The sequence below is a fragment of the Paramormyrops kingsleyae genome, chromosome 14 (assembly GCF_048594095.1).
Source record: "Paramormyrops kingsleyae isolate MSU_618 chromosome 14, PKINGS_0.4, whole genome shotgun sequence".
NCBI classification, from domain to species: domain Eukaryota; kingdom Metazoa; phylum Chordata; class Actinopteri; order Osteoglossiformes; family Mormyridae; genus Paramormyrops; species Paramormyrops kingsleyae.
Genome location: NC_132810.1, coordinates 12,889,000 through 13,177,357, shown reverse-complemented (window position 1 = coordinate 13,177,357; position 288,358 = coordinate 12,889,000). Strand labels below are relative to the sequence as shown.

Genomic DNA, 288,358 nt, shown 5'->3' with positions numbered 1-288,358 from the left:
GATTTCTTTATCATTTTAATATTAATAATAAACCATTAATACATTTAATTATAATATTGTCATGCCGAGCGGAGACGGAACGGAGACAAAGGCGTAGACGTCAGGGTATTGGGGAATACGGGATTAATTACCGGTAAGGCAAGCAAAACAAGACGGACAATACAATGACCAGACTGGGGAAACAAACTGAAACGCGGACTAAATAAGCAGAACTAATGACAACAACTAGAAACAGCTGATCGCATGGGGTTAACGAGGGGGCGTGGTACACGGAAGGAGCGGACGATCGGGGCAGGACACATTGTTTTTTAACTTTACAAATTGTTTCGATACATTTATTTTCTTACTTTACAAATTACTGTTTTGATACTGTTTAGATGTGTTTAGTACAGTATATGCTCTTCTTGTTTTATTCGGTTCATTTTGTTTTTAAATGCTAAAAAAAAACATATTTAGGTGTAATTTTTTGGGGTCCAGGAACCAATTAATTGGTTTTCCATTATTTCTTATGGGGAAAATTTGATCAGAACTCGAACTTTTTAGGATTCGATCCAGAGTTCTGAACGGATTAAGTTCAAGTTCTGAGGTACCACAGTATTTAACCTCCATCCAAGGATGTGTGAGATGATGCTGTCCACTAGGCTGGTTCTTCTTATTTTAAATGGAAAAAATGAGCACTAAAAATGTTTTATAGTTTTATAGGTTCGTTTGGTTTGTGTTTCTTCTCCCCAATATTAGCTACAAGTCCTTCCAGCAATGATGCCAAAACATCTCACAAGAGGTTCATGAACCATTAGCATTTACTTTGAAGCCTGTTAGTTTATAGAGACAGTTTCTACCTATCCTGCAGTCATGGTTTCCATCATCTTTCATTGCTGAGTTTCTGGTCAGAAAGACAGACTTAACAGGCCCAGACCTCTGACTTTTGTCGCCTTCTTCATCTCCGGTGCCGACTCCTTAGGAGTTGAGGATTGGACAATGGGGCTCAACTTTAAGCCTTGCATGAAGCTGTGCACCTTGCTGGCCCAGTACTTGCGCCCAAAGAGAGCGGGGAAAGTTGTCTGAGCCCACTGCAGTATGAGGGACCATTGAATTCCACCTGCATTATGCACACAGGAGAAAAACAACAATGGCCACCAGCAGGTATGCACCTTACAGTACAGCTGAATAGAGACATGCACAGGATTACAACCCATATCTACTTCTGGTTCTGACCTGAACATGGTTCGTTGCCAAAGTTTTCATTTCCCATAATACTATCGGGCTCCAAGGGTTCCATAAAACCAAAACATTTCACAGGTTTATAAACTACAATGGGCAACACGAAGTTCATGCATTTAATACACTACATGGACAAAACTGTTGGGACACCTGGCCACAGGGGCGCCGCTAAAGATTTTGGGCCCCATGAAAGCATATCGTATTAGGCCCCCCAGTCCAAACCAATCCAGTTATTTTCCTAATTTTTTAGGGCCCCTGTCACTCAGGGGCCCTTGGAATCGTCCTAGCTTTCCTCCCCCTTACGGCGCCCCTGCCTGGCCATTGCACCTCCACAATAGTTCATGCACCACTGCCTGCTAAAGGTGAGGTGATACACCGTTCCGATTTGTTCATTGCATGTTATACCCAAAACACGCCACTGAATAATTAAGAGTTAGGACAACCCTTTTCCGCCTTGTGCTGGCACAAAGCCTGTTTTTTCCGCGGGCAAAATAGTGAAATTGATTTGGACCAGAGCATGTGAGTGGAGTGGAGCGGTGAGAATTTCCGCTCCTCACCACGAGGCTGTTGGCTCCGCCCGCTCCGCCGCTCTAATTCGCACTACGCCGCTCCGCTCAACACTGCTCCTCGCTCCACTAAAATTTCCTCCAGTCAAATCGCTCCACGCTCGCTCCAATTTAAAAGAGGGACAAATAATCTGCATGCTTAACAAATGTCACCTTAAACCGAAGCCTTATATCATAAAGAAATATGAGCAATGGCAATATTGCCACTCAGAACAGAAAATATGTATTTTTAAGCAACATATAGGCAACAACGGACACGTTCCATTAGCCCCGGTAAGAATGGCAAAACGATGGCCAGAGTAACTCAACACTTGAAGAATGAAAGTCAGAATAGGGCTGTCTGGTGTTGTTGAGTCTTGTATTCTGTGACAATCATCTTGTTTTGGAAGTGTGTGTCTTGGAATACTTAAAAATAAAATATTCATAAGGGATGGATGGAGTTTTACTTACTGTAATAGATCATGTTTGTTACCATGAAACGGTAAACATTCAGGGCTCTAATCCACATGGTTACTGTATTGTATAATGGAATCGGTAAATTCTGCTGCTTTGATGTGTTTAAACATCACAGATAATCATTGTGAAATAGTAAAATAACAGGTGAATATGTCCCCATAATTTAAATCAGAAAAGGCAGAATTCTTACTTTAGGTACTCTGAGAGTAAAGAAATAATGCAATTTATGGAAGGCGCAAGATATATGTATATTGGTTTGTATATTTAGTGTCTGCCCTGTGCTGCCTTATGCTGTTTTACACAGTCTTAATTACTTCTGTGTAAGAAGCGAAATTTTCTTTGTGTTATCCATATGTTGACTATGTGCAGCTGTCTTTTTATGTCTGCACATTGAGCCTGGAGATACGCAATTTTGTACAGCTATGCTTCCGTTGTTGTACTGTTGTATGGTGTGAATGACAATAAAGTTCACTTATATAAATTATTTGATTCAATAGTCAGTTCCTGATGCCAGCATTTGGATTGAGTGGGCTGCTAGCCTTGGTGCACATGAACCTTTCCAGCGTTGCTATTCTCTATAGTAAATGCTGTTCTGCATATCAGGCAATCTGTGCACTGACTGGTGTGTTTTTATAGGTGAAGTACCCCTACGGAAATGCAGGCGGCCCAATCCGGGACCAGCGCATAAGTCTCCCAAGCATTCGTTTCCTGTCTCCAATGAGACATGTGAGGCTGTGAGGTCCTGGAGCTCAGCGAGCAATTTCATTTTCATTATATTTACATACTTGCAGAAGCCATATTGATAGATAAATATTTATCTGAAAAGTTTAACATCACTAATTGAAGGACTAAGGCAGCAAGAAAACGCATTTAAAAGTTTTGTTTTCCTCCTCGTTTAAAAATGGCTAGTCGCTCACAGAAACCTGCTACAGCTAGCAAGAAGGCTACCACTGAGGGCGATGCACAGCAACTTTCTTCGGATTCGGTTGAGAAAATTATGACAGCGATACACAATAGATACACAAACTGCTGTCCTCTGGCAAGAAATAACTTCTATCCGCCAAGAGTTGCATTCTACGGCTAGCTCCTTACAGACTGCTAATGCACAGCATTCCAAGCGTTTGGACGACCTCGAGCAGTCTACCACGGCGTGGAGCTCTACAGTCTTTACTTTGGAAACTGCCGCAAAAAAACTGCAGTCAGATGTGTGTAACCTGACAACTAAATGCATGGATTTGGAAGCCCATAGCCGGCATCAGAATATTTGGCTTGTTGGAATAGAGGAGGGCTAAGAGGGGACCAACCCGTGGCAATTCTGCGCGACTGCTTTGAAGGAGATACCGAACCTGGAGGAAACTCCACGTCTGGACCGGGGCCACCGTTCATTAGCACCGAGGCTGCGGGAAGGGGAGAGGCCAAGACCATTCATAATCCGCGTACATCATGGTGACATGAAGGATCGCATCCTTCGCCTCTCCAGCCAGAAGAAGCAGCTGTTTTACAAGGAGAAGCGTGTGCACATCTTTCCGGACTTCACTCCGGAGATAGCAAAGAAGTGAGCTGCCTTTAAAGAGGCAAAGCAGCTCCTTAGAACTGTTAAGGATGTGAAATTTGGTCTCCGTTATCCAGCTACATTTGATGGCGAGGAAAAAACCTTTACCGATCCTCATCGCGCCATCTCGTATATAAAGACTACCATTCTCCTCCATCATGATCAGGTACAGACATAACTTTCAAAAACGGTCAGTGTTTTTTAAGTGACCGAACTGTACAGGTTTATTTCACCGTCAGTGTCAAAGCTGAATTAACCAGGTCTATAGCCTACTAAATGCAGATAGTGCTATGTTGCTCAATTTATGAGAAAGACATTTATTTTCCCTTTTTTCTCTCGGTTCTTATTAGTCTATGGCAAGGTTTGGTGTAGGCACTTTTTTCAACATGCCAGGAATTCTTGTTCTCTTCCTCATATAAATAGGCTATGTGTTATGTTCGCTGGCGAGTGGGGAAGCAGGCGAGTAGAGCCAAGCGGTCAGGCAAACGGGGTTTATTCAGGGAAGACAGGGTAAACAAGCACGGACTGGCACGAGACTTGACAACATCAATGACCGATCTCGGAAACAGTGGGAGACGCGGACTAATATGGACAAGATATGGTGAACAGAACAGGCCACAGATGAGAACAATTAGGGATGAACACGAGGTAACGAGGTGGGCGTGGCACACATTAGGAGAGGACGGAGCAGTGCGTGACATAACCCCCCCCCAAAGGCGCGCACGCCGGGCACGCCCGAGAGGAGGCGACGGACGAGACGAGGGGCCCAAAACCTGGAAGACAGAAGCAAAACATCAACCAGACACCGGAAACAGGACAGAGACACAGAACAGGAACAAGGACGAAAAGAAAGACAGGACACGACAAAGAACAGGAAAGGCAGACAGGCAGACAGAGAAGGGAAACACAACAGGAACACCCACAGGTGACACGAAGGGGCCAGGAGTGAACAAAGGAACCAGAGGGGGACGAGGAGCAGAGACAGCAGGGACAAAGGGACGAGGAGGGAACAGAGGAGACACAGAGGGCGGAGGAGCAGAGACAGGAGGCAGAAAGGGAAAGGGAGGAGGAACAAGGGGCGCCTGAAGGACCCCAGACAGGCGACGGGCAGCAGCCGGAGGGGCCACAGGCGAGAGGGAGAAGGGAGCAGGAGGGAACCACACAGGGGCCGAGGGAACGGGACGAGGGAGAGACGGAGGGGACACGGAGGGAGCAGGAGGGAACACCAGCGAAGGCGGGCAGGAGGGGGAAGCCGCGGCAGGCGATGGCGCAGCCGGAGCCGCCGAAGGCGCCGCCCGACGCCCCGCCAAAGCAGGGGGGCCCGGAGGCGACCGACATGGAGCCGGAGGCGACGCCGAGGACCGACACCGAGGCACCGGGAGGGGACCCGAAGGCGACCGCCGACCCTGAGCCGGAGGACCTGCAGGCAGCCACCGAGCCACAGCCAGGGGCCGAACGGGCGAGTCAGGGGGCAGGGCGGGTGGGACCCGGGCCCGACTCCTGTGTCCCCGTCCCTTACGGGACACCGAAAGGCAGGGTCTTTGGGGGTGTTGGCCTTGCCGGGGCAAGGGCGGGGGAGTCATAGGAGCTGAAGTGGGTGGAGGCTCGGGCAAAGAAGGGGGCGTGGCAGCAGGCGGTGCAGCCGGAGCCTCAGCCAGGACTGGCGAGCCGGGCTGGACGGGCTGGACAGAAGAGCTGGGCTGGATGGGCAGAGAGGCGGCCTCAGGCAGGGCCGCGGGCAGGACGGGAGTGGCGGCCTCAGGCAGGGCCGCGGGCAGGACGGGAGAGGTGGCCTCAGGCAGGGCCGCGGGCAGGACGGGAGAGGCGGCCTCAGGCAGGGCCGCGGGTGTGTGGTCAGCAGGGGGCGCCTCGGCGGGCGCCGTCTTCACTTGGCCAGCAGGGGGCGCCTCGCCAGGAACCTTGGGCGTGTGGCCAGCAGGGGGCGCCTCGGCGGGCGCCGTCATCACTTGGCCAGCAGGGGGCGCCTCGGCGGGCACCTTGGGCGTGTGGCCAGCAGGGGGCGCCTCGGCAGGCGCTTCGGCGTGCGGCCAATAGGGGGCGCCTCGGACAGAGCGGCTTCCTCCGCTGCAGGCGGAGGCGAAGCCAGGCCCTCGGGTGGAGCTGCAGCGGGCACCCTCAGTTCCTGGCCAGCAGGAGCGCACCCAAAAGGATCTTACACGCTGGTCCACACTGCCATTATCATTAGCTGGGCGAATTAGTATAATTAAAATGAACATCCTTCCCAAGTTCCTATTTTTATTCCAGTGTATTCCCTGTTTTCTTACAAAAACATTTTTTACAAAACTTGATAGAGTTATTTCAACTTTTATCTGGAATAATAAAACACCTAGAATCAGGAAGTTGTTTCTGCAAAGACCTAAAAGATATGAAGGAATGGCTCTGCCAAATTTTCTAATTTATTATTGGGCTGCTAATATCAAATGCCTACTGAATTGGCGTTGGGACACATCCTCTATTGATCTTCCAGGCTGGCTGCAAATCAAATCTACTTCTTGTGGTCCAATCTCACTTTCAGCTCTTTTGTGTTCATCTATTCCTTTACATGCACCCCAGACCTGCCGGAATCCAGTAGTGCTTCATTCACTAAGAATCTGGTCTCAGTTTCGTAAACATTATGGCCTAGCCTCCATGTCTGTTTACGTCCCTGTCATGGCCAACCTGCTATTTCCAGCTTCTCTATTAGATAATGCATTCAGACAATGGTTTAAAAATGGAGTGTTGAATATTATGACGTTATATAAGGATGGCGTCTTCATGTCATTTGATCAGGTTAGACAGGAGTTTGCTCTGCCAGCAAATCACTTTTTCAGATACCTACAAGTTAGACATTTCATACAGAATAACATCAGTCATTTTCCTTCACTACCTCAGACATCATTTCTTGATTCAATCATAGAAACTCAGCCAGAGGTTAGGGGAACCGTCTCAAAGCTGTACACAAATATATTTGACATGGAAGGTTCTTCACTGACAATAGTAAAAGAAAATTGCGAGAAGGATATGGGTACAACTATTAATGATGATCAATGGTCTAACATACTTCAAAGAATCCACTCCTCCTCTATTTGTTCGAGGCACTGCCTCATTCAGTTCAAGATTGTACATAGACTTCACATGTCTGGGGTTAAGTTATCCAAGATTTACCCGGGGGTTAATCCTATTTGTGACAGATGTAGACAAGCACCTGCTACTCTCTTTCACACTTTTTGGTCATGTCCAAGTATGACTGCATTCTGGTCTTCAATATTTAAGGTGTATTCTGTGATTTCGGGGGTAACATTTGACCTTGGTCCTTTTATCGGACTTTTTGGCGTACCATTGAATGATCTCCCATTACGAAAGACACAATTAAATTGTATAGCCTACTCCTCCCTTTTGGCTCGGCGACTCATTCTTTTAAATTGGAAAAATGAGGAAACCCCCCTCCTTTGGCAGATGGATATGTGGTGTCATGTTTTTCCTTAAGATTGAAAAGATTAGATATGCATTGCATGGATCAGTGGGAAAGTTTGATATGGTATGACATCCTTTTATTTCTCATATAGAACAGCTGACAATGCACCTTGACTCTGGATAATGTGTGATGTGTACAAAGTAACTGAGTGACTACTCTGGACCCTGTGTTTTTTTTTTTAATTTGTCTTGTGGTGTTGTGTTTATTTGTCTTAATGCTTGTATCCGTGGGGGGTTTTTGTATGTCTGAAAAAACCAATAAAAAATACATTGACAAAAAAAAGAAACAATTGCATAACATAGGATACCATAAAATCAAGATAGGATAGGTTAAAAGAAGAAGTTTAAGATAAAATTGTATAAGATAAAGGATAAGATTAAGATAATGATAAGTAGAGATAAGGTTAAGATAACATTATATAACATAACATAGGATACGATAAAATTAGGATAGCTTACGATAAGGTTAGAATAAGATTGTATAGCATAAAATAATATATAATAAGGATAGGATAGGTTGTTTAATATTAGATAACATAGGATATGATAAAATTAGGATAAGATTGTAAAAATCGAACGCGAGAAATCGTGAAATTTACGTGACGTCCCCTTGTCCGCAACTGAAAGCGAACACGGAAAAGTGAAGCATCAATTGGCCTTAAGTGTCACGCCAGATGTGTTAGTCGGCAACCCTGTTAAGCCCCCTAGACCCCGTCCATGGAAGAATCATGATGGCCATTGAAAGGATGCAGGCAGACACTAGAAACAGTATTGAACGCCTGGTCCAGACCATTCAAAAAAATCCCCCTGGCCCGGCGTCCATGGAGAACATGTGTTTTGAGAAGCCCTGCAGGACAGTGCAAGAGCTTGAGGGATTCAATTTGCAGTTGGAGGGCCCAGAACAAAAACAAAAGATGGTATGTTGATATGCCATATTGCTGTTTGAAAGGGTTTGTCTAATAGCAACACTAAGAATTGTTTTTAAGTATTTATCTTCATATGTTGTATAGATCCGTTTTTTTAGTCTGATGGGAGGCTGCAGCATTGGGGACGTTGTGAGGAGAATCCTCAGAAAGATAGCTACAAACGAGGTCTGGTCACGTTACGGCCTGAAAGGCCGAAAAGGAAAGCTGTCCTTCTTGGGAACAGCACTCCACCATGTTGTTTTAAGTAAGCTTCTAAAAGACCCTTCTTCTTATAATCATGCATATGTTTGAAACAGAAAATCAAAAACCACATATATCGCTAAATGAATTACCTAGTATGTTAAACGGTTAGATTTCACAAAATGTTGTCCATTACATTGCATAGACCCATTATTTAATATTTATTAAATACTGCATTTTTTCTAGGAGCTTGTGCTGCACAATTTCCGAGGTTTAGCGAGAAGGACATTGAAAATTATATAGGGGATACCCTAAAACACGCACCTCACCGTGCAAAGATCCACCCGATACCTGTAAGTTTTTTTTGTTTTTCTTCGGAGCAGTTAACACTTAAAACTGCACTGCACATTGATGCCATTTTTAAATTCATAGTACCTGTTCACTTAAATCGGACAAGCCAAGGTTGTCACGCCCAGCTCGTCCGATCCTCGTGCGTGCCACGTCCCCTCATTACTCACGTGCACTACCCCGATTGTGATCACCTGTTTCCTGTTATTTCGGCTTGTCTTGTGTATTTCAGTCCGCGTTCGAGTCTGTTTCCCCAGGTCTGTCATTGATGTTGTTAACCGAGTGCTCCCTTGTCTGCTTGTTCTCCATAATAAACCCCGTTGCCCTTGGATTGCAGTCTCCCTGATCCTGCTATCCCGCACCCCACTCGTTCGCCCGTCACCCGGTCGTGACAAAGGTGCTGTAACATTTTATGGCAACATAGGAGGACATCCAAGATATTAGTGTAACTCGTTACTTTTATTACCCTTCACCTTGTCTCTCTATTAAACCTTTGTTTCTGTCACAAATTCATGGACACCTACTCATAGTCTAACCACTAATAATCTCACTTTTCTCTTATATTTCCACACTTTACATGGCAAACACATTTGGTTAATATGCTAAGTTACCTCATAGCCTGTACACCTAAGGGTAATCAAAAGCAATTAAAAAGTAAATGAAGTGACTGGAAAATATTGTTATTTATGATTTTCAGGCAGCGGAAGAAGAACCTGGGCCATCTACACGACGACAAATTCAAGACAGTGACTGAGTTTTCTCTCAAACGTTTCTTTTTTATTGATAGTGTTTTTGGATGGTTTCAGCTCAGTTTGAGAAAAGAACATTTTAGATGTTACTACAATGACTGAAATAATTGTTTCATGTAAATAATTTGTTTAAATAATTGTTTTACATAATCTGAGTCATTTTTGGTCCAAAACCAAAACATCTCTCTCTCTCGCTCGAATTATGAACAATAAAAGAAATAATAAGAACTGAAATGCATTGGATATAATTGTTTTATAGCGTAAACACATTTTGGTATTATTGCATATATTAAACTTTAAGTCACCTAAATGTTGTGCAAAAGTCCCTGTAATATTACTAAAGTTCTGCAAACGATCTGAGTTGTGCTGTATGAAAAATCCACCTGCACACATCATTGCGATGTACGCATGCACAATATTACTCATCGGATTAGGTACTGTTTTGTGTCTGTTGTTGCAGCTCGGGGCAACACCACTAACCTATTTGTCATACTATGTTAATTGGTAGATAATAACAAGTCCTATTTCATTACAGGTTATTTCAGGTAATCTCTCCTTTTCTGTTGTATAAAAATCTCAATATTACTCACGGAAATATCACATATGGCAATGTGATCGTACAGCCCTAGCTTTGAGAAGGTGGTGCAAGAACTAAAAAATAACATTCCAGGTAGGTCCCCTAAAGGTTACTGTAATTGTCACTCAGGATCTATAAAAATCCTGGGAAAGTGATGAAAAGACCAAATAGGACCAAAAAGAACATTAAAGTTTGGTGCCCGAAACGTTCCCAACACGTCCTGAAAGTTCCCCGAATGTTCCGAAAATGATGTTCCCCGAACGTCTAAAGAACTCCACATCGTGACATCCCGGGAACGTTCTGGGAAGGTTACACAGCAACGTCCTTTACACTAATGGGTATGTTCTCTGAATGTACGAGAAACGTACAATTTCTAACTGGGTAGACTCCATTCTTGTGTTTGTCCCTAAAGAGAACAACCAGGATAGGAAATGCTGGAAACCCATCCCGACCGGAGTCCATCCCTTACCGGTGGCATAGTAACCCGAAAGTGTTTGTGAGTGTGGTTTATGTCAGATTAGGAGAGCTGAAATGAACCTTTTGTTGGATGATAGCCGGCGATCAAAATAAGAGCTAGATCACAGAAAAGTGTTTCAAAAGCGACAGCGTCAAAGTGAAATGCAACGCTGGATGGAAGTTTTCTAGTCCTGATGAAGGATGTAGAATCGGAATCAGAATCCTTTTATTAGCCAGATATGTTTCCATACAAGGAATTTGCCTTGGTGGTGCTTTTACATGACATTACAAAGAACATACCACATTTAGCAAAGACATATGCAGAAAGGTAATAAACAATAGACTGACAATTGGGTAATATGATAATTATATGATAATTAAGTTTATTAATGGCAGTAATGATGGTAAAATGATATTTATATATGTGTGTACATAGTAATAATTGTAGTATCAATATAAAATATATAAATGGTATAATAATTTAAAGGGCTCTTAAATGGTGCCGTTATTAAGAAGCAGCCAAGTCAACTATATGTGCAAGAGTGCAATATGTATACAGAGTTTGCAGTATGTGTGCATAATGTGCAAGAGTGCAGAATATAATCATAGAGAAAGTTTATCAGTTGTTCACTGGTTATGCTGGTGGATATTTCACTGCAGCTGACGATTAATTGAACGTCCATTCAGAGACTGGCTTGGTTAATGAGAGAGACTGCCTAAGGGGAGAAGCTCTTGGCGTGTCTTGTGGTCTTGGTTCTGATTGCCATGAGTCTTCTCCTGGAGGGTACGGCTTGAAAGATTTGGTGAGCAGGGTGAGATGGGTCCTCAAAGATTTTGTATGCCCGTTTCCTGGTTCTGGTGATGTACAGGGTCTGGAGGGTAGGCAGGTTACTGCCGGTTATTCGCTCTGCTGAGTGGATGATGTGTTGCAGTCTGGCCTTGTCTCGTTCAGTGGCTGATCCAAACCAGGCTGTGATGGAGGAGGTGAGGATGACTCAATTATTGCAGCGTAAAACTGGGCCATCGTGGTTATAACATGTTATTTTGGATCAGGCACGGACAGTTGTGAGAGTTCAGTCCGCATTAGCTCCGATAGAATAGTATTAAATGCAAAGCTAAAGTCCACAAACAGAACAGAAAAGGTGAGGGCTGTATGATGCGCGAATGTGGCTTTTCAAACCCGCAGTAGAATTTGAACAGGTTTTTGTCACCACTCCTGTAGGCTACATCTTTTGTTTTAGGAAGCTGCCTGAGTTCAGTTGTAAACCATGGTTCGTCATTATTATAGCTGACAACAGACTTTTTGGGAATGCGAGAGTCCTCGCAGAAGCTTATGTGCCATGTTACAGTGTCCGTGTATTCATCCACGCTGTTAGTAGCAAAACATTCCAGTCTGTCGAGTCAAAGCATGATTTTAATTGCTCTACTGCTCCACATGTTCAGTGTTTCACTCTAGTAACGACAGGTTTAGCAGTTTTCAGATTTTGTCTGTATGCTGGAATTAGATGAATTGTTGCATGGTCAGAGTTTCCTAGTGCAGCACCAGTCATTTTCTGTCATTAAAATGTGACGTCTTTTCAGTCACCTATTTATTTGTTTTGGCTTTTTCTTATTATTATCTATGTGTTCATTGTAATTGATTAATAAGATTATTTATTTTCATTATTATTTCTTTTTCACTTATCTTTGAAATGTGATTTTGACATTTTAATTTGATTGTATCCTTGTCTTTGTAAAGCACTTTGAATTGCCTTGTGCCTGAATTGTGCTATATAAATAAACATGCCTAAAATCTTTGACGATGACAATGTGCCCAGCCAATGTGCCCAGCCAGGCATTGCTGGTCATCCCGTCCTTCATGTTTGTCTTTGAGTTTCTCCTGTTACCTGTCTGGTCTCGTGGCTCAATGTATTAAGCATGTGCTGTCTGTTTGCCCCTCGGTCCTGAGTTCCCTCTTGTCTTGTGTTCGAATCCTGCCTCCTGTTTTTGTATTTTGCTCCCTAGTGTTTCAGTTGAGTTTGTCTAGTTATTGTATTTGGTGATTTTGTATATGGTTCTTGGTTTTGTTCCTTGTGCCCTCTGCTTGTGTCTTTACCTGTTTAGATTCCCCAGGGTTAGTTTCTGTTTCCTTGGTTAGTTATTAGTTTCCCTGTTTTCAGTTCCTTTTGAGTTCATTAGTTTCACCTGTGCCCTGTTTCCTTGGTTTTGTTAATTAGCCTCACCTGTCCTGTGTTAGTCTCGTTACCCATTAGTATTTTAGTTCCTGCCTGTGTTCAGTTCCCCAGTAGTTCATTGTCTATGTCTAGGTTGTTTGTGATTGTGTGTTAGTTGATTTGTATTACTTATGTTTCATGGTTGGTTTCTGATATTCCCCGTATTAGTTGTGTAGTTAGGTTTGTTATTTAATTTTGCTAATTAATCCCTTTTTGGTTTTTGACCCCTCGTGGTCCTTTTGGTTTCTTTGTGTTTGTAGTTTTTCTGTCTTTTGTAATAAACCCTTTTTTGTTCTTGGAGCCGCAAGTGGGTCGTCCGCCCTTTTTTCGTGCACCATGCCGCGCTCCCGTGCCCGAGCCGGCGGCATTCATGACAGTCAGGGTTAGCCCCTGCTGTTGTCACTCTGTGTCCCTTCCCCGTTTGGCCAGCAGGCATTGCTGGTCATCCCGTCCTTCATGTTTGTCTTTGAGTTTCCCCTGTTACCTGTCTAGTCATGTGGCTCAATGTGTTGCACATGTGGTTGTCTGTCTGTGTACCCTTCTGTCCTGTTTGAATCCCACTTCCTTTGTTGTATTTTGCTCCCTAGTGTTTCATTTGAGTTTCTTTAGTTCTTGTATCTGATTTTGTAGTTGGTTTTGGTTTTGTTCCTTGTGCCCCTGATTGTGTCTTTACATGTTTAATTCCCCAGTGTTCGTTTCTGTTTCCTTGGTCAGTTCTTACTTTACCTGTTTTCAGTTCCTTTTGAGTTTATTAGTTTCACCTGTGCCCTGTTTCCCTGGTCTTTGTTAATTAGCCTCACCTGTCCTGTGTTAGTCTCGTTACCCCTTAGTATTTTAGTTCCTGCTTTTGTTCAGTTCTCCAGTGGTTCATTGTAGTTTCTGTCTGAGTGTGTTATTGCTTGTCTTGGTTAGTTTGCTTAGATCTGTGTCCGGGTTTTTTTTTTTTTTTTTTTTTTTTTTTCTCCCCCCCCTTCCTAGCTTTTGTTTTGTAATATTAAGTCTTTAATTATCCCCTTTAGTTTTGACCCCTCGTGGTCCTTTTGGTTTCATTGTGTTTAGTGTTTTCTGTTTTATTTGAATAAATCCCCATCTGTCTCTGAGCCACAAGTGGGTCGTCCGCCCCTTTTTGTGCCTGCACTATGCCTCGTTCCCGCACCCAAGCTGCCCGGTACCGTGACAAACTTTCTTACGCGTAACTTTCTTACGCGTAACATATGCAGAAACACGAGCCGCCCGGTACCATGACAGAACGAACCACCCTCAAGGACGATCCCCAGGCTCCGGGACACCTGCCCCCCCTGAAGGTCTGGATGACGTCCAGGCTCGTGTGGAGCAGCTCCGTTCCCTTCAGGCCGTCTGGAAATGGCTATTCCTGACCCCTACAGTCCTCCGGTCACCATGGTTGTGCCAGGCCCTGATGGAGGCTGGCAACCAACTTCTCCAGCTCTCTCCTGCATCTCCAGAGGAGGAGGTGTGTAGTTTTTTTTGACACCTGGTGGACAAAAACAAGTCTCCTCTGCCGCTCTGCCCGAGCCCTGCCCAGGGGAAGCGTCCGCCACCACCGCCGCTCTGCCCGAGCCCTACCAAGGGGAAGCCGCAGCCACCTCTGCCCGAGCCCTACCCAGGGGAAGCCGCCTCCGCCGCTCTGCCCGAGCCCTGCCCAGGGGAAGCCGCAGCCGCCTCCGCCGCTCTGCCCAAGCCCTGCCCAGGGGAAGCCGCAGCCGCCGCCTCTGCAGCTCTGCCCGAGCCCTGCCCAGGGGAAGCCGCCTCCGCAGCTCTGCCCGAGCCCTGCCCAGGGGAAGCCGATGCCTCCGCCGCTCTGCCCAAGCCCTGCCCAGGGAAAGCCGCAGCCACCTCCGCCGCTCTGCCCGAGCCCTGCCCAGGGGAAGCCTCCGCCGCTCTGCCCGAGCCATGCCCAGGGGAAGCCTCCGCCGCCTCTTTCTCATCACCCTCCAGTTCCTGTCCTGTTCCTTCCTCATCGCTCCCCACTTCCCCAGTCCTGTAGTCCCTTCCTCGTTACCCTCAATTCCCAGTTCCAGTCCTGCAGTCACCTCATCGCCCTCCAGTCCTGCACTCCCTTCGTTGTCCCCTTCCAGTTCCCATCCTGCAGTCTCTTCCTCATTGCTTCCTGGTTCCTGTCCTGCAGTCCCTTCCTCGTCGTTCCCCAGTCCTGCAGTCCCGTCGTCGTCCTCCAGTCAGTCACAGAGCCCACAACCTACCCATCCTTTCCCTTTTCTGTTTCCTGGCCAGCTGCCCCAACAAGTCCCATTTCTGCCCTTCCCTTTCAGTTCGTCTGCCCCTTTTCAGTCCCAGTGTCATGTCCCTGGTCCTTTCCCTCGGCCTGCTCCTTTTGTACTTTTCCCTTCCGGTTCCCCTACACCATTTTGTTTTCTGCCTCGTGCCCCTGGTCCTGTTCCTCACGCGTAACTTTTTTTATTGCTTACCGATTTTTATTGCTTTTTTACGCGTAACTTTTTTACGCGTAACTTTTTTACGCGTAACTTTTTTACGCGTAACTTTTTTTACGCGTAACTTTTTTTACGCGTAACTTTTTTTACGCGTAACTTTTTTTACGCGTAACTTTTTTTACGCGTAACTTTTTTTACGCGTAACTTTTTTTACGCGTAACTTTTTTTACGCGTAACTTTTTTTACGCGTAACTTTTTTTACGCGTAACTTTTTTTACGCGTAACTTTTTTTACGCGTAACTTTTTTTACGCGTAACTTTTTTTACGCGTAACTTTTTTTACGCGTAACTTTTTTTACGCGTAACTTTTTTTACGCGTAACTTTTTTTACGCGTAACTTTTTTTACGCGTAACTTTTTTTACGCGTAACTTTTTTTACGCGTAACTTTTTTTACGCGTAACTTTTTTTACGCGTAACTTTTTTTACGCGTAACTTTTTTTACGCGTAACTTTTTTTACGCGTAACTTTTTTTACGCGTAACTTTTTTTACGCGTAACTTTTTTTACGCGTAACTTTTTTTACGCGTAACTTTTTTTACGCGTAACTTTTTTTACGCGTAACTTTTTTTACGCGTAACTTTTTTTACGCGTAACTTTTTTTACGCGTAACTTTTTTTACGCGTAACTTTTTTTACGCGTAACTTTTTTTACGCGTAACTTTTTTTACGCGTAACTTTTTTTACGCGTAACTTTTTTTACGCGTAACTTTTTTTACGCGTAACTTTTTTTACGCGTAACTTTTTTTACGCGTAACTTTTTTTACGCGTAACTTTTTTTACGCGTAACTTTTTTTACGCGTAACTTTTTTTACGCGTAACTTTTTTTACGCGTAACTTTTTTTACGCGTAACTTTTTTTACGCGTAACTTTTTTTACGCGTAACTTTTTTTACGCGTAACTTTTTTTACGCGTAACTTTTTTTACGCGTAACTTTTTTTACGCGTAACTTTTTTTACGCGTAACTTTTTTTACGCGTAACTTTTTTTACGCGTAACTTTTTTTACGCGTAACTTTTTTTACGCGTAACTTTTTTTACGCGTAACTTTTTTTACGCGTAACTTTTTTTACGCGTAACTTTTTTTACGCGTAACTTTTTTTACGCGTAACTTTTTTTACGCGTAACTTTTTTTACGCGTAACTTTTTTTACGCGTAACTTTTTTTACGCGTAACTTTTTTTACGCGTAACTTTTTTTACGCGTAACTTTTTTTACGCGTAACTTTTTTTACGCGTAACTTTTTTTACGCGTAACTTTTTTTACGCGTAACTTTTTTTACGCGTAACTTTTTTTACGCGTAACTTTTTTTACGCGTAACTTTTTTTACGCGTAACTTTTTTTACGCGTAACTTTTTTTACGCGTAACTTTTTTTACGCGTAACTTTTTTTACGCGTAACTTTTTTTACGCGTAACTTTTTTTACGCGTAACTTTTTTTACGCGTAACTTTTTTTACGCGTAACTTTTTTTACGCGTAACTTTTTTTACGCGTAACTTTTTTTACGCGTAACTTTTTTTACGCGTAACTTTTTTTACGCGTAACTTTTTTTACGCGTAACTTTTTTTACGCGTAACTTTTTTTACGCGTAACTTTTTTTACGCGTAACTTTTTTTACGCGTAACTTTTTTTACGCGTAACTTTTTTTACGCGTAACTTTTTTTACGCGTAACTTTTTTTACGCGTAACTTTTTTTACGCGTAACTTTTTTTACGCGTAACTTTTTTTACGCGTAACTTTTTTTACGCGTAACTTTTTTTACGCGTAACTTTTTTTACGCGTAACTTTTTTTACGCGTAACTTTTTTTACGCGTAACTTTTTTTACGCGTAACTTTTTTTACGCGTAACTTTTTTTACGCGTAACTTTTTTTACGCGTAACTTTTTTTACGCGTAACTTTTTTTACGCGTAACTTTTTTTACGCGTAACTTTTTTTACGCGTAACTTTTTTTACGCGTAACTTTTTTTACGCGTAACTTTTTTTACGCGTAACTTTTTTTACGCGTAACTTTTTTTACGCGTAACTTTTTTTACGCGTAACTTTTTTTACGCGTAACTTTTTTTACGCGTAACTTTTTTTACGCGTAACTTTTTTTACGCGTAACTTTTTTTACGCGTAACTTTTTTTACGCGTAACTTTTTTTACGCGTAACTTTTTTTACGCGTAACTTTTTTTACGCGTAACTTTTTTTACGCGTAACTTCTTTCTTTACGGAGCTGATGGGGACGTATCTGGATCGCGTTTCACCGTTGCGCTGTTAATCAAATTACCATGCGAATGCGATTTGAATATGCTGACACAATTACATGCTGGGAGGGGGGGTCATGTACTAACTGACATACTGGAGCAAATGTAAAAAGACAGAGCCGATAACTATTGTTCGAGCTTCTTACTGTACATGCTGAATGTATGTCAGATATTCGCTCCCTGATTGTAATCAGTCAGAGAATAAACTGGTGACTTGCAACTACTCCTCGTCTCAGCTGTGAATCTCTTCTCATCCACGGACCCGGTGGAGACTGCTTACCCCAACAGATTTCAACGAGATATAAACTGAAATAGACACGTAAAGAACGCTGCATCGCCGACGATGCACTCGACCCCAGAGCGTAAAACAGCAGTTCTCACAATAATCATTAACCACTGTACATGACATAACACACAGCACATTTATAATCACGCCAAAATAAGTTACGCCAAAAAAAGGGAGCACAGTATGGGGCAGAACTAGGGGACCAGGAACAAATGGACGCGGACACTGAGGATCAGGACCAGGGGCACGAGGCAGAAAACAAAATGGTGTAGGGGAACCGGAAAGGAAAGGTACAAAAGGAGCAGGGCGAGGGAAAATGACCAGGGACATGACACTGGAACTGAAATGGGGCAGATGAACTGAAAGGGAAGGGCAGAAATGGGACTTGTTGGGGCAGCTGGCCAGGAAACAGAAAAGGGAAAGGATGGGTAGGTTGTGGGCTCTGTGACTGACTGGAGGACGACGACGGGACTGCAGGACTGGGGAACGATGAGGAAGGGACTGCAGGACAGGAACCAGGAAGCGATGAGGAAGAGACTGCAGGATGGAAACTGGAAGGGGACAACGAAGGGAGTGCAGGACTGGAGGGCGATGAGGTGACTGCAGGACTGGAACTGGGAATTGAGGGTGACGAGGAAGGGACTACAGGACTGGGGAATGACGAGGAGGGGTCTGTAGGATGGGAAGTGGGGAGCGATGAGGAAGGAACAGGACAGGAACTGGAGGGTGATGAGAAAGAGGCGGCGGAGGCTTCCCCTGGGCAGGGCTCGGGCAGAGCGGCGGAGGTGGCTGCGGCTTTCCCTGGGCAGGGCTCGGGCAGAGGGGCGGAGGCGGCTGCGGCTTCCCCTGGGTAGGGCTCGGGCAGAGCGGCGGTGGTGGCGGAGGCTTCCCCTGGGCAGGGCTCGGGCAGAGCGGCGGAGGCGGCTGCGGCTTTCCCTGGGCAGGGCTCGGGCAGAGCGGCGGAGGCGGCGGAGGCTTTCCCTGGGCAGGGCTCGGGCAGAGCGGCGGAGGCGGCTGCGGCTTCCTCTGGGTAGGGCTCGGGCAGAGCGGCGGTGGTGGCGGAGGCTTCCCCTGGGCAGGGCTCGGGCAGAGCGGCGGAGGCGGCTGCGGCTTCCTCTGGGTAGGGCTCGGGCAGAGCGGCGGTGGTGGCGGAGGCTTCCCCTGGGCAGGGCTCGGGCAGAGCGGCGGAGGCGGCTGCGGCTTCCTCTGGGTAGGGCTCGGGCAGAGCGGCGGTGGAGAATAGTGCTCCTCACCTGGCTCTCCGCAAGGATGTGTGCTTCCACCTCTCTTATGCATGCTTTATGCAAATATGTATCAGAGTAGGTGGCAATACAGGACCATTATTAAGAATGTCAATGGCTCAGTCATTGTTAGTTTGCTTCAGAGCAACAAGACTGGCCATGGTCCGCACCATATTGTAAATATTACATTTCTCTACATTTTTGGAGAAGCTTGTTATTCAGCATCAGGATAAAGAATAGTTCACATTGTCATTAAAACTATGAAAAGGCAGATTTCAGAAATGTTGAATGGCTTTATTGTCATTTGTACAAATGACTGTAGTGGATGATTGGGATCTGTCCTTGTGGGCTGTGGGCCTTTTGTTTTTGTTTTTTGTGAGGCTGTTCGTGAGGTAATGTCCTGAACTGCGGGCAGCTAGCAATGTACCGACGAGGGTCTGCGCTGTGCTGCATCGCTGCCCTGCAGTACCTGGCTGTGCTGCATCGCTGCACTGCAGTACTGTGCTGTGCTGCATCGCTGCCCTGCAGTACCTGGCTGTGCTGCATCGCTGCACTGCAGTACTGTGCTGTGCTGCATAGCTGCTGCAGCAGGACTATACGTGGCTGTTCAGGAAGGGCTCCATAATGCACCTGCAGAAGGTGGCGAGAGTTGCAGGTGAGGTCCTGACCTCCTGGGGCGTCTGAGGAAGTAGAGGCATCGGTGGGCCATCCTGACCGCATTTGCTGCTTGTTCAGTCCATTTGAGATCACCGGTCAGGGTGACCCTTTCCACTGCAGCTACTCTGATGTGGATTGGGCTGTGGTCTCTCACTTGCTCCCTGTAATCCAGCATGATCTCCTTGGTTTTGCTGACGTTGAGGGAGAGATTATTGTCCTGACATCCCTGTCAGCATCAGCACTGCGTCAGGAGCTCCTCCTTGGAGGCCGTGTTGTTGTTGTTGCTGGTCAGGCCTTTGATGCTTAGTGTGAGAATCTCTACAATGTCATAGATTGGTCTATATAGAATGTCCATGTGTCAGAATTACACCTTCAGAAGAGATAACTGAATTCAGAGTTCACCATGTGTGTTAGGGAGAGATTATCTTTAAACCTTTGTACAGCTCTTACGGCTCAGAATTTGTCCCAGAGAGCTAAACAATTGGATTGTAAGTTGTTTGGGCTGTTTTGTGACGCATACCTAGGGTACTAATAAAATTTCCCAGTTGGATCCTCCCTTCCCTCTGTCCTGTAGATCTTTTACCCTCTAGAGGACAGATTTTTTCACACTACCTGTGTCTTTTGAAAAATACTAAAATGGCTGATATGTGAGAAGGCTTTTGATATAATACAGTAAAACCATTTTTTGAATGACAATATTCCTGTAAATTTCTTACCTTTTCCTGTTAATCTCTTGTTTTCCAGTGTAATTTGCTGATTTATAGCATGTATACAGCTACTGGAATATCACTGTCACAGCATCACTAGTTATTATTGTTTTGAGAATAATTTCCAAATTAAAGGACAGCATGGTGGCTCAGTGAGTGGTGCTGTCACCTCTCACCACCGCAGCTTCTGCCTGCAGTCCAAAGACATGCAATTAGGCTAATCCAGGTCTCTAAATCTCCCCTAGAGTGTGACTGTGTGTGAGCGAGTGTTTGTTTTTAAAAGTTGTGTTTAACATAACATTTTGAGTACAATGAACGATTTAACTGTCAGTCCCTACAGTAAGTGGGTTTGGCATGCTGGGTGATGCCGGAAGTGCAACTGCAAAGCTAATCACTGCAAGAGACCTGTCAACAGTAATGACTGATATAACGTAATTCCATTAGCATTAAAAAAAGACCATATCTGCATCCTGTCAATACTGAATGGCTGTCAGGCATCTGCATTTAATCATTCCTGAATTCTGATGTTGAAAAGACACCTGGTTTATTGTTTATTAAACACTCAGATCTGAACCAATGCAAGCAACAAATGTAATCCATTCGTTGATTCTTTATTTATATACAATAATGTTCAATCACAATTCAGACAGAAAAAAAACCTCCATTTATTTCTGTTCTCCTGCTCCTGGGGGTCCAAAAAAATCCAAAAAAGACAGTTAGGTAAATGACTGTCCCCAAATTGCTCATTGTGGGAGGCTGCGTGTGAGGATGGCCCAAGGACCGAGCTCAGTGATGTTTTGATCTGCTGAATGGGGCAACCATGGAAGGCACTCATCCTGGTGTTTATGAAATCACTGGTGAGAATGTTTAGCAGTGTATGAGGACACAGTCATCTTGGGATATGCGTCCACCATAGGGTGTACCTGATCCTGTAAAATGGCTTCATATTCCTTGGTCATTATACAACTGTGCGTGAAAATTATAGAACTGAATGACTCCCATAAGATGGCTGCCCAAACCATTATGAACCCCCCTCCCCCAGCGTACTTAATAGCAATGCACGTTCCAGGGTGGAGACAGGCAATAGTTTTCTCCACAGGTAACCCGATCAAATGTAGGAAAAGGGGATGAAAAAAGTGAAAATTGACTCATATTTTTCTGTTCCACTGTTCAGGGTTCCAGGTTGTTCTTTTGCATTTCTGTGCATTGTTCTAGAATGTACGCATATACATTCTTCTAATTGCTCATCTGTCCCTGTAGTTGAGCTTTGAGTCGCGATCACAGTTTCTCTGTTGATGTGATTTTCCTGTGTTTGGCATATGCTGTCAGATTTTTGAGACTATTCTCCTTCACACATTAAATAATATTGCAGTTTTTGTGCCTGCTATTTTTCACCAAAATTCGCATATCATATTGTTCACCGTCAGACCTCTTTTATAGCTGACACACTGCTAATTGGCATTCCAACTAATACAATTCACCTTTTGTAGCAGCATTTGTAATTGTGATTAAGTTAAAGTCACTTTTTGTAGTGCTTTGGGTATCCACTGCCAGCACATCTGTATTTGTGGTTATCTATGCACACATAGAGGACCTAGCTATTGTTTTTCTTCTGAGGGATTATTCAATGTGACAGCCCTTTTCATATTCTGCAGTGCTACTTTGAACTCCGCAGTTAAACAACCTGGATTTCACTAAAGGTGCATCTGTTCTGAATGGCTTGCCATTGGCATTAGAGCCAATCGTGATGGGATGGAAATCACATCCGGATGGTTAAAGCAGCCACTATCCACATTGACCCACAACACCTTTTATTATAGTCTTCTTCCCATAATGACCCACAAAGGGTTTATTTCCTACTATCATCACCTGAAGTGTCTCGCAAAGCTATAAAACCCTGATCTATTCAAACCTGCAGAGCATCATAAAGAATCTGGATGTAATACCATCTGCCTTGGGTTCTTAGGCCCTGTAATAGCTTTGTGATAGACAAACACAATCAGCTAAGACTTCACTAATATACAAATGGTGCATAGCCACAGTTACTGCTGTCCAGAGGCCTGTAGGGGATTTAATGTATGTTAATGACTATCAAGTCCTCTCATTACTGCTGTAAAAGCTCCCAGTGTCTTATCTTGCAGCAGACAAGAAGCAAAGAACATTCCCAATTAAGGTTTTCACAAAAGTGCATTCAATTAAAAAGAAAAAAAAGAACTTTTTCTAGATGAGCACAACACCTTCTGAGAACACATCAGATGTAAACATCCATTTTCCCTGAAATGGACATATCTTAAACCACCTTGATCAGAAGAAAAGTGAACAACAAACAAACAAACAAATTTATTTTTTTATAGCGCATTACCACAACATTACATCGTCTCAAAGCGCTTTACAGCATCCCCACCCAAAGCCCCCAGTGAGTAAGCCATAGGCGACAGTGGCAAGGAAAAACTCCCCAGAAGGAAGAAACCTTGGGAGGGACCAGACTCAAAGGGGGAGCCCATCCTCCAGGGGCCGGCAGGGAGAGTCAAATACAGTAAAATTTTAGACACAAACAGGGAGCAGGGGGGAGATGGCAAGCCGGTGCCAACGCTCCCTCCAATCAGCAGGCAGCCAGAAGGCAGGCAGCGGGTCATACATGGAAGATGACACAGGCAGAACGGCGAGCTGGATGCACGGACGTCATTGGTAGTGGCGACGTCACATGTTGCAGGGTGTGCTGGACATCTTGATAGATTGAGGTCTCCAGGCAGCACCCCCCAGGAGGAGTAGGGGAAATAAAATATGCAATTAGTCAAAGTAGGGGAGACTATAGGCAGTGCTAAAAGTTAGATGAGTGCAATATGAAGTGCAGTGTGCAAGCTCCGGCAGATATGGCTATGGCAGCATAAGTAGGAGGGAGAGGCAGGTGGGAATGCAGGCATGGGGAGTCCCTGAAATGTCAGCACTACAATCCCACAAGCGATTGTGAAGCTAGAGTGACAGCACTGTCAATTCAGATTATCCAAAGCCAATGGCACCGATCCCCACCCAGCTCTACACCTCACACTATAGGTCTAACTGGGAGTGAGGAGTTAGCTAGAGTTAGAACTAGTGTCCCTATAAGCTAAACTAAACAGGTGTGTTTTTAGTCTAGACTTGAATATTGAGAGTGAGCAGGAAACCCGCACAAACCGGTGGAAGACCATTCCACAGCTGAGGAGCTCTGTAGGAGAAAGCTCTGCAGCCTGCCGTAGCTCTTTCTACCCTAGGTACTAACAGATATCCCGCGCCTTGAGAACGAAGCAAGCAGGGGGTTGTATGAGGTCAGCAGATCACTAAGGTATTCTGGTGCAAGGCCATTCAGTGCTTTATAGGTTAATAGCAGAATTTTATAGTCAATCCGAGACTTACAGTAACTGGTAACCAATGAATGGTGGATAAGACTGGTGTAATGTGATCAAATTTTTTAGTGTTTGTGAGAACTCTGGCTGCTGCATTCTGTACCAGCTAAAATTTATGTAAGGATCCAGATGGGCAACCAGACAGGAGGGCATTACAGTAGTCCAGTCTGTGAGTTATAAAGGCATGTATTAATGTTTCTGCATCATGAAGTGAGCATCTTACGAAGCTTGGCTATGTTCCGTAGATGATAAAACGCAGTTCTAGTAATACTTCTTATGTGAGCATCAAAACATAGATCTGAATCAACTAGAAGACCAAGATTTCTAACCACCGTGTTAGGTTGTGTAGGAAGGCCACTAATGCTGAGGTGGTGAACAAACAGGACAGATAAATAATGTCAAAGGACATGTGAGATGCTGAGTTTTTACAGTGATTGTTCTTGAGTGGCTCTTATATTAATGAATGGCAATACTCATGTCATAATACTAGCATTTTGTATCTTTTATCATTGCGGTGGGCTGGGGCGGGGTGGAGCTTTGCGTTGGGGCATGCTTTTAACTGGGACTTTTCATGAGGCATGCTCATCCCCGCACCTGTACACACGCATGCCTATTCCCACGCCTGTAGACACGCATGGTCATCCCCGCGCCTGTAGACACGCATGGTCATCCTTGCGCCTGTACACATGCATACTCATCCCCATGCCTGTACACACGTGTGCTCATACCCATGCCTGTACACACATGTTCTTATCTCAGTTTGCAGGTAGACAGTAAAATGCATGCATTCCTGTCAGCCTTGCAGAGCATGGCTCTAAAATTTTTCACTTCCACGATGACCTACTGATTTAATGAAGAATAAATAACTCAAATCACTGATGTTACTTTCTAAAACATTTTATTCAAAAACATCTATACTTGCCCCATATGTGACTTCATACATTCTGCTTCTGTTCCGGCATCGCAGGTTTTGAGGACTGAGCTGCCTTAAATGGTGTCACACACACCAAAGCAGTATGCAATACAAAAAAAACAATGTATTCGAGAAAAAAAACAAAGATCTCTCACAGCATTCTTTCAAACGAAAGCAATGTAAGTATACTTAAATTCTATACAACTTAATCCCAAGCCTACAGTATGTTGGATGCAGTTGTCAACATAATTTTCCCATATCTCTGATAAGCTTATTTATCTTACTGCAACAAAGAAAATCATTTCATCTCATTTACCTAATGTTACATTATGTCTGTTAGAATAAAGATATAAATTTATGAATGTATCCTTTCATAATATGTAACATTACAGTATACTGGTGCTCAGTAAATTTAAACTTGCAACACACTGTAGAGAAGGTGTCAAGGATCCGGACGGCACGGGAACGGGAACGAGGCATGGTACACAAAGAAGGGGCGGACGACCCACTTGCGGCTCCAGCAAACAAAACGGGGTTTATTAAATAAAACAGAAAACACTACAAACACAAAACCAAAAGGACCACGAGGGGTCAAAACTAAAGAGGGAGGAATAAACCAGACTAAATAACACACATGAAAAAACTAACTAGAAAAGCAAGACACAACCATGGGGAAAACCAGCGACAAGGGCATACAACAGACAACCGTAGACATCAGAGACACGAGCTTAGACAATAGCTTAGACACGACGCGACGCGATGAACCAGCGGGGAACAGAACACAGGCAGGAACTAATATACTATGGGGTAATGACTAACACAGGGCAGGTGAGGCTGATTAACAAAGACTAGGGAAACAGGACACAGGTGAAACCAATTAACTCGGACACTAACCATCAGGGAAACTAAACACTAACCAAGGAAGCATATAACACACGGAAGGTACATAGGTAATAACATAAGGCAGGGGAACAAGAAACAAAACCAAAACCAATTACTAAATCAGACACCAGGGTTTAACAAGCACAAAGGAAAAAACCAGGGAGCTAAATACAAAAACAGAGGAGGTGGGATTCGAACACAAGACAAGAGGGAACTCAGGACAGAGGGGCAAACAGACAGCACATGCTTAATACATTGAGCCACGAGACCAGACAGGAGACAGGGGAGAACAAGGACTGACGTGAAGGACGGAATGACCAGCACCACCTGCTGGTCAAACGGGGAAGGGGCACGGAAGGACCACAGTGGGGGGCTGACCCTGACAGAAGGCTGTTGTTTCTGCTATTGTCCAACAGGCCATTTGTAACTCCACACCAGACAAAGTAACAGTGTATGTATGTTGGCTAGTGTCAGTCAAAGGGTTTAATATATAAAAGCATTAGCCCTAATCATACTGAATGCCTCATCAAGCATGACTGGATAAGCTTAAAAGTTCAGAACGTTTGCTCACTGTCTGGTCCTCCGCATGTCAAATATCTTTCCTGAATCCCAGCATTGTTGATTTGGCCAAAATATTTCCCAAAATATGCTGAAAAGCTGACAGGTGTTTACAAAAGGATTATAAAAATGTTTTTGAGTTATTCATTGTTGGGAAATTTCTAGTGCATGGTTTGATGTTTAGGACTATAGCCTCATATCTCCAGGTTTAAAGGAGCTTGCATGTTCTTTCCATGCTTCCTGTGTGGGTTTATTGATGATCTGATGTCTATAAGTTTTGATGGAGAGTGTATGCCCTGTGATGGACTGGCATCCCATCCAGAGTGCTCCCTTATAAGCATTACGAAAGATGAATGAATGGATGAACGGACAGACTTCAGCCACATAAAGAAGACAGAAAATACAGGTATCTACCCCAGGGGAGGTTGTGAAATGTTATTTGTACCAGTTTGACTTGCAACATAGATTCTAAAGAAACATGACAAGTCATTCATGCAAAAGGTGCAGTTTAAGACAGCAACTACCTTTTGGCATCGTGCAGACAGCAGCTGTGGAGCTGAATCAAATGTTATTTCAATTACAAAGGAATATTATACAATGAGAGACTTCAGTTATTTAACAGGTGGAAAAAAACATCCTCTCTCATCCCTTTGTCTGCATTCTCTGAAGCTGGTGTATAAGTTAGATCAATCAGGAGGAGGCGACAGTGGAAGAAACAGGATTAAAACACTAACACCAAATACTTATCTGTATTAGGGCTGCATGATATATTGTTTCAGGGCAATAATGACATTGCATCTCTTGGCACTGCTTTGTGTGTGTTGACACAACTCTTTGCAACACCACAAACCTTTTTGACAGACTCGGTCGGTAGATAATAAGTTCTATTTGGTTATTGTTTATTTCGGGTAGTTTCTTCTCTTCGCTTGTGTTATAAATATCGCAGTGTTACTCATGGAAATTTCACATATTGCACTGTGATATTGTGATGTGTTATTGTGCAGCCCTAATCTATATGTATAAAGTGAAGAAAAGTTTCAATCTCCTCTTATATTCAGTATCTGGAATGATTTGGTTTGCTTACATTCTGCCCTTCCCATCCATCTTCCAGTCTGGAGTATTTAAGCTCATCAGTGTCAGTAGAGGGACAGACAGAATTTGTTCCCACAAGCTGGTCCATCAGTTGAAGGATGTGCAAATTACTTTTTTCTCTCTGCGTCTGGATTAAGGGTTCCGGCAAATAACTATTCTTTTTGTGGATTATATATCACCTTTGGTTGTGTCAAGGAAAACTATATTTTTACCTGGAGACCTCAATGTCTATGTGATGGCCGAGGTCACACAGGGTAAAATTTCTACATCGCACCCTCTTTCATTTCATTAGATTATTGTTTGCACTACAGTAAAATCCCGTTATAACGGACTTCAAGGGACCTGGCAAAACAATCCGTTATATCCAAAGTCTGTTATATCCAGAGTTGCTGTATGCCCAGAAGACAACTGCAGGACACCATTTACTCGTGCCACTCCCCAGCAGACACACTTGTGGTATAGATTATTATATTGTACATGTAGTAATCCAACTTTACCTGACCAGATGCGTGACTATTAATAATCCCGACTACGTATCTGCGCTGGATATCACCGGCACGCCGGGCACCTTCTAGACAGAGCCTGCATGTCTGTTATAGCCGCCCAAAACTATAGCTAAAGGCGGTCCTGGGGCTCACCAACGGGCCCCTCCCCCAGGCCTGGCTCCAGGGTGGGGCCCCGGTGACCCTAGTCCGGGTGAGGGAAACGGGCCTTCGTTAGAATACCTTATCATAGGGTTCTTTCAGATTGCTCTTTGTCTGGCCCCTCCCCTGGGACCTTTTTGCCTTGGGAGACCCTAACAGGGGCTATTGCCCCCAACAACATAGCCCCCAGGGTCACTGAGGCACACAAACCCCTCCACCACGATAAGGTGGCAATCCAAGGAGGGGTAAGGTTTCATCACTTTCTTAATATTAAACAATACAATAGCACATATATAATTACTAACTGCAGATTTTACCGAGATTGTGTTAGAATATGTAGTCTACTGTATACAAACAGTTTCACAGTGACTCTGTCATCAGAAATGGTGTGTCCTGTGTGTGTTTCCATAGGCATGAAGAGATAATCATCAGAAAGGAATGCCATGCACTAGAAATTTCCCAACAATGAATAACTCAAACACATTTTTATAATCCTTTTGTAAACACCTGTCAGCTTTTCAGCATATTTTGGGAAATATTTTGGCCAATTCTTAAAATGACAACAGTTTGTAAGCTTTAGGTCAATCACCCTTGATTTTAAATAAATGAGAAACATAAACAGATGCACCATGGAAACAGCACTTTCATCACATATGATTCTTTGGATATTTGTATTCCAGGGGCTTATGACAAAACAAATATCGTCAGTCTCTTTACCTATTTATATTGCAGATCTAACGACACACATGCTCACTTACATTGTGGTCAGGATAAATAAAAACACCAACAACCTAATCAACAGGTAGTGACATTTTAATTTGCAGATATACATTTTAAGTACATCTTCAGTTGGGATCTTCAGTCCATATAAACAGAGCCTCTTCGTGTTTGACAGAGCTGGGCTCTCTTCATGGATTTTGAAATTTAACTCATCCATTTGAAGTGTCATATTGTACCTCTATGATACATAAGTACACTTAAGATATTATCATTCTATTATATTACCATTGTTCTCATTATTTTATCTAGAGGCCTGAATAGTTGAATTTGAATTTGACATTTTTGCTTTTCATTGTTGAAGCTCACCCCTTGGCGCTGTAATTAAGTGGACTATTGCTGATTCACCATGGAGTACACTAGTACAGTTAAAATGCTTATGACCTCACATTCCGGGAAGTCAGGTCCCTGCTTAGAGTCACATTTCTTGACAGCAGGTGCCATGCAGTAGTTGTGTCACTAGAAAATGGATTTAATTCTTTTGCTCTTCCAGAGTGTCACAGATAGAGGGGTGGAGGGAACTTATCGAGGTTGCAGAGAGGCAGAGCTGTCTGGTTCCAGCATTTATTCTGAATAAAACTTAATCTTAAAATAGCAACACCAAAATCCCTCTCAAAGAAAGTACTTAAACTTTTTAAAGTAGTAACCATTTTATCTCTGTATTCTTTTCTGATTATTTTGTGCTGTAACATTGTACTTTCCATTTGGAATGCATATTAATGTAAAGGCAACATGTACACTGCATAATAGCTGCTTTCCTATCACAGAAGAAGAAGAAAAGGAAAAGGAGGAAGAAAAGGAGGAAGAAGAATGGGTGGAAAATGCTCAGCAGAGTTGACTTGAGGTACTTGAGGTACTGTATTAGTACTTTAGCACTAATACAAAAATGGACCTGTACTGTACCTCACTCACCAAGTCTGGGACCTAAAACAAATCGTACTGTTAGCTGGGTTCACTGCTTCCTGTATTATATGAAACACTGGAAGTAAGCAAGTTTGAGCTGTTTAACTATTTAAGTATGGTATATTTATTTATTCAAAAAACATGAATACATGACATACAAAACATGTAAAATTACTTATATTTCCTGATTGTAACTGGGCTGCATGGTTCTTTAAAATGGTCTCATCTGAAGAATAAATGGTGCACACATGTCCCAGCTGAGGAAGAAGACTGACCAATGAGGATGCACACATGTAACGGCTGAGGAAGAAGTCTGACCAATGAGGATGCACACATGTAACGGCTGAGGAAGAAGTCTGACCAATGAGGATGCACACATGTAAAGGCTGAGGAAGAACTCTGACCAATGAGGATGCACACATGTAACGGCTGAGGAAGAACTCTGACCAATGAGGATGCATACATGTTCCGGCTGAGGAAGAAGTCTGACCAATGAGGATGGCAGCTGAATTCAACATGTGAAGCTGGGTAGTTCATGACAGGACATATATGTTATATTCCAGGGTCTGGCAGCTTCAGAATGATATAATGGAATTGATGCTATGATTTATTCTTTGCACTAACGGCATGACTTTCTCAGATTAGCATCTTCAGTTAAGATTCTAAGTTCATTAGAATCGTTATTTCAAAATGTTTTAGCATCTAAATTGTAGTCTTTGCCAGCTAATGTGAATAAAGTACTCTGCAAAAGTCCGTCAAAGAAAATGTTTAGAGTAAAAAAAGGAAGAAAAGAAATTGTTGGTCTGGATAGTAAGTATATATTTGCTCAGTACAATTTAGCATTAGAATATTTACAAATAAACAGTAACACAATAAAAGTAACGAAACTTTCTTCTGTTCTCTAAAAAGTTACTGATGTCTTGTTGGATGGCTAGATGAACACAGCTTCTGTTCTCAAACATCTCCTCAGGGGCACCCCAGCCATTCACTGTGTTAAACTGGGTGGACAGTGAGCCCCTCCTGGTAAGAAAGTATTAAATTGGGTGCAAGCGATACGGGCTCTCTTGGGTCAGGAGCCTGGGACTTGGGCAGAGCAGCCTTCCCAGGGCCGGAAGCCTGAGACTCAGGCAAAGTGACCCTTCTGGGGGCCAGGGGCCGGGAGCCTGGAGCGAGGGCAGAAACATCCTCTCAGGGCTGCGAGCCTGAAGCATGGGCTCTGGGGGTGCTGCAAAGGTGAAGACTCCCTCTAGAGGTGTAGTAAAGGCAGTGATCTCCCCTAGGTAAGGTCCCAGAGAAGCAGGCCGGCAGCTCTGGGGCTGGGCTTTGGAGGCTCAGGTGAAGCGGTGTCTCCTTCTGGGCAGGATTGTGGAGACACAAGGTCAGATGAGGTGGACTCTGGCTGCACAGGTTCAGAAGAGGCGGGGTCGGGCTGTATGGAATCAGACGAGGCAGGTTCGGGCTGCACGGATTCAGACAAGGGGGTAGCCATGAGCAAAGCCAATTTTCTTTGCCTCTTCCTCTCATGGCCAGAGCCAAGAGTTGTGGCAAAATATGGAGATCCGGCAGATGCATGTGGCAGGACCACAGCGGGCTCTGGAGAAGCGGCGTGTGGTGGGACTGCAGTGGGCTCAGGAGGAGCGACGTGTGGTGGGACTGCAGTGGGCTCAGGAGGAGCAGCGTGTGGTGGGACTGCAGTGGGCTCAGGAGGAGCAGCGTGTGGTGGGACTGCTGTGGGCTCAGGAAAAGCGGCGTGTGGTGGGACTGCAGTGGGCTCAGGAGGAGCAGCGTGTGGTGGGACTGCAGTGGGCTCAGGAGAAGCGGCGTGTGGTGGGACTGCAGTGGGCTCAGGAGAAGCGACGTGTGGTGGGACTGCAGTGGGCTCAAGAGAAGCGGCGTGTGGTGGGACTGCAGTGGGCTCAGGAGAAGCGGCGTGTGGTGGGACTGCAGTGGGCTCAGGAGAAGCGGCGTGTGGTGGGACTGCAGTGGGCTCAGGAGAAGCGACGTGTGGTGGGACTGCAGTGGGCTCAGGAGGAGCAGCGTGTGGTGGGACTGCAGTGGGCTCAGGAGGAGCGACGTGTAGTGGGACTGCAGTGGGCTCAGGAGAAGCGACGTGTGGTGGGACTGCAGTGGGCTCAGGAGAAGCGGCGTGTGGTGGGACTGCAGTGGGCTCAGGAGGAGCGACGTGTGGTGGGACTGCAGTGGGCTCAGGAGGAGCAGCGTGCAGCAGAACTGCAGCAGATTCAGGAGAAGTGCCGTGCGGTGGGACCACAGAGGGCCAAACCATGGAGGTGTGCAGAAAAGAGGCTTAGGCTGAGGAGAAATCGTCCAGGCAGAGATCCAGACCAAGAGGGGCTCCTGGGGATAGATGCTAGGCAATATGTAGAGACCAGTGATTCTGTTGTGACTAATAACTGAAGGACTCGAGGGCAGGCTTTAGGAAAACAAAGTCGACTGGAGCATCTCCATGCAGCACAGTAAACCATGGCGGAGATTATATGCAAGGACAACATGGAGGAAAGGGCACAAACTGCTTGGAATGCTATTCATCTTTCCGAGTGTATTACTTATTAAGTCATTAAGATTACTTAGCTCCTCAGCATGGGATTACTGAAACCACCATGAATTTATCCTGAATTTTTAAACATTCCTTCCCTTACCGTCACTCTAAACATGTGAATAAACATTACGATATAATTGCTCTTGGCTACCATGCAAGTTTAATAACTTTACTTTTTTTTTACACAATTTTACTTTTTAGTAAGTACAAAGTATCACTCAGTATTCACAGAAAGTCCTTGTCCTCAACAACAGCAACAAACACCAATAAGAACTGGGTCCCCTGCTGATTTGATTCTTGTTTTTTTTCCTTGGCTGTTCACAACAAACTCCCTCTCAGCCATAGTAAACCAGTTTCAGGAGTCAGTCACACTCTGTACTGGTGTGTTGTTAAGCAGGACAATTCCAAGTGTCAGTCCAATTAAGAGGAACTTGTTTGGATTAATCTGGGTTGGGGGCCCAATATGAGATGCTCTCATGGGGTCCAAAGTCTCTAGTGGTGCCTCTGTTCTGTACTGTACTCCAGACAGCTAGATCCTCCCAGATGAGGAATTACTCATTACTCACATTATGCATTTAGAGAACATTCAGCGCACCTTCATAATCCATTCATACACCATTCATAAGCAGCATGTAAGTATACCTTAACATCCTACAGAAACTTAAATTCCAAAACGAATCAAAATAAATTAAAAAAACAGAATACATATGAACCTTTAATTTGCTCTCACTTCTGCTAACTTTTTCCGGTCTGTTGTTTTTTTAAACCTGTGGAAACGCAGGCAGGTTCTCGAAAGGCACCAAGCGATTGCACTTTTTATTCATTTACATTTAATCCATTGCATGCCATAATCTGCAAAAAGGCTATTATTGCCTCTTCTTTTCTTACATTTCAAACTGACATTCCAAACTGATGGGTGTGGGTGCAGTAACAATGACATTCCTCTAACAGCATGCAAACCATTACAGGTGTATTGACACCTATCTCATCAATTTTTGTTGTGTAGGCCATTGTGGAACCAATGTGTGGAAACCCTATATCTATAAAGTCTTGGCTAGAAACGATTATAATGTGCTATTATTTTTCTGAAAATAGGTTTTTGAGAAATGTATGTTTAGAGTTGGTTTAAAAAGAAAACAGAACAATTACATTCTAAATGGTCTCAGATTATTTGTGCTGAGTTTGTGCTGAATAAAAGCATTTGTAGCACTTTGGGATAAATGTTTTTGAATAGGTGAAATATTTAAAAATGTCAAGGTATATCAGACTACCGTAAGTAGCTGAGAGGTCGCAGACTCCAGGGGGTTAACAGCTTTAATATACATTAATCACATTATATATCTATACAATTATAATGTTTGTTATTATCATATGATATTTGTTATTAGTATAGAGGAAAGCTGTGAATGCATTGCGAAGGAGCACTCAGCGTTCTATGAATGCGTAATGAATGCATTATGAAGGTGGGGTTAATGTAAAGCAACACCATTTACTGTAATCTGCTTCCATGTATGAATCTGGTGTATACACCACTGGCTGTGGGGGGCCACATACCACCTGGAAAACATGAAGACTGATTCAATGGGCAAAAACAACATGCCACTGTTCCACTCAGCTCTTAATCCTTCCAGCCTCAGTGTGTGCCTGACTGAGCCAGTCCTAATCAAAGTATAAATTACACTTCACATAGCTGATTACCATTTTCCCTCTCAAAGTAAAAATCTGCAACCACTACACATGATTTGCTGGAGACACTGCAGTGTGTTTAGAAAAAAAAATACATCTTTGACTTGTTCAAATTTGTGCTTTTTATAATGAGGTTCAGCAGTTATTGTGAAGCAGATATTTTCTAGAACTGAAGCCAAGACGCATTACTGCAAGTAGAGATGATAGTTGAGTGTTTTATACTGTTACAGCTGTGTACACTGGTAAAACTGTGAGTTACTGAAGGATGGGGGAGAGCAAGGACGTCCCAGGGTGGCTTAGAATCAGGTGACGTGCCCTTAATCCACCTGCTGTCTGCTGTTATCTTTCACTCACCTAAAGCTTTTCACACTTTCTGAAACATGGCGGCTTTCGGGATTTTCCCTCAGTGCTGTAGCAGGAACAGCTGCTTGCTGTACTCACTTCTCTTCCCCAGTTTATCACACTCCCAAAATTATATAAAAGCTTAATACTAAAACTTATTTTTAAAGTATTATGTTTAATGTATCAGATCATTAACTTCATTAACCGCTTTGAGGTTTCATTTTTTTAATGATTAAGCTAATGGACAATTGCTATATATTATGTTGTGTTTCAGGGAAGACATTTCCAGTCAACATGTTTCCTGACATATTCTCTGACTCCCACTGGCTGCATAAACTTTCTCCCTACGAATGTCATTTTCAGTGAGGCTCTGGTGGTCACCGATATCTCCCGTTTTAAGTTGTAAGAAGCCTACTGTGAGGAGAAGGTTCTCTGTAATTTTCCCATTCATTAGCCATTTACCTGCTGCAAAACAGCTCAGCAATGAAGTTCACTGTCTCCCCAAAGGCAAAAAGGGTTCTGCATTTAGTAAATCTTCTTTTATCTTAATGGCTAAAAATATACTACCTCACAAGGTTGCCCCACCTCACCTCTTTCTCTGATGTTTGCTGGACATGATTTCCCAAGTAAGCGTTTGCCAAACATAGTGATCCTTGATCTTTTTACAAAAGCTTTAAATCCTATGGAGCTTGGCAGGAATTCATCGTATAAATTTTGTTTAGCCTACTTTAGAGAAATTATGCATTAACTTCTTAATCTTACCTTTACCTCCAAAAGCAAAAAAGTAATTATATATATCCCTCAGGAGAACTTCTTAGACAAAGTTTTGATGACAATAACTGTATATTATGTGATGAAGACATAGAGACATTCCACGGGCCCCACTGCTGCGGCGGGGTGTCGGACGGCGCCTTCCCCGGCTGCCCCTTCCCCGGCTGCGGCTTCCCCGGCTGCCCCTTCCCCGGCTGCGGCTTCCCCCTCCTGCCTGCCTGTGCTGGTGTTCCCTCCTGCTCCCTCCATGTCCCCTGTGTCTCTCCCTCAACCCGTTCCCTTGGCTCCTGTGTGGTCCCCTCCTGCTCCCTCCTCCCTCTCGCCTGCGGCTCCTCCGGTCGCTGCCGGTTGCCCGTCTGGGTTCCCTCGGGCTCCCCTTCGTCCTCCGTCCCTTCCTGTCTGGTCTCCCCTGTCTGCTCCTCCTCCCTTCGTCCCGCCTGTCTCTGCTCCTTGTCCCTCTGTTCTTCCTCCGTTCATTCCTGGCCCCTTCGTGTCGCCTGTGGGTGTTCCCTCGGTGTCTCCCTTCTCCGTCTGCCTGTCTGCGTTTCCTGTCCTGTGTCGGGTTTTGTCGTGCCTTTTGCCTCTGTGCCTGTTCTGTGTCTCTGTCTTGTTCTCGGTCCCCCGTTGATGTTCTGCTTTTGTCTTTCAGGTCCTGTTCCCCAGTCTCGTCTCATCTGGGGGGGGGGGGGGTTCTGTCACGCCCAGCTCCGTACGATCCTCGTGTGTGCCACTACCACCTCGTTACCTCGTGTGAACTCCTGATTGTACTCACCTGTTGCCTATTCCTTTTGCCTTGTCTTGAGTATTTAGTCCATGTCTCAGTCAGTATTCCCCAGTTCTGTCATTGTAAATGTTAGTCGTCGTGCTTCCCCGGTCCTGTTTCCTAAATAAACCCTGTTTACCCGTCCTTCCGGCTGATCTCGCCTGCTTTCCTGCTCGCCCGCTCCACCGACCTGACACTGTACTAAACACATCTAAGCACATTTATCAAAACAGTAATTTGTAAAGTAAGAAAATAAATGTATCCAAACAATGTGTCCTGCCCCGAATGTCCGCTCCTTCCGTGTGACACGCCCCCTCGTTACCCGCGTGTTAGCCCTCTGTATTTCGTCCGCGTTTCAGTTTGTTTCCCAAGCCCGGTCATTGTATTGTCCATCTGCGTTTTGCCTGCCTTACCTATAATTAAACCCCGTATTCCTCGATACCCTGATGTCTGCGCCTTTGTCTCTATTCCATCCCCGCTCGGCACAACAATATTATTATAATTAAGCGTATTAATGGTTTATTATTAATATTAAAATAATGAATAAGAAATCTTTATTTTTAAATGTATTTTATTATATAGTAATAATTACTTTTACTGTCTATCATTGTCTAAATATATTTTTACTGTCTAAATATTGTGTTCAGCTTGTGTAAACATGCACAATGCTATCACAGCGAATGCAAAGCTGAGACTGAAGCGTTACCCTTTGTTTCCGCTGAGAGACGTGCCGTGTGACTCATTTTCCCGCGTGTACAAGTTATCTTAGGTAGGCGTTTACGGTTTGACTTCTGAGATTCAGATCGAGCTCTAGGTAATTTTTTTCGAACTGGTTGGTTCGACTTTTAAGAAATTTGAGTTCCAATAAGTTCGAGATCTGAGGTACCACTGTATTAGGTTAAATACTAGAACTTGTGGCCATAGGTGAAAATTAGCGGGAGAACATTTTAAACTGAATTTGAGAAAAAATACTTCTTTAAACAGTGTGTAGTTAGAGTATGGAATAGTCTTCCTGCAAGTGTAGCGCAAGCTAAAACCTTGGGTTCCTTTAAATCAGAGCTAGATAAGATTTTAACAACTCTGACCTATTAGTTAAATTCTCCCCAAGCGAGCTTGATGGGCCGAATGGCCTCCTCTCGTTTGTAAATTTCTTATGTTCTTATGTTCTTAATTTAAACAAAACTCTCTGTGCAGCCACAAAATCTGGACACAGGAAGAACTTGCAAACGCCACACGAACACAAGAGGAACATGCAAACACCACACAAACACAAGAGGAACATGCAAACACTACACGAACACAAGAGGAACATGCAAACACCATACGAACACAAGAGGAACATGCAAACACCGTACGAACACAAGAGGAACATGCAAACACTGCACGAACACAAGACGAACATGCAAACACCATACGAACACAAGAGGAACATGCAAACACCGCACGAACACAAGACGAACATGCAAACACCACACACAGGAAGGAAGTTACACCCACAATAATGGATGTGTGAGACCACAGTACTGCCCACTTACTTAACAGGAATTGCACTTAATATGCATTTACCTTTTTAAGCACATACTATAATCATTCAAGATACATGTTTTTCTTATATAGAAGTTTTGTGTTCACATGGTGACATGCGACCAGCATACTTATCACATAACTAAAGCATGCACTGAAGATTTGCTGTATGCTGTATATAGCATTTGGCAGATTTAAACCGCTGGTTAAAAATAACAAATAGCAGAACAGGGAATTATATGTATCATCTGGGTCATTACCAATCCGCTAACCTCAACAAAACAAGGTTTAAATACTTCAGCCTTGTTCCTAGTGCTGCCTGGGAAAGGCTACAGGCCACTCCTGTGATCAGGACCAGGATAAGCGGATGGAAGGATGATGGATGGATGGATGGATGTTTGCTTGATAGATATGCTAACGTGGCTTAAGAATAAAGCTATTAATTACAAACAAAGCTTTATAATTTTTCAGAAAATCAAAGCATTACAGGTATGATACAAAATCAGTTGCCTGTCACCATGAATTTAATAAACGAAAACTAAGTTTGGACGAACAGATTCTAAGTAGAATATTATGCTTTTTTCCTTTGTTTCATTAAAAAAATTGTGGTTGATTGGTAAACCTGCCAGTTTCCATTTGTTAGAGAAACTCAAGACCATAAACATGCCAGAAAGGACAGGTTGACAAAAACTCCACTGTTGTATCTTAACAGTTCAGTTCAGTTCCATCTGCTGTACTGTTTGGTCATACTCTGTCTGCTTACACAAACATCAGCAAAAAGAATATTTTATATGTGCATTTTCTACACCTCACTACTCCCTGGTGCTATGACAAAGCACAAGTCGTCCATTAAAAGGTGCATATCTAAAAGAGAAGGACACACATGTCCACTGCCCTTATCACAGACCGTGAGCTGTCTCTATGGCAATGGCTGCTGAGGAGACCCTTTGGCACCTCCTGCCCTAACTGAGAACAATAATACACATGTTTGTTGTAAGGCTACAGGCTGTTGATTTTGGATCCCTTTTTGCTGCACATAAAGTAGCACACTTATCTACATCTTGATAGGAAACCTAATCAAACAGAACCATGTAAATTTATGATTTACTATGCAGATGTCCCATTCAGGCACCTTCCAAGGACAGCAAAGACATACTGAATGAGCTCCACATTTTAGCTACGATTCTTGTGTGGCATGTGAGTAATGAAAAACGCACAAAAGCTTCTCAGCCTGGCAGGACACCGAAATGATATTTCCCCCTTATGTCTGCAGGAGGCTGATGTTTGATTTTCAAGCTACATGCAGGAAGACCAGACCCTGACCAGGAAAAGCCACTGGAAGATGGATGGATGGTGCATTACGTACACAGGCAGGTGTACTGACACAACAGCTTTAGGTATAATGCTGCAGAGATGCACAGACAAACATAGCAGACACTGCAGCTTTAGAAGAACTGCTTCGGACATCCTCTCTCACAGCATTCTTGCAAAGACCTTCAGGATGAAGAACATGTACTGATACATGGGATGATGCTTTCTGCTTGTTTTCTCTTACTGTTACTTTACAATTTGCTGCCCATAATACAAAAATAACCAATAACCATATTATTAACGGGATACACATAAGCTATGTAAGCAGGCACAGGTGGTTATATATTGAACAAAGCTTGGCTTGTGAGTTTTCACTGATCAACATAAGTGTTGTAATGGTTTAGAGATTTTCCAGCCTATCACAGAGCACGCACACAATGATAATTCACAGGTATCTGTGACACCAAATCTACGGTGGTCCTGAAGTACAAAACAATTCAAAAAAAGAATACAAAATATGGGGGAAAAAAAACATTTAAAAACAATTGTGTTTTACTAATGTTATATCAACATTTTTCTTCTGTGGCCCCCAAACCTGCTAGAGGACCCAGACAAATCTGGTGGGACGTGGATTGGGTGAGAGTAGAAGGCAAAGACCTTGGTGGACTGATCCCTAGTTAATGAAACTGGCTTTAAGGACATGAAACACAACCTCTCTGGTGGAAAAAGAGCCTATGAGAAAGAGAATCCGGTTAGATATAGGTGGGTTCACGTCAACACACGGCGCAGGCTCTGTGACCAAACTACAGGACAAGGGCTGGACCCTATTCCATTCAGGAGTTGTCCTTGGTGATAGGCGCTGGTCAGGTGTGAGGCTACTCATAGCCCCCTGGTGTAGCGTCAGTATGTTGGAATTCACCCTGGGAAACTTAAAACTGCGGGACAAGCTCCAAATGTTGTCTGTACTCGTGTGTTGAACACTAGTTCACACTATCTGGTCTTCTTAGAGACCTTGGATGGGATACTGGAAGGCGCCAATACTGGGGACTCCATTGTTCTGCTGGGGGAATTTACTGCTCATGTGACACAGTGACACATGTTAGGGTGTGTTTGGGAGGAACAGCCTCCCTGATCTGAGCCCGAGCGCTGCATTAGACAAGTGATGGATGGATGGATGGATGGATTGTCAACAATTTCTTATTGTGTTGTGTTTTTCCCTTCAAGACCACCATACAGTTCAGCTGAGTGTGTGTATTTGGACTGCAGGAGGGAGATAGATCCCAGTACAGAAGTATAAATCAGTCTTAACACGAAGAACAACAACAAACCCACAATCGTGGAAGTGTGATTCTACAGAGATACAAACTGCACTACCATACTTCCCTGCAGTTAAAATCTAGCTAAACTTTAGCATCATAAAGCTTCTTCTCATATAAACAGGGCTGCACATAACTGGTACGCAAGTACCCATTCGCAGTGATTTCCTGTCACGGCAGTGGAAATGCATATTTATTTTATGTGCATTTATTCTGCTATGACAATAAATGGCCACATGTATCTCTTTATATGGTGAATACGTACTTGCATATCAGTTATGTGCATCCCTGCATATAAATGATGTTGCCTGTTTAAACATCGAATGCTAAAAACCTGCAAAGCATGCTCAGTAAATGAGCCATCAAATGCGGTAACTTACAGTATGCCGTCATAATGCATAATAGCCATTTCAACTTTGAAGTTCCATTTTCAAGCGACATACAAGTGGAAACGTGACCTGTGGTGAGTATGACGTCAACATAAAGCCTTTGCAGTTCCATTGAAGGAACAATATCATTCTTATTGAATGTGAATGTCACGTTTTACAGAACAGAAATGACAAAGCTGGCCGTAACGGCATACAAGCAGAAGAGAAGGTCTGCTTTCATGAGCTGCGATTTACTGAAGGCCATGATTGCCTTCATGTCCGTCCAGCTGAGTGTAGCATTTGACCATTAATCGCTGGCTGTAATACTGCACATCCCAATGCTTATATAGATGTTGGTTCATGTGCCCCCCCCCACAACCCAACCCAGTCGCTATTGTCTTGCTAATGGCCTGGCGGGATTGAGGCCCACTACCTCTGGGGGGTGCTGAGATTCATCGACGGAGGCGGCAGGATCGAAGCCTGTGTGCCATTATGCCCCGCTGAACTCGGAGGGGGTCCGAGATCATTAGTACTGGGGAGAGGTCAACCCCAGGATTGCTGTGCTTTGTGCCAGTGGGATTCAGTTAACAGAAAAAAGAACACGGGAAATGGGGGGGGGGGGGGGGCGGGGGCAGACATAGAGAGTCATCATCCTGCCCTTATCCTTGTCTGGGACAGAGGAGTGATGTATCCCATATGGACAGGGAAGAATTACAGGCTGGACACCACGCCAGTCCATCACACACAACAACATGCACACTCAAAATCTTAGGCTTTGATTTTGCTAATTCAGATTTACATTCTTTCATTACATCCATCACACATTCACCCAAATGTTCTCTTCGAAACCTGGTTGCCATTCTTGATCAGTCGTTTTAGTTTTGATTCTCCTATTAGGTCCCTGAGTCACACATGCTTTTGTTCAGTTAACAACTTTGTGTAGTGTGAGTTTTGTGTTCTCTTCAGAGGAGTTGGAAATGTTGATTCATGCTTTTATTTCTTCATGGTTAAATTACTGCAATTTTGTTTTTACTTGTCTTAACAAGTCGGCTCTCTCATGTCTTCAGACTGTTCAGAATGTAGTTGCTAGGCTTTTAACTAGAACTAAGAGGATGTCTCATATTACTCCTATTTTACATTCTCTTAATTTGCTTCCTGTTCAGTTCAAAATCAAGTTCAAGATATTGGTCCTTACGTTCAGAGCCTTTCATGGCCAGGCTCCACAGTACCTAACGGATCTGGTACACCCCTATTCCACTGGCCATGTTCTAAGGTCCTCTGATCAAGGATTCATTTGTGGTTCATGGACAAGAAACATGGTGTTTTATTTTCTACTAGCAGAACCAGATACATGTAAAGCTGATAATGTAATAGTTCGGCAAAGCAATTAAATAACTCAAAAACAGCATAAAAACAGCAGTTAACATAATACTTGGCTAACCTGTGAGAATGAACCACGTGAAACTGGCATGATGATGATCACACGGTTCTAACAACATCTATTCAACTGTGTTTAGAGCGTGCTGTATAGCAGTGTGTGTTTTCGTGTGAGAAAAGCACTTTTGTGATTAACATAGCTACTGTATAGTGAATCACTACTAACACTGACATACTTCACTGTTCTCAAGGCAGCGTGGCACTTGGGACTCGGCCTTTAAAAAAATATATAAAATAACTTAAGTATATAATGAAGGTGAATAATATATCAATTTTATTTTTATTTTATTTTATGAATGTGTATTTTTATTTTGAGAGAAGTAGGAGTATTAAGAAAGTTTATCACTGAGGTGGGAAAAAAAAATCCGAACCACAGATGCTGTAATTCAAAGCTGATTCTACATAGAGTATAAATGCTTTCAATTCCTAAACAACAAAGTGAAAAGGTGAGCCTGGGAGTGGTTTTGAGGACAAGACTGGACTGGAGTACTACAACACTAGTATAGAGCAATGTCTTAATTTTGAGATCCTGAGAGGATAATCCAATAATGACCCCCATGATACATATCAATAAGGCCATGCCTGAGAGCCAGGCCATGGGGTGGTATTAGCCAATGAGTGCTTGGTGGCTGAGCAGGGACCAATAAGGTTGCGCCTGAGAGCCAGGTCATGGGGTGGTATTAGCCAATGAGTGCTTGGTGGCTGAGCAGGGACCAATAAGGTTGCGCCTGAGAGCCAGGCCATGGGGTGGAATTAGCCAATGAGTGCTTGGTGGCTGAGCAGGAACCAACAAGGCTGCGCCTGAGAGCCAGGCCATAGGGTGGAATTAGCCAATGAGTGCTTGGTGGCTGAGCAGGAACCAACAAGGCTGCGCCTGAGAGCCAGGCCATAGGGTGGAATTAGCCAATGAGTGCTTGGTGGCTGAGCAGGAACCAATAAGGCTGCGCCTGAGAGCCAGGCCATGGGATGGAATTAGCCAATGAGTGCTTGATGGCTGAGCAGGAACCAATAAGGCTGCGCCTGAGAGCCAGGCCATGGGGTGGAATTAACCAATGAGTGCTTGGTGGCTGAGCAGGGACCAATATGGCTGTGCCTGAGAGCCAGGCCATAGGGTGGAATTAGCCAATGAGTGCTTGGTGGCTGAGCAGGGACCAATATGGCTGTGTCTGAGAGTCAGGCCATGGGGTGGAATTAGCCAATGAGTGCTTGGTGGCTGAGCAGGGACCAATATGGCTGTGTCTGAGAGTCAGGCCATGGGGTGGAATTAGCCAATGAGTGCTTGGTGGCTGAGCAGGGACCAATATGGCTGTGTCTGAGAGTCAGGCCATGGGGTGGAATTAGCCAATGAGTGCTTGGTGGCTGAGCAGGGACCAATATGGCTGTGTCTGAGAGTCAGGCCATGGGGTGGAATTAGCCAATGAGTGCTTGGTGGCTGAGCAGGGACCCATAAGGATGAGCCTGAGTGCCAGGCCTTGGGGTGGCACTAGCCAATGAATGCTTGGTGGCTGATTCACCCACACCAGGCTCTGAAAGTGCTGAGCAGCGTCTTTCTCGGCAGATGTGTTTCAGTTGCGGTTTATGAAAATGCTGGACACAAGCTGATGCAGGGGCAGAGTAACTTGTCTGGGAGCCCTGTAAATGGGCCATTTGAGCAATTTTTTGTAGCCGAAAAAGAAAAGAGAGGGGATTAAAAACATCGGAACATGCTAATGAAATATGCTAATGAAAGTACGGGGTGCCAGAGGTAAAACTCACCAATTATCGAATTGTTATATAAACGGTTTGGAGTGCATATTTCATGAATGTGATTTGTTACTAAAAAACAAAAAATAAATAAAACAGTCAAGTGGGGAGTGGGGCTACAGTACAGGGCCCAGGGTTGCACGCTCTTCCAGCTGATGGGCCGCCTGGCATATGAACTGTGATTGGACAAATTTGCATTGTACATACCGCACCATGCCTGTGACCCTGGATATTTTGATGGGTAAGGAGGCACAGGAGATTAGGGTGCAGGCAAATCCCACAAAGAAGGGCAAGACTTATGACTTTTCCAGTTTCCATTTGATGTCATCTGATAAAAAAAATATACACATAGTCGACACCTTAAAGAATGCACAGACCTGAAAGATACCAACATTTTTTATATGCCTTACAGAAGTATTCTTGGTCATACATATGGTTTATAAAGCCCACTAAAGCATAATGTCGAAGAATGGAAATGTCCATTGAATGTGCATTGCGCTTTGTGCACAGTTCCCATTTCTTTTGAGAACCTTATCTCTGTCCTTTTTTTTTAAATCCTCCAAAAGACTGAATCATTTACCAGTGTCACTCCTGCTTCCAGCAAAGTCTGCGCTCAGCCATGCCCAGTCTGGCAAGGCTCCTCCTCCCAGTTTGGTACCTCATCAGCTCATGAACTTGTCTAGCTATTTTGTCCTTATTTATAACTCTGATTCATTATGTTTTAAATTATTTGTTACATTTTGTATCAGGTTTTGGGTTTGTTTTTCTATCCTCTGTGTTTGGCCTGCATACCCTATGAAATTCTGCCTGTGTTTTGACTGACTGATTCTGAATCATCAAGTAAACCTGCATCTGTATTCGATTCCCCTCATTATTTCATTACATAATGTGCCAAGCATTCATTATAATTTATTCCAGGAGAAGCAATTTGTTTTCTTGTGTATTTTGACCACATATGGATTAAAAAAAATTCATTAAGTCATTGTTTTGTTCTTACAATTTTCGTAATTATAATCATGTGTCTTGGATGGTCATGTATATGTGTGTGACTGTTAATTATGAGTAACTAACAGGTGAATGCATTCCCCTGAAAGTGAGCCATTCAGGTTGATTGCAGTTATAATGTAGAACAATTACTGAAAATGTTCCAGATTTGGTTTTCACACTGGCTAGATGTAAAAGGAAAGCTTTCTCAGAAATAATAAGAATTGTTGCATAGCCAGTAATGGATCGTTAGTCTATGTTGTCCAAATACTCACACAGAATAAGATGTGTGATGATTCATAGGAATGGTTTACCACTGTCAGACTGTGGAGTGAAGAGTGATATATGTCTAAATATGTAATGGTTATTCAGGTGAATAGTGGAATAGTGGCTGTGCTATTGGAAAGATGTACAGTATGAGAGACCTGGAGGAGACGCAGTTTACGTATGAAAATGCCTGCGATGCGAATGACTTTCAAGCCAGTAATCTAATTGAAAACGCTGTATACTGTCTGGAATGACTTGCTACATTATGATTAAGGTCTGTATACAGTGGTACATCGGTTCTCAAACTTAATCCGTTCCGGACCCCGGATCGAATCCTAAAAAGTTTGAGTTCTGATCGAATTTTTCCCATAAGAAATAATGGAAAACCAATTAATTGGTTCCCGGCCCCCCAAAAATTACACCTAAATATGTTTTTTTTTCTTTTTCTTTAGCATTTAAACACAAAATGAACAGGTTAAAACAAGAAGAGCAATTTTTTCTTAATGGCTTCCAAAACAATAAAGATCTTATCCCAACATTACCCCTGTCCTGCCCCGATCGTCCGCTCCTTCCGTGTGCCACGCCCCCTCGTTAACCTCGTGTGGGATCTGTCACTACACGATCTGTACACCCTACTGGATCCGTAGTTCCGCATCCGGTTCATTCATAGTTTACATGTGCACCTGCGAGGCTGCGTACGTCACCAGCGTTTAGGACCGGTAGACCTATTTACGATATCCTCCCTATCTGTGATAACGCATGCGTAAGAGCGCGTCTACCCTAAAAGTTTAGTCTAGTTATTGTTGTTTCAGCTTTTGATCCCTGTGGAACAAATGTGGGAAACGTGTTTCTCAGTCACAACAATAAAAGAATATATTTTCTACAAGATAATGTGGTTTCATATTGGACTGGTATTAAAAGTAACTGAGTGAATGTTATTTTTAATTTTTTAACATTGTACACATAATAAAGTTTTATAGGCAGTCATAAGTAAAAGAAAATATATGTGTATAAACATCCAAAGACAATGAGGTTATTCGTTTGGGGAAAATAAAATTTATTTATTGGTCACAAAACACCAATAAACCAAGCTCAAACGTATAACAAACGCAATTCTCCTGCTCTATTGGTTCACCTTGGTAGCAAGGTAAAATCCACCCATTTTGCCCATTTTACCGCAATCTGTCTCGGCTTCTAGACTTTAATTGAGATATTTATATAGATGTTGATTATACGACATTGAATCACTGTCCACGTACACGCATGCGTGTTTAGAATTCACTACGAGTCGTAAACGTACATAGCGCAGTGCATCGAGCCGCAGTCGCAAACAGTACTGTTTGCTATCAGTCGTAAAATACTCCGTGTACGCATGCTTTAACTCTGAGCACATGCGCAGTCTAACGCTGGGAAAGACACACGCAGGCGCACATGTACATTATGCATGAACCGGATCCGGAAGCTACGTCATATGCTATTCCTCCCGAATATCACGTAAAGCAGTGAGAACTGGTTTTCAGTTAATTTACCTGGTGAAATAAAGTTTAAATAAATGACAGAAATGTTCTAATAGTACACGTAAGTTAGTGGTTTATTTATTGTTAGTTACTGTAATGTTGCGCTGCTTTATTTGGTTAATCGTCCATTCAAGTAAGAATTGCACTGTAGTATGACTCATTTCCTGGCGCGTACAATTTATATTAGGTCAGCCACGGTTCGACTTCTGATATTCATATCGAGTTCTAGGTCAAACTGGTTTGTTCGACTTTGAAGAAATTTGAGTTCTAGTGAGTTTGAGAACCGAGGTACCACTGTATTTCCTCATATGCCTGAGGTAGTAACTTAATTATTTTGGATACTGCATCTAAAACTACAACCCATTTTAGTTAATGTTTATTATTAGTTACCTCTACATTTTGTTTTTGTTCCAGAGTAGAAGCTAATGAAAGTGAGATACAAAACGGCGACCTTGGTATTTGTTCTGAGCTTCTAGAGAGGACTGCACATGACGCACAATTAGCTATTGTAGTATAAATATAGATATCTCAATACTGCTGTGGAGAATTTAAAAATTAATAATCTTGAAGACAAAATTGAATGATTACCCAGACAAATAGTTGGGCCCCATTTAAATTAGTTATTCGATTTATATCTGACTTATGAATGATTTTACCTCAGACTGGCTACAGCCACACTCCCCTAAGGAGTCCCTGCTCATTAGAACTGCCTGTATTCCATCACGTTAATCAGACATACAGAACCAGTCAAAAGCCTGGACACACCTGCATTTAATGCATGTTATTCACCTTATAGTAAGAGACATGTTCAACATCTCAGATTTTCTCAAAATACTTGTGTAGCTTATTTCAGTCTTTCATTGTTCAGTTTTTGGTATTGTGTCATGATGGGGCATGATTGACAATGATCCACTATGCAGCGTAAAAACAAACAAAGGGAAATTTATTCTCAAAACACAACTCAAACACTCAGAAAATAATGAGACCACGAGGGTTCTAAACAAAGGTAGGTGGGCAATACAAGGCCTACACAATATACAGGGAAACACTGAACGAACAGGCGGGCTCATAACAAGGTACTTAGCAGGGAACAGCACACAGAAACAAGTGTGTTCAAGAGCCGACAAAGGAACTAAGGATAGACAGGGACTTATCTACATAGGTAGCGTGGTCTAGACTATGGACAGGCGTAGGTCATTAACAAACATTTAAACACTAGGGACTAAAAGAAACCTGGAGATACAAGGAACGCATGGCATTGGTATAAACTGGGCACAAGCAAGTTAAATAATGACACTACAGGCAAGGACCAAACTGGAGTACATAAACACAAGGAATATGATTAACATAAGATTATAAAAACAGAGTTCTGGGGCACAAAATGTCAAAAGTCCCAATGGTTTGGGAGGGATGGTTATTCAGCCACATGCTCAGCCCACTAAGCCATGGAGTGATACAGAGAACAGGAAGAATTATGGGGACTGTGGATGGGAGTAGACCTAGGGGACCACATGGAACAAAATGGGATGACCAGCAGCACCTGCTGGCCAAACAGGGAACCAAAAGACAGAATAAGACAAGAGCTCTGCACCATTCATAAACTGTATATATGGGTAGCCTTATTGTAAAGTGGCACCTGCAGCGTTATCCGCAAATCAGCGTGGCCAAAAGGAGAATTGGTTTTGGCTTCACTCATGCCCGTACCTACCATTGAGGACAGTGAGGTCAAGTCCTCAGTGTTTATTCTGCAACCCCAATAACCACGACCCATTACGGGGCACACCTAGCATGGGCTAACACTTCTGACCTTTGTATTTCTAAAATTCTGGCTACAGACCTGTTGTCACTATAAGAAATACATGTGAAAAAATGTTTCCAAATACTGTTAGTATCAGAATATGTTGGTTTTATTTCCCTTTCACTAGGTTCTGTCTTGTCTTGGGCTGATTAGAAAAAGATCATTCCTGGGCTGTTCTTCTGCTGACTCCCAAAGGATGTACTGCCTGTGCTTCTGGCCATGCCTGAACCTGAGCTCAGCTCTTCATTGGTGTCCATCAAGCCTTCGTCCTCCATCCCCTTGGTTATCTCCCCACAAGGAACCACAGCCATTACCACTGAAACTTCTCATATCTAACAAAGGAAAATCCCCCTTAATCCAATATTCCTGATCTAAGCCCGTTCAGCTTTTCAGATGATTTTTTATTTTTTTTGCATTTTAATTTTTATCTTTTTATAGTTTCATTAAAATGCAGCTCATGAAATAAAACATAACAACAACTGCAGAACAGGTAAGTCAAAGTCAACCCTTTACAGAATGGAGATTAACGATAATTGGAACCTGTACGAAAATGTTTTTTATTGTGGATTTTTAATTGCTAACTGTGAAATGGATTAGAAAACCTAGAAAACCCGCTGAGCCGTTCAATCCGGCCCGCGACTGGATTCCAAAATTGTGAGGATTATAATAAGAAAATAGTGGTCCACACTATTAAAGCAACTAAAAATAACAACAACTGAATCTCTTGTCAGAATAACCACCATTTATGACTATATGCCTTTAGTTTTGTAATGAAATGGAAAAAGTATAAACATTAAACATAATGTTAAGCCAAAATTAGATTTTTATTTGATTTTCTTCTTGGGGGTCCGGCCCCCAAGGAGACTGTCTGGTAAAACTCTGGCCCTCTGACAAATATAGTTGATGACCCCTGCTTTATAATATTCAAAGGAGAGCCCAGAATGACATTCAGCCTGCAAATTATTGGTAATTATACATTTTACAGATTCCCTTTCTTTATGCTACAAATCTGTTACAAGAACATTCTGTTTAAATGAGATTTCCTAAATAATAAATTCACAAGGAGATTTTCCCTAATAAGCAGCAACGCATGTACTGTAAACAATTTCTTCCATCATCTGAGTTAGTCTTCATGCAGTTCAATTGGTCTTTAAGTATCAGGTGATGCATAATACTTTTAAAAACGATTGTTGATCACTCTAGAAACCTCAGAACTACTTGCTGCTGTCCCTATTTAACACCAGGGCTGATTACCTGTCTACTCATTCGACTTTTCTGTTTTGTACACACAGATCCCAGTTAAAATATTTTGGATAATATTCATATACAATGATCTAGAGTGTTGCCCTCAAACTTTATGCACATAGATACTAATTTAATCAATTATTTCATATAAAATAACTTTTATTGTAACTAATGTGCCATTCAGTTGGGTATGCCTTATCGCATTCCTTCTCTTGTTTCTATTTTAATTCAATACTTTCTATAATCCTGTTGAGTCTGACATTGAAATGTTACCATTTCCCCATCCTCTGTCAGGTCAGACTGTGCTGTATATGATGTCCCAGCTCATGTTTTTACAGTTTTTCCTTTTATCTGGGTAAAGGACTCAGACTGAGGGATGCTCGTAGTATCTTAGCACAGGAACAGGGGCCTGTATCATAAAGCCGGATTTTTTGTTTAGGCAGATACTGTAACTTGTCAGATTTAAGGCAGCCTGGGCTAAATGTAAGTGAATGAAGAAAAAGTCCATTTAACCTGGGGTCCCTTAAATCCAACAAGTTATCTGGCTTTGTGATACAGGCCCCGGGTCTGGCTATTTTTAAACTGGAAAAAAATGGACATCAATGCTGAAAACTTGGGAATAATTATAATACACCCATCCATCCACCACCCCCTTAAACAGCACAGGGCACAAGTCAGGGGGATGGCAGTCCATTTCAGAAGAAGAAGAAGAGCAACATCATAAAATATCTACCAGCCATTTGCTGCTTGGGGCCGGCTCTTGGCCCTCCACATCCTGTGCTGGATAAACAGGATGGCGCTCTGGCTCGGCTGGTAACACTGTAGCCTCACACCTCTGTGGAGATCAGTTCACCTCCCAACATGGGCCCTGAGTTTGTGGAGTTTGCATTGTTCTGTCTGAGTTTGCATGGGTTTCCTCTGGGTACTCCATTGTTCTATTTGGCCTGCCACAACTCAAGCTAAACAACTTACAGAGACAGGAAAACACTAATAGTGAAAGTTTCTGTTTTTGTTTAGACTTCAGTTCAGAGTTAATTTCTGGGCTTACTGTTCTAGGCCATTTTCTGTTTTAGGTGTAAGTGCTGCTTTCGAAAATCCCATTTCCTAATAGATGTTTTATTGGCCATTCAGCACAAGCACAAAACTAAAAACATTACTTTTTATCCTGAATCAGCAGCAGGTTTTTTTGGGGCAAACAGGTTGCTGAAGAAGTTATACTGGTCTAGAAGGGATCCGTATAAAACTCAAAGCAGACTTTTTTATACCAACTACCTGTTGACTACATCTGCAGGCATTTTAAACTGCTAAGATGAAATATTCTCAGTGACAATCTCCATCCAGCTCCTGGGTGGGAGAGTGGGAGAGATCCTCCGCCAGGCCTCCAGCATGAGTGAAGCGCCCTTGTTTTGTTTCACTGCATATTTGTAAGTGGCTGAGATGATAATAAAGCTTGACTTGAATTGACTTTTAGCTGAATCTCTTGCCTGTTAAATTCTCTTTTGGCTGAAGATATCGGACTGTCATTATTAATGAAACATCAGCAACAGCCCCATTTCTACAGGATACAGATGGAATATAAAAGCACCAAAGTTTCAATGTACATGTACAGTTCTGTTGTAGCAGGACCCAGGAAACAGGAAGTGAGGCTGATATGCCAGCACACCCACAGAAAACCTAAAAACGGGACACCAGTTGCCCAGTACACTAGCTGTGCAACTCTGGCAAACCATAAACCCAGGAACAAAACATCAGTTAATCAGGAGCAGAAGCCAAGATGCCTGTTTACAAGAACCATGGACCCTGAAACAAAACAATGGTACCAGAACCATCAAACCGACGATTATGTTGAGGTACTTCAATAAGGGCAGTAGCCTGGGCTATTTTCTGCGATTGTGTAGTTGTTAAATAAGGTTAGTTGAGGCCCCTGTTTAGCGGAGGCCCCGGTGCTTCAGCCCAGGTGAGCCCATGCATTAAAGCATCCCTGCTGGCAACTGACAAAAACGCAAGAGAAATTCTAGCTACTAAATCAGGCCCACAAAGCAAAGGCTGAATCAATTAGCACTCTAAGAGCAATGATGATGACTTAGCAGTGTGTCATTACTGAGTAATAGTGAGTTATACTCACTGCTCTCTTTAAATAAGATTAAGAGCTAATTTCCAATGGGTCAGAGGTGTGATAATTATAACAAATGTTTTTGTATGACTACAGTTCCCATGTAAATTATCATCAAATATCTTTCACCGGCTCCACAGAAATTGCACAGTATCAGAATACAAAGATCTTATGGGAGAGTATGAGAGCTTTGATAGAGCAATTATTTAAATGATGCAAATTCAGGGGTATTTGTCTCTTTTTTTTGCCTGACTTACATTCATCTTAGTACTTCAAGAACATTTGCTGTTTGGATGACAAAAAGTTACATTTTTGCTACACATTTTACTCCACAGTTCCTTTCTGTATTATACATTTTAACAAGCTTCTTCAAAATCTGGTCTGACTGGCATATAGAATTTGAATGTATTTGGTCTGTAATAGTTCCTAAGACATGTATTAAAGGGAAAGTTGGTATTTTTTTGTATCCACGTTTGGCTGATGATTGACTTAAAAAGGTTCACTGTGACCCTGCACCAGGTACTCTGTCGTGGAATGGTGATGGATGAATATGCACCATTACTGACACAGCACAGGACACTACGACAGCAAGAAATAACAGAAAAATAAAAGGTTCAGCAGACCAGGCTCAGCCACATCCAGCTCAATGGTCAACTATATATTGCTAAGGAAAAGTTACATTCAAAATTATAACTCCAATATTTAATTTCATTCTATTCCTCGCCCACAAATTTCCTGCAAAATAAAACTACCTGTTTGTGTAGCTGGAGCTACACTTCGGCAGGTGAAAGGCCCCCATTCCAGTTTTCACTTTGTAGTGTTAATCATACAACAGAATAAAGATCATATGGATTATAAATGTGTTCTGGAGACTGTATGAAATTGTATTGCTTTATATAACTATTATATACGGCCAGTAATGCCTCCACAAAATGTTTGACTCCAGTGTTATTAGTTTTTTTTCTCTCAAATAGCAAGTAAATAATGCATGAATTGACCAATTTGGCAACTGCACACAATGTGTCAACCATCAATGACTCAAAGAGATAATATCTGTGACTAAACTGAACTATTTTTAATGGATGCTTTATGTTTAATAAAAACAAGGGAGGGAAAAAGTACAGTTAGAATTCACAGGAAAATCAAAACCAATTGCATGGATAATGGCCTCCATGGAAGAAAGTGTCATTCACTCAACCCAAGCCGTTGACAACACAAAACAAGCTCAATAAACAATAAATCTTGTTTACAGTGCATAGGAGAGAGACCGCGACATACACAGCTGGCATCCTGTTTGTTTCATTTGCACTTCATGGATAATGCAAACATTCATATCACGTTTATTCCATCTCTTTTTGTTTGCTAAAGGATGAAAGAGATTGTGTTGGGTGAAGAGGGAAGGGGAATTCCCAGTTCACATCAGAGAGGCATGGAAAACTTTTGAGTGTTGCAGTTTCCTTGGCTTTCTTCATGCCTGTCACACATTCATAATAATGATAAACATTAACATTCCACTAAACCACCCAGAGATATGAAATTAACAAGATGATATTATTATTTGTCTTATGCACCAGTGGTGGATCTACAGGGGGGCAAGACTTTTCAATTGCTAAAACTGTAATCATAAAAACACAATCGCCACAGTTTCTATAAGCTGCTCAAATCACTGAAACAACAGGACATGGAGAGAAATCTGAAGCAAACAAGAAAAACTGTAACATTGTGTCAAAATAAATATTGTAGAAATGTATCTGTGGATCTTTTGTTGAGTGCATTTGCCTATAGAAGTACAATTGTATTTCTATATGAGAACTCCCACATACCACCCTCCATGCCACCCTGCAAACACCTTTTGCCACCCCATGTAAAATTTTCTAGATATGCCACATTTATGCACATGATTTTAAAAAGTCTAACCTATATTTCATTTTTATTTCAAACCTTCAATCATTCAAAAGCATTTGTCTTCATAACTGTCGTACTTTGCTGCCTGAATAAAGTAATTGCTTTTCACTTAAAACCGCGGTTATGGCACTCCATTCAATCAAATTCCCCAAAAAGACTAAACAAGCTTCAATCAACAATGATTCCAACCAAAACAGCAGTGACAATAAGAATGATATCTGAAAGCTTATTTATACCAGTATGTCCATTTCTCCCGCTCCCTCCACAAGGCATTTGATGTGAACACACAATGAACCAACAGCAGATTAGTGACTAAACGCTATTAATGGCATTTATTGGGAAATACACACATGATGCAATAGACGTCTCAGAAATGCATTTGGTTTTGATTATATGGTTAGAGTAAGCTGGATTTTATTTCCCAAATAAATAAAATGTTATAATAATTAACTCAGAATGTGCACACAATGACAGTGGATTTAAAATTTGTATAAATACCAACAGCTTTAATCAGAAAAGTTGCTCTCCAGTAGCCCAGGGTAGGCTAGGAATGGGGTTCTTTGTACAGAAACATAAGATTATTATTGGATGTATGACTGGACTTCATTTACAAATCCCCGATTAATGATTTTCACAAGGCTCTGTCAAATGCCCAAATATGAATGTCTCACAGGACAGATGTGTAACTTGGCTGAATGGATGTCCTTTCAGAAAACAGCTTTTCATAACTGCTTACGAAGGATTTGAAATCTGCCAAGCATGGCTATATTTTGTGGCATGGTGTCACTGCCGAGATTTAGATAATGGCTCTTACAGCCACCCACTGTGCGGTGTGTCTTCAGTGAATTTACATCACTGGTGAACACCCTCCCCCCAACCACTTGTTTTGAAATAATGGCCAAATCATCCAGGAAGAAGGAACAAACAATTATGTGATCTCCATTCCATCATAACTATTCCTTGTTGATCTATAACAATTCAGATTTAAGTATAATTACTCATGTTTCTCTAAATGAATTATCAGGGCTTCTAGAGGGTGTTATTTGTATGTCTCTATTTACATGTCTCTGCTCACTTGATCCCAACAGACCCTCACTGGTCATAAATCTCCATTCATACAATATGTGAATCTCATTTTAGAATACCTTTTTTAAATGTATTTCCTTCTAATATAACACATTTTAGAAGAAATACATGACAAAGTGAAGGTACTTAACTGATATCCAAGCCTTTCTTTCTAGAAATGAAACAGCATATCTGAGCAGGAATATGTTCATATGGGTGAGGAGCTGAACAGGAGGGAGCTACTGTATGTTTGACTTGCCAATAGTTCGACGTTAGTGGCAGCCAGAAACACCTTTATTTCTACTACTGTATAATACCCCTGTTTAGCAACTTTTCACCCAAACACACGCCAGATGTGACCATCTGTGTGGGACACCTTGAGGCGAAGGAACACATCTTTCATTCAGTGTGATCTGTTACCAATGGGGCCAAGCACGTCGCTTTGGGGGGGGGGCTGACTCATTCCTCTGAGTCACAAGGACACACTAGAGGAGCAGCTGCATTACTCAGCAGCCAGCTACCTTTCCATTACACCTGTTTACCATCATTAAACTCAGACTCCGCTCAGCGATGCACAGTGACAGGGGTGTGGAGTACACAGCTGGTGCATGTGATCAAAGAAAAATGGCATGCTGGAAGAATAATTAGCAGTCAGGGAAATACATAGTTCTGCCTTTAGAAAAATGGAACATATCAAGGTAAAATTAAAAGAACCTAGAATATTTTGTAAATGTTACACCATTACATAACAAATGTGAATCACATATAATGCCTCTTTGTTACAACAGGGCACGTGTAATTTTGTTATAAAATTAACTCGAGGATAGAAAATAATAATAGGCCATGAAGAGTCTAAATAAAGTCAGGCAAACAAAAAAGGGACTAAGATTTAGCTTAAAGGTAAGGTAACACAGAGCCGTCTAACAAAGCAGGACAAGGGGTTCACATTGAGGGTCATTAACAAGGAACACAGGCAAAGACAATCCAGCAAACCAACAGAGGAACAGAGCGAGGGCAGGCACATACTGTATATATACAAATAATGAGGGTTAGACAAGGAACAGGTGTGGGATAGTAGCAATCAGTCAAATTCTTGGGTCTAGGGCTATAGAGTAGATACTGAGAAGAAAGGTGAAACAAGACATAACTACAAAAAATACAAATACCAACAGGGATAACCAAGAACAAATGCACAAAAACCAGAACTAACACAGAAATACACAAATATAGAAAAACCTGGCAACTGGTAACAAAAACATCTAATAATGTTGGAATAATAAGGTAATAGGATTGATCCAAATAGTAGGGGGTACATAGTGTTCAGCCCATTCAACCACGGCGTGACCCAGGGTGTTGGGGAAACAATATATACTGTGAACAGTGCTAGACCTAGCAGAACACAGGAAACGGAACGGGATGGACAGCGACACCTGTTGGCCAAACGGGGAAACAATGGACAGGATAAGGTAGGGACCGATCCTGGCAGTCATTCTGAAGTAAATAAAATAGCTCCATAAGATAAGCAGTTTGTTATAGTGATGGTTTTGCAATAATTAAATGTTATCTGTAAAAAGACTTCTTTTTTGTACTAAAAGTCAGTGATGGCTGAGTAAGATAACATTGCTCACACAGTAATGAGAATAGGTCACATAGCTGGGGTAGCAGAATAGAGGCATTCATACATCTCTGTAAAGCTCTCTGAAATAACAATGCATATAAGCTGCAAGTTGAAGTAATAAGTCAGTGACTGACAGCTTAGGTATGTCATTTCTAGTGGATCACAGGGTGGACATCTTCCACAAACAGACAGACAGAGGTACAGGACAGCAGGGTGGCTCTGAAAAAACTCTGTTCCATACAGAGTGTGAAGATACCTTTAAGATTTTCATAGACAAAACAACACTGGAACACCAATAAAGAAACTCTATTCTGTACAGAGGGTAGAGGTCCATTTAAAGTAATCTTAGTTAAAACAACACTACTGAAACAACACTCAGGAGTGACTCAACATTAGGGCACAGTGAGGCCTGGCCCCATCGGATGTCACATGGAGCAGTGCACGACATGAGCACAGTCAGTTATTCAGTGTAATACGTAATATGTATTATTACGTATTACACTACTGTTGTTGTATATTTATTACATATGACAAGGGTAGCACTGTCTGATACATTCCAAATATCTTCCTGCTGCCTAGAGGTCAATACTTCACCTAGCAGTCTGCAAGAGAAATGTACCTCATATTCTTACTCTTCCTCCAAACTGACCCAGTTTAACCCTTGATGAGGATGTTCTTACAAAGGAGACTGAGAGACAGGAGGAGGTTTTGTAACGCTCTTCAATAAACTTGATTAGATCAAAGGAGATGCGGCATGAACAGAAAAAGTGTTTCACAAGGTTCTTGAGCTTAATCCTCAATCTAATATTCAAACAATTTATACTCTGCTCATTCCAAGTCTTATAAACCTCTAAAAACCTTCCCTTTACTCTTGTATTATCGTGATCAACTGGCTTTCATTAGCAGAGGAGCTAGCAAACCCCTGGGCAGGTGATTAATCGCCATGGAGATGCAGCTGATCAGATTAACCTATCCCCTTCCTTCTGCCAGTTCACACAATATAATTTAATAGAAAAAATACCAGAGCCAGCAGGAGGTGTCGAGCTGTGGCCAATTTATCACCAATCACAGCGTCTGTGGCAGAGGATGGAAGGCTGAGGCCATAGATATCACTCAGATTATGTGTGATGAGTTCTCAGACTTCAGCTCCTAAGAGCATGACTGTAATTATCTGGATTCTGCAATGATTCCAGGTGTCCTGGTCTAACAGACTCACACCAGATAATATATACCTAGTATCATAAATTCAGTAAATATAAAACACAATAACATAGGTATAATAAAAGTTTATTGTTTAATTCTTTATGCTTTGACGTTTTATGTTTACATCCCTACTGCCTTTATTCATTTGGACTTTAAAATAAATTACACTGATTATTATTGACTTTATGCATGGTAAAAGAACATGTTTCATTGTTTAATGTGAAATTTTTTGCCTTTCTGGTCATGTTACCATTGCTGGCCCAGTAACTTGGGCAGATGCACCGGCAGCATCCACGAGAATTAAGGCAGTGTTTCTTTGGCTCTAGGCTGTCGTAACTGAAGAGCCTGGTCTTCTTTGACACCGGAAAGGCATTCAACACATGAAATGAACATGCTCCATGTCCTTTTGCTTGTGGATTAGCAAGTGGACTGGGGCAAACAAAGGTCTGTTTCGGTGAGCATTGTTTCTGATAGTAGCTGATCTTTAGTAGCATTTTCCATTACAGATGAGGTTACAGTAAGGACTGAAACAAATTATTAATATTTGGACGTTGAGAAGGACTGAAAAGCACGCAAAAAGTACGGAACTGTATTCCTTCATTCCAATTCCTCCTCATTTTCATTATTATTTTCATTTCATTATTATGGAAGTCACTCAATACCTACTCAATTACTTTATCCTCTTTATTTCGGCAGGGAATGACTATCATATTACCATGTTTACATTCGAGACCCTATTTAGCCCCCCCCAACCTGCCCAATCTTTGTCTCTGTCCCTCTGAAAAATACAACTTCTACAACCATTTAGTGATTTCTCCTGCATTTTCATATGCATTTTGCACCCCAACCCCATCAAATTTATTTGTGAGGGACCCAGGGGATCCTGTATTTCTTCAGGGGGCTGATTCCCCACTAAGGATCAAATCCTGGAATCACCCCAGCTTGTGCCATGTTGCCACACTTATGTGCAGGTGGCTTATTAGCAGGTATTTAACAATTGCACAGTAGTATGTGAATACTCCATATCGCTGCCCAACCTATACATGGCAGAAGGGGGGTGGGGGGGTATGGAGCACGTGCTGATTACCCCACAAATCTTCCCTGTAAGTTGGAGGACCTGGATGTAGATTAACATCATACCCAGGACAAAGCAATTGCAGGTGTAGGGCCTTGCTGAAGGGTCCAATGGAGTAGAACCACTCCTGGCTTTCATGGCATTCAAACCGGCAACCTTCCAATTACTGGCACAGATCCTTAGCCTCAGAGCCACCACTCCGCCCCGCTGCTGAAGAACAAACAGAAAATGTAATGACATCATGGGACATCCAGGTTGGCAATGAGGCTTATCTCTCACACACAGAAAAAACAGCACAAGTAGCACACTGATTAACATTTCTTAACAATTGAGGAGAAATTCAGTCACACTTTCATCTGCTTAAGGGTCTTTTTCGAATGATGTCAGAGAAAGCAAAAAGTAAGTCAATATCACAAAAGTGTACAGATCAGCACTGGTTGCTGAAATATAAAAACACACTTAGAAACAAATTGTCAAAAAGGGAAATGGCCGTAAATTGACCTTCTCAGCATCGGGGAATGCAGATGGCAGAAGCTGAAAAAAAAAACCTAATTGATGTACTGAAGAGCATATTATGTGCCGTGATGAGAGCTTCAATTACCACAGGTAACTGGTGATTATGGCTGGAAATTTGTTGCAGAAGCTACTTAAAAGCTGTGGCTATTCATTAGAGAAAATCATGCAAAAAAAATCTATTTGACAAAATGTTGAATTACCTAGAATTAATGCTGATGTAGGTTATCAGGTATGAAACTACAATATGTAGCCAGATTATTAGGTACAATTGTCTATTAACATAAATTGCCTGCTTAGCTAAGCATAAAAATTGAGTATTTCAGGTTATTTTGAATGTGGCGTTATTGTTGGTGCCAGACGTGCTGGTTCAAGTATCCAAGAAACAGCCACCTTCCTCATATGTTCATAAACTAGTGTTCAGGCTTTTACAGAGAATTGCGTATCCATTCCCTATCACCCATCCAGGCCCAATCATAGGGGCTACAGTCTGAGCAGGGAGGCCCAGACCTCCCTTTCCCCAGCCACCTCCTCCAGGGAAATACCAAGATATTCCCAGATGAGTCGAGAAAGATAATCTCTCCAGCGTGTCCTGGGTCTGCCCCAGGGTCTCCTTCCTGTTGTTAGACAGATGCCCAAACAGCCTCAACTGGCTCCTTTTGACGCAGAGGAGCAGTGGCTGTACTTTAAGTCCCTCGAAGTGCTGACCAATATAATGATAGCTTTGCCTTTCTGGTCAGCTCTCTCTTCACCACGACTGGTACAATGTCTGCATAACTACTGACACTGTACTGATCCACCTGTCGATCTCCTGTAGGGCTGCCACTGCCAACTATTTCTCTATCAGTCTGTCGACTATTTTATCGATTGGTTGATTAATCTAAAGGATTAATTTTCCTGCATAAAATAAAACTGACAGTTTCATTTAAGTTAATTTTATTCTGACAACAAAAAAAACTCTTTGGAGTTTAGATAACAGATGCCAGCTTTTCGACCCTATTCAGACGTTACTTAAATCTACAACTAGATTAGTAGTATGGCCAAAATATTAATGAGAGGCATATTATGATGCCCAAAGGTTAGTAATCTGTATAAATTTGGCATGTCCTTATGTTTATTAAAATCGATTAGCGCACTGCATGCTACTGTTTTGGTATAACATGGACGTGATAAGTACTGAAGTCACGGCAAAGAAAGGGACAGATTAGCAGCCGCATCATCTTTTAAAAAAACCCACATTCTAGCATAAATGTTTTTTCAAACACTTATTCAATGGAAATTCTAAAGTAGCAGGCAGACAACTTTATGGCTTTAATGAGTGTATATAGCAGTTCATCCTCAAAGTGAAGAGGGCAATCCACCTTTTTACAGCTGAGAACCATGACCTCAGACTTGGAGGAGCTGATCCTCATGCTGACTACTTCACAATCAACATCCCATGCTCTTGAAATGCCCCACACAGGACCCGCCAAGGGACATGGTTGTATGCCTTTTCCAAGTTCGCAAAACACATGTAGACTGGCTGGATAAACTCCCATGAATCCTTCAGTATCTTTGTGAGAATGAAGAGCTGGTCTAGTATTCCGTGACCAGGACAGAATCCACATTATTTGTCCTGGATGTAAGGTTTGACCAATGAAAGGCTATCTGAAAGACATGTCCTGGTACTAACCCAGATTGTATGCAAAAAACAGGAAATCTCAACTACCCAACTCACTGCAGAACTAAATGCTAGGTGCACACTATGCCACTTCATCCATGCATGACAGAGCAAATGTGAACATATACTGTATAGTTATTATACAACACGGGATGGGGAAGAGAATCACATGACACGGTGACTCGACAGGGACCCAGAACTTTAACCCAGGTGTTTGCAGTCACTTGCCTTTCAGGGTGGATGGAGGCCCTGCTGCCCACACATAGTCCATCATTCATCTTCTGTAACCTTCATCATCCGATACACAGTCATGGGGGGGCTGGAGTCTATCCCAGGATGCACAGGGTTCCATCCATTTTCCGTACCCTGCTTCTCCTATTCAGGGTTACAATGACCCTGAGCATAATGACGATGTCGTGTCGGATGCTTCCTTTTAAGGTGCTTGAATAGATCTGTCATATTACCACTGGAAGTACCGACAAAGTGTTTAAATTCATGACGCAGAAATTGTAGAACAATATGAAACACATTACATATTGTCAAAAAACAGAGCATACAATGTAAACATAATTATAACCATTGAAAAAAGAACAAATAAAAAAAATGCAGAATAAAACAGCTTAGCTGTCACGATCCGCTCCGTCCGATCCCGATGTGTGCCACGCCCCCTCATTACCTCGTGTTCATTCCTGTTTGTGATCATCTGTGTCCTGTTTCATTTGATTAGTCCTGTGTATATTAGTCCGCGTCTCCCCATGTATGCCAGATTCGGCATTGTATTGTCCGTGGATGTCTCTGCGTGCTTGTCATTTGCCAATTAAACCCCGTTACCTGACTTCCTGGCTGCTGTCGCCTGCTTCCCGGCTCGCCTCCGTTGCCGAACGTGACATTAGCTTCTTCAATATTCAGTAATTTCTTTTGCATACATTTCAATACCAGCAATAAAGGTTGTCTTAATAAAAATTCTCTAAAAGAAATATTTACCAAAAATTACATTTTCTTATCCTCCTTTATGATACTATATGTAATAACATTTCTGTTAAACTGAGGGAGAGATCATAAGTCACACCAAAAAAAGCATTGTTATAAGGACAAAAGAAAAGTGGCCCACAGTCTCCATGTCCTCATCACAGAATACAGTTATTGTAATCAAAACTGAATCTTCGTCTAAGAAGTTTTCCTGAGGGATGTATCTCATTAAATACTTTAAAGTGAATTTCTTTTGCTTTTGGAGGTAATGGTATGGTAAGGTCAAGAAATGAATGCATAATTTCTCTAAAGGTGAATTCCTGCCAAACTGCATAGGATTTAAAGCGTTTGTAAAAAGATCAAGGATCACTTTGTTTGGCAAACGCTTACTTGGGAAATCATGTCCAGCAAACATCAGAGAAGGGGGTGAGGGGGGGGCAACCTTGTGAGGTAGTATATTTTTAGCCATTAAGATAAGCTTACGGTTGCACTGGAAACTAAATTTTAAGCAGAATCCTCAAAAGGTAAGACAGTTTAGAGATAACTGCTTTGTGAAATATGTGAATGTTCATGCCTGATTTGTACCTCGTACATCTGCTCATGCATGGCATTATACTTTACAGGATATTTTACGAAACTGCCTAATTTGCCCCATTTCGCTTCACCCAGCCTTATGAAAGGCCATCTGGGCCAAAACATCTTAAACTTTTCACCTAGATGTGACAAAGAATGCATACCTAAAGACGGCAATAATTAACACGTTAATATTTCAGGCTTACATTTTTACCTCTACAGACAGTCATATATCTCTGCATACAGGCAGCATTTTGCAAGGTGATGATCCACTTGAGGCTCAGAGACAAACAAGGGTTTATATATTTTAACAAAGAACACTGGGGAAAACTCAAAATAACAGGACCACAAGGGGTCAAAACAAAATCTGGGAAAAAAACAGGGCCTGCAGCCTATCCTGCGCAGCACAGGGCACATGGTTCTGGCCCTGCCCTAACACTGTATGAGATGGCCAGGCCATTGCAGGGGGATTCATGCACCCAGTCATACACTATAGGCATATGAATGATGCCACTCAGCTAAACTGCATGTGTTTGGACTGCAGGAGAAAACCAGAGTAGCTGACGGAAAAACCAGATGATATGGGGAGAACGAACACACACACACACAAACGCACACAGCAGAGGTGCTATTCAACCCCCCAGCCCTGGAGGTGTGAGGAACCGGTGCCAGTATCCACTGTGCCACTCTTCTGGGAAATATTAATAAACATCCAAGCCTCTCATGTTTGTACATTCATGTTTGCAACACTATAGGTTAGGAGTGTTTTTGCGATCATTAAACCACAGTTTCGATTGCTTATGTTTTTTGGGGAGCTTTTTAAATTAAGGGTGCAATTTAAAAAAAAACTGTTTAACATCCCTACTTATAATAACATGCTGTCTCTTGTCTTATTGCCAGCTGTGCATATTGTGATTTTGAATTCCAGCTTGTACTTGTTTGCAAGTAGTATTTTTGTTGGGAATGAGTAAGCTGCAAATCACATTAAATAAATATGAAAATATGGGTCCTTCCTAGGAACATTACCTTATCTTTTTATGTTTATTAAAATTATGTAATTTGATTTGATGATTTATTATTAGGGGCGACATGGTGATGAAGTGGTTAGCACTGTTGCCTCACACCTCTGGGACCTGGGTTCAAGTCCTCACCTGGGTTACGTGTATGGAGTTTGCATGTTCTTCCTGTGTTGTCATGGGGTTTCCTCCAGGTACTCTGGTTTCCCCCCACAGTCCAAAAACATGCTGAGGCTAATTGGTGTTACTAAATTGCCCATAGGTGTGCATGTGTGCATGAATGTGTGAGTGTGGCCCCCCTGTCCAGGGTTGTTCCCTGCCTCGTGCCCATTGCTTCCAGACCCCCTGCAACTCAGTAGGATAAGTGGGTTGGATAATGGATGGAAGGATTTATTATTATTGTTTATTATATAAATGTAGAAAAAGTATATACATTTTAACTAACAAATTAATTCATAATAACATTTATTTTTAGTTAATTAAAATTTAAACACGGCAGTTAGCCTTAAACCCATGACCTTCAAGGAGTAAAATGGCAGCATTACCCACTGCTCTAAGCATGCCCTTCACTTTTCCTTGTTTATTCGTCTTAGTAGTGGGATAACGTGGGAACATCAGGCCAACTGGTTAACACTATGAGTGTTTCCATATCTTAATTGTAACATTTGGTAAATGTTCTTAAAACCAAAAATTGTTAGCAGGGATTTAGACTCAGTGTGTCCAGTCCTCCTGAGGATGCAAGCGAAGAGCTGCCAGAGGTGTGGGTTGAAGATCTCCCAGACAGGGGCCTCCGTCAGACACTCCCAGCACACCCTCACTATGTGTTTGGGTCTACCAGGTCTATCTGGCATCTTCCCCCACCATTGGACCCAACTGACCACCCAGTGGTGATCAGCTGACAGCTCAGTTACTCTCTTCTAAGACGGCCTTGGTGAACCTAATCAGCAGCAGTTCTGCAGATGAATGATAGAGGTCAGAGGACAATGGCCAGTCTCATTAAAGTGTAAAAATAACAGTTCTATACAACAGCAGTGCACAGAAAGTCCTCTCATCTACCTTCTGGGTTCCAGAAATGGGTCATACTCAAGTGACAGAATAGTTAGGATGACATTGAAATATTTAAATATAATTTAACCAAACAACTATTCTACATCCCCATCTAAGATTAAATTGTCTAGTTAGTATGCTTGGGAGAAAGCTAAGACAATGCCAATTTTTTTCTCCAAAAAGTTAGTTACACTAAGTTTACACCCCGTTATACTATGCAGGCACCGGGATTGATTTTCATGAAACAAAGTATTGGAATGTTAGGAAAGCAGAAGCTGAGAGCTGGAATGCCATCGATGGAATGCCTTGGGCTTCCTGGGATGGGCTCCAGGCTGACTGTGATGTCATAAGTGATACAGGAAGTAGGGTGGATGATGTGGGGTGGAGACCACAAAATACACAAGAGGAAAAAATGCAGCGCTGTTTTTGCTGATGATGTAATCCTAAATCTGGCTCCTTTACATATGACACAAACAATCCTTTCTACCGCACGGAGCACTCAGCGCCAGAGTGTCCTTCTGCTGTGTTTAACAGCATAGCTGGAAATGTGCTTTGTATATGAACAATTAAGTGTTGACATAGAACACAATGGGGTGCATAATGGCTCATAAACTCCCCCAAGGTTAAAAGGAAATGTCACAGATCAGCTGCCTTTACTACTTGGTAGTATAAAATGCTGGCTGCATGCATGAGCTTCACTTTTATGCTTACTGCATTTCAAATTGCAACTATGGAACTTATGGTCTTTAGAACTTATGGTCTTTATTGGACACGTTAAAGAAATTTCTTCAATAAATGCAGCAGCATCCATAAGAAATAAAAATATACGTCATACTTAACTAATAAGATTTTAGTTTGCAAAAAGGTTTTGAAATTGGTTAAACCCGGGGGTTATCACCATGGCGATTTTTACCATGGACACAATATTAAAGAAAGTAGCCAGCATATTTTATTTCTTCTCATTCAAAACACAGACAGGTTGACAGTCCTTGGGCTAAACAGCTACATTGAATAAAGTTCAAATTCTTTTTGATCTGTGGCACTGGTAAACAGTGGTGCTTCCAGAAAAGCAGATACCCTGAATATCAGAAACCATACCCATTGTTAAAGTTATAACATATATATACAATATATACTTATAATATATACAAATTAATGTTACTAATGGGAAAGGTATTGTTTATTTTATATACTTTATATGACTGCTGTAGTTTTTGAAAGTGATTTACTTCAATAGAGTGGATTTCACGTCCTTTTAAAGCTGTTGTTTTAGGATTAATTTCACATTGAGGTCAAACCAAAGACTGCAGGTTTCCTTGCCATTGTTATGAATTTGTTTTGTTACATAAAAGAATGTGTCCATCAGAGCAGAATGTCAGGGACACAAATGCAGTGAGCTGGGGTTTACTGAGGGACAACAGAGAGTGTGAACAGTGAATCAGCAGACAGAGATCAGTGTCGAGGTCACGGAAGCAGAAGGGTCAGCAGCTGGGGGAGTCAGTCCCACAAATACACAGAGAACAGGAGGTAAGGACACTGGGGAGATCTGAGGGAGGCTGTGAAAAAGGCAATCAGGAGCAGGGGAGGAGAGGCGAGCAAGGGCAAGACAGCTCTCAGTGTGTCGCATTGCACAAACAATTCCTCACACCGAGTACTCGGCCAGGTGAGCTTAATCAATCAGGCTGCTCGTTAGCCTGCAAGCACATGTGGAGAGTGATGGTGCCCTGCATTCTTACTGCAGTGACCCTACCCAGTCAGACACACAAACATACACACTGTCGCTAAATAATTTGCTTTCTTGACTGCCAAGAAAAAACATTTATGCGTCCTCGTGATGGCAACGTTGCTGAGTAACCATCTCCAACAACCCCCTGGGAAGACAATTGTGGTGGAGAAACACTTGAGATTGTAACATCCAGTCCCTCTTTTGAAATCTAACAGACATCAGATCCATTAAAACTATTAGAGGCAAAGTGAAGAAGGAGACAGGTAAATGGAGTGAACAGACTGAAGATACACAGGTCCTCAGGTCAGCAATAAATATGTTACAAAGGGGCTGTGTTTGGATTCTGTGTCCTGTGAAGGAAAAAGTAGCCTGTCCTTGATATAAAGAGACACTCAGATGTCTTGTTTTGTGACAGGAAATAGAGGAAGTATTTAAAACAACAAAGGCCAGGTCCAGGCATAAGTCCCAGGGGGCACAAGGGGGTCTGACGAAGTCATGAAAAAAATATATATTTTTATGTGTAATTTATAAATAAGAATAATTATTCAAAACTAAAAACAATAAAAAAAATTAAACGATACATATCAAATTATTATATTTATGTATAGGCAGAAACAAGGACGGCTCTAGGGCCCTTGAATACCTGGGGCCTCCCAAGTAAAGCTTTGCCTGGGGTCCCTGAAAAGGTAGATCCGGCCCTGTGTATAACGCTCTATTACACAATTACAGTTATGTCACAATATTTAAGAAAATATCTTCTGCAACTTAAGAATGGAGATATATTAATGTTTATGGTCCATGTAATTCAGCGGAAGCCGTTCATGTCTGGTATGGGCAAATCACATAAATATGCAGCATTTTTTTAACTATGTGCTTGCAAAAAATTTATGTCAATTTCTACACTTTAGACTACTGAATACTGCAATATTGTATGCAATGTAGTTTGTATGTTTAGGTCTGGGTTAATCCTGCCAAGGCGAGCCTTTTGTTAATGGTGGTGCCAAAGCATTTGGTAGACGAGAATTAGATTGTGGTGTTACTTTAATCTCGAGTTTCCAGAGAGTTGATGTTTTGGCTGGAATAAGGAATCTCTCCATTCGACAGCCTGCTCTGGGGGTGATGGACTGCCATCCATATGGATACCTTGGCAAGCTGTGAACAGATATGGGATGAAAGTAAAATCTGAGATAGAGAAAAGAGAGACAGAACCGTGTGTCATCAACACAGCGGTTTGTGAGTAACTAAAGTGCCATGAGCCTAGGAAAGACAGTAGGAAATCCAACACTGGTATGTGTGGGTTTCAGGCACAGAGGAAGCTCGACTGGGCTACCTGTTTGAACCTACGGGTCCAGTCAAAATTTTGGACATGCCTACCCATAGAAAGGTTTATTTGTTTTGTTTATTTACTCCCCCAAAACAAATGCTTTTTTTTGTTTAAGACCTTTATGGTTACTACATAATTCTATATATGTTATTTTATAGTTTTGATGTCTTTATAATTATTCTAAAATGTAGAGAATGATAGAAATAAACCTTTCTATGGATGGGTGTGTCCAAAGTTCTGACTGGTACTTTATGATCAAAATAACCATTATTTTGTCAGATATGGAACATATGTGTCAATATAGTTTAAATCCTGTATTTTTATATCTGGAGGGTGGTTATTGTTATTTTTAACTTGTCAGTGACAAAACATTCTGAAATTTTCTTTAAAAAAATTACCTGTAAATAAGTAAACACTTTTGTCAGATCTTCCTAATTTATCATCAGTCCCTCAATACAACAGATTTGGAAGTACAAAACATTTCAATTCAATTCAATTTTCAAGATTGCTGCCTGTGTTGTTTATAATTTGATTTTCAACCATTATACAAATTGAATAAGGGTTCTGAAAGAATTTAAAGTGTGACTTGTGACTCAGGGCAAGATTGACATGATCTTTGTATTGATTCTCTAAGAGGGGATGTGGAGTTTTTTAGTGACCTGCAACTTTGGTCAAAAAATTAGGTATTGTGATGTCGCACACACAGACCTAACTGCAATGCTGTGATCTCACTCATAATATAATGCATTATTCATAGGTATTCAACTTATACATTATTTATACAGTTTATGCCTGTTTAGTTACAACCCCTAACAAAATAGGGGTTGTACTAAATGATTTGTTTACACCTGTGGTTGAACCATTTTGATAGTTTGGTTTGGTGGTTTGCATGTTTAATACCTTTATTGTTAATGAGTAATGCCTGTTTACTGGGATCATTGTTTTGTATGTGCCCTGATGTTTATTTAAATATGAATTCATTTACAGAGTTTATGTAGGTCAACTGGTGGAGTCCTGACAGAGGGAGAGGGATGCAAGGCCCTACACGCCCTTCTTTCTGTGGAAATGTTTCTGTTTATCTTATTGAGAAAAGAACAATTAAAAAAATAAAGGATACTATATATAGCAGATATCTGCTGGATCTCTCCCTATCGGTGGCAGCTTTACTTTGATCAAAGCCACAACAACCTGTTTTGTGCCTGAAAAGTCCCTCAAAGAAAATAATTTTGCCAAACGTGACACCATTTATAAAGTATGAGGAACCGTCCAGGTTTGGTAAGCTAGTGTCCCCCATCAAAACGATACTACTGGGGTGTAAATCCTCACTGATAAATCACTTGGTGTCTTTTGGAAACAAGTTTTCATGGTCCTAAAGAGAGATAATGACCTTGATTTAATGATAAAGATGATGTTGATTGGTTTGGTTATGTTGGTTTGAAGCATGTAATACAGTGAAGTGTCTTGGATATGGAAATGAGGGTCATTTTATTACGCACATGCCCAGAGAAGGAGAATAGTATAAATCAGGGAGAAAATGATGGTACTACTGAGAATCAGACAGAAAAGATAAATATCAATTCAAGATTCTAGAGTTTATTTGGGTGTGCATGAGTTTTAGGTTCAGATGTTTGGTTGTTGGCATGTCAGAGTTCAGCACTCTGATGGCCTGGGGGGGAAAGCTCCTACTCAGCCTTTCCTTCTTTGATATTTAGCTGCACAGTCACTTGCCTGAATTGAGCAGGCTGAACAGTTTGTTTCTGGGGTGGGTAGGATCCCTAATTATTTAAATTACCCTGGTAGATTTCCTGCTGAGAGGGCAGTGCTGCCCATAAGACGCGCTCTGACTGAACGCACCACTCTCTGCAGGGCTTTGTGATCTCGGACTGAATAATTCCCAAACCATGATGTGCAGCTTTGTGTTAGGATGCTCTCTATGGCACCGATGTAGAAAGTTTTCAAAAGGTCTTGAATTTCTTCAGCTATCTCAGGTGATAAAGGTGCTGTCTTGCCTTCCTCACTTGCCTGAGCTTGTGTGCTGGGTTCATGTCAGGTCCTCGGATCCAGTTATCTGAAGCCGCTTACTCTCTCAACAGAAACCTCATTTATGCTGATAGGACTGTAGATCTGCTGCTGTTTCTGCCTAAAATCCACCACTAGCTCCTTGGTCTTGCTGGCATTCATATCAATGTAATAATAATGTCAAGGTAAATAATAATAATAATAATAATGATGATAATAATGAGACCAGTGGCCTGTGGCCTGTACTATGAAGCGGGGTTACTGGCTTATCAGGGTAACTTGTCATATTTAAGGTAGTCTGGGAAAAATGTAAGTAAATAAATATGAAGTCCATTTAAACTGTGGTACCTTAAATCTGACAAGTTACCACGATAAGCCAGTAACCCCGCTTCGTAGTACAGGCCCCAGGATCTGTAAATATATCTGATAATGTAAATAATATCAAACAAAAAATGTAAACATTACTGATAATAATAATGAAGCATAAATTGTAAATAATGTACACAATGACTAGAATACAATGGCTCATACTGCATGTAGTAATGATAATGGCACAGGGGAGGGTCACTCCTCTGATGTGCAGGTCTAGGTGAGGGATGATCATGGTGATGGTAATGTCCCTGAGTTCATCAGGGCTGTGCAGGCTGAGACTGCGAGAGCGACGTGGTCCAGCGGGTATGGAGCAGCAGGGTATGGTGAGGCTGGTCCAGAGCGACAAATCAGACAAAGTCACTCAGGTTGCAGCCATCTGTAGCTAAGGCAATATTTGAGGAAAATGTGTTCAATGCTCCGGAAACAAAGAGAAAGGAAAACAATAGGAATACTAATAAGCAACCAAAAAATGGTGGCTGTCAGGGCTCGGGGGTCATGTGAAAAGGGAGGACGCTGCAGCGGGTCAGTCAGGTGCAAGCGGTTTTTATTAAACTGACAGTAATCCAGGGGAAAAAGCAGAAACGTGATTCTGGACTCGTGGTCGGTAGACAGGCGGGGGTCGGGCAATCTTTGTAGGAATCCAGGGGGCGTGGTTACTTTATTCGCAAAGTCTCTTATTCACCAGGTAGAAGAGATCATGAAAGGAACGCTTTTAAAAGTAATAGGATGAAGTGTCTGTTTTAATCTGTGCCTATGTGCTAGCACAGCAAAGAGAGAGAATAACGGATATTTTGAGCACAAATACTGGCACTTTTAATAATAATGAGTTTTTGATTTTGAGGGGGGATGAGAATTAAATGTACAGTACACGAGATAGTAGGGATAGGAATCATTTGGAATGAGGTGCTTCTTGGAAGCACCTCAGTCCAAGAGTAAACATATCCCTGCAGAGAACGATATGTTCAAGCAGGGGCATCATAAGGCAGGGCAAAGTTAGAACAATTCCAAGGGCCCCAGAGTGACAGGGGGCCTAGAAAATTTGGATAATAACTGGATTGGACTGCCTGGCCCAGTAAGATATACCTCCATGGGGCCCAAAATCTCTAACAATATCCCTGTGTTCAAGTTAGACAGTGTCCTTTTGACCACAAGACTAGACCACTTGTTCCATTTTAGGCATCATTTTAGTGTTTCTTGATCTTTTTTCTTAGTGTGGTTTGCTTCTCAGGTTCAATCTGTAGGTGAAACCAAAGATTCAGTACTGGAACTTTTATACCGCATCATTAAATGATATTAATTGTATTTCCTGGACGGCAAATATAAATAGTTTTGGGACCTGTCTGCCATCACCTCAGATGCTTTCATGTTAAGATGGATCTTTTTCAAACTTTGCATTGTATGAGTTACAGCCTGAAGTGGATTAAATTTTGAGACAGACAAAACTTTTTATCATGTGAATGTGAAATCTTGTGCAAGTATTTGATGGATCATATTACTGCTTCACAAAACATATATGAAAGAACATCTACACCTGATTTCTTTTTCAAACAAACAAAAAAGAGGCAACAGCACTGTGTGCCCAAAATAATTGGAAACGATGTCATCTGTAGAAGACACTTGGTTTTGTCAACACAGTATCTCTAAAAGTATTTAACAGATCTTTGCAGGCATATTAGATGGGTAAGAAACTAAAAGGATTTAAATTTTGAGACTGATCACTCCAAATTTGAAGCAGCATAGTGATTACAAAAAAAATAAGCATGATAAATCATAAACTAACAGATCTTTTCATTTCAGCCTTTGCAGACAAGTTGTAATGGTGATCTGGGGCCTCATGTATAACGACGTGCGTAGAATCCACTCTAAAACATGGCGTACGGACAAAACTAGGAATGTGCGTAAGCAAGAAGAAATCCAGATGCATAAAACTTTGCGTAAGCACAGATCTACGCACATTCCCTTTATAAATCCCAATGAGTGTGAAATTTTACGTACGTGAATGAGCCCACAGCCTGTTTTTTCTTAAACAACAATGGATAAACCACGTGGGAAAAAGAAGTGAGGGTCATGTTAACAGAAATCTGATCTTTGAGACAAATTGCACCAAAATTGAAGCAGTGCTGCAAAGAGAAGGGCAGCCACAGAGACTTGATCTTGTCAGCATGATACCATAAAAATTATTTGTCCAATCTGTTCTAAAGTTTGCAGACACATTGCACTGTGAAGATCTGGATGTGTTCAACTTTTGAGACAAATCACACAAAAGTGAAGCAGCAGCACTTAGTGAAGACTAGGGAGTTAGTAAGAGGTTTAAGCCTGAGAAGAGGATAACTCTATTTGTTATTATTATTGAATTTTCAATTAGATCTTTGTTGGATTTTATTACCACTTCATAAAACCATATATGGATGAAAATCTACTTGGACCACTTTTGGTATTGAAGTACTGACCACTGCATACATGGAATACATTACAACAGTCACTGTTTTGGAGATGCTCTGACAGAGTCATCTAGCTGTCACAATTTGACCCTCAGATCACTCAGATCCTTAAGCTTGCCCATTTTTCCTGCTTCCAACATATCAGCATCAAGAACTGACTATTCATTTATGGTACCATTGAGATAATCACTCTTCCCTGATTTTAATGTTAGGCTGATCAGTATATATAAGTCATACACACACACACACACACACACACATTCGTACATAGTTTTACATACCAAAGTAAATCTTGTCATTCATTAATGGATTGGGGCACAATTCATGAAATCTTGAAGAACCAAGGTATGTCCTTTAAAATGAGAAGGTGGATCAACAACAAAGGCAACTATCCAGAGAACTCAGTGCAACTCAACCGGAGATGTTGTTGCTGGTCTAAATGCTGTTTTGTGGGTGGACATGAACCCCTTGGACCTACTCAGTAATAAACAATTCATACGGAAATGCAGGCTGGGCTGGGCTGAAATAATGAGCCTTGTTGGGCTGGTGCTGCTGAGAGACTTTAGTGATGGGGTGTTGAGGCCTAAGGTCTTGTCTGCACACAATTTGGATAACTGTGACAGATCTTCCTTATATTTTAAAGAAGAAATAGAAATTAATCTAGATGTGGATGGTGGCAAATCAATATTCAGGAAATGCGTAAGCACAGAAACTGATACTCCAAGGCAATTTGTATCCATCCATCCATCTTCCAAACCGCTTATCCTACTGGGTAGCAGGGAGTCCGGAGCCTATCCCGGAAGCTATGGGCACGAGGCGGGGAACAACCCAGGATGGGGGGCCAGCCCATCACAGGGCACAACCCAGGATGGGGGGCCAGCCCATCACAGAGCAATTTGTATTTGGGATGAAAAATAATGTAGTGCCCACAGAAAATGTGTCAATATACAAATATCAAACAAGCCTAACAAATATGACAATATTTGTCTGTACTAAACACTAAAAGGGGACTCTTACCTTTTTTTTCTCTTCTTCCCATACCTGAGCAAAGACTCATATTTTGATACGGGAAAATCGCGTATACGGACGCTATCTGCAGCTGCCGCTCATACATGTAGAGGAGCTGGCAGAGACAAGATGCGATTCCCGATTCTCTTTTGTTTTCCTGTATTTACAGGTAAATAATGGGAACATTTGAGAAAACTTTTTAAATTTCGCAGCATCTGTCTAATTGCGATGTATAGTTAGATCAATTGTTGATGTTGTGCCAAAAATCGTACAGTTTATTTCCTTTATGTGGAGGGGTTTGTGTGTTCTAATGATCCCAGGAGCTAACTTACCCGGGGCGTTATGCCCCTGGTAGGGTCACCCAAGGCAAACAGGTCCTGGGTGAGGAACCGGACGAAGTGCGGCTCATCAGACCCCTTATGATGGATACAAACATAGATTCACGTTTTCCCTTGCCCGGTAACGGGTCACTGGGGCCCCCCCCTGGAGCCAGGCCTGGGGGTGGGGCTCGATGGCGAGAGCCTGGTGGCCAGGCCTGCACCCATGGGGCCTGGTCGGGCACAGCCCGAAGGAGACACATGGGTCCCCCCTCCAATGGGCTCACCACCTGTAGGAGGGACCAAAGGGGTTGGGTGCAGTGTGAGTTGGGCAGTGGCCGAAGGCGGTGACCTTGGCAGTCCAATCCTCAGCTGCAGAAGGTACTGTAGCTCTAGGGACATGGAATGTCACCTCTCTGGTGGGGAAGGAGCCTGAGCTGGTGCGCGAGGTTGTGAGGTTCCGACTAGATATAGTCGGGCTCACCTCGACGCACAGCTTGGGTCAGGATGCCTCCTGGACGCCTCCCTGGTGGGGTGTTCCAGGCATCTCCCACTGGGAGGAGGCCCCGGGGAAGACCCAGGTCATGCTGGAGAGACTATGTCTCCCGGCTGGCCTGGGAGCACCTCAGAATTCCTCCAGAGGAGCTGGATGAAGTGGCCGGGGCCAAGGGTGAAATCAAGGATAACATTGATTTTATAAAACAGTGGGAGACATTGCAACATTTGAAGAAATGTGGTGCTAACGAGGAGCAGTGGTGCTCAGTGGCCGATAAACTTATGCTTGGAAAGCAGATTTTATGATGTGTTCTCATTTCATTTTAATTTGTTTTTATCCTTTTTAATATACACTCACCTAAAGGATTATTAGGAACACCTGTTCAATTTCTCATTAATGCAATTATCAAATCAACCAATCACATGGCAGTTGCTTCAATGCATTTAGGGGTGTGGTCCTGGTCAAGACAATCTCCTGAACTCCAAACTGAATGTCAGAATGGGAAAGAAAGGTGATTTAAGCAATTTTGAGCGTGGCATGGTTGTTGGTGCCAGACGGGCCGGTCTGAGTATTTCACAATCTGCTCAGTTACTGGAATTTTCACGCACAACCATTTCTAGGGTTTACAAAGAATGGTGTGCAAAGGGAAAAACATCCAGTATGCGGCAGTCCTGTGGGCGAAAATGCCTTGTTGATGCTAGAGGTCAGAGGAGAATGGGCCGACTGATTCAAGCTGATAGAGGAGCAACTTTGACTGAAATAACCACTCGTTACAACCGAGGTATGCAGCAAAGCATTTGTGAAGCCACAACATGCACAACCTTGAGGCGGATGGGCTACAACAGCAGAAGACCCCACCGGGTACCACTCATCTCCACTACAAATAGGAAAAAGAGGCTACAATTTGCACGAGCTCACCAAAATTGGACAGTTGAAGACTGGAAAAATGTTGCCTGGTCTGATGAGTCTCGATTTCTGTTGAGACATTCAAATGGTAGAGTCAGTATTTGGCGTAAACAGAATGAGAACATGGATCCATCATGCCTTGTTACCACTGTGCAAGCTGGTGGTGGTGGTGTAATGGTGTGGGGGATTTTTTCTTGGCACACTTTAGGCCCCTTAGTGCCAATTGGGCATCATTTAAATGCCACGGCCTACCTGAGCATTGTTTCTGACCATGTCCATCCCTTTATGACCACCATGTACCCATCCTCTGATGGCTACTTCCAGCAGGATAATGCACCATGTCACAAAGCTCGAATCATTTCAAATTGGTTTCTTGAACATGACAATGAGTTCACTGTACTAAAATGGCCCCCACAGTCACCAGATCTCAACCCAATAGAGCATCTTTGGGATGTGGTGGAATGGGAGCTTCGTGCCCTGAATGTGCATCCCACAAATCTCCATCAACTGCAAGATGCTATCCTATCAATATGGGCCAACATTTCTAAAGAATGCTTTCAGCACCTTGTTGAATCAATGCCACGTAGAATTAAGGCAGTTCTGAAGGCGAAAGGGGGTCAAACACCGTATTAGTATGGTGTTCCTAATAATCCTTTAGGTGAGTGTATTTTTTATAACCACAGAGAACATCATTTTTAAAATTCAAAATTTCTCTCTCTCTCACCTGCAGCCTCACAACAGCTCTCTCTGAATTCCATTCTCCGGCTTCTATATGACTCTGGACACCAGTCTTCAGTAACAGGGATTTCTCAAAATGTAATTAAACTTTATTCCATTTATTTTCATATGACAGACCAACATATAAACATGGACAAAGCCGGATGACAGTGGAGGTTTGGAACAAAAGCCCCATAGACTGGACAAAGTAGGAAAATAGCACACTTGGGATATAAGTTCAGCTCGTCCCTGATGCTCCTGGGCATCCTAGCCTTACTGCGTCAGCTGGATATTCAGATGCCAGCAGGCAGGTAGGTGATGCCATCTGACCTGGACCAATGTAGTCTGCTGTAGCTCTCCATTGACCTGTCTTAAGAAAAGCTTGACCTCACGATGAGGCTCTGTGACTTTGACCCCAGGCCATTAGAAAATGTACCTCCAGCTCTGTGCTTTAGCTATAAATTGGGCTAATCTTCCCCACCCCCTCTCCCAAAAGCAGGCACCTGCTCACTTCTTTCTCCAGGGCTGTTCTCATTCCAGTTTCTGTCCCATGCTTATTAACATTTGCTTTTTTTTTTCAGCTGGCATATCTTAGGGCACCACTCTTTCCTGTCTGAGGGGTCTTTATGTTCCTCTTGCACATAACTTGGTGCTAATTTGCTATTCTTGTCCTGTTCCCATTTGCTTTGTTTATGCCCACAGCAGAATGGTAAACAGAACAAATATTAACCTTGAATTAAATTGTTTGTCAACTAATATTAAATCATATTGTAATTTATACAACTGTCAGGATGCCAGAAATAGCATATTTTTGTTTTATTGAAGTGTTTAATCTTTATTGAATTGTCGTATGCATGTATTTTTGTTGTGAAGGCAATAAGACGGACACTGACGCGGCAAAGCTGTAAGTCTTGTTGTTTTATTAATACTCTCCACAGAGAAGTCAGAGGTACCCGGGGCTGAGCCCGAAAACGTAGCCGGGAGATTGAATGATCGGCTTCGGTACAGATGAGGGAGAGGCGCAAAACACGGTCGAGAATCCAGGCAGGGGTTGGGCGATTGACGTCAGTCCAAAAAGAGGCAGAGGCGAAAAACACAGTCGAGGGTCCCGGCAGAGGTCGGGCGATTGGCGTCGGTCCAAAAGGGGGGCAGGCAGAAACTCGGAGTCTAGGAAACGTAGCAGAGGTCAGAACACAGAGAAACACACACCGGAGAAAACGCTCGAACTCAGGGCACACCATGAAGATCTCGCACCGATCAGAGGGCCGAGTTGCCTGATATAGTGAAACCGAAACCGGGGAAAACAAGACACAGCTGGGAGAGGAGTGTCTGGAACGGGAGCAACCAGTACACAGAAAAACTGGTTGACAGGACGCGAAACCTCGGGGAAGCCCTATCGATCGGAACCCCGGGAGGGGCGTGGCTGAGACGATGATGGGGATTCCTCAGTGCTATCCATGACATATTTTTATATATTGGAAGATAAAATGGATGACATTATGAAACAGAAAACTTGAATAAAAATAAAGTTTTAGTTCCATTTAATTTTAGTGATGCAGTAAACTTCAGTGAAAGAAATAATTGGGGGTTAGAAATAAAATCCCGTACAGGGTTGCGGGGGGGGCAAGGCTTGGAAAAATCCGGAACACTATGCCAGTTCCTCGCCGTGCAGGCCACACACACACACAATTAATCCCAAACTGCTGGCATTTTAGAGTTACCAGCATTTCATATAAGAATAACAGTCACGTTTCAGCACACTCCGAGACCCCTGCAGCACGGCCACAGCACGGATGTATTTCCTAGGTCAGTCTTCTAGAGATTTACAGATATGGATTAAAGTCTGAGAGATTTCAGTTAAGCAGCTGGGTATAATTATATATAACCAGGATATCAGGTGAGATTTGATTGTACATCTGCTGATGCCTCAGTCTGAACACTTCATCAGTGATGTTCCTGGGATCATTGGGTGTCTCTGGTCTTTCAGCATCATACACCCTCCCCCAGGGGCATTGCTAGAGATTTTGGGCCCCATGAAGGCATACAGTATCACATTGGGCCCCGCAGTCTTCTCCGTCACCTTAGCGACTAACTGACACTTCCCACATGTAAACGTACCGCTAATGACCGGAGAAGAATAACTTAACATATTGCACTCAGAACACGGAACAGGAGACATGGCGCTGTACTTACGTGAAACGGGAAGACTGAAGTTCTAAAGCTGGAAGTACCTTTTTGATTGAATGGAGATCGTGGGTCGGTGCTTGCGAAGGTGATTAATCCGTCGGGGTTTGGAAAATTATCAGAAGACTATTAAGCTTGCGAAGATTTTTTCCGATGACTTAATTCTAATTATTATTTAGGTGATATCTATAGTTTTAAAGTTCATGCGGTAGCAACCAGTTTCGCTCACGCAGGAAACAGCGGAAATACGTCCTTAGGCTTGTTCAAGTCTGGGTATTCATGACAGTACACTTTAAAACAGAGAAGAAACATCACATTTCAGACCATGGATCATGATTGTGTGTTGTAAAGATCACAATATGATTTCCTTGGGAAGATCGCCCACCCCTGGCTTACCGTCATTATGGTCTGGGTATTATGGTACTGAATAGGACAAGTGTGTACTGTTTGGAATGATGAAGGTCATAGAAGATGAATGATGGACTATGTGTGGGCAGCAGGGCCTCCATCCACCCTGAAAGACAAGTGACTGCAAACACCTGGGTTAAAGTTCTGGGTCCCTGTCGAGTCACCGTGTCATGTGATTCTCTTCCCCATCTTGTGTTTTATAATAATAACTCTGTACGTTTATTTGTCATGCATGGATGAAATGGTTTTCTGTGTTTAGTGATGAATAATTGTTTACTTTGGGTAAAAACAGCTGCTGATAGCAATCCTTGACCTGCTGATAATGTAGATAATGTTATTATCTTGTGTGTTTGAAAATGGGGTTTGAATCTTGCCCCAACTGAGCTGCCACAATGACGTTAGTGTGTGCATCAGTAGCTGGTTGCTGTGCACAAGGAGGAGAGTAGACTAAACAGCCTGTTACAGTATTTACACAATTAGACGTACTGCTTTCAGCATGGGAGATCTTGCTTTGACTCACCATGGGGCGCCCCCAGTGGAGCTGCTGTAAAATGATGAGATATTTGAAAAGGATTTGCCGATGTGTCATAAGATATCTATAGTTTCAAATGTCAGGTATTTCCTCTTATAACTGGGTGTTCAAAATTTTATTAAGATCAACAAAGAATTCACTTGCTAGTCTGGCTTGTTAAGCCCTATAACACAAACTTTATGGATCTGCCTGCAGAAAGTGGCAGAGAGAAAATGGGAGATGATGTATTAAAAGGGATGCAGTTCCTAAATAATACAAATATTAACTCCAAATTAATGTTGAAAGTTGAGACTTTATAGTTACAGTCCCAGTTCATTAGAAAAATTATACACTTTATAATCATTTAACTCAATCCCTGAACACATGCTACCACCTGACATCTGAGTCAGGAAGCTCATTTATTTACTAATATGTTTTAATGAGTAAATAATAAATAATTGTTTCAGCTTTATGGGCCAACTTCAAAATACAGAACGTTCTCCTATAACACAAGATCTGCATTCCTGAAACACCTTGCCTTAAGCAAATTCATATTTATGGAAAAAATGGGGTTGTGGCAGAACACTCAAAAACATTAAGTACCACACATGCATGCAAATACAATATCCTGAACAGAATGATAGGCCAGTGTTTTAAATAATAAATATGGAAATGTATAGAGAGAAATCCCACAATAACCATGACAGTACACCTTGAAAAAAGACATGAAGTTTGCTGGTTGAAATGGGTCTTGGATATTACATGTTCTATCTACAGATGAATACATTGTAAGTAAGCAGGAAGGTTGGATGGATGTGAAGTTTTTTATTTGTTTGCGGGAGAAGATTTGGGAATGATTAGTAGAACAGTTTTCCTGTACTGGTTCATCTCCAGAACTGCAAAGACCTGACCACATGAGGCTCATAGCCATCTTCTTAGCTGTTCCTGAAGGCTGTCAAAAATGTGACTGAAGTTGAAAAAAATAATGATTTGGGGCCTTGGAGAAATGTCACTATTTCCACTATAGGTATGGAAAGGTGCATTGAAATGACACTGAATTCTTCACTCTGCCGGTCATTCATCTCAGTTCCAAAACTACATTACTTTTAATAACTCACAAATAACTTATGATTCTGTTTTGAATCCAGTTTGTTTGTTTGTTTATATATGAAAAGTTATATGCTCATTCATCCATTTTCTAATAGCTCATCCAGTACAACCAAATCAGTGCTTATCCAACATAATACACATGCTAAGTTTGCATTGTTTAGCACCCATATATATATTTTGCTAAGTACTTGTATAATATTTGATTTGGTCACAATATGAATTGATGTATTCCTAACATTGATATAACACTGCTGCCTATCTTGACCTGTTTTTTTTTAATCATCATTTCTGCTGACACGTACGAGAGAGACTAATTTGTTTATATACATTGGTATGCTTCCCATGTTTTCTAACATGTCACTAATGGTCTGAGGCAATTTAAATTCATATGCAAAATAATCAATGTTGACATTTTCCTCTATTATTAATTAGACTTGTTTAAAAATAGAACAGTGCATCATGGTGCATATACTGTTCATTATCAAGATGGGATTTTTTTACCTTTTTTTACCATTTTTCCACTGGGGAAAAAAATAGGATTTGTATCTCATTGCAGTTGCCATGTAGGAAAATGTGTCAACAATTGCATATTTAAGCATAGTATACTAAGTGTGCATTCTGAGCTATCTGATCCTCTCACTGCATCCAGTTACCTCGAATTATTTTTTTTTACTTGGTGCTTTTTATTATTTAATTGGCAGCTTGCTTTTTGCCTGTAAGGCATTCGTTTCCCAATTTAATCCTGGTTAAAATTATTAATTTTATGGATCAGCTTCAGGCCAGAGCGAGAACAAAGTGGAGGATCTAAAAGGGGGGGGTATGTTTCATATTCAACAGCTTCCATGATAAAAATACAATGACAGCATTGGCTTCGGGCTATTTTGTCATCACAGCAACACTGGTCTAGTTTTGAACTGAAGAGCTGGTATGTTATGAAGCTAAGTGCATGGACAGATACTGTATTATTCTTTCTCTGCCTCTTTCTTAAAAACATTTTACTTATTAAAGTCTAGTCTGGTACAGTGTGATGCAGGGGTTTTTAAACTGGGTTAAGAAATTGCAGCAGAAAGAAAAGAGGAATGTATCCCTGACCCCAGGTATTTTCCATATATTGATCAAGATATTAGGATCAGCTCCATGTGTTGCATGCAAGAGAGACTTCTGAAAAGGAAGTATACAGCAGTGCTATGAATCTTTAAAATAAATCTTAAGGGAAACCAGCTTGTGGGGGGGGGGGGGGGTGGAATGCAGGTCATATACCTTATGAGATAAAAATATCACTTGCAAAGTGCATTTCTGTTGTTGATACTCCGATTGACTTTCATCACAAGAAGGCAAAAAAGCAAAGTGATGATGTAATTTAATAATAATAATAGGAATATTTGTACTTCAAAAGTAAAATGTGAAATTAAGTGGGTCATTCCATGTCAAAAAATTCGGACCTCATCGTCACGGATTTTAACGAAAATTGGCGTGCTGATTTGGTCACATGAGCAACTCAGGAAACTGAAATTGGGTGAGTCTTGGATCAATATTGAGGGAGATTTAAGTGAACAAGGTTTTAACTTTTTTTTGGGGGGGGTGGAGGGGGGCTGTGACTTTGACTGTCTACATTTACCTTAATGTACTGTAAGCTGCACAGAAGTGGTCCTTATACTGTTCAGCTATGTAGATTGAACAAATAATATGCCATCCCCATTTGAATAATTACTGTCGGAGAGAGTGATCAGCCCCCCCCCGGCTGCTGGCCCACAGAGTATGAGACACGCGCTGTTTTACTTGCAAGGGTGCACACCGCAGTGTAGCTACAAGGGTGTGGCACCACGAGAGGGTTTATTTATACTTTAAGGTGATCAGGTTACATTGTGGGTGTGAACAACATTTTGAGTGGGATAGAATGGGATGTGGAAGTGGGAGTGGAAATAGGAACAACAGAACGTACAGCAGAGGTGGGCTCGTCTGCTGCACGTGATAGAAAATTACTGTTAAGCACTTACACAGTTGCCATATAAAACAAGTTATACATTCATAAGAATACACATGAGTGATAATATATATACAATCTCAACCCAACAATTACTATGTAACTACTATGTAATTAAAAATTCAATAACAGAAAAAACCTATATTTCAAAATTGATAATTTTTTTTACTAAAGCTCATGTCATGAACATCTCCAGAAAATTTGGTCTTTGGTTTTTAAGGTGCTGCTGAGATATCTTGACGTAAAGGTAGCGTCACATGGTTTCATATCACTAATGGGCCTTTCTAATGGCAGCCAAACTGACATGAAATAGTATAACAAGCACATGTGTAAGTAATAACATTAATTAAGGTTACAAATATGCTACAATGAAATTTAATGGAAGCTTCATTAATGTCATTGCAGACGCCTGTACTTGCCATACTATTGAAAAGGCTCACATGGCTAGTAAATATGGCTAATAAATGCCCTGCATTCATCAGAGGTGAGTGAGGTGTGCAAATCAGTCAAGGTTGTGTCATGGCTGCATATGATGATAATTGGTGGCTAGGATGTGTTGAAGAAACAACCCATCCTGGTTTTACCCCAGTCTTTTTGCTCTGTACTGCTTCACCTCCTGCCCCGCCCCAACCTCCTGTGATCGGGTTAGAAGATAGATGGAGATGGTGGAGAATCTCTACTCCGTGTAATTTTAAACACAGTTATGGCTACAGTCTGTTATCAAATGGACCAGGGAGAACCTGACAGAGTACCTAGCATAATAATGCTGTCGGTAATGCTGGAAGTAACCATAAGTAACTGACCACATTACAGAAACCCGAACGCTAAATTTTTTCAATCAAGGTGCCTCTGAGTTCTGAATTTCTCAAATCAATTTATTGGGGGGAAAAAGCTTCAAGTATTAACCTCAAATAAGAAAGTATTTTTGCTGTCTAGACTATTGATCCATCAATTCATCCATGGCCACTTATCCATTACAGGTCTATGCTGAGCTGGGAATCCAATCCCAGGAGGCACTAGGAAGAAGGCAGGGGACAATCTAGATGGGATGGCAATTCATAGCAGGGAGTAGACGCAAGGAAACTGCACAAACGGTGCTGTTCAATACTCTAAATAAGATCAAAAAAGAGAGAATGAAAAACAGGCATAACTGGGAATGAAACAGGAGACGAGAGAAACCGGACACCCTGCTAAAAAAATCGCACAATAACAAAAAAATTAATAAAAATAGTTTATAGAGCTAAACAACCATATTCTTAGCTTGTGGAGTGACAAGTGCCCAAGCATGTCAAAAGCAAAACATCTGTCAGTCTCCTGCTGGCACTCGAGAGTCAAACTATACTGTATATCCGGAAGCTGCATCCTGTGTCTAATCACACGTAAAGCATCTTAATCATCCCTTTGATAATTCTTGACGTTTCTAAACACAGCATGACAAGTAACTAGATCTGAGTAGATATTGGAAGTTCATAAATTCATGTGACGCTGCATCAGCCATTCGTCCATGGTGGACATAATCATCACGGACCTGATTAAACACTGTAGCTTAGAAGCCAGAGAATTACGCTCTTAGCTGATGGTCACCGATGCCAGAGCTCCTGAATGAGCGATAAGCAGTGTTTTTGCTCCAGAATTACAGTGATCCGTATGTCCTTTCAATTAAACTGTCAAAAACTTAAAATCGGCTCATATTTTTCTGACAGGCCATTAATTTTTTAATTTGAAGGGTTTTTCTTGTTGCTATTTTTCCTTTTTAATATAATATGCTCTTTCAATCTAAAACAGAATATTTCTGAAACATTTATGGTGGCACGGTTTCTGTGCACCTCTTGGGACCTGGGTTCGAGTCTCTGCCAGGGTTTTCTGTTTTTCCCCCCAGTCCAAAATTGTGATAAGATGAACAGTAGTTACCAAACTCTCTGTGTGTGTGTGTGTGTGTGTGTGTGTGTGTTTGCATAGATCACATTTGAGGCCCAAAGTGTAGTAAAACCTGAAATTTCCCTACTTTTGGGGACATCTTTTGAGGTCCCCATTTGGATAACCTCAGTTTTATAAAAATCTGTGAATGCAATCAAAAAAGTTAAAATGCCAAAAGTCTTGTATTTGGGTTGGTTACTTATGGTTAAGGTTAGGGATGGGTAGGGGTTAAGGGTGTCGTGATTATGATTAGGGTTTTTCCCATAGAAATGAATGGACGGTCCCCATTTAGATAGGAAGACCAACTTGGATACTCAAATATAGTTCTTTCTTCAGGATGCCTGAGTCACCCGTAAATATCCCACGTGCACCATCCTATGCAGGCATCCAGGACTCATGGTGCCATAGTACTGCCCCCTTTGTGTCCCTTCAGTTTCTCTCATTTCATTCTTAAAGCAAATCTATCCATGTTCTATTCTTCTCCAACCTGGAATATTGTGACTTTGTACTTTTTATGTTACCAAAACAAAGAAACTGATGTCCATCTGGTATTCATCTGCCCCAATTCTGTTCATTCCACATTCATCGTTTATCCCCAGTGAAAGTTGACATCTGTTTTCAAACTTTGCTAATAGTAGCACTAACACAATAGACTGCTCTCCCAAGCACACACTCCACCTCTTCAGAATTCTGAAAGGATGTAAGCTTCACACAACATTTTGCCAGTGTTGATGTATTTGATGTCCAACTACATATCGCAGTGTGCTAGGATATCTCATGACTGGTAGCTGGCACCTTATAGACATCTGATAGTTCTGTGTGAGGCATTCAAACGGCTCCTTAAACTCCAATGCCCCTAGGAAGAGCAGTGCAAATGACACACAGACTTGCTGGTGTCTATCTCTAGGTGACATCAATCTAATTTGCAAGTGTGCTCAGTCAGCAGCTTTTCAGTTCAGTCAATGTGGAGGCATTTAACTCTCAAAACGTATTGTTTTGTGCACAATGTGTCAGTGTTGTTTAACAAAAAATGCTTGTTATATTCTAAGCTACTTGTTCCATGTTTTTGAGCTTTTCTTGATTCTATAAGGCAGGGCTATTCAACTCACGGTCCTCAAGGGCCGAGCCCTGCTGATTTTCCAGCCTTCCTTCACCTGTGACCCAGGTGTGAAGCCTCTGACCAATCAGAATCAGTAATTATTAAACTAACTACTTGGGAGAACTGAAAAAAGGCATGGATTTCGAATCGAGGGCCTGAATTAAATAGCCATGCTATAAGATCACATTCTGAATAAGAGTAAATAGACATTCTAAAATGAAACGAGAGCAGAATTAGGGGTGTTATGGTACACAAAAATCAGTTTGGTATGTATCTTTGTTTTGAAGTCACTGTTCGGTACGTTTTTGCTACAGCGGAGGTGAAAGAAAGAAAATGTCACGTAGGCAAGCGGGCGAGCGGAGAAGCAGGTGAGCAGAGCCGTAAAGGCGGACAAACGGGGTTTATTCAGGGAGACAGAGGCACACGGCAAGGAACAATACATGACACCACAATGACAGATCTGGGGGAAACTGACTTAGACGCGGACTAAATACACAAGACAGGCTGATCTTAACAAGCAACAGGTGATTACAATCCGGAAGTAACACGAGGTAACGAGGGGGGCGTGGCACACACGAGGATCGGACGAGCCGGGCATGACACAAAACATAATGATATAAAATAAATATCCATTATGGTTCACATTTAGAAGATTAACTGTACCTGATCTGTAATATATTCACATTAGCGGCTTTCAGCTTCATATTAGAACTGTGCAACACAAGTATTGATTTAAAAAATACAAAGCATACAAAATAAATATCCATTATGGTGCAGCATTTAAAAAAAAATACCTGTACTGTACTTGTATTCATATTAACTTCCAGCTTCACATTAGGACATATGCTTGCATACATAGTGGTGTGGCTTCATCCACCCCTTCATGAATGTTGCTCGGGGGAAACACAAAAACACACAAAGGTTCCGCATTTGCTGCATTCATTTGGTACATATGCATACTGAACCGAAAGACTCGTGCCGAAAAATTTCTGTACGAATACATGTACCATTACACTCGTAAGCAGAAACCAGCAAATAAGGTTTCTGCACAAATTTCCGTATTTGTGAAGCTCTGGTTAATGACATGTTTTTACAGAATTATAGTAAGTTGAAAGGTTTTAGCACCCATTCATATGAGATGTGGGGTTTTTCTCCCTGAACACTGTGCTGTGCCTTTACAGTTCCTGCACCTCCGCTGTGACCTCATGTGCCTGTTCTCATTATCATTGCAGCTGGGAATTGTGGGGATGAGAGTCATCAGTTCTTATTGATTTTAATATTCGCCTGCTATGCTGTCAGAAGTCACAGAATCTCACATTTCATTTCAGCAAATTATTTTCCATTCTACGTATATGCAGTGAATCCATGTCTTTCAGTTTTTCTGTTGGATCTGTGTGAGCCTTTGGTAAGTTATACTTAGCACAACATCTACCCTGAAAAAAATTGTTAATATGTGTTGCAACCTGTCAGGTCCATCCCCTGGTATGATCAGCAGGGGTCGCTGCTGGTCCTCCAGACCCCTTATGATTCTCCCCAGCCGTCTCTCTCGTTATCCCCAACCCTATTGTGCTCACCGTCCTCACCTATATCAGCCCCTCATTAGTCATGTATATCACTGCTTCCCAGTCCTGTGTTCCCCATTCTGCTTGTTGAAGTCAATCTTCTTGTTGCCTGTGCTCTCCCTTTGCTAGTCTTCTTATTTTGATCCCTTGCAGCCCTGTTTATTTCCCTTGTTTCTGTTTTTGACCCAAATAAAACCCTTTGGTTCTCCTAACGCAACGGCCTCCAAATCCGGACCTGGAGAGCTAATGTCCAGTAGGGTTTTAATCCTACCTGGCTTCAGATGAGTCACAGCTGTTTTTGGGTTAATACAAGGAACAGATGTGGCTCAACAGACACAAGTTACAGTAGAATAGAAAACCTACTGGATAGTGGCTCGAGTCCTGCCCTTGAGCCCTTTTGTTCCAAAAGACACAACAGAATGACTGGACTCCCAAATAAATCCTGCAAACCAAACTTCAGTCCTGGTTTCCAGGCCACCCTGTAGCCTGCAGACCAGAAACCCTGAGTGCCCCAGATCAGGAGACCTCAAGGATCATCTGAGCCAAAGGGCCTTCTGGAGCTGCCCCACCTTCAATTAGAAGACTTCTTCTCCCTCCTGGTCACCCATCTGGAGTATTGGAGTGATCCTGCAGGATCCCTGAGGCCAAGGCTGTCTTCTGGGATGTGGGCAAGGTGTTGGCAAGACTTGCCTCAGACACGGATCCCCAGGGCCTCCAGGATCTGGCCCAAAAGGGGCCTCTGCTCATCCCATGCCTCCAGAGTCCAGCTCACAGGGGTCCACTTCGCCCATCTGCACCTCTGCTGCACTCCTAGAGACCATCAGAGGTCAGAGGTGTCTGCTGGAGTCCAAGGGAGGGGCTAGCCCATTCTCTCTGGGAGACTGCGAGAATTACCCATGCCAGCCACCCAGACTCTCGTTTACCCAATGTTGTCTGCTTGACACATTCCAGCTGTATGTCCTGTCCTGTAGTTCTGCCCCTCGTGTCGTCCTTCTTTATGATCAGTAAGTATATATATTTATATATATATATATATATATATATATATATATATATATATATATATTTATATATATATATATATGTGTGTGTGTGTGTGTGTGCTTCCCAGTCCTGTGTTTACCAGTCCAGTCGTTGAAGTCAGTCCTCTGGTTGCCTGCGCTCTCCCCATGCTAGCCTTCTTGATTTGACCCCTCACAGTCCTGTTTATTTCTCTTGCTCCTTTTTGACCTCAATAAAACCCTCTTTGCTTCTCCTAAAGCCTGCCCTAAAGTCCTTTGTTTCGCAAGACACAACAGTGTGACCTTCTGGGTCACTGTTATAATTTATATAATGTGTGTGTGTCAGTGGGTTAGGATTGTGTATCTTTGGAGTTTAGTTAATGTCTTTTTTGGCTGTCGTTTCACATTTAAGATTGTCTTAAAAGTTCTTTCTTTCTGATGTAACAAACAACAACCATCTGGGGTAATGAGGGGCCTTTGTACAAAGGAAATATGCTGAGTAACTTATATGATAATGGCTGCTTTACGTCACCTCCGAGCCTTGGTAACTTGTTTGGCATCTCTGGTAAACTGTTTGCCTCACAGATGAACCATGGAATGCAATTGATTTTTAGTTAAATATCCTTTATACTGGAAGTAAATTTATAATTGAGTCTTAGTGGAAACTGATATCAGCTTCACCTTTCTAAAAAAAATTTTGAAAGTTGTCAACATCAGCAATCAGATCACACATTTTGTTTTTTTTTTGCAGCACTTTCCATGAATGACATGTTTATAATGATCATAAAGCACTATAAACATGGCTATATTTATAAAAAGCCATAACACAATATAGCCATATTTATTATGCATTATAAATGCTTTATGAAGTTCTCATCAATAATACACTATATATACCTTCATAACGCAGTACAAAGCATTCTTAATTCTTATACCGACCATTATAATGCATTATGAAGGTATCTATAGTGCATTATAGATGAAAGCTTCATTGGAACTTATGAAGTATTATAATCAACACTATAATGCTTTATGATTGTCAGTAGAAGATGCTGTAATGCTTAATTAATTCTTCTACCTACCCTTAGAATGCACTATGTGTCATATCCCGCTCCGTACGATCCCGATGTGTGCCACGCCCCCCTCATTACCTCGTGTTCAGCCCTGATGGTTCTCACCTGTTGCCTGTTCCATTTATCAAGTTTTGTGTATATCAGTCCGCGTCTCCCCATGTCTGCCAGATCCGGCATTGTATTGTCATGTGTTGTGCTTCGTCCGTCAGTCTGCCTTGAATAAACCCCGTTTGCCCGTCAGTCCGGCTGCTTTCGTCTGCTTCCCTGCTCGCCTCCCCGGCGAGCGTGACAGAATGCCGGATCTCCCAGACAACACGACGCGGGAGACCGAGCACCACCGGCTCGGTCTCCTGCAAGACTTCGTGTTCTGGCGCTCACAACCCACTGTCCTGGAGGATCCTGTAGCCCTGGAGCTGGCCACCCGGGGCGCGGACCTCCTCGCGGAAGAGCGCCCGCCAGGACAAGCGTACCCGCTCGAGCGGGCACGCAAGCTCCTACGCCGTCTCAGCAAGCGCCTCGCACGGCTGAGAGGCGAACGCGTCGCCTGGAGCCAGGACGAAGCGTTCGCGGTGGCTCCGCTCTCGCCTGCCAGCAGCAAGAAGCGGCGGAAGAGAGTGCAGCAGGAGGAGGCTCCGTCGCTCTACCTGGGGGCTTGCACTCTGCTCCCAGCCTGGGAGTTAGCCAGGGAGCATGAGGGCTCACCGCTGCCCTGGGATGACTTCGCCGCTACCCGCCTGCTCGGCGTCCATGGTGAGCTGCCGCCACCGCGGTGGGCAGATCCGTACCGGCCGGAACGCCTGCACGGAAAAGGGATAAGCCCGGTGAGAGACGCGATTCCCCGGGTCTCTAGAGCCGGTTTTCCCGCGGCTGCGATGCCGGCTGCAGCTGCCGCCGACCTGCCCGCGGCACCGCCTGTCCTGCCTGTCCTGCCTGACCCGCCTGTCCTGCCTGTCTCGCCTGTCCTGCCGGACCCGCCTGTCCCATCTGACCCGCCTGTCCTGCCTGCGTTGCCTGCAGTCCCGGTGGCTGGTCGCGTGGAGGCTGCGCCCGCCGAGGCGCCCCCTGCTGGCCGCGTGCTGGTGGCGCCCGCCGAGGCGCCCCCTGCTGGCCGCGTGCTGGTGGCGCCCGCCGAGGCGCCCCCTGCTGGCCGCGTGCTGGCGGCGCCCGCCGAGGCGCCCCCTGCTGGCCGCGGGGTGGCGACGCCCGCCAAGACGCCCCCTGCTGACCACGGGACGGCGGCGCCCATCCTGCCGGCACTGGAACTGCCTGTCTCGCCTGTCTTGCCGGCACCTGAACTGCCTGTCCAGCCGGCACCTGAACTGCCCGTCTTGCCTGTCCTGCCGGCGCCTACACTGCCTGAGGCGGCCGCGGTTGCGCCCCCTGCTGGCCACGTGCTGGCGGCGCCCACCGAGGCGCCCCCTGTTGGCCGCGTGCTGGTGGCGCCCGCCGAGGTGCCTGCAGTGGCCCCTGCTCTGCCTGCAGCGCCCCCTGCTGGTCGCGTGCTGTCGGCGCCCGCCGAGGCGCCCCCTGCTGACCGTACGCCCGCTGCGGCACTTCCTGCTGGTCGCGTGCTGGCGGCGCCCGCTGAGGCGCCCCCTGCTGACCGTATGCCCGAGGAGCCTACAGTGGTCCCTGCTCTGCCTGCAGCACCCCCTGCTGGCCACGTACCTGACTTGCCCGTCTCGCCAGTCCTGTCCGGCCAGCCCTGCTCGCCTGTCCAGCCGGCTCAGCCCTGCTCGCCTGTCCAGCCGGCTCAGCCCTGCTCGCCTGTCCAGCCGGCCCAGCCTTGCTCGCCTGTCCAGCCGGCTCCGCCCGCGGCCCCGCCTGAGGCCGCCGCTCCGGCTGCCCCGCCTGAGGCCGCCGCTCCCGCGGCCCCGCCTGAGGCCGCCGCTCCCGCGGCCCCGCCTGAGGCCGCCGCTCCGGCTGCCCCGCCTGAGGCCGCCGCTCCGGCTGCCCCGCCTGCGGCCACGCCAACGGCTCTGACTGTCCCGCCTGCGGCCACGCCCGCGGCTCTGACTGCCCTGCCTGTCGCCTCTGTGAAGGCCTTGACTCCCTCACCCTTACCCCGGCAAAGCCGACGCCCCTTAGGACCCCGCCTGTCAGTGTCCCGAAAGGGACGGGGCCATAGGCGTGGGGCCCGGTTCCCGCCCGCCCTGCCCCCTGGCTCGCCCTCGCTCGCCTTGGCTGGGGCTCCGGGGCCGCCTGCGGGTCCTCCGGCTCGGGGTCGGCGGTCGCCGTCGGGTCCTCCCCTGGATCCTCGGTGCCGGTCCTCGGTCCCTCCTCCGGCTCCATGTCGGTCGCCTCCGGGCCCCCCTGCTCCGGCTGTGCGTCGGACGGCGCCTTCGCCGGCTCCGGCTGCGCCTCCGCCTGCCGCGGCTTCCCCCTCCTGCCCGCCTGCACTGGTGTTCCCTCCTGCTCCCTCCGTGTCCCCTCTGTCACTCCCTCGTCCCGTTCCCTTGGCCCCTGGGTGGTCCCCTCCTGCTCCCTCCTCCCTCTCCCCTGCGGCCCCTCCGGCTGCTGCCTGTCGCCCGCCTGGGCTCCCTCGTGCTCCCCTTGTTCCTCCTCCCTTTCCGTTGGTCCCGCCTGTCTCTGCTCCTCGTCCCTCTCTGTCTCCTCCGTTCACTCCTGGCCCTTTTGTTCCGCCTGTCTCTCCTTCTGTGTCTCCCTTCCTGGTTTGTCTGTCCGCCTTCCCTGTTCTGTGTCGTCTCTTGTCTTTCGTCTCGTCCCTGTTCTTGTTCTGTGTCTCCGTTCTGTTCCCTGGTTTTGGTTGATGTTCTGTTTTGTTTTCCGGGTCCTGTTTTCCCGGTTCGTCTCGTCCGTCGCCTCTCCTCTGGCGCGCCCGGTGTGCGCGCCTTTGGGGGGGGGTTCTGTCATATCCCGCTCCGTACGATCCCGATGTGTGCCACGCCCCCCTCATTACCTCGTGTTCAGCCCTGATGGTTCTCACCTGTTGCCTGTTCCATTTATCAAGTTTTGTGTATATCAGTCCGCGTCTCCCCATGTCTGCCAGATCCGGCATTGTATTGTCATGTACTGTGCTTCGTCTGTCCGTCAGCCTCAGAATAAACCCCGTTTGCCCGTCAGTCCTGGCTTGTTCTCGTTTGCTTCCCGGCTCGCCGGTCCCCGAACGTGACACTATGAAGGTATTTATAATGCATTAGAGATGACAGCTTTGAGTGTCTTTTTCTTCTGAATACAAGACATATGATTTTTTCATTGCATTGCTTTATGTGTTGTAGAAATGATTAGTCAGATTCATTCATGAGGTCATCCATTTCACAGTCATCCGTAGCCAGTTTCTTCACATTTTCAGTATATCACTGTCATACCCTTAGATTAAACACATTTCTGATGATTTCAACAACACTGATCAAGTGTTTAGGCCTCTTTTTTCCAACTGGAATGCAGTGAACAAAGCGGCCCAGTATCCCTTAGAGAAATGAAACACAGATTTGTATTGTCTGTTACATCACTTGCAATTTCAATGCTGATAAGCTTGTTATGCGTTAATGCTTCCAGTATTACATCTAGAACAGTGCCGTAAACAACAAAGTTCCTGGAAATAAATTGATTGTAGTAGAACTTATTGAGATTGGTAATACAGCAAATTGCATAAGGACTGGCAGAGATGAGGGAAGCATGTAATCAGAACACTATTTAAATCCTTTCACTGCCAAAAGCATACATTTGCCTTGTCTGCCTTCACAATCAGAGATTTAACTTATTGACACAACTGATGTCAGTGTTTTTTTTTTGCCTTAGTTCTCCTTTTTCACTATAGTCATAATCCTCTTGACAGAAAACTGAAAAGATATAGTTTGCCATTTAAATTAGACTATACTCTCTGTAGTGACTCAGTCAGCGAAGGCGTTCACCCCTGTCACAAGTTTCTGTGGTCTAGTATGGCTGAATATATCTTTATATAATCCAATTGCAAATAGGAGCGTTTGGTTCGGCATCGTCTGTGTCAGCAGTGTAACTGCTTGCTGCAGAGGAGGGTGACTCTCAGGATGGTGTGCAGTATTGTGTGAGGAAGGTGACAGGTGCTAGGTGGGAATGTGTGCAGAGACACTGCTGTTTGCCATTTCCATAGCTAGAGAAGCAATGGCATAGTCAAGTACAGTGAGCTTACTGAGACATGCATGGGTCTAATCTCTCCTTCCCTTTGTGAGAAATCTACACAAATGTTTAAAAATAGTGTTTATGAACTCCCTGTGAATCTGTTCTGGAAAAGTTATAAGGGATGAAAGGATATATTCTAACTTCCCTTCGCTGCAATTTTTTCAATCTTGTAAAGAGGGAGAAAAAAGTATTTTCCTAACTTCTTGGCATTTTGATTCCCTTGTGGCAGACAGTCCCTCCCACTGGATGGGCAGTTAGCAGGTGTCCATTTAGCATTCCTCTCAGGTTTCCAGGCCAGCCAATAGGAAGCCGTTGATGTTATCCACCTGTGTGGTGCTGATTGCCCCCTACAGGTGTGTAGTAGATTCCTGGTGAGCTGTCACATCACATCATGTTGAAAAAGGTGGTAAAGTGATGGACTACCTACTCAACGTCCATCCAGGATCTCACCCTACAATATTATCTTCTAAATGCAAATGTCTAATGTATTGTCTGTTCTACAGCTTCAATTTCTGCTAAACTGTTTAGAAAAAACTGGCAGGCTGATTAAAGGGCCAATAAAAAAATACACACACACACACACACATTCTCATGACTTAGAACTTCCCATTTCTTACAACAATCTGAAAATATTTGCTACCTAGATGAATTCCCATAATGCATTTTACAGATACTAATTTGACCAGGCCTATTGATAATTTTTTGATCTCCATTGGGAAATTCTCTTGATGTCTCTTCCAACTTACTACTTTTGTAGGTGAGAGCAAGCTGACCACAAAAGGCAGCCCCCTGTTGTGGTACTCAGGGAGCTTGCAGATAAGGGTCTTGCGTAAGGATCCACAGACATGCTGCAGTTGGGCTTGAACCAGCAATCTTCTGATCAGAGACCCAGAGGCTTAGCCCACTGAGCCACACACTGCCAACTACCACAATGTTGTAAACGATGTGTTGGTATTTTCTGGATTAGGTGGCACAACAATCATGTTCTAAGGTCAAAGTTGTTATTTTGGTACTGCTCCCATTTCCTTTTTTTCCCCATTTTGTGATAGAAATTTGTGACAACTCAGTTGGTGCTTCGGGTAATGACGTCGCTTTATTGTCTGAGCTCAGGGAGCAGCCACTTCATTGTTAGTTCCGTGGTTATGCTCGTCAAAATTTAGGTTAACATACCTTTTATGTACAGAGTGAGTTTGCGCCCCCTCCCAGAACCTGATCAATCCGATTGGGGTGGGGTGCATACATCTTAACACATATGCTTTATGCAGTTTGCATCTTGCGACCACGCATATACTTTATGCAGTCTGTATCCTGCACACCCTTTATCTCATGGGTCTGGCCACCTGCTTGCAGCCCCCACCCATCTGTAGTTCGTTTGTGGTTTTCCCTGCTCTGTCTGATAAACGCGCTCCAAACTTACAGTTCAGTTCTGCCTGCATTTCTGTAAAATCTAATTAGCACTAAGTTGCCAGTTTGGCCATGTGTTATAACCCAGGGATGTGGAAAATCTCCACCACCGGCTACGGGGCGGTGCACCGGACATGACAGCCATCGCGTCCTGCATGTATTGTGTTAGGTTCAGTTGGGGCCAATTTGCAACCCATTGTTGAAAATACATAAAACAGGACTGGATCTGCGCCAGTCCTTTTGCTGGCTGTGGTTCCATTCTTGAATCGGTGCTCATGACCGACATTAATACATCGAATTGGGTCTTTTGGTGCAAGGGGTGCTAACGCTTTCTCTGCTGTAAAATTTGCACACAAGACAAAGGGAAACATGCATGCATCCAGATTTGCCTGGTCGGGTTGAATTTACAGTTGGGGCAAATACAAGGTAAAGTTTGCATACTGCCAGAAACAATTGGTATATTCAGTACAGATTCCATTACTTCCTGCACATATGGGCCCTAAGGCTGTTAGTACCTGGCACTTAGAAGTCTTCAGTTGTCCAGGGGGGCTTGGGTGCAAGAACAGTGAGACAGATGAACCCACGAGGTTATCCCGTCGACTTTAGCGTGCAGGATGGACAGCTGGATTTGGTACGGTCCCCTACAGCAAGGCTGGTTCCAATGCTTTCGTCACAGGTCCTTCACCAACACCCAGTCACCTGGCTCGACGAGTAGCATGTTGGGTCCTTCAGGAGGCACCGCCGCTGCCTTGACCTGCTGGTACAGCTTCCTCAGGGTGACCTGCAAACTAGACAGATAGGTGAGCAGATCACCACCCACTGTTTCTAAATGTGATTCTTCCTCCTGTATACAAAAGTGTCATGGGTCGTCCCATGAGTATTTCAAATGGAACCAGACCAGTGTGTTGGTGAGGTCTGCACCTCATGCCACTCAGGACTAATGGCAGTCCTGTCACCCAGTCCATCTCAGTGTCATTACACGGTTTAGCCAACTTCAGCTCTAGCATTTGATTGGCCCATTCCACTATAGGTCTGCTCTGTGGATGGTATGCACAGTAATGTCTAAGATCGATCTGCAGCTAATCAGACAGATGACGAATGACCTGGTTAGTGAAATGGGTGCCATTGTCCATGGTTAAGCGTGCAGGTACCTCCTATCTAGGGATAATCTCTCACAACAGGCTCTTGGCCACGGTCATGACTGTGGCCTGCTGGGCAGGGAATGCCTCAACCCACCCAGAGAAAAGATCAACCACAACTAGGCAGTATCTGTAAGCCTTGAATAGACTGAGCTCTATGAAGTCCATCTGCAGATGTTGGAACGGACCTTCCTCTGGTGGGGTCTCTGCCATTGGTGGCCTTGAACGCCAGGCCCATGTTGTGAGTCATGCAAGTGGGACACCGCGCAACGAAAGTCTGTGCAAAATGAACAAAAGAAGGTTCATGTCGCCAGACTAGACTGACCATGGTGTTATGTCAAGCGTGGTCTAGCCCATGGGCTACCTTTGCGAGTCCTGGGAAGGCTGATTTTGGGAGAAAAGGAATGTTAGTATCTGCGTCTCTCCAGATCCCATCTTCCCCTAAAACCCCACACTTTTGTTTCCACATTTTCTTCTCGTCTCCTGTGGCACCTGTCTGCAAAGGAACAAGGGTATTGTCACACACTGGTTGATTAGACATCACTTTCATCGGGGCGTCTGGATCGGTTGCACCCTTCTTTGCCCACCAGTCGGCCCAATTGTTCCTTATACTCACCCTATCTTTCTGTTTAGTGTGGGCTTTGCATTTCACTGCTGCCAATTGTTCTGGTTTCATGATAGCTTGGAGGTTTTGGACCAACAGGTGATGTTGGATTGATTTTTTTTACAATGAAAAAAACTTGGTGACACTGTACAAAGTCTCCAAAATGTTATGAGGCAAAAAATGGGAGAGAGAAAATCATCTGTCTTTAAACACTAAAATAACTCAAAGTTCTATTCCTGCTAGTATGTAGATTAGAATGTTTTGCTTTCACCTTTTAAGTTTGAGGGCTCAAACTATTGTTTTGTTCTCCATATCCAGGTTCCTCTGTGCTGAGCTGCCCATTGAATGCAGTTACTGTATTTTAGTTAGTATATTTTATGAATCCATCCCATTTTATGAAGCCAATCCATCACAGGGCACACTCACACATGCACACACTTATGGGCAATTGGGCAAGTCCAATTTACCTCAGAATGTTTTTACTTACAAACTCCGGCAACACTTTACTTGAAGCAGTCTACACAAGGGTGACATGTAACCGTCATAAGAATGACATGACACATGTCATGCACATCAATGACACATTATTGATGTTTATGACTGTTGTCATAATGTGTCATTCAGTTCCAAAAACCGAATGACACATTATGACAACAGTGATGTTTATGACAACAGTCATAAACATCAATAATGTGTCATTAATGTGCATGACATGTGTCATGTCATTCTTATGATGGTTACATGTCACCCTTATGTAGACTGCTTCAAGTAAAGTGTTACCCAAACTCCACACACACATGGCACCACAATGGAGACTCAACCCTGATCCCAGAGGTGTGAGGCAACAGTGCTAACCATTGTGCCACCCCATGGAAGAACCAATCCCATTAAACACAACAGAGGAAATCCTAAGAGCAGGCAGGACAGGCAAAGCATACAGACTGTGGCAAAGTGGGCATCAAACCCACAACACTGCTGGTGTGAGGCTACAGTCCTGCTGGGAAGTCACTGCACCATTCTCTCTTCATGAATCTCTCTTTATCATTCTCTTTGTATCGTTTTTCTCTGAAATAAATGACCATATTCAGAAATATTAAGCAAGTGTTTCTCCAGTCAAGAATGCCCTGTTTAAAAATAGAGCATGCTCAGTATTTGGTCTGAGTACTTTCTGTTTGGAGTGAAGACAGCTGGCTATACAGGCCATTATACTTGGTGAAGTGCACTGTATAGAACCACCCATAATTTGTCATTCCTTATATAGATTGAATAAAAGTGTTTTTTATTATTATTTCTGTTGATGGTGAAGAGAGAAAAAATATACTTAGTTTCTGATTGCCTAATAATTATGCACATTGATAATCAAATGTTTTTCTTTTTTTTATTTTCTCTCTAACTAAATTTATGGAAACAATTTACTTCAAGCTGTTATCTGCACTATATGGACAGAAGTATTGGGACACGCCTCATAATCATTGGATTCCGGGGTGGATTTCAATATGTGTATTTGACCGTACTTGTGTTTTCATGTACCCATATTCGTCATCTTCCACTGCCGAAGTCGAGTTCCAATACTAGGAACACAAGTAGAGAGGACGGTAAAAATTAGGTCTTGCTCTGTCCCAAATATCAAGGATATATTTGTTCCATCCTAGCCGAATGAGACCAATCCTATTATTCATTGTACCTCAAGTTCAATCTTGTGAGGAAAGTTAGCAAGACTGGTCTTGCCAAAGTATGGTCTTTGGGTTCTAGGTATTGAGATTCACCCCAGGTATTTCATTCAGACCTATTGCCATAGGTGTATAGAATCAGACATCTAGCTATTCAGTCATGTTTACAAACATTTATGAAAGAATAAGTTGTTCTACACAGCTCAGTGAATTCAAGAGTGGTACTGTCATAGGCTGCCACTTTTGCAGTAAGTCAATTCATGTAAATTCTTCTGAGGTGCATAGTGCGTAAAAATCGCCAACATTCTGTTGGGTCAATAACTGCAGAGTTCCAATCTTCTGACATTAACCCCAGTCTGGTGTGGAAAAACTTCACTGGCCTGCACAGAGACCTGACTTCAACCTCATCAAACATCTTTGGGATGATTAGAGATTGCAAGCCACACCTTCATGTTCAACATATGTGCTTGACCTCACAAATGCTCTTCTGGTTAAATGGGCAAAAATTCCCACAGAAACGCTCCAAAATCTTGTGGAAAGCTTTCCCAGAAGAGTGGCAGCTGTTATGGCTACAAACAGGGGACAAACTCCTCATTGATGCCTATGCGAATGGAATGTCAAAAGAGTTGCTGTAGGTGTAATGGTCAGGTGTCCCAATATTTTTGTCCATATAGTGCAGAGGTCACTAACAGTCAGACCGCAGTTCGGCATGTTCGGACCCAGAAGCTGTCCCATACGGACCCGGGCCGATAGCCAAAACGGAAAGTTATTATTTAAAACCTGATGGGGCGCTTCTATTTTAAACGGCACAGCTTTAGTTGTCATGTTTGCGGGCGGCTCGGGCACGGGGACGTGGCATCAGGCACAAAAAGGGGTGGACGACCCACTGGCGGCTCCAGGAACAGAAGGGGGTTATTAAATAAAACAGAAGACACTACAAACACAATGAAACCAAAAGGACCACGAGGGGTCAAAACTAAAGGGGATAATTAAAGACTTAATATCACAAAACAAAAACTAGGAAGGAAAACAGGATGCAGATCTAACCAAACTAACCAGGCTTAGCCAAGCTTAGCCACAACACAACACAACACAACATTGCATATGGCATTCATGGAAAGGGTTACCAAATTAAGTTGGAGCAAAAGAAAACCTCTGAATTAATTTTTATTAGACTGCCTCAGTTGTGCAAAAAAAATAAAAAATCTGCAGGAATACTTGCCTAATAATTCTACATATAGTGTATATGCATTTTTCTGTATTTGTGATATTTTTTGTTTAGGTTGGAAGAACAGTGTATCTGTTATAGCCATCTTTCTTTAATTTTATTGTTATGAAATTTTATGTGGTTAACTGACAATTAGCTGTTTACCAGAAAGCGTTCTGTATCCTGGAAACAAGTGAAATCTGAATTGCACAAAAGTAATTTGGTAACCATGTAATTATACCTGATAATAATGGTACCTAATAATAAAACTCTTTTACAGTAGCTGTCAGCAGAAATTACTAACTACTGATCAGCGAGCATTAGTGGGCTGATTATTATTATTGTCAATATGTGAATAACAGTTTCATTAGTTACTAGCACAAATATTTTTTCACATCCCTTAGCAACATCCAGACTGGTGAACTGGTCAGGGCTGTTGCCGGGGACGGGGGGATGGGTATGTTTGCCCTGGTCCTGGAATCTACCAAAAGGGATACCTCACCCCCTAGTTGGCAAGGGGCCCCAGAGTTCCTTTCTCCTGGCACTAGTCAGTGGGTCACTGTTGTCTCACACCTCAGGGTTCACATTTTGCTGTGCATCTTGCTTATGGATAATCAGAGTCCGAAAAAATGTACAGTAGCTGTTGGGTCAATTTTCAGCTGCATTATGGAACACATACCATGGCAGAAAACATTTTTGGAAATAGACCATTACAAGTGTTATTATTGTTATTGTTCATCATGTGGAGGCCTAATGGTTAGGGAAGCGTACGTGTAATTGAAAGATTGAATGGTTTGAATCCTTGGTGTGTTAATGAAAACTCACTGTGAATTTACTGTTTTCACTGTGTAACTGCGTACAGGATGTCCTCACTGGCAGACCTCAGCAAGTGTGTAATGGTGGAAAAACCTCCTCCATCATCACCATCAACACTGGCACCCCGCAGGGGCAGTGTGCTGAGCCCCCTGCTATACTCTATCTACACCCATGACTGTGTAGCTAAGTACAGCTCTAACACCATCCTCAAGTTTGCCGACGACACCACCGTAATAGGTCTGATCAGCGAGGACGATGAGACGGCCTACAGAGAGGAGGTCAGACTCCTGGCAGAATGGTGTCTGGACAACAACCCCACCTTCAACGTGAGCAAAACTAAGGAGATGATTGTGGATTTTGGCAAACAGGCAACAGAGCACAGCCCCATCTACATCGGAGGTGAGGCTGTGGAGCAGGTCAGCAGTTTTAGGTTCCTCGGAGTCACCCTCACTGATGACCTTAAATGGTCAAGTCACACTCCGGCAATAGTCAAGAAAGCCCAACAACACCTCTACTAATTCAGGAGACTGAGGAAAGCCTAGATGCCCCCCACAACCCTGTGCAGATTTTACAGGTGTACTGTGGAATCCATCCTGACAGGATGCATCTCATCCTGGTACAGCAGCTGCTCAGTTCAGGACAACAGAGCTCTGCAGCGTGTGGTGCACTCAGCACAGAAGATCACGGGCACACAGCTCCCTGCGATCCACGACATCCTCACTACACGCTGTCTCGAAAGTGAACTGTATCTGGTGGGACCCCAGCCACCCTGCACTGTCACTTTTCACCCTCCTCCCATCTGGGAAGTGACTGAAGTCCATTCGGACGCGCACCTCCAGGTTCAGGAACAGTTTCTACCCAACTGCAATCAGACTCGTGAACATTCAGTAACCTGTGTCTCCTCCACTGCTACTGTACCCGCACACATACTTCTGCCACTGTCTCTATTCCTAGGATTCTGGTCTTATTTATTTACTTATTTATTTTCACTTCATCATTACATTCACTTATTTATTGTGGTTTTGTTTTGCCATCTTGTCTGTGTTCACTGTCTGCAGAGGGACATGCAAGTAAGCATTTCATTGTACTGGTGCTCATACTGGTACATATGACAATAAAAAGAATTGAATTGAATTGTATTTATATTTCACTGCAGAATATTTAAGATATATTTTCCTCTTCCTCTTTTTGTCTTTTTTAATATTTCCTGCATAGACTAGGGATTCAGCCATTGTTGACATATAATGAGACACTGCATGAACAGCCATTGGAAATGAATGACAGCTAGGCGACACTGAGCAGAAAAAATGTACAGTAGCTGTTGGGTCAATTTTCAGTCTTTATTGATTGATACTTTGTTAACCTTTTTATTCTGCCTCCAGAACACCATCAATGGAGAACCAAAGGTAATTATCATCATTATAATCAATGTCATCTATGCTTTCATCTCCGTCCTTGCTAACGTTCATCACTATACTCGTGATTTTAATTAGCATCATCACTCTTTCCATTATCATAATAAATACCATTTCCGCCCTCATAATGATTAACTGCCGCATTATCTGATACCAAGCTCTTGATTATTAGAATGAAAACTAATTTTAAAAATTATACTATGCTTTCAGAATATTTAACATTTTCTAGTGTCTGTGCTGTTTATATAAAGAGACTATAGCGTACCCCACTTTTTCTGAATATCACATAAAATTAGTTTCCATTTGTTTGTGGGGACAAATTGAACAGTAAAACATTAAATTAATGGTAGAGCTATTTAGAATGTGGTGCAGTAGCCAGTAGTTTTGCCTCATTTGAGATTCAAATCCAGCCTCTGCTCTGCATGTGCACAGTTGGCATGTTCCTCCAATGCTATGTGAGAGAGTAAAACATCCAGAGAGGCAAGTAATGATCCATTATGAGTGTGTGAGAACGGTCATCCTGTTCAGGGTGTTCCCCTGCCCTCTGCTTCCAGCCATAGGTTCCCTGTAATGGATGAGACTCATTTCTTAGACTCTTCTGAAAAGCTTTTGTAGATACAAAACTCTTTCGGTGTGTGAAATGAGCACTGCACCACAACAAGCCCATTCACTTCTCAGTTCTTTTTTTTAATCCTCCCCAACAACCACTTTAAATACAAGCTGAAAACACTACACATCCTACATATGGAACTGTAAAAATACACAGAAAACTGATCATTTTACTATGCAGATTAATGTAACATCTCTGTTAGTTATGATCCCATGGCATTACAGTGGAAAAATGTGCACAGTGCTGCAACGAGTGGACCCCTAAAATGCATGCTGGCATGAAGCTGTGCTTAAAAACTAATTGCCGCATTGAATATATGTATTAATGTCAGTGGCATTAAAAGCCTTTGAGCTTGTAAAGTCTATCTGCACAAATAGGTTTAATAAAGACACTAAATTCAAGCCATCAATATCATATTTCCAATGAAATACATTTCTGGTAACTGCATAGGACCACCTATCTAAAATGCTCTTGCAAAAAGGCCATTGGTCATGAAATCTAGAAACAATATTGCAAATGACATTTTATGATGTAGTTCCTCAATGATGCCAGTTCATTTAAAATGAAAGGTTAGAAGATGGATGGATATATGTAATTAAATGGCTTTGTAACAGATAAACTGATTTGTGATTTGTTTCAGGAAATGTACGGTTTTAAAAAGTATTCTAGGCACAAACAAAGATTCTATAGCTGGTTTAATACTTTTAAAGTCCTGTAGTTAGAAAAAAAAAATTCTTAGTCTGACATTTTGATACAGCTGTGTTGGACTGTAGTCTGCCCTCTGAAAGTATTATTAATGCAAGGTGGAACAATGGATAAAACATAAACAGTTTTTGTGTTAATATCAGTAAGGATCAAAAATGAAATTAAGTACCTTTAGAGACAAATTGCATCTATAAAGTGCAAAAACAAGAGTACTGTACTTTCATGTACCAGTAATTCTGTCCTGACAGCTGTCGCATTTAAAATTAATTTGAAACGCAATTAATGATTTCTGCAGTCTCAATCTGCCACTTATCAATAAGGGATGCCAGCCAGGGCTTCACTTCTACAGCGCCCCGAATTGAAACTCTAGTGGAGGTTTTTTATGCAATATGAAATGGTAGATGGTCAATATAAAGGTAAGTGGCACAAAAGCAAAGGTATAGATAATCTTAGGCGACATACAATGACAATTGTGCTTTTCAGGTAAATGCAAAATCCATCTAGTGATCCTGGGTTGATTGGTTTGGCTGCCTTCACAGTTTCAAAGCAGTTGCAAAATAAAGACAGTGATACTTATAAAGTTATTTTTCTCACTGCATACAACATTTGAGCTCCAGCTCCTGAGAGGTAGTGATGTAATGCTTATATACACAAAAGCACGATAGAGGGAAATTAAGTAAAACGGAACGTGTTACAAAAACTGGAAGCTGACAGAAGACTGTTGGAAATCTGTTAGTGATGAGCAATAATTTAACAGGAGTAGCCGCCATTACTAAAGGAATCCAGAGTTTTCCACGGATGGTGATGCATTAAATGAGCCTTTGCCAGGTTATATGTCATGTGTTTGACTCACTGCAGACTCCTACACAAGACATGGTTTACCAGCTGGGTTTGGAAATAGATAATTCCTGCATACAAAGCTGCTGCATGCTGAATAAATCGCATTTGCTGTGGAGGGTCACTCTAAAAGGAGGCTCGAACATTAAAGCAATAAGAGATTAAAATACATGCTGGAATTGTGTTGAGTGAAGCAGGAAACTGATACTGTCTCTTTTGTTTGAATTTATGGGAACAACCAGCCAATGATAAGCCTACTATATATTTAGCTATAAGTCAAACATACATATATTTTTTTTCTCCTTCAAATAAAGATGTTTTTTTTTTAATTTTGAAAAATAAGAGAGAATGATCCAAAAAGTGAACTTCTTAAGCTATCAGAAAAAAAATTATTAAAAATAGCATTCATTTTACTTTAATCTAAGTAAAGTGATATTGCCACTTCATTAATCACAGATATTCAGACTGCAACCCACGGAAGAGAATGTACAAGTTTCACGTATTCGATATTTGATATTTAAGATTCGTCATTGTCACGCATCCAGAGTGCTGCTATTTGGATGCAGTAAATCAGTCAGCTATGTGCAATGACAATGCAAAGTACACGACACCAGCGGCTCCAAACTTAAACCACAAAGGTGGCTGCAGTAAAAAAATACACCATTCAATTAAATTTAAGCAAACTCTTGATAGACGGATATGTTAAATACTCTGTAGAATGCAATTAAATAGGAAGGCACATTCATCATGCACAAATAAAGAAGGTGCAATATAGACTGTGTGCATTGTGCAGCAATGTTTGTAGGAAAGTAAGTAGTATCAAGAGTTAAGGTCTCTAACTGCAGCACAGATGACATGTGGCTTTGGAGGTCAGACATCTGTAGCATCTGCCAGAGAGGTGAGTCTGGAAGAACTTATGAGCTGGAAGAGAGAAGTCAGAATGTGCCGTTAGATCAGTCTGCTTGGTGTAGAGGGGGTGAACTCATAGACAGTCAGGGCATGTGATTTCTTTGTTGCCTTGGAAACAACAAACACCAGTTTTCCTTTTGTTTGTATGTGCTTACATACCCAAAGAAGAAGACCTGTTTTGTATCTATGTTATGCTTAAAATGCATCTAATTTTGGCATGAAGATTTTTATGTTTTTATGTGTAATGTGTGTGTGGATGTGTGTATACAGCCTTCCTTTGATTTGTGTGGCTAATAAATTCATTAAAAAATCATAAATTAAATATATACATTGAATATATAATTGATAATGCATTTTTAGTGTACCAACAACACGAAACAATTTTTCAAAATATCACAAAATCAATTAAAGTCCTTCTCGGCATGGCATTTGAGCTAAACCCCATCAAGGTGAGGCACTCTTTGCAGGAAACACAAGGGGGTGCCACATTTCAGTAACCACTAACATACTGTATGAGCACTCACCAACTGCCACAGAACCTCACAGGATCCCTCTTACTGCCTTGCTTGGGACAGAACTCACCACCAACTTCATCACCAAACTTTGGATGAGATGCACTATCAATCCATTTTGTTAGGGCTGTTGGGGGGGGGGGGGCATTTCTTCATCCTGTTCAGGTAGTGACAGACTGCCTACTGTACGTCATGGCCTCCTTGAAGTTGTAGCCCTGGTTGCTATGCAGCTCTTCCGGGGCCCAAAAGTGGCAGAACATCGCAGTCACCAGCTTCTCCCATGTCGTCATGACACTCTTCCCCCTCATAGTTAGAAGGCATGTCCAAAGTAATTTAGTAAAGCTATCATTTGTCTACCTTTAACATCCAATGTCTACAAATAAAACAACAGAAACAACTTTTATTGTAGTTAAATGTGAGTTTTGCAGGCCAACCTTGGCTCCTCTGAGCTTGTGTCCAACCAAGCAGCCAATGAAATTGCGTGCAGGTGCAGCAATCCCATGATCCTCTTCTAGCTCTCCCTCTTTCCCAAGCTCTCTCTGTCTCCATGGTTATGCTTCCTGTTCCTCTGATTGCTATTTCCTGGACTCCCAGGCCAAGAGGTTGCTTTGGAAAGTGTTTTCAGCTTTGGTTGTTCTTCCTGCCATTCTCTCATATCTTCCCCAGGAAGCATCTGCCCTAAACTCAGATATTGGCACAGACCCAGAGTAGTAGCACTCACAGTGGGCATTGAACTCCCCATGACTCCCTGGAGGATCTCATAAATTATTTTAAATAAGTGTTGTGCAAATGGGGCCAGCCCAGCATATAATATATTGACAAATAATCTTGGGTGGAGGCTCTTTGCTTTCACAATTCACCAATTCAGTGTTTGTTTCACCATATCCTGAAATGGACACACAGAAGCCAAGGACCTAAGTGAGCTGTAATATGCTGCTCTATGTCAGTGTGGATCCCCAACCTACGGCAACTTACACATGAAACTCTTTTGGTCCAAGTTAATTTTAGTTCCTGTTTTTCATAACTTTTAATTTTAACACTATTTTTCAATTTTGGTTCCTTTTTGGTTTTATATTTCAGTATAGTTTTATATTTAATTCAGTTTGCATTTTTACTGAGCTTTACTTTTCTTTTAATGAAGGAAGCCCTCGAATGAAAACACACAGCACACAATGAAATATGAATAATGGCACAGCTTCAATAAACTCTCCGTAACATTTTCTATAATGAAATAATTAAATAATAATAATAATAATAATAATAATAATAATAATAAGAACAACAACAAAAAAACAATAATTTATCTTAGAAAACTGTGGCTTTGAAGTCATAATGCATTATTATTTCTTTCTATACATTTTGATCCCCCAATGGAGGAATAGGATTGGAAGCTGACACTGGTTCCCCTCACCCCACATAGCAAAAGTGCAGTACTTACACTGTTTTACTAACTGTTTGCTGCAGCTTTATCCCTCTAGAGTGACTGTGTCTTTAAATGCCCATTGTGTAATATTTGCCTCCTAATAAATTATTTCATTTTTATAATGTCACCCTACTTCCCCCCATTTTGTGGAAGTGGACAGTTTTATCTAATCAAACCACACTTCCCGTGTTCACTGCCATGAAAGCACCTCCCAGAATTAGTGGAGGAAGCAAAAAATTGCTTTGGCAGCCAGTGTGATCTGGAAGAAGCTTGCAGCAGGCCAGATAGCCGTGTGAGTGCAGTGAAACTCACTAGGAAGGGAAAATGGAGCACTGGATTTTCTTAATGTTTTTCATCAGGGTTCACTGCCAGCATGCTGTAAAATACTTTGTTCACAATGAAAAAGCCAATTTCAACGATGCTATTACAATGTGTCAAGACTCCGGGTTTCTGACAGACATGAGTAGCATGGAAGAAGTTAACAGCGGCATTCTTCCAGCTGTGTCTCACGCACTGCATTCAAAGGGGAATTTCAGTTTCTGGATTGGTCTGAAGAAATTCAAAGAGCAATGTTTTGAAAAAGGACAGCCTTTGTTTGGATTTGTGTGGACGGTAAACAACAGTTCCCTGTCTGATGTTAAAAAATGGAGGTACCACCCTAGAGAAACCTGCTTAAACATATTGTGTGGATCACTGTCTGTGGAGTACAGTGGAAGCATCATTACTGACTGGGGGTTTGAGGAGAAAAAATGTAATGCGAAACAAAAGTTTATTTGTAAGAAGGTCTCAGAAGAAAAAAGTACAAAGCCTGACAAAAATGGAACCTTAAATAGAAAAGGGACTGGTTTGTTTCTCAGTACTAACCACACAGAATCCTCTGATTTTATTCTGTCTGTGCAGCCTCCAGTGACAAATAATGCTCCATCCACCTCTACTCTGAGAATGGTCACAGCCATTGAATCCAGTGAGATTCAGCACAGCAAATTTAGTGTTTTCATGCCTGTGTTGATAGCACTGTCAGTACTGGTGCTTTTGGTGATTGTCATCTTGGTCATTGTCAAATGCTGCCTCATCAGGAGGACGAGGAGATGCAAGGGAAAAAAGTCCAAAGAGACAGTCGATCTAAAAGACAGAGATTCTGAGGAGCAGCTGAACGAAAAAGACAGCTTAAGGAACTGAAAAAACAGAACAGAGAAGCTTGTTCGTGGGTAAATGATTTTTGTTTTGCATTTCTTTTCATTAAAATTGTAGCAAATGATTAGTTACAGTGATTATTGTTAAACCCAATGACTGTACAATATTATAATATTTGTCTATTAATAGATCTTATGTACAAATGAATCAGAATCAGTGTCTTTGTGAGAAGATGACCTAGTGATTCTGTGGGCATCACTGGTGCCTCACACCTCCATGGTTGGTTGTTTGCATCCCAACCTGTGTGTGAGGAGTTTGATTGTTCTTCTCATGTTGCGTCAGATTCTTCCACATACTCTGGATTTCTCCCACAATGCAAAGACACATAGCCTAACTGGAGCAGCCCGTAATGCATGATTATGCACATATGTGTGGATGGACTGGCATACTGTACCATCCAGGGAGTGTTCCCACCTTGTGGCTTCTTTGCATGGAATTGTTCCGAGCCTCCCTGGAACCCAGAGTAATATAAGTGGTTGGAAGAAGGATAGTAGGAAGGATATTGGTATTTGTAAGTTACAGAGCTGATGAGTGCTTCATTTCTGCAAATATAGGTCCCACTGTCAAGAGGGGAGGAGGCAGATACATGTTTGCAGCTGCTTCATAATCTTTATCATCGCCATGGCAATCCCAAACAGCATGGTTATCCTGACATATTTCAAAGACATGCCCCGCCAAGGTGACTGCTGATTGGGCAATTCTTCATTTTTCTGCAAGATAATGACCCAAACACACACAATTGTTCAAGAACAGGGGAAGATGGAAACTGAAGGACAATTCAAACTGATGACCTGGCCTGGCCCCAGACCTCATTCCCAAAAACGTGTATGGGCTGAGCTGGCCTGAAGAATCACAGCAAAGCAACCTACAGGCAGCCTGAGACTCTGGGAACCACTGAAGCTGAGCGGGGGAAACGCATCAGGAGATCCCATGATGAAATTTGTTAACCAAATGCTTCATGTTTGTGAAGCTCTTGACCAGGCAAATGGTGTTTTTTTTTTGAAGAATCAAAGACTTTGAAAAAATTTTAAATTTCTATGACTACTGCTTTAGTATTTCTTATGTTTTTATATCTTAATGTGCTTTTTAACTTTTCTATTTGCAGAAAAACTCAAATTTTTGACTGGTACTATGCATCTAGCTCAATGAGTCTATAGAAAACTCATGCCATTCAAACAACTGGCGTTACTGCTTGTCAAAAAGGTGTTTCACAAAATACTTCATGTTTTAAGAATCTCTGGCCATTTGTACATTTTTCCAGTACTGATCAGGCTCATCTTCCTTTCAGTAAATTTCTATTTATTGAATTTTACCTGGAACAGAATGACTACGTATTGTGCCAGCCAGTGATGTCCTAACTTAAAAACCAACAAGTCCAAGAGAATTGTAAAATAAAAATGTATTGTAATCTCAGGTTATGTATAAGAAATTCCATAAACTCAATACATCAAAGGCACGGACATAGATTTGGTCAAAAATGATAATTTTATTAATTTATTATGACATAAATTTGTTATTTCTTTTAACTTTTCCATATGTCGATGTTTACATGTGTTAAATCTGGTTGAACCAAATTCTGATAAATTTGTGTGAGCTGCAGGCCTTGTTACTGATCTAAACATTGTTTCCAAGAAAAGTTCAAAATTACCATTTGCAGTTTCTTAATAAAACATTCTCAGTACATTGCAAAAGCGATTAACCTATAAACTCACTGGGATGGTAAATAACATTGGCTTTTGAGTTGCATTTGTAACCACAATGAATCTTACCTAAGGAGCATAACTAAATTGCAAGCAATAATAGTTTTTAATAATGTACCCGATTACGTGTGATCGAAAGTGACCTTGGCATGTAAAAAATCGGTAGGCTATATGTTGATAATACAGTCCTGGTTGCATTAAAATAATTAATGTTTCAACTCTAAAAAATATATGTGAAACAAATATCAACAGAACAAATTCTTTCAGCCAAAGGTTGGACTTGAAATACTTTGTTCAGTGACACTCAAAAGTGCTGTGTGCATGTTGTGAAAACATGGGTGCCTTTAGCGCGGAGCAGTGGAGCCAGACTAACTATTTCCTGTCATTAAAAGTGATATGAAGTCAGATGTCCACTTCCTTTTTCTGAATTGCCTTTTATCTTTTTATACTTAAATTAGTATTTTATCTAGGTATTGCTCAAATCATCATCTTTTCCAAAACGTTTCTGATATGTTCTAAAACACTTGATGTCAAAAAATTGTACCAAAACAGCAACGATTTAGGAAACCGAAATTTCTCTCTCAGTTTACTGTTCATAAGCATGCAATAGTAATCCAAAGAGAAAAGCATAACATTCGCTGTAAGCTTTCTCTTCTCCATAGTAACCGAGTATAAGGAATCAGCTTAGGCCTCATTTTCTAAAATAGCGACCTGGGGAAGTATTGTTTTCTCAGATGAATTGTCTCTCAGATGACTTCCTTTGTAATGCACCTTCCTTTCAACATCGAGAATGTCCGTCCTTCTTTTAGTTTTCCTCTTACTCGCTTCTAAGTTACTAAAGTATTTTCCAACATTCAAGTGCTGTAGACTTTGGTTTTAGGCTAACTGAATGTTTCACACCATTGCTATGATTAATTATCTGTAAAATAGCCTTTTTATTGCCTACAACAGGTTTTCACTAATTCCCCAGTACATCTGTGCGTATGTATGTTCAGTAACATTTATAATATGTACTATCAATTACAAAAAAAAAAGGATTACATTTATTGATTTTTTTTCTTTTTCTAGATATACCACAAGTGGAAAGATTGAAGAAATATGCTGAGACGGTCTTACAGTATGTTCTTTTTTTAGCAGATAAAAATGCAAGTTGCAATGTACGCCTTGTCTCCTCCTTGTGGTGTTTCCTGCGTGTGCTGCAGGCTCTCTGCATCCATTACCCAGTTTTATAGCCTACTGTTGTGTTTCGATTATAGTAACATGCCTTTAACAATACACAGTATTTATGACCAATAAATAATGAGAGCTTTTGTTTTCCTTGTGGTTTTCAGATGTTAAACCACGTCAAGCTTTTAGCGTTTTAGTCATTTTATATTTAAGTTTAATTGCAAATTATGTTCAGTCGCGGTTCCCAAAATATAATGTATAAAGGTACGATGTTTCCATGTTTTCGGAAATCGGCAAACTATTTCAATGCCAAAACATTGTTAGTTTTATAATAAATACCTGCTCACACAGAATTAGACACATATATTTCTTCCTTCGCTACTAGTTTGAGAACAAGGTATGAAAGCAAGTTCATTACTAATAGAAAGAAAACATTTACGCGCTATTTTAATTACACAATTTAATTACGTCAATAAAAAAAGACAGAAACGGCGTTACCCATATGGAATAATGCAATAAGGACATTAAAACACATAATGATCACATTAATTAACTGGTTTGGCTATAATGTAGTGGTTCTCGATGTGCAGGTGCCGTTCCTGTAAGCGCTATCCGACTCCATATTATCGGGCTGAAATTCATCCACACTGTAGCCGCGACTTTTTAGGGCTGTGGCATAGTAATCAATGGGCTCTTCCGTGGCGTTGTCCATCCATCGGAGGCACAAGATCCTTTGGAAAGAGCGCTTGAAATTGTCCGACAGGAATCCATAGAGTATTGGATTAGCGCAACTGTTGGCGTAGCCTAAAATAACAGCGAGCTGGCTGACTGTCGCGTTGTGTCGCCCCACGAAGACGTTCACAAGCTGGACGATGTGGAAGGGCATCCAGCAGATCACGAATACTGTCACCACCATCATCACCATCAGAGTTATCTTGCGCTCGGACTTTTTGCGCTGTTGCCAGCCCGCCTTCAAGGCGACCACTCTCATCTTAAAAATGATGAGAATATAGCACAGGCATATGGCAATGACTGGGAACAGAAAGCCCATTAAAAAGGCATAGATCACAAATACAGCCATCCACTGTCGCACCGGCTTCGGCATCTGCATGTTGCAGGCAACTGAGCCATCCGAATTTGGCGCTGTCGTGGAAAATATTATAATGGGCAAAATTACTACAATAGAGAACATCCAAACCCCCATGTTGACTATCTTGGCTATGGTAGGTCTTCGGTATCTGGCAGCTTTGATGGGGTGCACCACAGCAATGTAACGGTCTATGCTCAACACTGTAAGGCAATATATACTGGTAAACATATTAATAGCATCAACACTTAGGACAAGTCGACACAAAAGCGAGCCAAACGGCCAGTGGTGGAGCAGAGACGAAGTCACCAAAAAAGGCACACTCAGCATCAATAACTCGTCCGCGATCGCCAGATTTAAAATGTAAATGTTGGTCGCCGTCTTCATTTTCGCATACCTGAAGATCACATAGATTACCATAGAGTTCCCACACAGCCCCACCAAGCACACGACCGAGTAAATAAAGGAGATGAGGATTGCGCTGCCTTGAGATTCGCCCTGTGTGTCGTTCCCAGACGAATTCATAAAGTAAAGGCTGTCCTCCAAACTCAGCTGCTTGTAGGAGTTATTCGGCAGCATTTTCCTCGCCACCGTCCGCTGTTAAAAGTAACTGCAAAGAGAATCGTTCTTGCGCATAATTATACTGTTTGCAATTGCACTTGCACCTGAACTCATTTGCAGCAGCAGAAGAACTGTCCGGAGTATGCGTACCCCCGCTTCTCCCCTTGGGCAGCGCACAAGGCGTTTCAGCACCATGGATAGTGACCACCGGTAAGGCTCCCTGACTATTATTTGCCGGTATAAACGTAAGATGCTGCAAAATGACGTTGTCTGTTTTGTAATCGACAGTAGGACTGCTAACTGAAATAGATCTTTTGATACACGTCACCAATCCATTTTCCTGTTTTTCGTCAGCGGCACTCACCCAACCGTTTAAGTCATTATTTCTCATTGGCTTTGCACTATGTGCGTACCAGTTCAAATATTGCTTCTGCAAATCCTTGGCACATGCATCATATCGCATGGTGTCCTATGCATGTACAAGAATATTACCGACTTGGTTCAATACAAAGTGCAAAGAAAAAAATCATTAGTCAGTGCAAATGCTTTTAATTTTCATATTGTCAAATCATTTCATTTGTTAAATCAGTTTTTAATGCACAAACCAGCAGTACATTCTGAAGCAGCTGATTGACTTTTTATTTTCACATTGCCTGTTTACATCACACTTTAGGAAATAAACCAAAAATATCCAATAGAAGGTTGCAGCTGTTGTTGCTTGGCACGGGAGAGATTTCTTGTCATTATCTTACAGATTATATGCTTTATTTTAGTATCCTGTCATTCACCTTAGGCTAATACCCTTACTGGTGTATTTGCCCATGTGAGTAAAATAAAGTAACTAAACCAATAGACCATACCCAAAATCTGAACCCATGAGGTTAAATTGGCACGTGATGATCTGTTTCCTGCTGAAAATTGTTTTACACATCAATTGTTAAGTGATCACTGGGTGTCATTCCAAGTAATTTTATTTCAGGCCTATCTGCTATAAGCACATATGTGAATATTCTGCGGCAGTCAACCAAGATCTCTTTTTATTTTTAGAAAATGAAAACTTTTATTTTCTTGTCTGGTAGCTACTGTACATGTATTTATTTATTATTTTGATTCAATTTGCTTAGCATGCATATGATGAGGATGGTAGACTTACATGTTTTTCCATGTATAAATTACATTTGAATGTAAATGTTTTCAGCCACAGGAAATGTTATATTTAATACTGTCAATGAAGTAAAAACCAATAAAAGAAGAATAAATGGCTGTTTTGATGTATTGATCGAATGATGTATTGATTATGTTCAAATACCCATTCTGTGCTTGTTCACTTATGGCTGTATTAACGAGTCTTATATTTCTATACTAAAGACTATTCCAAAGTTCAGTCTATAATGAAAGCTCAGATTGTAAATTTTGAAATTAGCTTGTTATTCTTAATATATAAATATTTATTTTTGACACATTATTTTCAGGTTTAAGGAAAAAATAAACATACAAAAAACAACAATTTTGTCTGAAGATTTGTTCTGGTTTTCAGACAAGATAAAAATGTCTGACTAACTTAATGAAAAGCACACAGGCCTATAATCCATCCATCCATCTATCCATCTTCCATCTGCATATCCTGGCCTGGGTTTGGGGGCCTGGAACCTATCCCAGGCAGAACAGAGTACAGGGTTGGGGTGCAGCCTGGATGGGATGCCAGTCTATCGCTAGGCACATACACTATGTGTGATTTAGAGACACTGATTATCCTAATTGCATGGCTTTCAGATGCAGAAGGGAGCCACAGTCCCTAGAGAAAATCAGGAAAACATCAAACAGCATATACCGAGAGCGGAGGCAGGAGTCATACCCTCAGCCCTGGAGGTAGCAGGCTGCTGTACTGCCCACTGAGCTACCCAAGCACTGTAGTGCAGGCATCAAATGAACAATATACCTTAACGTTTTACATAATTAAACAATTATGATCACATATGATGCATGTGATGTTAAATCAGCAAGGAATTTATAACTGTATTTGCACAATCTCACAAAAAAACTTGTTCAATACTAGGTGCAGATCATTAACTTTCTGTTTAAGCAATGGCTTGTTTAACTATTATATAACTATTTCGCTTTGATCTGCGAAACAAAAACGATGGGGTCCTTATGGTTTGGACACAGCGAAGATCACAAGCTTGGCAAATCTCCCAGTGGAAGTCCCAGATGATGCAATTTAAATTATTGTGCCCAAGAAATTGGGCACAATAATTAAAATTAAGAACAGACATTCTGGTTTTAAATTGCTGACAATTTGAGTATTTCATGCAAAAAATGCTTTAGTTTACTTTAATATTTGTACTGCCATCTAGTGGTAGAGCTAATGGGGCTTGGACCAGTCGCACATGAATGTCCACCCTGCATCATTTCACAGTTACATTCAGAGGGAAAATGTGTTTGCTGTCTCTTGTGTGACATAACTCTCATGGTCTTTGCCAGTTGTAACAGTGTTACATAATTAGAACAAGAATTCGCCACAGCATGTCCATTAAAGCAGGAGAACCAGGCCAGAATTAAATGTGTTTATTTGTAGAGAACAGAATTAAATATGTTTACTGTAGAGGACATTAAACCATTAAATCTGTCATTCAACAGAAACAGTTCAGATTATCAGAGAATGTTCCATTTAGAGTAATATTTTATGCATTTAAAGGTGTGTGTGAAGAGGAGGTTAATTTGGGAAGAATGTTTATTCCATTTTATTTTTTATGCCTATAATTTTGTGTAAATTGGCATCTTTCTATTTTATGCTTTTAACCTTAGAATCCTAGCTGGAAGCCAGACCTAAAATTACTCCACATTCTGAATCCCTGTTCAAGCCCAAAACAGCAGGCCATTTGTTATTTATGCAATTTATGGTTAAAATGATGGCTCCAGTTGGCTCCACTCCTGTTCTGATCCCAGGGAAATCCAGTATGTTCTAGTATGTTCACCTGTTCTTGCTGCCAAGGCTACATGCCATGTGGTTCTGTTGACAGTCCTGACCTGATACAGTATAGACATACCGGTTATGGAAGTCTTCCTGGATTTAACTTTATAACACATATACCCTTCCAAATGAGGGATACAAAATTTAGGCATATAAAAAAAGCCAGTAATAAATTTACCTGGGATCTTCTCCCATTAGATCTTCTCAGAGAGTGTGGTGGAAGCCGGATTAGTGACACAGAGGCTGTGGCAAATTGTTCATTAGATGTCGAATAGCATTGGTGCAACAGGGTTTTAAAACACCTCCATCTGCCGGACGAGTTCCTGGTGGCACTTGGACACTCTGAGGCAGTGAGAAGAACATGGCGTCCCTGGAGCAAAAAAACACCCTGCAAATTACTGTGTGAGGTGGATGTAGGAGAGAAATGCAGAGATCCTGCCCCCCTTTTTTCACATGTTAACATACGAAGGCTAGACAGGTAAAGCTGTTAACATAAAGAGTGATTTTTAACATGACAATGTCCTAAACATTAATGTCTGTTCATTAAAATTTTAGAACTGTATTTCTGTCTCTCTAAACTTAATGCTATGCAATGATAACATCTGAACAAATGAAGAAGAATGACATAACTATCTTACAGAGGGACAGGTTGAACTATGGGAGATGGTCCTGCTGCTGAAAGGTTCTAAGGTGTGATACATAGTAGGGGAGTTGCTAGGATCCGAAGACACCTGAGACCTAATCTGTCTGAGTGTTCTCAAACTGAGAGCATGGCTGCTAAAACAACAGAGCTGAAGAAATCATTCAGGGCTCATTAGGATTCAATTGGAGCTGCAGTACCCAATGGTTAAGGCTTTTGATGCATCTGATAGATTGTGTAGGACTTGTTATTAGAAAAAAAAAGTGATTTGGTAATCCATGATAAGTTGTATTGTATCTTGTTCTGGAATATCACATTTTTGGCATACTTCACTTGAATGGCAATTTTAAGAATAAATTACGGTCTTGATTTAGACATCCTTCATTGATTCTAACACACTAGAATTTTTATAGACATTTACTGATTGTGCTATAAAGGCAGAGTGAAGACAAATGAATTGTAGATGACGGTAAGATGCATTGATGAACCAAATCTGACTGGGCCCTCAGCTCAGGTTCTTAAAGTAATCCAAAGTTATTCCACCATGTTCAGCAGAAGGTTTCTTCAGTAGGTTACCTGTGGGCCTTGCAATGTGTTGTGCTAGAGAATCAAGCCGGACATCAGATGATCTCACAGAAGTCCTACTCAATATGACGAAGATGTCACAGCATGTTCATCGCTTGAACCCAGCCTCTCCTGTGTCTGAGAGGAGCTTGCATACTCTTTCAAGGATCTGTGTCTGAAATGCCTTTAATATAACTTTTCTTGTGTGTGGGTGTGCCTGTGGACTCCTGTCTTGGTGTGCATGTCGTGTATAATTAATGGTTTATGCAACCTTACAAGTTGTGCATCCTAGAAAAGCGTTTCAATCAGTGGGATTGCAAGCAAATAAGGACCTGCTGAAAACAGAGAGAAGGAAAATATCTTTTCAAACAGAAGGCTGAAATATGTGAACCCAATTTTTTTTTCCCCATACATCAGAACTGTCTTTTCCATTAGCTAATGGCCACTATTTTAAATTTATGAATGGTCATTTATTCATTTAAAATAGCTCAAATGTGTATGACTCACGCATGAGATATATATAACGCAACATGAATGATTGTGGCGAGTGACAGATTTAATTGCTAAAAAGGCTTTTTGTTGCTTTTTCGTTTATTGTAGACACCATTGATTCAGCTGCTGGTTTGCTGCTGTACTAAAGCAGACTGCTAATAACATGCCGAGCGTAAGAGAACATATTGTGTTTGTGTGTCCTGTGTGGACAAAAAGAGAATAAATTTAGAACTCTTCAACTGATCATGGCAGAGAGCCATAAAAAAGTCAGAGGACTCAGGGAAAGTGAATCAGCACAGGAAAAAGGGAGCCGGCATGTGTGAGGAGAAAGTGAGCCGGCTCTGGAAAAGTGGGGCTGGGATGTACTGGGAGAAAGTGAGCCGGTTCTGGAAAAGGGGAGCTGGGATATGCTGGGGAACAGTGATCAAGTTCTGGAAAAGGGGAGTTGGGATATACTGGGAGAAAGTGAGCCGGCTCTGGAAAAGGGGAGCTGGGATATGCTAGGGAAAAGTGATCAAGTTCTGGAAAAGGGGAGCTGGGATATACTGGGAGAAAGTGAGTCGGTTCTGGAAAAGGGGAGCTGGGATATGCTGGGGAAAAGTGATCAAGTTCTGGAAAAGGGGAGCTGGGATATGCTGGGAAAAAGCGAGTCGGCTCTGGAAAAGGGGAGCTGGGATATGCTGGGGAAAAGCGAGTCGGCTCTGGAAAAGGGGAGCTGGGATATGCTGGGGAAAAGTGATCAAGTTCTGGAAAAGGGGAGTTGGGATATGCTGGGAGAAAGTGAGTCGGTTCTGGAAAAGGGGAGCTGGGATATGCTGGGGAAAAGTGATCAAGTTCTGGAAAAGGGGAGTTGGGATATACTGGGAGAAAGTGAGTAGGTTCTGGAAAAGGGGAGCTGGGATATGCTGGGAGAAAGTGAGTCAGTTCTGGAAAAGGGGAGCTGGGATATGCTGGGAAAAAGCGAGTCGGCTCTGGAAAAGGGGAGCTGAGGACGTAAAGGGAGAAAGTGAGCCGGCTGTAGTGAAGGGGAGCCTGCTGAGGTGTCTCAAGAAGACAGAAACGCAATTAATGAATCTTAGCTGCAAAGACTGAATGAGCAGAATCATACCGTTGGATGTATTTTGTATCATTTCTTTGATGCTGAGCTAATGAATGCAGACAAAATACATACAGACCCCAGGAAACAAAAATAACCAGCTTCAAAATTACTCAGATACTTGAAATACTGAAAATGACTACCTTTTGTGCAACTGGCTTTGATATATACAGACAGGCCAATACTCATTACTGTAATTTCCTTTCATGAGTGCATATTAAATGTAACGAGGCTATGAACCATCATTTTTGCCTCATAGCCAGTGCCCACTTAACAGCATAAGCACAAGTAACACTATGTGTAGAACACCTGAAAGGGAGAACTATCATAGAAACAGAACCAGCACAGAATCTAAATAAATCTTTAAATGCACAATCTATCAAAGAATAAGTCTGTTTGCTTGATGCTTTAGACAGAAGGGTTGCATGCAACATATTTCAAGGACTGCAGTGCAGAATATAATTTATTTTTTTACATCATTTTATTAAAAAGATATATATGGAAAAAAATTATTTAGAGGTTGAAGTGTATTTTGCAGAAATACTTTTTGGGGCACAGCGACCTGGTCTGTGTCCCCAGTGAAGCTGTAGGTATCCCTGGCCTTGTTCATGTGGCCCAGTGTAAACATGGCAGCGTTTGCTAAAGGTTAAAAGATCAGGAGCAGGAAGACACTTGAAAGCTCATCTATCATCATTCCACCTCCCAGTCCTTAAAGTGTGCTTGTTTTTAGAAACCAACAGTTGAGAGAATTACAGTGAAGGATCAATGAGAGCATGTGGTACTCGAGGGCCTCCGTAACACATGTGAGTGGTATCTGTGGATCTTGTAAGCAACAGCACCCAGAATTCAGGCCCTCACTGTTCTCCCAGGAGGGGAGTCACAATCCTTCTCGGGTCTGGCTTCAGATCTCCCTGCAAGTAGATCAGAACTGACCCACGGATGGAAATCTCCATGCCATGTCGTCACCGAGTGAGAGTCGAAAACACTTCCCTTTGATAAGCCGGGTTCATTATCCCGCTTTGGAGCCTATCCCAGAAATACGCTGGTCACCCAGTGCCGCCATCTGCCAGGCAAGAGAGCCTCTTGGCTGCCTTCTGGTCTCGCCTGCACCCAGACAGCAATGCGGCAGTTAGGGATCGGGAACAGCTTGGCCTCTCCACTCACTCCGAATACGATGGCCGTGCTTCCTGTGACGGGCAAGCAGGGCATTGGGGTTTGGGTTAAATCACGAGGCTCCCAGCGTCCGTGCTGTCAAAGAGTAATACAATTAGCCACATTGCCATTGTGTTTTGTATTTTGTATTTTTAAATTTCCAATTGGCATGGTCCCTATCAGAAAAGAGAGAACACAAGGAGTTACTGGCTCAAGACTCATATCCTGGGGCTCATTATTTATGAAAATCTGAAAGACATTCTTGGCTTCTCACAGCCCCAGCAAGATGTGAGGGTCTTTCAAAAGGGATACTTTTGTATTTCATTTTTTGATAAAGCTGCCATTGTTACAGTAATATTACAGTTCTCATATCCACCCAGTCACAGTCCATTTTCTAAATGATGGGTTTCCTTTGGGTTGAATTTGAATTTTCTATGCTGAAATCTTACGTGTGCTATGATTAAGAGAAAGGCTTATTTGACAGAAGTCTTTGATCTCAAGATATTTCAGAAGTTCAATATTTTTAACTAAAGGGATGGTTTGAAATAAAGTGAAATTAAAATCGTTAATTAGACAAGAAATTAATCGAGCATGTAGATTCAATAAAGGAAAAAATAAACTGTTTATCTGGTTCATTACTACATAAGAAAACCATAGTACAGACAGTCCCTGGGTTAAGAATGTCTGACTTATGCACAACTTCCATAAAGCCTACTATATGAAAAAAAATGCATGTAAAATACAAAGGCTTGTAATAAGGAATGCACACACCACTTTGTGACACTCATGAAAACATAGTATGTCTTCGAAGGTTCATTATTATTCTATTATTCTTATCATTATTATTATTAGTAGTAGTAGTAGTAGTAGTAGTAGTGTTACATGCCTACAAATTTAAAGACAAATTTAAAGACAGACTTGGGGAACGGATCTCGTTCATAAACTGGGGATTGCCTGTATAATGACATTTTGAAAGTATATTTCAGAAAAATTTTTGAATATTTCATCAAATACTTTCATGTTTGTATGAAAGATCAGCTAGCACTCTTTCATACGGACTACAAATGCAAGGTCAAAGAGGCAAATGATAACTCGAAAGTCAGTAAACACCGTTTTCTGTGCCTTTCTGCATAAAGATATTTCTTGTAAAATTATCATGATGTCACCTTACTTTGAGTAAGTGAAGATATCTTTCTGATTAATAATGCCATAAAAATAGTTTCATGCAAAGTAGCAAGGCAGGTATGAAGAATAAAAGAGCCATATATCTATGCATGACTGATAACTGAAAATAAAGCACAAAATACCACAAATTGCATAATAGTCAACAGTTACATATTTGTTAGTGAGAATTCCTGGAAATTTTGAAGTGGCTATTAAGGCATGCATTTCCATGGATACCAAAAGTTCATATAGCACACTCTTGTGATTAGTATTTTTATTTAGCACTGGGATGATGGTATAGTATTATTTAAGTTGCTCAGCTGACTGATTTGTCTAAAGTAACCGATATTGTTATGTGTTGTGATTCCATGTTTGTTTTATTAAGGCCAGATAAACAGTGTCACTGGGTTTTGTTTTTGTAGCAAAAGTTGTCCTTGAAATGTAATTTAGAGACACATCACAACTCAGTTTGAGACTGGAACAGATGGCTGGACTAACACTTCAGTTTTTTCATTGTTCCACTCTACCAGTACGTGGCAAGGCGCCAGCTTGTCATGCAGTTGTTTTTTCTGTCTCTTCAGGGCACCCAGGTTCTTAAAAATGTTTCGGTTTTGGATTTGTGCTGTCTGGATACTGACGACAATCACCAGGATGCGGTCTCGCCTTTTCACTCCCACTCGCAGACACAACGTATAACAAAACATATCATGTCTGAATACGGAACAGGGAAATTTCAAATTGAGCATGATAACAAGGCATTTTAAACCTGCCAAATGAAGTCAACTACTATGCATGCCAATAGAAATACTTAATTATAAATGCTTAATCATAATTAATGTATGTGTTGTGATTTTATCTTAATTTTAATACTATAACAGTTCATTGGGGCCACACTGCACCAAGCTTAAGTGAAGCAGATCCTTATCTTTTGGTCTTGTCTTCATAAAATGGGTGGGTGGATTAATTCCACCCATCCATTTTTATCCAGTGTAGGGTAGCAGTAAAGCCTGGAGCCAGTCCCAGGAAACACGGAACATGAGGTTGGGGACACCTTGCATGGGAAGCCAGATAGGAGCACTCAGGTCAGGTTGGGGAGCTGCGCTGATGCAGTGCATTGCCACACCCACCACACAGCAAAACTCCTCAGGATCTCAGCTAGTGACCCTCCCAAGGCAGACGCACGGTCCAGTCCCACACTCTGGAATTGGAGCAGTAATTCTTCAAAAAAAGCTCTTGTCTGTGACCGAATATGATCGCTTCAGCACTACACTATCCCATATGGGCTTGGGACGATGGCTCTTACCATATAACCTGATTCTGTACAATGAATGAAATCCAGAGGAAGTGGGTGAGGCAGTGTATTATCATTTTTGAGAGAAAACCATTTTAAGAACCTATATAACAATTGTGATTTTTTTCGTTTTTATCCACATCATAGAAGTCACATACAAATGTGATTTTAAATTATGAGCTGACAAAGACGGACATGGTAATTTAGCAAAAAATCATATGGCTGTCCATAGCAACAATAAAACATTAGTCAGCATCATTATGAGACTATACCCTCTATAAATATTTTGATTCTGAAAACATAAAATTGAGAGTCATCAGTTGTTCATGATTTCGTTAGAGAAATAATTCATACACAGAAAATCAATCAGTTCTGCATCAAAATATACATAAATCTGAACTGTCAGTTAATAAATCTGATTTAGAAACATTTTTTTTGAGTTGGAAACGTTTTTTGGAAACACACACTGACCTGGACCGAGTTATATGTGGTTCGAAAACAGACAAATCTGTCTGATGTGTAGCCTCTGGCAAAGCCCCCGCCCCAGATGGCCAAAGTATCACATTTTTATACTTTCTCAGCCTCTTCAGGCTACAATCTGGACTAGGTTGAACAATACAGTTGACACACAGCTTATCCCATCATTAAAAATGGTGACAGTGTGTCTCTTTGCCAAAGAAGGTAAGAACCCACCAGACATGGGCTGACATCTACTATTAAAACTGAAATTCTGATTTGGAGAATTTTGCTTGTACCAGACTGGCTATGGCACAACCAATTATCTTCTAATAATACTAATTATCAGCATATCTCTAATAATACTAATTCTAAGAACTATCATCATATCTGAAGGCTACCCAGACTAATATCTATCAGTTACTAGATTCTCTCAGTGAGCAAGCACTATCCACCACTAATCTCTAATTATAAATTCCTCAATATTAGTTTAAGATTTATAATAAGTTTTGGAAGTTATTTTAAAATATGCAAGAATAAAATACAAATCCGGGCTAGTCTACGCAAAATAAAAGCACAGAAAAAAAAATACATTTTTTGCATCAGAATTGCACACAGCAAGAACGACTGGGGGATTATTAATGCATTTTATAACCTCAGCGTGACTTCTTTGAACTTACATTTTATCCACTTGTAGATATATTTTCGGAAACTGCTCAGCAATTTGAATATATTACAGCAGTGTTTCCCAATCTGGTCCTCAGGGACCAACAGATGGTCCATGTTTTTGCTCCCTCGCAGCTCCTTGTGGGTCCCCGATGACCAGCTCAAGAAGCACAGTATTAAAGTATTACTACTATTGAGATATACATCCAGCACTTCATGAAATGGAGCTCTCATTTAGTTCTTTCATGATAATGCCATTAGAAGCTTTCAGCAGCTTCATGGCAAAGGCCTGTACAGGTACATACAAGGAGTTTGGAGAGGTGGAGGAGAGAGAGAGCTGAAAGATGTTTTGGAAGACCATTCATCGCCTCAGGAGGGGAGACTGTAAGTTGTAGAAGGACTACTTTGAGGTGCAGTTATGCCGTCTCATCAAGAGGCAGTGCTGGACACTTCTGGAGGACCTTACTTGCAGCTGAAGGTGCTATGGTGGTCAGAGGCCTCCTTAATAGAATGGTTGCAAGGATGGGTGCAACCAGAGAAGTTCAGAGATGCTGACAGCACTGGTCGTCATTGGGATGTCATGGCCAATGCATCCCATCAGTTACCTGTTTCCCCATAAGGTTTGAGAGGCCGTCAGACAGAAAACCCCAAGCTGCGATTCGGGTTCAGCATGTTCCATCTTGGAAAGCTAATGAACATGCTTTAGCCAAATGCTTGTAGTACAGTAGTCCTCAGGGACCAACAGATGGTCCATGTTTTTAGCCATGCTTTAGCCAAATGCTTGTACAGAAGTGACAGGTTTTGTGACCTGTTTGGTTTTTTTGTCTTTTAGTTCAGGGTTCCCCTTGCTTCCACCAACTACCTGCCTCTTTGTTGAACTTCCAGTCCAATTGTTTGACCCAGATACTGGTGCCTACCTCTTTTTGTGGTGTCCTGTCTGAAAGAGGCAAAGCTCTTTGGGCTTACCTGGTAACCTGATAACCTGGTAGTGTGCTTTGATGGTTTGTTTTTCATCTTACATACATTGCGTACATTTTACAGTCCCATTATGACAAAATCAGTGAATGTGAATGTCATTGATTCATGTTGTGACTAAGCAATGTTCAAGAACAAGACAGTTAAGTGCAGAGTTTTTTTGGATTGAAGGTGATCTTACACAGTGGTGAGGTAACAGGTATAAAGTCCTTCATTTAATCTTACAAGCATTTCTTTGGCTTAAATTTTTGTTTCACCCATATGTGCCTGACCTGTCCAGCTCTTGGGAGTGTGGGAGTTCTGCTGCTCTAGCATGGTGCCATGTCATCCATAGAACTGGCATGTGAAACAGTGGAAGCCATCATCTGGCTTCTTTATTCAAGGGGAACAGGCATTTATTCACTCATAAGACTGATAAAAAATATAGATGATTAAATTAGGGGTAAAATGCATTAAACAGGGATTATGAGTCACTGAAGTGGATACAAACATTCAACCTTGGCTAATGAAAACAAATTTGAGTCATCCTGCCTCCACAAAAGATAACTGATACCATATTTTTTGAGATGATGTTTATTGAAAGTGGTGCAAATAGGCCACATATTTTAACATACCACCATAACAATGGATACCACACAAACAGTTTGTAAAATTACAGTAAATAAAGATATATTAATGTAAGCTGTAAGAAAAAAGGACATTATTAATTCCAGTTTTTTGCTGGTTTTGGTTTTGGGATATTAGTGATCAAAGTTCTTCACTAAGCCGGTCATGACTAAATAAATCTTATGAAGTTGTATTAATTCTTTCATTTTAAATAGTTTATAATGTAAAGACTTCATTCCTACAAGTTTTGCCTCTACATATCAAACAGCCATGGAACTAATTTGAATGTGTTTCTGGATCCCTGCCAGATCCCTAAAACACTTCTTGACATTGCACACATCTTCACCGCATCTGCAAGAGGTTTATGTATATGTGTCTAAAACTTTATGGTGCCTCCAGGTGAAATACTGCAGCCATTTTCCTCTGCCTCTTGGAGCTGCAGAGCCATTTTATAGTCAGATATTGCCAGCTCAGTTAAGCCTAGATGGCCACGGATGTCAGCCCGGAGCTTGTATATCAGAGCATCATTAGGCAGGAGCTGCAGTGCTGAAAAATAACAATAAACACACACACACACATACACACACGCACACACACACACACACACACAAAGCGGCATCATGTTACCAGACTTATGAAAAGCTAAAGCACGCACAAACTCTAATTACCTGACGGGAAACTTTAACGTCAATTGTTACTTGATTAGGATGGAGTATATATGACCATCGGAATGGTGCATAGTCAGGGCGCCTTAAAAGGTGGGGAAGTCAGGACGATTCAAAGAGCCCCTGAATGACAGGCCATAAACATTTTGGAACCTAACTGGATTGTTCTGGGTTGGGGAGACAATATGAGCCGTGAGACTGGCCAGGGAGACTGGTCAGGGAGACTGGCCAGACCTGACAGTAGATTTCACTCTGTTTAAACCGAACACAAGTAATGATGAGTCTGCGCTGCATTGCATCGGTGACCCAGTGAAAGACAGAGACTCGTGTGCCTGAGTCTCTGACGCAGAATAACAAACTCATGATGAGTAGTCCAGCGTAAAAGCTTCCTTTCTGACACGAGGAGAATGAACTTTTCAGATATTCCATGGGTACTATGGTAACCGGAACTGCCTCCCTTTTTCAGCGGCAATAACACAAATGTGAATTGTGCATCTGCTAAATCTGTGCTATTTGGTTTATACTTATATAAACAAAAGTACTACTTCATGCATGGAGGCTCAATGCATAGTTATATTTCTCTTTTCAAAACACAATATTATAACAGAATTATGGGTTATGTTTGCTGTTTGCCATAAATTGCATAACCAATAACAACTTTTTTATGTTAGACTCTATTTTGTTGCTAACATGGATCTGATACAGAAAAACATGATGTTACCACAAAGAAAATTTTAAAATATCACACATTTACTCCTTTTAAATAGTCTTTTAATATTCAAAATTAGTCTTTGCTTAAGGGTTTAATTATGTAAGTAAGGTAGTATTTCTGTCACATACCATCCTACTCACAAACATCTGAATCTTTTCGCAGTCATTAGGCTGAAACAGGTTATTTATGGGTTCAGTGAATGATAAACACTCTATATAACATAGATAGAATGAAGACCAGGAGGATTCTACCTAGATATGGATGTCCTTCAAAAATCTCCCACAGAGCAACAAGAAAAAACCATGCAGGATGTCCAAAACCTCATCCAAGAATCTCCTGGCCTGCCATGCTGCAGACAATGCCTCTGCTCATACCTCAACAGAACAAGCCAGATACTGTAGCAACAGCAATCATGAGAGTTTGGCCAGAAAATAAAACTCATAAAGGAGCATTGTTGCCTTCCTTTTTTAGAAAAATGTTATTCAAACAAATGAGTCTAAAATGTTTTTTTCAAATTCTATGTTTGGCACAAAAAACTTTATTCCAACTACTGTATCTAGAACAGCGAGGAAAGCGTCATGATTTAGGGTTGATGCCTATGATGAACACAGATGACTTGTCATTATTAAAGGAACAAGGAATTCTGAGTCATACCAAAATATGCCAGAGGAGACTGTCAGCCAAAAGCTAACAATCATGATTTGCTTATTTTCATTAGAAACAGTAAGGCAAGAGCGGCTAAATTTCATTGCTGACCCAGAAAGTCATTGTTGCATTTGTAATTGTAAACTACCAGCTTTATGGACACACAACTGATTACATTCAGCAGCAAGAGTTTCAGCTTTGCTTCAACAGTCTGATTTTTGTGGAGAAATTCATACTCTAAGCAGAGCATCTGGTGAGTTAAAGTCTGACAGGCGGAATCCAAGTGGCAGCTGATAAGATCTTTATTTCTGTACTCTTTGTCACTATAAAGCAGACCAGTTAATTAACTGTCTGACACATGTGCAAGTATGTGTATGAATGTATTATGTGTAGAATTTGCAGATATATAAACCATTATACTAGAAGTATTAAGGTTTTAGATAGAATGCAAGCTATTTTTTTTCATCTTCTGTACTCCAAACAGATTGGCTGTGAAAGATAACTGAACCAATCTGGCAGGATGAGGGTTGCTATAAGAATTTTTAATGGCCTACTGGGCTTTCTGTCTTGGAGGGCGCCTGGGGGGTGAAAATGTTCTGAAAGATAGCTGCTTTTTTCTCGTCAGTGATCGGTACACGTGAAAGATGTCATTTGAGGGGCCATCAACAGAAATGTGTCACAGAGAGGAATCCGGCAATCACTGTTATGGCATGTGGTCATACCTGAGCATTCGTCCAACTTCCAATCGCTTATACGGGCCGGGGTCACAGAGGCCCAGGGCAGCAGACCCCAGACGGAAGGCCAGGCCATCAAGTGGCACAGGCAGACACTCACGCAGTCATAGACTATGGACGCTTCATATAACTGCATGACTTTGGACTGCAGGGGAAAATTCCACACACATACCACCACCATGGGGCCCATTCCAGAGTATATAATAATAATGATGTCCTGGATATAAAACAGGGCTCTCAAGTTTTGAAGACAGGCAAGAGTGACATTCCATAGGATGCCTTTTCATTGGTTGTTGTGTTGCATTTTACCCAGATACAATAGTACTATTTTCTGATTGGCTATTGTGTAGGCCCTTTCTTTTTTTTGATTGGCTGGTAAGTGACAAGCTCTAATGGTGCGTTCGTTCTCTCCAAGTCGGAACTCGGATGAAAACGTCACGAAAAACGTCACTTCCCGTCGGAAACACGTCTCTTTTATGACGTTGATTTCAGACATGATTTTGTTGTCCGAGTTGCCCTTCTGACATAATTTCAACATGGCGGCTTACACACTCAACAGTAATTCTATTTTATAAATCTTTAAAAATGTTTATTTTGTTAAATGTTATAAATGTTATTGCACGTGTTCGATTCAGAGAATACCATATCATGACCGTAAACAGTATCCAGGCATGCAGTATGAGTTTTTTACCAGACTTATTAGTGTCTTTGGTTTGTTTGCCTCTTGAAAAAAGAATATCGCTATGAATGTACTAAAATATTTTATAAAGCTTTTAATGTGGTTTGACTAGTTCGTATTTCTTGTTTGTTTGTCACTCGGAAAAAATAATCTCACTTCAAATCTGCTAAAATATAAAGCAACAACACACAGCAGCATGTTCATGGAGGCAGCCATGTTTGTTCTGAGATGTGGTAGCTTGAACGGGAGCTTGTCAGATGTGATGTCACTCAACTCAGAATTTCCGAGTTCCGAGAGTAAAACAAACGCACCATTAGACTCCAGCGGAGACGCACTTGTTTTATAGTGAGGCGCTAATGTGCCGCGGTCTGAGAAATATTGGGCATATTACCCTACAAATTATTTTTACGCGTGAGAAATACAATGTGTGGCGGGAGTTACATGACAAAAGACTGAAAAGAGTGACTGTCACTGTGACATTTGAGAGCCCTGATAAAGTTATTGGTACATTCTGGTTTTATACATGTACCTATTTGTAGTAAAACATATTTTCAAAGGGGCCTTATTATGGTTTTCTAGTTTTTCCATTTCCTTTTTTTAAAAAGGACACTTACCTGTACAGTTTAATTTATTTTTAGCTACACTACTGCACATTTGGTAATTTGGTAACTTGCTAAACTGGTTTATTGTTTTTCACTGTTTTTTATTGTTTATTGCAATATTTCTGTACTACTACTTGTACTTACTTTCACTTTACTGTTAAGCAACTGCAGAAAAAATTATTTCCCTCCCGTCCAGTTTTCCTGATTCTGATTCTGTTTTGTAGCTTTAAGTGCATGGGAATGGTCTGCAAAGTCTTACGGCCCAAAGTACACACCAAAGGGAGTAACTCTCACCTCATAACACAATTCTTATTGGCCAGCTACCTGCAAGCTTGGCATGCCCTCACACAGAATGCAGCCTGTGCAGCAACTTTTTCCATCAGAAATATAATGTATAGGGCATGCTGACCAATTAGGCAAGTTGACCAATCAGAGCACATTGGGCTCATTGGGGATGAGGCTAAAAGCTCTAACAGAGCATTTCAGAAAGAGTTATATAATGTAAATGAGCATAATAGGGCCCCTATCATACTTGAGGGAGTGGTATGGTTAGTACTGTAGCTTCACACCAGATCTGCTTGTACCACCAGGCTTCATGTGTCTGCAGTTTCCATGTTCCTATGTTGGCATGTTCCATGTCCTTCCGGGTTTCCCCTCACAGATCAAAGACATGTAGTTATGCGAATTGCCCTGCAATGGCCTGACATCCTGTTCGGGGTGCTTCCTGCTTCCTGGAATATGCTCACCCTGACACTGAACAGGAAAATGTGTATGGAAGGAGATCATATTTGACCCTTTGGAAATGTGCCTCCGAAATGTGCCTTTCAAATAACTTGGTCAGACCAGCAATCCAGCTGTTTTGATATAGCCACTTTTCACTGAAAAGAACACTCTCTTAAAGATGAGAAACAACCACAAACTGTAAATAAAAAAACCATATGGAAGATTTAAGAAGATAGATGGCAAACCTTGCGTGAGGTCCTTCTCTGCGAGATGGTATCTATTCAGAGAGCAGTAGACATTGGCTCTGTTGAAGAAGATATGGGAGTTTAAAGGGTTGATGCCTAGGGCCATGGAGAAGTCCTGCAGAGCTTCTGGAATCCTCTGAAGCATGGCGTGTGCAATGGCTCGATTCAGCAGTGCCGAGTCATCGCTGGAGCCCAGCTCAAGGGCACGAGTGTAGAACTGACAAGCCTGCAGCACAACACAAGAGCGACCAGGAATCAGATTTTCAATTTAACAACCTCCCCATGCCCCATTCCCAAAGCCAGCCTGTCCCCTTCTCATTAGGCTTATCAACACGTTTGACAGACACAGTCAGGTGCCGTGAGTCATGGGGTTATCTAACGTGTTTGCCGGTCACAGGCGTGCTGTTATGTCTGATGAGATGAGGCGGTGACAGAGCTGAAATCCTGTCATCCAACAGTACATCATAATCTGCTTCTCTGCTCCAGATTCAATAAACATCGCAATAATTGTTAAGTAAGTGTAATAATAGTAGTAATAATAACCAAGCGATTCTATTAGCTTGACATACATCACCACAGGTAAGAAACTACTAAAATGACATTTTTTTTCTGTAGTGATTTTACTTTTTTTGGGAAAAGTCTAATGATGAGGTCAGAATGTGCCTCATCTGGATTTGTCTTTGTGGAAGAATAAAAAGCTCCAGGTGATGTACAATAATTTATCTAAGTGTGCAACCAACTACCAAAAGTACTGTTTCTTCATATTCACTGTGTAATAGTGCCAAATACAAATGGAAATGCTGTAAGACTTCACATACGTCGAAGCAGAGTTTACTAAAAGCCATAGCATACACATATTACGATTGAAGCAAATATAGCTAAACTTAAACCTCTAAATACTACAGCATATTAAAATTACAATGGAGAGACCAGAGGTATGATAGGTGTCGCAGCTGGGCACTGATCTGCTCTTATTTAAATGAGGCACTTACCTGTTCAAACTGCCTGTTGTAAAAATAAAGGTTTGCTGCATTGAAAAAGGCCGGGGCACAGTCTGGGTTAAGTGAGATGGCCTTCTGATAGTCTTTCATGGCGCTGGCCCTGTCACCCAGAAACTGACGTATAACTCCACGGTTTGTGTGCAGTAGATCAGATAGCGGATTATGCTGTAACAAAAGCACAGGGAAAGGCACACTCATTATGACAGACAACAATAGAGTAATGAAGGCGACTCATTCAATGCGAGGGCATAGTGCCCTACACAATTATTGGCACCCCTTGTAAAGGGTTAGAAAAAATCCACCTTTTGGTGAAGTAGCTTCATGTTACACTGAAAAATTTGAAAAATCCAACCTTTCATTGAAACAAACGTAATCAAAGAAAAAGAAATCTGTCATCAAGAAATAATTATTTTCTACAAAAATGCAAAGGGCAGATTGGTGGCTCTGAGGATCTGTCCCAGTAATCAGAAGGTTGCTGGTTCGAATCCTGTGAATGCCATGAATGCTCCTACTCTGTTAGGGTCTTGAGTAATGCCCTTAACTGGCAACTACTGGGTATGACATTAGTCTACATCAAGCCCCATAAGGAGGTCCTCCAACTTACAGAGAAAATTGGGGGCTGGTGGCAGGACTTGCACTCCACCCTCCAGAAAAAACTCACACTGATTTATTTGGACGGGTGTGGTGCTGACCTGCTGCTTAGCTGCACTCAGGTTCTCATTCCTGAGGTGGTTTGTCATGTGGTGGATGCTGTAAGCACAGTGTGCTCCTTACTTTTTTACAAATCTTTATAAGGGGTGCCAATGTATTACTGCTGCTTCAGAGCTCCCAGGTCGCATTTTTAAATGCAGTTTGTGTGGAGCTCGCATGGGTTTCTCCCTCAATCCAAATTCAAGCAAAGAAGAGGAATCGGTGACTCGAAATCGCTTATGCGTATCTGAGCGAGAGAGTGAGTATGTGTGTGTGTGTATGTGCAAATGGCCTGCAATGAACCGGCATCCTGTCCAAAAGCTTGGACTAGCCTGCTCAATGGGATCTGGCACATGGATAGATGACATTTTCCAGTGAAAACACACATTCTCTGCTCATGTCTCTGTCTCATATAATAATTTAGTGCTCATGACCAACTGGAGAATGTTTCTGAAACCACAGTGGGTGGGATTACTGTCAGCCAATCACTGACAGATTTAACTCATTTGGTTAGCTGCCACTACCATCATTTGACTTATCAGGCTCTCAGTTAATCAACATTAGTTTCAAAACCTTATTTCTCCCATCGTAATTAATAAAGAATCCCTAAAATTGTCCTACAGTATATGTGACTGGTCCCGAACATCCCAACCAAAATCCGTGAGAACATTTTGGAACCGTGCAGCAAAGCTGACAGCGTAGATGTGGATCCTGTGCGGCTCAGACACTGCCAGCGCTAAATTAACACAGCAATTTTGCTGCCACGTGGGTGGCTGGCATGTGAGCAGAATACACTGCTTCTCACAGTTCAACAGAAGTGCAGTGCAAAAATATCTGAACATCCATGAGAGGGAGAAAAAACCATTTCAAGGCTATGCGGTTCTATGCAGCATAAATGATATCAATAGAGAGGGCTGGACTTTGACCAAGAGGGTCTATGGTTTGAGTATCACAAGTATAATTCTCTACAGGCTTAGGCTTCTATAAAGCCATGTGCCGAGCAAATTATGTCATTTAAAATAGCCACACATCAGTATACTAATTCGCCGGTTAAATGCAACGCCGATTTTAAATGTGAAAAGCTGTGTGCTTTAACGATTATTGGATTACCTTTTTATTCATAAGGTACAGCAGAAAAGAAATATTTATTTGCACAAGCAGACCGGAGTACTTCTTTTCATGCATTTAAGCCTGCCCTCTACTTTGAGACATACTGTATATATGTGAGAGCAAATCTTTGGGTCCTAGCACAGAGTGAGCCATTTGTCCAGTGCCCATTTGTCATTGGATAAGGGCCTCGCTCAAGGGTCCAGTGGCAATGCGATTATGCTGTTGGGTACGCGAACTGAACCAACACCCTCCCACTCACAAGCACAGAAGCCCAACCTGCTGAGCCATACACTGGTCCCAAAGAACAAATTGGTCAAATGAAGGTACTTTGCTGCATCAGTAAATATGACAACTGCAAGAAATTAGCAAAAAATAATGCTGATGAAAAAAAGTGAATATGGATATAATAACAGGATCAGGGGGCTGACACAGGCATCTGATTGGCTGTTTTGTGACGGCTCTTGGCTGGTACCTTCAGGGCAGTGTTGATGTCATGGAAGGCCCCATAGCTGTTCTTCATCCGTAAATTGACAAGAGCACGGCCCTCAAATGCTTCCCAGCACCCCGGCTCCAAGTCAATGGCTACCGTGAACTGATTCCACGCACTTTGGAAGGACCCAAAATCCTTGGAGAAGCAAAGGACTGGACAGAATGAGAACTGAAAAAATAATCTATCCAATAATATAGCAATTGTCCTTTCAGTGTTCAAGCTCTCAGGTGGGCTATGTTCTCTGACACTATGAGAGACTAAATAAGTGCATTACAGACATGATATCATCTTTTTTTTTTTACTGTGACAGCACTTGAAATAAGATTTAAAAAGCAACCAAACTGTGTCACCCCTGTACAAAGAGCCGAATATTTTATAAAAAATTGGACATACCACTGCAAAAAAGAAAAAATTAAAATTCATCCATAGAAGCTTTAACATTTACAACAGACAACATCAAGCTGCTACCCCACTAACATCATCTCTATCTATCAACCTGCTCTCTTGATGTCCTTGAAAAAAACTGTTGACACATTACTGTGTAGCTAATTTCCCTTTCAGTTTCCTCATGTATCCTAGCAACATGCTGGACTGCTTACAAAATGGCATGAAATGCACTGTGTTTGTGGTGAAACCGTGGAGAGAGTGCCAAAGAAACGCTTATCTCCCGGCTCGTATTTATTTACGCATTTGAATGATCATTTATGACGCTTCCTCGCATCGAAAATGCACCCAGCTACATCAACATCACCAAGTGTTATGATTGAATGCATAAAAATGCAAATCTACATCTAATACAATAGCTATGCAATCTGAACTTGAGGTAAACAGATTGCTCATGGAAAGGGCATGTAGTAGGACAACAACCCAGGATAGCTGCTTTACTTTTCAACAAGTTTTGATGATAAAGCTGCTTTAGCCTCAACAAGCTGTTATAAACACAAGCCTAAGAATAAAACCGAATGACAATAGTGTAAACATCCTGTCACCCTTGAATTCAGTTTGCATGGAGGAAGTACCTGTAGGTTGTACCCAAGGCTCACACGAGCTGCAGGAGAGAGTGGATTGAGGTGCAGGGCAGCCAGGAAATCCCTCTGGGCTCGTTTGTCAGCCTCAGCGTGGCCGTAGTCCATGAGCGTGTTCCCCCTCCCGATGTAGGCTTCTGGAAACAAGGGCTTGAGTCTCACTGCCTCGCTGTAGGTTCCCACCGAGTCCTGAAGATTGCCCAGCCTAATTAAAAGAGTGTGTGGTGTAAAATAATCCATACGGATCCAACTCATATATAAGTCTGGGTCAATAACATAATTATATTCCCCAAACACGGAACTGAGGGAGCAGGACTCTGTGGAAGGTTGAGGACAAGTATCTCTCACCAAGTCAAACTCCCGAGTCATGTAAAGTCAGAAGACTACCATAAGAAGCCCAGGACATTTGTCTCCCTGGATGGGATGCCAGTCCATTGCAGGACATACACTCACACATGGGCAATTTAGAGACACCATTTCACCTAAACTGCGTATTTTTGGACTGTGGGAGGAAACCAGAGTACCAGGTAGAAACCTATTCAAATAGTGGGGGAAGATGTCAACTCCACACTCAGAGCCACTCTACATCACATAATGCTACAGGCAAAACCATACATAAGGGCAATGCAGAGATTCCAATTAGCTGGACTGTCTCTGCACTGGGGGGGAACCCAGTGTAACATGAGGAGAACATGTAAATTCCACATGCAGTGCTGTGTAGTAACCGATTACATGTAATCTGGATTACGTAATCTGATTACAAAATTCAAATACTTGTAATTAGAATAAATTACATTTTAATTACATTTTTAATCAGATTATAGTTACCTTTTTAAGGAATACTGTTTTTAAACATTACATTTTTAATAAGGCCTATACAAACGTGAATAAATCCGTTTCTAATAGTGTCCATGTAGCCTGTTACTGGGTAAACGTCAAAATTACTGCCAACAGTTTCGACAGAATGGAGGAGGACACACATGATCAGATGCTTGTGAGAGCAGCAGGCAAGATGAAGATGTCTGCGTTTCACCATTAGTGTACAGATGTAGACATCATTTTATGCTTGTGCACACCCAAAGATAACAGTCCTATACAATCTTTGTTTTCCGAAAGCCAAAGAGTATTTAAAAAAATATATATATTTGGAGATACGTTTTCCATGACCTTGATTGCTAGCTAGCTAATGTTAGGTGTATCTAGCTGGCTACTAGCTAGCTAGTGGGCTGCAGTTTAACTAGCTAGCTAGCTCACTAATGGCAGTTATTTACTATCATGTAATGTTGGTCAAATATTTCATTGCAATAATTTTTTTCACTTGATATCAATGATTATCACGATAAAATTTAAGTCATCATTTCTTTACTTCAATGCTCCATTGTAGCTTAAAATTCCAATTAGGATTCCCCTTAAGAAGATTTAAAACATGAAAAAAGACAAACTGAATGAACTGTAAATTGAAATCTAATTTTAATAAAAAAGTCATACAAAAACTCTTTTGTCATAGGGCGTAACGGTAGAAAACACAGACTGTTTGCTGATGGGCTTTTTCTCTGACTGCCTTGCTGCTAGTTCCAGGGAACCTGATTGATGTTGATGGTGGATTCCCACTGAAAAATAAAATGCACCCTGAACCAATATGGGATGCAATTTGTCCAGTATTTCCAATTTGCCCCTCCACCACCACTCAGCAAATTCATTGGGGACTCCTGGGGGCGCTGGTGTCCCATATTTCTTCAGATTGTGACTCTAAGCAATTGCATGTTCTACTGGATCGTAAAGTCGTAGGTAGTCAAAGGAAATGTTTAAAGCTATTTTTCTAGTAAGTACATACAGTACTGTATTAGGCAGTCCAAAGAAATGTTTAAAGCTGTTTATCTGGGTAGCAAGTGTGGCTTTGGCTTTGAACAAAAAACACAAATTAAGAGTAACACAATAAAAACTAGTAATAATTTCTTCTGTTTTCTAAAAAGTTACTGATATCTAGTTGGATGGCTAGATGAACACCGCTTCAGTTCCCAAACTTCTCCTCAGGGGCACCTCAGCCGTTCCATGATTTTGTTAAATTTCACCAACAGCTCAATTAAATAATTAAATAAATTGGTTTAAAAAGTCAGTGACAGATTGACTAGCTGTATGAGGTGCTAGTGGCCTAGTCAAAAAATACATGGCTGCACTGGACGGCCGCTGCAAATACTGGGATGATTTTAGCAGAGGTTCTGAAATGGCTAAGCTGACACACTTTGACAGGCATAATATCATAGTTTTACACCAACACGAGGATAATCTAAACATCATTTTCTTTGCCTGCCTAAGACTTTTGCACAGTACTGTATTTGCTCAGAAAGCATACTATTTGACATTAGAGCATATGCAAATTGAGTAACGCCATAAAAACTAACAGAAATATCGTTTGTTCTCCAAAAAGTCACTGAAATTTCACCACCAGCTCACTTAATTAACCTAATTAGCACAAAAAAAGTTAACAAGGTGTCAATTAGTAGAACATGGTTTGCTAGTGGCCGGGTCAAAAAATACATTGATGTTTTGGCAGGTTGCTGCAAATGCTGGGGTGACTGTAGGAGAGGTTTTTAAATAGTTAAGCTGACATACTTTGACAGACATAAAATCAGAGTTTTACACCAACACAAAGATAATTTAAACATCATATTCTTTGACTGCCTAAGTCAGACTTTTAATTGCCAAAGCATCACTAACATCTTTTTACCTTGTTTGTCCACAATATCTCCATTTTCTAAAAGGTGTTATAACTTCTGAGCTGTCAATTTTTTCACCAACACAAGTTTTCTCTGAGGGAGCGCTCCTCTCTTCCATGACAGTATCATGTGGCATTTCCCACCAACTAATCAACCTTACTGTGCATTTGTTGAGTGTAGGTTATCCATTCCATATGATACCATATGATTGTTTGGAATTAAATTTGTTTCTGTGATGTGATGTGTGCTATCAAGTAATGTTCCTTATTGACAGTTTATTGATGTTTCACATTTTCTTATAACCCAAATTTTACACAACAATGAGTCTATATGTTGTTTTTATCACCTGGCCCTATTGTGAAACCAACAAGACCATTTAGATCTGGTCAATGTACAGAAGTAATCCAATTGTAATCAGATTAGATTACACTTTCAAGTTATCCAAAGGATTATGTTATTGATTACATATTTAGTCATGCAATTGGGAATCTGTACCAGATTACTCTCCTGAAGTAATTTACCCGATACTGTCCACATGCAGAGGATACGGCTTTTGACCCTTTAATCCTGGAGGTGCTATTATGATTTTTCTGTTAATAGGTGACAATGGTTTGAAATGCTACATTATATAATGCACGGGTGTAACATTCTGTGTCCACATAAGAATGGCTGGTTAGCATAAGGATGTGAATGATCCTTGAGGCCGCAAATAATCCAAGGCTATCTTGTGTGGTTACAAAGTGCATATTTTGGAAAAGTACAATTCCTTTCATTTCAGTTGAATATTGGCCAACTTTCTGTCTAGTTAAACGCAACACTTCATCTTCTGTGGAAACAAACTACATAGAGTGACAATAGCAAAAGACTTTTTTTACAGTCATCCTTGTTGTGAATTTTCATCTTATTTTTCTACCAATGTCCTTTTATCCAGGGGGATTAAAGTAGCTCACCAGAGCAATACTGTAGTAACTCTAGTAGAGACACTGTTACGGAAATAGGGGATCTTGTTTTTTTGGGATTTCAAATATAAAAATTACCACGTATGCATATAAGGCCAAGGTCTTTGCAGTATTTCATTAATTAACCCTGGATATTTATATAAACAGGGATACACCACGTCACATATGGGTTAAATTCAGAGGGCACATTTAGTTGTCGTACACTGTGTGCTGTAGTGTGTCAACAATGACAATTAATCACTTTCTCTTGAATGCTTACTTGCATACCAGTTACGTGCATCCCTGTTTATAAAAGTTTTCCCAAACAGTAAGCCAGTATGAGTGATGTGTTTGGCAGTCTGATAACCCATGTTGAGTACTCCAATAATCCAGTTCAGGGTCACTGTCTCAGATGACACGTTGCACAAGGCTAGTCCATCACAGGGCACATGTTTACATTATGGCAATTTAGACATCGGTTCAGCTCACTGCATATTTTTGAAACGCCAGAGGAAATCAGAGTACCCATCGGGGACCCACACTGCAGCGGCGCCGTCCACTGAGCCATCATCTCCGCATTCCAACCCCCCCGCACGATGCAGTCCTCCTGCTTGTCTACCAAGTTCCTTTTATGCTCAAGAAGAATCTTTCCCAAATTCCCTCTGCCAGACAACTTTGTCCTCACGTTGAGCCGACTTTCCCACATCACACATGACAAAGGCCCACCGAAGAGAGATACATATTCGAAAAAGTAAAATAAGCTTTTGCTCCTGATTACCGCAGTAACTCAGCAATTCAGCTGTAAGATAAAAATACTCAGCAGACCCTCCAGTTGTAAGCCATTCAATCTGCTGTGCGCGATCTAGACGCCTTTTGTTGCCTGAAAGCATGTAGTCATGACTCTCTTCATTAAGTGTCATATTCTTGCATATTTTGATAAAATCCAAAATATTCTTCAGTTGTTTGCCTTAGTTTAGAAGAGCAACATGAAACACATGATAAACACAAAACACATCAGTAGAAGAACAGTTAAGTTCTTTGAGCAGTGATCCACTAGCAATGGGCCACGCCTAAAATCCTTCACCTGAGACTCGGGACTTCACGCTGAGACGGTGGCATGGTGGCGCAGTGGTTAGCAGGGTTTGAGTCTCCATCATGGCTCCAAGTGTGTGGAGTTTGCATGTTCTCCCCGTGTTGTCGTGGGGTTTCCTCCGGGTGGGTGGAGTTTTCAAATTGTGCATGAGTGTGTGAGTGTGCCCTGCAAAAGGTTGGTACCCTATCCTGGGTTATTACGTGCCTTACTTCAGACTCCCTGTGAGCCTGAATAGGACAAGCCAGTACAGAGGATGGATGGATGGATGGATGGAATGAACTCTGTAGCCAATCAGGATAAGAGCATGCATAAATAATCAGGCTGCCTTGACCCATTATGCATGAATGACAGCGTCCGTCTCCCCCTCTCTCTGCCTGGGAAACAACAGATCTCCCTTGTCATCACTGCTACCAGACTGATATCACAGCTTTTAAGAAAAACAATCGCTGAAGACCACTCTACACCAGTGGTTCTCAATCTTTTTTGCACCGCGACCCAATTTTTACCATGCTAGCTCAGTTGCAGCCCTATATCAAGTATACATTTAAATTAACGCTATGATCAAGCACACAGTGCACTCTGCAATTTACTAATCAATGACTATCGCACAAATCTGATTGGATGTGCTAGTGAATTTTAAATTAAGCATCTGTGCTTTGGCTTCTTGGATTGGTTGAATGTTCAGTAGTTTTGGACTAAGCATTTGCAGACCAAAGACCCGTTTAGATAGGTTAATTCTAGGAATGGGGCTGGGAAATCTGATTGTAGATCAGCTCGCTGGTTTTAAATTGCTTACATTTCCAACTCAGCTTCACGACCCTTTCAGAACTTGCTGCGACTCAAATGTGGGTCACGACCCAAGGGCTGAGAATCGCTGGCTAAACGATACAGCTAAAAACAACAACAAAAAACAAGAAAAATTATTCAATTAATCCAATAAGGAAAAGTAAGATGTATATCAAACTTTCAACTGGCACCCCCACTTTAAGGTGGATATTCGAGCCAAATTGGGAACCTTCACCTACTAAGTAAAAACTGCTTTTCTTTCAGACTTAATATTGCTAATTAGGTGACATCTTGGAGACTGTCTCCCCATAAAAGTGACAGTAAAGGAATACATAAAAAAACTGTGTTATATAAGCAAAATATTGGCAATAGTGTGATATCTAAGCTTGAGATTCCATGTTTTGTCTGATTAATCAGAAACAAGATTTTTCTTTGCATGCCATAAGCATAATAATCCAATGTATGGCTACGCAGAGCAGCTAGTGTGTTTGACACCCATCCTCAGCAAAGCGGGGCGAATAATTGTTAAATGGGGTTAATAAAAATGTCAGAGCTTTCCTGCACCCCCTCCGTGTTACTGATGACCTCCCTCCCCTTCCTGAGATTACAAATAATAACTGCTCTCCAAAACCATAACAGTTTCCACAATGAAGCCTGTGACCTTCTTACCACTGTCATGTCCACAGAACCTCCAAATGACAGCCGTGCAAATTTAACTCCATACAACCAATCATTGATCTAAACATCCGAATTTAAAACATGTAAAAAGTATAACACAAGCTCTAGGCTGTTTCTTACTGCTGTCTATCAGGATGCTATTTTTGACATTGGGAGCTTGATAAAATGTGCCACCAGCTTCAGAGGGCGTTTCTGCCCATGTCAAACTACAGCTTCTGGTATCTTTTTTGATGTAGCATTAGTTCAGCCCAAGACTGAAAAGGAAAGGACAGCAGCAATTACTTCAACAGGAGGGAGAGGGAAAGGGGGCAATCATTACTGATTAAGGGTCAGTGAAGCTCTATGATCAACGATGCCAGCTGCGAGCCAAACTGCAGCATCAATGAGTTTGGAACAAGGAAGCACACAACAAATACCAGGGAAGCCAGGTACGGGTCATTAAGGTTAATTAGAATCTGGACCGGTACACAACAGAAGCAGCATGGAATCAACACATGGACAATTGCCATATTCATAAAGGGCACATGCACCATATTTCACCTGAAACCTAAAAATACATAAACAAACAATCAAACAAATAGCCCCAAGTGATTATAAAAAATGCCAAAGACATCGTTCACTGTAGAATTGGTGACAGACCTGTGATGGAGGACTCCCAGTGCATGAAAGATGGCAGGATCTTCCAGACATTTTCCTGAAGCAGTTTTTAAATCCTACAGGGGAAAAATACGAAATGAAAGATTTTTTTATTAGTGCCAATTGTCAACAGTGCAACAGTGCAGGTGCAAATTCAGTAACATTTGAGACCTAAAATAAACATGAGCCAAGGAGTAAAAGAGAAGATAAAGTGAATATTTCAAGGCTTTGATACATACTGCCAGAAAAAAGCACCAAATTGTACATTTTTTTGTGTACAGTACAATTACTTGTCAGTGGGGCTTTAGAATCAAGGGTCTGCCTATTGTACCCTAGCTGTAGGTAAATGCACCTTTTACAGAACAGAAATGGAGCATTTTTGTACCACTGGGGTACATTAATGGTGTGCCAGGGATGTACCCTTTTTCTCACAGTGCACTGGCATGTTGAATGTTTTTTAGGGTCACTTACTTTTCACATCAGCATTACAGACATGAAGTCAACTTCATAGCCATCATTTTGCACATGTGCACTAAAACATTAGAATAGTACAGCGACAAATCCTGATGAACATAACACATTCATCTGCAATGTAGGCACTATGCGAGTTCATCATGGCCTATGATGGCTGTGCACCAATCAAATCAGAGAGGTCAGAGAGGAACAATATATGGCAGGAATATGGAAGATTTACATTATATGGACAAAACTATTGGGATACCTGGCCATTACACCTCCAGGAATAATTATCACATCCCATTCTAAATCCATAGGTCACAATATGGAGTTTGTCCCCCGTTTGCAGCTATATATTTTTATCATATTTATCTTTTTCTATTTTTTATATTTTATATTTGCACTACGAAGATGAGACTGAAACAATGCCCGATCCTTTTCATCCTCTACCTCCTTCCCCTCGGTCAGGTTATCAGTCGCCCTGGAATTTCTTTCCACTGTTATGCTGATGACACGCAGCTGTATATTAAAACAACTGCTGCGGCCCTACCTTCATCATCATCTCAGTCATTGTCATCATCATCATCTCGACTTGCCATCTGTTTGGAGGAGATAAAGGAGTGGATGGGCCACAATTTTCTCCAGCTAAATAGTTTTAAAACTGAGGCCATCATGATAGGTACCCCCCACCAGGTGAAATCTTCATCCATAACCAGTATCACTTTCTCCAGTCATAATATTCCTTTTTCCTCATCAGTCACTAACCTCGGTGTTAAATTGAACTCCCATCTCACCTTTGAATCTCATATAAATCACCTTTGCAAGGTCTCCTTCCACAATCTCTGTAATATTGCTAAACTCCAACCTACTCTCACTCTACCAGATGCTGAAAAGTTGACCCATGCTTTTGTTTCCTCCAGACTGGATTATTGCAATGCTCTTCTCATTGGGATTCCTAACAAGAGTCTTCAGAGGCTTCAATACATTCAAAACTCTGCAGCCAGGATCCTGATGAGAGTACGGAAATACAAACATATCACTCCCATTCTTCATTCACTTCATTGGCTTCCCGTTTCCACCAGGACTGAATATAAGACTTCTCTTCTCACCCATCAATGTATCTATGGAAATGCCCCTCCCTACCTCAAAGAACTACTCACTCCACAAACCACGACTGGTTCCTTTCGCTCTTCCTACTCAAACCGACTTCAAATACCCAGAACCAGATTAAGCACCATGGGGGATAGGGCTTTTTGTGCCGCTGCTCCTCGTCTGTGGAATGCTCTCCCTGACACTTTGAGAGCATCGCAATCTACTGACAGTTTCAAAAGAGGACTAAAAACATTTCTTTTTAGTAAAGCATTTAATCATTAAACCTTCTCTTTGTAATTGTTTTTTAATCTTCTTTCTTAGTCTTGATAAGTTTTTTTGTTCCTTTTGCTTTTGGATTCTGTAAGCACTTTGAGATTTTTGGTAATGTAAAGTGCAGTATAAATAAAATAAAAATAAAAAAAAATTCGATTCTCTTGTATGTTATGGACATATAGTGAATTGACAATAAAAGGCTATTTGATTTGATATGATTTGATTGATAACAGCTGCCACTCTGCAAGGAAGGCTTTCTACAAAATTCTGGAGTGTGTCTGTGGGAATTTTTGCCCATTCATCCAGTAGAGCATTTGTGAGGTCAGGCACTGATGTTGGATGCAAAGACCTGACTCACAATCTCCGTTCTAGTTCATCCCAAAGGTGTCTGATGGGGTTGAGGTCAGGGCTCTGTATGGGCCCGTCAAGTTCTTCCACACCAAACTTACCCAGCCATGTCATAATGGACCTTGCTTTGTGCACTGGGGCACAATCATGCTGGAACAGAAAGGGCCTTCACTGGAATTGAGGGGCCAATCCCAACCCCTGAAAAACAACCCCATACCATTATCCCTCCTGCACCGAACTTTACAGTTGGGACAATGCAGTCAGGCAGGTAATATTCTCCTGGCATCTGCTAAACCCAGACTCATCCTTCAGACTGCCAGACAGAGAAGCATGATTTGTCACTCCACAGGACACGTTTCCACTGCACGAGTCCAGTGGCAGCGTGCTTTACACCACTGCAGCCGACGCTTGGCATTGCACTTGGTGACATGAGGCTTGCATGCAGCTGCTCGGCTATGGAAGCCCATTCCGAGAAGTTCCTGGCGCACAGTTTTTATGCTGGGATTAATGCCAGAGGAAGTTTGGAACTCTGCAGTTATTGAGTCAACAGAGTATTGGCGACTTTTATGCACTGTGCGCCTCAGCACTCAGCGACCCCGTTCTGTTACTTTACGAGTTTCTGTTGTTCCTATATGCTTCCACTTTGCAATAATACCAGACGAAATTTCACAAACTGAATTATTTAAAGGTGGCATCCTATAACAGTATCACACTTGAATTCACTGAGCCCTTTACAATGACACATTCTTCTACAAATGTTTGTAAACCTGACTGCATGGCTTGGTGCTCGGTTTTATACACCTAGTGTCCCAGTACTTTTCCATACAGTGTATGGTGTGTATGAGGGGAGTTATATTCTTAAGGCATTCCTTCACACACTCTTCACAAATTACTTAGGTAGAGTATGGCAGCACCCTACAGAAAAATTGCCTGTGCATTCAGACAATAAATAGCTCTCTCCATTCTATTATTTTCCTGGGTTAATTTCTGTCATGACAGAGCAGCATTCAGGGAGACCAGCACGTAATAATGCCATGTGGTAATAACCTACAAACACCCCCTACAGACATTTATTTTTATCTTATGAGCACTTCTGCCCACTGGCACAGATGTGGATGGTTTAGAGGGTAATCAATTAACCCCAGCTCTATTTATGGAGACGTTCATTAATAGCTAACAAATAATGCCTCAGTCAAGCCAGCATGATCTGAAGGAATTGCTGGCGGCAAAAATATCAGCCAGTGAGTTGACTTGTCAGCTTCATGCCATGAGGTATCCATGCCAACCTGGTCACATGCTGGGTGGCATTTCTTTGCCCTTTGACCTGTACCTGACACCATATATAATTAGAGGTACATTTATATAATGAAATCAACATGCAACAGTATAAAAATAATTTTAATAGATTAAGTCGAGTTCCAGCTGGCACAAAAAAGCAGCTTTCAAGCCTAATTTAATTAATTACAGTTGGATTGATTTTATTTTAAAATGTCCTCCTCTGTAAACATTAATGCTCTACTCAATGCACATAATAAAAAGCTTGTTATCCTGCATCATATAAATATTAGTACAGTGTAATCATTTCAAAAATAAAATTCACAATTCCCCACTGACTGAAAAGCAGAATGTTGAATTATAATTCCTACACCATGTTATAAATAAATGAGGATTTTTTTGTAGGATATTTTAGAGTAACAATCTTGATGCAAGGTATTATCTTAAGATTTGCATTATCTCTGTTGAAGAACATTTGAGTTCAGTGAACATGAAGCTGCTTTGAAATCAAAAATACTGATCACTACTGCAGTGTGGATTTCTCCTTATGCAGGACATGTTCCCAATAAGGTGCCCTTTAAATGATGTTAAATATGAGCTGTGTTCCACTAGTGATTCCTTGTTCCAGTGAGAGCATGGCAGTCTGACAAACCAGGTGCTGAAAGCATCTTTCTTCCCATTTTGGGTTCAGCGCTCGCAGGCCATTATCTACCCACGCATGAATCATTACTACTGCACTCCCTACCCTTCCTGGGTACCAGGTGGAGGGAAGCCAGGCCTGAGACAGGCTATAATTACCTTCATTGTGTGTTCCAGAAACACATTTAGAGCTTAGAGAGAAGTCCACCTAGACTTTGCTTGCATCTCAGCTGCAGGGAGGCATTTCTGCCACCTCACATGACTTCACTTACACTTGACTCAGGGCAAACCTTAAAGAGAATGATTTTGTATATACTGTACGAGAAGGTTGGGGGGGGGCACTGTAGCCTCACACCTCCAGGGCTGGTGGTTTGAACCCCAGGTCTGCACTGTGTGCCTGCGGTCTGCATGCTATCCTGTGCTGTGCGACTTTCGTTCTTCTTCAACTGCAATAGTGTAAATGGTGTCTGCATGTGTCCCTTGTGACGGACTGGCATCCCATCCAACGTGTGTCCCTGCTTAGTACCCTGTGCTGCCTGGGATTGATTCCAGCCCCCCCTGGAACCCTGCCCAGGATTAGTGGTTGGAGGACAGATGAATACATTGTAAGTGATTAGACAGACAGACAGACAGACAGACATGTTTTGCCAGTCAGCTTCCTGTGAACGTGACATGCCCTCACTTACCTGCAAAGCATTGTGACAGTCATTCAACTCGACATGGAGCAGGGCACGATTTATCAGTACTTTGAGGTCAATCTCCTTTCCGTTGGCAAGAAGGAGGACAATCCCATAATCTCTCAAAGCCTAAAAATCAATGAAAAAACAAAAAAGAGAATACCATAGAGAGAGATCATGGCTGTCAATTTATACTCAGTAAATCTTTAGTGAACAATCAGAATAAACAGTGGAAAAAAAAATTCCTCTATACTATATACATCAGAAATGAACAATTATTCCCAGATTTTATACCAAGATATTTTTAGAAAGCCAGCAACTACCCCTTATTTTCTTTAAAGTTGTATTTAATATTTTAATTTCCTTCAGATCTTGTTTTTACATGTTTATGGGAAGAAAATAGATACCAAATGTAAAAAAAAAAACCACTGGCATTCTCATAGTCAGTAACATCTGTGCTTCTGTCATCAGTATTAAGCAAAAAAAAAAAAGCAAAATGCATTTAAATTTTATCTAGCGGATGCTTTCATCCAAAGCAAGAAAGCAGGATCAAACGCATATAGAGTATATATAAAGATAGAAGTAGAAGTCAATATACAGATTTATATATATATGTGTGTGTGTGTATATATATATATATATATAGCCTTCTATTCCAGAAATGGTGTGTAACAGTCATGGGGCCAGTGATAATGGAATATTAGAAAGTGTAAATTCAAACACCCAGGAAACGTGTGATGCTGCAGGTGCGTAACTCTTGCTAACGCTGAAAACATGTCAAGGCCATCGCTATGAATGGCAGGTATAACAGTGCATTCAGGTTCTCTTCTGTTTGGATGTGTTTATTCGGGCACTAATCCATATTTATGAGTCAGTACTGGTCTCTGTTATGTATTAGGGTGCATGCCTGATACAGAGCTTTTGGAATATGGAGCATGAAATGTTTTTACACGTAGCTAAAAAATCATTTCACACTCACTTTCACATGTAGCCAAAAACTTTTTCACACTTGAACATTCTTGCTTTGTACCAGACCACATAGTCCATCACTAAAATATGCTTTAATGTCAGCCTAGTTACAATTATAACATACTTCTTGTGTAACTTGTTTTCAGTAACATTAATACGTACTATAAACCTTCCCTATCATTTTTATAATAGGAAATAAGCAATAATGTTCATTGGGTTATTGTGTCCCTGATCAGAAAGACAAAAGCAGCTGGTAAGAGCCATAAATGCAGCATGCTTGTGTGTGCTGTCTCTAGGAGATTATTAATATTGTTTATCTCTAAAATTATCTAAATTATCTGACATTTGTACCACAGTTCTGATGGTTTGTACCATTTGTAGCAGACAGTGTTATTACTGTCTTATCTACAGTGTTTTCTGTGAGCTCCAGAAGATCCACATTTTTGCTCCCTCCCAGTTCCAGGAGCAAAAACATGGACTGTCTGGGGGTCCCTGAGGACCAAGTTGGGAAACACTGGTTTAATACATCACAGACCTTAACATCATTTTTGAAAGATAGTCCACATCATTCTCTTCACATGGGGGTGGTCATAATGTTTTTGTCTTATCAATGGATGTTTAAATATAAATTATTATGAATGTGGTTTTTCCGCTATTTTTTTAAGTGTATATTTTTAGCATAGATTAAATTTTTATTCCTACATAAGAACATAAGAAATTTACAAACGAGAGGAGGCCATTCGGCACACCAAGCTCGTTTGGGGAAAACTTAACTAATAGCTCAGAGTTGTTAAAATCTTATCTAGCTCTGATTTAAAGGAACCCAGGGTTTTAGCTTCCGCTACACTAGCAAGAAGACTATTCCATACTCTAACTACACGCTGTGTAAAGAAGTGCTTCCTCAAATTTGTTTTAAAATGTTCTCCCACTAATTTCCACTTATACTACAGTGTATATTTTGTACAGCTGAATCACTTATTCTGAATAATATGCTGGTGAGGGATAAATGAACAAGCTTGACTTTTCAAGATGTGTTTTTCACTGATATCCACCAGCACCCTCCTGTCTGTGGAGCTAATGGAATCTCTGAGACTAGGGGTAGCAGAAGGGTCTACGTGGATTTGGGCAGGTGAAAGGACTTGCTTGAGGCACGTCTTGTTTTTGTTTGTCTGAATCTGTCCCTGTCCTGTTCTGTCTGTCATTTCCCTAATTGACCAGCAGGTGTTGCTGACCATTCCATTCTAGCGTTTGAATCCTATGTGGTTGTTAATGACACACGTCTGATGCTTGTCATTCCTAACCTTAGTGTTTGGTTTATTGTCAATAGCCTGCACCTGTTTCTTGTCTGGGCCTTGTTACCTTTGTGTATATGTGCCCGCCTTTGTTCTGCTCCTTAGTTGGTCATGGTATGTGTTACCCAGTATAACTGCCAGGCCAGTGTTTAACCAACCTGCCTTTGTTTTGACCCCTCGCGGTCCCTTTTGTTTTGTGTGTGTCTGAGTTCAGTTTAAAATAAAGTTTAGTTTGCTGTAAGCTGCATTGTGGATCACCTCTCCATCATGGCCTGCCATGCCATTGTTTGGTTTGGTTTATCTGAGATAGTCTTCATTCAAAGATCACTCACTTAGCGCCTTTCAATGAATATCTGCAATGACGGTACTTTTTTTTTTTTATTTAATTTGCAGTACTAAAATCCTTCCTTCTGGAATCTACTCTCCAATCAGCTAGCTGGCCATCAACAGCTCCAGGGTCAGGCCAAAACAGAAAGAAATATGCATTAATTTGTACCGGTCCCACACACCAGTTTGTGCTGCTTCATATGATGGTAGCACACGCCCCGGTTGTAGTACGCAAATGAGCAGGTGTCATCAGTTTGGATTGCTGAGGTAAAGTCCTCCACTGCTCCACTGTACATCTGTAATGAAATGAAAGTTAAAGATTAAAAATGTTACATTATATGCTTTGTGGGGGGTACAAGGAGTCACTGGTGTAACGGCAGTAAGTTGTGTAATCTTTCCAGTCACTGAAATGAGATTTTTGTAAGGGTATCATTCCAAGCGCGTCAAACCCCTCTGCGATAGCAACCACTGCTGTGAAAACAACCCAGTTCAGGTGACCTTCTGCCATTCCTGCTTGAGTCTGTAGATATTTTTACTTTGCATGGGAGGGGCAGATTCTGGAGGCCCAGCATTTTTTAGGGGCCCCAAACTCAATCATGCCCCCCACTGCACGGCATTTCTAGCTACACCCCTGACTCTAATGCAGGATAAATGGTGTTAGATTAGGCATATCTGTATGGGTAGACTTTAAATGAAATGGGTGTAATTAGTCAATTGAATCGACATCCAGCCAAGTTGCAATCTGATGTTATACAACAATTCCTCCCTGTGCCTGATACTGAAGACAGCTGAGATAGTGACACTCAGTGACAGTGCATGGCTTCTTATGTATGTATGATAGACCTGCACCACATTTACTCACCATTAGTAGATGTACGAAATGGCCAGGCTTCACTTTAAGTTTTTTTTTTTTTACTGAAGTTAATTCTCGGATGACTTCTACTGCAAGCCAAAAAAGCCTGAGCACAACCTAATGGATTTCCTTTTCATTAGTTCCCACCCTGACACCTTCCTTTCTTGGTTCCCAGCAATAAGTTTAATTCCTATTTGGCCCGGACAAATTCGATGTAAATGATGTTGATTAACAGAGCCTAGTTTGCTCGCTATTAACAATGCACTTGTTCCCATCTGAGGCATTAAAGTAACAGCCTTTTCATCGTCAGTTTGCATTAAATTTCCTTCTATGCACATCTAAAGGGCAGCAGGCTTATTTCCATAATTAGCTACAGTACTTCTGTCTATCAGGCATATAAACTGCTTTAAAGCCATCAGCAGGATGGGGCCAAAGGGCTTTTCTCCAGAACTGCTGCTCCACTCAGAGTAAACTTCAAAGTGGCCAGTAAAAATTAACTTTCAAACACAAAAAAAAAAACATGGAAATCGGCAGTGACCATGATTGCAATATAAAAGTGGATCCTAGGTTGATTAGCTATATTAACTATAGGGTTTTTAACCTGTTTTCTGGTGATAATTCCTTTATTTTCTATAAGATCTTCTATTTTAGTTAAAATTTGGTTCAGGCTCCCCAGTGTCTCGGGGACCTGCAGACAGTCCACGTTTTTGCTCCCTCCCAGCTCCCAGTAGGGAGTAAAAATGTGGACTGTCTGGCAGGGAGTTGGGAGAGAGCAAAAATGTGGACCGCCTGTGCGTCTCCGGGGACTGTGTTGAAAAACACTGAATTAAAGTACAGTAATAATAGCAAATAATAAGCCTTATTCCTGATAATAAGGAACATTACTGTGCTATTCTTAGCAGAACCCCCTCAGTGCTCTGTGATAAAAGTTCATTATGGAAAATGCCTGTTGGGCTTCCATCTGTCGCACATGCTGAAACACCTGTATGGCTGAGCAGAAGCGTTGAAGCTGAGCGGGTGGGTCGCTAACATACTGTGTACGAGCACAGAATACAGTGCAGGCCGCTGTGCAGTGCAGATCTGACTCTGCTGCTCAGGTCACTAGTCTTAGGCTGTTATGGCACCAGTGCCACATTTTCCTTTTAGGGAAGCATCTTATTTTTGTAACTGACAACGGGGGAACACTGCTTGTAATGGATTTCTTATGAAAGAGTGTGTAACGAGGCAGAAGTAGCATGACTGATCAATGGATTGCTTGGCAATCAATGTGTCATTATTAGCAGCATTAACACTTGCAAAGTGCAACAGTATTTTGCATTCACTTATTCTTCAGAAGCAACGGTAAATGTCAAGCTCTGTTTCCCCCAAAAGCCTGCTTACAAGCGACACAAAAATCTATTGTTCAAATTGTTCACTGGGAAAAAATGAACATATACTCAGAATGCAGGGAGTGCAGGGAAAAGACAACATTTCAAATACTGTGCAATGTTGTGTGCCAAAGGTTTTTTATGTTTTAATTACAATGGCAGTTACTTTTTAATACAAATCGATAACAATGAAAAACTGAAAAATGAAAAATGATGTCCCATAAAGGTGATGGGTGGTCAACATTTATTAATGTCACACAAAAGAATACAACCTGACTTCGACAGAGAATGATAGAATTATATCACAGCTGCTATAAATTCCACTGATGCTACTATTAAAAATACTTAGAAGGCTTTTTTTTCTCACCCTTCTGCAGAACTTGAGTGTCCCTCTCTGCAGGTAGGCCCTCACACTCTTGGGCTGAACCTGAATTGCCTTGGTGCAGTTGAGGATGGCTTTAGCGAATCGCCCTTGGTCTTCATAGAAGGCGGCCCGGCTCAGGTACACCTAGCAGCACAGCACAAAGGGCACAAGTAAATGCTACCATTGTCCTGCCAAAAAGTAAAAAAGAATGTCAAGGAGATCAACACAGTTTTAAAAAGTCAATAAGATATTTGTGCCTATGTGAGAGTGCATCATTTGTTTTAAGGGCTTTACATATAATCCTTAGAGCTTGAGGTGCTGTCTAAGCTATTTCTGGTGGTGTTAAAAGTATCCAACGTAAAAAGTATCCCAAACACGGACCACAGATACACAGATCAAATGCTGCTGAAAGAACTGCCCTTTGGAAACTCACCAGTCAAGTTTCGATTTCAGTCTAAAATTCCACACCATGGTAAACCGATAAAACAAACCTATAACACAGTAAAAGCTGGAAGAGTATTGATGTAAATTTATTGATTAATTTCCATTCCTGTATTTACAATAGCACCTAATTAGGTTTCCATATAAGTATCCTGGCTCTACGGGTGTGGAGTTTGCAAGTCCTCCCCATGCTTGCAGCAGATTCCTCTGGGATCTCTCGTTCCCTCCCACAGTCCAAAAAACTCACGGTTCGGTGAGCTGGTGTTTTTAGATTGCCTGAGTGCGTGTGCCCAGCGATTTACTGGCATCCTGTTCAGGGTGTCCCCTGCCTTGTTTCCTGTGCTACCTAGGCCAGCTTCTAGAGTCTCTGTGACCCTGAACAGGATATGAACGATGATGGTCGCATATTCTGTCAAATTTAGGATGTTCAAAGGATCCAGAGTTTTGTATGAGGGTGTCGAGAATGAAGCCTGAGCTGATAAGTGTGGAATGCTCCCTGGAGCTTCGGCATGGCACAAAGCTGTGAAGATGCGGATTGCCAACAGCCCATTCTCACCATGTGTTTGCTGCTCGGGTGAATCTCGCCTCCGAAGGCTCAGATCCAAAGGCGAGGAGCGGAAAAAAAGCTCTACCTGAAAACAGGAGGGGTCGACGGCGAGGGCGCGGTTGAAGTCCTGCACGCTCTCCGGCTGCCCCAGGCGCATGCGGCAGAGGCCGCGTTGATGATAAGCGTCTGCGAGATTTGGATTGATCTTCACTGCGCCATTGAAAGCATCCAAAGCCTAAGGAAAAAGCAGTGTATCACAAGTGAAGAACACGAGGTACACACACGTACAGTTACGCACAGCCAACAGCAAGGCAGCATGGAGAGCTGCACACTCTGCACACATTACTGAAGTAGCTATCTGAGCAACAACCACCATCAACAGATTCATAGCTATCAAGGCTGTTCGTGATCAAAATAAAATATTACTATTATTTTAATGAGCCCACGTAACAAACTGTTTATTACAGGGAGTGATTTCTGGTGTTTATTGTCCTGCAGTATTGCTGCTGAATTCACTATTAGTAGGTTTTGGATTGTTTTATTTTGGAAGAATTTGTAAATTCCTAAAAAATGCTATCAATTTGTTTGACAAGGACTGCAATTTATTAGTATCATAAAATGAGTTCAGCTCTTATCAAGAAACCAGCTTGTAATTACAAAGGGTAAATCTAAAACCCAAAATGAATATCACACATGAAAATCGTTAAATAAACAGCTTATGTCAAGAATGTCTTCAGTATATAAATAAATATATTTATTTATGACTGATTCCTTAACGAAGTGACACAGTATGTAGTACTCTTGCCTCAAGGGTCAAGGGTTAAACCTGCAACTACATCCTGGATAAGCAGCTTGACCGTTGGCTGGATGGATGAATGGATGGATTGGATAATTTATACTCCAATACCTTTATATTTAATTTTGATCTTTGAATTTAAAAGTGTGTGTTACTAGCTCTGTGGCTCATCCAGGACCTGAGTACTTAATTTTGCTCCACAGCATGTGCGAGCATGTGTGGAATGACAATAAAGTTCTTTCAAGAATCTTGATTATTGAATCTAATAGTAAATGTTTGCTTTTATTAACAAAATATCCCACTATATCCTATAAACCTCCAGATGAAATAAATTAAAAATCAAGAGTCAGTGTTTGGACAAGGCTATTTATAAACCAAATGGATTCTTTATACCTTGTTGTGACTAAATTAGGTTTGGGAGATTGTAAAGATCCCTCCACAAGCCCTGATAACATAATAAAATCCTGGTATCCCAAAAATCAGAGAGCCATCAGAAAGTCCTCTTCCCCCATTTAGTGTTTTGACCTTTAAAAATGTTCAAGTGCAAACCAGCAGCTGTTCTGCATGTACAAATCAAACATAACATATAGGGTAAATTCCAAAATGCAAAAATGCCTTTGCCCCCCCGCCCCTCCTCAAAAAATACTGACATGTGAAATTCTAAAGCCCAGAAATCAGAATCAGAATGTTTATTGCCACACAACCAAATCCGGTGGAAATTTTTGTTGTTACAGCTTGCTACCATTAGGGACAAGACAATAAACAATTAAAAATCTCAGACAGAGAGTAAACACAAGACACAAAATACACACAGGAGATGAGTAAAGGAGTAAAGCCAAGACACTTGAGGCCTTTTGATACTGCAAGTTTCAGTTCGTACTGTTGCAAACATTCCAGCTGCATAGTGGTTCTGTGGCAGCGCCATAGCCTCACAGCTAAAGGTCGGTGGGTGTTCCCCCCCCCCCCTCCCCCCCGGCACTGTGCCCTGCAGTTTGCATTAATCCCCACATTCATTGGTGAGTAATTCAGATCCAGAGAGTAAAATCCAGACCAAGCAGTTGAATAGAACGAATCACTGACACTGTAAATGCATATGAGATATGTGCAAAGTATTGAAATATGAAAAAAATATATATTTTTATATTTTTTATGCAGAGCCCTATGGCCTGGGGGACAAAAGACTTCCTCAGTCTGTCTGTCAAGCAGGACAGTGACAGCCGTCTGTTACTAAACAAACTCCTCTGATTGGAGAATGTCCTGTGCAGGGGGTGACAGTGGACAATGAGCGTCACCCCCTCCACAGAACATTCTCCTGACTTCTCCTGAGGTCTAAAGGGCCCTTAGTTTGTGATTGTGAGCGAAGCTGTCTGCCTTGCAATAAACTACCATCCCATTTAGGGTCCCCTGCCTCATTGTAACTTTGCCCAAGATAAGTGGTTACGGAAGATGGATGGATTAAATGTGAGTGTGGATAAAAAGGTGTTTGCATAGTAAAGACATTATGCAGAGCATTATAGCATTCAGTGATTATTCGTGCACCTTTCTGACATTCTAGGCCTTGACTGATTAATGGTTTTTCATTATGCTTTTTACAATAGATATAATACAGCCAGTGAAGCAGGGACCTGATGGATGGCCCTGATTCTGAACAGGCCACAAGCTTTCCATACTTCTCCACTGGCTGTGGCTTTGAGGTTTTCCTCCTGAACTCCTTCACCACCATCACTCATAACTGTCAGCACGAACGGTCCCTCAAGGTGACAAATTAGGCTTCTAAATGAATCACTTTCATTTCAAGCTTTTAGTCTTATCTCTCATATGGGAGCGCATTTGTTGTGGAGATCAGCTGCTGTTATAAAATTTATATTTTTTAATGGCCTTAAACATTAACTCATGATGTCTCCACCCTGAGAGTTAGGTGGCAAACAGATTCATCATAAATGTAATCTGTTAAAATGACTCAGGAGGATGCTATTATCCATCTCCAAGTATGTGCTTTACTGTTAAACATACAAAAGTGCTTTATGTTATTTGTGACATATTTTACATCTTGGCATTAAAACTATTCTTTTTCTCTATTTTTCACTCATGGTCAATTTCATCCAAAGGTTCAGTCTAATACAAAATGAAGTGACAGAAATTTTTCCTCTAATGGAAGAAAGTGCACATTTTATAAGATCTCGTTAGTGCCAGGCGGTTCATGATTTTATCATTCAGAACTGTCACCAAAATCACCTCCTTTGATAAGTATCTGGCATATTTTCAATTAATTTTTACACTGTTACGCGGGAAAGATACCTGTGACAAATTGTCCTGGGCCACGTAACAGAGGCCAATGTTGTAGAAGACCTCTGCTGCCTCAGGATCTGGGATCAGAAGTGTCAGCGCCTTCCTGAAACTCTCCACTGCTTCCTGGTTTGACCCGATAAGAGAAACAGTGGCGACATTGTGAGAAGACTGTGGCAGCTATTCACAAACAATAGTAAAAATCAAATAAGGTCAGGAGAGAGGGTGAAGCCAGGAAAGGGAAAGCTATAACGATGGCAGAAGTGCTTAATCATCTAACGTGATGCAGCCGACAGCATTAGCTGCATTGAAGATGAGTGCCTCTGATGAAATGCTGTTATCTGTAAGCTGAGGCTCGCCACAGGTACTCGGCTAAGCAGCGGCGTAACCCAACCCTGTAAAACTAGACGTAAACAAACTGTTCACCCTGGGTGCCCTTCCACAGATGACTGTTTGACTCGGAAATAACGACTCCCCCCACCTCATGCTGCGAAGAGCGTTATCTGGAAATCAGCCTTGTCACCGTCCCTTACAGCCAACGTCATCCAGGCCAAGATTGTGACACCATAGCTGCTGTAGCTGGGCCTTACCGAGAACTTCTGGGTCTTCATCTGAGTCTTCCCCAGCAAGAGGAGGCCATGCAGGGAGGGGGGGGTGTCGGTAGCTGCCTGTAACTGGTTGATGACCTTTGAGTCGTTCCCCAAAAAGGCCTGGATGGCCGCTTGTTGGACCGGCGACGACTCCCAAACGGCTGGGAACGCTGTGACAGAGGGATTCACTCTTAGTAAATCAGATGACAATGATCCATCCGTCACCATTACGCATTTCTCCGAGAGACATTTACATCTCATCTGCACACACCTGACCTTTCAAGAAATTTAATTTTCCAAACAATTTATACTGATTCACAGCCTATTTCACAGAAATTATTTTTAATCATATGTTTTCATATGATTAAACCATATGCTCATTGTCTAACATATGCATTTATTACATGATTTGTAACATTTACACCATAAATTATTCACTGAAGCAGTGAGAACTGTCTCCCTCAGCAATCGGCCCATTTTACAACATTGCCATCTAGTGTTTCCATGTGCAAAGACATTAAGTCCATGTGCCTCAGCTAAAAACACTGCATAATAGCACTTAAGAAAAATGTACAACTGCACCTTTATCCATCTGCGCTGCATAGTGTATATAGAAAGATGCCAGATCAAATCGCTCCATGTCACACAAATACTGCCCCCTGAAACAAAGGGAAAAAGTGTGTCTATAGAACAGGCAAATTACAAAAAGAATTTAAATGAGCTGGTTAGCATAACCAAAATATTCTTGCACTGTTTTAGTCAAACAATTTAATTTAAAGTAACAAATGTGTTTAAGTGCTTCACATAGAAGAAGATTATTATAAAAGTCACGCAAGCAGGAAGACTTTCCTGATCTGCCTGTGAATGAGCCAAACCAAACAAGCGAATCACTATCCTATATACAGTAAATCAATGGGCAGCCTGCACTATAACATTTGCAGGTAAACACAGCAATCTGCACCTCATGATGTAGAGAAGCTGATCGTCGGGTTTCATGTGGATCGTGCGGCTCAAATCGTTCACAGCTCGCTTGAAGTCCTTCACCTGGGGACAGATTAACCGGCATGATTGCTCGTTATTGTCAAGTCCTTTTTAAAACGCGTGGATAAGGAGGAAGGAGACTGGTGGTTAGAAAAGCCTGAGAGCCAATAGGAGGACAGTATGACCGACAGAGTACGTACATTGTGAAAGGCCTGGGCCCGGCATATATATCCCTGTATGTGAGTGGGCCTGGTATTCAGAGCACAAGTGAAAACTCGGATGGCTTCGTAATTCCTGTCCATCTGGAGCATGTAGATGAGCCCCAGGTTCATGTGTGCCAGCACCACAGACCTGCATCGGGGGACGGGGGTGGACATGAGTTAGCAGGCAGTCCTCCTTTTAGCTGCATTCTCGTCAGACCAAAATTAAAACCACGCAAAATCAAACAGACAATTAGAGTAAATGTAGAGATTCCAGACCCCACCACTAACCCTAGCCCACGTAAGCATGGAGAAGATGGACGCGTGCATTTGTTTGGGTTTGAAAAGGCCAAACACATTCGATGTGTTAGACAGATACCAGTCGAAACTGCGCAGACATTAAATGTCAAGGCTTATCGCAGCATGACTGGCATCGCAGATCGTATCACCATGGTACTGAAAAATCTCTTGCCCATTTAAGTACTGAAATAAAGCCCATATCTCAGTGGAGTGATGTGCACAATGGCAAAAAAGCACCCAGTTATTACTTTTTTTTTCTTTAATGGATATAATTTTCACCACCTTTCATATTATCCATTACCCTGCTACCTAGTTTAGTAGAGAGCCAACTGCAGGCACAATGTGGACCTACCAGGAGCCAATGCAGTAGCGAAAGGCACTAGCCTACATTATTTCACAGGCCGCTCCAATGTTTTATTGTGAATGGAAGCAGAAAGACAGCAGCTCATGGCTCAATGTAAATACTACAATATAATTGTATATTTTAATACAGACATCAGAAGAATATGACTGCTGGGAGGAGGGGTTTGTGTGTGTGTGTGTGGGGGGGGGGGGTCTTTAAATGCCCCCAGACCTTAATGCTTGAGCTCCTCCTCTTCTCCACTACCTTTACTGCACCCCCCCCCCCCCTTGCTGCACCCCCCCCCCATCACCGTGCTATGGGATGTTTTATATGTTGGCTCATACATGCCTGTTCCAAGCATTACCAGAATTTTTTTTTACATTCTTGAATTGTAACTATTTCAACTATTTTAAGCCTATATAACCAGTAGTCAAAAGTCAGATGGGTTCTTTGCATGACAGTGTAACATCATAACAGTACTTAAAACAAATTTTATGACATTGGACAAATACATATGGGGGAGTGTGTGACCGTGTGTTAGGACTCAGAAGGTCGCTAGTTCAAATCCCCTGGCCAGCAAAGTGATGCCATCCTTGAACAAGATCTTTAAATTAACGGCTGTTGCTCCAAGAGCAGCTGATAATGGCTGTGTCCATACTGTGACCCCCCCCCACCATAGGCTGTGCTGCCACCCCCTGCCCCACACTGACTGTGCTGTGACCCCCCCTAATGCTGGTTGTGCTCATGCTGTGACCACCCCCCCCAACACTGGTCATGTCTGTGCTGCTTTACCAGTTAAACACCTTTTGTTGGCCTTCATAAACAAGGTCTAGGACAGAACACCTCATCATACCAGCTGCAAACAAGAAATCAGAGGCACTTGGCCTGCTGACTGGATGGACTGCCTCCAGAACGAGGAGAAAACAGAAGACAGACTCAAACGCAGAGGACTGGAGATCCCAGACCAAGAACCAGGGAACATAAAAAGGGCAAGACCACAAAAGGGGACGCGTAGGAAACCCCAAGTACAGGACAGCAGCAGCACAGCACAGCTTCCGTGCAATGACAGCTACCGGGGACCATGATCCCCAAAACCAAAAACATGTAGCATATAACATGTATGGTAAATATTTTTGCAGTGGCAAATCAGCAGCTCCCTCTACGCTAAAGTGTCCCTGAACGGTTTAGCTATATGCTACAGAGGGGTCTGAGGAAGTACAGTACCTACCCCCAGGGTCAGAACTATTATTAATCCCTCCCCCCTCCCAGGTTGACAGGTTCCTAGTCGTTTTCTCACTACACATATGCTTCTGTTTTGTCCTGTTGTAAATCATTTAATTGTTTGTTAAACAGTGGCTCACCTTCTATTAAGTGTCATATGAACAGACACCATTTTATTAGCTGTAAAACATATAAACATGCTATTAAGTGGAGGCTAGACACAACAAATCTTTCATAATGAGTAGAAATATACACAGCCCTACCACTTGACATGATGTTTTTATATTTCATCTTGACTTGCTGCCACGTACACTTTCCACTACTATTGCATTTGAAATCGGATCATTTATTGTTAACATAAGGTTTACATTATGAGTAACATTACAGAAATGGAACTTCAGGGAGCATTACATTACTTAGCAGCATATAATAGGTGACTTCTGAATTGTGTCGCATCTGTTAGCCTCTTTAATTATTAACAGTATTTCAATTCTTTTCAGAAAACACTTCATTGTCTAATACTCGGTCGTGAGATATTTTAGACCACGTTTTATGACTGTGAAAATGTACGTATGCATTTTCTCCGTCGTCAATACGTTGCCAACAAGCCTGCCTGCTTTTGTTGGCTGCAGTGGTATTGGACTTTCTTTACAGCGTTGATTTAAACTCCTCATAACGAGGCATAATTAGCATACAGTCTTCCTCCGTGAAACATGGAGATCGCGCTATGAGTCAAACGGTGCCTTGCGTTGCCGAACGTGCTCCATATATGTGAATGCACACAAACTCCAATGCAGTTAACACCGATTTAACAAATCAACTTCTTAACTGGCGTTGTAGTACTGATTAGCCCCGATGGAGTCAACATGATTTTGTCAACCTTGCATTCGCAAATTTCCTCGGGGTTAAGTCTGATTTGGTTAAACCCCCTTTGTAGTACAGGCCACAGGGCCCATTCTAGGATATTTTTAAGGTAGGGGACATAAGAAGGGCCATAATTCTTACCGAAGGCCAATGATATGTTTTAAATTGGTGAGTGACAGGCAAGGGGGCATTCTAGGGGCCAATCATCTTTCATCTAGGGCCAGTGCCCTGCGGCTCCGCCCCGTATAAACCCCTGTCATAAACACAGGGTCAATTAATATTTGTCAGGCATGGTCCTCGCAGTCCTTCTGCATTTTTAATCAGGTGTGACAGAGATATTAAAGTCTAATTTCAATCATCTGACCAGAACTTGAAGGCTACAATTTATAATCGCAGTATACCAAAATAAAATATACTAATAATTATTATTGGATCATTTATAAAATAAACTAAATACCATGACTATATTTATCAGGCTTTTTATAGATTGTTCACGGGCTATGAACGAGTTTAATGTATTTGCTGAAATAAAAACGATATATATTCTAGCAATTAATCACCATGGTAGTTGTTTCTAAGAATGTCTTGCATGCAAATTAAAAATTAAAGTGTATTTTCAGCTAATCTATTCTCATTAATGTAACTTTAATAAAGCAATTCATTCAATTAACAGCACTATCAAGCTTAATTAATTAAAAACTCAGCTGGACCAACATACACAGGGAGTTGACCTAGATGATCAAGATTTCAAAATTAAGCATGTTGTATCATTAAAAAGAAAGTAATGTACTCCATGATCAAAGAGGAGTATGCCATAGAAGATATTTTGCCAAAAATGTAATTAATTTATATTACTGTGATTTATTCAAGGCTCTAATCAGTCAGGAAAAATGTGGATTTCATTCTTCATGAAATTCATCATGGACATATCAAACATTATTCAGTCAGTGTTTGACTTTTCTTCTAGTACTACAACAAGCCCTCATACTTGGTATGGTTGTAGCAAAAAGATTTATGCTGGGGGAATGGAAATCTGCCCCCCCATTTCAAAAACTGCCTAAATAATATGATTTCCTGTTTATATCTGGAAGAAATCTGTTAGACTTTATCAGATACTCACTCCAAGTTTTCTTTGCGTATGTTAACAGGGAAAAGTGTCAATCAAGGAGCTAATGGTGTTTTCTCTGTCAGATTAAATATTGCATTATGTGTGTATGTGTGCATATATAGGTGTATCTGTGTACAGTATGTATGTACTGTATATGTATGCACACACACACACACACACACAGGTTTTGAAATTAAATCTTTGCGGGGATTCGTCATTCATTTCTACCAGGAAAACTCCAATATAAACCTAATCCACACACACACACGCACGCACATGTCGGGTAAACATATCTTTATGGGGACCACTCATTCATTTCTATGGGAAAAATGCTAATGCTAACTATGACAACCTCAGGAAACTGATCCTCATAAGGGAAAAAAATGGGTATTCATCACATTGTGGGGACATTGTGTCCCCATAAGGTAAAGTATATCCGCTCGCACACACACACGTATGTATATATGTATATTCATTTCTGTTCCGATTATCTCTGGATTTCCCTCCTCCAGACCCTTCTTGTACTTAATTCAGGTCCATGACTCTTTTTGACTCTTAGTGTCCTCATGTTTACGCTGACACATGTGCATTGTTACTGTGATAACATGGTGTATAGTGTTTTTTGGTGGGGAGGGTCTTTCTTTTTCTTTCCTGTTTGGTCTATGTTGTGAAAATGATCATTTTCAAAAATAAAATATAAAAAATAATTATTTGAGTTAAACTTTAGAATAATTACAAATTGAACTAAATTAATTTATACTTATACAATTGTTTGGGTTTATGATTTTTTGACACACATCTGCCTAAATTAGTCTGTTTTTGTTTATGTGAAAAACTGCACCACACTTGCTCAGAAAATCCACATTTTGGCCATTAAAATATATGAGGTTACCTTCTGTACAATTACATTCATCTGATAAGTCTGTCTTACAGTTTGATGTAACAGGTGTCTGTTACATGTTTAAGTAATTAATAGCACATTGTCATTGTTAAAGACCTGATTTGTGTCTTCAAAGTCAGCCTGCTGCAGCTCATCATACAATGGTGGCCACAGCTGGTCTCTGCGCTCTTTATGAGCTCTGGCACTTCAAGTTTACAGATGAAGCACTGGCTGTAACTATCTATCAAACACCACACATAGGCCACATCTAGGCCCTCTCTCTTCTGCCTTCCACTCTACTATAGATAATAATCTCAAGGACTAGTCCTCAGTCACTTAATTGAAAAAAATGTTTCTTGCATTACTGGTGTTATAGGGCTTTTCTGTTTCTGGAATAACAGTAAATCACTGTAAAAAGCTTCTAAACAAACTCACAAAAAGACACACTATATAAAATGAAACTTGATTTATTGGTTGAATACCGAGGAATGACACCACAATAGGAGAGTGAGACGTACGTACCTGTCTAGCTTTATGACGGACTTAAAATCAGACGCAGCCGGTTTCCATTGCTTCAGCCCGACATAAAGCAAACCACGGTGGAGGAAGGCTCTCAAGTTTTCAGTGCTGTTGTTGATGAGCACTGGAAGACAAGCCAATTTCAGTGAGACGCTCCTGGCATCGATCACAGAAAGACTACAATGTGATTCTTCGCTTGTCTGGGGAAGCAACTTTAATGTTAGTAAACATGAGATAAAGGGATCCGAATGGAAATCTGCACGCCCGTCAGGATTCATAGCTTACTCCACGACGCTCATTTTCTCATTTTTGATGTTTAAATTTTAAGCTTCTTATGTCTTAAAAATAATCAGTCGTATGTCAAGCTTCAATAACAAAATACCGAATGCAGTAACGCGATCAATGAAATTATAATGCGGTATGAAGTTTGCACGCACACAAACTTATTAAACTACACAGATTTTAATTATTCTCCTTCAGAAGTATCATATCATTCATAATGCTGCATAGTACTGGACTGGCCACCCTCCCTTTGCAAAATGTCGCTAATCCCAGTCCAATCCACATTAAATTTTTATGTATTTTATACTATTAAAATCAGAATTTGGGGGAAGAAAAAATTTTTGCTCAATAGAAGTAATTTTTTACATATATTTCAGGTATGACTTTGAATTCTTGGTTAGTTTTGAAGCTGAACAGAAGCACAAAACCCCAGAGGCATGAGAGCGGAAGAAAAGAACAGGATGACATGCAAAAAGTTCAAAGAGAAACGGGTGAATGGTAAACATGCCGTACCGGACACGCTGAGGTCCCTCAGGGCCGCCTCGGGCTGCTTTTTCCTCAGCAGGCACCCACGCAAGTAGTAAGAGGACCAGTTATTGGGGTCCAGCTGGACTGCGAGACTAAGGTCCGCTACAGCTTCCTGAAACATGCCCAGCTTTGCATAAATCCTCCCTCGGTACTGCCTGAGTGTGTGGGGGGAGGGGGAATTTGCTTATTTTTGGCTAGTAACCATTAGTAAGAATGTCTGAACATAACAAATAAAGCTGACTGTGGTCATAATTAAAAACCTTAAATTCTTACAAACAATTCCCAAAGGTCATTGTAACTTGGACAATGTAATGCTGGACAAATAGGTACTGCACATTTATACATAACATGCTCTGTATATTTAATTGCCATTAGGAATACATTTAAGGAACGTTAAAAAAAAAAAACACAAATTGTATATAAGATTGCAAATCTAGAGATAAGGAAAGCATGCATGAACTACTGCCCTCTGGTGTCAGAATTGAGTAAAAACCATGTTATAGATATAAATCTAATTTAACAGATAAATAAAATGAGGAAACATTTATACATCTGGGGTCTGTACTACGAAGCGGGGTTAATGGCTTATCGGGGTAACTTGTCGGATTAAAGGTACCACAGTTTAAATGGACTTCATATTTGTTCACTTACATTTTGCCCAGACTACCTTAAATCCGACAAGTTACCCCGATAAGCCAGTAACCCCGCTTCGTAGTACAGGCCCCTGATCCTAGAATATCAGGGTTGTGTTGTATGGTGCCCTCTTCATATCGCTTTATAATTTCAGATTTAACATTTTGATATGTGGTGCTAGCGTGGCATTTGGCTGGCGTGTGGCGTGTGGCGTGTGGCATGACCTGGCCCTCGCACTCCTGGGCTCCAGCTGCAGCAGAAGGCTAAAGTCAGTGAAGGCCACTTCCCAGCTGGAGGCGTGGAAATGTTGCAGGCCCCGGATAAGCAGGGCATCGCTCCTCCTTGGGTTAATGGCAAACGTCTAAAAGCCAAAGTGTGCAAATTAATCAGCGCATCCGTGTCACAAGAGCGCAATAAAAGCCAGGAGTCATTATTTTGTTGCATATAAAGGGCTAAAATGAAGAACATTTACATTCATCATATGCTCATCTGTAAATGATATTAATTCATGGGCTTGGAAAAAATTAATTCCATTTTTAACTAAAGTGGGTTAATTTAAGGGAAATACACCTGTATAAAATTGTTGATAAGTTGAAGTAATATCATTTAGGTTGGTTAGACTGAAAAATGTCTAACTACAGAAATACAGTAACTAAGCACAGAATAGTCTTATGCACTGTGATAGTGTTGTATATTTTGATGACATTAACCATCAACGTACAAATTGTTCACAAGCGGCTGTGTAAAAATCTGATTGGGCACTTTGACAGACTAGGAGACTGATATTAACGTCTTTATCACCCAAGTTGTTGTCACATCAGAATAAGCCTCTAAATGTACTTTTCTATGTGGTGTGAACTGGCTACTTCAGCTCATTTATATAACTTAAGTAACAAAGCAGCTCTTTACTTTGGATACTGTTGCATTTATCTTTGACAGGATCGAAATACTGTCTTTACCCTTTGTTTTTTTTTCAGTATTTGTGAAACCTTAATATTAGCCCAATTTATTGGCCAACTGATTTATCAGCCTGCCCTAGCAGCTACATGTGTATGGTATCACTTGAGAGGGGCAGATACACACCCCTACTATGTAGTAGTCAAATCAGCTCTGCCCTTCAGCTAAAGTGCCGTTTGTTAAAGATTTTAATCTGTTTTATATTAAGTCAATCAGTGTCAGATATGCGCACATGGACCTTACAATTTCACTAACTTTATGACAAAACTATTACTTATTATTTTACTGTCTCATATACAGTGTATACCTGATTATACTGGAAGAGGTTCTTGAGGTAAGGAAGCACAGTAATGTAGCTAGACCTCCAACTTAAAAATAGCAAAAATGTTCTTCAGAGCACTGGCTATACTTGCACTGCTCAAAAAAAAACTTCAAAGGCAGAAGAGGACAAATGCATTTCAGTGTGCAGAGGGCAGCTTACTTTTGCATAGTCCTCCATAGCCAGAAGGGTCTCACTGCTCTTCTCATACATTTCAGCTCTCCTGAAGTACATATCATCATCTTGTGGCTTGAATTTGATGGCTTGGCTGTAGTTTGCTATCGCCATTGCTGTGTCACCTTTCATCCTGTAAATTTCAGCTCGGGACCTAAAGGCATCTTCAAAACATGAGTAACAAATGCCTTATATTAAATTTAAAGTGTCTGGTGGTATGAATGATTCCAAAATATACAGTTTGATGCAAGTGGCAGCTGAAAATAAATCAGTGCTAGCGAATCCATTTTTGACAGCTGGTGTAAAGATTTGATTTTCACAGAAAGAACAGTGCCAGAGGTACTTCACGTGAAACAAAAAGTCTCAGAAACAAAAAAAAATAGCTACTTTAATAGTCTAAGCTAGGGGCTCCCAACTTTTTGATGTCCATGGAAAAAAAAAAATCACAGACTGATAAACTGATCTGGGGGTGGGGGGGTATGAGCAGATTGAGAAGAGATTTCATAAGTTAAACTGTTTCCATTTTTTTATGCAAACAGAATTCGTGAACATTAGAAGTCGTAAAAAATGTAAAATATTTTGCTTATATTTGTATTTTTAAAAATGAACCATCTCCCCCCCCCCTGAGTATCGCAGTTGGGATCCCCAGTGTAAGATCATCTCCTTTTTGCACTGCACTACAGTGTTACCAGCGTGTTTGTTGTTGTGCTTTATGATGAAGTTCAAGTCAGCCAAAGCCTGGGTCAGGTTCCTCTTCAGCAAATGGATACTGTGTCTATGCCAGTAAGCATCCAACAAGAGGGATTCCAGGGATATGGCCTTTAAATGAAACAGACTGATTTAGCATGACTGGTGCAGTTCTTTTTTTTTGTATAACAGAGTATTTACCAAAATAAAATGCCCGAATAGTCTGGAACCAAAAGACCAATATGCTTATAAAATAAATGAAATTACAGATCTTAGAGTTTTTCCCTTGAAGTTTAGAATTAATTACAATGGACAGATTCTGTATGGAGTCTCTGAAAAGGTTAAGAATATGCAGATTTGTCCTTTGGGGCACCAATCAACAGCTGATTACCACCTCAAATCACTGCATTACGACTATTAGCCAATGCAAGACCTTTCACCACACACCTTGCATGAAGACAGTGGCGCATATATGTGCTGATTTAGCAACAATGTTTAACTTTAGTATGCATGTATCCTGGTTATTTTTGTTTAATGAGTATAATTACACAAAATTAGTTTATTTTGAATTTGTTAATTTGCTATCATGACACAGTGTCAGAGTGTTTAACAGAAAATTCACACAGCGCAGATAAATCGGTTAACTATACTGTATAATGACAAGCATTCAAACTAACCGAAGTTCTGAAGAAGAAAAAATGCTTTATTTTTATGAATAGGCTGTTGACATTCGGTATTCCCGAAAAAATGCAAATCCATAACGTGGCGCACAATGATTCCGCTAATGACTATGGCGCCGGTGTCCCACCCACACCTGCTACATGTCTTCGTTGTAGTTTCAATTTTTGTTTTCTTTGTGATTAGTTTAGTTAGTTCTTGTTTACCTGTTTTGTTTTGACCCCTTGTGGTCCTGTTTTTCTGGTTGTCCGTTTGTCTACTGTTAATAAAACCCCTTTTGTTCTAACTCACTACGTGGATCTTCCCACCTACATAATGCCCTGCCATGACAAGTTATAAACGTCATTTAAATAAGATTCCAAGCGTAATTAATCATGTTAACTGGTTTTCTTTTGCAGCCACACAACTAATGGCCAGTTATGCGGCAGGGCATGGAATCAGAGCACATTCTAATATTACAGTGGCGTTCTGCTTGGTACTGTATTAACTATAAAAGCAAATAAAAGTCATTGTCATGAAAACAGGGCATCAAATATTTCAATCCCTAAGAAATGCATTGTAACCTGCACTCTGTTATAAGAAACACTTTCCTGCACAAAGACCTGTCCATTGCAGCACCACATTCTTTATCCTGCCACTTGAAACCCACCAGCCCATATCAACAGCATGGTGGCAGCCCCGCATATAGCTCACAGTGCCAAGACGGTGATTGACTGCAGTCTGCCATTGCTTCAAGACCTGCACACCTCCAGAACCATGAAGGGAGCCACAAAGATTACGGCTGACGCTTCTCACCCTGGGTATGAACTTTTCCAAACACTTCCTTCCAGCAAGAAGTTTGAGGTCTAAAAGGACCTAAACCACTCAGCTAACGAACAGTTTTTTCCCTATTGCAGTAGGCCTCATGGCAGTAGGCCTCATGGCAGTATAGGCCTCATGGCAGTAGGCCTCACCAACGACTACTGATTCTGTAGATCCCCTGTCCCTGTATCTCTAACCAGCCTGCTGCTACATTGCATTGCACTATGCGCATCATGTGGACCAAGCACATTGTTATATTTTATTTATACAATTTATTATGCAGATTGTCATAGTGTTGGATGTACTTGCTGTTTTTGCATAACACCTCAAAGCAAATTCCTTATATGTAAAAAGTACTTAATGACAAATAAATGATCCCGATTCTGATAACACTGTAGCATGTGCCACCATTACATACTGCCGGACAGATACCTACAATAGCAGAGTTTATCAGCCTCAGAAAGAAATAAGCATTTTCTACTTTATCTCCAGAGAACAGTTTATATTCAAGGGTATTTCAGCAGCTTATCTGACTCATTTTACATTCAGGTCAAGTGCTCTGCTCAAGGGTACTGTAGCAGGGCACCATGGGATTTGAGCAAGCAATATTCAGGTCAGGTGTCCATGTCCAAAACGCTATGCTGTCTGCCATCCTGCAATAGTGAAGTTGAGGTGGAGCCAAATGCACTTGCTGAGATAATCACTGGTGACAGAAGACTTGGGGAAACTGGAAACCATTTGTGGCTGTTTTTGGTTTCCAGCCCCTGCGGGCTGAACCTACCTGGTTGAGGTCCTCCATTGCCAGGTCCAGATGACCCCGTTTCTTATACAGAGCTCCTCTGCGGCAGAGATTGAAAGCGTTGGCCCTCTGCTGTTTGGCCATAGACTGGGTCAACCAGGCCACCTCATGATCCAGGTCAGAATCAGTGACCCCTGTGTCAGAAGTCAATGAGAGTTCAGCCTTGCCTAGGGCCCAGATCTCATGCAGAAACAGCTCTCTCTCACGCAGTCTGTGAAGGGCTTCAGGGGTGCACTGAGAGGCGGGGCTGTGCAACTCCTTCTGTCCATCACCGCTGCTGTCTGGAGGGACGAGTTCGTCGGACCCTGTGACCCGGACATTCTGTACCCTTTCTCGCAGTGCCAGGTCCACGGGGACCCCACCCCACTGGGCAGTGTACTGCTCCAAGCCCAGAAGCAGGGGCAGGCTGGACCAGGGCCGTAGAGACACACGGTCAGCCAATGAGGCGTCAGCGGGACCGCTGGTCACATGGTCCAGGGACCGGCTCCTTTGGGGACAGAGCAGAGACCGTGCAATATTAACTTGAAAAATATATGTGCATAAGAACACAAGAACATGTATAGGTGCTGTTCAATTTTTACACACAACAATAAATATATTTTGGGAAGCATACATGATAACTATAAGATATGAGTAAGGGGTTAATAAATATGTAAGAAACCAAGTGCAGCTTTTGTACAAACATTTAGACAACAGGTGTTTTGCTCCTTTACATCGCAGTAATTGCAGGACGACATGTATATGGTATCTGCTGCAGTCACTATGCTGAAAGCATCTTGATTCACCTGGGAAGGGCACATCTGTCCTCCCCCGTATTCTCATGGATGGGGGCCACTTTCTCCCCTCCTTTAGATAGACGCCTCCTGGAACGAGCTGTGATGGTTCTCTTCCTCAGACTGACTCCTCTCTTCGGGCAGACGTGGCCCTGTCTCGCCCCTTGGAGGGACACGTTCACTGGCTCTCTCCTGGCTTGCACCAGGGTCTGGGTCACAGAGACCATGGCTGGGTGCTGCCGGTCAGAGGCGGCCTTAAGGACCTCGACTGCGCCTACGAGCCCGGAACTCAGGTGCGGGGCAGAGAGGGAGCGCTTCACTGCCTAATGACATGCAGCAGTCAGAAACAAAGGCAGAGTACAGAAGGTTTTTACTTTAATCTGGTTAGTTTAATACAGGAACAGGAAGCAGGCACCGTACATTTTCACTCAAGCAAAACTATGTGGATTTTCTTTATACAAATGTGCCATACAAACTGGAAATAATATGAAGCATAAGAATGTCATAATTCAACAGTATTTTATTTATTTGTATTGTACAGTTATATTATTTCTATTTGTGGTGATTTTTATATAACCTAAAACCAATGTTTGTGTTTCCAGCTTAGACATACATCCTTTAGAAACACAGACGCACCTGCTCTTGGCCAGCTGCTGGCTCCACTAGCAACTCGGCGCTCACGTCTGTCATGGACCGGAATTTCCTACAAGTCCTCCTCACCTGAAGGGGGAGTCGGCATTTTTCCTGAAGGAAGCACGGTGCTTGTGTTTTGCAGGTTAATGTATCGATTTAGCAATTGCAGAGCTAAGGAAAGTCTTTAAAGAAGATGTTACAGTAATATCGTACAGGTATCCGTGGTATTTTGGGTATACCACAGAATTTTTCAAAATATCCATATCTATCCTGCCCCCCCGACCAGCAAATTCTGTCTGGATGATGGTATAACGGTATTAAAACACGGATACCACCCATGCCTAGTGCTTAAATGGGGACAGCTGCCAGTAAAATTCGCCGACTGGTTGGAGCAGGTTTGTGGTGGTAAAACTTCACTGGCTAATTTCACTGGTGATGAAAAGCAGAACAACAGATTTCTGGAACATTTCACATCATTTGCGATTGTTAGGGAGCTGCTGTCAGTTTGTCAGACTCCCGGAGCTTCCAGGACAGGTGTGATGTCTGCAAAATACTAGCCAGTATTTAAGTTCATCATGTCATATGTCTCACCATGCCACTTACATTGTAGAAGCTGTTGTAGAAATATGTATGGAGTACTTTCAAGCTTGGTTCAAATAGTTAGGGCCTTTTCTCCTTGATTTCTTTACAATCACTAAATCACCGTGTGATTACATTTTTACTATTATATCTATTATATTGATCCTGTATTAAATCCATTACATTCTTTCCATTTTATATTCTGTTGCCTTCACTACATTTATTATCCAAACATTCATACATATAAATATACTAATATGACAATTCAGGGTTAAGTACCTATCTGAAGGGTACAACTACATGGTACTACAGGTTCATGTGCTTAACTAGCATATGACCAGCTGCTCAGTCATTTAGTATATTGTTTTCCAGTGTCCTGTCTTACGTAAAGCTTGTGTCCCCTGACCTCGGCAGGTTCCCTGTCCATGGAATCACGTGACAGCTTCTTCAGGTCCTGACCTACCTCAGAGATGTCCTCCATGGACAGATCATTCCAAGAGGGCTGGACAGTGGTACAATGGACAATGACTGAGTTATTATCAACTTGCCCGCAGAACAAAATTTTAACCAAAGCACCCACACATAACATTGCATGTTCATTATCATAGCAGTTTGTTACTTGATTGCCCTGAAAAAAATTAGCAAAAACATTGCAAATTGATTGGAAACTGTATCATTTCTTTATGTTTTTAAATTGTCATGTGCAGAAGCAGAATACTTCTAAAGCTACAATACTTGGTCACCTTGTCAGGAACAAGGTTGCTGCAAATCAGGAACGCACTTCAAACAGTCACACTCAATTTAAGCCAGTTCGATACCCTTCACATATGACAGTGCACCTGGTACTTGGGAAATAGTTGATCCTTCATGACAGATGGAGTGCAGGAGAACTTAGGAGGTGCTGGATTCCAGAACATCTTCAGTTTGCTGGCACAAAGTGGGCTCTGCAAGAGGGGTGTGTGGGTATAAGGCAGCATATGTCCTACTAGCTCTTAAACAGTAGTTTACAATTATTCATAGATGATTTACAGAACCCCTTCACAGTTAGGCACTGTGGCTTAGTGGGTCAAAGCCCCTGTCTTGTAAACAGGAGATCCTGGGTTCAAATCCCAGCAGTGCCTGCAATCCCTTGAATGAGTTTTGTCTTTTTTTATGATTTGCCACTGGGATCAAGGCAGTTTATCATATCTATGGCACAAATAATACCAGATAAAGTGATACAAAGAATATATCATATAGCTCTTATATAAATGGGACAAACATAGCTCATTCTAAAAGATCATCATGCATAAATTAATATTAATTAATGTGAATGAAGCTATGATCACATTAGACTACTGAAAACCTTCACAATGTTCCATTTGTAATTCTATATACTGTATACAGTCAGTGGCCACTTTATTAGTTATTCATAACAATATTTATCATAACACAGATGCTCCCTGGGTTACAATGGTCTGTGTCATGATATTTCGACTTTAAGATGGGTAAATGTTTTTCACTTTCAGTGCATCCATCATCCAACCTGCTTACCCTACTGGGTTGCGGGGGGTCTGGAGCCTATCCCAGAAGCAACGGGCACAAGGCAGGGAAGAACCCTGGATGAGGGGCCAGCCCATCGCAGGGCACACTTGCACACCATTCACTCACACCTAAGGGCAATTTAGCAATGCCAAGTACCTGGCGTAAACCCCATGACAACATGGGGAGAACATGCAAACTCCACACACATGTGACCCAGGCAGAGACTCGAACCCAAGTCCTAGAGGTGTGAGGTAACAGTGCTAACCACTGCACCACCATGCCACCCCACTTTCAGTACATTATTCAATAAATCACATGAGATATTCAACACTTTATTATAAAATAGGCTTTGTGTTCATTTTGCCCAACTAATGTAAGTGTTCTAAGCATGTTTAAGGTAGGCTAGACTAGGGTATGATTGTCTGTTTGTATGCTTATTGGGTTAGGTATACTGTATTAAAATTTATTTTCGCCTTACGATAGGCTTAACAGAACATCATCTTAATCTGTGAGAGGCTGTAGTGAGTACAGAGCAGGACACAAATCTAACCTGTTTCTCTAAAACTGTGACTCTTTAAGGTTATGTGTGCGAGTGAGTGGGTGTATGTGTGGAAGTGAGAGTATTTTTTTAGGTATTTATTTTAGTAATTTTTCATTTAAGAATTAAATATTTATTATTCACGATGCACTGCAAATTCCGTTGTACATTGTGCAATGACAATAAAGCTATTACAAATAAAGCTTCAAGCACAGACAAGCTGTGTGTTCCAAGAAGCTTTCTGCACACCACCGTTCTACTGAGCTGTTACTTTTCTACTTGTGGCTTTCCCATTAGTTTTAACAAGTCTGGCCATTCTTTTCTGATATCTGAGTTTTTGCCACCAGAATGGCCACTGACTGGATGTTTTTATTTGTTGCACCATTCTCTACAAACTTTGGATAACATAGTGCATGAAACTCCTGGGACGGCCTTTCTCAGTGCTGGAAGCAGCATGCATGGTACCAACCATGACACCAGTGGCAGATAGTGGCTAAAAAATTAAGGGTTAAGAAGATTATACATTGTCTTTTTAAATGACCATAAAATTCACTGGAGGAGCAGCCTGTTTTTAACATGCAGGTGTTCTTAATGAACTGACTACTGTCCATAACGCTGTGTGTGTGTCTGCTGCCACCTTCTGGCTATTATAATAAAACACCAACCGAAAGACAAAACAAATAGTGTCTGTCCTAGTTAAACCACAGCCACAAATCATGTAAGAGGAATTGAATGCTGCTTCTCAGTTAGCTTAGATCATAAATGCTTTAGTCAATAAATTAATTGGACAGTTAGTGTTTGGGTCCTCTAAAACAATGTAATGGACTTTTTAGGAACCCATATAGATTGGTCTCAGCAATATATTGTCTGAAATAGTTATAGTTTTCAGTCAACTTCATGTTAAGTGCCTCATGATCCTTCTGAACTTACTAAAGAACCTTAGACAGTAGATTATAATTAGACTATAATCAATCAAACTATAATCAATATGTGAATAAAATGTATGTTTACAAAATAAGTTGTGTTATGGAGCAGCAAATCCTTACAAGTCGGCCATCTAACGTCACCCTGGACCTCCCCGTACAGAGCTCAGTGACCCTCTGCCAGGCAGCCAGGGCCGAGGGCCGAGGGACACCGTCTCCATGGAGTCGAGCAGCAGGAAGACCCGGTGGCACAATCCTGAAACGAGATGTTTTACTGGACAGCCAATAGAAATGCTTCTGGTGAAAATCCTCTGATTGAGCTGTGCTGTCAGACCTCTTTTAAAATGTGAAAATGCATAACAGAATGTGACAACATTCTGTTGCAACAGAGGCAACAGAGGCAGCAAGGAGCAGGTTGCAGTGGGGCGGGGAAGAGCTAACATTGCATAAGCAGAGACAAAGAGCGAGATTCATGGACAGGGCAAGAAAAACAACTAAACAAACAAGGAAGCTAACAGGAAATGATAGCGGAGAAGGAGATAACAGGTAATTCAGATAACAGAAGAATACACCATGTACTGATGATGAGTCACTTTCCAGGATTCAGTTTGACATCTTTGCTTTGTACATCAGCCAAGGTTTACCAGCATGTCTTGTACTTAAAGGGTTTATGTGTGCAAAGGTAACCACCAAAAAAAAAGGGAATGAATAACTGAGACAGAAAAGTTAATTAAGCAATTAACTTTCCATGGCTGTAGTTTTGTCTACCATGGGCAGAACAAGAGATGAGAGAAAGACAGAGCGGTGCAATTGTGAGGGTGACAGCAATTGCTGATGTTTCACAGGGGGGGGGGGGTGGCTGAGGTGACGCTGGTATGGAAGCATGAGGGAAGGGTGCCATCAACCACGGCAACTGACAAGAGCACGTACTCCTCAACCTTTATTTAAAGAAGTGTTTCCCAATCTGGTCCTCAGCAGGGAGCTGGGAGGGAGCAAAAACATGGACCGTCTGTGGGTCCCTGAGGACTGGGTTGGGAAACACTGACATAGAGCAAGCAGCTCTGAATCAGTTACCTGCATATTTTAATCTAAAGCATGGGCAGGAAGTATGGCAGCAGTAAATAATCCTTAATTAAGACTAAAAATGCATTATTGCAAGTCAAGTGATGCAAAGAACACAGGAATTTGTCTACTGAGTAATTGAGTCGGCCAATGAGATCATAGCATTTTTTTCTGTTTAAATATGTTTAAGCTTTTTGCACTTTTATTCATTTGTAAAGCAAATGGCCAATATACTTTATTATGCAGCCACATTTCATTTTAGTTGTAAATGCGTTTATTAAATGACTTGGACTGGGCTGATGGAGGCTGTGATTAACAGCCCCAGACACAGCAGACAGACAAGAAGGAGCGAGGCAGCGGGAGCAGGCGAGAGGCCTCTCAGCTCCTGGCACTAGGGGGGATGCCCTCCTCCTTATGCCCCCCACCCCCCACAAAGCACCACTGCTTTGGAGAGGCAAGGTTAAATTAACCACTGGCCCCCTCAGCTAAAAAGCCAGTTTATCAGAGAAGCCACAGGGATATGGTCACTGAGGCTTCACGGAAACATTTATGGACAGTTTATGGGTTTCGAGTGTCTGTGGAAACCTAGACTATATGTGCCCACCCAGTTGACCTTTGGCCTGCCAAAGGTTTTGTTCCCCTAAAACTACCATGGCTTCTAATACGGTTTAAGAGCAACCAATGTATGTTTTTGATGTTTTTTTATTGGGTTCTAACAGGCAGTTTTTATATACCTCTGGCAATGGCTCTGAATGAAATACCTGAATTCAATGATTAAGACATGTATCCCAAAGCTTTTGTCCATATAGTGTATATGGGGCAAATGTGGTGAGAATAACGCTATATAAAATAAGTTAAATTTAACTTGATAAAAACACCATGCATTACTGATGTAGAACAACTCCAGAAAAATCACGTTCATAACTGGAGGTTTCTCTAACCAAAAGAAATTACGGAATGAAGTAATATCTCAGCAATTTTTTAAATGTCCAGTTCAGCTTACCTGTGCTGAGGCTGATTAGGGATCTGGCTCAGTGCTGCCCTCTCCTGGGTGACCTGGGGTTCCACAGGCAATTGGCACAGAGTGTGACAGGCTCTAGAGGCCAGCTGCAGCCTCAATGGAAGGACGTCAAACACTGGCGCTGTGCAGAGATGGTGGATGGACTTATATTCCTCAGTTCTGTGGAAAAATGCAAGCGATGGCTCATTAGCTCACAGGTCAGAAGCAGCTCTATCTGTATTGCATTACCATCCTGCGTCCCTGTATCCAGAGCATGATCTTGGTGTGCTTATCCCAGGAAGCACAAGGCCCAAGCCTTTGACAATCCCAGATGGAGGGCTAGTCCATCGCAGGGCACAGACACTCGCACTCAATCACACACTCAAGAGCCCAGGAACCAAACCCACTGCTGTGATGGAGACCCTGCTACCCATTAAGCCATTATGCACCCAAATTTTCAATATATTTGCAAAATATTTACAAAATATTTGCTAAAATCCCTTGTTACTAAACTGTGATGTAACCAAGAAGTATTTTGTAAGAAATTTATTCTTAACATCTTCAGATCCCTCTGTGACCCTGTACAAGATCTGCTGGAAAGAAGAAAGAAGGAAAAAAAGAAATCCAGAAAAAAATACGGTAACACTTAAGGCCATGTTTTTAGTAACTCATAAACACATTCATAATGCATTATAATGCATTCATAAAACATTATAAACATGGCTATAAATATTCATAAAAAGGCATAACACATTATAGCTATGTTTATTATGCATTATGACTGCCATATCAAGCTCTCATTTATACTGCACTATAGATACTTTTATAACGCAGTACAAAGCATCCTTAATGCTTATACCGACCATGATACATTATAAAGATATCTATAGTTATAGCATTATAGATGAGAGCTTCATAATGCATAATACACATGGTTATGTTACACCTTTTCATAAATATTTATACCAATGTGTATAATGCTTTAAGATTGAATCATTATTTGTTCTAAATTGGTTTATAAGTTGCTAAAAACATAGCCTTAAAAAAAAGTAAAGTGTTATCAAAAATACATTAAAAATATACATTTTCCACACATTTCAGTCATAACCTCTTGTAACATAAAGACAGTTGTCTCTGTGCTGACACCCAAATGTATGAGACACAGTGTACCAAATAAAAAAAAAAACACTCCATAAAAGTCCAAAGAGTTTAAGGATAAAACTGAAGATGATACCAGAAACGAGGGTTTTGAAATCGAAACAATTGTACTTAAGATCCCAGAGCTTGGGAGGCCTACTGTTTAAGCTTGTAGGCCTACAGGCAATTCGGCTTGCGGTTTGTAGCGACGGGTAAGGAATTCGGCATGGCGCAAGCAGACGATGGAGGTTTATTTACCCGAAACCTCCCTGCCATAACTTCCAAGCCCTCTGAATGGAGAGAGAGGGAAAAAAAACAAAAAATTAGCCTGACTGTGTGTGGCCCCTTTATTGCAGCTGGAGTTTACGGCCCCGTAGGTAACCGCTAACCTACCAGGCACTATTTACAGGGTTAGCATGCTCTCTCCAGGCTGTCGCTGGGTGCATTTATCATCCGTGGCCCCGGCGATTTACAGATCAGCCTGGTGGGTCACAGGCCAGTCAGTCACCGGCGGCGCCTGGAAAGGAGCATTCCTGATGCGTGAAGCAGCGCTGCCCGCTTGCCGCTCCCCGCTCACCCCGGGCTCCACCCTCCCCGCATACAGCATCTCTTTCTTATCCAGCACCGAGGCCTCTCCTTGACCCCCACCGCTCTGAAAGCATGTAATTAAGAGGCACTTGTTTTCGCCAGCTTCTGTTTCCCGAGAGTGGGGAGGGGTTCTATCAGGCAGTAATTCACAGGTGAGTAAGGAGTGACTGTAGGAGAGCAGCGAGTAGGCTGGCTGGCTCCAGAAACCAGGCAGCACTTAACAGGGTAATTACCCAGCGTCGAGCGCTCCGACACAGGCTCCTGAGTGGGAGGCAAGATGGCTGATGACAGCTCAGCCATTAGCTGGCGCTTAATACAGAGCCTAAGAGGCTCCTTCCTGCTAAAAGCCTAAGAGGCAGAGCTGGCAGATGTGACTCTGAGGTCAAAGGGTCAGCGGGGGAGTTTCGGGGCACGGCTGAGGGACACTGTGTTCTCGGGGGTGACTGAGCCAACACATTTTTTCCATAAAGAACAAGAGTGTCAAGTGAAAAATCACCTAATCACGTGTGCCTTGCACCCATAGCCGCCGGGAACGGCTCCAGAACCCCAGTGACCCTGAATGGAATCGTGTGCATATTCACTTTCAAAAATGTTTCACAAAATATAGAAATATGGACTAATATTGAAGCAACATATCCAGTCCAGGAAATCTTAAGGTTAAGCAAACATATATCATAGCCCTATTAATAACTCAGCCATTGAAAACTCAAACATGTATACATCACTCTGTTCACCCACTCTTGGTCGGAGAAAAAGTATTACCCTAAAACAGAAGTTCATTGAAACAGCTTCATACTAAATCTAATTCTTTTGGTTAATTTTAATCTAAAAGTTAATTACAAGTTATCATTTTGTCCCATATATGGCATGATATTTTAGCAAAATACTTTAGTTTAGGGCCACAACATCCGCGTAAGCAGTTCAGCACATGGATGGAATTAAGGTCGATAATGTTGTGTGATGGTGCAAAATTATGGACTACCTACAATCCTAAATTGTTTTATAGCATTCAAAATTACATCCATGGAAATGTTGTATTTTATAGAAAAAGCAAAGAAAGGTCTATTGAAGATAACTAGTTTGTTCTAAACATTTACACACAACCGCACTCAGTAGTTTCCACCACTGTACATGTAATTAAGATATCCAAAGCCGTTAAAGCAGTCCCTTACTTGGCCAAAAGAGGGCGCAGTGTGAGTAAACATGACAACGAATGGCTGCAGTACATCTTGTGGGAAAAGCCGTTTGGAAGGCAAGCTCATACCAAGAAAAACAAACAGAGATTTCCAAGGCACTCTTCATGTCGGAGCTGCAAAAAAGAAGCTTCCAGTCTAAGACCAGCAGACAAACAAAAGCAGTGCGTAGCTTCAAGACCATCTGTGTTGCACGCTTGCCTGGGGAGGCAGGTTTTGGTGCATGTGGGGTGCTGCAGATCTACCCTGCTATATAGCTATAAATGAGCTATAGCTAACAAATGTCAACATGTTCATAAAGAGAAACCGTTTGATGGCAAGCTTTGAATATTTTTTAAAAATAACATATAGAAGAACTGGACAGCTGTTTTCGCTCCGACGGTCTCTCCCACTCAGCTAAACCACATAAAGTCAGTGCACAGCGAGCACAGTGCACATCGTGTGTGTGGAGTTTGCAGGGAGCACAGTGCACAGCGTGTGTATGGAGTTTGCAGCGAGCACAATGCACAGCGTGTGTGTGAAGTTTGCAGGGAGCACAGTGCACAGCGTGTGTATGGAGTTTGCAGCGTGCACAGTGCACAGCGTGTGTGGAGTTTGCAGCATGCATAGTGCACAGCATGTGTGTGGAGCTTGCAGCGAGCACAGTGCACAGCGTTTGTGTGGAGTTTGCATGTTCACCTTGTGCTACACCAGTTTCCTCTGCTCACCAGTTTTCCTTCCACAGTGCATGGACATGCAGGTAAATCAGTGTCTCTCAATAGCCTGTAGCATGTGATTGTGTGCTGCCGCATATGTGCCGTACAATGGAGTAGCATCCTGTTCCGGGTGTCCCCTGCCTACTGCCCGGACAGGCTACAGACTCCCCGATAAGTTGTATTGGATAAGCACTGGGCAGATGAATGCATTAATGAATGAATGGATAAGAAAAATAAAGAGAATCAATTTATGCACTTACTATTCATTTAATATATAGCATAAATATACTTAAAGTAGCTTGGAGCTCAGGCTGCAGGTATGATTCTAAGTGTTTGAATGCCACGCATCACTGATGAGACGAAAGTCTTACTTGGTCTTGGGCTTCCATGTTGCCAAGTAGGAAAGACCTTGCAAGGATCTGCGCTGTTTAAGTAACCTTTCCTGCCTCTGGGTTGTTGCTATGGCGTCCCCCTTCACCACCAGGAAATCTCCATAGGTCACCTAAGAAAAACAAGTCGGTAAACAGACATCAATTGATAATTCAATACAGTCATCCCGAGATGCAGTACATAATTGGAGCTTTGAAAAAAATAAAGCATGTAACTGCTTTGGGCCCTGCTACTCATCTAATAAACATAAATAATTTTATATTTAGTTATTTAATTAATAAGCATACAAACATAAATATTTATTTGACAGATATACTTATCTAAAGATATAACAGTTATATAATCTACAGTGCATAATAAATGACAACAGATAAATATATTGCATAAAATGTAAATAATCACTCAACAGCAAAAAAGCAAACAGCTAATTATTGAAAGAGCAAATTGACATCAAGGTATTTACCTTGTGGGGGGGCGGAGAAGTGGTGATGACATCATCTTCTTTGCAGATGGTGAGCTTTCCAAGTGTGCCTGTCTCCACTCTCTTGGTGACACCAGACAGGGCCACATGCTCTGGGGCTGGCTGCTGCTGCTGGAGCCCCACAGCCCACAGTGCCACCTGCTGGCTGGAAGTGTCCTCCCCCCCAGGTGGCTGTGCAAAAAGCAAACTCCATAAACCTTTTCTGGATCACATCACTTACTTCACATTCACTGCATGAATCACCAAATAATGATGAATTTATTGATATACAACTGAGTTCTACAACCTAGAAGACCATAGTATAAAATCTAAAAGTACTACTTAAATATTAAACCTGGTGACCAAATTCAGAGATGCATGTCCGTGCATTTCATGCATGTATACATTAAAAGCTTGGATCATGAAAATCGTATTACTTAACCTTGTCTAAATGAAGACAGTGAGATTTGGGTTCCGAGGGGAATTATACACTACACATACTTCTTTGTTTCATTGTTTCAAAGTATAACTATTTCAAAATATATAATGAATATTTCAACCCAGACCAACCCTGAATTATGTTCCAAATTCTGACAGGAGACCTTGGAATCCTCCTAACTTTCTTTCCCTTTACAGGACACCTGAGTACAGTGTCATTTAAACCGAATCAGTTGTTCCTTTGTGGTTTTGACAACTAATATTTGTCCACAAGGGGGAGTGGAGAGCCATAATAAAATTGGCACGTAAACTTTGGGGAGACTGCATGTCATGGGTTTGCCCAATCCCTTAAGGAACAAGCAATGAGTCCGATAATATGCATTGCAAAGAATGAATCTTCAACATCGGAGACCGACATACGCAACATCAGATCACTCTAGGCTAGGAAGCTGCACAAGATGGACGCACTAAACACATCGCTGAACAACGCAGAGAATTAAAAGCTAGTACTTATAAAATGATGCCTTTTTCCATAAGTCAAAAGCTAACATATCGTACAGTACTTTACATTAAACGTTGAAAAGATATTAAAAACGTAAAACAACTTGTTTACAGCAGTTCTGTTCTATTTGTTTTTGTTTATTTACCCATTCACACTACCTGCTGATAATTCCTTTGTTTATTATGTGATAATAGTGTTGTAGTCAAGACCGCCTAAACCGAGACCAAGACATTGCCGAGACCGGAGGGTATCAAGACCAAGACACTGCCGAGACTTGAGGGTACCAAGACCAAGACCAAGTCCAAGACCAAGACCAAGACACACTAAGGCGAGACCAAGACCAAGACTGGTCGAGACCAAGACCAAGACCGAAAACAGACTAGGGCTAGAATCGACATCACATTACCCAGATCAACTGTAGAGAAAAAAGGTATTGTTGTAAAGTGTCATTACTCGTTAAATCAAATTCATGTTATCTTTTCAATTATATTGTCCATATGTCCATATGTCTCTCATTTAGAATCTCCCAGATTTGTCATAGTTACGAGACCTGATGGAAAATAATATTCTCAGCAATCCTCTCCTATAACCATTTTATCAGATCTCGTCAAGGGAAAGAGATGGGATGTACCAGAAAGATGTTCATATTAAGTCTCTTATACCAGGGACAGAGGCCTCGGGTAAGCTATGAATACAGCTATGTAATGATCCTTTGCTTTGAATTGAAGAGAATGGAGAGAATGAGCCTCCAGATTGACTTGCACCTCCAAGACCGTGCTTTGTAATCAATGTAAAATACCTAATTTATTTGGATTATAACTATGCTATAGACTTCGCGGACATTTTCGGACATTTCTTTGCCGATGTATGATACGATGTGTATGATGTGTGTGGACTGTGAAGCACTGGCAGTGTCCGTGAAGAAAATGTATAAAATGTAACATTTTTGAAATGGATGCATCTGACTGGTTGCATTTGAATTGAGGCGCGTAATAAATAATGATACTGTTCTGTGAGGATGTGCAGTTTTCTCTTTTTTTCCCCATCCCATCGAGACCGCTATGTCCGAGACCAAGACAAGACCGAGACCAAATAGAGTCGAGACCAAGACAAGACCGAGACCAAATAGAGTCGAGACCAAGACAAGACCGAGACCACAAAAAATTGGTCTCGAGACCGGTCTCGAGAACTACAACACTATGTGATAATATAATGCCTAAGTAACATAGCATTAGATAAATGAATCAGTCCCCTCCATTAAAATAATTGTGAATAGATAATGTTTAAAAACGACAATTCCCTCTTTCATTTCACAGAAATATTATTTTTATGTGATCGACTTGTAGGAGATTTCACTCTGTAAGTACTCTGTAAATACTGAGGCAAAATTTGTCAGATTCTCACCAACAGACCAAAAGAAACATAAGATTTTGTTAATACAGTGAATTTGATCCTTCCTTCAGATGAGGGTTTCTACAATGCATATTTTATATATGTAACAATACTTGTGACTAACATAAGTAAAACATTCAAATGGACATCATTTACCCAGCATGTAACAATATTTAGGCTGTAGAACTTTATAAATTAGCAAACCCCCACACATATCAAGACATTTTGGACAGTTCAATCTTGTGGAAAGCCTTCCCAGAAGGATGGCAGCTCTTATAGCTGCACAGGGGGGACAAACTCCTTATTGAGACCTATGGATTTAGAATGGAATGTAATAATAGTTCCTCTGGGTATAATGGCCAGGTGTTCCAGTACTTTTTGGGGCAGTGGTGGTCTAATGGTCAGGGAAGCACACTTGTGATTGGAAGGTTGTTGGTTTGAATCCCTGACTAGGGAGGAATCCTAAGCAAAGTGCTGTTTCTGGGGTGCTAAATTAGCTGCCTGCTGTTATATCACATTTGGGTTAAATGTAAAGGATACATTTCATTGTTGGGCTGTGGTGTGTTAACAATTAATCACTTTTGCCCATATAGTGAGTTCCTTGCTTAAATTGCTGTTACTGCTCTAACCAGAGCTGGTCATCTCCAGTCAGCACCACTGCAGATAACACTAGAATAGAGCTTCCAGCTACATCAACAGATCTATCCAGTTTACTCATAGCACTACTGCACCTGGTGGATTTTCTCACTCTCTTTTCTCTCACTTTTAACATAGTTCACCTTCCTGAGCTCCATAATTTTGCCACTTCAGTCTGTTTCAAGTACAAAGTCTTAGTGCATGAACACAGGGTTGAACTGAACAAAGTGAACATACTTCATGCTTTATGCTCCATCAGGGTTGCTGTGGTTTTCAACATGAAGATATCTGCTGGTGTCTCCTGTTCCTGGCCTCTTTGCGGTGGACCAAGCTTCCCTCACCTTAGAGATTACAGAATGCCATATACTCCTCGAGAGACCCACGAACCCTCTACTTTAAAAGGCACTTCAGCCAAGGAGTGCCGAAAGCCTCCTAAATGCTTTCCTAAAGAAGCGCTTTACTTTAATCTCCCATTTATTTGACAATCTGTTTCATTCAGCCATCCCCACTAAAAGTAGCGCATTGTTTCTACCACATTACACTTACATTCAGTGTATTATTCTATTGTTAGCAGAAATATATTCTGTAAATTATGACTTATTGAACATGTGAAGGGGCAATTGTATTGATTACCTGTAAGCTTAATTGTACATTACTTTCAATTAGAAAATATAAACAAGTGCACAAACTTCATTCAATTAAGTGTAAACAAGAGCAAGGTGGAATGGGGATAAAAAGTCTGGATGAGTGGAGAGTTCTCAGTGTAAAGAAAACACTGGCTAATTCAGCACTGGGAGCTCTCCAAGTTACTCACACAATGTTATTAGATATAGAGATGAACAACAGAGCTGCAGAATCCGCCGTGACAGTAAGGCAGTGGAGTATTAGTATGCAACTGCTTTATTGTCAGAAAGGGGTTAGTATGCCACTGCGTAACTGTCATATACCGCTCCAGGAATGTCCCATCTACGTCTCAACATCTGCCCCCTTGGGGAAATCTAGCTGACAGGACACGCCCGCCCATGGAAGCCAGTCCATCACGCTCCATGATGACACCAGTGGTTCCACTTTGGGACCATGCCCTGCCCAGCTGTGTTCTGTTTTCCTCTCGTTAGTCTCCTATTTCTGGGTGTGCGGCTTGCTGGCCAGATGTGAGATCTTCATGGTTTTTCTTGAGATTGTGCATTTTCTCCTATGCATTTCCCTACCCTTCTGTGTAGTGAGCTCTGCTTTGCCCCCTAGACTCCGAGCCTTGCCCAGCCCACTTACTGTCCTTGACGATTGTCTGACCTTCACCCGGATTACCAATACTGAGGACCATTTCAGCCTACTGACAGCCAGCACTGACCGCCCGACCCCTTTGACAGCCCACCAACCTCTGCCTTCCATCATGGTTTTAAATGACTGCCCTGTGTCTTATTGAGACAATCTTTGATGTGCTTTGCATCTAGCGATAAAATAAGATCTCTCACACCTGGTCTGCGCCAGTGCCTTCATACAGTTCCTTCATACTTTACTGTCAGAAAGGGGTTAGTACTCAGCTGGTTTACTGTCAGGAAGGGGTTAGTACTCCACTACCTTACTGGTTCAAAGGGGTTAGTACTCCACTGCTTTACTGTCAGAAACGGGTTAGTACTCCACTGCCTTACTGTGTCCAGTGCTGTATTGTCAGAAAGGGGTTAGTACTCCACTGCTTTACTGTCAGAAAGGGGTTAGTACTCCACTGCTTTACTGTCAGAAACGGGATAGTACTGTCCAGTGCTTTATTGTCAGAAAGGGGTTAACCCCTTTCCTCTTCTATTGCAGAGTTAAGTCTGGTACAGACAGTGAACGCACCTACCAACAAAAAGGATCTCTCCTCTTTTATATCGACCCTCATGTTTAACTTCTTTTATTTGCCAAATACTATCTTTAAGTGATCCCCTGGTGACCAATTGTGGTACAATTTAACAGAAGAATACTGATGCACAAGTGGCTTTTATTTTATTATTGAATAAATACTTACTGAAATTCTATACAGAGTGCTTGCACATTGCTGTATCAGTTCCTGTTACAGTTACAAACATGTGGCATTCCACAATGGTGTAAACACTATTTGACTAATTCCTTGTTTTCCAGAATTTAACTTGCCATATTCCAGAATGATTCAGCCAGTGTTAAAGGTGCTCTTAATTTTGGTTTTCATTCTCTGAACTCTGAATTGATTGTCCTAGATTATGCTCTGTATTACATGTTTCACCAGAATCAATATCATTCAATAATCCATCCATCTTGCAGAGCTGCTTATTGAATACAGGGCCAGAGTAAACTTGCATGTGCAGAGTTTGCATGTTGGCCCCTGATGTCTGTGGATTTCCTGTGGGCAGTTAGGTGAATTGCCATCTCTAAATGGCTCCTTCCTTGGGTTTTCTGGAAAAGCCTCCAGGCTGCCTGTCACCCTGTGCTGGATAAATGGCTACAGAATATGAACAGATGAACACTAGGAACAATGCAATTATCAAATTAAATTTCCCTTTAATCTCTATTTTAGATGGACTAAAATCTAAAAATACATTATAGTTTAAATTCAAACCAAGGTCATTATTTATGATGTTTATTTTAGTTTTAAAAACTCATCATTTAAAAAGTAAAAAGCAACACATTCGTTAGTTCTTTTGATTTGGTTAGCTAGTGGTATGGTAGAAAAGCCATAAACATTAAATGTGATTAACTTTTTTCTACACCTGCTCAACTGCCACTGGGATTTAATGAAATAATTCTGAAATGATGGATGAAAAAACACTCCTTATAGACATTTATATTTAACAAAATTAATTAATTAGGGTGCCGTTCAGTTGACTGGCATCCAGTCCAGGTTAGCTTGGTGTGCTGTCCTTTGTTTCGTTGACCACAATGCAGAATCACATGGATCATGGGTTTCATTGAGCCAGTGAACAGATTATTTAATGAATTAAATGACCGATTTATTAACTGTCATATAAACAAATAAAATAAAACATATTAACATAAAATGCCTATTACATAATATTTATTTTTATTATATTTCTTATTTTATATAAGAATCCAGGAGAATTTTTATGATTTTCTTAACAAATAAGCAAGAAGAAAGAATATATTTTTCCATTAAAATATCCATCTAACTTCTGTAATTGCTCATCCAGTACAGGGTAAAAGGGAACCCATCTCAAGCAACACAGGGTGCAAAGCAGGAAACACCAAGGTCAGCATGCCAGTTCAGCAGAGAAATAAAAAAGAAGATTATTCAACACATCTACTATAATTAAATCCTATGTCCATTTTACAATCCCAATAAATCTTGAGCTCAGAGTCGCCACCTGGTGGTAAGCACAATCATGACAAAAGGGGAACACATTTAATTCCTGAAAACAATTATTTCCATCAAAAGTGACCATTAATCAGCCATATTTAAAATTTCATATGAGCACAAGTCCTAACTTGAGCTAATTAGAAGGCTTCTACAGACCTTTGTAATAACCATTATTTCATGTACTGCTGTACTAAAAGTGATATATTGTACAATGCAGTTAAATATGACCACCCGGGGGTGAAACATGGTAAATTATTGCATTCATAAGGAGTGACTTTTTACTTTAACGTCCATCTTACCTCTGAAAACTATTCAGATTTCCTTAATACAAACAAAACAGTTCTCTCATCTATCTTCCTTCCATAACCCCTTTAGCAGTACAGGGTAACAGTCAGCCCTCCCCCATCAATCACTCACAGACATCCCACCTTAGGCATAAAGAATTCAGGGACGTGGATGCGAGAGAACGCGGGGGCAGTAAATTTGCCAACGTTCTTGCCGGCTCCTCTACAGAATATCATTTTTTACTTTCTGAGGACATGAATTAAATCCAGTGCTCCAGGTGTCAGGGAGCTGCTGTGAACATACAGGATGCTCACAGAACCTCAGAGAGATATGGGATGCCTGCAATCAAACAATGGCTGTTTCTCAATATGCGTACTTGACCGTACTGGTGTTCTCGTCTCCCCGCTTTAAGTCATCTTCCGTTGCCGAAGACCAGGTCCAACACTCAAGAACAGAAGTGATAAGGATGTTAAAAATCCTCGGATGTCATTTTTGGCCAGAACCCAAATATCAAGGTTACATCAGTTGCATCCTTGCCAATCAAGGCCAATCCCATGATTCACTGCACCCCAAGTTCATTCTTGGGAGGCGCGTTAGCAAGACTGGTCTTGCCAAATACGACTTTTGTGTTCTTAGTATTGAGAAACACCCTGTCTCTGTCCCTGTCTGCGGTCTAAAGTTCTGACTTACCACATCAGTATCAGCTTTTAGAAAGGTTGTGGTGATCAACTTCACCACAATTTATTGTTCAATAATGTGATTCCCCCTCTTCAGTTTAGTCTTCATGCAAACCTTTCACTACCTGCTTTTTCCGCGTAGTCCATTTGCTTATGGGTTATGACCATCCATTATCTATACCCACTTATCCTATGCAGAGTCATGGGGCCCAGAACCCATCCCAGAAGCTATAGGCAAAAAAGCAGCGAAGAACTAAGGATAGGGCACCAACCCATCACAAGGTAACAAATACACACACCCCATTAGCAGCCACATCAAACCAGTGAACCCAGAGGAAACTCCTTATCAACACAGGGGGAACATGCAAACTCCACAGAAATGGAGCCATGGCAGACACTCAAACCTCAGTCCCCCAGGTGTGAAACAACAGTGCTACCCACTGCACCAACATGGGCACAATTTTTCTAAAAATTGTTTTCTTTTAAAGTGACAAAATTGTTATTAAAAGTATCAATATACAGGGTGGGCCAAAAGTAGGTATACGGTAATTATTTTACAAAGCAAAGGCTCTGTTTTACAAAGTAAAGTTTTTATTTCACATCATTATTTTTAAAAGTAGGTATACAGTTCTTATCTTACGGTACTGCTTGGGTCGTGTTTAGTCTCTTAGGTGTTCTAAATGTCTTCTGTCAACGTCAATGCATTCCTGGAGCCTGTCAAAGGCACTGTCACACCCCGATCGTGCTGATCCTCCTGTGCCACGCCCCCCTCGTTAACCTCATGTCGATTCCCAGTGTTTCACGGCTGTTTTCATTTGTCTGTATTAGTTCGATGTATTTAAGTCCACGTCAGAGTTTGTTTCCCTAGTTCTGTCATTGTAGTGTTATGCATTGTGATATTGTCGTGTAGCTCCGTGTTACTGTTTTTTCCTTATGCCCTTCCGTTTCTCCATTAAATCCTTTTATTTAACCCCGTTCCTGCTTTCGTCCGCCTGTTTCCCTGGTCCGTGTTCTCCGTGGCATGACAGGCACAAATTCTGGTTAGCATCAGTGTCCACTCCTTCAATTCATCCACTGTGTGGAGCTACCTCTGAAAGATCTGCTTTACTATGCTCCAAAGAAGAAGTCTGTGGGTGGCTAGTCAATGCTGCCACGTCACCCAGTCCAATGCTGTGGAAAGGAGTTGTCGAGGTAGTTCCATTCCATCAAAGCAAAGTGGGGGGTGGGGGGGCATCTTCCTGAAACAGTTCCTCATAGTCAGTCCTGGTGGTAAGTTGTGGTAACATGTCTAGGTAATTTTCACCACCCACAGTTGCCTAAAAGAAACACGACCCCATGACATCATTGCTAGGCAGTCTGCCCCACATCACCATGCCTGCCTGGTTCAGCTGAACTGTATCACATGAGGATTTTCATCTGCCCAGTACACAGAATTATGCCTGTTCACGTAGCCTGGCAACTTGAAACTTGCTTCATCTGGGCTAGGTGTGGTTGGTGAGATATTTGGTTAAGCGTCACCTTAGAGAATTTCAACCAATGATCTCCATCGTCCTCCATAAGGCCATGTAAAAGTCTAGGAAGGTATGGCTTCAAACTCAATTTACGCATTAAGTGTCGCAAGGGCGTTCTCGGTATGGATACCTCCTGAGATGCACGTTGCATGGACTATTTCAGACAATTCACGAATGTTAGGGCAACTCTCCTCTCATTCTCCTCTTTCACAGACGTCTGAGGACCACCAGATTTCGGTGCATTAACAACTGAACCGTTTCATGAAATTTATCTCTGATACGATAAATTGTCAGACGTATTGATGGAAGACTGTCAAGTGTCTCCCTCCATGCTGTGCGCACTAGCTAGGAATTTTCAGTCTTCCAATACTGCTTCAGGATCCACGCTCTTTGTTTTCCTCAGATTCCCTGCCATTGTTCTTAATACCTGTAAAAACATCCTTATTTTGCATTGAGAGTACAGAGCTACCTTGTCAACACATTTCTGCAGCGTTGGATCAGGCCACATGGAAGCATTTACCGGCCACCACATGAACCCAACCTGAAACACATGGATTTTTTGGGGTGTAGTAAAGGAGAAGCTTTTTGAGAAGAGGCCCCAGACAGTGGATGAATTGAAGGAGTTCGTCTTGCAAGCATCTGTGGACATGGATGCTAACTGATATTTGTGTGCTAAAGTGTGTCACAGTGTCAGGGACAGGCTCCAGGAATGTGTCGATGTTGATGGAGGACGTTCTGAACACCTAAGAGACTAAACATGACCCAGAACTGCATACCTACTTTGGCCCACCCTATATGTCCAACAACAGTTCAGTTCAACTTTTCCTAACAATTTAGTTATTCGACATTTTTTGCTCATTTAAAGGGTCAATATATGTGGTGTAACTGTCCAACTATTACTGCTATTTGAAAATTATTACTAAAAGAACTCTAAATGTTCTTCAATTTTCACACTGCCATATTTGGCATTATTTCATAAAGGCTAACTGTATCTTGGTAAAAGTGAAAAGTGTGATTTCCATTTTTAATTCCACCCTATATATAAATAAATATAAATATATAAATATAAATAAATAAATGTTGCCCAAATATGTTCATTTTATCTTTTGGTGCAACTATTGAGAAGAGGCCATTTTATGGAATGAAATTTGGAAAAACCTTCAAAACCAGAAATGACATCACAAAGCAACATGTAGAAGGTCAAGTTCAATCACATTTCAATTGCTGCTACATGCATAATGACCTCAAAATAACAATGAAAATTAAATTCAGTTTAAAAATGAATGATTTGTTTATAAATGTGATCATGACCTTTTGAGGGAAAAATGCTCAGAATAGGCGCATTCGCATTTTCATGTCTTAACATATTATGATAATACTTTCGTAAATATAAATAATTTATTTATGGGTTACTATTATTTTTCATTTAGGTATTTCTTTAGCTATATGTGAATGAGGCGGTCCGTCGCGTGCTTCTGCATAATTTACATCTTTCTCAAAGTCATTCTCTACGAGAGAATGTCTCCGGTCAAACGGTATATATGCTTTCCGGAGTTTTCAGCAGTTACAAGTAGTAAAGTGGAGAGTGAAGGGCAGACAATTGCAAAGCGAAACGAGTTTTCAGCAGTAACAAGTAGTAAAGTGGAGAGTGAAGGGCAGACAATTGCAAAGCGAAACGAGTTTTCAGCAGTAACAAGTAGTAAAGTGGAGAGTGAAGGGCAGACAATTGCAAAGCCAAACGAATTTGGGTGAGGGCGAAGACTATCGGTACAGAACTGAACAATATAGTGATATTAGTCACCTTCGCGCTGTTACGCATCCGAGTGATTTAAAACTGAGAACCCCCCCGCTCCCCCGAAATTGTTTTTCTTTATTCTTTGTAAGTACTTGAAGTTTTGTTTTTGTGTTAAATGCATATGTACCGATATCGCTTTAAAAATCGTATTTCAAACCCTCTTCTGTTTCCATTGGAGCTCTTTGTAAATCTTGGGTCAGACATTTAATATAAAAGGGCTTTTTGCTTTAAAAAGTTGCCGACCTCTGATCTCTACTTAGTTTTATGACTAATTAATGTGTAATATTTAGCAGGTCAACGTGCTTATCTGTTGTTGGGCTTGTGTTTTTCTTAAATGATGATGGGTTTCTGATGACCTTTGGACAATCTTTGTTGTTATTTATTTTTGGTAATTGATTTCCAATAATAAATGCATACATTTGCATAAGAATACATTTGCATCGAATATTGATAAGAAAATCAACACCTGAAAAATCCCTTAATAGTAAATGTTGAATAAATTTATGATTTAATTTGCGATTAATTTGTGATTAACTATGGACAGTTGTGCGATTAAATATTTTAATCTATTGACAGCCCTAGTATGGATAGATAAGGAAACAGCAGGGACAGATCCAATCAGTGGTGGCTGGTGGTCTTTCAAACAGGGGAAGCTGGCTAGTCTCCCCCCATGACCTAGTTTGAAATGAGCAAATTAACTTTACTAGCCTACTAATGAACCTTACTAAAGAAACAAGGAGCAAACTCAATTACACTACTATTTATAGACTAGTATATAAATAGTGCAGTTATTTTACATTGTTTTTTATTTTTTTATTATTTCAGTTTTTGACCTGCACTATATGGACAAAAGTATTGGGACACCTGGCCATCATCCCCACAGGAACTTTTAACACATCCCATTCTAAATCCATAGGCATCAATGTGCAGTTGCCCCCCCCCCCCCCCCCCGTCCCCCCCCCCTGTGCAGCTATAACAGCTGCCACTCTTCTGGGAAGGCTTTCCACAAGATTTTGTGTGTCTGTGAGAATTGAATTTTTGCCCTTTCATCCAGAAGAGTATATGTGAGGTCAGTCAATGATGTTGTACATGAAGGTGTGGCTCACAATCTCCATTGTAGTTCATCCGAAAGGTGTTTGATGGGGTTGAGATCAGGGATCTGTATGGGCCAATCAAGTTCTTCCACACCAAATTTACCCAACCATATCTTTATAGACCTTTCTTTGAAAACTGGGGTACAGTCATGCTGGAACAGAAAAGGGCCTTCCCCAAACTGTTCCCACTATGTTGGAAGCATAGAATTGTCCAAATGACTTGGTACGCATATCAAGACATTTTGGTCATTTTCTATGCTTTCAACTTTGTCCATAGAGTGTATCTGAAATTCTATAGAAATTTATTTGAACAGTCCAGGTCTACTAAAAAGCCATTTCTAATCTGGTGCCACAAAGTACAGTAAATTCTTCCTGTAACATGCATAAATTATTACCCAAAATGCAGAAATATTTTAGCCATACCAAAGTCCTCCTTTGAAGTGTACCTGAAAGAACAGTTTCACATATCTGCACCGAATCTTAAAGACACTACACAGGTAACAGGCCACTGATTACAAAGTCTGCTACAGCAGCATTTTGTGAATGAATGGCATACCTTAGGATAGCATTACCTCACCATCCGATCACAGGGCTGGCTTGATTAAAGAGCCATTTCTTAGCTTATCTCATTTTATCTTTCAGCTTTCTTAGCCCAAACTGTAAATCATTCTTTTAGAAGCGTCACTGAGATAGTAATATTTAACTTCATCGCCTAATAACCACAGCCTGAATCACACTTATAGTATAATGTCAGTAAGTGCAATGAAAAGGTCTTTAAAGCCTTTTAATTTAAAGAGGGATCTTATAGCAACCTAGTCCAGTACTTCCACCAAGGAAAGCAGCGCCTTTTGAATAAAGGGCCTTTTTAAACATAGCAGAGAAACACATTACAGCTAATGCAATCCTATTCTCAGCACAGGAAGACAGAGCCATTTAGAGACCTGTGAGGTCCAGGGCCTGCTTGGATGAAGCGGACATCATGGTCCAGTGCCTGCTGGGCCATCGTCGAGGGCCTGTAGCTGAGCTCTTGGTAAGACCTCTCAGCCCAAGCAGGAGAAGGGTAACGAATTAGAGAGAGAGCGGGAGCAAACGCAAAGAGGCTCCATTGCGGATTTTGCAGGACCCACAGAAAGCAGAGTCTTGTTTACCTTTGATATCTGTCTCTACCTCTAGATTTTTAGATCTGGTCTGGTAGTTTCCTTAAAGGGCCAGGTCGTCATTTTTCCAAGTCTCTCACAATGCTTTCTCCCATACTGTGTGGCAAAAGGCTGGCAGAGCACTGTACTGTATCGAGCAAAGTGAATAATGTGGTTTAATTGGCAGCTTTGCCTGAATAGGGATTCTACAGAGAAGTACTGCATTTTACCACAAATATTGTTTTTCCTAACTTAATATTTAACAATATCAATGCAGCATATTACAAGAATTAACTTCATTTCGAGACCAATAGAATTCAAATTAAAACTCTGTCCTTCTTCCTACCTATTCCTGTATATTACATATATTACATGTACCCACTATAATTCCCACCTATTTATAATTAACAACAAAATTTTAACAATAGTTCAATTTAAATGGTAGTAGCCATTTAAAGTTCCTACTATAATCAATCACATCTTGAAAGCAACAGTGAAATTGCGATTTTTATATACTTCAGATACAAAAGGTGTAAGGAACTCTATGTACTGATGTACAAAAGACAAATGAAGAATCTTGAATCGTTTACACAGTATCAACATGATCTTCCATGCTAAACAGTCATGTAGCTTATTTATAATTATGGAAGACTTAACTTTTTTCTTTCATAATGCAAATCCCCTGACCACTGAATTTGTATGGTGGTGCAATGAACACTATGAATGTTGGCATATAGAGGCACATTAACATGCCCCTGGGCTATTTGAGAAGTCAGAGCCCTCACCCCCCCACTACTATCTGTAGTTAATTGTTTTTTTAATAAGGTTAGCTGAGGTCCCTTTTTAGTGAAGGCCCCTGGGCTCCAGCCCGGGTAGCCCCGTGCATAAAAACTTTTTACTAATATATGTACTAGACAATATCTGGAAAGTGTAAAGGAGTGAGACGCTGAGGGACAGCGGGTGGCTTTGCCAAGGCTTTTATCAGTGTAACCTTGGCCAATACCGCTGGCTTACCTGGCTCTCCATGGTGTCTCCTGGCACCACTTTCAGCACCTCCACATCCATAGCGCCCCAGATGCTCCTCTCCACCATCTTCCCAGCATCCCCAGTAGGTGCCTGATCTGGCTCTTCTTCCACAGGGGCCATTTCTTCTCCCATGGACTTAATCCCGGCGATTTGCTTGGCCTCCTCCAGCAAATGAGCTGCGGACTTCATGCTCCAGGTGTTTGTAGGAGTCCTGCTGGCCTTTCTGTTCATGGGCTCCAGTCTGAACGCTGACGCCGGCCCACGGAGCACCTGGCGTTTCCATTGACCCTTCCCTGCGTTTTGGCAAACTTCCCTACCTGCCGGCCATGTCTCCCAGTAAGGGTGCATATGAGGTTGTTCTTGCCTGGAAATGGGCGCTTGTTGGGTAGAGGTGTGTGGCTTAAATACAGACATCCCACTTCTTAGAGCTGGCTTCGCTGACCTGGGTTTTGGAAGAGCCTTTGGACTGTGTGACTTTTTTGCTGTTTTGGCGCTGTCTGCCGTGTGAGCTATGCCTGGCTTCAGAGCGGCTTTCTGTGGTGAAGACACACTCCTGTTCCTCCAGCTCTCTGCCACTTTGTAGCTGCTCTTTTCCCATAATTCTTTTGGGCTTCCTATCTCCCCTTGGCTCAGTCCAGCTGGCCTAATGGGCACAGCTTGCCGGTGCTTGTTCTTAAGGTGAGAGCTGGATACAGTCGGGGGCTCATCATCTGAGATAAATTCAGCTGGAACCTCCATGGCTAAGCTGTCTGCCACACAGGATCTCTCTGCAAGGTGATACATTACTCTAACATTACTCTTCACTCAGGTGCCCTGCTCCAGTTCAATCACAGTCCCAATTTGGAGTATTTTAAAGGCTTATTGGTTGCAGATACCACCAGCACTCTACCAACCTTTCCAAATGGTACAATTTTCCACATACAGTACTGACTGCCATAGCTAGTTCAAGCACATTCTCCATAATATTAATGTTTATTATGCTTATACTATATACACACTTGAACAAACCCACATAAATGTCACAGACACATAAAAAGTAACAATATATTTGTTCATGTCCATGATTGTGGTGACAAATTAATTTTAAATATTAATAATTTCATACCCATGCATCAATTTAAAACAATTCCCTATACATCCAAGATCGCTGTCATCCGGGCAGTATGTCACAGGTAACGCTAACTCCCCACCCCACACAAACATAAGGACCCGGTCGGCTTTAAATCCACAAATGGAGGAACCCGTCCTGCTTTCTTCCAGTTGAATTTATCATTTAATTCTAGCCAACATAAATACTTTTAATGCTGTTGCCTTTATTAAACTTTAAGAGCTTACTCGGGGCATTCTGTTCTTTTTATTATTATTCTTAAGAATTTTAGTTTTTTATGTATTATAGGCCTACTAAAAATTCATAATTATTGTTTACATTGCATAAATAGGCCTACACGCAAACGAATATACAATAGCAAGTAACAAATACACACTGTGATTACGCAAGTATGTCTTATGCAGGATTATTGGGATGCAAGTATATTATAAATTATACTATTAGCTTCCTTATACTATGTAATAGTATGAACCGTGAGTATTTATATTAACTTTAACGTTGTTCTTCTGGCCGTTAACAAGGCGGTGTAGCAGCAAATTTCCGAAGCGAACGGAAAACACACATGCCTGTCTACGCCTGCATGCTTTTAGCTGCTCCATTCGAGTGCAGCACCTGCCAACAAGATTTAAAAGAGGTTCACATTTAGTTAAGATAGAAATATTAATAATAACAATAATAATAGCCTAATAAAAACATGCCGGTCCCCGCCTGCGAAATTATAGGGACTTTCAGTAGCTATTGATTTTCGTCATATGACCAAAAGCGCTTCGCTAAATTATAACAGCAGTTGAGGGGTAATTTAAAATTCTGAAATTTAAATTATAGGTACGATCCTAAAGCTACGGTTGTGCTTGTTTTCTGGCCATCCAGCTATTGTAAAATGTCTCCTGGTTACCCGATTACAGAAATAACAACGGCATATGACTAATACCGCTTATCTTACCATATCTGTATTTTCTTTATATAACCCACTGGCGTATTCTGAGCGGATTGATTAACTAACTATAGCTACGGGTTTCACGCTATAGCTCTATGTATAGCTGGTTAGCGAGTAAAGCAAACGCCGTGGCCTTGGCTTGGTATTTTCATCTTACCTTTATGCAACAGCTGGCGAGTAATAAGTCCCTCATAAGTTTGCTTCGTTTTTTTTTTTTGTTTATATTTCATTTACATGCTCAAATACAGACGCCTTTGTGAGATTTCTCTGTCTGATCTTAAGTTTTCAATTTGCTTGTCCTCTTCAGGGCTTTGAAATCACTGAGGGCTAGTAAATGCCGAAGGTCTCCTAGCAACCAGTCAACTGCTCGGAACCACGTGGAAAGGTTAACATTCTTTGACTGAGTGAATCCTAGTACACCGAGAAGGATGGAAAAACAAGAAGCCCGCGTTAATGTTGATGTGTTTTAAATTACCTATGCATGCACAGACGGAGAGAAGCACGCGTGTTGCGAATACGGTGTGTGTGCCATTATATTGGCGATCATAACGCTTTTCAACAGAACGATAATAACAAATTAAGTTTGTGAGCCGACCAATACATTAAGGAATGGCCATAATAGATTGGATCAGATAAGTAAAAAAGTAAATAGGTCTGTAGTCGAGTCAAGTAACAGGAGTCAAGCACAGGCGTTTGTGATGGTAATGTCAAACAATAAACAACCATACAAAGCAATATCAGACATAGGCCTTGAAGGATTCCCTGTCCGAGGTACTGAAAATGTACCCAGGGAATTCTATAAAATGCCTCAAGCACAATATTGCTGAAACGACCAGAATAGGCCTATCCAGTTCATGTTAAAGCGAACTTGCATGCAGATTATTGCAGACCATTGTGGCTGTACATTTATTTCAAAATAATATATCTAGGAGACTGAACTTCTGCCTATTCGTCAGTCGAAAAAAATACACACAGAGATTGCACCTCAGATTGTGCTTAAATGCATAATTTGCTGTATAATAAAAGAATCGTTGTGCATATGTCATGTAAAATATACCATATATATATATATATATATATATATATATATATATATATATATATATACATAGCTTGCGAAACTGGGGGAAACGGATTGACACTATCCTACTCTGCTCAACATACTATCATGACGTCACATAATATAACCAGAGTTTCTATAGTTAGTCCGATCAGGGGACAGATTAACTGATGGAAGAAATAATATTATCTTCGAAAAGTAAAAAAGGCAGAGAAGTTTTGTTGTGTAAAAAAAATAACAGCCTCCAATATATAATTGTGCATTTCTCTATATGTTTTTTTCAAAAAGATTTTTATATTATGGCCAACAGTGTTTATTTGATTTTTCCTTATAGCCTATTCGTAATTTTTGCATTTGTCACGTAATTCGTACGTTTCTGATATTTTTATACTAGTAATCTTTACAAGTTCTCATTTTGTTGTAATACGCATGCATTTCTCATTATTTACTCTACTGCGGAAATTACATTTTATTTGGTAGCTACTAATGATCTGAATGGATCTGAAATATGTTGGGAATGTTCTAGACAAAACCTGACACACCACATTAAAAGACGTGTCAAACCTTGCATGTGGAGTACTGTAAACATGTGAACCATTCATCCAGACTAATTTGAACTGTGAACGGTTGATTTTTACATGATAGTGCTGAAGTCAACACATGGTCTTGCATTTTAAATTATAACCTTAATCACAGGTGATGTTAGGGGTAAAATGAAATGCTGTTCCTTTTTTAGACATTTTATGTGTAGATATACACCCTAAAGGTCTTGTATTGAACATCCTTTTGGAAGCGGATGAATGTATGAATTTTGCACGTGCATTATGACCTCATTGCAAGTGACATTACATCACAACAAAAGACGTCTTTGCGTCGTAATACGAATGTGCGCACTAAAACATGATCGTCTTGGTCAAATAAAAATAATGAAAACCCTATGCATTTTAAACCGCCTTGTACTTCAGAAGCGCATTGTCTTCGCATAGTGGCAATTTAATCTGCTCTGTGCAAATCGATTAGCTTTCGCTAATGCTGTTTGAAATCACTCTGGGATAATCCTATGTAGGGCGATAATTGCCCGTGTAATTCGGTCATAAATTGATTAACAGTAGAAGGTGACACCGTGATCTGTGTTTTAACAGCGAGCCGCAGGCGTGAGAGAGGAGCGCGAAGGTCGCTAACGTGAAGCTGCCGCGAGACTTCAGTTTGCGAAGCCGTAAAACCTTGTCCCAGGACTTCGGGAAACACGAAATATCTTTAAAAAGTATAAACAAATATTATGGGCATGACATATCATATTTAATCCTATAATAACATCACAGACAAAATAGAACGTATTAAACAAATACTTATTCATCCGTAAATTATCATGTATATCAAAGGTATTTATGATTTTTTAAAACGTTTCAAATGTAGGCCTACTAGTAAACTGGGAATGTTCTTTTATCAATATTGTGCAGTTATTTTTTCAGATTTGAATTGAGGTTTTGTAATTATGTACGTGAGGAAGCTGTTATGGCGTAACTTATTGTAAATATATAGCATTCCATATATTTTAAGTCGCATTAATGCCTAATACGAGGCAGTAGCCCTGGGAGGCGCTATTGTAAGTATTTTTGAAATCGTACAAGATACCAGTGTAAAACTATTGTTTTTAATTATTTTGCGATTCCTTATGCTTTAAAGACATAGCCTATACACACCACATGTGCTGAAAGAAACTATTATTTATATTTCTTAGAGTATTTTTACATTTATTATTTCTATACTTTTTTGTTTATTATTTAGTTACTGAAAATATGGAATACAGCATCGTAATACGGATGCGTAGTTATTGATTTATGTACTCTAAATTAAATTCCATTTAATTTTCTAAGGGATTTATCTGTATATTATTCTAACGTGTTCGTCAGTATTTGATATGCAGGCTGTTGCGAGATTATAGGCTATTCATATTTCTGCGTAATAACTTTAATAAGTGACTCAAGAAATATCGCTTCCCAAAATGTATTTAAAATGTTCCCTCTTTTTGGCCTAAAATAATAATAATAATCAGAAATAGTAGAAAATTAGAAAATAAATTAACACCATGATAGATAGTGAAGTTGGAAAAAATTACAAAGAATTATAAAGAAAAGTTTCCCTTCCGTTTCATTTTAATTACAAGGCAGTTAATTTAAGTTATAGCCTGCGTCTTTATCTACTTTTCATATATATATTGAAGCTACATCCATGGTAAGTGACACCCAGATGCCCGTGTGTCTACCCCCCCCCCTCCCCCCACACACACACACACACACACACTCCCATGTCCACTGTTTATTGTCCACAATTATTAAAGAAAGCAATGATCACAACAGCCGCTTTGGTTATAGTTGATATCTAATACTGCCACGTCCCCTCGTCATGACATTGAGCGGTGTAGCCTACTGTAAGTTGCAGGTGCACTCGTGATGAAGGTGTTTCTTCGGGGGGGAAAAAGCATGGGACCTAAGCGAATGAAAAAAGTGGGCCGTACCGCTGCGACGTAACAAACGGCGGAGGGAGCTAAACTCCAACTCACACCACATTCAACACTTCCTCACTTTCCTCTACACCTCTGGTCGCGGTGCAGCTGCGCCTCGTGTCGGCGAACCACTTTTTAGGAATCGCTTCTCCTAAAACTTTGGTCTTGAGATTGAATGCTAACAATTTGCAGTTTTCACCGAAATGTTGGGTACTGTAAAGATGGAAGGACAAGAGACCCCAGATTGGAGCAGCTATTACAGTGACGCGCAAGAGGTATGTTTCTAACATTAATTTATATTTGCGTTTTATTTATTTGCCTGTTTGATTTGATTGAGCGACTAGAACTGTAGGTGAACTGAATAAATACGATGCGAACAGATTATGTCCTTAAGTGATTTGATAGTAAAAAGGTAGAGTACTATTCCGCTAAAATATTTGGTAGACTGTTTCGGGGAACACATTCTTATGCGGCTTTAGTTTCAGGATCATTCTTCGCACAGTTCAAGAACAGCGAACCCGCCGGGTGGCAGCAGTGAACGTGTATAGTCTACCGCAGCCTACCTCGCGGATCCTTAACAGAATTTGAAAACTTCTCCTGTTTGAGTCAACAGTAAAAATGAAACTTTCAGTTTCAAATATATTTCTTTATCAAGCTCCTTATAATAGCCATTTATTGTCCAGACCCGCGGTAGTGAAACTGAAATTCTTGTTTTGTCTTTCAGAGATTGGTGATATTTTCTTGTTTAAAATTTACATTTAAAATGCTAATGTTTATCCAACTAAGCCAGTCAGACATTCGCTTATGTTTTTTTAAATGTTAATCACGTGAAAAGAAATACGCTTAAATATATACATGTTATATCTCCTATGATGTTTAAGGTTGCGAAACACGGACAAAACACCGGCACGGGTGCAATATATCAGTGTTCTAGTCTTTACTATTAATTTAGTGTTTACTGTCGATTTACTATTTCGTTTAAATTAAAACATTTTCATTTGCCATATTGCATCGTGCTAATTTAATTTTCAGCTAAAAGTGCAATTTGACCCACTTGTATTATAAAAAAATTGGGTCATGATTTCGATGGAATAATCGTCACTTTTGTTTTTCTTGAGTTTTATCTTTCTGTTCAAATCTTAACACACACGAGACGTCTTTAAGAAAAAACTATCACTTCTCATTGTCAACACATTTGCATTGAATGCTACGGAGAACCTAATCTATTTAAGCACAATTTCAAAGAATTAACGCGCAGAAGTTATTGTGTGTAAATTAATAGGGTCAATTGTTAAGATAGAAGTGTTTATTTAAGACTAGCATTCAAATGTTTTCATGGGTATTTAAATGTGTGAATATTGTTTGTTTTCTTTTAGGTGTACTCATCTGTACCGAACAGTGGTATGAATACAGGACTGGGCTCTATGAATAGCATGAACGGTTACATGGGTATGTCTACCAGCGGAAATATGACACCCAGTTCTTTCAATATGTCCTATGCCAATCCAAGTCTGGGTGCCACACTTAGCCCCGGGACAATGACAGGGATGCCCCCGAGCGCGACGAGCGCGATCAATGGGATGACTAGCGGCGTATCGGCGATGGGCGCCGCTCTCAGCCCCACGAACATGAACGCCATGTCCGCTCAGCAGGCTTCCATGAACGCGCTGACCCCTTACTCCAGCATGAGTCCGACCATGAGTTCAATGGCGTACGGGCAGCCCAGTCTGAACCGGGTGCGGGACACTAAGACTTTTAGAAGAAGTTACCCACATGCAAAGCCGCCCTATTCGTACATATCTCTAATAACCATGGCAATCCAACAATCGCCGAGCAAGATGCTCACACTTAGCGAGATATACCAGTGGATAATGGACCTGTTTCCCTATTATCGGCAGAATCAACAGAGGTGGCAAAACTCCATACGGCATTCGCTGTCGTTCAACGATTGTTTCGTCAAAGTTTCCCGGTCGCCCGATAAACCAGGAAAAGGCTCGTATTGGGCCCTGCACCCAGATTCTGGAAATATGTTTGAGAATGGCTGCTACCTCCGCAGGCAGAAGCGCTTTAAGTGCGAGAAAAAGTTGTCTACGAGCAAAGGATCTGATGGCAGGAAAGATCAGTCCAACGGTTCGGGTTCGCCTTCTGACAGTGCAAACAATAAGGGTGGACATATGGACTCCAGCTCCATCTCCAGTTCGAACCAGTCATCTAGTCCTCATAGTTTGGACCACTCGAGCGGCACCACAGTTTCTGAACTGAAGAACAGCGGCCCGCCAGTGCACCCAGTGCCCAGTTCGGCCACTGTCTTGTCCTCCATATCCTTGCCTCCGCATTCGATGTCTCACGAATCCCAGCTGCACCTTAAAGGAGACCCACATTATTCTTTCAATCATCCGTTTTCCATCAATAATTTAATGTCTTCTTCAGAGCAGCAGCATAAACTGGACTTGAAGGCGTACGAGCAGGCTTTGCAGTACTCCTACGGGTCAGGCATTTCTTCCAGTCTGCCGCTCGGCAGTGCCACAATGGCGGGAAGAGCCTCCATGGACCCTTCTGCAATAGAAGCTTCTTACTATCAAGGTGTGTATTCGAGACCTGTCCTTAACACATCTTAGTTTCCTGTTACTTCTACCGTACTGAAGGAAGACAGCAGAAAATATTTTATTTTGCATGCACTTGGTGCATAAAGACTGTTACCTTAATGTATAAGAATGCTAATGTATAAAATAAAATATACTGTAAAGTGTGCCATTTGAATGACTGTATATCCCAGCTGGAAATCATTGCAAGTGTTTTGGTAGTGTATTTAATTAAAACAAATTCGATCTTGTATAATAATGTTGTATTCCCCCGAACCTGTAGTCGCCACCACGAATCTTTCCGATATGTTACAGTGCGCATGAATGAAGGTCACTAAGGTTTTGTGGACTGTCAACGTAATACAGGTAAAAATGTAAAAAGAAAAGACAAAAAAAAAACAAATCCTCTGCGACCAGATGTTCCGTTTATAGATGTTGTCATTTTACTCATTGCTTTGGTTTTATTTGCTTAGTTTTGACATACACATTTAAACAATTTTGTATATATAAAACGTTCATCCGCAGTGAAATGCATTATTATAAATAAAACGCATTTCTATGTGAAGCAATTCCCAAGTCTTCTGTGATATTTTAAGTGAAGCGCATTGAGAGTTATTCAACTGCTTATCTGTTATCTTTTCCTGTTTACTCTCGTGCCATTTGGGTTGCATAATTTATTTCTTGGTAATTTTTAAATAAAAGATCAAAAGTATCTTGATTTACTTTTTGTAATTTCTGGAAATAATTCCAATCGAATCCGAAACAATGACGTATACAGAAATCTTACATTATTTGTTCAACTCACAACTGAATTAATAAATGATGCAGTTCGCATGTATTTGTACTACAATTCTATGTTTGATCTGTTGTTTGTTTATATATAAACATTATATATATATTATATATATATATATATATACATATATATATATATATATATATATATATATATATATATATATATAAAGTTGATTGTTCATATATTAGCCGATCTATAAATATACATCAGTCGTTACATTAGTATGATTCGACGGCCGAGCTTTTATCTCTTTAACTTTCTTTAACCTTTATATTTTCGGATTTTAAGTGTTTTCAGAATCTTGGTAAATATTTCGAGGAGAAAGCTTTTCATGTTCTTGTTTTCTTGTTCCGTTCTTCGGCGCTCGCCCTTAACGCTTCCTCCGCTTTTTTTGTCTTTCTGTCCTTGTTTTATTAGGTGATTAACACTCAAATCAACCGCTTATTCGTTTAATCTACGACAGAACCGGGAAATGGACATAAAGAGTGCTAATTTTTAACAAAAACGCGGAACTTAAGTATCATTTCAGCACGTTGCTAGAGAAATACATGCGTGTGGGCATGCCCATTGAAACGGATATATCAACAATATCATAGAAAGGCCAAATAATCTTTTTGTCAATTGTAACCTACACGAAGGGCTCCTGAACCTGAACAGATTTTACTTTGATCATGGTATTTTGTCGGCACACATTTTGGCTGAGTAACCGTGAAATTCGTTTAATTATCATGTAATTGCCCCCCGATGCGCAAATAAAATGGAGAATTCAATTGAGTTCGACACACCAGTCAAATCGCATGGAATAAAAAAAGCCTGACATTCCAATGTAGAATGTGTTAAAATTTATTTTGTATTTCTAATATTCGCATATTTAACGGTTACAGCTTTTTATTATACTTGTCGAAATTTTAAACCCGCTGAAATTAGAAATATAATTTGCCAACCGAAGCCTGTTATAGAACCATTTTCAAACCGGTAGCAGTTACTATAATTTAATATATTTGTTTTATGAGCTGTGTAGTAACTAAAAGAAAAAAATCTTTAGAAATATTTTATTATTGTTTGTTATTGTTGTATATCGTTTAATAATACAATAATAGCTAATTATTTCGCGGAAAGTTTAATTACACCTTCGTCATTCCTTGCATCGGCATTCAATTTATATAGACAGACTATGATTTTATTGTCTACGTCTTCCATATTTTGGATTTTAAAATGAAATGTGTGCATAAAACACCGCTATATACGCATTTTATTACAAAGATTTGAGAATTGAATGTTATGTTTTATTAATTGATAGTTATTTATCAAACTCATTACAGATATTTTCACACAGATAGGACCTTTATGTTATTCTTTACACCTTGCTTTACTGGGACAATGACGTTATAACAAGTTTTCTTGCAGTCAGCTTACCCATTTTTTACCTAAATCCAAGACAAAAAAATCTCCGATATTGCAGAAAGAATGAGGCTTTAAAAATTCAATTTCGATCTTGCTAATCGTTTTAATATTTCATTATTCAATGAAACATCAATTTAAATATTTGAAAATATATTACGACGCTTGGTGCGGGAATTATTGAAAAATAGTGACATTTCCACTCTTGTTAATTACTAAGTAATTTTCCGGCATCAGACTTCTTAGTGATAAAAAAAATGACCCATTGATTGAGACTTGGAAATCATAAAGTACTGAAATGTATGTTTACGTATCAAATCTATTTCGTAAGTAACGAAATGTAAATAGGGGCTGACTTAATTTGTATCATATGGATAGGATGTACTTTTAAAAATATGCTAATGTTCATAATGTTGATGAAAATTAGATTCGAGTGCTTTGTAAATGACTTTACTAATGATTTAGAAGGAAACTTTAGTTTCCAGTTTAAAATGACAGGTAACGTCGATTATGCAATTTTCACAGGGATCGATTTGAAATCACCTCGATAAAGCTGTTTTAGATGTTACAAGAGCAATGTGAAACAGAGGTTCCCACAGACAGCCTCACTATGACAAAAAGAATTAATAGCATTAATGCTGAGTGTGTGTATATATATATACGCGTATAATTATTTCGTGGTTCGTGGAGTTAGAAAATTTACTTGGGACATTACGTAAGCTCAATCGAAACATTCAATTTCCTTAATTTCACATGTTGACTTTTTGACCCATCCGAGTATGAATATAATATGAAAATTCACATTAAATTATAAGCATCTGTAAAAGTTTAAGTACAACCAGGTTTCCAATGTAATTCTGCATTTCCTGTAAAGGGAACAGTTGCTTGCATGCGAAATCTCTGAACTTTAGACAATTCGTGTTCACAGTTAGCCCTGCTGGTAAAACAAACTTTGTAGCGACCTGGGAAAAGTGCCGCTACCATCAAAGTGAAACTGCAAGGGCAAGAAACATAAAGGAAATTGGTCCGGCGTTTCTCTTCCTCCGACGAGGCATTGTCCATTGCGCTAATGATTTCCTAATCGCGCAAAATTAACGGGAGTCATTTTTGAGAAAACACCTTTTTTTAAAAAAAATTAAAAATCGTTCACATCATTAAAACATTTTTCTGCTTTAAATGTGACAAACTTTTGCATACTTTATAGTCTGATGTAGACTAGTATGCTCAATTTTTACAATTAATAAAAGCATTGTCCGTACATACTGAACGGACAATTTGAGACTACTGTCGAAAACTACTCATTTTGACATCTTGATCAATGGAGATACTATCATGAAACAGGGTTATTTCGACGGACATGCATGCGATTGGTGATAATTAAAATTATTCTTTAATAATTATCATAGTAATTATTGCACTTCCACGAGACATTCAATAGGACGGCTTGTTCCCTGCATATTAAATATATCCATTGAGGTCGAGCAGCCTGTATTAATGGGTGACATATGTTATCAGCGGGCAGTGTCCAGAAGCGAGACTTCAGCAGCGCCTTGTTTTCCAACCTATGCGGCATTTCTCGTCTTCCCATCAAAAGCCGTGGCGCTTTCTTCAGCCTTATGGACAAAAATTTCGACGACAATGCGCAACCCCTTTTACTTCAAAAGCAGCCATCAGCGAGGCTACCCGTGGACTTTTCTTCTCTGTCTTTTTTATTCTTAGTTTAGAAAGCTACTACAGGGCCAAGGCGCTTCTAATACCTTTTGATGGGGATTGAATTAATTATCTCCAATAACACAATTGTGCTTGGCCAACGAAAAGAGCAAAGCAATACCCCTTCAGAATCACAGGCGAAAGAAAGGGGCTTTCAAAGGCTGAAGGAGAAGAGGGAGAGATCTCTATCCGAAATCAGCTTTAGAAGCAGCTGGTTTTCCATTAAAAATTATACGGAAGAAGTTTATTAGGGCTTATTGCCCTCCTAATATGCATCGGCTAAGTGAGGTTGGTGGTCCCGGGCTTGCCTGCTCGCGTCCCATGTTTTGTGTCTTCATTAATCCATTTGTCTTGAATAGAGTAGAAATAAGGGAAATAAATTAAATAACTGTCATAAAAACTTTCTCTGGTTTCTGTGTCCAATGCAGCAGCAATAAATATTAAGCGAAATTCTTGCCGGTAAGGATAAAAAAGATATTTTGGCATGTAGTTTATGACGTAACGGATGAATAAAAGGGGTCAAATATTTTAAAACAAAGTCAGCTATTATTGGAGCAATAAGCATAAACCGTATCGGCCGTCACATAAACACTAAAATGTTTTAAACAAAAACTCATTTAAGAAATATTAACTGATCAAATATTAAATCCAAATTTGGGTTTTTGTGAAGTGTTCGGACAACTGAATTAATTTTTGAGCTGAATCTCGCAAAGATAACTTTCTCAGCCTGAGAGGTTTTCAGATTTCAAATGACGTTAGTTTTCTTGGGAATCCTTGATATCATCAAAAAAATGTAAGCCTTTCCCTAAAAAACTGATAAATCATTCAAATAATGCGTATTTCTATAACTGTTCATCATAAAATTAAATATCAGAAAAGTTGGTTTTGGTAAATATAAGAAAACAAATGTTGCTTTCTAAGTTGATGTGTGATGTGCATTTAAGCGTGGATTGTTTGCTACAAAGCTATGTTGATAGTAGAGTAAAATGTGCGTAGTGAATACATGGATGGATTGATGGAGTGCATTAAAGAAGAAAAGGCTTGAAAGATTTGGTGTCGTTATAGCAACAGGATCAGTCACGCTTTTCTTAGAAGGCCATTCAGGGTCGGGCTGCCGGAACACGTTTTTAATTAAAGCCCATAAAAAGTTGTTTGTAGTCCTGTCATCATGCGATCGGTTTTCATAACGGTTAATCGGGATTCCCCTCCTTTTGATGCCGGCGTGAGCATGGGGCGCAATCCTCTACACTGATGCGGAGCAAAAGATCTGGTCAAAATATGCTGCACAAAGAGTGCTAGGCACATCGAAAATTAAATCTGAACATATTTTGGCATCTCTTTCTAATTAGAATATAAATGAATCAATTTTTAAAATGATTAAGAATTACTCACAGGACTGTAGATAATAGGCTACAAGTGACTGAATACGGATCTACTGAAGTTAAAATGATGTAATTAATAGGCCTGCTATAGTAAAGGTAATACTAGTTATTGATTTATTTTTTTTATGAAATAGCGCTTCAGACTTTCTCTTTGGTGAAGTAGCTGAGATAATGTTGTTATGTGGAACAAGTAGGATTACCACAGAAAGCTACAGTGGGAGGACTCTTGTGGGTTTAACAGGGAGAAGGACACCCAGGTTGTGCGATCACCACGGTTACGAATGGAGGTGGAATCGACAAGCTTGTAATAGTCTCGAGCTCTATTGAAGGGGAGGGAAACTCAGCAGCGGGTCCCGCCTTGGCAGCTCCCCTTTCTATACACTGCATCTTGAGTGCGACTGTGCACCCACCATTTTCTGAGTACATAATCGATCATCTCCTGGCATACACATCGCAAAACTGCCTTGCTCCGATGAAGGGCGAAGAGGAACACTTGAGGGTCAGCTCATTGATAGCAGAGTAGGAAACTGTAAACGATGCGAAAATAATTGTTTGGCCTATAGCCTTCAGTAAAGGTCGACTTATCTCTTTTGTCCTTCTTTTGTTTATAAATTATCAGCATGCAGAGTGGCAAGGAGTGGGCGGTATACGGTAATGTGTGAAAATACCGAGAAATACCAGGACGAACAGAACGGATAAACAGACCCGCAAAATACTCACTTAACACGTCATCTATATCATTTATAATTAGGTATCGGACTATATTATTTGTATGTATTTTGGTTTTAAAAAAAGAAAATATATCCGAAGAAATGTAAGGGTGGCGTTACAAACAAGCAAACAACAGCAACAATAATAATAATAATATCAATAATAATAATAATATATTTATATAAAGGCTCACCTTCACATTTGGGATTACCAAATGTACCAAAATATTTGATTTACTCTGGTTATTTACTTTATACGATGTAGCCTTCTCCTTTAGGAGAATATTAACACTAATTAAATGATTAAAACAGTAAAATGAGGTTAGGTCCGATATATCACTTGATTATATATGTAATGTAGGTTACAATATTATTTCCTAAGATAATTACATAACCCAAAGGAATGCCTGGACATTTTGAATGTTTTTCTGTATTTTTTTGTAATCGATAGTTTTGTCATACGAGTATTGTACCTCCGCGTAACACGCTTTTGAGTAGATCTACGGACGTGACTCATTTTGCAGCCAAAATCAACCGTATTTCAAACCGTGTCTTTCTGGCGACAATACATTACTGGCGAGATGCGGCAGATGACACGTTTCGCTGAACCTTCCCGTCATCCCCTGCTTCTAAGAAACCTGACAATTCATCTGACTGGATGGCAGGGAAATTTTAAAAAGGAAAAATGACATCAAAACTCCACTGCCTCTACCCAACGAATGAAATGCAGTGTTTAAGCCATGTCTCATAGGCTATGTCTGTTTACTGAGCACAAAGGGTACATCCAACAAACTAGCATTTCATAACACGCTAAAGTAAATAAATACACTTTCCAAAAACACAGTTTCACTATTCAAGAGAACAAATCACATAATTTCATAGTACTAATGAGTGGTGGAAAAGAGTTGTTTTGGAGTCCATGAAATTGTTACATGTAGTATGATCTACAATCATATTACACATGTACAGTGAAGCCTCTTACAGCACTAGTATATGATGAAACATATAGTGACAAATGAACCACAGAGTCTGCAATAGAATCACCAGTAAAGATGATTAATATCCAGATTTCCCAAAATATTAATTACAAGTATGAGTTTTTCCATCTAAAGTTATGTTCCAAATTAGTACATTTACCAAGTGAACCTTATGCAAACACAATAAGTTAAACATAGTTTTATCTTCAACTAGAAGTTATTAGCTTTCCTAGGAGTAAACTATTTTTATTTTTACTGTAACAGGGGATAGAGTGTTACACTTATGGGAACTGCATGAAGATTTGCGAGGGCAGTGAGGCAAATACAGCAGTTCAGCTCTGAGAAACACTCAACCTTTGCCCCAGAGTGTAAAAAAAATAAAAACCACAAACACATACACACTGCACGTCTGTAAAAGTTGTTTATTATATTTCAGTAAAATACACAAATATTTCACAGCTAAACAGCTAATAAGCATTAACATGCTGTATCATTTTTTACGTTTCAGTGAAATGATTTTGAGAAATGTAATAATTTAAACAGCTCAATAGCATACTCATAATTGGCAGTACACACTAGTAACAAAGTTTCTTAAAAATAATATATGTATGCATAAATACATACAGATACATAAACAGGCACACATGCAATAAAAAGCTGCTGGATTTTTATAAAACAAGCCAATAAAGCGATGTGCATTCAGAGCAGCCACAGCTCATATTTTCCCCATATGATGGGGGGGGGGGGGGGGGGGGGGGGTGGCAATATTCTGTGAAATCATTGGAAATAAACTTTTTAAGAAAAATACAATATAAGAACAAATTTCCTCATGAAGAGGGTTACTCTGCCCACATGAACACAAACAGCCACCATAAAAAGAATATTGGGGGCAATCAAACAAAATAAGTGATTTGGGAAGAAAAAATATGGCAGTGATACAAGCACAGCAGCCCAGTTGGTTAAACATTTATGATTCAGTTTGATCTGGGCTTGGAATGTGGGCTGAGTGCAGCACTTCTAACAACTGTTTGCAGAGTTAAGGCTGGGGTGTTTGCACTGTGTTAAACGCAGCGGCCTGGTCGCCAGATGTGGCCAGGCACATCACTCCTCAGGCAACCCCCCCCCCCCGCCCCCCCCATGCCCCTCCTCAGATCACCGTCCTGAGGCTGCCGCTGCCCACCTTCTTCCTCAGCACCTCTACGAGCCGCTCCAGCCTGTGTGCAGAGGGGAGAGACAGACGGGGGGCATCAGCAATATGCCCGCGTCCTTACAGGTGAAGGCCTGGCCGTACAGACGTGCGGCCCCCAGGCACCCAAGCGGACAGAGCAGAACAAAGCTCTCTCTGACGCACTTTAAACACAGGGCACAGAGAAAGTTTTGGGGCATTTGCTTAATCCAGAAAAAATATTGCAAATTTATTGGTCTTATATTTTTTGTTTACAAAAATAAATGCCACATTAGAAATAATCAGTAGTTTTAAGTACAGCAATAATTTGAAGTCATAATAAATTAGTAAAAGTAAATTGAAGTTAGTTCTAAAAGACCTGTTCTGAGATATAAAGTTAATTGACAAGCAGTCTCATTGGGTGCTTTTTAATTAGTAACACCTCTGCAATAGCATAAAACACCAAACATTTGTGTTTAGTATCCCTTTGGCAGCCAGGGACTCCAGTTTTTGGTTTTAATGGCAAGAACAGAAATGAATCTGTGAGTCAAAAAAAATAACACTTAATGAAAAGAAAATGTCAGTGGCAAAGTTATGTGCAGATATGTTAAACAGTGCTTCTCAATGGCTTTTTATGATGAAACCAATAAATTTGCAGCATTATTATAGAATTAAGTAAGCGTCCCAAGACTTTCTCTGAGCCCCTGGCTATGTGAAACGTGAAGGGGGGGGGGGGGGGGGGGGGCTGATCATTGACATGGCTGCACTGATAGCGCTCAGTTTCAGGGGCCGTGAGAGGATCCATAATCACATCTCAGCATGTCAGCTTTACACACATACATACTTTATCGATTCTACGTGAGAACGTTTTATTGCGGCTTTGACGTTGGTGCTTGATTGATTGGGTGCCCTGCCCCTGGTCGCCCCCGACGACAGAGGGAGGAGCAGAGCACTTATTCTGCGCATGGGAATGAAGCCCTTGCACCGTGTTGCTCTTAAAATGACACCAGCTCATTGTTTTCAAGGGTCCACCCAGAGGATCTTAACCACTGCCTGCCCAATTTGCGTCCCTGTAAAAGTGAGAGAATGACTTCATCAATGGCCAAGGTCCTCACTGAGAAAGGCAGGATCCACACAACCGTCACTGACTGAGCTGCACATGGAATCTCCAAATTAATTACCTTTCTCTCGGGTCTTACAGAGCCTAGTGCAGGAAAAGTACAGTATTGTTACCACATGAAAGAACTGAAAAACATAAAAACAAACAGGCTTTTCACAATTATTCAGACCCATCCCATTGTACCAATATCTCTAAGTAATAGAAGCATCCATATTTTGTTTTGTGAAGTGTTTTATTGAGTGTGAATACCATGTGTAAGGCATAACACGTCACCAAAAAGCTTGTAAGGATTTGCTGATATTTAGAATAACTGGATTTAGAACAATAAACACAACACTTAAAGCAATTCTACCCTGAAGCCTTTTGGAAAAATAATTCTTTGACATGGTGTAAATAGCCACTCATTCTTATTGGCTGCTTCGCCGAGTGACCTAAGCAGCTTTGAGTGACAGAGGTCCCTGTAAAACTGTCAGGCACTTCCCAGTAGAAGCACCTGCAGAGCTCCCCCACACTGCTGTCATGGGGTCGCCCCCTTGCCAGTTACACCGTAAAGTTCCAGTATGGCCCCAAGCAGGGGCATCTCCTCAGTTTGGGAGGTTCACCGCCATCATAACAGCATCTTGTCCATGTAATTAACCTTCAGTTTTGCGATGCTTTATTAGTGTGTGCTCACACAGATATTGACAGACCTCTCCGCACCCTTTGCCTGATCTGTGTTTTTTCAATGACTATCTTGCTTGCTTAAAAACCTCCAGGGTCCCTTGAATGAGTGTTTGCTAGAAAATTCACCTCCCTGCTAAGAAACCTTACAGTGACAAGCATTTTCATCTTATAACCAAGCTAAACACATGCTGGCCAATGAAAACTCAGAGAGGTAATTATGTCCATCTCTGTGAAGCTCCATGCAACAGGTTTCAGGAGCTGATTTGAATCCTCCATCCACCTGGTAGCTTCTTTTGTTTTTCTTTTGTGTACGAAGTACATTTTGTATCTGTAACAAATAGTAACTGCTACTGGACCACATCAAGACTGTAACCTCATAGTAAAAATAATGAATTCCAAAGTTTTGAATCTGAATTCTGCTGCAAGCCAGGAAATAAGTGAAATAAGCACATCTGAAACCTTAGCAGATCTGCAAAATATGGAAAGCGTGACTGAACTTTCAGTGGCAATCAAACTACTATAATGGACGTTTAGGCTGTTACCAGCTGGTGCGGTCTTAACGTCAGGCTTTAACGCACGTGCTGGTGTTATTAACCAAAGCGACTGGAACGCTGGAGACAAACGAAGCAAACTTATTGGATTACAGCCCTCAGAAACATGGGATAGGGGCCTGCCTCAGCCAATGATTAATTCTCGGAAATGCAATTAACCAATTGATGAGAAATTCCCCCATTTAGAACACTTCTGTTTGCTCAGGCCGTCTCACTCTTCATAAATGCAGAACTCAGCGATACTTATGAAGCAGGAGAAACTCCTGGCATGCTTTAAATTAGCGGGCAAAGCCAAAGCAGTAATCCAAGTATGGAGCTGGGGTTTCTTCACTATAGAGGGTGGATCTGAAATGTGTTCAGAAACGTCTTATCCCCATATCCAAAGAATCACTGGCAATATCGAGCAAGGCGAGAAGCAGCAGTGCCACGCAGCTTAATAAAGAGCAGAGTTTCTGCAGGACGAGGCGCTAAAAGCTATTGACATACTTGGAATTCACCGTTACGTTTAAGTACCTGAAGCGGATGTATGGGTCACTTCAGCAGACACCTAAGAAGCTAAGATGTTCAACAGAGCTATATAGGAAAGTCGTAATATAAAGAAGTTTATTCTCCTCACACAGAATATAGATGATTTAATCTGAGTACTTAAAGGCACCCAGTAGACTGGAAACTTCATAAGGAATAATTAAAAAAAAATCAGAACATGTAAAAATTTATTCTTTGGATAAAACAAATAATGATCTTTATGTACATGTATAAGTCAAAATGGTAGCCAAACTGATTAATCCTTCCAACCCAATCTTTGATTCGTATTTCACTAATTACATAAAACGTTTATTTTAGCTGCCTAATACCTCAAAACGTTTTGTGGTCCAAGTGGCAAAGATACTTTAAATTGTTGTTAATTATAACATTTGAAGAACAATCTTCAGATGGAGCTGAAAGGTTGACAACTGACAAGAAAAGAACGACAAATGGCCCACCACACTGCGCCCAAAGCCGCTTCCTGCACTCGTAGCCCGTCACACTGCGCCCACAGCCACCACACTGCGCCCAAAGCCGCTTCCTGCACTCGTAGCCCGTCACACTGCGCCCAAAGCCGCTTCCTGTACTCGTAGCCCGTCACACTGCGCCCACAGCCACCACACTGCGCCCAAAGCCGCTTCCTGCACTCGTAGCCCGTCACACTGCGCCCACAGACACCACACTGCGCCCAAAGCCGCTTCCTGCACTCGTAGCCCGTCACACTGCGCCCACAGCCACCACACTGCGCCCGAAGCTGCTTCCTGCACTCGTAGCCCGTCACACTGCGCCCACAGCCACCACACTGCGCCCGAAGCTGCTTCCTGCACCCACAGCCCACTAAACTGCACCTACAGCCCACTACACTGCACCCGAAGCTGCTTCCTGCACCCACAGCCCACTAAACTGCACCCACAGCCCACTACACTGCACCCGAAGCAGCTTCCTGCACCCACAGCCCGCCACAGTGCACCCAAAGCCAGCTTCCTGTACGTGAAACCTACCCTGCTGCACCCACAGCCAGTTCCTGAACTCACAGCAACCATGCTGCACCTGCAGCCTGTTGTCTGCTGTGCTGCACCCAAAGTCCATAGCCCACCACGCTGCTGGTAACAAAATACGCTGTGCACACAACAGAGTCTGTGGCTGTAGAGCTGGGGGAAGAACAGCACTTGACTAGGAAGCGGAGGGGGAACACAACTAGAAAGGGTTTAGGGAAAAATATTTAGGAAAGCTCACCGGGGGGGGGGGGGTGGGGGGGTGGGGGTGGGGAGGTGTCCAGGCACACACACAGCCTGCTGACCCAAATGCCAAGGAAGCGTCCAGTCCTACCTTTCCACAGACACGTCCTTTACATGCACATGCCACCTCCACCCCCGTGAACACAGCCTGTCCGCATCCCAGCTGCACTACCATTCCAGCCCTCCCTCACACTAAATATCATCATCCTCCTCTTTATCGGGTTTGCACACTTACCACTGGTGCCCCCCAACCCCCCCAAATTCAGTGGGTGGCTGTCCAAGGTGTGCCAGCGTTTTTTTGGGGGGGGGGGGAGATTTGCTATGCGGTGTTTGCAGAGGGGGCAGTAAACCCCAAACAGACACACCAGGGAGAAGTCGGCAAATGTATAAATCCTGATTAGGAATTCAGCGTGTCGCAAAACTAACAATTATGGCCGGAATAATGCAGAATAAACAGGAAAGCATGCATTAATGCTGAACAATGCCCGTTTTATGTGCAGCTTCAAATGATATCAGTGCAGGAGGACGTTTTTATGATTCCTATTACAGTCGGCTATCGCTACCCGGCTTGAGACACACCCAAATTTTGCTGCAGGCAATTTCAAATCCGGTTGACAGCTGGCTAAGCGATTAGACTGTAGACACAGATCGGCAAAAAGACCCACATTGTGCACATGTAAATAATCTTATTATTAGAATCCACACAAAAATTGCAAATACCACATTATCAACTTCGTGGGTACTCGGATTTTTAAAAGGCTGCCTTTTCTGAGCGACTCACCCACCGTGAAAACATGGCCACAGAGCCATGATGGCTACTGGCCAGCAGGGGTGAGCTGGGCTGCAAAATTGTCTTTAAGTTGTTAATAAAACCACCTCCAGAGCACAGCAACACCGAGGTCAGTTACAGGCTACTGGGCCTGCTCTGTCCATGTGGCTGCAAGGGATGATGGGATACAGCAGCTAGGTCAGCATGAGCCCATCTGCGGGCCGCCTCCTGATGAAAGGAGCCTTTGTGTCCTTCTCACGGCCAAGTTTGATTCGGCGGGTCATTAGACATTCTGTTCAGCCCCTGCATCAATGGAGCCTCTGCCCGGCACCCAGGTGCCACATTCCCGGGTGCCTCTCAGCTTCCTCCCGCCAGCCAGGCCCTCGTACTGTCACCCCCCCCCCCCCCCCCATCCATGGCCCGCAAACGCCCAGCATTCTTCTCACCGCCATGCCATGGGGTCCTGCGTGGGCCCTGCTTCCCAGAGCCCCGCCGAGGCCCGGGCCGGGGGCCGAGCTGGGCGAGGGTCAGCTCGCGTTCGCTTGTGATGCACCCCCCTCCCCCAGTAAATGTCTGGGGGGAAACGATGACGCTGCCTGTGGCTTCCATTCTAAGACTGTAAACACTCGTGCTTCTGTCTGAGAGGCATGTGAGCTGTGAAGGAAATGCACCACAGCGATTCACTCATATTCTGAGGAGTGATGCAGCAACTGCTGCTGTATTTGTCCAAAACCATCACTTTAGTGATAAAAATAGTGGCTCCTCTGCAGCAAAGAAACACCAAACTCTAATTCGGTTGAGTATTTGTGAAGTCGGGCTTGGGGATTAGCGCCAAATTCGCTACTAAAGCAGGGAGAAAACTAAATGTATGCGTATCCACGCCTGATCATTCAGCTTATAAATCATTATTAGGTGACATGATCACGGGTTTCATTTTTGAGTGAATGGAGGACAGCTGTGCCTACATGCAAGTCATAACCAAAGTAATGTCAGTGTTTATACATGTTTTCATGCAAGATAAATAAGCTAGATTGTGCATATACAGTACCAGTCAAAAGTTTGGACATGCCAAGTCACTTACAAAGAAGAGTATTGCATCACATGGCCACCTGACCTAAACCCAGTCTAAATGATTTTGGAGGAGAAGGAAAAGCAGGCAGTGGGTGCTCAGCATATGTGGCACCTCCTTCAGGACAGCTGGAAAAGCATCCTGGGTGGACACCTCATTAAACTGGAATAGAGGACCCGGTCCCTGGAGCAATTGGGGTTAAGGGCCTTGCTCATCGGCCCAATGGTGGGATAACTCTTCCAGCCATGGGATTATTTGAACCAGCAACCTTCTGAGTCCCAACCCATACCGCTGCCCTCACCACCAACAAATTAATTTGTTTTGTTTAATCCTTTTTTTGGCCAGTACAGAATTCCACATATATATATATATATATAATTTTTAATCAGATTAATCACAGGGTTGCTGTGGATTAATTTAGATTAATCACGATTAAATATCATTCATTTTTAATCTATATTAATCACATTTCATTTTGCATGAGCAAAATGACTCAAGAAAAAAGGGAATATATATGCACTTAACATGTCTATTGAACATCTTGAACACGAGTCGGATGCATTCCATCTGCCACAGAAGTGCAATACCATGGACCCATATCAAAAAGATTAGGGCTGTCAAAATTAACGGGTTAATTTAAACCCGTTAATTTTGACAATTAACGGGTTGCCCTAATATATATATATATATATATATATATATATATATATATATATATATATATATATATATATATATATATATATATATATTAGGGCTGTCAAAATTTACGGGTTAACGCAGATTAATCCATCATCGTGATTAATCTGATTAAAAAATTTAACGCATTTAACCCATCTGCAGTGCAGAATGACTCAAAATCCCTGAAATGTCTCTGTCAACCCATTTCAGGCAGTTTTGGTGCGTTCCATTTGCCCCCGGAACTCGTATTCCGAGTTTGATTCCGGAGTTTTGAAGCCGGAAGTGACGACACGTGCGCTCCCGTTTCTCGGAGATCCGAGAAATATCTCGGAGCAGCACAGAGGATCCCGAGTTCAGAATCCAAGATGGCTGCGCCCATTATCAACAGAAGGGAAAGTTGTAGTTTTATACTGTTTAAGCACTACTTCTCATTTGTGGCTCATTAAATCGGTCGCACACACTATACCGTCCAACTTATCTGTGGACATGTTGCTACGGAGTTTTATACATAAAGCACCGCACGTAATGTGTTAACTGATATTGCTAACAATGGCAATTAACTGGGATAGAATTGGATTTCATGATTAGTTGGATTATTTGTCGGATTTACGGTAGTTGGGGCTAATTGTAAGTGAATGAAGATAAAGACCATTTAAACTGAGGTACTTTAAATCCGACAAGTTGTCCGGCTAAGCAAAAAATCTTGCTTTTTGATATGGGTCCATGGAATTGCACTTCTGTGGCAGATGGAATGCATCCGACTCGTGTTCAAGATGTTCAATAAACATGTTAAGTGCACATATATTCCCTTTTTTCTTGAGTCTGTTTGCTCATGCAAAATGAAATGCGATTAATATAGATTAAAAATGAATGATTTTAATCGTGATTAATCAAAATTAATCCACAGCAACCCTGTGATTAATCTGATTAAAATGTTTAATCGTTTGACAGCATTAATATATATATATATATACGGTATAATATATATATATATATATATATATATATATATATACACACACACACACACACACACGGTATAAATAAAATAAAAAAAAAATATATATATATATATATATATATATATATATATATATATATATAAAATTGTATAGTTTTGGTGTCTTTATTCTAAAATATAGAAATTAGTACAAATAATCCTTTCTATGGGTAGGTCCAAACTTTTGACTGGTACTGTATACCTTAGCAAGACAACTGTCCAATATATTTATTTACTAGATCTAGTTTTTCATTCATATAATTAAGCTTAACATGTAATATGTATCAATACAGATTAATATTGTAATTAATTTATTAATACTCATTATTATTGTAGTATTTAAATTTGCTTCCATTTTTTTGTATTTCCTTATTCATTTGGAAGAGTTTGAGTTTACATAATGAAATTAACAGGGAAAGGGGCTGATATCCATCTCAGATAAACACGGGGACAGTGACGCACGTTCATTTCATGCGATTAGAGACCTGAAACTATCAGCATCACACCAGCTCCAGAATGACGTCGTTTTAAACCCACAATATCACTGATTTGGACAGGACACCCACAAAAGCAGCATAGTGTGAAGACGAGGGAGGGGTGGGCTCTGCTCCTGCTCCACCCGTCCAGCATGAATGAGGTGACTGTGAGCACGGATGGCTAATGTGCTAGCTTCAGCCAGAATGCTGCCTTTAGGATGGGGGGGCATTGTGATTGGTGGCATAATCTGAGACTGGGGAGGGTTTAGGTCTTTGAAGTAAGATGGGAATTCTTTCCAAGGACCTTCTAAATGCAACAGCAAAGAGCTGTGTTTTTGCATTCCCAACCTAAAGGAAAGTCTTCCCAGCATTCTAAACTGTCACCCCCCCAACATCCCTCAGTCCCCACCCAGCCTGCTAATTCATCACGCAAACAGATCAGCCGAGCGAGCTGCAGCTAAGGGTTTGTTTGCTTTGTGTGGGCAGCCCTTGTGTGGTTGTGAGTGTGTGCAGGGCCAGCGACCACGACGGCGGCGGCCACCCGGGCAACAGGCCACTGTGAGTATGGAGATGGAGGTTAAGGAGGAGTCACACACTGGGGGGCGGGGCTCTGTGGACAGGGGGCGTGGTCAATGAAACATGAATGAAATCATGGACAAATGAAGAAGTGCATACATTTCTTGATGCAGAAGGAACCTTCATTCACAAGTGGATGTTTAACACAGAAAACATTATTCTAGAGGGACAGTAATTAGGCCCAAGACTATCTGTTGGATATTATACTGAACTCAGATATGGCATTTAAAGCTATAGGGGTGTTTATGGCTACAGATATGCAACTATATTCGGTAGTGAAGAACACAGGACTTAGTTTGTTATGATTGTTATGATGCAGTCTTATTTATTTACATATTTATTTTTACAATGTGCAGAATAGCATGTTTTACGTCTTGTTATTCAGACACATCACCAGACATATTTCTGTTTATAATCATGTGTGCAGTTGTACTAATTAAGAAATTAAAAAGCAATTTTGTTTTCCCTGCTGGAGCGAAATTGCACTGAACCATGAACCCTAAACTGAAAGTTGTACGGAACCATGAATTTCACGTACCATTACACCCGTACTGGCTTTACAAATGGGTATCACTGGCTGCAGATAACTTTGGTGTGTAGCTACCATCTGTAAGTTTGGAAAGGGGGGTGGCTTTACAGGAATTTCTACTGGGAAATGAAATGGCGAAACGGCAGAACCGAGATGGCGAGAAGTGAGGCAGCCACCCCACCCTGCCTAAGGCGAGCCGCCCAAACCTGGGGCAGTGCAGACAGACACTGTGAAATAGACAGAGAGCAACCACACTGCTCAGTATTGGGCCGTTCACGTCATCCGCCAAGGCCTGCTGCTGCTGTCTGGGACCCTTTATCACATGACCAGTGACCTGAATTTTCATTGGGCCGTAGATCCCCGGGAAGCATCACGCCCCTATTTAACAGCATGTACATAGCAATATGGTACAAACAGGGTTTTATTAGCAGATTGGGGGGGGGGGGGGGGGGGGGAGGTGGCTCAAACCTTCCCGCATAGCTGACTGACAAATGTAAAAGTATCAAGAAGTTGGGTAGAAAGACGAGGGGAACAATAGGGAAGCTTGAGAAGAGTGTAAACCAGGCTTTAATGATGGAATTCAATGGGGGAGCATGGGGGAAAAAGAGGAGGGGAAGGGGACAAACGAAGCCGGGGCGTCCTCTTATCAGCTTATCCCTACAAAGGGCATAGTGTGGGCCGGCCGGGTGGCGTGACTCACTTCTGCACTCTTTCCTTGGCCTCACACTCGGCCTCCTGGCTGCGCCGGAGCTGGTCCTCTGAACTGCGCAGTTCAGCGGCCAGGAGTCGAAGCTGCTCCAGAAGCTGTGTGTTCTGTGGGGCCAGAGATGCGGGGGGCTGGGGGGAGGAGCAGTTCAGAGCGGGCTCAGGCGGCTTGTTTGCAGGGGCCTCCCGACACGGGGGCTGCTGCGAGCTAGAGAGAAAGAGGGAGAAAAACCTTTGAAAATGCTCATCACGGCCTGGTACTAGATTATCAGTGAAACAGGAGAATGTATACAAACCACGACCTGGTACTAGATCATCAGTGAAACAGAAGAATGTACACACACCACGACCCAGTACTAGATCATCAGTGAAACAGAAGAATTTACACACACCACGACCCAGTACTAGATCATCAGTGAAACAGAAGAATTTACACACACCACGACCCGGTACTAGATCATCAGTGAAACAGAAGAATGTGCACACACCACGACCCGGTACTAGATCATCAGTGAAACAGAAGAATTTACACACACCACGACCCGGTACTAGATCATCAGTGAAACAGAAGAATTTACACACACCACGACCCGGTACTAGATCATCAGTGAAACAGAAGAATTTACACACACCACGACCCGGTACTAGATCATCAGTGAAACAGAAGAATTTACACACACCACGACCCGGTACTAGATCATCAGTGAAACAGAAGAATGTGCACACACCACGACCCGGTACTAGATCATCAGTGAAACAGAAGAATGTGCACACACCACGACCCGGTACTAGATCATCAGTGAAACAGAAGAATGTGCACACACCACGACCCGGTACTAGATCATCAGTGAAACAGAAGAATGTGCACACACCACGACCCGGTACTAGATCATCAGTGAAACAGATGAATGTACGACCACCAGATCCCGGCACTAGATCATCAGTGAAACATAAAAACCAAAAGCTTCAAAATATATGCTCTGTACAAACTGACTGCTTCAACTCAATTCATTATCTGTCCTAGTGTATGCTTGCATGACAACCTTCAAAGCAATTCTGCTACTGCTTTCTGAATTTACCACCTAAGACAGTTGAATCTAGAGATCAGGGCCAGGAGTACTGTCAACACAACTCTCTATTGTCACTGATGTCGCTGCTGCATGCTGTGTCAGGGTGAGGTGTCCTTGTACGCTCAGTACAACTCAGAGACCCATGCGAGAACCCATCGTCATCACAACAATGACGTTCACTCTACTCTGAAGAACGAAACCACGTTAATTACTTCTTTCTTAGAATACCAGGAAAAACAAAAAAATAAAGAATCCTTAATCCTCAATAAGTGGAAAATATATATATATATACTCACATCCACATACTGAACTGTTTTACTTCGCAATGCCAAGATCCTTGCACTCAGTGTCAGTAATGAGACAATTACTCCTAAATGAGCTTGTTAAAGGAATAACAGCATTTGTCACCAGATTACTGTGGATCATTGCCCTGAATACATTTGCTCTGCTCTTAACTACATCCAGGGAAGGGGTGCACGATTGCGCAGAGCAGTCACGTTAACGTGAGGGCAGCGTCGGTGCCGATTTAACTTGAAATGCCAACGTGATAAACCTGATGTACCCCCAGCATGTCGGTCTGGGCCCGGAGTTGGGAGAGTGGACAGGGACGTTGCCTGCATTTGGCACGTTAACAGTCTGCAACTTGACCTTAACAACGAAACAAAGCAGACAGTTTACCTGTCAGTATGAAATGTCACTCTGTATAAACACTGTGTATCAATAGACAAGTTTAATATTCGAATGGAATGTCAGTACAAGAAACAATATCTGAGGTAATAATACAGTAGAATGTCAGTGGAATACATTACCATACAACTCAAGGCGGCGAGCTAAATTGACTGGGAGCCATGAAGTGAACATTAGGACCGTCAGCTATCAAGGAGAGAATGAGAGAAAGAAAACAGTGGAAACGCTGCTCCTACTGATATCGGCTATTAGGCTGTTCACTAGCAGGAGACACCATCAGCCCTCTGCCTCACTCACCAATAAAAAACAAGCACAGCTTTGTGTGGACAAAAAAACGAGGAAAACATTTTCACCCCATTTTCTGTTAGAAGGGTACCAAAATAAGCGCTGGCTTTAGGGGGGCGGCACCTTCCAGGACAAGCCCACCTTAAAATCTGAAACGGCACCTGAGCAATGATTAAAAAGGACGGCACGCCAAAGTCCTCCCTCTTCAAATGCAATGTGCAATTATACACCTCTGCAAGGGGAAGAATTTAATGCCATTGCCAAAAGTAATTGAAGTACAGCAATAAAACGGAAATAACTTGATATTAAAAAGGAGAGGGGGGAAGGAAGATGGGAGCAGTGGCAGGAGACACCGCTGGGGAGACAGGTTAGCAATATCACAAGGAGTAATACAACCGGGGACCGGCACCCATGGGCCACTCCAAGCGCATCACAGCCACTCACAACACCAACACAGAGTCAAACTGGGGAGTAATAAGGAGGTCTGCCACCCTGGGGGCCGCTCCAAGGGCATCACAACACCGACACAGAGTCAAACCAGGGAGTAATAAGGAGGTCTGCCATCCGGGGGCCGCTCCAAGGGCATCACAACACCGACACAGAGTCAAACCAGGGAGTAATAAGGAGGTCTGCCACCCTGGGGTCTGCTCCAAGGGCATCACAACACCGACACAGAGTCAAACCGGGGAGTAATAAGGAGGTCTGCCACCCTGGGGTCTGCTCCAAGGGCATCACAACACCGACACAGAGTCAAACCAGGGAGTAATAAGGAGGTCTGCCACCCTGGGGTCTGCTCCAGGGGCATCACAACACCGACACAGAGTCAAACCGGGGAGTAATAAGGAGGTCTGCCACCCTGGGGTCTGCTCCAAGGGCATCACAACACCGACACAGAGTCAAACCGGGGAGTAATAAGGAGGTCTGCCACCCTGGGGTCTGCTCCAAGGGCATCACAACACCGACACAGAGTCAAACCGGGGAGTAATAAGGAGGTCTGCCACCCTGGGGTCTGCTCCAAGGGCATCACAACACCGACACAGAGTCAAACCGGGGAGTAATAAGGAGGTCTGCCACCCTGGGGTCTGCTCCAAGGGCATCACAACACCGACACAGAGTCAAACCGGGGAGTAATAAGGAGGTCTGCCACCCTGGGGTCTGCTCCAAGGGCATCACAACACCGACACAGAGTCAAACCGGGGAGTAATAAGGAGGTCTGCCACCCTGGGGTCTGCTCCAAGGGCATCACAACACCGACACAGAGTCAAACCGGGGAGTAATAAGGAGGTCTGCCACCCTGGGGTCTGCTCCAAGGGCATCACAACACCGACACAGAGTCAAACCGGGGAGTAATAAGGAGGTCTGCCACCCTGGGGGCTGCTCCAAGGGCATCACAACACCGACACAGAGTCAAACCGGGGAGTAATAAGGAGGTCTGCCACCCTGGGGGCTGCTCCAAGGGCATCACAACACTGACACAGAGTCAAACCGGGGAGTAATAAGGAGGTCTGCCACCTGGGGTCTGCTCCAAGGGCATCACAACACCGACACAGAGTCAAACTGAAGCTCGGCTCTTGGACCAAAAAGGGAATCATCGCAAGGGGAATTTAAACAATTTCTCTTAGATATTTAATGAAATGAAAGATGGTAATAAAAATATTTTAATTGCTAAAGGCCAGTTGAATATATTTTCTCATCTATATTAATACTCACATTTTATTTATCTCTGGAAAAAAAACTCTCAATGATATTAGCAACTCACAAATGCTTTCTTGGTACAGCAAAATCACGTTCTTTATTATTACTTATTATTTATTTATTTTTTTACAAGATTTCAATGTATTTTAGTACCCATAAATAATTTTTTTCTCCAGTGTGAAATCCACCATTTTCCCCAAGATGTGTTATTAGAAAGAAAAAAATAAAAGGAAAATTAATTTTCATATTGAGTAAAATGGTTCTTTTGCGAGAAGGGCGAATCTGAACACTCCCCTGACCTCTCATATTTCACAACATCCACCATGCCATCACCTCCAAATGAACACTTACCGTCACATTTTAGACAGATTATCTCCTAAATTTCCCTGCATGTCAACTTACAAGTTAAGATGCCCGGGCAGGAGGAGGAAATAAGGCACTATTGTCATCAGAGTAGTGCATTGAATAACAACAAACCCTCCTGCCCCCCAAGCACCACCACCATCCTCCACAATATCACACTCGTCTGTGGAATAAGAGGTTTGTGCTTGACAAAACGATCCAGATTAATGACCGCAGTTTGTTTATGTCTCCAGGCAATTATGTGTACATTTCCTTAAAATCATATTAGTCATTCTGACCCACTGCAGCTTTTAATTAGTTTAAAGGAAGCCACCATTTTATCTCCTTTATTCTCAGAGCGAGAGGCAATCAATTCAGATGTAATACTGATAGCCAAGAAGCGGAGTGTACGTGCGTGCTTTTTTAAATTAAATGCAAACACACTGGGTACGAAGGTCCAATAGCAGTGACAAACACAGGAGAAGGGGATTGCTACACTAGGCATTATCTTATCTAGCTGCCTGCCCCCTCACCCGTCCATGTACACTTTTTCTCTCCTTTTTTTAAAGCCATTTGCAAAGACAGATATGGGAAACCCATAGTTGCACTTTTGAAGATGGAAATGGAAAAGGCAGCAGAACGCAGATGCTAAAATCTAAAACCCAAGTTAAAATCTGATAAACCAAAAGTAAAGTGTGGATAAAACATCTGATTCATTTGCTTGTTCATTTATAGATCAATAATCCTTAAAACAGGGCCAAACTAGCACTCAGAACTGTTTGCATGAAAGTTACATGAATGAAAAACAATGCTACTCCAAGTTACAGAGTCACGTGATGGGTACAGTATGAGATGGATCAAGCCTCTTGGGCCTTTAACAAGTGCTCCTTGTCACTGTGGCACTGCCCCCCCATCCCCCCAGGCTGTCCAGAAGTTTCTAGGTTTCTGTCTGCAGTCAAACCCCCTCAGTATTCTGCTGTGGGTAACTGTCAGACATGTCACGGTACCAAGACGAATGTCTGTTGCCACCCGCATCTCATTCCCTGTGCATTTATGTCTGCATGTGTGTGTGTGTGTGTGTGTGTGTGCCTGTAGGTTTCTCCAGTATCTGCCGCAGCCACGACAAAGAGCTTTAGTTACAGATTAACTCCTTTAATCAGATAGGTAATCGGGTTGCTGGATGGAGAGACGCTCCGAATGAACCTGCCTTCGAATTCTGCAAAGCAAACCCATGGTTAATGTTTAATGGACTCGGGGGTGTGATATCAGAGAATATGTAAAAGAACCTTTTAATACAGACTTATCTCCTGCACTCTGGAAAAATATGTGCCAGTCACCATAGGAAGGGAGCCTCATTGGAGCCTTCCAGAGACGGGCCACCCTCTGCAGGCAAACAAACAGGCACCGTGCCCTGCCCCTCACTGCTGTAACAACACTCACGTTACGAAGAAACACACAAAGGCTATTTCCTGTTTTAAGGGAACAGGTGTACCGGGAGTATCGGTACACGCCTTACCCTGGTCGCTGTCCAAAGCCATCATCAACTCGGGTAATACAAAGACACCAAGGCTCCTGTCTCTCGACTTGATTGCTGAGGGGGTCTGAAGCTCAATGATCAAATTTATTTTGAGGGACAAATTGACAGCTGGTTGCCAACCCTTAAATGCTTTGTGAGGTTTTAAAGAGATTAAAAGCAAATGCCATCTACGACTAGAGGCATCCTCTGTCACCACCCTGAGTTACAGGTAGACTGGATTATGGACTTTGTTACATGGAGATGAGACATTCTACCATCTCGCATTCAATAGCATTGTTTTGATTTTTTTCAAAAGGAAAAAAAAAACATGTATAGTCAGGAGAAAAGTAGCCTGCTGGATTCAACGCAGACTGAAAGCATTTACTCTGAAGAAGGAATTTTAGCATATTTCAACACACAGATTATATTCCCATTACAATATGATGACATCATAAGGAATCTACAGTAGAAACAGTGGCTGTGAAGCTTGTTAGAAGTTTTCTGGAATTGGAGAGACGGAATGAGGCAGCTCTCTCTTGCTACTGATTATTGAGTTAAAGGTGTTAAACGGACTCTAGGAATACCACAAATCCTTCTGGAGCCTTCCAAAGTGGGAATAGGGTGTTAATGCGTGTCCTGCTCAGCCTGACTGCCCCAGACACTGGCAGGCTCTCAAACAAAGCAGCTGTCTGCTTCTGGGCCACCCGTCCAATCACAACACATTAAAACAGCGAGTTCCTTGCAGCCGTGTTTTCAGAATCACTGGGGTTCTCCCACTCCACAGACACAGACGGGCGGCCAGTCACCACTTCACGGACAAAGAAAGGCAGCCAGGCGCCGCTCCGCAGACTCAGACGGGCAGCCAGGCGCCGCTCTGCAGACACAGACAGGTGGCCCACTGCTCTGCAGATACAGACAGTCAGCCAGGCGTCACTTTGCAGACACAGACGGGCGGCTGAGCGCTGCTCTGTAGACAAAGACGGGTGGCCCACTATCGCTCTGCAGACACAGACGGGCAGCCCACTACCACTCCGCAGACACAGACAGGTGGCCCACTGCTCTGCAGACACAGACGGGCGGCCAGGCGCTGCTCCATAGACACAGACAGGCGGCCAGGCGCTGCTCCGTAGACACAGACAGGCGGCCAGGCGCTGCTCCGTAGACACAGACAGGCGGCCAGGAGCTGCTCCATAGACACAGACAGGCGGCCAGGCGCTGCTCCGTAGACACAGACAGGCGGCCAGGCGCTGCTCCATAGACACAGACAGGTGGCCAGGAGCTGCTCCATAGACACAGACAGGCGGCCAGGCGCTGCTCCATAGACAGACAGGTGGCCAGGCGCTACTCCATAGACACAGACAGGCGGCCAGGCGCTGCTCCATAGACAGACAGGTGGCCAGGCGCTGCTCCATAGACACAGACAGGCGGCCAGGCGCTGCTCCATAGACACAGACAGGCGGCCAGACTCTGCTCCATAGACACAGACAGGCGGCCAGGCGCTGCTCCATAGACACAGACAGGTGGCCAGGCGCTGCTCCATAGACACAGACAGGCGGCCAGGCGCTGCTCCGTAGACACAGACAGGTGGCCAGGCGCTGCTCCGTAGACACAGACAGGCGGCCAGACTCTGCTCCGTAGACACAGACAGGTGGTGCACTGCCCCATTTTGCATGTCAGCCTCATCCCATTAAGCACGTTGAGACAGTATCTGGGATACTGCAGCTAAGAGACAATGGTTGGTAGTGGGGGTTGCTGTGGAGGCGGAATCTTATGAGCAAACATACAGAGCCAGCTTTGCTGTCAGGCCTGGTCAATTTCCCTACAAAGGTCCTACTCCCTAACCCTACTGATACAGCCTACATGGTGCGAGCTGTGTGCGAATACAGAGCAGGCCTTCGCTGGCAGACCAGCTGAGACAGCACCTCCTACAGGCCAGAGCTCACCCTGCGCTCCGTGTCACGTTGTCCGCATGCATTCCCAATCACCGTTCACAAGGATACGGCTAATGTTACAAACAGGATGCAAGTAACCAAACCGGTGTTGCCAGTTTAGTGGGCAATCTTCAGATCTCTAATCTAATCTAATAAGTCCCTTACAATGGTACATTTATGGCCGCTCTCTGCACACACAAAAAGTCTCAGGGCCTCAGTTTTTACCTCCATCTTTTAGTTAGAAAAATATCTATTTAATTACAAAAGTTATGTCCAGCACAACATTAAAAAAACACTACGATACAGTAAGAATTAATTAACAGATAAGTAATTTGACTAAACATGAAAGAATTTAAATAGTTGACTCATTTACAAAATCAACAACAATTGAAAACGACAGCAGACAAAATGTCCACAGAAAGACTCAAGAAGCCGCTAAAATATGTAGAAAGATCCTCAAAGACGGTCAGAATTTTTACACTAAACAGCAGAGCCGAGGGGGTGCAAGGGGACCACCAACAGGACAGGGGTGATCTTGCAGCTGGACATGACAGCAAAACAGCGGGGGCTCATTAACAAACAATGTGCTGCCTCCTTCGAGACCTACTCCACCCTTACAGAACTTACATTACATTTACATTTAGAATGTCATTAAGGAGGGAGGTGCCCTGCTCCAGGCCAGGAGGCCTGCTTTTATTTTAACGCATATTTCGCTGTGGGATAAGGACCCTTATCTCCATTTTTGAATAACGGAGAGTGTAACGCTGGGTCAAGCTGCAAGGAAATGTATTGCAATGAGAGAAATACTATAGAATATGTGTCGAACAGTGACCTCTAACATTTCTATGTAAATGATCTGTGGCCATGGAAACAGAACAATAATTATAGGCTCTCAGATGCTGCTCAGGTACTCATGTAGTGTTAAATTTTAACTATGGATTCACAGTGTATGTTAATAACTGTTTTTATTTTTTAGAAGGTTGAGCTTTGGAATATTAGATTATTATTTTTAAGGTGACCATAAATGGTCTGTCTAAAAAATGGTCACATAATTTGAAGGTAGCTGTTGAAGGTACATTTAAGAAAAGGCAATTCTCATTCAAAAAAGAAAAATAAAATACTGATTATGTGAGTTTATTCTTCATAATCTAACTAATACTCTAAGTGAGGAAATAATTACGCAAATGTAAAATATCACTTGGAGGCTTAAGAAATGCTAAAAGACAAACCAGTGGCTGGGCAGGAATTCAGGCAGACTTAAGGAGAGCTGGCATTTGACTAATCGCTCATCATGCTGTGCAGCCAGGTCATGTCTGGCCGGAAGAAGGTTTATGGACATATCAGCAGAGCTGGCAGAGATGTGGATGTGACTCACCTACAAGAGGTACGCAGGGTCTGCATCTCCTGCTCCAGTCGCCGGCTCTGCTCGACAGCCCGATCTCGCTCCATCCGGACCACGTCCAGCGCCTCCTGTTAAAAAGACACACAAAGGCAACACATGTGTCACACAGGAGTCCACTGTGATATTTAGAACATTAGGCTCTGCGTCTTCACGCGGAGCAGATATTCTCACAGAGGGTGAGACATGCAACGCATGTGCTTGACATGCAGTCTGTTCCTCTACTCTCTCTCTCGTTTGGGTTCATTAGGAAATAGCATCACAGAATGAAAATAAAGGACATAATCATATATAAATCAGTCTGTCAAACAGCAAACATGACAAACTACACAACTACAATGTATTTTTGAAAGGAGTTGTATGTAATTGTAATTTGTAATTGTTTTAGGGACTGTGTCCCCACATATGTCTCCCGGCTTGTGGCTCACAGCAATCGTGTGTCAGAAAAGAGGTTCCAGAAGATGGACGGATAGAAGGGCTTATTTCTTTGCTTTAATATTGTTTGGACTCAGTACCAAAATACCTCCAGGAATAGAGACAGAGAAATAGAGAGACACCTTCGTTAAATTTCCTTTGGGATCAATAAAGTTTCTTCCTTTCTCTCTCTTTCACTCTTTCTTTTCAACCAACGAACCGTTGGTCCATCAGTCCATCCGTCTGTCCATCCATCCATCAATCCATCCAGAAATGCCTACCGAAGATGGCAGTATCACCCTCATAGTGACTGCATCTCAAAATTCAGCAAAATGTAAATTCCAGTAACTTGTATATGTTATAACCTGAATTACTCATTTATCCATTAATCCAGACAGGTTTTATAATGTCACTTCATTTTAAATGCAACATCAAAGTTGCTGATTGCAGAGGTGTACATTTCAACATGTCTGGCAGGGGGGGGGCTTTCAAAAGGCCAGTCTCGGTGTGGAGCGGACGCTTCTCGCTGCATTTTTATTTAGCCTGTTAAGCGACGGACAAACAAAGAGGACAGACATGGCGTTTTCATTGTGAGGGGGATCCCTTCAGTGCATTGTCTGCCCACTCAGCACCTACCAGCCCCAGAGCGAGCGGTCACAGAGAGTGCAGGGGATTCTGGGTAAACAATAGCCCTGGCCTCACAGCGGCCCAGTGCTTAAACCTGCGCTGCAATTAAGCTCCAGCTAATTACAAGCCGTTGAAACAGATGTGTTGACCGTCCCTGCTCTTCAACAGCTGGTGGAGAGGGAGACAACAGCGGCTGCCTAAATCAACAAGCCGCCTAGCTATATTGCTATTGCGGGCAATATAGGGTCTGCATGGGGTGGGGGCTGGGGGGGGTGTGAAAAGGAGCCAGACTCTATCGATTGCTTGAGAGGTCGCCTATTAGGGTCGGCACCGGAACTGGGCCGGGGAGTCTTGCCGAAGTGTCAGGCGGTAGATTGACGAGATGTCGTCACGTGTCCCCAGGGGGGTGCTGGGGGGGGGGGGGGGGTTTGGCGTGTGTGCCACTGCTGGCAGGGCAATCCCTCTTTCGCTCCATCCACCTGGTTTCTTATCTCCCATGCGAGACAGGCGTATCTACAAAAGAACCTTAAACTCCATTTCAGACTGAGAACTTTCATTCCTCTTGTTGTGAACGCTGACGTGACGTAGCCAACCGTCACCTGTCACTTATTTACCCGACTTTTTATTAGTGTCTTCTTCTTTCCTTTTTTCCGTAGCAGTTTCCCTATAAAACAAGTTTGTACTTTGGAACTTCTGCTTTTCCCCCCCAATTATAATTATTGCATCAACGTTACATAAAATCAAATCTGTATTTATGTTATATAAAATAAAATTTATTTAGATGACATAAAAATTATAAGGCAGGGAAAAAAAAAGATGATTCCGTGCCTATATTTTGATATTCATCATAACTGGACTCTACTGCACTGGTGGAAACACAGAGAATTTCTGCCTCGGTAAACATCTACTTTATTCTGCAGTTCCAGCTGCTTACCATCCCGTATCAATGTGGTACGTCTGGGCCGCCCCTCACGTCTGCCGCAGCGTCCTGCGGACAGCGGACACACACTGCTCCTATTTCCTGCCCCGCCAAGTCAATTCCCGTCTTTACACATGGCTGGGCGCAGTGCAGTGCAGTGCCAACTGGAACGTGCAGCCTGTCCCCTGCTGCTGCCAATCAGCTTCCTGCAGGTAGCTTAGAGACCCCTAGGAGGCGCTCACGCAGCGCCCAGTGGATACACCCCACACCATCGAATAACACTGCCTGCCATGAGCAGATTTGCCAAGAAACTGAAGCACTGATGTCTGTCCTCAAGACACCAACTGGCCCAAGCAAGGATGGCACTCCCCTGCAGCAGCACGGCAGAACGCAGTCGGAGCCGCTTGTGCAGGCAGCCTCTCTACATCAACAGGCCAAAATGGCAGCAGGCTCTGCGTTCTAGAGGTGCAACACATCCAATAATCCCAGTCTGTCTACTCCAATATGTGTTTCAAACCCTACATTTGGTACGTGTAGCAAGTATGTCACAGTGAGATTTACAGTGACGTATGGGGCAGACTGGGAAGCAATGTGGCTGAGTAACATTCTCTCTGTGACGTTTAAACACCTTATGCTTGTGTTTTCAGCCTAAAAGGTTAAAACTTCAAGCTGCTGAACACTCGAATACACCAAAAATCTATAGAAAGAAGCAGGAAATAAGAACACTGACATTCATCTGGGACCACAACTGGAACATTTCAGTTACTGGAGTATTTAAACAGAACAAAATTAAATCTATGTACCACCATCTATGTAGCACTTCCTGAAGCAATTAGACATTTATTTCCATGCAGTAGAATGGGAAAAACTGAGTGTTTGGGAGGTATTAGTTGAAAAAGGGAATTTCCACCCACAACTTGATCTCGTCAGGAGACATTTTGGTTTCGGTTTGTCTTGGAAGTTTATGGAGAGGTGAATATATCAGTGCGGCAAAGCGTCACTGTTTTTGTGATTTCATTATCAACACCCCTAGCATGCATTCCTGTTTGCCTCTGTTAACATTCTTATACAGTGGTACCTCGGTTCTCAAACTCACTAGAACTCTAATTTCTTGAAAGTCGAACAAACCAGTTTGACCTAGAACTCGATCTGAATATCAGAAGTCGAACTGTGAACGCTCACCTAATATAAATTGTACGCGCCAGGAAATGAGTCATACTACAATGCAATTCTTACTAGAATGCCTTCTTCACAGACTGGACGATAAAGCAGCGCAACATTACAATAACTAACAATGAATAAACCACTAAGTTACGTGTACTATTAGAGCATTTATGTCATTTATTTAAACTTTATTTTACCAGGTAAATTAACTGTAAACCAGTTCTCACTGCTTTACGTGATATTCGGGAGAAATAGCAGATTACGCATCGGAACTGCCTGGGATACAAACGTCATGCATGTAACTAAACTCTTCAGCCAATAAGGGCAAAGGTGTGTCGTCACGGAGGCGGTTCCAGTTTGTGCAGCCGGGTGAGAGGTCGCAATGCATCTAACCGTAATGCATTGCGTCAGGATCAGAATGCGTTGCTTAAAGCCAGCGCTGTAATCAAGTCGAACGCACCCAATGACCGGTCTGGGGAAACAAACTGAATCGCGGACTTAATACAGAGGACTAATGACAACAACCAGAAACAGCTGATCACATGGGGATCCCACACGAGGTTAACGAGGGGGCGTGACACACGGAAGGAGCGGACGATCGGGGCAGGACAGGGGTAATGTTGGGATAAGATCTTTATCGAAATTTTATGGAAATTATAAATCTGCCCGGATGACAAAATACAGACTGGAAATTACCAGCCTCAGGAAGTAACATAAAAATAGATTAGCATTGTTACAAATATTGAAAATGAATTTATTTGTAAGGACGCAGCACCTGCAAACCCGCAGAAAGCATAAATTAAATCAGTAATGGCCAGCTTAGGTTCGTGTGGCGACAGTACGGGATACGCATACTGCCACTGCTTTGCTTGCCGCCCACTAGAAGCTTTGACAGATCACACAGACTCCCCCTCCAAGTCAAAACTCCAGGCCATAATGGGTGCCCCACCCCACCTGGTCACATTAATACCTGACTGACTGGGGCTGAGCCGTAAACCAAAAACCCTCCCCTGCCCATCGACTCTCCATGTGCAACCTTTGCCTTCAAAATAACATGCCGCGTGCCCTTGTGTCTCAGAATCATTAGAACCACCGGTGAGCGCACTCCTAAGCCAATGAGAACTTCAAAAAGAGGTTAACCTCTTAAATCAATATGTACTTTTCTCCAACAGGGAGGTGGAGTGAACTTCAAAGCCAGTCTCTTTTAATCACAGACATTTATCAGCATTCATCATAATATTAACAAAATTAACTCGGCAAAGTGGAAAATGTTAACCCCTTCTGATTAGCCACTCCTACAAAAACAGAATTGGTGTTGACCTTTTTAGAAGCATTTTATGTTTCTGGAGGCAGGGGAGGCCCAAAGAGCAGAAGAGTGGTGGGCTCTGTGGTTCCTGAAGCTGCCCACGGGGGGAAGATTGACCTGGCAGTGATTTTGTTTAAGTCCTGTACCACTGATACAATTACAGACAGTAAATTAACCATCCCGTCATCCTTTTAATCTATTTGATATGTACCATGGCTAGCAACTGACAGTTTACATAAAAAGGCCTTTTGACATTCGTTTAAAAACACTGAATTATCAGGCTTATAACTTGGCTATGATGAGTTCTATCATACAAAACTTCAGTTTAACAGTGTAATATTACAGAAAAATAGTTTAATCACCATGATTTGATGACCCGTCATGCAAACTGTACACTTCGAGTGCTGAACAGATGCTGAGCTCCCATGATGCATTTTGTACAGGTACCCCAAAAGACATCCAGCACAGCGAGCTTTACTTTTCACGCATGCAGCCTCGCTCAAACGGTTCAGTGTAGGCTCTCGCAGCAGAGGTCAGACGGCCACAGCCTCACCTGGCAACACTGCGCTCGGCTGAGTTACTGCGGCAACCGGAAAAGTCCCGCCGTTAATGTTTAACAGGGCAGAGAACAAGGCCGAAAGACCCACGTGAGCAGTGAGGATAATAGCTGCAGCTAGCAACCTTCAGAGGAGAGGTTATCCGTGCCCATGAAGGTGTGACAGGTGCAGGCTAGGTTCACCTAGTGTGGCTGCCTGCGTGTGCGTGTGTGCACGCGAGTGTACGAGTGTGCGCGCGTGCGAGAGCCCGGGCTCCCAGGCTGTTTGCAGGGAGCACGCTCACTTCACACGTTCCACAGAGCCACCGGGGGGAAGGTGTCAGAAAACACCTCATGTAGACCTTCTGTTGGCACAGGGACAGTCTGGGGGGGCCAGCAGGGCATTTCCTGGGGCCATATCAGTGCCCACGCATGACTGTCACTGTGGAGCTCTCTGTGAATGGTGCGCAGACCTCGGGGAGGAACCCCGCGCACTCAGCGCTCCTACCTACAGCCGTGCCTCGGCTTGTACTTGCATCTCGGTCCAGGACCAAAAGACGCAAGTCAATGTAGTAGCTGTCTGTCACATATACATTACTGTATGTGTACTGTATTACATGCAGTGTTGGCCATTTCAGGTCCAGAAGACACAAATCCAGACCAAGATTTTGTTTCTACTAACCAGTTGACTACTTTAAGCTCAACTGGTTGGTAGAATCAAAATCTTGGTCTGGATGTGGAGCTTCTGGACCTGAAATGCCTGATTACAAGTCAGATATGGGCAGCAGGTCATTATACGGCTGGCAGTGCTGCCCGTTCTCTTGTACCTGTTACACTAAGCCATACACACGCTAATGTCCTACTACATCCACTTTCAGGCGTCTCTCCATCAGTGTATATTATTTACTGTGTACCTCAGACGTAAATGTCATCGGATGCGACTCCGCAAGACTGTACAATGCAAGCCTCTTAAGGAGCATTCCAGCTGTAATACTGGGCATGGAATCATTTTCACTGGTCTGACTAAGCATATTTAACTGTAACACGGATAGGAAATCTGACATTTCAAAATGCGAAGAACTGAAATGTTGATGGAAATAAAAATACAAAAATATAAAGTGTACATTTATATTATGTGTAATATCATATATACTATTCGATATTATATTTCCCTCATGCCAACCAAAAATAATCAAATCAAGTTATTATCAACATACACAGTTACAGCAAACTAAACCGATATTAAGCTACCCTTCAGTCCTTACGAATGGTAATGAGGGAGCAGTGCAGTGGCCGAGCTGGTTGACGTAACGATTAAGTACATTACAGGGATCCTAGTGGGGAGGGGTAGGGGGTGGGGGGTAGGGGGTGGGTGGCTGTCAATCCCTAGGAGGAAAGCTGGAGAGCAAACACAGGTGGTTGAGGTCTGGGCTCAGTATTACAACAGGCCACTTCAGAAGACCTCAACAATGATGACTCCTCACCCTTGCCCTCCAGCCCGCGCCCGCGCCCCCCCTCCCTCCACCCGACCCCCACCCCCAGTCCGTTCACATTCACACAGCCACGTATTTTGCACCCGGCAGAAAGAGACTGGCGTCTTGAGTATCTGTTTACAAAGCGCTCATTCAAAATGGTCACCAAAGAGGAACAGCTCCAAACAAATCAAGCCAGATCACCGGCAAAAGAAACAAAGATGGTGCCCACCTTTCCCCCCATTTGTCTAAAAAACAAAAGTCAAGGCGCCCACACATAAATTTAAAGAGAGAGAGATCACCCGAGAGAACACACCACAACTGTCATGCTTTTGATGCAGACCAACCGAACTAAACTGTTTCACTGCAATAAGTGTAATTTAGTTACTTAGCAGACTCTTTCCCATAGTGAGCTTGACAGCTTTTAGCGACAGCCTGAACGTAGCATTTGGCTCACTGGAAAATTCTCACCAGCTCACAGGCTGCGTGCCGCCTTTCAGTGTATGATACCAGGTCATAAGAACACAAGAAATTTACAAACGAGAGGAGGCCATTCGGCCCATCAAGCTCATTTGGGGAGAACTTAACTAATAGCTCAGAGTTGTTAAAATCTTTATCTAGCTCTGATTTAAAGTAACCCAGGGTTTTAGCTTCCGCTACACTAGCAGGAAGACTATTCCATACTCTAACTACACGCTGTGTAAAGAAGTGCTTCCTCAAATTTGTTTGAAAATGTTCTCCCGCTAATTTCCACTTATGGCCTCTGGGACTTGAACCTTCACCCATATGCAAGGGCATATCTCCGGGTTGAGCATTGCGGGGGTTGAGGTCTCCACCAATTTAAGGGGGTCCAGGGGGTTGTATTGGCTGGTTTTGACTTTTTGGGGCCCCATACTCATCCCTGGCCTTTGAACGGTACCCCAATGGCGTCACAGTGTGCGGAAGCGTCTGCAAATAGGCCGATACTCAGCATTTAGCCCCGAATAAAGCCACGCTAGTGCAGGTGGCAAACACTTAAAGGGGAATTAAATATAGTTATAAAATCTCAAGGATCAAGAAAGGATCTGGGCAAATGAAATGATTTAACCTATAAAGAATGAAATATATACAGTACAAAAATATAAAAGAGGAACCTGGCTTTACGGCCGGGGCTGTTTCTCATGCGGACCTGCGGATTCCCTCAGTCTTTAATCCCCCTTAAGAACAAACTTCTCTGCTGCTCTTATTTGGTTCCTTTAAAATAAAAAAGCTCCATTGACGAACGGAGCCGCGGTTCATTTTCAAATTGTTTTGAGGATCTGTTCCCGGCACTGTCGACTAATTTTACGACAGCTGTTCCTATTTCGTTTTAAATTAAAAACCCAGCTCTGTAATCCCAGGAGTCAATCTATAATTAAGGGGATTTATGGAAAAACCAAGTGCTACATTAATAACAAAATTTAATATGTTTTATATTAAGCCACACTGAAGCCTGCTAAGAAATAAAGAAAAGCGCTAATTCTGCTAGCCTTTGGATTGTCCAGCGTCAGGCCGGACTGCGTGCAGAGCTCTTCTGCTCTCTCTCAACAACATTCAAGCATTTTATGAGCAGAATTCTCCCAGCACAGACTAGCTCATTGTGCTCTCATGGTCAGATGTGCAAATGAAGCATTTCTTATGCCATATCTTGATACAGCTTGCGCTATCAAATTATACTAAATCCGTGATTTGTAATCCAGGAGTAGATGGTTAGGCAGAGAATACATTGGTTAAAAATTAAAAAATAATAATGAACTAAATATGTAACAGATATCCTTTGCGAGACAGTTCACATCTGAACAGGACCAGATGTGTTTTTCCTGTGATGGGTGGTGTTATAGATATGACACATAACCATAAACGCTTGGGATGGAAGCTATCAACACAGTCTAATTGAAAGATTATGTAAGAGCAAATCACAGATATTAGCCAGTAGCTGAGCAACACAAACGCACAACCAGTGACCTAATCAAAAATAGCCAGCATTCAGACTACTAGTTTCCAAGATGAAAGCTTCACTGCCATGTCTCCAGATCTATATCTGATTGGCTGGCACTCAACTTAATTAGGCCGGGACAGTGACCCCCACCCCCCTTTCGCTTAACCTGCCTCACTTCTCGAAACTCATCTCTGCGAAAGGCCGTTTACCCTGGATGGTCTAATGATCAGGTTTATGGCACTCCACATTAAGCGAAAGGGCCTGGGGTTCACGAGATAAAGGGTGGAAATCAAACAGGCCCGTGTTTACCCTGCACCTTGCTGGAGGGGTTGTGAGGCATTACGGCATGCTCTTGTCGATCTAATTTCAAATCCTCTCAAATATGCGGCCACCAATACCCTCGGTCAACAGTTTTATTGCTCAAAATCGTCGTAACAAGGGCCAGAGCAAGCACTGGCCACAATTGAGCAAACATGACAAGTCTCTGACATGCACCTTATTAGGACGTTACATAAACTGAGCCAAGCACGAAGGAAATGCACAACAAATTAATTCCTCTGTTGCAGACACTGGAGATTTTTTCTTTCTTCTTTTCTTTTTTTCCTCATTCTTTCTCCCACCCTTCTTGGGGCGGTGTGTGAGGACTGTTTTTCATATCTAAATAAGAGCCCAGGCAGAAGAGGCCATGTTTAAAGACAGCATTGTTGGCAAACAGGCCCCCACTGCTAGGACGGCTACGATATACACAGCTGATATATTGGCGAGCGCCGGAGACGGTAACCCGCAGTTCGTAACCTTAATTTGCGGGGGCTCTCGGTGAGGGCACATTTACCTTCCAGGCACGCTCCTGATTGTTTTCGGCAGTCAGGTGTCTGGCGCTGTTTGCCGAAGCCCGGCTCTGCTCTCGCACTTGATGAAGATCCCGCTCCAGCCGCTGGCACTGTCGAGGAGGGAGAAGCGGGAATCACTTTGAATACATTAGCGCCAAAAGCGAGGCTCTTCCCTGAAGGGGAAGGAAGTCTCGGGTGTATCGGCACGTTCTGCAGCGCCGCGCCCCGGTAGCTTCTGCCTCGGGGGGTTTTTAGACACAGAATCTAAAAAAATAAGGGTTTGTTCTGATGCCCCAGTAGTTTAGGAGAGGACAGAAATGGAAGATTTGGTCACTGTTTTGTTTTTAAACTGTCAGAATCACGTAAAGATGTTCATTACCACAGCATAACAATCTACCAGTTGCTACAAGGGGAATCCTGCGTGCTCTTCATAAGCTGCCTTCATTATTGCCTTTCACTTCTCACCCGCATTATGAGCACATGGCAGGTGCCAATCAAAAGACACCAGAAGATAATCTGCTTGCATCAGATATTTCAAAAAACATTATTAGTGCTCCCTTGATTCATGAAAGACACCGCAGAGAGTATAAGCAAAATCTCCCGTACATTCCCCATTAGACTTCTTTTTGTCTGATGCATTAAAAATCCTGAAATAATCCTTACAAAACCCCTTCCTGTGGTCTAACATAGCCTTTAGTCTCTGGGGTGTCTCCCCAGTGTTCATCCTAAACAGACAGCTGACAGGAACTGCTCCAGTGGCTGGCTATGAGAACACACCACACCTTAACAGTCTGCACATGGTCTCTCTCTCACACACGCACACAGAGACACAGACACAGGTCTGTCTGGAATCACAGCAGCCAATGACAGCTGTTATTGTAAGCGCCCTGTTTTATCCTAACCCACATGTGCTTCTCCCCATACAGGCATTCCGAGACCAAAGGACACTCACCAGGAACGTAAACCATCTCTGCTCACTGACAAGTCCCAATGTTTTCGACGTCCAGCCGCCCCAGCCCCCAAGTGCCCGGGCAAACAAGCACCTCTGCCCAGGACCCCGCTGCCGCCCCCTTCCTCTGCAGACTAAAATAATAGCGCGCCCATCCAGACAAAACACACAGCTCCTCTTTAGTGTCAGGCTGACTTACAGCTCTCAGGAAACAGATGTTTGGAAGTACTTGAGAAAATGCATTTAAATCGGAGCGAACGTCTTCATTCGCACACGGGACACTCGTGGGTCTGGCTCAAAAACAGCAATGGCAGAAATAGATGAGCCACAAGCGAGGAACGCTAGTCAGCCTTTAAAGCCTCAAGTTAAATATGGATCAACACCAGGCTTTGAAGAAGGCCTGATAAAATTAGACGAATTGACAACCATTGTGCACGTTGACCTTAAAGGCTCCTTTTAATTAGAAAATTTGTTTTGAAAAGCTTTCCTGGCAAAAAAAAAAAAATGCAGACCTTGCTAGGAAATGCGCGAGTATGGTTATCAACCACAGCACGACGGACAAGAGCGGAAATCAGAAATAAATATTGTACCTCAAATTAATTACAGTGCGAGGAACCAAGTGAGAAAAGACTTATTTCTCCCAGCGCGCCGCGGGTTTTTTCATATTCCTACCAGCCGAGTGGATGTGGTGGCCCTCTGCCTACGGCAGCAGGATAATCCCTTCGAGATGAAGCGAAGAAATCGGGAAGCGGCGGGGGAGGCAGAAATCCTTCAGGATAGAGTATGGATGGATCCCTTCCTCAGAAGGATTAGGTCAGGCCTTGCAACATACTTCTAAAATTGCCCCAAAGATGGGTCTCTGCCCTATATAAAAGTAGGCCACCGATTCTGGGAATTTTTCGACAGCCTGGGGTTGATATTATTATTAGGTGGCTTGAGGTTGAGCCCCTTCCAATACCCAATACTCAACCTTCCAACTCATGCCAGCTTTGGCGGAAAGCACCACGCTCACACACGCCCTTCCCAGCAGATCCTCGACCAAGTCGAGAGAAAAAAAATAAGTGAATGTGGAAAATCAGCAGGCAAACATAAAACCAATTAAGAGACACCAATTAGCCCAACTGTACATCTTCGGAACAGCACAAAATAAACCAGGAAAGAAGGAGGCAAGAGCTGCTAAGCTCTAGATGATGCTGAAGCCGGAGCTACAGAAATAGCCAGTCTGAAGAGCAGGGCTGGAACAAAGCCTGTTTAGTGAGGAGAGAGTGACCCGTTATACTGGAGAGGAGGCTGAGGAAACTGGGGTCAGACCCAGAGGAAGAATCACAACTGGCTGAGCTAAAAGGTGAGGAGTTAACTCGGGTTTCCAAAGCAGGAGCCAGAAGCAGTGGCAGCTTCTATGATTGCTTACAGGTGTGACAATGGTAGGTCTAGGCCTAGCAAACAAGTGCGGGAGATTCCACCTAGACGGACCCTCCGTCTGTCACCACAGCACTCTGCTGTCATCAAACGCGTGGCTGACTTCCTCTTTCCTCCAAAGGAGCCAGCTTTCTTTGCCCATTTGTTCAGCGGACACATTGTGTGACTTTCTTCTCCCCGTGGCTAATGCCTGCCTTTTCATTCCAGTTGGGCCCAACCTGATATTTGAAAGGATCTGGGGCCTCCCACCGAGTGGGAAGGCAACAGGAGAAATATCCAATATAAATATTTCAGCAAATCCAGCTGCAGTAGTACTGGATGCTAACAAAGGCGGTTTATACCTGGGTCCACTGCCACCGACCCGGAAGAATGAGTTGAAGTGCACCTTTGGTCGTGTGTCCTACACATCGTGTTTGCTTTACAAAAGAGCCGCTTTACTGATACTGCTGCCTGCCACGAGTGATTGAGCAGTACAGCCTTAAAACTCTGCACTGTTAATTGCTTATTAAACAATTACATCACTTCTAGATTGCACATTTTATTGGGTTATTGTTTGCACTTCAGAGGAGACGGATTAAGCGCCTGTGTCAATCTCTGGGGGCGATACAGAAGAAAATACTGAATTCTGTTTGCAGGAAAACCTTCTCTTTCATCAGCAAACTTACTTTCCCCACCCAGATCAGAAGGGTAGTATCTGTTAGCTCAATAACCACAGCAGGCTGCGCAGAGCACATGCAAACTGGCAACACATCCTTTCAATATATTTCTCAGTGTTCTCTTCTGTATGGTGCTAAAGTTTCCATCAGAGGACCACAGCATCCGGGAGTAACAGAGAGAACGGACAAAGCCTCCCATTCCATACCAATACAGAAAGGTTAGTGTTTCTAACATTAAGAGGACACCGGAACAGCCATGTTTTTACATAATGGGCTGACTGCACAACCAGAGTGGTCAATTAGAGCCCGATAAGGACGGATTTAGGTATGGGGGACTTGGGCAGCCACCCGGGGCGGCATCTTGCCAAAGGCAGCTTGAGTGATGCACCATTACCTATTACGGAAATTTTTGGCTGATATTGATAGCCGATTAATTCACAAACTGACACCGATACTGATACCAATCAGGAGGTTCTACTTAAATAAGTTTAAATAGACACTCCACCTAAATAAATTAACACAAAAATGCATTACATTCCAAAAATATAAAAAAGTATTTATTTTTCGTTAAGAAAACATCAATTCTGATACACAAAAACAGTCCCGGAGCACTATATTTTATAATTGTCTACATCTTATATATTTATGCCATTTATAACAGAATCTCCAGAATTTTCTGAGTAATACCTTTGTATTTTGCTCTGTCTGCACTGAATTTTCTTTTGCTATCAAACGCTTGCATTACTGAGGGACTAGCGTTACTCAGCAGTACTGCAGCCTTCTTTATAGCAACAGATTTGTTTTTCATAAACTCTTCATACTGTTCAGTCTCACCTTAAGGTGCAATCAAATTTATTGTGTTAAAATGTTTATTAGTAGATTCTCCTCGTAAAATTTTGGCAGAGCAATGTTTGCAAAATGCATTTCTAATGTCATTTTCGCTAACATTAAAATAATTCCACACGGCAGACATATTTCTAACTGTTTAGTATGCGGGTGTGCAAAGCAGTATGGGACACCATTTTAAATGGAATTAGCAACAGTAAATATCGGATCATTTTAAATCATCAGCTGATGGCTGACTGTAGCTGTATCGGCCGATACCGATAATCGGCCAGTACAGTTGGTGCAGCTCTAGATGTGACATTTGTGAGATCGGTTTTCTATTGTTCATTTGCATGTCGCATCAATGACATCATGTCACCGTGTGGGTCAATTAATCAGAATCCTGATTCGAGTGTGTGAGCTACGAAGGAAACACGAGACTGGGAAGGGGGCGGAGCAGGGCTGACCTCAAATTGCCCTACTGGAGGTGGGGGAAGTGGGGTATTCTATCAGATAGTGTACCCCTAATTTGATGAATGCAATATCAGTTGTAAATTTTTCAGTTTACTTGTATTGTCTTAAATGTCTAGAACCTGCACCATTCAGCACTAACTGTTGTTTTCATCTTGTTGTCAGTGGGCTGGGAGGTAAACAGTAAACACACAATTACACAAAAACACACAATTTTTGATAGCCGAGGGGGGAGGATGGCATGACCACCAGTGTTCTGACAGAATCCACCTGTTAATTATTATAGTATATAAATTTTGCACAATATGTCAGTGGAAAGTACTGTGTTGTTGCAGACCCCCAGGTTTATGGGTTCGAATCCCAATTTTTAATCCAGGGTTGTGGGTTTGAATCCCCTTTTACCTCCAGGGTTGTGGGTTCAAATCCCGCTCTCCGCTTGTGGATGTGAAGGTTGCATCCCCGCCCCCATTTGTACGGGTTTCCTCCCATAATCAAAAAACATGCAATTAGGTGAAGTGATGTCTCAACATTGTGACAGACAGTCATAAATGATGGATGTAAAACACAGATGTTAAAAATCTACAAAAACTGTTACAATTCATTCAAGACAGGGCGTAAGAAAAAAAGGTGAAAGAGTGGGGTAGGATGTTTGATCAGTGACCAACAAGTTATATTAGAACTGGAGCAAGAAAGGAATAAAAAGCTCAGAAAGACAGGGCTGCACCAGATTTATATGAATCGGGCACCAGTATGAAACTTTGACGGATTCAGTTGAGGGAATCTAGATCTGCTTCAAATAAAAATAGTTGTAAAAGTGGATCCGACAGCCATAAAGCAATTGAGGGCTGTTTACCAACAAAGATATCTAGGCAAATAGGGCCCCGTTTTGAACTTGGTGATGAAGTACAATATCTGGGTGTCAATATTTGGCCGACTCCTTGTTTGTTTTTATTCGAATGAAAATATGCATGCGTGGAAGATATATCAAATATTTGAGGTTATGCGGTAGTATTTGTTTCCACATGAAAAGTCAGTAGTTGGCCTATTTGCTCAGTAATCTAATAAATGATTTAAGGCTAAACACATAGACAAATGTGGCTTAATAGACTGATAAACGAAAGACATCTTATGGGGAGGGAAACACGCCGGTCAATATTTAAGGATATGTATTCAGTTCTAGCTGTACAAAGGTTCTTGCCTCTCCACATGGAGTGCTCGCTCCTGTCTGCATTTAGGCTTGAATGCTTGCAGTCTGAAAGCAGCGCAGTAAAGTGCTCTGCTCTGCTCACTAGTGGCCTGCTGTGTCCCTCACACCCACCCTAAAAGCAGCGCCGTAAAGTGGGCGACGCAGTGGAGCCGCCCCGCACTGCGCACTAGCGGGCCGCCGTGTCCCTCACACGCACCCTAAAAGCAGCGCTGTAAAGTGGGGGACGCAGTGGAGCCGCCCCGCACTGCGCACTAGCGGGATGCCGTGTCCCTCATACGCACCATAAAAGCAGCGCCGTAAAGTGGGGGACGCAGTGGAGCCGCCCCGCCGTGTCCCTCACACCCACCCTAAAAGCAGCGCCGTAAAGTGGGCAACGCAGTGGAGCCGCCCCGCACTGCGCACTAGCGGGCTGCCGTGTCCCTCACACCCACCCTGGCCAGGGCAGCATCTCGCTCCTCAATGACCGCGTTCATCTCCTCAGCCGTGATCCTCCTCTTGCGGTCTCGCATCTTCCTCAGCCTGTCCACTATGACTGCCCCAGTGCGTTCGATGCCCAGGGCAGAATCGGCACTATTGATCCGATTGAGCAGCTCCTCCAGATCCTGGACCACCAAACACAAACAAATGAACATGTCAGCCAGGCTGTGTGCGACTCATTAACATAATGCCATCCATTATATATAGAACTGATAAATGCATATCTGATTTGATGATTATTTACAGAGGTGTATCCGACAGTCAATGCAGGTGTAATAGCAGTGATAGTAACTGGCTAGTTACAGTATAAACTTATAAAGTTATAGTTCAGCAATTATCAATGAAACATACATAAAACAGATTTTATAGTACCACAAATAATAGTCTTACTAGTCATCTGCTGATTCAGAATATTCCATGCATGGCATACCTACATCAATAAGTCTGAAATATTTTTTTAAATCCCAGTGATCTTTTAATTTTAGAAAAAAAAATGTAATCAGAGCATAAGAGTGGAGTGCTGAATTTACATTGCTTTTTTCCACAAACCACGCCAGGCTTAGACAGCTGGCTGAAGCAGGTGGCCGTGAGGGGGCCAGGCGTCTCGAAAGGTAAAAGGCTCACCGTGTCGCTTTCCTCGGGGTTGATGTTCTCCAGGCTGGGGAAAGACGGGAAGGAAACAGCCTCCGTCATTCTGCTTCCTCTCTGTGGCAAAATGAGGTCGCTCCCCAAATCTTCCCCACCTCGAGTAATTGCTATCCAGCCCGTCCCCAAAGTCAATCGTGACATCCTGACATATTAAAAGTGCCACCAGACCAAACCATTATTCCTCAATAATGCTCTGTATATTCGGCACCGAGGGTGGACTGTTAAGTTATTAATGTTTACTGCTATAAGTGACTACAGGGATCAATTGTTCATATGTGCAGGGATGAAAGAGAACGGTCCCCGGCTGAGCGACCCGCTCGCTTCCAGCAATAGGTGCCTCCACGGGAAAATGGAGGGCGCCGTGGCTGCAATTACCACAACAAAGGCGTGCCGGAAAGCAGGCTAAATATTTCTCATATCAGCAACAAGGAACTAACCAGGATGCTGGTGGCAGAACCTGCACAAGAAGCAGTTGTGCAACATCACATGTATACTGCAGGTTGAATTCATACACTGGAATGGTCATCGATTACAGTCTCGATGAGACCCTGAGAGTACAGGCTATGTTCATTTCTTTAATGGAAGTCAGGAGGACAGAATCCCACCACATTACAGCACTAATAAACAAAAGATAGCTAACAGTCTAAAATATGTTAGTATATATAAATATACAAAACAGTAAACAAAGAAATAAGATAAAATCAAAGTCAAGAAGATTATGGGCCATAAGTGAACCTGAAATGAAAAGCGTTTGCAGAGAGCTGTTCAAACTGCACATGCTGGCATGTATGTTTCTTATCCAGTTTCTTTTGGTTCCTTTTTTAAACTCAGAGGAACAATATGGCGCAGCTTTGACTGGTAAGACGGTGCTTAGAGCATCTGTCACGCCTCAGAATGAGGGAGCTGCTACATAATAAGTGGGCACAGACGTCACCTGCATGCCTGCCGAATGCTCACATGGGGTTATTTTCTGATTGCGTTTTTTTTTATTGACTTGCTCCCGGAGAGATTAATAAAAACAGCAGGACTTTGCCTGCCCCTTAGCCCCGTCGATCTTTTTCAGGCTCCTAGGATGGGCAGCAGGGACACCTGTGTTATAAGGCTCCAGCTCGACGGCGAGCAGCGGTGTGGCTTTTAACATAAAGCCTGCCGTGTGCCTCTCCCCTTCCTCACGAAACAGCACCGGACTTAAGAGGAATTTGCTCCCTGCCTGCTGGGTGCTGAAACCGTCAAACTGGAGGAGCGAAGCATCCCTCCTCCTCACAAAACCAAGACAGCTGCCCATCCGACTCCAAGCATTCCCTTTGTTTTATTCTAGAGAATTCCCTCTGTCCGCTCTCCCCCTCAGAAAGTCAGCCCGTCACACTCCTATAAGTGCATCAGCACGTCCGGCTCGATCATCCATTCCGCAGAAGGATGGAAAAAAGGAAAAAACAACTGCCGGTCACATTTACAGAGGCATTTACAGGGATCACCCCCCATTACAGACGCACATACTCAATCATAGAGGGCTGAAGAAGTGACCTCAGAAAATAAGAGGTTCAGAACATGCTATTCCATATTCCGTGGGAGATAATGCTTTTGCATGGCTATCAATTACCATTTTAGGCCCAAAGCAGGCAGTGAGCAGAATAGGAAAATGAGGGAGACTTTTTTTTTCTCAAATTAGATTTCGCCAGTTATGCGAGCAGACTGGAATGAGTCTGCCCTTCCACAATGGCGGCAGAACTGACCGTTTTATTGTAGGAGACACCACAGCCATATTTACGTGGCTAACTAAAAAAAAAAAAAAAAAAAAAGTCATTATTTTTAATGTGAAAACAAATTTTTACATTATAATTTAAAGAAATAATGGTGGAAAACACTGGAGTTTCCCAGAAATTCAAGTTTTAATGGAATGGTGTTACTTTCAGCAAACAGGGGCTTATTGAAATATAGATTTGCTTCTGACAGAAAGTTATACTCCCTTAAGTAAAAACGTAATTACTTCTAAACTGCACTGGCAAATATTGCGTCCTACTTTTTCAGCGCAGAAAACACAGCCTTCATTTTAAAATGCCCTAGTACTTAAAAACACTTCACAACACACTCACCCAACCCCTAAAAGGGGATGGGGGGGAATCACATTAATTAGGGTAGTTCAGACAGGGTGGTAAATAACTGGTGGACTAAAGGACTTGATTGATTTCCTATACAGTGCAACTCCTGACTGACAAGCCAGCGCTAAGGGTGAGGGGATTCTTTTATGAAATGTCACGCACTTCTGATTTATTCCCAAACCAGTCGATATTGGAGCCTCCACACCCTAGCTGCCCCCCCACCACCCCCAACCCCACGTTCCTGCCCAAACTCCATTCATTCACCTTGTCCGCCAAGCTGAAGAACAATGCAGTTTCCTAAGCGATGGGAGGCAAACAAGCTTTGGCAAATCGTTGCGGCTGCAGCCAATGTTGGGGGGGGGGGTCACGAAAGAACTTTGGAAATTAACATAGAGTTTAGGGAAGATCCTGCAAGAGGGAGAGCTAAAGGAATCCTTTGGGGGTGCCACCCACCCCCGCCTCCTTTTCTCAGACTTCTTCTTCTTGTGTTAAACAAACAGGGAGCCAGGGGTGGGGGGGGGAGGGAAATCAATGGGCCAGCACAATGCAGGACGTACCCCGTGGCTGCCTGTTGCAGCCTCTTGGCTCGGAGCAGAGCCTCATCCCGCTCCTCGTTGGCCAGCCGCAGCCTGGCCATCAAGGCTTGGTCTCGCTCCCTCTGCGCCTTGTAGATCTCCTCCACCAGAGCTGGGGGGGATGGGGGGGGGGGGGTGAGAGGAAGAGGCGGTCTGCTGTTATTAATACTGGACCACAGACACCACAGTCACTGCAATACAATAACGGCAGTAAGCTCTCCGCGCGCACGGTTATTGCTACGGAAACACGGAGGTGCGAGTATTAACTTAAGTGAAACTCATTTCATGGCTGCGGCTGTCCACTGTGGTCGGACACATCTGTGTGCACTCGGCAATAAAGCATGGAAGGTAAATAAATGGCCATCATTTGAACCGATCCAAGAGAAAATTACTTTGCGTCTTCCAACGTCTGATTTATGAGGCTGTGAAAATAGTACCAGCGCAAGCGTTGTATAAATGTTGCTACAATGTTTTTTGCTCATTGGCCTACGAGGCAATGCTAGTCAAAACCGTAAATCATGATTAATTATCCCAGACATTATTTTGGGTGACAAAAGTAAATAAACAAGACGCCATAGCATATTTCCTCCAGTGCAAGGGTCAAGTCAAAGGTTTATCTAAAGACTAACCTTCCGTCTGGGGACAACAAACGTGGCGAGGTAGGTCTCAAACAAAAGTCACGGCTAATGTTTCATATCATAAAATTATCGCTGAAAGCATGCAGAGGCTCATCTTAAATCAGTGTGAAGTATCTGTTCTGAGCAAGGATGACAGGGAGAAAATTTAGGAAGGTAGAATGAAATACACCGTGACCAAAGTTCCTTCTTCAACACTTAGAGCAGGGCTCTTCAAATCAGGACCTTGATTCCAAATCCAGGCCTTACTTTCAGTTCTCCCAGGTAGTTAGTTTAATAATTACTGATTTTGATTGGCCACAGGCTTCACACTTGGCTCCCAGGTAAAGGAAGGCTGGAAAATCAGCAGTGCTTGGACCTGGAGGACCATGATATGAACAACCTGGACTTGGAGCTTAACAATGATGCACCAACATCTAAGACGTGGTAAACTCTTCAAAGCTGGCCGTCAAGACTGAGCTCGCTTTGGTCTCAAGGGCAGCATTCAAGAATGTCCATGACTGAGCTCTCCTCTTCCACTGTTAGTGCTTCACAGTGAGGTGCCAAGATCTATGACATGGAGCATTCAGAGATAGGTAGCTACCAAGCCCTGGTTTCTGGTTGCTCTTCAAGTATTTCCATGACACTGGCTCCTCTTCAGTACTTAACATTAAATTGTGATACTGCAAGATCTAACATATATAAAGCCCAGGTTTCTTGAATGCTCTCGAAGCTTTCAAGTATTTCTGTGATAAAGGCTTCTCTTCAACGCTTAGCGTTAAATAGCAACGTAAGATCTAAGACGCTAGGAAGCCTTTGGAGTTCTCGTCAGCCATGTTCACTCAGCAGGAGGGGGCTCTGAGATTACCTAACCACTTTGGGTGTACCTGCTGATCTGCCTGGCAGTGGCATGGAGAACCATCAGAACGTAACAGCTCTCTTTTCTGGGAGACAGCTTAATGATAAACACTGAGCTGAGCCGTAAGCTATTACAAAGTTCACTAAGAAAATCAATATTGCATTTTAGCTGGAATTTGCTCATTAAACATCCCCCAAACCCATGCAAATCATATTAAAATGAGGACAGCAAATATATGCGCCTTGGTTTTATTAAACGTACAATTTTCTTGCTAATTGCACTCTGTATATATCATGTGTTTTCTTTTAATTATTAGGAGGGGGAGAGATTTACCTAAAAAAGTAATTAGAAATAAATTTTGTCTTGTACAAAATTTCAATATTGGTTCAGCAATGATTTTGAGCAGTTAAATTACATTAATAAATATGATTTGTTACTGTGTAAGCTAATTCTGTAAAATACCCATGTTGTAGGTAAAACAAATCAATGCATGTTTACCATATTCTTTGGATATCTTCCTTCTTAAACAAGCTTATCACATAACCTGCAATTCATTGTGGAACAACTGGTAATGCACATTGATTACTGTAACACAGAGTTGTTTAAAATAAAGCAATCTGTTTGAAAAGGTAGGACTTACTCTAGACAGCCATCTTAAAATCTTAAAACAAAATGACTAAGATGATTATTGTGATAAAAAACAATTAGTGTAAAAGATTCATCAAAAGATGGCTTTGTGTACACATTTGCCAAAGCAGAATAATATCAAGGAATTTCATAGTAAAAGACATACGATAAAACTGACATTTAATAACCACAGCTTCCTTTTATTGTGTAGAAGCAACTTAATTCGATCAACACTGACATCCAAGAGAAAACGCAATGGCTAAACGTGGCTTTAAGGCTGCATGTTAATTAAAATATAAAGGCCTTTCATAATGCCGTGGTTTTCGGCGACTGGGCAGGACATCTCGGATTTCACGGGGGAAGGTGGAGATCCTGTATGTGGTGTGTCACGTCCTGCAAGCCTAATGCATGTGTCAATATCTGTGTGGTACAAAAGGGAAGAGATCGGCGGCCGCCGCCGGCAATGTGAGCCGCGGCCGCGTCCGCGGGCCGCACGGCTGAAGCATGCAGCTCCTCCCCTTGTTTGAACAGCAGCAGGGAGAACAAACAGCCTCTTTTGTTACTGCTTTGGCGTGGCACTAACAGCCCGTCCCGCCCCACCCCCAGCCGTCACATGGACGCAGGTAGGATGCTCGCGGGACCTGGAGGAGCAGGATCTTAAAGCGGGCAGCCTTCCACCCGCTCGCTGACAAAATAAATAAATAATGGCGGCCCACCGCGGATCTCCTCCCTGGGCAAACACCAGGAGCGTGTGAAGCCGCATCATGAAATGGTGACGCCGGGCCCCCCTGGCTGCCCCCCCCCCCCAGAGGCCCGGTGCTCACGCTGTCCCTCGCAGGCTCCCCCCCCCCCCCCACCATGATCCCAGCTCCACACCTTCCTCTTCCTGACATTCCCGCCTCCCTTCCTCCCCCAGGCCCGCTCGGCTCCCCTATCCCCTGGCACCTCCACGTCCCCCTCCTCGTCCCCCTCCTCTCCCTCCTTCCGCACACCCCGGGACACGCCCCCGCCCCCCCACCCTTCCCCGTACCTCCAGCTTTCTCGCAGGCCCGGGCTTCCAGTTGGCTTTCCCTCAGCTCAGCATCCGCCATCCTGCTCTCCAGCGCCCTCTCCTTCACAGCCAGCTCGTCCCGGAGCTGGGGGGGGGGGGGATGCCGTGCGGCGCGTCAGCGCTGAGCATCGTCGGGCGAGGCGCGGCAGAGGGCGAGCTCTGACACCGGGGCCTGTTCCCACACTGGTTTCCAATAACTAACAGAATAGCAGCACGCTTCCATGACAAAGTTTGCGACAGCAGTACAATCCTGGGAAATCCTTCTAGCGATGTAGACAGTGCGGAAGATTATTCGCCACTTTCGCAGCACCATAAAACTCAGCATGGCCCCTCCGCCACATAATCACATGGCTTATAAAAAAAAAGAAGAAGAAGCAACAGCACTCCCCAGTAAATCTTTCCGAAAGTGATATTTTACAATGATAGATTTAACCTTCTGTCTGATGCATTTTGCTCCAAGTTCCTTCCCCCCACCCCCACCCCCACCCCACTCCCCATGCTTTCAAAACATGCTACAGTGAAGTCCTTGGGGCTGCTTTCACAGCCCTTCCAGCAAAAACAGGCTCTTGTTCCTGTGTCTCTGTGAGGAGTAACAGCTACTCGCAAACCCAGGGCAGCTACAATCATTTTGGTGGTCTGCTTGGGACGAAGCTGCTCTCCCACTGCAGGAGCTACGAGGTTCAAAGCCAGACGCTGACACGTCCCCAAAACGCGAGAGCGCAGGTCCTGTACACTGTAGATACTGTTTGATCATAAACTTACACAAAGAATCAGAAAATTATCATCAGATTTTTCAAAAATCTGTCATTTTATACTTTTATTCAAATTTATTGTGTGCCATATTCTCTAACAATACAAAAATAAATTGTAATTTTAAATGACAGGCTATGGAGGGACCTATTTCTTCTGGTCAGCTGGCTAACAAACGGGGTGAAGTGAGGCATGTTATACTCGATTGTTGAGTGGAGGCTTTTCCTTAATATAGGGTGCGTACTTAGTGTGCACAGTTTAGTGGCATGCCATTTTGAGGCAGCGATGGCGTACTGCGGAAACCCATCCAGTGCCTTGTGCATAACAGGCTGAGTGACTCACAGCTAAGTCAGACAACAAGGGAAATAAGGAAGAGAGAGAGCTCTGACTCTTAAAAATAAAACCCATCTCCAAATGAGATACGCATGAATGTCACCAAAGGGAGCAGGACATCCACAGTGCCCCCTAGAGGAAAGAGAGTGGAAAAACAACAAGTATGGAAAGAGATGATACAAGTGTGTTTGTTGTTTTCTGTTATAATATGTTAATTCAGGAAAGAGGTGCTACAGCAGATTTAAATTTGTTCTTTCTTTAATAATTTGATGATAAAAAATATTATATGGGAAAACAGCTCTTGCATTTATTTTAAATAAAACTAAATTTGCGTTTTTTTTTGAATGGATGGATGAATGGATGGATGGATGGATAGATCGATGGATTTTGGTAAAGCCCTTAACCATTTCCATCATATCCAGCCGTTTAAAAAATATATTAAGATGCTCAATTCATTGATGAGTAAAGGGACGGCCTTTCCAGTCTAATCCCACAATGAGGTCAGATGTCAAGTTAAACGCGTAAACCATGACAACTGGCTGCCTATTATCAGAGGTAACAATTCTGGTTAATTTTGTCTTTTTTGTGCAAGTCAGACCTGAATAAGTATGTGTGGTCACCGACCTGGGATTTTTAGGGTGAACGTCGCGGTCAAATACGTAAAAGAGCCTAGATTTCAAAAGCACAACCAGAAGCCCAGTGGCTCAGCCAGGGCGCCGTGCCGAACTGATATTTACCTGCTTATTGAGATCCCTCAGAGTGTCCAGCTCTTTTAGCAGGAAGGCAATGTTTCTCTCCTCATCCAGCTGCTTTGCGGAGTTAAAAGCACTGCTTGCCTTGGCATTACACTGCACCTCCTGTACACCACTAAAGATAAAGAGAAAAGCCTCAATTAGAAGGCCACTATATTAAACCCAGGACGGGGTGACATAAATAAACGGTAGCCTCGTCGTCAAGAACAGACACTCTTATCAAACACACAGGGGACGCAATATGAGTCTACCCAGCATATTACAGTGTCTTATTTACTTTGGTATATTAAGCAAATCATACAATTGACCTTTAAGGTGATATTAAGGCATCACTGCAATGAATGACTTGGTAAATTACTTCCCCCTTGTAGTACGGAATTTGATTCAGTTTTTATTAAGGAACAATCAAAAATGCAGTGTCTTATAGATGACACAGAAGTTGCCTAGTGCCATTTTATGTGAGATAGATTCAATTCTCTGTGTAACGTAGTGCTGCTTCAGGGAGCGTGGCTATTACACTGGCAATAAGGGGGTTAACCTTATTTTATAGTAACAGCAGCTTAACACAGAGTCAGTGTGAGATTAGCCCATGGAACTGATGGAAGCATCTAGACACAGAGAAACGTTTCTGCCACAGCTCAGGAGCGGGGAGCCCACGGGGGGGGGGGGGGGGGGATGTCGGGAAGCAACGCTTCAAAAAGAGGCGGACAGCGCTGGCAGCGCGGCGTAATCGAAGCCGTACAGATAGTCAGCCCGGATCAAAATACTTTGCGGGCGATACATCCACCGCGACATTCACTGGGACACGCCAGCTATTGATTTAAAGGTCAACCCGATGGCACCTTGACACGGGCACCCGGAGCACAGAGCAGCCTTTGAAAAAGTCACCTAATTCGCTCGTCAGGCATTGCCATGGACAAACCAGACCGGACTGGTATTGTTTTTCCATTGTTCTGAGTCCAGCAAACATTTGTAATCCGCCTGGACAACGATCAAGGCTGGCATCCCTTTGAAAGAAACACCCAGATATGCTTCTGCAGGAGAGCCTCACCTTACTGCTGCGAGATCTCCGTGCTCCTTGGAGGTGAAATGACATCTGTATACTGGCACTGCTCCCAGTTCATCCCTGCCCTTGTCCTGGATTTCGACTCCTGACGTGGAACACCCCTCCGAGAGGAAAATTTGGTCATGTTGTTGGTGTTCCTCCATCCTCCCAGCTGGATCTCCTGCACCAGGGTCTGGCTGAGAGAAAGGTACCTCTTCTGGTTCTTTCTTGGACCTGGGCAGCAGCTCAGTGACCTTTGACCCTGCAATGAAGGCCCATCGCCCAGTTAACAGCCTGTTTTCCTTTTTCCCATCATACATAATATATATATATATATAATCTGTCACAACAGTCAAGTTTCATTTGAAATTCTTTGTAAATGAATCAATTCAAATTCAGTCAAAACTCTTAATACTTTTATTTTAATTCAGTTAATTTAATAGTTGGAAGGCATCTTGATGGTATTAGCATGAAAAGTAGATTCAACAAAAAAAATTTAAAAACTGAAAGGAATGTGTACAAAGTAAAATGCTGCATTTGTCTCTGTAAATTGAGCAATTTTATCTCGAGTAAAAGGCGAGTGAAATACTGTCACGTCAAACGTCTGTTTTTAGGCTGGAAGAGTAAACTGGATGTCTTTTTTGGGGCGGAATGCGGACCTTCAATTGGCTGAGGGGAGGAAAAACAAACCTCCTCTGTCAATGTTTCTGCAGAGAGCTGGGCCAGAGAGCGGCCAGGCGTGGGCCAGACAATCAGGGCTGTCTCCTTGGCATGCTTCCTGGGCTCTCCACAAGCCCCCTTGCTTGGACTGGACACATTTTTGGCTTCCCACCTCGTCGCTTTAGTCCAATAAAACAGGCCATTTGCAGGCCCTACACAGTAAAATAATACACTTTGAGTTTGAGCGTCTCGCCCGTAGACATGGGCGCACGGAAACCTCGATGACCCGGCCTAATCCCACGCGCATTATTCCAGCAGGACAGATGATTAAAGCCCTCCTCTGTTTTCTGCATGCCTTCCATTTGCAATTGATATCAGATAAATGAGATACGTAGCAGTGGATTCCCCTGGTTCAGGAGGCACATGGAAAATTTGCCAGATTTCCTGCGATTGTAAAATGTACATTAAGAAAAAGGAAGAGTGAGGAACTAAAATTGAAAAAGGAATGCAGATGAATAGCTTACACATCAATGCAATTCAAATGACGTCGAATTCAAGCACCGATTACGAGCATCGCCGCATCAAACAGCTTTTTAAAAACGCGGGGAGCTATTTGCGTTAATAAATGCAATGTGACGCCGGGGTCTGCAGCAATGCCCGCCGCCACGTCCAAAAGCTCTCGGCTTAGCGCCGACAATGATTTCGTGAAAGGTCAGGTTTTGAACTGGAGAGCAGGGAGGGCTGCCTCGTAGCTTTGTTGCTAGGGTCCTCCTCTCCGGATTGTTGCAGACAGTTATTAGTATTCCCTGTAAGGCTCACCAGTGCAAACACCAAATTCAACCATGAATAATAACACCAAACACACTTATACAGCCCCTTTGTCGTATAGCAAATATGGGACCTTTTCGATACATTGTTCCTAAACCTGGGTTACTACTTTAATTTTTAGACTAGCCCTTCACAAAGCTAACTGCCCCCCAGTATGTGTGCGTTTAGGCCGGGATTTCCCTAACAAATGCAGAGGCCGCGATTTCATCAGACAGTGCATGCCCGATTTCCTATGGGAAAGGCCGGCCTGGGACATCCCCCTTCTCAAGCCCAAACAGAGTCACCTGAATGGGTAGGCGGCCGAAGAGAGCCTGAAAAGCGGGAGCAGAGAGAGGAGAGATTTCTCAGTGAGGGCGCCGCCTCCCCCCCAGTCGGCGAGGCCGGCCCGATGGCCTGCCACCGCTCCCTTCAAATGTCACCCATTAATAAGCGGGCAGACGTCATTAAAAACTGTTTGGGTAGCAGGGCTTCAAGTGTTTAAGCAACAGCCAAAATGTATATTTGTGCAGAGGAGCAGAATAAATTTACATATCAGCGACGCTTGGTGGAGGGTGGGTAAATATTCTGTTTATCTCTCATTGTCATTCCAAGCAGTTTATCTAAATACGAACTCTGCCATATCATTACAGTCTAGGTAAAGTTATAGTATGGCAGGATAACACACCGACCAAAGGTGATTTACACATGTAAATAAATGTTTATGTATCGCGCTGAACAGTGATTGTACAACAGTGGCAGGGTAAACAGTTCAGACTCTTTTTTCTTGATACCTTCAACCAACCGGGCATCCAAGTTTTTAACCAGAGGGTGACGAGATGCCAGAAGCCGTGATACATCCACGGGCGAACACAAACCAGCATGCTAGCTGGGGAAAAGGCAATGCAGACAAAGTGCCTGTCGAAGGAACTTCATTTCCGATGGAGAATTCACCATTCTATAAAATTTCACAGCCTCTTCTAAGTGTTTGGTAAAGTGTTTGTATTTAGGCAAATCTATCTTAAATCAACGAAGGTGCCAAAGGAAATATTTAGCAAAAGACAGCTGTGTCTCATCTTTTGAGTTGCCGTATTTAATGTATGCTTGAGCAAAAAGAGAGGGGGCGACGTGACCAACATGACGGGGGTGGGGTGGGGTGGGGGGGGGCAGCACCCGAGCCCCTACCTCTGCCTGGATCTGCTGAGGCTGTGGCGGAGAGGGTGCCCAAGCTGGCTTTCGGTGTGGGGGTCCTGGGGGGGGGAGAAGCAGAGGGGCGACATGAGCCGTGAAAACACACGCGAGGCCGCTGACCAACGGCAGCCCAACCTGCCATTTACTCACCCCCATCCAGTGCTATTTCATACACATTATTAAATCAGGGTTTGCTGCAGGACAAAAAATGCTGAATATTTTACTATAGAAATAACATCGATAACTATGTGTAACATCATTATTTTATCTTAAAAATTATTTGTACCATTTTGTATTAAATTAATAATTAGAAATATGTAATAGAGGAAAAAAATATCACATTCATTTCATAAGAATAATACATTCAACCATGTATTTGTTCATAAATGAACATGATGCGCATGCCTTCCTGTGGCTGATACATTTCCATCAATAATGGCCAGCTACTGTGGGGCTTCAGCTGTTTAGTTAGTTAACAAAAAAAAAAATCAATTAAGCCTTATATAAAATAATATTACAACATAAGAACATTATTCAGAAATTATGAACTGATTTAAAGCTACTTCAAAAACTGACTTTAAAAATTTGCTTAAAAATGGTAATAATTTCCGTCAAAATCCTGCAGACACACATGATTGATAAAATCACCAGGATATCAGCTACACAAAAATAAAAACCTTCCTTTTACATATTTTCCATGAGAGATCACTTTGACAAATTCATCAGGAGGCGTGTTCGTTGTCTGGGTAACAAAGTCTATGCAGTGTGATATTAACACAACCTAAAGCACAGCTCAAAAATGACTGAACCGCCAAGCCATAAGTAACATGACTATCATTTCAGCGATATTATTTTGGATCTGTTTTGGCTTGGACTTAATTTTTCCTTTAAAAAGCCCTTTTGTTCAAATCTATCTGTATTTTAGTCAATGTCATTGCTAAGAATTTACAGCAAAAACAATTAAAAAAAGATCAGAAATATTCATTTCCAGGTGAACATCTCTGAAAGGGGGGGGGGGGGGTAACATATGGGGTCTTTACCTGAGTGGTGCTGTGGTGTCTGAGCAATGGGGTCTTATCGGGGAAGGCAGTCTTTGTTTCAGTTCCACATTGACTTGGGGATTAGCTGGAAATATATAGGGGTTATGATTAATTTAAAAAGAAAAATGCTCTTCATAGGTAGCAGCCACTCTATATTAGCTTTAAGAAGGTTAGTATTAATTATAGCCTGTCAATATGTTCTTGTGGTTGGGGGGTGGTGGTGGATGAAAGCGATCTTTAATAACCTCTGGAGTATAGCAAAACAAGACTGGCAGCCTTAATTTGCAGGGTGAAATTGTGATTTAAGACATAATTTTATCTCCTCTACAGTGTACCATACAGCTATCTCATCACTTACCAAGTTAATGTATGCCGGCAATTAACAAAACATAATCCCGTAGCGCAACCATTTAAATGCTTTTAGCCACCAGGAAGGTAAACAGTCATTTAATACCGCTCAAGCCATATCAGATTCCTGTTTGGAGCAACCAATTAAAGTTCAGCTCCTCAGGTGTAATTAAATGAAAGAGGGCGATTTAGTTCCATAAATGCAAGTTAATTCGTCAGCAAGCAACAAATAGACTGGGAGCAATTAGAAGAAACATTGTCATTTGGAGAAGCGCCTGTTGCTTCCTCAGACGTATGCAATAGGAGTGGTGTGGCCTCTAGTGGTGACACCAGAAAGACACTCAACATGATGCAGAAACCATCCTTCCAAGGTGGGAAATGCAGTAAATGCAGTAAGATAAGTAAAGATGACATATTAATGAATATCAAGCATTACTGATACATGGTGAAGGACGAGACACTGCTTGTTATAATACCAGAGATAAAGAATCAGCAAATGACTCAATGTTTTAACATTAAAAGTCTTGACCTCAACAAACAACGGACTGGCGCAAAGAGTTTCCATGTCACCAAACGGCCCGCGCAAATTATAATTATGCAAATCAAACAGGAAGTTATACCTAGGAGGAAGGAAATCCTTAAGGATGCCTGCCAAAATAAACAGTGACATCCTTTTATGAAAATTCTGCCAACCGCAAACCAGCAATGGCAGCATGTCATTTCTTACTGCTCTTACCCGAGCAGAATGGTGACATTATACTCCATTACATGGGAAACAGGGTACAATTATAGTCCATTGGTCAGCAAGGGGGGGACATTTCAGTCCATTGGTCAGCAAGGGGGCAAAATTTCAGTCCATTGGTAAGCAAGAGGGCAAAATTACAGCCCATTGGTCAGCAAGGGGGCAAAAATCATAGTCCTTTGGTCAATAGGGCAAAATTATCTATTGTCTATTGGTCAACAAGTGGAAAGCTGTAGACCACATTTGCGGACGAAGTGGAGATCAGGGCAATCGTAACACATATGGCAACCGGTGCAAAGCACGGACCATTAGTTAAGGAGGACAGGGCAAATAACGGAGGACTTCAGCCACTCACTGACTGAAGGAGCTCTGCACCGAGGGGGCTTAAGGCTCAGGCTCTGAGGCCGACTTCTGCCCCCCATTTCAAATGTGGAAGTTTATACAGAGAAAATGTATCCTGATATCAGGAAAGTCCAGGGCTGGATATGCACGTGCGTACTTTAGGGTTGGGGGGTTTGGGGGGAGTGACCCCTGGGGCAGATGCCAGTAGAACGTTATCCCCGCGTTGTAAACCAGTGCACATCGCTCACACACCATTCAGCCGGGGCACAGCGAGGCGCGAACGGACAACTGGCTTTTTGTGTGAGGAGCCCCAGGACTCCATTAATCCCAGTGATACACTCCGCGCTGAAACTTGTCTTTCTGGGCAGGATTTGGGGAGGTGCAACTCTTAGCCAGGAGACATGGATCTGAGGAAATATTTCCCTCAGTGAAAAATAAAAACAAGAAATACACTTAAGGAACAAATCAGAAAATACCAGAACAAACGCATACAAAAGGCATCTGCCCAAACAGCAAAAAAGTACCACAACCACAAAGATTTGCCTTGTTCATCAACTGCAGTTGCGTTAGTGAAATGCAAGACACAAGATTAACAAAATTACATTTCTGTATTTCCAATATTGTAATATTAATGTTTGAATTAATAAAGTTGTCTATTTAATGAAATTTGAAAAATAAGTGATATGAGCAAACACCCACACCTTTTGGCACATTTGCAGTCATTCAGATCAACCTGACTTTAAAAAAATGGATAAAAACAACTGGGAAAAAGAAAGTACCGTTTGCTCTGTAGCATGAGAGACACTTCGGTTGTGTGTATGTGTGTGTGTGGAGGGGGGGGGGGCTTCTCTCTTAACTTGGAGCCAAATTTATCTGGCTAAAAAACGGCCGGCCTACCTCGCAGGGGGCTTCATCAGCACTATAGAAACTGGTGACAATAAGGCAGCTATCAGAGGCCAGCAAGGCCAACAAAGGGCCGTGAGGAGCAGGGTGGGGCGGAAAAGGCTGTGCTCCCCCATGTCAGACAAGCCTACTGAATGCAAAATGAGTGGCTGTGTATGTGTCTCTGTGCGCCTTCAGGTTGAATTTTCCACAGAAAACAACGAAAGAGAAGCAGGAAGGAAAACACTTTTTCAAAATCAGTTATCCTTTTTGGGGAGCGGAGTCATATTATTCCATACAAAGGTGATTTACTGATGCAACGCAGTTTACCAATGGGCCTAATATATGTACTGTTCAACCGCCAGAGGGAAAGTGCCGTTGCCCTAACAGCAGTGTTTATGGGATGGCAGGCATGACTCAGACATGTGCTTCTTACAGTGCCTTAACTGGCAGGGTGGTGACTTTTTATCTCGATATTTTACATGTACAACCAGCAACAAACCAGCTACCATTTTACTAGCAGAGATAAACAAGCATCGTGGTTAGATTCTGAGAATTTATTTATTGTTGTCATCTTGGCGAATGCGGTACATATTAAACGAAGGCCGCATTTTGCCAACTGAAACCACTTAATCCCCCTCTTCTCAAACTTTCTTCACTTTTCTTTGTCCTTTACAGTCTTTCTGAGATTTTCATATTCCAGCCTTGTAGACTTTGAGCTAATTGCCTCTGTAGACTACTTACTATTCATGTACAATTACTGCAGTGTAATGTCTTCAAATCCTTTTAAATGACCATTCATGCATTGCATTCATCGAAAACGCCTTTGAAGTCTGTCAAAGACGAAACTCTTCAAAAAGAAATGTCCCGGTCTAATTTCAGTCAGCCAATACTGGGTTTTCATTTCCCTGTAATATAAATCAAATTCCATTAATTTTTTAAGCTGCATTTAATAAATTTGTGCAGTGAAAGTTTCAAGATTCCACAGCCTGTCATTTGTATTCCAGCTGACTTTATGAATATTAATAACTGTGTTATCCTGATTAAATGGGCTTCACCGAAAATCCCCACGAATCCTCCAGCTCAGGCTTCACGTCTTCCCGATTCTTTATGAATTTTGATTCGGACATTAATCTGGAGAGAAACCTGAACCAGGTTTAATTGTGCACCACACTTATGGCTTGTTCTGGAAAACATGGACGCAGAATTTGTCTATGCATGTAAACAGAATTTTACACTGGAAATGTAGACTGTATCCCTTGGAGGGAAAAAGTCTGCATCCTTTAATGTTTAAAGTTTGATAATTGAGTTCCGAGAGACATGCACACGGGCGCACTCTGCATAAACCTCACTTCTTTCACAGACCTATATTGGCAGCTGTTGTACTTTGATTAGATATTTGACTGCTACAAAATGATTTTTCAAAATGCCAAAGAAAATTGAATTTTGGAATCGCGCTTTACGTGTGTTCCAGTGAGATCATATTTGACTTTTTCAAAATGTTATAGTTTAAAGCAAAAGTAAAACAAAAAGCATCAGCCCTTTGCTTTACAACAAGCAAAACATTCCCAACAACCTTTCTTTGCAATATATGAAATAGAGGAACAACTTCTAGCATTCAATTTAAATTAAGTCTTGGGGAAAAACCAATAACAGCAACAATCAACAACAAATACTATATAAAGGTACTTTTAAGATCCGGTAACTGACAGGATAATCCTCACAATGCAAATTTGAATAATTTTCTCTCTGCCAAGTACCTTCAACTGAACAAGGAAACAAACTATAAGAACAAAGAGGTTTATTTGGAGGTGAATAACCAAAAATCAATAGAAGAAACTACAGTACTAATACAGTCATATAGCCTATATTATATGAGTATGTATGTATGTATGTACAGTACTGTGCAAAAGTCTTAGGCAGTCCAAAGAAATGTTTAAAGCTGTTTATCTGGGTAGCAAGTGTACTTTGGCTTAGAACAAAAAACACAATTTAACATTAGAACATGTGCAAATTAAGAGTAACACAATAAAAACTAGTAATAATTTCTTCTGTTTTCTAAAAAGTTACTGATATCTAGTTGGATGGCTAGATGAACACCGCTTCAGTTCCCAAACTTCTCCTAAGGGGCACCTCAGCCGTTCCATGATTTTGTTAAATTTCACCAACAGCTGAATTAAATAATTAAATAAATTGGTTTGAAAAGTCAGTGACAGATTGACTAGCTGTATGAGGTGTGCTAGTGGCCAAGTCAAAAAATACATGGCTGCACTGGACGGCCGCTGCAAATACTGGGATGATTTTAGCAGAGGTTCTGAAATGGCTAAGCTGACACACTTTGACAGGCATAATATCATAGTTTTACACCAACATGAGGATAATTTATACATCATTTTCTTTGCCTGCCTAAGACTTTTGCACAGTACTGTATATGTGTGTATGTGTAAACCAACCAGTTCGAAAGAAAATTACCTAGAACTTGATCTGAATCTCAGAAGTCAAACCGTGAACGCCGACCTAAGATAACTTGTACGCGCAGGGAAATGAGTCACACGGCATATCTCTCAGCGGAAACAAAGGGTAACACTTCAGTCTCAGCCTCGCGTTCGCTGTGAGAGCATCGTGCATGTTTACACTAGCTGAATACATATATTTAGACAGTAAAAATACATTTAGACAATGATAGACAGTAACAGTAATTATTATTATATAATAAAATACATTTAAAAATAAAGATTTCTTATTCATAATTTTAATATTAATAATAAACCATTAATACATTTAATTATAATAATATTGTCGTGCCAAGCGCGGGGTCCGAACAGAGACAAAAACGCAGACGTCATGGTATCGGGGAATACGGGGTTTAATTACAGGTAAGGCAGGCAAAATGCAGACGGACAATACAATGACCGAACTGGGGAAACAAACTGAAATGCGGACTAAATACAGAGGACTAATGACAACAACCAGAAACAGCTGATCACACGGGGATTCCAACCGGGGTTAACGAGGGGGCTTGGCACACGGAAGGAGCGGACGATCGGGGCAGGACACGTTGTTTTTTTTTACTTTGGATACATTTATTTTCTTCCTTTACAAATTACTGTTTTGATAAATGTGCTTAGATGTGTTTAGTACAGTATATGCTCTTCTTGTTTTATCCGGTTCATTTTGTGTTAAAATGCTAAAAAAAAATTTTTTGCAATTTTCTTGGCCCGGGAACCAATTATATGTGTGTGTGTGTGTGTGTGTGTGTGTGTGTGTGTGTGTGTGTGTGTGTGTGTGTGTGTGTGTGTATGTATATATATATATATATATTTACATATATATATGTACGTACACACACATATATATATATACACACACACACACATTTTTATACTGGGAGGAGCATGCTTTGGATGAACTCCAGCATATGATGCTTAATAAAAAAACACTCCTGTGCTTGTGTGACAGACAAGGCTTGTGTATCACAAGGCTGAACTTTACACCTCTTAGTTACAGTTTTCACTCGACACCAGTATGCTCTTAATCTTAAGAGGGAGTCAGAAATATATGTTGACTTACATACCTCTAAATGACAAATATTGATTCTGCCTTGTAGAATATTAACCATTCCTTTAAGATTAATAAAGGACAAAGATTACACTGAAGTATATGTCAGCTGATCAAAGGCAGAGGATGGGGGGGGGTTGGAGTGTTGAGCTAAATGCACCCTTTGTCATTTCTGCTCAGTTATTTCTGAACTTATGCAACCAATGGCAGGATGTGTAACATTCAGGAATGTCTCTCCAAGGCTCCTCTACATGGATTGGGTAAGAACTCAGTGACATCACTATACTCTAGCCCCCAAACTGCCAACCACTCAAAGAACTGGTTTTTGAATGAAAATATGAAGGTGCCTCTTTTCACAATCTGTTCAAGTCTAATTAATGTTTTATCAGTTCTATCAGTAATTGTCTCCAGAAAATTTCAAGCATCCCGTATTGCAGTTACAATTGTAAGATATCCAGCGGTCCATTTGAATGGTCGGTTTGACCCTGCGGAGATCACATCGAACCCCCGTTCTCCAAGCAGGCTCCGATAGAGGAGCGGCAGAGTGACCCCCAGAAGCTGGAAAGGACGAGTGGCTCATTTTCCGCGGATCTCCCCGATTTGGGCACGCCGACGGGCGAGAAGCCGCCCTTCAGCGGTTAGACATGGCAGCTGCACAAAGTGAATGAGTCGGTAATCCTCAGCCCCCCCGCAGACTCGCAGGGATCGGGCCCCGCATAACTTATCACCCAAATCTCACTCTCAGGAAAGGAAGTGCTTCTTTCCCATTTTTAGTTACTGCCTTGCTGTCCTCAATAAGGACTAATGATATCCAGAGGCCATCTGAACTGGAGTCATCCGCAGGTCCTTAGCAAACGGGTGTTTTTTTAACCATATCTTCACAATCAGTTGTAACGTGAGTTTTCAAAAAAGCACAAATAGCTGTAAGCCTTTCCTGGAAATATTTCATTTTAGATCTGACTCCATTTTTGTGTCAATACAACTTTATTTCAGGCGTCAATACAACAAACAAACAAATAAATAAATATGTTGTGCCTTAGGGTAATCAATTACAATCTGTAATGCAACTTGAAGGAAAACATGCAAACGGTTATTTACGTTCACTATATTTGCCTAGAGAAAGTAAAAACACTGGACCGGTTAGACTGGATTGGACAGGAATCCGGAGAGAAGAGCTAGATTACTCAGCTTGTCAAAATTTAAAATCAAGAAAAACAACCAGGCTTCCTGAAGCAGAGGATAATGAAAATGTTTAAGATAATAAAAAAAAAAAACAAAGTGAATTTTGTGTGACAGTAACTTTCCATCCTCCTTACAGGCACACACAATTTATTTTAAAAAAAGCAATATTAATGATCCCAAAATCCGCAAGCTTCTATAACGACACCATAAAATACAGATCCGTGACTGATTACAAAAAAAAAGATTACAGATCTTTCAGACAGATTATAGATGCTTCAGATCTTGACATCATAAATCCAAGCACAACATACAAGGGGAGGGTATAACTCGGGGGGGTGGGGGGGTGGGGTGGTGTTGGGGGTATAATCTGAATAAATATAAACAAACATCCAGAACTTAAAGTAGCCTGATGTTTGACTTTTCCCTGAAAATGAGCAAAATCCACAAACGCTGAATCGTAAACCCTGCTTGATTACATTAGCGATATAGCAACTATAGGGTAATCACTCATCTATATGTATCAGACAGCTATGTGCTTTAGGAACAAGATACACATCACAGATACAGTGTTATAATGCTGAATTTGGCTCAATATGGCTGTAGTTGTCCTTAGGCAGCTAAACCATTTCATGCATGTTCATTACAAGAACTCTAGTCTATTCAAATTATTTTGCTTCAAAACCCCTTCATAATAGATACTAAAGAGCTTGTTTAATTTTTAATAGTGTTGTACGACTAAAGACAAATCTTTCTTATCGGCTAAGCTAACAAGTGAGCAAATACAGTACAGATAATCGGATTTATAATTAATATAACCCGTATCTCGTTATGTGCTTATTTGAACTACATCACAAGTAATTACTTTGAATGCACTGGATGTAACACTACCTGGAGTAAGAACTACCTATTTGCTATTTATTTATATAGCTATGGAATAAAAGAGACCGCAGCTAAATTTTCACTTTCTTTCATTTCTCAATTTTTGCGTATGCGCCTGTGTGGAACACACATTTTTTCCAGTCTGGTTCTTCCCTGTTTCTCATTAATGAAGGGCTTCTTCCTTGCTTTGTGAGACTTCAGTCCTGCTTCTAGGAGCCTGATACAAACTGTTCTAGCAGTGCACTTCACACCTGCACTTAATGTTTCCCATTCTTTTTGAAGGTCACTTGAGGTCACCCTATGATTTATGAGGCACTGACGGATAAGTTGACAGTCATCTCTGGTATTAGAAAGTTGCTTCTGGCCTTCACCTGGTTGGTTTTTGGTTATTGCCAGTGTCTCCTGCTTCACCTTGTTCTTGTGAGCTGCTGTCTTAGAAACTTTGAGCCTGGAAGCAGCCTGCCTCGCAGTACAGCCTTCTGCTAGCATTAAAGCAGTATTTTAAAATGCAGATTTTTAAATTAATTTTCCAGAGCTGAACATATATAACAACAGACCAACATCTTAGCCCCAACCAGCCAATCAGAAGTTAAGTGTCTGTACACAAGTATCTCTCAGGGTTGTGTGATGGCTCAGCCTTGCCGAGCGATGATGCAGTACTGCACAGCCACAACAGACTTTGAAATGGAACCTGTAATTAATCAATAACAAACAAGCCGGAGAAGCTTGTTTTTGACAAGCACTACACATCAAATTACACAGCCTATAGACTTGTGGATTAATTTTGATTAATAGCTTTACCTGCAGCAACTGTTCCAAACACAATACCTGCAAATCAACTTAATGCAACTTTGAATAATGTAATACGGATACAATGGCATGAGAAGAAAGGCAACATTCTACTTAAAGCAGTCATCATAATGCATTATAGAAACCTCCATAATGCAGTACAAAGCATCCTTAATTCTTATACCAAGGATTATAATGCATTATAGATGAGAGCTTCATAGACCATTTGAAATGCATAATAAACATGGCTACAATGTGTTATGCCTTTTTATAAAGTTAATGCTATGTTTATAATACATTATAATGTATTACAAAGGCATCTATAATGCATTATACATGAGTGCTATAAATAAAGTGTTACCAAAAAGAATAATTTTTTCAAACTATATAAACATAAATATACTACACATACAATATATTTTGTATAAGCCTATTTGCCTCATTTGTACACTGCTTTGGAGAAAAGTATCCACTAAATAGATATAAATTTAGACAATTATTCTCTCTTCCTGTAACTGAACACACTGCACTATATGTATGGTACCACTAAATGAAACAGATGGAAACACATAAATGTAATGCAATGTGATTTGGTAGCAAAGACATGGGGTTAGGGTTAGGGAGGGTCAAGATGCATGCATCACACATACATGCACTGAATGACTCGGTGATGAGGATTAAAGCCACGGGGTCTCTTCACTCCCCCGGTTCTGATGCCAGTGATGGAGGCACATGGTTACTGGCCAGAAAGCTGCTCTCCAAGGTGTGAACTGAAGCAAAGGCTGCAGATGAAGTCTGAGCTGGAGTTCATTTACAGTCAAACAAGAAACTTCTGTGGCTGCAGCATGCAGAGACTTGCTTTTTGTTTTGGGGGGTGATGGGAGGGGAAGAGCAGGAGGGTTTGGGAGGTAAATATCGATAAAATATGAGATAATTCAGACAGGATCAGTGGGTGCAAGAACAAAGGATGAAAGGCTGTATTAGAAATATCCAAAATAACAGTGACTTAAATTAAAGCATCAGATCAACAAAAAATAAAGATGTTTTCCTAAGAAAAAGCTCAACTGAATAGGTACAGATTTGGATCAGTTGAGGATGAAGTTAAAAATTAGTAATTAAGATGTTTGATACACAAAACGTAAAGGTTTATTATGGGAAAAGCACACAGAATAAAGCATATATACAGATAGAGGCTGACTGGCAGATCATTTTCAGATAAACGGAGAACATCCGTGTTTTGCCGCACGTTCGGAATGCCAGACCAAGGTGACAAAACATGGAAGAAAGGCTTTTTGGGAAGGATCACACATGGTCTCATTGTGTGCAACTATCTTGCGCAAGACACACACACACAGAAAGTGGGACGTCTTTGGCATCAATCAATCGAGCAAAGGGGCGGGCACGGTGCGAGACCGTTTCACGACTTGGATCCAGAAAGACTGGCTTTCACCACCTTCTCACCTTAACCATTTGAACCCTTGGTTGTTTTCGAAGTTTAATCTCTAGGTTGACAAAGTCACACACCATAATATGCGGCTCCAAGAGCTACACTGTACCATTTCTGGTCTGGCCTTTCACACACTTCCACAATGGGAAGCAGCTAAAAATGCAGCTAAATCTGTGGTATATTATATTAAGAAATAATAAAACAATTCCAGTGAGAGTGGCACCTTATTCGGTTAAGAATTTGTTTTATCTTTTATAAGGTAACAAATGGTAGCAGGATCAGCACTGTAATCACACTGTAAATAATCACGACGGGCTGAGGCAGCAGTCTGAAATTCTGGGACTTGACTATCATTCACGAACGATCTCGACAATAAGGCTGGGAGCACGTACGTCGGCCTTGTGCGCTCCTCTAACACTAGCGAGACCTGAAGGAATGCAAGCCACACACTGGGAGCCAGAAAGAAAAAAAAAGAGGAAAACTGTCATTCGGCAGCAGGCATGGAAACTCCAAGGCCAAAGGTTATGGGACAGACCCCAGAGCTTGGCTAGGGTAACTCTTAGAGCTACAACCACCTGTCATAAAGCATCTGTATCAGGGCAGCAGCAACACCAGTGATTGGCTGATTAGCTGACTGATAAAGAAAAAGTCCGGCCTTGCAGGCAGGTAAGTGCTGATTGTTTCAGTGTCACCATGATTCACACATGGCATGGTTCTCTTTGTCAGGGCTAATTCCCCTTCACTGAACTTAGCACTGCATGGAATGGGAGGGAAACGGAGCACAATTATGGGGCAGAATGCAATGCACAGGCTTTAACCTGCCCCTTACACAGCTCTGTGGGACCAGGTCAAAGGGGGCGGAGTTTAAAGTCAGACCAGCAGTAAATATTGTAGCTAGTCTCATGTAGAACCTGGATGACCTGTAGCAGTATCAGAGCCACACGCATCTGGGATGTGGGAGGGGCCTCACAGGCAGGTGAGGAGGGGAAAATAAAATACTGAAAGCACACCCTCCATATGTACAAAGCTTTGCAGGTTTCACTTCATCTGAATGGTGCCTCTGCTGAGAAAACAAGAAAGATCTAAGGGTGGGAGGTTTTCTATTAGCTTAACACCTTCTCCAAGCTTACAAAAAAATGTCCCAAGGAAGCAGACACCAGGATCAAAAGCACAAACCCATTTCACAGAATCCTTCATCTGCCACAAAAGGCTTCAAAATATAATGAGAATTCCCAAACACGATAAAAAGAAATGCAAGCATTCCACCATAACCAATATTACTAAATTGACACATATGATATGATGTCATATATCATAAAATGGGGGTGGCAAGGTGGTCAGCACTGTTGTCTCACACCTCTGGGACCTGGGTTCGAGTCTCTGCCATGGCTGTGTGTGTGTGGAGTTTGCATGTTCTCCCCGTGTCGTCTGCATGTTCTCCCCGTGTCGTTGTGAGATTTTCTCCAGGTACTCCAGTTTCCCCCCTCACTGCAAAAACATGCTGAGGCTGACTGGAGTTACCAAATTGCCCATAGGTGTGAGAGTGTGAGTGACTGCCGTGAGAGTGACTGCCGTGAGAGTGACTGCCGTGTGAGTGACTGCCGCGTGAGTGACTGCCGCGTGAGTGACTGCCGCGTGAGTGACTGCCGTGAGAGTGACTGCCGCGTGAGTGACTGCCGCGGGAGTGACTGCCGTGTGAGTGACTGCCGCGGGAGTGACTGCCGCGTGAGTGACTGCCGCGCGAGTGACTGCCGCGCGAGTGACTGCCGCGCGAGTGACTGCCGTGTGAGTGTGCTCTGCGATGGGTTGGTGCCACATCCTAGGTTGTTCCCTGCCTTGCGTCTGTAGCCTCTGGAATAGGCCCTGGATCCCCCGCGACCCTGAATAGGAAAAGCGGGTACAGAACATGGATGGGTGGATATATCATAAAATCACGTGTAGCTCAAAAAGCAAATGTCACAGGTAGGCATCAATCTGGCAGAATTCTGGAAAGTGCGCTCGAAACACCACTGAAAGGAGATACGGCTTCACATACAGTCTACCATAAACACCAGTTTCAAACCAAGTTCACTAGTTAAGGCCACCAACAGACACTTAAAGACGCGACAGTATCTGTGCTGTGTGAGCGCCTCCCTCTAAAAATGTCCTCTGAGCCTGTTCCCCGGTTACAGCCCTATTTGCGTTCCGCTCCAATTCACAGTCACCGGGAGCCGCGATGGACCGCAGCTGATTATCACTTAGCGTTCGGGTTCCAGGAACGCATCCGTGAGGCTGGGCCACAGTCATGCAGGGGCAACACTCTGCATTCACCAAAGGCAGAGCGTAGGCACAGTAATCTGGGTTTTTTTTGTACCCAAATGTATACGATTGGAGTATCTTCGCCCAAATCTTTATTACCACTGAAACCTGAGGGTGTCTCAGCCCTGATCCACTGGGACATTCTCAAGTATGAGAAGAATCTCTCTGTATAGACTTCAGTTGACCTCACAGCTACCGGTTATGAACATCTTCTGGTCACCATTCCAGTGAGAAACTACACTATATTTGTATTGTGTAATTTCCTAAGACAGCCATTATTAATTGTCGTCCTGCAGCTGGCTTCAGATTTTATTTCCAGTAATTTCCTATAATTACCTTGCTAAATTATGTCACGAGTGAGCAAATTCAATATTATTAAAAATACAGAATATCGGGAATTTTTAAGCTTAACGGGCAACAATACCGGGCCTGTCATTTCAGACACATATATGGGCTCATTACAGCCAAAATGTAACCTAACGATGAATTAAAGAGATTTTTAAGAATTTACAAAGGACCGATAGAACTGGATAAAGACAGCAGCAAATAGAAATGGCCTAAATCTCCTAAGAGTGCCCATGCTGGTTGCAATTCTTTGCTAAAAAAATTATAAGAGTAATAATAACAACAATGTTAGTACTAAAGGGGGCGTGGTTAGAGGTTAGCAGGCAAATTTTGGCTGTTAAAATTCATGACCCGTCTTATCTTATAGTCTGTTTAGGCTAAGGTTCAGGTTAGCATCGGAAGTGCCTGCACACCATGACTGTGGTTCAATATTGTGTCACACTACATTCGGGGGCCATGTTTGTGAGCAATGGAGAGCATGTGTGTGTGCGTGTGTGTGTGTGTGTGCTCTCCTTTGTGCTCTGTATCTGCATAGCCAGCCAGTCCCAGCACTAACAGCACTCAGCCTGTGTCTATTCCTTAAACCAACACGAGCAGACAAAGCAGCGCAGAGACTGAGGAATCTTTCTGTCTGTGTGCCCAGAGCATGGGGCGAGACCACACGGCAGTGTGGGGGGGTGGGGGGGCCCGGACCACCCACTTAGGGAGTGGGACAGCGGGGTAGGCTGCACAGCCCCCCAATTCCGGGGATTTGGGAGTTCAATGGGACCTACAAGGAAGCCGAACAGTGGCGGGAGCGCGCCGCGTGCCCCTCTGAAGTGCCCCGCCGGCCCCCGCGTGCGTGCGTGTGTGTGTGTGCGTGCGTGCGCGCCAGGGTGGGGGCCACACGGCTGCCCGTGCACCGCCACCAGCTGCTGCTCGCATCACTGATCCGACGGGAGTAAACAGCCCACTTCCTGCCTGGGGGGGGGGAGGGTGAAGGCAGAGGCTGATCCACCTGCTACGAACAAAGCCGTTTGGAAACGGTGGCATTTTTGGCCCGTCGGGACTCCGTAGGGAACGTCCACACGCCGGTAATTTGTCAGTCATGGGCGGATTAGGCTTTGAATTGCGACTTCAAAGACTGACTACAAGACACACTGGAACAGGTGGGACGCACCTGAGGCCAGTGGGGATAGCGGGCTGGCTCCGTCACGACAGAGGGCGACATTACAGCCCCCGAGCACAATTCGGGACCCCCGGTAATAGCGATACTACACAGCCCTCCGTAAAAGTGACCTCTCAGATTCAGTCACAGAATACAGGCAAACAACACGGTCACAGTGAGATGCTGTGAGTAGAAAGATGTTGCACATGCAGCCATCCACATCAGGTCCACATCCCATCTGTGGCGGGATTGGTGGAAGAGGTGAAAACACGCCTGCAGTCGGTCATGCATCATGTTACATTCTAACAGACTCCCAGTAGGCCAGAACAGCCAGTGCTACAGGTCAGTAACTGGTATACCACCGCAGGTCACAATATAATAACAGGTTTACTACAAGTGCTGTCCGCTTATTCCCTGGCCCTCTGTGGGTACAGCTCGCTATGGATGGGACACATATCAAAATCCAATATTAAAATAATCCTTGTGTCATAAAACAGCTACAACGGAAACCGTTGCCTGTGATTTTAGGCCCTATTAAACTGACAGAGATCCACATGCTAAAGTGTTTCTTGTTTTAAAGGGGATTAAGAATTTATTCGCTGGCCCACTGATGACAAGCGGCCAGTGGCAGTGGACGGTAGCCGCCCAGGCTGCGCGTACATGCGGACCGCGGAGGGGCTGGGGTAGGGGCGAAACAGAGTTAATAACTGTGAAGTGAATGAAGCCACGAGCCAGACGAAGCAAGAGCGAGCGGCCAGGCGCTGCTTCAGCTGAACGCTCCGGCGAGCACCATGCGAGCCAACAGTGTAACAGGGATGCTGATCTGGGTGGCTCTGTGTACACAGGAACAGCACCTACGCTGCATCCACTTACTGTTTGTTTTATCTGATCTTTAAAGATACAAAAACTACACCACAAAACTTTTTTAGCTTGTTATCTAGAAATACAGTCAAATAAGAGTAACTGAAGGCCCAACTATGACAAAAATAAAATGAGTGTAAGAAAAGCCCTCAGCAAAAAGGCCAGGGTGATATTTACTGACAGCCTGGGGCTTCCTGGATCAGAGCATCATGGGAAAAGAGGGCAGGGTGACTCCCATCCCTGCACGTAGGCCTAGCTGGGGATGTGGGATGGAAGGTAAGCAGCATAGCACAGCGAGCGGAAAGACAGCAGCCGCAGCACCAAACAGCCACACCTTGGCCCCGGGCCCCGGGCCCCAAACAGCCACACCTTGGCCCCGGGCCCCGGGCCCATCTTCCAGGACACACAGCAGCCACATCCTGCTGCCACTCAGCTGGGCCCCACCCCCTCCCGGACGCGCTGGGCTGGCAGCAGCGCACCAGGATGTTTCCGAGTATTGCCATGGGTGGGGGGGGGGGGGGGGGGGCAGAGCTGAAGTGGAGAGCTTGCCATCTCACTTAGTTAATGGCAGGATATGCACACTTAAACCAATCATCTTACAAATTAAACAGAATCTTACCAACATATGCATTACAAATGCTTTGGATGATATCATAAAACATTATACACTATATTTACTCATGCATACATCACCACATAGGAAGAGAAAGAAATTGGCATATCATAAAAGCCTGTAAAGGATCAGCCAAAGGGATGCACTGCCGGACAGGTTACACGATTATACACTGTGTATAGGCCGTTTCCTGATATGAGAGTGCAACAAATTTGAAATAAAGTTAAAAATTTACAATAACTTCATCTAACTACCTTATAATTCTGATTGGGGGGAGTGAAACAGACTCCAGGCAGCACAGAGCACAGGCTGGTGCACCTTGGAGGGGTGCTGGCCCATCGCAGGGCACATGCATTCACTACAGGCATTTCAGAGACACTGTTCAGCTTAACTGCATGTCAAGGACTGTGGGAGGAGACCAGACCACAAGACAGGGAGAGCATGCAAACCCCACACACAGAGCACAGGTGGTGGGATCCAAACCCACAGCCCTAGAGGAGTGAGGCAACAGAACTAACCACCAAGCCACCAACCGGGAAACAGTAAGCATAGCATATAAAAATAACTCGATCTGTTGTATGTGATACATTACACGTAATGAGATAGAACTTAACGTGTTACTGTAAGTCGTTGTTTTTATCTCCATTACACATGAAGCCCCGGTTGCACTGGGAGAAAAGCAGGCCGGTCCTTACGTCGAAAAATATTAATTTAGTAGCCTTGGATTCTTAAAGTTTGAAAGATAGGTGCGCCCTCATGTGGTTACAAAAGGTATTTTCCATACCTGATTGAAACTGATTGACAGGTACTTCATATGCTAATATAAGCGTTTTATTTTTCAGACACGCCTTAATTTTAATGTTTATGCAATTTACAGTTTTAACAGACGTGAACAGCTGAATTCTACTATTATCAAGAAAGCTCGCGAGAGTTAGAAGCGAGATGAATGTCGCATAGAAAAGTTCGTAAAACTTTTCTAAAACCGAATTGTATCATGTCGATAACTAAGTGTCTAAACATGTGGGAAAAACAGAGGAAGAATTATGAACATTTTAATGTAATTAAACACACATAAATATATAAAATTATATATAAATGATACATACAGTATTTGATATGATATGCAAATAGGGAACTTGATCAATAGCTTACCCGTCGTGGACATTTCTACTTTTAATGGGCTATTAAAGTTCTGATTATGGAAGTAGAACAGGTTTGAGCCACGTGATTTTATTATGAACCCAGGTGACACCAAAATGTCTCAAATCCATGTACCTTTGCCGGTTAAAACCAAAACCAAGAGTTAAATACATCACGTGCACGATTATTTTAGATGCAAACTTTGAAAAATGTATTAATCGTCAACGTCTCGAGAAACCGGTATCCCATCAGCTGGAATCGGTCGATTGAAGCAAAAGTGACGTCAAAGCGTAAGAGCTGCCGAGATCCAAACTCTGGACGACGTCATGGACGCGGACTCCCGGGGAAACCCGCAACTGCAGAGTCGTTTCACACTCACCTCCGTAAATATCAACAAGCGATCCCTTAATTTCCGTGGGGCGCGGTTCCTCCTCGCTCTCGTGGAAGGCCTCCCTGGGTCAAGGAGAAGGAGGCACAGTTAGCAGTGTACCAGAACACAGACTCTCTTCGTCTGTCCATCCCAGAAACCACAAAGGAAGACGGGGGTACGGACATGTCTACTTAAACCTCACCATTCTCATGGAGCACATGAGCGAACCCCAGAATACGCCAAGCGTCCAGACCTGCTTCAATCGAGAAAAGGGGCCACCGTTTAAGCACGGCCTCATAGGCATTATCACTACCGCTCTGAAAACGCAGCAATGCGCTATGTTCAAATTGTCATTTCTTCTTTCTTTATTAATTACCATCCGCTCCAGTACCATTATTATTAGTGAGTTGTTTTAAACTGCAAGCAAATTACTTTCTAAAAAAAATGTCCAATTAACTTTTAACACCGAAAACTAATCCAACAGCTCCACCTAGTGGGTGCAGTAAGAAGTAACTTTTACACACCTCCCGAGTTGGGGGTTTGAATCTCTCCTGGCCATTGCATGTGTGTCGTGCTGGTTCCCTTCCACACTCCAAAGACATGCAGTTAAGCTAACTGGTGTTTGTGAATTGTCCATAGCGTATGCCTGTGTATGCCTGAATTGATCATGAGTGTGTCCCCTGCAATGGACTGGCCCCCTGTCCAGAGGACACTTCAGCTTGGGCCCTGAGCTGCCTGGGACAGGTTCCAGCCCCCCGTAAGATGGATATATTTTGTTTGTAGAACACTGTCAATGGGTTTTACAATAATGTATATCAATTGGTGAGAGAGAGACACCACCTGCCTGTATTGGATAATCAGTTATAGAAGATGGATAGATTTAAGTATAGAGGGCTTAACATAAAATGGGACATGAACCAGACTTAATAATAATTTCATAAGACCAACATAGTCACTCTAGGTTTCAACCTATTCATCCTGTACTGTGTCTACCAGAAAGCCAGGGAATCTCCTCAAACTCATCTAAAGTTACTAAGTCTACAGAGACAAGGAGCCACTTGAGGCCACCTGCTCCACTGCCTGTTACAAGACAGGCCTTAAGCAGCAAACACTATAAATGCAACAAGAAGGAAAGAACAGGAATTGTTAGGTGCAGAGTTTCATGCCTGCTGTCTCATCTCTTGTGCCAAAAGTCATTCTAGTCGATAAAAACTATGCTGTAGAAAATTGCATTTCCATTGGTTCAGTTTCAGTTCAGGCTTCAAAAGAGTTCAAAAGTTTATGGAATTTCAGGCCCATCACAAACAGTTTCAGTACATCTCCAAGGAAACAACAATAACAGAAGACCAAACCTTTTGTGAACACATTTACATAAAAGTGCATCTGTCTGTCCATGGATAGATGGACGCACCAGGATGGGGCTCCAACTTATCACAGGACACACACACCATTCACACTACACCTATGGGCAATTTGATAACTCCAATTAAGCTCAGCATGCTTTTGGACTGTGGGGGTTTAACAGAATACCTGGAGGAAACCCCACGACGACACAGGGAGAACATGCAAACTCCACACACATGGTGGCCTGGCAGAGACTCAAACCCTGGCTCCTGAACCGTGAGGCAACAGTGCTAACCACTGCACCACCATGCCACACTTATTTAAAAGCCATTTATTAATAATAAATTAATAATTTGTTTCAATGCTAATATAATGATCAGTTTTGTGTGCAGTTGTGTTCAGCAGAGACATAATCTGACGCAAATATCAAGCTGCAAATCTGTGGCAATATACCACAAACGATGTTATTGGAATTGAAGATGAAAAAATGTAAGTATATAATTTAAGTATAAGGCAAAGTACAAAAGCCTATAAAATATTCCTCATGTCCTTTCTGTCTTTTCTGGAACTATTAGCATGCCTTAATAGTCATAAACTGATGCCTGGAACCATCCCAAACGGCCCAGCTGGTACTGCAGCTCTTCCAAGGTCCTGTAGATCAGACAGCGGCTGAGGTATGAGTCATGCTGTCAAATAATATCTCAGAGAAATGAAAAAAACATAACTGGCATCATTCTGCATCCAAAGGGAACGCTGGCCAGCCGGGGTGGGGGGGGGGGGGGTTGGGCTCTCCTGCAGGTTCAGCTGGATTTTACAATCAAGCAATACATCACTTTCACAAAATGAAGACATTTCGATGGAGGACAAAAAGTGTTTCAAGCAGGGTTATTACAGTTCTGAAAGTAGTATTTCATTTTATTTTATTTTCAATTTTCATTTGCAATCCAGATTAGTTTTAGTTCATTTGTGGTTAGAAATGTGGTTTCATTAGTTTTTATTACATATATCTTTGTTTAGTTTTTATATATTGATGTCAGTTTTATGTACTTTTATTTCTAGGGACGGACTGAAAGTTGTAGAGCTATTTTATGAATCTGATCTTTAGAGAATCCCACATGAATACACAATGCACATGTACTAATGTCCTCAAAATGGGCAAAACATATTGCTGGTGGTATTAATGACACTTAGAGATAAGCAAATCGCTACTTTAGCTAAATGGTATTTTAAAACGGTAACTGACATTTGGAACTTTATGCGTTCGTTTTGGAAGCAATATTTATTGTTTTCCTTTTGTTGTTTTACTATTTTATCATGTTATTTTATTTCAGTGTACAAAAATGTTTTCTTATAGTTTTGGTTTTAGCTTTCATTAACGGTAATAGCCCTGGTTTGCCGTGGGAGCAGCGGTGACGTGACCCTAAACGTTGCCCTAAGCCTGTGTTGGGAGGGGTGCCCTGGTACTACACTGACGGGAGGGGGGCATCATGTGTTTTTCTTTTTTGGACCCAGGAATTGCTCACTTTGTTCCCAGCAAACCATTGAATGTAAAAGCATATACTTTATCTAAAAGCTACAGATACCATAGGTAGCAGGAAGACTGATCCCACATCAGCCATCAGCAAAGTACCAACTCACTAAGTAAACAGAATAAAATTAAACAAATATGGGGGAAAACACACTAGTTAGAAGTTATATAAATTCAGAGTAACTTAAAATGTTTCCTAACTGCTCAAACAATGGTAAAACGACCAGACATTAGGTCAGTTCTGTTTGGTATCTGTGAATTGCACGCTTACAGACGTAATCCCCACGGTATTATGTGATCAAATCTGAAGTTGCCTGGGATTTTCATTTCAATCTGCATTTTCAATCTTCCCCAAGATGGCAAATTAGGTGTTTCCTCTGTGCCTCCTTGTCAGCATCCTTCAATGCACATATACTTTCCATATCTTAGAAAAATCAGTAAACACTTTCATCCTACAGAACTGTGTGGCTTAACTGTCTGTGTTTATTCCATAAATGAATATCCCTGTGCCATAGCCTGCTCTTAGTCGCATTCTTCTGCGTTCCTCAAGCGAGCTCAATAGCTGTAATGTCACAATCCTGCTCCTAAATCCAGGGCGCTATCAACTAGGTGCAAGGTCTGCTCAGGCTGGGAAATAATTCCTCACAACCAGAAATTTCAGAGAAACTGTTTACAAAATTGTAAACAAAGCTGTCGATGGGAAACAGAGTTAGCAAAGTCTAAGTTGGCAGGAGTACAGCAGTGGCACGGGGTGGGGAGCGAGGGGGGGGGGGGGGGTTGGCTGCTCTTTTGATCTTGGGTTATGGTGATCTTTTGCATTTCCATGGCAATTGATCACATGCCCTGTGCCCACAGATGCCTTAATTAATGAAACCCATCTGGCTCTGATTAGACTAATTGCTATTAAGTTATAAATAGGGTCAGCTGTGCGAATTCTGGAGCCTGAGGAGCTGGCATTTGCACAGTGAGGTGGGCGCTTTCCATGGCTTTACAGAGCACTTGTTTTGCTATGTTTCGCAATGAGACTTTTTCTTTTTTTGTGGCTTTTCTTTAATAATCTGCTCTTGCGGCAGTCCTGCATTCTCCAGCATGCCACATACCAAGCTATTATATTAGAAGTACTGGAAAATAGTAGCATGAACCTCAAGTCGTTACCTATGAAGTGTTAGAGAAAAGCCTATTTCTGTATAGTAACTTTCCATCTTGGAATGGCTTATTGTGACCAGGGTCACAGGAGGTCTAGAGACCTTCAGGCACCACAGGAATGCCGGGGTATACCCTGAGGCATACTGCAGTCCATTGCATGGCACGCATGCCCATGTTTACACTGCATGTCGTTGGACTGCTGGAAGAAACGGGTACAATATGGGGACAACGTGCAAATAATGCAAACAATGCATACAATGGAGGTGGCATTCAAACCCCTAACCATGGTGGTGTAAGGAAAGCGTGTTCCCCACTGATCCACCACACCACAATCCTGCATCCATACTAGCTAGCTATTATGCTTAATCTGCAAGGCCCACGGAAGCCTTCACTTTCAACAAGACGCTTCACCCGTTCCCTTTTATTTATTCGCTGAGCAACCAGTATCAGCAGAGACCACACCCACCCTATAACCATCCGTTTACCCTCTTGCCATCAGGAAGACCATACAGAACCATCCAGGCCCGCAGCTCAAGAATGAGCAACAGCTCCTGCCTGAGAGCTGTAGTCCTGCTGAACCAGCAGTTATCAGTCCTGTTTGCTGTACTGTCCATAACAACCAGCCATGTCCTTTTGTGCTGCTGTCTTTCTGTAGTACAGAAAATGATCTGTTGTTAATGCTGACTTATTGCACTATTGCCTCATGGTCATGCCTCTTTCCACTTTATGCCTCATCCAGTCTTTTCTATCCTTGTAAATTCCTCAATGCATACACATTAATTTTTTTGTATATATACTTTTTTATAGTCTTGACTTTTTTCTCTGCATTTTCACTGGAATAACATACCAAATGTTGTTGTGCGCTGTACAATGACAAGGTATTCTTATTCTATTTTTAGAAACACACAGACTTGAGAAAATGACAGGCGTACAGACGCACCTAGAGAGAGCAGACCTGCCAGTCATTATCAAATACCAGAGCAACTCCTGGTGGGGTCATAAATCAGCTGCTTCAACAACCATTTAAACTAAAATGCGACCAGCAACCAAGACACATGGAGCTCCAGTCCCTGCAAGTCCCAGCAGTTGAGAGCATATCAGATTACAATAATGCAGTGGATAAAGTGTGATAGCTCAGTATAGAGGGGTCGCAACAACGCGACAACCATAGCAAGTCCAAAAGTGCAAGCCAAAGTGGACGACAAGCAGAATCCCAGTTCCAACTGTCCTGCAAACCTTTCAGCATAATAATGTATGAATCAAAAGTGCATAACTAGCATATGGCTACGGTGTATATTAAAGTCCTTATTAAGACACTAAAAATAAAAATATTGAAGAGTAAGCAGACATTGGTCTTTCGATGCCACATGTCTAAATTTTAAGAAACAAAACAAATAAAACCAAAGTCACAACGTTCAATGGATGGCGATATTTTTAAAACATACAAATAGTTCATAAAACAACTTCAATCAATTTATACACATAATAATATAGCTTTTTTACAACCTTATGAAAAATATTTAAAACTATTTTAACAGAAAACGTACAACTAATCGCTTTAAGTAGTCGATTACAGAATTATACAATAATAGAAAGATTCTCGAATTAAAATTTTAAACTTCACTACCTATGGCGACACATTTGCTACACAATGTCAAGACAACGCGGTATAAACAATTTACATGGGTATTCGAGGTATCAAAAATAAAGTTCGCCTACCTACCTCTCTAAAAGTTCATTTTGTAGGCTAGACATTTTCTGCTTGGCTCTTTTGAGGGCATTTTGGACGTCATTCACCTTACTTTTGATATCCATTATTTAATCATTTTATGAATTGCACTGCTTTGGGATGTAAACCGCCATTTGATGTTATTCTGAAACAATGCCGCGCGTCTCCGGTCCCCCCAGCAACAGGTACGCGAGACTACTTCCAGGTCATGTGACAACGCGTGCAGCTTTTCGTGTAAATGGACATCGTTAAAAAGATCATTAAAATGGCGATCTTTGTAATTAACATGCAATTATTGATCGGAGCATTCAGTGTAAACTGCGACCCGCCATACACTGAAAGCCAGTATAACGCCTGATTCACTGATCTTTACGCTGTTGCGGTTCTATGCTTTCAAGCCACACAGCCACGTCGTGCCGGACTTCAGGCAAAACGGCTGCGAATAGAAGCAGTACTGTAGTGAATAATAGTTTAATGTTATTATATTTTGAAGTATTGGTCTTGTTAATGTTAGTAAAGTTTATTTTTCTTAATCGGTTTATACGTTTTAAGTTTCACGCAACAGCTCATTAAATTGCGCGAAACATAAATTATCCAGTGGCCAAACTACTTTGTATCAAGCGAGTTTAGCCTTTAAGGAGGTTACTCTTTTTGTTCCATTCCGTTTTTAAAAGTCGACAAAGAACGAATCGCCATACTTTCCAGTCTACGAAGTAAAAATGCTGTACTTCTGGGCCAGATGCCAGCTTAGTAACGCAGTAAATATATCTAAAAAAACAGATGTACTTTTAGAGGAAGCGTCGATTCCGAGCACTTACCAGTAAAATGTAATTACTTTAAGTTATTTTCTTTTTTAAAAAGCCATATATCTCGCAGCTTTATTAAAACTATCTTTCCCATTTGGTTTCCATTTGTTACCCTTAAAAATACCGAGGACTTGAGATTCATATACCGGCAAATCGACGAATATTGCCCGCCAGGGGGCAGCCATAACTGAAACGCGAAGGCTAATTTAATACTCTTAACATGTTTATTATAAGTTTAATAAAACCAATTCCATCACTATTTAGTATCACAATGATGTGGTCGAGCCTTTCAGCTTGATGTTTAAAACAACTTCGGAAGCCGACCAGAATATTTTAGGTGTTCAAAGATGTTCAGCTCAGATTTGCCACCAAAACAGCATTGCACCTGACCCCCAGCCTTCATCTCGAAGTAGGTCAGCCTACGTCCAATTGGGCGGAGGTCCTGAGGCAGACCCAGGCCATGCTGTGGGGATTATATATCCCAGCAGATTTAGGAATACACGAGGATCAATCAGAATGAGCTGTAGGCTGTGGCGATGGGAAGAGATGCATGGTTACACCATGCCACAATGATCCTCACCAGAATGATGGTGATAAATACATTTTCAAAATATGTAATGAATGAAATACAAGTTATCGGTGTGGTGAGATGCAGTCACCTGGGGAAATCAAGAGAAGAATTACGGTTTAAAAATTGTGCTCTGCCTTTAGACTGCAAGTTATATTCGATAGAGTGATACAATCTAATTCTAAAACTTACAAATATAAATTTAAACTTGTTAAACTATAATCAAGAGATATATGTGGATTTGCTAACTACATACAATTTATATTTGACTGAAAAGATCATTTCTATTTAATTTATGTTTAAGTATCTGTCTTATTAAATATTTATGAGCAGAATAAAAAACCTATCCAACATTTCTTGTGATTGGATACTGCAGTACCCAATGAGATTATTCGTTATTTGCTGGTGGCGCACTGGTGAGACTGGCAGACAGAGGAGTGAAGAAGTGAATGGTGTGTAAGGCACAAATAATTAGTTAATAATTTGTGTCTCATCATGAGCTCCATCGGCACCGGGGTAAGTTCAGCACCCTTGATGTAAGAACGATAACGGATTATATCTTATGGCAATGCAAGTGTAGTGTATAAATGGTATGAATTGGTGTATACAGTGACTCGCTGTTTCAGGCTGGCCTTCCTTCCGAGCTCATCCGGCTAGATCGAGGCTATGTTAAACTCAACGTCAATGTTTAATTGTATACACTATAAACCGGCTATAATTAAACTTTCCCGGCGACACCGAGACAGATAGAAGTCTTTTAAATATTAGGGCCAAGTTACCTAAAGAGTTAGTACGTTAGCTACATGGCTGCTGAGTCACTTGCTAGCGCTACATTGAGAAAGTGAAACCAACCGGCAAGCTTACTGTGGCTATAAATATACATTTCGCATATAGAGACTTATTTTTCTAAATGATGTTTTGCAGGTCGAAAGAAGCTTATGTCAACAATATAAATATTTACACCTGGTCTGTCTTACATAATATTTTAGTAATACGTGTCATTACTTCATGTCCATCTGAAAAAATCTGTCCAGAATATCATGCTAAGCCTCTCTACGTTGTTCCCTTTTGTGCAAATGTACTTGTGCGATGAAATGGAAAATATTTATGTTATCATTAGTAATGCATGTCTTATTACATCTGAATGCTGTACGTTTTGTAACTTTGGGGACAGATGGCAAAAATTTCGTGCGTGTAGTACGAAGGCTGTGATGTTCGTTACTGCTGGAGCTTTGCAAGTGATTAGTTGTCTTGCTTCTAGTATGATTTGTCGGCGTCCACCTTTTCCCCTGACGGACGAGTGTTTCAAGTTGAATATGCAATGAAAGCAGTGGAAAACAGCAGGTAATTTGTCTGTTCACACCAGACTTTGACCATTCAACTGTTGCTGTTTTTCTGGACAAATGTAATTAAGGAACTTTTCGAAGATATTGTATGAAAAATGATAGATATCTTTGACAGTATGCAGTGTTCTGTAGCTGATACCTGGATAATGTTACCTGCAAGAGCTGACTTTTAGATACTGGATATGCAGATACTGGTCACCCTGTTCATCTCAATGGTGTTGGTCTGTAGCACATACTGGTGTTTTATTATAAATTGTTTGTGCCTTTCAGCACGGCCATTGGGATCCGGTGCAAAGACGGTGTGGTGTTTGGAGTAGAGAAGCTTGTTCTCTCAAAGCTGTATGAAGAGGGCTCCAACAAACGCATCTTCAACATCGACCGCCATGTTGGAATGGTAAGAATCCCAAATCTCCAGCATCCAGAGGGCCAGATCTGCTGCCTTTTTAAATATTTTGTTGAGAGGACTGAGGTGTTTCCATCAGTTTTCCTCCATGTTAACATCCACATGAATACCATGGTGAAATTTAAGGGCAAGACAGAATATTTTCTATTCTAAAGGTATACTTTCCCCACACGCTTGGGTGATAGTATGTATCTGATTCATTGGTAGCACTGTAGTGTCACATCTCCAGTGTTGTGTGGATGTTGCATCTCTTGGTGTTTGTGTGGTGTTCTTCTAGGTATATCAATTTGTTCTTGTTTCCAAAAACATGCATTAAAGGAAATTGGCCTATCTCAGTTCCCCATACTGGGCTTCCTGGGACGTGCTTCAGGCTCACCATGACGGTGTACTGGATAAGGGGATGGAAAAGTTGCCTGTCTTTCATTGGTTGTTGGTTTAATATTTAATAGCAGTCATTTTCAGATATTTTGCACTTATGTCACAATAACTGTGCTACTGATGGCTTTCTGAAGCCACCAGAATGATGGTAAATCCCTGTCACAGTGCCAGGTCTGTGACTTTTATCATATGAAGGTGTTGTACCTGCAGCCGTGCGCGTACCTCAGCACTAAAGCAGGCACACTGACTGCTCCTCTCCCACAGGCTGTCGCTGGGCTCCTGGCTGATGCTCGCTCTTTGGCTGAAGTGGCCAGGGAAGAAGCCGCCAACTTCCGGTCCAATTATGGCTATGACATCCCCCTCAAGGTAAGGGCCATCTCTCTGTTTACAATCCGTCCGCTAAGCGCTAAAGAAACTGGTGTGCACACTATTAACTAAGTTTAAATTCCTCCACTGGTCTCCTGTACTAGTTGTAACGGAGATGACTTGGGTTATTTTATTTATTTTATTTAACCTTTATTTATGAATAGGGCTGGGCCATATGACAATGTCATTGGTTATCGACGATATAAGATAAGTAACCCGGTGTTGGTCTGACGGTGACTAACATTGTTGGGGATGTAGCTTTAGAGCCGGTTAATACTTGACTCCTCTTTTGTCACAGGACTGTGTTTATATACAATACTATTAAAGTTTTTTTTTCTTTATACGAATGAGTGGCTGAAAGATATTCAAAAGTCAATATTTTCAGGGGCAAGAGAAGAAATATTTTGAACACTATTGTGTGCCTCTGTGTAGTGTCTTCAAAATTTGGCAGTTTAAGGTTTTTCTGCTACTGCAAAGAAAGTAGCGTCATATGTCAATTGAACAAAGTACAACAAATTACTTACTTGAATGCCTCTCGACAGACAATTACAATTGCAAACCACTGCTTCAGATGGTTGTCGATGGTTTGTGACACGTTTTTTAATGATAATTATTATTGGGATTGTCAATCCATCTTTTTCTGCAGAGAATTAAAAAATAATGATGATCAAAGCCTCTAATAAGAATCCCCCCCCCACCACCACCAGCAGGCAATGTAGAACGCTGCCTGTTTTGTGGATTATCCATATCTTATTCTATTCTTTTTTTTTCACATTAAAAGATGTCTTGTGTGTGTGTGTGTGTGTGTGTTTAATTATTTTTATTACCGGCCCTCCATGGTACAGGTTCCCCACCCCTGCCTTAACCAAAGGGCCTGAGATCCCGCCTGTGTCTGTTCTTTATTATTTAAATAAATTATTCTGACTCCCATGATTACGTATCTGCTCCAAGATGAGCTGCATGGACACTGCAGAATGGAGGCCTGGATGGGTTTCTTACAGCCATTTGTCCTGCCTTTGGGATGGTGCTTTAGGGAAATACCTCAGGAATAACCTGACATTGGCCGCTGGCCCATTCGAGATAATGCCTACCCATGTCCGTCAGGTCGGTGTATAAAGCTAACTGTCAACTGTCTCAATTTATGTTGAGCTATTTTTCTGGTTTCCCACCAGCATCTTTCAGACAGAGTGGCCATGTACGTCCACGCCTACACGTTATACAGCGCTGTGCGGCCCTTTGGCTGCAGGTAAGGTCCACTGCTCCCATGTTGCTTGCATAGCCGCCTCCTGTCCAAGTTCACCCCCTCTACCTCATTATAAAAAAAAAAAAGAAATCTTAATGCCAGTTAAGTTACAAGGGACATGCCTGGAAAATGGAGATGTGTTGAGATGAAGTTATGCTGATCTACTCATAAACAAGCAAGTGTATTAGCCCCTGTTACTGTTTGTTTGCATCAGAAGGATTTTACTTGTAAAAGAATAACAAATTGTGGGGTTTTTTATTCAGATGTTTTGATAAAGGTCATTGCTTGTGCCATCCTAGGCCTTGGAAATTATATATGATTCATTACCTGAACAAGATAATGGTGTTTCCTTATCGATTAGTGGGGGGAGGGGTGCCAAGGCTTTGTAATGTCAGGTAAGATCCTTCTCTTTAGCTGCTAAATGAGTTCTAAAAGGAAAGATTCAGGTAAGAAATCAATATTGCCTTGCAAAATAAATGTAGGGGATTCTTGATTTTTCATTGGTTATTGTCAGTTGTCCAGGTGGTAGGAGATGAGCCATGCTCTTGCCGTTCATCGTCCTCCCTCCTTGTGTGTTCTCCTCAGTTTCATCTTAGGATCCTACGATAAAGATGACGGGGCACAGCTGCACATGGTTGATCCCTCAGGTGTCTCCTACGTGAGTTGGTGTTTGTTGGTTTGTTGTGGTCACTGCTGTCCTTGGCTGATGTGCTGTTTTTCTGGGCTGCTTTAGAGGACCCAGCTTCTGCTGACCTCGGGGTCTGATTGTTTGATTTTATTCAGTTTTTAATAATGATTGAATGGCCTAGATCCAGGGTGTCCAATCTTTTTTACAGTGAGTTACTTTTCTGAAGAAAATACTCTGGCAAGCTATTAAATCGTAATGGTCACAACATCCCCCTTGGTATATTTTGACATAGGAGGGTCCCCACTCAGAATGTTTTGCCGACTAGGCTGGGTGGGGGATTCTCATTGGTAGATTTTGCCAATTGCAATCAAATGAAATATGAAAGACCACGTAAATATCTTGTGATTGACCTGAAAACTTAACGGGTTGGGTGCTCCTGTTCCAGATCTTTCTCAGTTACCTAATGAATTTTCTTTCTGAAAAGCTTTTAGTTTGCTTGTCTGTACCTTCATATCCTTTAAAGCTCCAATGAGTACTTCTAACCCATTATGAAATTGATTAATTTTTTTTAGGGTTATTGGGGATGCGCTATTGGAAAGGCCAAGCAAGCGGCAAAGACGGAGATTGAAAAGCTTCAGGTTGGTGTTCCGCTCTTTTCCTAATTGCCACCCGCAGCATTTACCCAGAATGCCTTGTGCTAATTAATCTTTCTCAGCAGATGAAAGAGATGACATGCCGGGAACTGGTTAAAGAGGTCGCAAAAATGTAAGTCTTCCATTCTTCTGTGATTTGGACAATATACAAAATATTATCTGCCAAGACCCATTCAAAGGAAAGTCACTGTGATGAATATTGAACCTAATTCTAAATTTGGGTGGAGCTTAAAATCGAATGAAATAGTGTGTTAAACACCACCATAACTCATACTGAACATATGCATTATGTTATACCTGTGTTCTGTGGTTTAGAGACATTTGGTGCATGAAAATGTAGGACTTAAATAGCTAAGTATGCAGTTTATTGGTGGCAGCAAGTGGCTCACTGGGCTAAGCCTCCGTGCCTGTGATTAGAAGTTTGCTGGTTTGAGCCCGGCCTTGGCAGAATAGCCACGTATGTGGGCCGTGGTGCAAGGCCCTTAACCCTCAACCCTATTTTGCCAAACTTGCCGTCATTTACAGTGCTGTGAAAAAGTATTTTCTTATTGATTTCTTATTTTTCTGCATATTTGTTACACATGTTTCAGATCATCAGACAAATTTTAGTATTAGGCAAAGATAACAAAAGTAAATACAAAATGCAGTTTTTAAATGATGATGTCATTTATTAAGGGGAAAAAGCTATCCAAACCTACCTGGCTCAATGTGAAAAAGTAACTGCCCCTATTGCTATCTAATAACTGGTTGTGTCACCCTTAGCTGCAAGAACTGCAATCAAGCATTTGCCATAACCGGCAATGAGTCTTGCACGTATTTTTTTTCACAGCACTGTACATATGTGTCTGTATGTAATGGAGAGTAAGAGGGGGTAGGCGAACAGAGAATTTCCCCATGGGGATTAATAAAGTGGTGGTGGTGGTGGTTGTTGTTGTGTTATGACATGCTTTAAATAGTGGCGACCTGATGCTTTAAGTATTTGACCCCCCTTTTCATCCTTTTTGTCAAGAATCTACATTGTACACGATGAGGTGAAAGACAAAGCATTCGAGCTGGAGCTCAGCTGGGTTGGAGAAGGTAAGAATATCTCATGCCAACTTGGTAGCACTAACTGGGTGGAGAAGAGTGGCTTTCAAGACCTGTGCTGGGTGGGATTATTATGCATTGACAGTCACTGGGTGGTTGTGTCATTAGTTATTTTGTTGGATCCATTTGTCTTGAACTCGATGGTGATTGACCGCAGACAGTAATCCTCTCATTTCTCACCAGCAGCAGTTTCATCTGTAACGTTAATAATAAGGTGTGACATGTAGGTGATACATGAGTCGGTTTGTGTAAAACTTCCCCTGCTCTCTCGTTAGTAACAAACGGCAGGCACGAGCTGGTACCTAAAGACGTTCGAGAAGAGGCTGAGAAGTACGCCAGCGTAAGTGCAGGCCGCAGCCCCCCCCCCCGACCCCCGCGTCAGCCGGCTCCCCCCTCTGCTGGTGTCTCACGCCATCTCTCAATTCCCACAGGAGTCTCTGGATGAAGAGGATGACTCTGACGAAGACAACATGTGAAGCGCTCTGTGTGACGACATCCCTGCAGACCTAAACACACGGACATGCTAATGTACATCAGAACCATTTTGTATCTTTTCTAGTTTGTTTTGCTCAGTGGATTTTCTTTTTTCTTTCCCTGTTACCTCAAATAAAGTGATTGGGGAACAAAATTTTACATTGTATGGTTATATTTCTCACTTTGTATATTTTTTTTCTTGGATTTCCAATAATTATTATTTTCCACCCTTAAAGTAAAATATTGGCCAACAGCAGGAGTCTTATGAGGACAGCTGGAACATCGATAACCCACAACATTCATGGCACAGGCGGTCTTATATATTTTTTCAGAGGGGAATTCCACTCAGAAATGATGTTAACTTTAATACTCATATATAGAAAATTGTATTTCATGGACAGGGTACTGGCTCCTGTGTTTCCCCAAAGCAATTTTGCCTCCCGATTCTAAAGGAGATTTGATTTTTACTGGAGTCTGTCAATCGACACACCGGTTCCCCTGTGCCAATCTATATGGAGGTTCCTCCGGCTGTGTTCTGCTTTCTAGTGAATCGTGGGAGCTGAGATGAAATCGTGATCCAAATAATATACTTAATATTATATATAGTAGTATTTTTGGGCTGTGCTTCCTCCATTTCTAGGAGATAAAATGCAAAGACACATCCTTTTATGAACCTTCTACTGTGGTTGATGTGAAATAAGTTACAGTTACAGGAAGTACCATGCAGGTCCGTGGGAATTCCAGTGCAGGGGTCCTTCAACTCGTTCATTACATACATGATGCAAACAGACATGGACAAGTATAGGCAATATGTACATATGTACAGTACACAGGTACATGTGCAATATGTAAGCATAGTACCAAAATGTGTATCTAGAAAATACATTTTTAAATTTTAATAAATTTCTGGGGTTACTGCACATCGGGCAGTGGGCTTAGGGGTGTTACCCCCAAACCTAAATGTCCCCAACAACCAGTCTTATTACTGGGGGATGAATATTTCGGCAAAGCTGTTCCTGATGTGTGCCTGTATGATGATTGCTGTGCTTTTTGTCTACCAGTTGAGGCGATTTGAGATGTATAAGCCCATGAACTTGTACGGGTCAGTGTTGTCCATCTCAGTGCCTTTGCATTCCTAATGAAGACCAGGATCGGTTCCTTCCTTCTACAAATGAACAGGACAAAGTCATTTTCATATCCACGGTTACTGACCATGAAGAGTCTTCCTTATCCCGTCATTGGCTGCTGTGATAATCGAGCTCAGCTCATTGGCTCATTGGGTCATGAGCAGTTGTGTGTGTATAATGAGAGTAGTTTAGGGCTCAGGCAGCTGCCCTAAGGAGTAGCTGAGTAGGAGCTCTATTCTGCATTCTCACGACATGCGGTCCACTGCTGACAACATCCAACATTCAGTTACAAGCGGGAATGAGCAGACCGACTTGGTGGGCTTGATTGTAATCTAGGAAGAGCATGTGTGCTTATGGGCTCTGTTAGTCCAGGGGCTCGAGAGCAGAGCGAAGAGCAACGGCCACTGCATCACTGAAGGATGTGACCTGGAATGAAGCTAAAGTTAGCAAGAACTTCATAGCTACTGCTTAGAGTTAATAAGACTGGATATCATGGCTTTTCGCCCTGGGATTGTAGTGGAGCCAGTTCCTGGCTGACCGAGATATTGAAGAGGTCCATATATACAGCTGCCAGCTATATAGCAGGTGCTCAGGACCCTCAGTGATCTGCCATTGGGTGCCTCTCCTGAGGGGTGTTAACCTGCTGCAGGGGAATCTGGTGGGGGTGCCATTGTTTGAGTGGTCAATGGTGTTTAGTTCATCTGGAAGACTGGTGTGTGTATGCGTTTCCTTCATGGTTTGTGACTCCCTGGACACCCAGCCACATGACTTAGGTGTGATCATTCAGGTCCTGGGCTTGTATTATTATTTTATTGAATGCATTCATTTAGCCTCTACACTGAATGTCGCAACCTTTTACTGCGTAAATGGTATGGAAGATTAATAGATGCTGTGCTGAAATTGAAATTTCTCGCCTTAAAATATGGAAAGAGGTCTAACTGACTTCGAAGAGATCACCGTTTTGGTATTTTTAATGTACTGAAGACTATAAGGAAATAGATTGCAGTAATCACTGAGATGTTTTGTTCATGCTTATTTTTTGTAATATAGATATAATTGTAAAATGATATCTTCTAAACATGATTATGTGACTTCAAATGTTAATCACACTTGTGGTGTCAGAAATATACCTACATTTTTTTTTCAGAAAAACGGGAATTATTCCATGAGGCGTCTAGTTCCTGTAGGTGGCGCTAAAACACCAAATATTGAACATTTGCAGAACACACTCTATAATCCTCCAATGGCAGATTTTTTTTCATTATTAAAATGGAATTTTCAAAATCAACAATTGTGTTACATATATATTTAATTATTTATTTCAATGATATTTCAAACTATATTAACAATTATTTAGTATTCTTTGATTTGAGTTCTCCTATCTTTTATTTTATTTTATCACTAAGCTCCTATAAGAATAAGGTTGTGTACAGAAATCACCATGTCCCTGCATGTGAGTGGAAGACGGATTGATAGAGTTAGACAATGTTAGAGATGTGAGTCATGTGATATTCTGTGTCTCTGTGGGTCAGGACTACAAGCCTGTTAGTCTCTGGCTCAAATCCAGCCAGATTTCATTGTTGGGCCCAAAGCCCCATAGCAAGACCCTTAACCC

The 288,358-nt window shown here is 42.2% G+C and overlaps 6 protein-coding genes, 1 long non-coding RNA gene and 1 other non-coding gene across 11 annotated transcripts; 4 read left to right on the top strand and 4 right to left on the bottom strand.

Moving 5' to 3' along the window:
* Positions 1–100,856: 100,856 nt before the first annotated feature.
* Positions 100,857–105,455, bottom strand: LOC111858488 (uncharacterized). Its single transcript, XR_002841592.2, has 3 exons — positions 104,415–105,455; positions 103,993–104,283; positions 100,857–103,480 (listed from the first exon to the last, which is right to left on the bottom strand). It is a non-coding gene; the product is annotated as an uncharacterized lncRNA (long non-coding RNA).
* Positions 105,456–105,613: 158 nt separating this feature from the next.
* Positions 105,614–108,702, top strand: clec14a (C-type lectin domain containing 14A). The gene is made up of 2 exons (XM_023840310.2): positions 105,614–106,611; positions 107,152–108,702. The coding sequence occupies exon 1, from the start codon at positions 105,728–105,730 to the stop codon at positions 106,580–106,582; it is 855 nt and encodes a 284-aa protein (XP_023696078.1). The 5' UTR covers positions 105,614–105,727; the 3' UTR covers positions 106,583–106,611; positions 107,152–108,702.
* Positions 108,703–109,909: 1,207 nt separating this feature from the next.
* sstr1a (somatostatin receptor 1a) lies at positions 109,910–111,430 on the bottom strand. The gene has a single exon (XM_023840309.2). The coding sequence runs from the start codon at positions 111,128–111,130 to the stop codon at positions 110,027–110,029; it is 1,104 nt and encodes a 367-aa protein (XP_023696077.1). The 5' UTR covers positions 111,131–111,430; the 3' UTR covers positions 109,910–110,026.
* Positions 111,431–123,149: 11,719 nt separating this feature from the next.
* Positions 123,150–193,914, bottom strand: ttc6 (tetratricopeptide repeat domain 6). The gene is made up of 31 exons (XM_023840287.2): positions 193,738–193,914; positions 191,524–192,302; positions 177,719–177,907; positions 177,237–177,367; positions 173,256–173,432; positions 171,314–171,446; positions 169,045–169,149; positions 168,591–168,707; positions 167,630–167,713; positions 167,006–167,316; positions 166,203–166,707; positions 163,945–164,074; positions 163,244–163,419; positions 162,030–162,166; positions 161,158–161,327; positions 160,366–160,486; positions 155,128–155,278; positions 154,908–154,990; positions 154,529–154,605; positions 153,947–154,116; positions 153,369–153,482; positions 150,360–150,509; positions 149,290–149,430; positions 146,885–146,998; positions 144,124–144,243; positions 139,358–139,431; positions 132,501–132,711; positions 131,464–131,616; positions 129,183–129,356; positions 128,191–128,416; positions 123,150–123,731 (listed from the first exon to the last, which is right to left on the bottom strand). The coding sequence occupies exons 1-31, from the start codon at positions 193,808–193,810 to the stop codon at positions 123,562–123,564; spliced, it is 5,466 nt and encodes a 1,821-aa protein (XP_023696055.2). The 5' UTR covers positions 193,811–193,914; the 3' UTR covers positions 123,150–123,561.
* On the top strand, positions 169,253–169,326 carry trnat-ugu (transfer RNA threonine (anticodon UGU)). The gene has a single exon. It is a non-coding gene; the product is annotated as a tRNA-Thr (tRNA).
* A 3,306-nt stretch (positions 193,915–197,220) lies between the features above and the next one.
* foxa1 (forkhead box A1) lies at positions 197,221–200,297 on the top strand. The gene is made up of 2 exons (XM_023825822.2): positions 197,221–197,421; positions 198,523–200,297. The coding sequence occupies exons 1-2, from the start codon at positions 197,350–197,352 to the stop codon at positions 199,762–199,764; spliced, it is 1,314 nt and encodes a 437-aa protein (XP_023681590.1). The 5' UTR covers positions 197,221–197,349; the 3' UTR covers positions 199,765–200,297.
* Positions 200,298–207,453: 7,156 nt separating this feature from the next.
* Positions 207,454–278,118, bottom strand: mipol1 (mirror-image polydactyly 1). 3 transcript variants are annotated; one of them, XM_023840304.2, is made up of 15 exons: positions 277,660–278,116; positions 271,928–272,001; positions 254,976–255,060; positions 253,930–253,994; positions 251,493–251,542; positions 251,287–251,402; positions 250,221–250,350; positions 248,380–248,485; positions 245,232–245,361; positions 242,552–242,585; positions 241,882–242,052; positions 235,926–236,033; positions 226,676–226,770; positions 217,770–217,982; positions 207,454–207,921 (listed from the first exon to the last, which is right to left on the bottom strand). In XM_023840304.2, the coding sequence occupies exons 1-15, from the start codon at positions 277,749–277,751 to the stop codon at positions 207,855–207,857; spliced, it is 1,536 nt and encodes a 511-aa protein (XP_023696072.1). In that variant the 5' UTR covers positions 277,752–278,116; the 3' UTR covers positions 207,454–207,854. The 3 variants fall into 3 exon arrangements, with proteins under 3 accessions (XP_023696072.1, XP_023696071.1, XP_023696074.1); XM_023840303.2 differs by having other exon boundaries at positions 251,287–251,542; positions 277,660–278,113; XM_023840306.2 differs by lacking the exon at positions 235,926–236,033 and having other exon boundaries at positions 251,287–251,542; positions 277,660–278,118.
* Positions 278,119–279,406: 1,288 nt separating this feature from the next.
* psma3 (proteasome 20S subunit alpha 3) lies at positions 279,407–285,770 on the top strand. 2 transcript variants are annotated; one of them, XM_023840308.2, is made up of 11 exons: positions 279,407–279,555; positions 280,301–280,383; positions 280,656–280,779; positions 281,431–281,532; positions 282,705–282,778; positions 283,361–283,433; positions 283,976–284,041; positions 284,122–284,168; positions 285,066–285,133; positions 285,418–285,482; positions 285,574–285,770. In XM_023840308.2, exons 1-11 carry the CDS (start codon positions 279,535–279,537, stop codon positions 285,616–285,618), a joined length of 768 nt encoding a protein of 255 aa, XP_023696076.1. In that variant the 5' UTR covers positions 279,407–279,534; the 3' UTR covers positions 285,619–285,770. The 2 variants fall into 2 exon arrangements, with proteins under 2 accessions (XP_023696076.1, XP_023696075.1); XM_023840307.2 differs by having other exon boundaries at positions 284,119–284,168.
* Positions 285,771–288,358: the final 2,588 nt, after the last annotated feature.

Coding starts and splice junctions, on each gene's coding strand:
- sstr1a (XM_023840309.2), bottom strand. CDS start 111,130: ATGCTGCCGAATAACTCCTACAAGCAGCTGAGTTTGGAGGACAGCCTT.
- psma3 (XM_023840307.2), top strand. CDS start 279,535: ATGAGCTCCATCGGCACCGGG. Junction 280,384..280,655: donor AAAGCAGTGGAAAACAGCAG/GTAATTTGTCTG, acceptor TGTGCCTTTCAG/CACGGCCATTGGGATCCGGT. Junction 285,134..285,417: donor GCTCAGCTGGGTTGGAGAAG/GTAAGAATATCT, acceptor CTCTCTCGTTAG/TAACAAACGGCAGGCACGAG.
- foxa1 (XM_023825822.2), top strand. CDS start 197,350: ATGTTGGGTACTGTAAAGATGGAAGGACAAGAGACCCCAGATTGGAGC. Junction 197,422..198,522: donor ATTACAGTGACGCGCAAGAG/GTATGTTTCTAA, acceptor GTTTTCTTTTAG/GTGTACTCATCTGTACCGAA.
- ttc6 (XM_023840287.2), bottom strand. CDS start 193,810: ATGAAATATAAACAAAAAAAAAAAACGAAGCAAACTTATGAGGGACTT. Junction 171,447..173,255: donor CCTAATCAGCCTCAGCACAG/GTAAGCTGAACT, acceptor ATCTCGTTTCAG/GATTGTGCCACCGGGTCTTC. Junction 163,420..163,944: donor GCACAACAACAAACACGCTG/GTAACACTGTAG, acceptor CATGTTTTGAAG/ATGCCTTTAGGTCCCGAGCT.
- clec14a (XM_023840310.2), top strand. CDS start 105,728: ATGGAGCACTGGATTTTCTTAATGTTTTTCATCAGGGTTCACTGCCAG.
- mipol1 (XM_023840303.2), bottom strand. CDS start 277,751: ATGGATATCAAAAGTAAGGTGAATGACGTCCAAAATGCCCTCAAAAGA. Junction 251,543..253,929: donor CTCAGCAGATCCAGGCAGAG/GTAGGGGCTCGG, acceptor CCTTCATTGCAG/GGTCAAAGGTCACTGAGCTG. Junction 245,362..248,379: donor GGCCTGCGAGAAAGCTGGAG/GTACGGGGAAGG, acceptor CATCCCCCCCAG/CTCTGGTGGAGGAGATCTAC.